Source organism: Microtus oregoni, unplaced genomic scaffold, assembly GCF_018167655.1.
Source record: "Microtus oregoni isolate MIOR12 unplaced genomic scaffold, Mior012 000042F_ref0000377, whole genome shotgun sequence".
Classification (NCBI taxonomy): Eukaryota; Metazoa; Chordata; class Mammalia; order Rodentia; family Cricetidae; genus Microtus; species Microtus oregoni.
The window spans coordinates 17,568,056-17,856,413 of record NW_024543209.1 but is presented as its reverse complement, the minus strand read 5'-3'; the positions used below and the strand labels follow the sequence as shown (position 1 = coordinate 17,856,413).

Below are 288,358 nucleotides of genomic sequence, written 5' to 3'. Positions count from 1 at the left end.
AAAAATATAAAAAGGTTAAAAAGGTTACTACAGAATATGTTGCTTTTGTTACTGTTTATGAAATAGAAAAACATGAGTGAAATGTGTTTCCAAATGTAAATGGTAAATAGATACATATATGTACATATTCAAATAATTTAAAAATAGATGTCAGTATCAAACAAATGAAAACAAATATATGCCAACCCATTCTCTCTCACATCATTCTTACCTGTATTTATGTACCTGTCCATCAATCTAACTTTATAGCTTCCCAGTAACAAGAATATATAATAGTGGGAGGGCATGATGGACTAATGGAAGTAATTAGCTCAGGCCATAATTCACTTTTAAGTGGTTTGGGAAAATGGGTCACAGAAGATGAGAAATACCAATTATCTAACTGGGAATCAGGAGGAATGAAAATAATCCAGAATTCAAGATGGCATGGAGTGCAGGTTTTCAGGGTTTGAACAGAAGATTGCGTTTCTTATAGGAACCATTTAGATATTTATTGCATAGACACAGGTTGTTGCTGCAGTTTTTCCTTTCTAGAAGTCTGGAGATCTGCCCTTCTCTTCTCTCTCCTTTGTCTTCTGGTGCACCAGAATCATCTTTGTACCTAAGACTCCTTAGAACAGAATTTGGAAAAACAAATTTTTGATCAAAATCACCACATTTTCCTTAACATTTTACATTTCAAAATATTATTTTTAAATGGAAAAATTTAGAAAAATAAGAATTAGAGGATCTGGGGCTGGAGAGATGGCTCAGAGGCTAAGAGCACTGGCTGTTCTTGCAGAGGACCCACGTTCCATTTCCAGTACCCACATGGAGGCTCACAACCATTTGTAACTCAAGTTCCAGAGGCTATAACACCTTTTGGTCTCAATGGGCACCTGTCATGCATGTGGTTCTTAAACATACATTGAAACTAAACATTCATATGCATAAAATAAAGAATTAGAGAAGGTGACTTGATAAAAATCAAGACTTGCCTCATGATACACTAGAGATGTGGTAGGCTCTTGTATAATGACAAAGCAGGCATTCTTGGCTACACTCTTGGCCGGTGTCTTTTTTATTTATGATTATTATATTAAAGTCAGCCAAGGTAAATGCAATGTAGACATGAGAAGCAGTAACCTGATCAAGAATGAGATAGCAGGGTTGCTGACAAAGCAGAAGCCATTGAGAATGAGACTGAACTCTCTGGAGAGTTCTGACTGGGAGAAACATTCCCAGGACAAGTGCCTCTCCTCGATTCCTACTGCCCTATGTGGATACTTGCTTTCTGGGCAAAGAAAGGTGTATTTTGCTGTAGAAATCTTCAGCAGCTCTTCATCATTCAAGCTAGCCTGAAAGCTAGAGGAGAATTCACCATCATGTACTGTCAACAATAAGGAAAAAGGTTATCAGACAACTTAGCAACACTGACTTATGGTCAAGTTTGAAGCAGACTGATGTGTGGTTTCACTCAAAGATAAAATTTAATAAGAGTTTTCACTCAACTACTTCGATTTGACCCCTTTCGTGGAGACACGGAAAACTAATGAAGTTGGAAATGCTGGTAGCCAGAAAATATTAATTGGCCCTGTAGTGATGGTGTTTGCTTAGATGTAATGCTGGCTACCAACTTTTGACGTTTAGCCTCATCCTAAATATATCAGCATGGGAGGCTTCACAGTGATTAATGCAGAAGAGTGATACCAAACTCAGCAATAGGAAAATGTATGCCCAGTTTACACATGGAAAGCAAAAGGATTCAGAGTCAGAGAAAGGGACAAGGTGCCTGTATCTTCAACTCCTAAAACAGATCTTTCAGCTATATTGTTAGATACCTTTTTGTCAATGGGACAAAATATCTGACAGAAGCTATTTGAAAAGAAGTATTCCTTTTGACACATAGTTTTAGTTCAAGCTTAACTGGCTTGACTACTGTGGGCCACAGGCAAGGCAGAACATTATAAAAGTTAGCTTGTAGTGGAGGAAGCTGGTCACAGAGCAGCAGAGGAGAATCAGAGATTGGCTATGGGGCTAAGACAGACCCTGGAAAGGTACGCCTCAATGATCTACTTCCTTATGTGGGTGCTACCTGATCAAGCATTCAGTACAAATGCATGAAGATGCTAATCACTTGCTGATGTCTGAGTCTATATCATCAGGTCACTCCACAGCAGGATCACCAGCTGGGGACCAGGCCTCAGGCTCAAAAGCGCGTGCCTTGCAGGCCTCATGATCTGGTCTGAGTTTGAACCCCCAGAACCAGAACCCACAAAATGGTCTAAGGAAAGAACCACTTCCACAAAACTGTGATCTGAATCTACATGCACATTACAGCGTGCACAAATAGTCCACCCACCCACGTACACACACACCATGCACTCCTACCTTCAACAACAACAATAACTTCAATAGGAGACAAAATCATTAAAAACTGGTGTTGAAGACTTGAAACCCAGGGAGTTTTCTATGGATTAGTGCTGGGATCACAATTGATTTGTTTCTTTGTATTTGACTCAAAGTCATGAGATAAGTAATTGGTGGTTAAGAATCAAGGAAAATCACTTGCTATGAATGAGCAGCGTAGACAGGGTGCTTCTAGAAAGACACAGAAAACACCACTTTCGGACAAATTGTCTAAGAGACAAAATTAGTCATTGAGTTTAGCAGCAGATAAGATAATTTTCCACAAGTGACTTCTGAGGTTCATGAAAACCCTTTGGCCACAAGTTCTTTTCGAGAGCGGCTTTGTTCTTCACATGTTCCTTCTCATTTCACATTACAAGAAAACTCAACTATGTGAAGATAGTGCCAGAGGGCCTCCTGGGAATGCTGGACTCCATATGAAGTGCGTGGCTCTCCAACTCGCCTGGTCAACTCTAGGAACTGATGAGCAGTGTTTCTTAAAAGTCTTTGTTGATCAGTTAGAATGGTTTTCTCTGTGTCTATCTTCTTGTATGTCTATAAGACTTTTCTTCCAGAGATCAAAGTGACTTGGGTAGGGGGGAAAAGGGTCATTTTTAAAACTAAGACTGAAGTAGAAAGGTAAACACTGTGGATCACATTTTGAAAATGGACAGACAGCTCTAAGAGTTAAATAGCCAGGCTGTGCCAACGGGAGGGGACCAAGAATCTTGTCGTCTAGCTGGTTTTATCATCTCCGAGCATTTTAAAGGCATTAACAGTAGGACACAGCACGGACATGATAGAAACAAAGAGCACACGGGCAGATGTTACATGTGAACTGATTCCTATGTATTTCATGAGCTCCATCAACACAGAGAAGAATCAGCTTACAAGAGATGAAAAGCAAGGGGAAGGGTTCCAGGTGGAATTTGAGTAAGGAAAGCACAAATCATCAGAAAACGCCAGGGGAGTTTTCCTGTTTGCTGAGCATTTTCCCTTCTAAGGATTCTGGGCATTTCGAAAAGTTTCAAGGGAAAACAACAAAACCCAAATAAATGCTGGATTTTTCCTCTGAGGGATAATGTTTATTGTAAACAGGGCTGTGGAGGAAGGAAGAACTAGATGAACTGAGAAGGGCCTAGGATGTGCTCACATGAAAGCAAGCATGGGGCCCCTGTCAGAATGATCTCAGCACTGGTACTGTCTCTCCCAGAGAAACAAGTGCCTCTGGAGAGGGTGGCCCTTCCTGCCAGGTTGGGAGGAGAAAGCCAAGCCTGGGAACTCCCCAGGAGTGGTGTGCTTTGGTTACACTTCCTACCAGCAAGCAGACAGGAAGCATGGGCTGACAAAGAGACAAGCAGGGGCCAAGGCTAAAGCAGACAGTGCTGCTGAGCTTCTGCCTTTGAAAGAACGGAAACTATGTGCGAATTACTTTACTATTCAGCTGAAAGCTTCGGGTGACTTTACATTAAAGGAATCTGGTCAGCCACATCCCTGGGCTCTCTGCTTCCCACCCACCTTCTCCAATCCTGCTCTTCTCTTCTGTTTAAATTTTACAAGCCCTGTGACAAGCAACGGAAATTCCCTAACTATAAATTAAGCATTGTGTGCTCTCAAGATATTCTTGTTGGCACTCAACCAGTAGCTTGGTATTAAAGTCTGTCAGACGGTTCCTAGGGACTAAGTTCACATGTGTGCGCAGTATGTGTGTACACTCTGCCCATATTCATTTCCTTCCTAATCTATGTACAGACTCTCCACCATGTCCTCCATCATACATGTACACATCCCTATTTTGTGGCCCAGGGCCCCAGGCCTTCCATCCTGAATCTCTGCAGAAATAGAAATGATCACAGATGTCTCAGGACAGGCTGGAAAATGGCACATGATCCTTAAGAGAGAATAATTGAGCTCACATCCTGCTTATCTGACTCAATGGATCTGGGCTAGTGGGTCTTTCCATGACCATCAGTCCACAGGAGACTGTTCACCAACCGGGCCACCCACCATATGTGTTCCCACCAATGTAGGCAAAGAAGGTTGGCAATGGAGGGATATTCCAACACTGTCAACTGGGAAGTACAGTTCGTGACCTCCATGGATATCTCACCAGCTGAGGCCACTCACAGCCTTGCTCCCACCTGAACGGAAAAAGTGCAGCTCCATTGAGCTCCTTAATAAGAGCTACTAGTACATCTGTGAGCATCTTCACTGGTCCCAGGAATGTACAATGACTTGAAGGAAGAGCAAACCTGCAAGGGTGCGTGAAGATGTCTTGGAATTTATCCTAAGGGTCTCATTCTGTCACCCAGGCTGGCCTAGACCTCCCTACACAGCCCAGGCTTATATCCAATTTATTGTGACCCTTCTCAAACTCCCTAAAGGTTAGAATTATGGGTGTGAGCCACCAAACCTAACCATCAGGCCTGTACTAATTGATTTACTCATTGCTGTGACAAAACATAGAAAACCAGGCACCTAATAGAAAGGAGGATTTATTTAAATTCATAGTCTGATGACACAGTCCATGTTGGCAGGAATAGTGGCAGGAGCTTGAGGCATCTGGCCACACGACACCCGTAGACAGGAATCAGAGAAAGGAACGTTAGCGTTCAGCTCGCTTTCTCTTGCTTATTCAGACTATGGAGTGGTATAGCTAATTTCAGGTGAATCTTCCCTTCTCTATTAAATATGTTTGAACGGAGCCTCATACTCATATTCTTAAATTGTTTCCCATGGTAATTCAAAATTCCAAGTTGACAGCGGAGAGTAGCCATTACAGATCCTGCATTACACACACACACACACACCTCTGCTGTAGAGGCTGACAATCTGCCCAATGGTTATCTTCCCTACTTAACACTCAGAGGTAACTGGACAGGTGCAGGAAATCTCATTCTGCTATCTAAAAGAATGATAACAGCCAAGGGTAGTGACATAAAGCTGCAGTTTCAGCTGTGGTGGGCTGATGTTGAGGCAGGAGGATTAAGAGTTGGCAGTTAACCTGAGTATATAGCATGACCCTACCTCAAAAAGAAGAAAAAGAAGGGAGAGAAATAATAATGAATGAACAATATCACCTAAGCTTTCTGGACAAGCACCGAAGCTTTCTGGACAAGTCTCTTGTTTGCTACGGCATGACGAAGGGTGCTCATTCTCACTAAATTTGTTAGGACATAGAAAAGAATGCATTACTTGCCATTTAAAGGGGACCAAGACAATTTTCAGCAATCGCCTATCCCTTATAGTGAATGGCAATTTTCTCCCAGTAGGCACTCAGGGTACAGAGTATTATTTTAACATGAATAAATCTCTCCAGCTATTACATACGGAATAGAGAAAGGATGTCCTTGTAAATCTCTCTTCTGCAAGAAACAGTTGGAAAAAACATGTTATCTTAGAAAGAAGCCGAGGGTCAGATGGGAGAGGAGGCAGAAAGGGAGCCTGTTTTCTCTAGCGCAGAGCTACTTTTCCTAACATTCCTTCACTGGTCATTAACCCTGCCCTACACCCTGAACTTACAAATGGAGAGGAGTAAAGGGAATTCATTGGAAGGAGACTTGGGAGGCTTTTAGTAATGTTAGATATGGCTTACTGTTTACTAGATACACAGAGAGACTTAAATAAAAAATTCATGCCAACAGTATTTGCAGAAGAGAGCAGCTGTTCTTATTTATTCCACCAGACAGGACTGAGTGCTATTATCCAAGCTCACTGAGCTACTCTGGCAACAACTGCACTTGTTGGAATCCTTTTAGATATCGCAGAGAAGAGTGTTAAAGAGAGTTTAGCCTAAGAAACCTAAGTTCTATCCAAAAGCTGTCAAGCCTGACCAAAATACATATATATCACCATATTGCAGATCCTAAATTGCTTTCCCCTTCTCTTGGTGCCTGAAGCTCTGTCCTCCACATCTGCCTAAATCTCTGCCCCCAATGGCCGCCTGCATCTCTGCCTCCAATGGCTGCCTTCATCTTTTCCTTGCAATGGCTGCCTGAATCTTTGCCCTCAGTGACTGCCTGCATCTCTGTCTTCAATGACTGACTCCATCCCGAGGAACAGACTAGAGGAGGGTGATAGCAGCCTGGCAGTTTGCAGGTCCTGATACTCAGATGAGAACAGAGCCTCCAAGAAAGCCTTTGTCTACAGTCATTTCATGTGGAAGGTTTGGCAACTGTGTTCATTTCTATTTTCTAATTAATATTGATGAGAGACATTGAACTATAAGGAAGCAGTGCTCGGGGAAAACGGCATCTACTTATTGAAAGGGATTAATGCATGAGGAGTAGCTCCAGAGATAACCAATGCTAATGAGTGTTTTCTAAGCATTGGGTTCTAAGCCAATGGATTAAACATCTCATTTAAACCTACAAACCACTATGGTGAGTGAGTGCAGAGATTTCCTTCCAAAAGATTTACAGTACGGAAAACAGAAACAGGGACTTCACAATAGGAAAACCTGACCGTAGGACTTCAACCAGCTGATTCCGGTCAACATCAAGACTATTGTGTCAAGGTAACAGTATAAGGATGAGCATGAGGTCTATAAAATGCTCCTTCTAATAGGAACACAGAGACTGACATCACACACACAAGACCTACGTGAGCTCAAGTCAAGACAAAAAAAAAAAAAATCCTAGCACACAGGAAAGGAAGGAGGCGCTAAGTTCCACCTCTAACCAAAATGCCATTTTCTTCAGTGGAATGACAATGGGTATATAAACTCCACTTTAGGGCAGGACCCACGCTCAGGGCGAATAGCCAGTACAAAACAGCCTTCATGGTTTTGTTTGTTTTTTAGAGAGATGGAGAGAGAGTACATGATGTTGGGTGGGTTGGGTTGTGGGGGAGGTCTGGGAGAAACTGGGGGAGGAGAAAGAATAAGATCAAAGTATATTGTATGAAATTTTTAAAGAATATGTAAAAACATTATTTTAAACAAAGAAAGAAAATGGCGCTGGCCTCTGTACTCATACTTGGGAATTTTACAACCCAGCCTAATCATGAGGAGAATATCAGACAAATTCACAATAAAAAAACCTCTGTGAAATAGCCGCTGGGATCTCCTCAGAACCATCAAGTTCATTCCAAACAGGGAAGGGAGAAATCTTCAAGTATAAGCCTCAATTGAGAATAACTACCGTGAACTACTAGGGAGGCGATCCTGAAAGCTGAAAAAAGACACCCTGTGTAAAGTAGGAAAATCCAAATAAAGTATACCATTAGTTAATGGGAACACGTAACTATAGGTTCCTGAGTTTGACAGGCATATCTAGGAAGGGAAACCTGGTGAACAGTGTATGGGTACCACCTCCTACTCTACAAATTAATCTAGAAATCCTTCTGAGGTTGATTCCTCTATCAACATTCTACAGACAAATAAAAAAAAATAACTAACTTCTTAAAGCAATAAGCCAGATGCAGAACTTGGGCCACATTACAGAACCACGGAACAAGCTGTGAGAAAATTCCTTACTAAGATTTTTGGTTTTGTTTTAATAAAAACTATTTATGTGAGATGTATGAAGCTGAAGGAAGTGACCTATTTTGCACCTCATAACGATAGCTACTTTAGGGAGGCTTTTAAGGGAGAGCTATAACATTACTCTCTAAATATTTTATCTTTACTTCCATTACAAATTTCAATACCTAAGAACAGCTACTATTAAAAAAAAAAAAAGTAACACAGCACAAGCTTGAAAGGATGTGGCAGAGGAGGGAGCCCTCACCCACTGCTGATGAGAATAGAAATCAGCCGGGCTGCAACAGAAATCAGTCTGGAGGTCCTTCAAGCTTAAAGACACTACCCTAAAAAGAGAAGCACTCAACGACACAGCGCTGCACCTTCCTGGCTACGTGAACACCACAGAGACACATCCAGGGCACATGAATATCTATCACAACTGTCGTCAGAAGAACAGTCATTGGAGCAGCCTAGATTCTATCAACAGATAGATGAATAAATGATGAAAATGTTTCTATACACAGTTGAGCTTTATTTATACAGAAAAATGTAATGGAATTTTTTCATTTGTAGAAAAATATAAATGGCACTGGAGAATTTTACATTAGGTAAAATAAGACATATTCAGAAAAGCAAATATTACATTTTTCTCTTCATATATGGTATCTAAACTTAAAAAAAAGACTTGAAAGTAGAAGGGGTGCTACTTAGGAAAAGGAAAGGGGTCACTGGGAGGGAGAGGGATGGAAAAAGGGAAATAGGTATGAGAAGGATGAAAATATATAATATACATGCATGAAAATTTCAAAATGAGATCTACTCCTTTAAAATTACTGTGCACAGCCGGGCGGTGGTGGCGCACATGCCTTTAATCCCAGCACTCGGGAGACAGAGGCAGGCGGATCTCTGGGAGTTCAAGGCCAGCCTGGTCTACTAGAGCTAGTTCCAGGACAGACACCAAAGCTACAGAGAAACCCTGTCTTGAAAAACCAAAAAAAAAAAAATACTATGCACATAAATATGAAGTAAAACTAAAGAAAATCTGAAATATGGAAAAATGAAATACTACCTCATCTGCCAGGTGGAGGAAGTAGGAAGATCAGCAGTTCAAGGTCATTCTCAGTTATATGATGAGTTCAAGGCTGGCCCTCTATCTGTCCTGAAACATGTATTTATAGACTGTACACACATGCATGTGCACACACCGAGGCCCACATACTCACATGTTCTCTTCTGATACACAAACCTGGCCCACTATGTAACAGAGGAGTGGGTTTGAAGTTAGCAGCCCTTCGGGAGGCAATGACCACACCAACGTATGGAAAATTAGGAGTCAGACCTCTGGAGGTCCCGAGATGTCTAAGACCAGCTGTGGCTGCTGCAGAACCCTAACATGCCAAGTGCCCGCTACAGCATACATTCTTACAGAGCTATCTACTGAGCCAGTTTCCCACCGTGGGAAGCAGCCTCTCTGGGGAAACTCCAGCCTCCTCCCCGGAAGGCTCAAGTCGTCCAAGATATATTCTGTGTTTCCTTGGCACTTGCCAAAATCAGACAGTAGGATTCGACAAATCGCTGTAAATACTGTACTTAATACATTGTTCCCCGTGAGACTATAGGGTGGAAGTGGCCCAGCCAGTTAGAAAGCGGGCTGCTTCTGTGTGTGATTAGATTAGCCCGCCCAAAGACACATTGTTCTCCAGCCTGTTCTGCTCACAAGCTTTTTTTTTTTGGATTTGAAGGGCGAGCGGTTGCTTGAATTAGTGATTTTACCACTTCTGCCACATCTCAAGAACAGTGGTCTTTCCTCCCTGTTTATATCTCAGATTGTCCCAAAGCCATTACTTAATGGCACCATATCTGTGTTCACAGGAGAGGGGATAGGAAAAGGCCAAAGTGACAACCAATTTTCCCATGAAGTCACAGCAGAGCTGCAGGAGAGGGAGATGGGCTCATTCTCCTGGTTCCCTGGACGACGGAAACAGAACCCAATCCAGCATCTAGTCTCCGCCCTTCACCAATGAGAAAGAGAGAAGCCAAGTTCTAGCAGCTGCACTCATCACAGAGAGAGAGAGAGAGAGAGAAATGGGGGGGGGGGGTAAGAGGAGGGAAAGGGAGGGGAGGGAGAACTTGGCAAACTTGAACTGACCCAGAGCAAATGCTTCTTTTCAAGAATTTTTGCTATTTTTATAACTGAACTCAAGGAAAAAAAATCTTCATTTTAGAGCCCTGGGTGATCCAGGCTGGAATTTTAGACTTTCTCATGCAGCCCAGGAGGCTGTTATGTTAAGAAGTCATTAAGAAGGTTCATTTCCAATACCATTTAGGGAACACAGGGTTTGGACATCAGAAGTGTGTCCTGTGGGTAGAAGTCAGAGAAGCACTTACATTGCTGCACGACCATCCCCACGTCAGCCTTATCCCTCCTGTCCTACAGTGAAACAATCAGAACCCCAGGGTCCTATTTACATCCAGTCTCACCCTTCCAGATGGGCGGACACCGTACTCACCACACGAATCTCGAGCCTCCAGTGCTTGCAGGGACTGCCCGAAGGACACCTGTTGGACATTAGATTGAGATTGAGTTTCAAAGCCCAAAGCCCACAACATAAGGCAAGGTCAGCTTTTCAAAGCTCTTGCAGATCAACTTTTAAGTATTCTTGAAAGTTTTCATTAACAGTGTCGGGTCTACCCAATGGTTTCCATATTTGCTTTTAGCTTTCCAGACAACTGAGTTGTCAACTACCAACATCACAGATAAAGTTGAACCATGGGAGACAGGGTAGAGAGGATAAAACGTTCCCACAAAAAGATAAAACAAAATGGTAGTGTCAAACCTTCATTTCTGAAGACCTGTATTTTTTTCCCCTCAGCATTGTTAGCCCTTGTGATAAAGCTACACTGATGGGGAAAGGAGTCATTAATTCACACAGAAAGTGCATATTTGATGGGAACCTCAGCAGTACCCAGCATCAGCAGGCATGCAGACATCTGCTGAATTGATCAATCAACAGCCAATGGCATCTTCCCTGAAGCAATTAGGAGGAGGAAGAGGAGGAGGAGGAGGAGGAGGAGGAGGAGGAGGAGGAGGAGGAGGAGAGAAGGAGGAGGAGGAGGAGGAGGAGAGAAGGAGGAGGAGGAGGAGGAGGAGGAGAGAAGGAGGAGGAGGAGGAGGAGGAGGAGGAGAGAAGGAGGAGGAGAAGGAGGAGGAGAAGGAGGAGGAGGGAGAAAGGAGAAAGGGTGGGGGGTTCTTTCTCAAGTATTGGTGATATTCCTAGGTAACACTTAAGGGCTATACTAATAATGGACTAATCCCATATTGGTGCTTTTCTGTATTTAGTACACAGGTACTGAATGATTACTCTGCCATCATTAAGAACATATAGGGAAAAGAAAGTCAGATCCACCTTGGAATAGCAACTTAAAGGCTTATATACAGTCTCCCACATAGTCCCTAATACCTGCACATACACAGCTTCACGCCACACCTGATGTTCTGCGTGCAGGAAAACACAACGCAGCTGACAAGATGGATCATTGGTTAAGGCCCTTGTGGTCAAACCTGACAACCGAGTTCAATACCTGGGACCCTCACACAGAGGAAGAAAACTAATTCCCATAAGTGGTTCTCTGGTCTCCAGTTAAGAAGTCCAAGTATGTATAGTTTGTATAATCATACACACACAATAAATGCACAAATGAACAAGTGTAAAAAAAAACAAAACGAATCATTTAAAACCTATACCAGGTTAATGTTGCATTTGATCTTTCATTATACATTATTGCTAAAACATGTGTGATCATCCTGGTACTTCTCAGACATTTCTAACAAAAAAAAAATCAGAAATAAATAACTTTCTGATAAAGCAATTTTGTAGCAATCTCTTGCATGTGGTACCACAGTCTTGGGATGAATATGCCCTCAAGATGAGTGGCAGGGATTATGCCGAAGCATATACGGTAGCTTCTGATTTTATGTATTAGAAAATTATCTCCAGATAATGTATATTTCATCAACAGTGTTTCTTCCTACACAAATAGCGACCCTGAGTTTGTTCTTTATTCCACAACTTAGCCAGTTTGATAATTCAAAGGCTGACTGTAGTCCTATTTTAATATAAATCACATGCAGAATATTACAAAGCAGCAGCTTAAAGCAGGTACCATGACCAGTAGCATGCGCAGTTGCTGTGGGAACTAAAATCTTTGCAAAAGGCACAGCATGCATTGAGGTTGACATTTCCAGCTATTATTTTTATTAGGATGACACCTGAATCAGACAGGCCACACTGTCACCTGGATCAGACCAGACCACCATCATCTGAATCAGACCAGGCCATTTTCACGTGGATCAGACCAGGCCACTGTCACCTGGATCAGACCAGGCCACTGTCAGCTGTCACCTGGATCAGACCAGGCCACTGTCAGCTGTCACCTGGATCAGACAGGCCACTGTCACATAGATCAGACAGGCCACTGTTACCTGGATGTGTTTGTGCCATCCTTTTTTTTTTTTTTTTTTTTTTGGATTTTCGAGACAGGGTTTCTCCGTAGCTTTTTGGTTCCTGTCCTGGAACTAGCTCTTGTAGACCAGGCTGGTCTCGAACTCACAGAGATCCGCCTGCCTCTGCCTCCCGAGCGCTGGGATTTAAGGCGTGCACCACCACCGCCCGGCTGCGCCATCCTTTTTGCAAACACATTCATTGTGTCAATGTTTTAGATATTCCTATTCTCCCTTATTCTATAGCCTGTAGAAGTTTGTCTTTAAGACAGGTTTGTGGTTACATATATGTATGCATACACACCTGTGCATTTGTCATATATAATCTACACATAGGCATATATATGAATCTGCATACACAGGTGTATATATGTGTATTCATATGTATTAAAACACTTGGTATATATTAATGCTTAGGTATGCATGCAGTTTTGGGGTTTGTTTCTTCTTGTTTTGTCATAGGGAGGAATGAATTCAAAGTCTCGGGGAAATTTGGCAAGTGCACTACCACCAAGCAGTACTCCGAGCCCCCCCCCCTTTTTTTTTTCATTTTGAATCAGGGTCACGGACAGTTATTTAGATGTTTGAGATGGCCTCAAATGTGTGGTCCTACTGCCTCAGGCTCCCAAGTATAAACACAAAGACTTTTAAGCCTTCTGTTTCCCCCATTTGTCTCAGTGAATCAGCTAATGTATTTTCTTATTTACAGATTTAAAGGGGTCGTTCCAAAAAACACTCTCGCAGCAGGTACCACAGGAAACTAAAATAATATTTCCTTCAAAATCCTGCTCCATAAACCTAAAAGAAAGCAGAAAGGGCAGAGGAGGCTATTTCAAGAGTATGGGACCGACTCTTTGCGTCCCAGAAGAACAGCAGACTCAGTGGGGCGCTGCAGGGTGCAGCAGCCACAGCCCACACAGCGTCGTCATCATAACTGCCATTTGTGGGCACGGTGCCGGGGCATGCCTCGATCCTGTGTGCCTGCCTCAGTCCCACACCTGCTTCAACGGTGTGAGCTCAGCCTGTGGGTTTCCCTTGATTGATGTTGGTATAACTGCTTTGCGCTCTGCGGGTGAAGGGAAGTGGGCTCTGCTCAAAGCAGTTGGTGGTGCCTCATACTTCCACTCGGTGTCACGTGGAGAAGAGTCAGAGAGAGCTGCCTGCCGGCCCTCCCCGCTCTTGCTGAAGGACTGGGGAACGCTGGACCTTAAAATAAAACCCAACACACAGGCTTTGAAAACCAGGAAACAAGAAGCCAGCGAAGGAAGCATCTGTCGCTTTCACTCTGAAACAACCCGGTCATGAGACACATACAAACACACAAACACACATGTGTACACACTACTACCACCAGTGAACAGGCCCCCCCTGATTTCACCATTTCCAGTCTTGCCTGGGGGCTGTTTTTATCCTTCCTTGACTAAACTATTTTTACCAAACTATAGATATGTTTATGGAATTATTCTAAACCAGAGAGAGAGGAAGTGTCTATGGGAGCACACAATATGGCTTTTACAAACAGTAAAGCCAGGCAGCAGTGACCTGCTTTTTTTTTTTTTTTTTTTTTTTTTTTTTAGATCAGCAGCAGGGTTAGTCACGAATCACTTTTACCCTTTATATGCAGTTTCTCCCACTGGTCTTGCAGTCTGGCCACTTTGCTTTCTACTCGAGAGTATTTCTCTGACTATTCACCTTCAAAAGGATGGGAATAAAATACAGCACCGGCATCTTTTACCATTTTGCAACAAGAGAATACATTAAACAGAAACATCCACATCTAAAGGAAGCTCATCCTTTCACAAACTAAAAGCACAGCATCAGAAAGGGCTGGTTGGAAGCACTGGTTGCCCTTCCAATAGACCAGGGCTCAGTCCCAGGCACCTACATGGCAGAAAACAACTGTCTCTAACTCCAGTCCCAGGGGATCCCATGGCATCTTCTAGCCTCTGCAGGCATTACATACATGACACATACACATAAATATTCAAGCAAACATGCATAATCATAAAAGTAAATAAAATCTCAAAAAAATACAAAGTAGCAGGAAACATACCCCTCCTTCTTTCCCCGACCATCTCCAGGGCATCCTGTAGCCAGGTTGGATTTGAACTTCCTACATAGGCAAGAATTCCCTTGAGCTTCTGATCCTGTTGGCCCTGATACTGATGTGCTGGGTGTTCAAGCATACACCATCATGCCTGCTTTATAACATGCTGGGATTGAACCAAGGACCTTGGGCATAGTAAGCCAGCACTCTACCTAGTGAGTTACAATCCTAGCCCAAGCATCTCTTAATCGTGTATATAGTCCCAGGAAGTCTATGTCACCACCTCATGTAGTGTTCACATGGCTCTTAGAAGATTCTGACAGATGACAAGTCAGATATTACAGAAAATGTGCCAGTTGAATACAATGTAGACAATGTCCTGTGAAATTTAAAAAGGCTTTTGAGCATAGAGAGAATACATCTTCCATGCAGTTTTATAAGATGAACAAAAACTGACTGTAACTCCTACTGCTAAGGAAACAGTAATTTGGGGCTCTCATTTCTATAACTTCCATACATGAAGGTTAGGAGTACCTTTAAGTCTGTAATTACCATCAACCAATTTTAAGGGTAACCAGGATGTCAGAGGTTAGGCAGGAGGGAATTGGATTTTGAGGAGTTTAGATCCCAAATTAACAAAGCTCTGACTTCGTTTAATAATAATAAGAATAATAAGCATACTTAATATGAATGAAACTACAAGATTTTTTTCTCCTTGTCTTTTTTTTTTTTTACTCAAGCAGTCTTTTTAATGAAAACTGTATGAGACGTCCCTACTCCTGCATCTTCTCAATCGTTTCTTCCTTGTATTTGCCCTTCTCCTTTCCTACTCGTCGAGACTTGGCTTTCCTTTCCAGGATCTTCTTTCGGTCTTTGTCCAGCTTTAGCCTGGTGATCACCACCTTGCTGGGGTGGATGCCCACGTGGACAGTTGTGCCATTAGCCTTTTCCCGCTGCACCCGTTCAATGTAGATGACATATTTCTTCCTGTACACTTGGACCACTTTGCCAATCTGCTGGCCTTTGTAGTGTCCCCGGACAACCTGAACTTCGTCATCCTTTCGAATGGGCATTGAGCGAACATTGTACTTCTGTCTCAGCTCTTTGGAAAGTGGGGAAGACATGATCTTCCTCTGAATGTGAGAAGGCGCATTGAAATGCCATTTGCGGTTCTTGCTCCGGTCAGAAGTCACAAAGGGATTGAACTTCATTTTGGCGGCTGCGATCCTCTCCTCGTCTTAAGACATCTGTTTTTACTGGATAGACCGAAACAGAAATGTTCCAATATGCACAAGTGTCAAGCCATTGTCTTAGGCAATATATGTGCTCACAAATGCTACATAGTCAGTGGAACAATAAAGGATTGGCATCCGATTAGGAATGTGGATCAATGGCATAGCGCTTGCTCAGAATATACTAGTGAGGAACCATGGGCATTGCTCAGTAATATAGTGTATGCCTATTACCTGCTCAGCAGTAGAGGATCTGCCTGTCTGAATCCATTAGTTGGGGGTTTAGGGGAAGTGTCTCAACTGTGGAGTGCCCGCCTATTACCCACCAGTGAGATGTTGAGGATATAGCTCAGAGGTAGAGCCCATGACTAGAATCTGCCTGTGGAGGTGAGGTATGGCTCAGCAGAGTGCCTGCCTGGCTGTGTTAAGTCCCAAGTTTAATCTGTAGCACTACAAAAAGAGATGGGAGGTATCCCATAAAGTAAACAAGTACACTCCCACTTTATAGGAACAATCTGAAATCTGACAGCAAAGCTAACCTCAGATCTGGCTCTGCCCAATGGCAAACCCTTCATTCGTCTCCTATGGGAATCTATGTGGGAAAACAACATGAAAAGCCTTTGCCCTGTCCACCCTGGACAGGTATGGAGTAGCTGTTACTCACCCTCTGCCTACCAGGACAATGGGACGCTGCAGTACAACAGTACAGCCCCTGAATGGTCTGGTCTGTGGTAGACACACAGATCCTGAGATCAATTGATCCTGTCTCCTCCCAAACCAATGACTGTTTCAAAACTGTAGACCACAAAAGACAAAGCAGCTGGAGGCAGAACCGCAAACCCTGGCCCTTCATGTCCCTCTTTCTCCTTCTAATTGGACGGCGTGGCAGTCTGGGATTCTTTTTAGACCAGCTGAGAACTCACTCTGCCAATCCCAGCTGTTCAAAACTCAGCCCAATCTGCTCCATAGAGTTGACTGTATGGAAACAATGTGGCTACTGTCTACCTTCATCTGTTGCAAAGATCATTACCATCAGAGATAGATAGGTAGATAGACAGAGAGATAGAAAGAGATAGATAGGCAGACAAAGAGAGAGAGACGCCGAGAGAGACAGAGACACACACACACACACACACACACACACACACACAGAGAGAGAGAGAGAGAGAGAGAGAGAGAGAGAGAGAGAGAGAGAGAGAGAAGGGAAGCATAGTTAAAGGGAGAATACTCAAGGCTCCAGAGTCCCAGAGTAACAGCTCAAAAATGGAAAGATGCTGTAAGCCAGGCCACCTGACAGTTTCTACAGCCAGAGAAGCCAAGAAGAAACAAGGGCAAGAGGAATGGAAAATGAGAAAGAGATGGAAAGCAATAGCCAGAACACATCTGGCAAGTGTGCATGCTCACGTGAGAAGAGAATCGAGTGCAAAGAAAAAAAAAAGAAATTTTGAAATAGAGACAAGAACGCCTTTCACGTGAAGTCTCAGTTATGACAGGATTCTACTTGTCTGCCAGCTCAGACACCCCACAGCAGAGGCACAAGGAAACTTGGAAGGAGAGAAGGAGCAGGGCAGACAGACATCAAATCTATGTGAGAGGCATAGAACATTCTAGACAGTTCTGAGCACCACGAGAGACAGTGAACTCAATGCAACCTATGTTTAAATCAGGGAACTGACCTTTCATTCAGAAAAAGGGCTAAATTATGGTGTGATGTGTTTCCCCACTGCAGCCAGGCACTCTGCTATTTAAATCTTCAAATGAGTCCCATTTAAATCTTGTCTTTCAAACAACCTTTCTCCACTGAAACACCAGAACTGTGAGAATAACCCTCCATTAGCACACCCCTCACAGAAAGTCCTGTCTGTTATATAAACAGCTGGGGAATCTTTAGTCACAGTGACATCAAAGTCAAAACTTGTTCTATATGACTCTGATTGATGTACAACTCTACAGGATATTTAAATTCCAGTCAGTAATGAACAGAGAGTGGGTAATAGGTGGAAATTTGCCTGGCAGATTCTAACTCCTCAGGCTTTATTGCCCTAGAAACCATGAAGGTATTAAACTAAGAAAAACAAGTTTCTTCCCTCATTTTTTTTTACTGTCTCTCTCTTCTCATTCTTAGCATCATCAGTTCATAGACCTTTCCAGATGGCACTTCTGAAGGCAGGTGTCCCAGAGGCCAAGGTACTGTGAAACCTTCTGCAAAGCACAGAAACCACCCCCTATGGAATATTCCTTGACACTGAGCAAATATATTTCACTATAATTGGTTTAATAAGAAATTGACTGGACAATATCTAGATAAGTAGAGGTTAGGCAGGACTTGCAGACCAAGAGAGAGCACGAAAGAGAAGGGAAGAATCTCTGAATCACAAGAGGAGATACAGAGAGAAGGAGATGAACTCGCTACTGTACTGAGAGAAGATGCCAAGCCATGTGGGCAGAGCATAGATAAGAAATATGGGTTAATTTAAAATGTAAGAGTTAGTTAGTAATAAGTCTGAGCTATTGACCAAGCATTTATAATTAATAATAAGTCTCTGTGTGGTTATCTGGGAACTGACTAATGGGAAAGAAAAGTCTACCTACAACACCCAATATACACAATACAACCCCAAATATCCACAGTGCTGAGGCTGAGAAACTCTTCAGAGACTTAACCGCTGCAGGAGTAGAAGTCCCCCTTTTTAAAATGTCCCTGATGTTTCATGTGTACATGTATGTATGTACATAAATGTGAGTGTACATGTATGTGTACAAATTTGCACAAAGGGGAAAGGGTGGCTCCAAGTGTCATTCCCTACTGACCTCCACTTATTTTTTTGAGACAGAATCTCTCACTGAGTCTGGAACTCACATATTCAGCTTCACTGACTAGCCAGTGAGTCTCTGGGCGCCAACGGTCTCTGCCTCCCCAGCAGCAACATTAGAAGCTTTCATTGCTATGTCTGGCCTTGTTAAAGATGGTTTATGGGGACTATGAACTCAGGTCCTAATGCTTCTGTGATGAGCGCTTTGTCCACTGAGCCATTTCCTCAGCCCACCCTACTGTTTTACAGTCACGCCGTTGAAGGAGATTCCAGTTAATATTTTAGGACTTCTCTTGTCCCTGACTAAACAAACACCACATACAATTAAGAAAAAAAAATTTTATTTTGACTCAGGGAGTCAGAGGGCTTAGCCCATGCCTGCTTAGTCCCACACTGGGCAAGAACACTGCAGCAGTAGGAACATATAATGAAGAACCTTATTCACCCTCATTGCTTATAGGAGGTAGAGATGGAGACAGTAAAGGACAAGATACCCTCAAAAACTCTGCCCCGATGACCTCCTTCCTCCTGCAGGACACCCACCTCCTAAAGTCTCCAGATCCTTTCCAAATAGTGTCGTCATCTAAGGAGCTAACCTTTAACATATGTGCTGGAGGAAGGGAGACATGATTCGTATTGAAACTATAGCATCTTGTTGAGATTAACTTTTGTCTCTTCACATTTAACATAAATGCCCAGGACAGCAAGAGACAGAAGTATAAAATGGTATCACCCTGGAACCCAGTATCCCATTGAGCACCAAACTCCAATGAGGCTCCAGTGGGTGATTTAATTGCTAAAACTATCCACAAAGGAAATAACAGAATCTTAATGAATCACCCAAAGGGAGCTTTGAAGTATATGGACCCAAAGACTTTAACATGGAAGTTTATTAGTGAGTGTACATGGACACTTGTGTGTACAAGTTTGTGGGAGTGTGTGGTATGAATGTGTGTGTGTATAAAAGAGTGTGTGGTATGTGCTTGTGTGTGAGTGTATGTGTGTGTCTATGTGAGAGAGTATGTGGTGTTCAAGTGCATACACACTTACTCTTTGTGTATGGTATGTGTTTGTGAGAAAGTCTGTGTGTATGTGAGAGGGTATGTGATGTGCCTGTGTATACACACAAATACTGTGTGAGTGTGTGATATGTGTGTGTGAGAAAGTGTGTGTGTATGTGAGAGAGAGAATGTGTGGCGTATATGTATGTGGTGTGCATGTCTGTGAGTGTGAGAAAGTCTGTGTGTGAAGACTGAGGTATGCACGTGTGCGTGACTGTGGTAGAAAGTGTGCGTATGTGTACATATGTGTGACAGTGTGTGTGAAAAAATGTTTGATGTGTATGCATAGGGGAGAGTGTGTGTGTGTGTGTGTGTGTGTGTGTGTGTGTGTGTGTGCACGTATACACGTGGGGGCTATAGATCAATGTTAGGTATCAGGCTCAATCAGTCTCCACATTTCTGTTTCATCTTATTTGGGGACAGGGTCTCTCAGTGAGCCTGGAGCTTACCAGTTGACTCGCTCACCAGTTGGCCAGCCGGTGAGCTTTAGGGATCTGCCGGCCTCTATCTCTGGAGTTTATATTTTAAAGAAAAATAGCCCTTTTTCCTGGCCGCCTGTCATAGAAACACGCCCCACAAGCACACCCCCCACATACAAACACCAGGGAAGCTGTGTCAGAGTCGATTGACGCCAGTTAAAAAGACTCTCTGTAAGTCTTACACTGGCTTGAAATAAAAGAAACTCACCTGGGAGATGCAGAGGAAGGATGGGGGTTTAACTCCTTCCTAAAAACAGCCAGCCAAGCCCAAACCACACCTGGAGATCAATTAGCAGCTCTTTGATGTATCATCTGTCCTCTGCACGGGGGCCCAGAGGGGGCGGAGTCATCATCACGTTTACAGTGCTTGGTGAAAAATAATTTGCCATGAGGCAATTTAGTGTAGGCTCAGGTCATGTCCCAGTCTTGCCAAACAAATGGAGCTGCCAAAGAGCCCTTTCTGCAGCTGAGGCAAGCACAGTGATCTGCCTGCTCACATGCTCGCCTCCTGCTGCCCCGGAACTTCACTCAGTTCCTCTACTCCGCACATGTGTCTGTGTGCGCGTGCGTGTGTGCGTGCGTGTGCGCGTGTGCATGAGAACACATGGCAGCTTAGAGGAAAGGCTCCATGTGCGAGCTCTTAGGTTTCTCCAGATTTCCCTCAGAAGTCACAGTTGGGCTCAAGAGCTTCTGGGACAAAGAGAGAAGAAAGGCGGTGCTGTCTAGACCGGGATAGAGATGTCACTCCTCAGCACGCACAGAACATGTCCTGCCCTGACAGAAGAAACAGTTGTGGAGTCCAGCTCAGGTTCCATGCAGCTGCTGCTCTATGGAAGAATTCTACTTCACATCATCCACGAAGCGCAAAGGGCTCTCTTCACTGTGTGGGGAAGGCTAACGGTATTCAGATTCTGAGAGCGGGATAGGCCAGGATGTGTCCTTAGAGTAGAAGGAAGCTCACAAGACTTTGAACATGCACTTTTATTCCAAATACTCCTCCTGAGGTGACTAGAACATAAACTGTGAACTTGGCAACTTAGCTTACAAAATTGTTGAAATGCTGTTTAAAGAGGGGTGGGTACTGGTGCTGTAACTACCTCCTATACTCTCCAGAGTTCCCAAAGCTGCTTCCATAATCCAGAATCGAGAGAGTGGCTTAGCTGTCTGATGAGGAGAATACCACAAGGGGCTGGTGATTTCTGCTCTCTAAATGGTGCCAAACTAGGAGCAAGAGAACAGTATCATTTTTATTAAAACTGGGTAAATCAAGGGAACTTCTTCAAGCCAATACACTTGTGCCCACAGGAATGCATTAAAAGACTCAAATCCTGCCTGGTGCAATCCCCGAAAGGAAACACACAGAGATCAACAATGTCTGCGGAAGGGCACTGAGGCTCTCTGCAGGTCCGGGCAGAAATCTAGAAACTACTAAAGTCATCAGCAATGCTATACAGAGGAGAATTCTTATCCCAAATGTAATATATTAAAAGCCCCGGAGACTCCTTCCCTGAAAGTGCTCTCCTTAGATCAAAGAGGGTTAGAGGAAGAAGGAAGCATGAATGAGACTAAAAAACAATAGGCAGGCAGAAGGAAAAAAGACTCACTAAACCCACAGTCACACCCCTACTGCTCATTTTGTATAATGATGGATCCTTCGAGCACCGATTCTGCTCATGGCACCAAATTCACTCATTATATAAGACTACATCGCTTCTTAGGTTTAGTGAATAAATTATAAAAGTTTAAATCACCGAATGAATTATAGAACCAAATGTGGGCTCTTCCTGTATGCCAAGATTAATGTGTTATCTCCTCAGGTGAATAACCATGGGATAAATATGAAGTTAATCATAATATCGCTAAATCATCATCTAGAATTGGAACCCTGTGAATAGTGTGTTCAGCCATACCTGTGAGAATTTATTTATGGTATCCTACTTGCATAATGTTCACGCCAGTCTTTTACCTTACATAATCATGTTTGTATGACTATCTAATTTGGTAAGCAAAGTTAGGAATTAGAATTTAATTGCTTAGCTGGGCGGTGGTGGCGCCTGGTCTACAAGAGCTAGTTTAGGACAGGCTCCAAAAGCTACAGAGAAACCCTGTCTTGAAAAACGAAAAAAAAAATCAATAAATAAAAAATTAAATTGCTTAACTAAGGTTGAAAGAGATGGTTCAGTGGTTAAGTGTGCTTCAAGAGGACCCAAGTTGGATTCCCAGAATGCACAGAAGACAGGAACGCCAGCTCCTTGGGCACCTGACACCACTGGATTGGGTGGGTATCTGCACCCACGTGCACAACCACAGACACAGAGAGAAACACACACATATACAACACACACAAATTAAAAATAAACAAACAAACAAATACCTTGATTATAATAGCCAGTGCCAGGACATTTTACCTAATTATTTTTTTCTCAGAAAATATTTGTGCACTAAATTTATGAATATCTTAAAGATATAAGTTTGTCTGAGGCAGGGAAAATAGTTTAGTGTTTAAGAATTAAGAATGCTTGCTATACAAGCACAAAGACTTGAGTTCAAATCCCCAGAACCTTTATAAAAAGTTGGACAAGGAACATGGACATGGACACGCACACACACACCTGTAACCCTGAGCTATATGGAGTAGAAACAGGAGGATCACTGTGGCTTGCTAACTGCTAGCTCCATGTTCCCAGATGAAATGTGGAATGCCTTAAAGGACACTGAGAGGGCTTTACCAGACCATGTCCAATGACCAAACCACTGCAATTCTTTCCCATCCTCTCACTATGCCCCCAGTTATCTTTTACAACTGCAGGCCTAAAAACAATGTGTACTATTTATAATTAATGAAAAATGTAAGATTTTAAAAAGATAAGCACTCATGAAAATATTTCCTAAATCTACTAAAATCAAAGTTCTCAAGGAGCCATAGGCTATTAACTTTCAAAGTGGCAATGAAGACAAGGGTTCTGGACTTCAAACCACACTAGGTTTATAACACTGGTAAGTAATGTATTCAGTTATACCTGGTTCTCCTCATGAATGGAGCCATGAGGGTACCTGCTTTATTAAGCAGTGTACATCAAGTGTCCAGGCAGAATTACATACTGTGTACCTGGAGGTGACAGGAAATACCATTACATTAATAATCTCTACATGTCCTAGCTTTCAGCTACCAAGTAAGGCAATCTTGCAGATTATACATCCAGGCAATGCACTGGAGCACACGCACTAGGAACTTAGCATGGTACTTATTAGCATATGCTTTGAGCCAGTCAACCTGCCATTCCGCCTACTTCCATATTTGTCCAGTAGAAGTGTTCACACCATGATCACCATTGCAGCCTATACTTCTGGTAAGCCTTCTACACATGAGAATATCTAGCACACAGACAAACCATGTTATCTTTAAATGTGAACTCTTCTCAACTCCTACCAAAATCTGAGTTAGTTATAATGCATTGCAGGTTTCCAGGAGTCTTCTGTTATTTTTTTCTCCCTGCTGAGAGAAAAAAGATATGAAAGAAACCAAAACAACATTTTATTTCTGGGGGGAAGAAGTATGTATCAAACATTCCCAGTGGACAAGTTTGCTATTTCCAGAAACCAAGAGTATCTATTGCAATAAGTGCATGAGGCCAAGAGAGATCAGGCTTACAGCAAAACTCTACAGATAAAACACACTGGGACACTCAGTGTTAAGTTAGCAGCAAGAAGGGCAACACTCCTCTCTTCCCATATGTTTGGATTAACATATAAAGAGAAATGAAGGCGCAGCATGGTGCTTGTTTTTTCACTATGTAAACAGTATATAGAATTTGAGAACGGCTCTCCTCTTAGATATGTCTGAAGGACTAAGTAAGCCCAAGAATACAATAGAGTACATTGTTCTGAATGACTATGATCAAAATACCTGATAGAAATTTAAAGTACAAAGGCTGTATTTTGTCTCACAGTTTCCAAAGTTTGAGTTCATGGTTTCTGGGTCCCATCATAGTGACATAAAGGGTTTGGGTTGTTCCTCACTTTTTGATAGACAGGAAGATCAGAGAAGAGAGATGCCAGCACCAGCCTGCCAGCCTAGCCTACTTGGTGAAATACAGACCAGTGAAAGTGTATCTCTCAAAAAAATATAAACAAGTACAAAAGGCGGAGAGCATGCAGAGAACGACACCCAAGTTTACCCTGTAGTCAACAACACACGGGGTGGGGTGGGGCAGGGCAGGGCTTGTGGCTGAAAGTTGAAATAACTTGAAAATACCACTCCCTGTATGTGAGCTCTAGCCGTGCCATTAGTATTGGTGCTATCCTTTGACCAGTAGAAAATATAGTAACTGTGGCTTATGTCAATTTGCAGAGAAACAGAACAGCCGAGATCATTCACTGTCACCAGGAAATACGAATGCCTAAGGATCCGGATGACATGAAATAAAGAGAGAAGCCTTTCATGTGATGCTATATGTAAGCTAGCATAAAAGAGGGCTGACTCCAGAATTTCTGTTTGTATTGGAAAGGTACACATGGTGATAAACAGTTTGATGCAGCTGGTTCCCTACCAAGGAAAAGCTTGTGCATTTAATGGCTTGCCGGATGGTTCATCAGAACCAACTGTTGGCCTGCAAACACGTATCATAAAACAAGAACAAAGAGTCTGGATCACTGCTCATTTGTCTGAGGAATAGACCTTCACTTAAGTCTCTCAAAGGGGACACTTCTACCTTCCCACTAGAGTTGTGGTTGGCTTTCAAAGCACCTGGGTGTTCTTCCTACCTTCTACCCAAAAGATTTTATAAGCTCCTGTTAACTCTTGTTATACATATTTGTAAGACAGACTTTGGAAGGGCAATAATTAAAACTCTCCATTACAGAAGACCTAGAACATTCTGACTAGATTTCCAAAACTTCCAAAACATCATTTTAAAGCAATACCTGACTGTGAACAAAGTTGATCTTGCAGTTACATAAGCCCAAAGATCCAGGAAAAGATCTGATACCAAATCTCCCTCACTGAAGATCTGTAGCTGATTGTATGAGCCAGCTGGCCCTGACCTCTCTCCTCCACTGGGTGGGGCAGACTACTCAGTGGTGAGAAATTAGCAGGGTTTCAGTACAGTATGCTAAGAGAAATGGTCAGTCTTGAACAACACATGGTATTCTCTGGGCAACCCAAGATTCAAATATTGTTACCTGTAATGAAACAGCTATAAATTGCTGTATTGAACAGTTAGGCACAGAATCGTAACCTAGAGAGATGGGCTTCATGAGTTAGTCCAAATTCTGACTTGTGAATAAGGATGTGAGGTTTCTGTTCAACCTCAGGCTATTCTACCACATTTATAATTCCACATAGAAAGTAAAGACTAACTCTGTGACTATAATAACTAAAATGTCCATGATGCCATGGGAACAATGACTGTTCTTATTTTAAGGCATCCTCTCACCATATAATCCAGGTTGTCGTTGAACTCCAAATCCTCCTGCATTAGTCTCTCAGAGCTGGGATTACAGGTATGCTATCACTACTCCTTGTTTTCAAATGGACTTTTATACATTGTCTACCACTTTGACACAAATCTTGAATTCCATCCTTCCTGGCCAAATGGTAATAACGTGTCTTCAGAATTTATCAAGGAGCTTCATGTGGCAGATGTGGAGTTCAGGGCAAGAACATAAAACGGTGTATGAGAGAGGAGGCATTAGCTACTTATTAGAGTATGCTCTTGTGAGGAGCCAGGACTATGACACCACTGGAGTGGCTGAAAGTGACTGTCCAGTGTTGGTTTGAGCACAGAACAACCAATAGAACATGGGATGCTCAACTCACTCTTAAATGAAGAGATTGGGAAAAAAAAAAAAAACCTCAGAAACAAAAAGCAACATATAAAACCCCAAATGACAGGCGGTATAACTTAGAATGGTGGGCTAAGGGGAAATAACTGAAGGACTGTCCTTCCCTGAATTCCAGCAAGAAGCGGGGAAGGGCAGAAGCTGTAAACAGAGCCTTGCAAAGGCGCTTAGCTCTGTGTTAAAGGAGATTGTCCCTCTTCCATTTCTTCCTCCAGCTTTCCCATTTTGTTTTCTATCCTGTGACAGTTAGGAAGGCTAATAGCCGGAAGAAAGAAGCTCATAGCTCCCACAGTTTCTCAGGACGGAAGCTGGGAGTGTAAAATTCCCAGAAAGGATAAAGATAAACCAAATCCCTCACTGGATGAGATTTCCAGGTCAAAGTGAGGTTAATATTCCCCAACTGACCACCATGAATGAAAAAAAAAGGCTGAGCAAGAAGGATATGGTTATGGATTTTGCTTTTATTGATTTTTGCTTTACCAATAGCAATTTTGGGGCCTTGAGGCAATTATAGTTGATGGAGGTCAGACAACAAAGATTGTGGGTTTCCAGCCTGCTCTCAATAATTTAGGAGTGAATGATGTCAAATATTTACTTGGGCCACTAATCCAATGTACCTCCTCCTCCTGTCTATTTAGTGACATGTGATAGCAAGTGTCCCATGGATGACAACTGTCACACACCTGATACAACCACCTTAAGAGGCAGGCAGAGCTTCACCCTAGGACAAAGAAAGAAAACAATCCCAGTTTCAAACATTCCCCAGCATGTACTACATAACAAAAGAAACTAGATTCAAATCCAACATCCCTGATTCCAAAAAGTCCTACACCCAATACACTCAGTTCAGAAACAGTCTTATGATTCTTATCATCCCTCAATTCTTCCATTTCTATAAAGAACAGAAAGGTGCCTGAATGTTGGTATTAGGATCATTTAGCATCTCAATTCTTTATAAGCTAAACCACTGTAGTAGAACTGGCTTTATAGTATCTTTTGGATCTGTAGAAGAAGAAACTGTTAGGAAGAAGAACAAGTGTGGACAGGCTAAGAATGTGTCTCAGTGCTTAACTACAATGCTTCAGGCTCAATCTGCAGCATTAAGGGTTTGGTATACTTTTTCAGGAGACATGGTGGAGATGTTAATGTTTTCTCTCTCTTTGTTTTAGAATCAAAAGGACCAACCCATCAGTAGAAAGTCAGTTCCAACTCCCAAGGAAATTAGCAAAGCCTTCTGTGTCACTCCCTATACAATAAAAATAGAATATACATATGGGTCATCCTATGGGTGTAAGAGAGGATAGCACAGCTTACATTTGATGATAATGCTTTAGTTTGGAAGTTCAAGGAACATTTTTGAAAGATGGGCTTTTAAATCCAAAGTTCTAACACTCTTCTCCCAAGGGGGAAAAAAAACAGTCTGTAGCTGGGCAGTAGTAGTGCACACCTTTAATCCCAGTACTTCGGAGGCTTAGGCAGGCCAATCTGTAAGTTCTAGTCCACCCTAGTCTACAGGGTGAAATCTAGGACAGCAAGTCTACCCAGAGAAACTCTGTCCCAACCCCTCCACACATCCACCACTACCAAAAAGTTTTGTAGATCAGCAGGATATGGGAGGGACCAAGGACCTTTCTAAATCATGTGTCTTTATGAACAAGCACTAATTACCATTGAAATTGGTAGGAAGTGACCCTTTGGCTGTGCAATTCAGAAGCCTTGCCTATTTTCAGACTCAAAAAAAAAAAAAAAAAAAAAACCAAGAGACAAAACTGACCACGTCTGAATGTTTGTGGGCTTTTTGGCCCCATAACCAACAACCATACTTAAACTCCCAACTTTTAAACTGCTAAGGCCATGGAAACATTAATAATGACCTTCTCTCATGAAACCTCAACTCCTCTCCCACTTGGACTTCTGACCAATTTCCTTACTTCAAAGCCAGCAGCAGCAGCCTGCTCAGCTTCTCAGTAGTACCTCTGAATCTTTACCCAACAGCTTGGACTAAATAAGACCAGAACCTACAGGAACCTTAATATCTTCACACTCTTTTATCTATCTTAAGCCAAGTTATATAATCCATGTTTTTGGCTTTAATTTTGTGGGGGTTTTGGCTGCCATGGGGATAGACTGTGTTCTGACATTCTGAAAGTTCCATCTCTTGGCTATTATTGACCTACACACACACACAGACACACACACACACACACACACACAGAGAGAGAGAGAGAGAGAGAGAGAGAGAGAGAGAGAGAGAAAGGCAGGCAGACAGACAGACAGACATAGAGAAAACACATAAGCTTGCAGCTTACAGTGCTACACAGACAAAACATACATAAAGAGCTCTCCAAAGAGGTTAAGCAAGCATTAAGCAATCAATGTATTGATGTATTGCTTTGTAGCTGGTAGAACTAAACAAAACAGCTGTTTCTTGCCAACAGAACAGCATTTTCAGCTGAAATGATAATAATAGCAATTAATGTTTCCTCAGAATTTAATATTTGTCAGGCTCTATGGACTAAATGTCTTCCATGAACAATTTTATCCATGAATATAAATGTGCCACTGCAATTTTACAGAATATAGTGAGGGTAAGGAAGGTTGAGTCCCTTGCATGGTGTTGATTACCAATGGAGCCAAGACTGAAACCCAGGGCGACAATTTTGCTGCACAGCCGGTCTCTCCCAGGGAATGCCTGGCCACACTGATGGCAAGCCCAGTTATCACTGCTTTGGTTATTGATCTGTTGAAGGAACTCAAAGTATCACTCAACTCATTTTGAAAAACTGAGTAAAACATAAAATATCTGGGTGTCAGAATGCATTCAGCCAGAAGCTCTATCCATCATAATGATCTTCCTTTATATCTCCAGGAAAAATTATGTGTTATACACAATGGAAATTTATCTAGTGGTAAAGAAGAATAAAGTTAGAAATTTGCAGGAAAAATGGATAGATATGAACAGTTACATTCAGTGTGGTAACCAGGTTCACAGAGACAATGGCCCACGGTCCCCCTTGTGTGCAAATCTTAGCCATAGATTTTTGGAGTCAGATTCCCAGCATTGAGTGCTGGTGAAGGCCAGAAAGACAGAAAGGAGTGCTAATAAAACCCATCAGATATGAAATGGAGGGGGGAATAACCGGGATAGAAAAGGCCAAGCAGGGAGGCGCTGGGGGATAGGGAAGAGGAAAAAGTAACAAAACGGAAGATATATTTAAACGCCATATAGAAAAACCTACTATTTTATAAGGCTATTAAACATATAATCTGAAAAAGAAGACTGACGAGATAGCTCAGTGGTGTGGCACACTTACTGCTCTTTCAAGGGACTTAGGTCCCAGCCTAGCTCCCACATCAAGTAGCTCATACCTGTCTGTAACTCCATGTCCAGGAACATCCGTGCTCTCTTTCACTTCTGCAGACTCCTTTAAACATGTGGTTCACACATACACATTCAGGTATACTCAGGTATACATACATGCACATGAAAATAATACAAAAATGGAAAAAAATTTGAGTGATGAATAAGGCCCTCCCTGGAAGCTGTGAGTTCTTCAAACAGTTTCCAGTGCCAGGTATGGTTCACCTCCCTACAAGCTGTTGGCCAACAAGATCCCCAAACAATACAATCTATCGCTCTCTGTTGTTAACTGGAACTTGAGAGTTAAGGCTCTATTGCTGAAGGCAGCCCATGCTCAGTGAAAACAAGTTGGAGCTGAACCAGAAGCTCCTTCCCAAGTAGCAAGGCTTCTCAGTGACAGAAGTCATGCAGGCTGCTGGGAAGAGGAGTGTCATCAGCAGCTTTACCCAGCTCTCAATCTTAATAGTCAAAGAAATAACCTGTCGGCTACGATGTACCTTCTGATGCAATGGTGCCATGATTTGTAGGGGGGTGACCAACCAGTTTCATGTTAGATTGGAGGCCTGTTTTATAGGAGGGACCACATACCTGCTTCTGTAAATCTGATTAGGAGCCCTCAGCTAAAGAAGGCACAGGCCATAGGACCTATTACCATTGTTTGGCTAAATGGTCTTGTTGTCAAAGCTCTCTTTAAATATCATTTTTATTAGCCATAGACTAGTACTGATTTTAACCTCAGTCATGGGAATTTCTTTCCACAGCAGGCAATGGTTAATGTAGAGACCTATAACTGGCCAGAGTGACAAGAATACGTGGTGAAGTAACGTTCTTCACCAAATGGGATAGCTGTCACTTCCTCCAAGGTTCAAGAAGCATCACAGGAGAGAAAAGTAAAAATAATGTAAGGGCCAGAGAATAGGGAGACAGATGGCAAAAAGACATCTTCCGGATATGCTATAGCTCATGAACTCACTGCATAAGACACACACAAGATAGACAGTGTAAATATTTCATCATGGACAAGAAAGGGGCCCATGACTCCCCACCCTTTTACAAGGGACAGTTGTAAATTAATGGCTGCTGGGCAAGGGAGTATCATTTTATTCTATTGCTTAGTCGTTAATAAATTGCCCCTGTTCCTGGAAGTTACCTCTCAGCCACACTCAGGTAAGGAACTCTAACTAAATACAATGGGTCCCAAACAAAGACATGAAAGTAGGCAGGAAACTTGGGAGGCAGATGAGGGTAAAAGAGGGGAACTGGACATGAAAATAGGTAAAATTGACTATATAAGCACATGGAGGTGTCAAAAAGTTAAAAAAGAAGTATGTGTGTATTATATTCAAATTGTATATGACCTTTTCGAGAGCTCTTAGTTCTCATTTTCTAATTTAACTCTAAATTTACCACTAAACAACCTGGTTAACATAGGGTTTTATTACTTGTGTGTGTGTGTGTGTGTGTGTGTGTGTGTGTCCATGCTCCCACAGTGTACATATGGAGGTCAGAGGACAACCAGAATGAGTCTATTCACTCTGCACTATGTGGGTCCCGAGGGTTAAACTCATCATCAGACTTGGTGGCAATACCTTTTCCCACTTAGCCATCTTGACAGCACTAGCATTTTGAGTTTTAGGTGATTTTTGAGTTGTGTGGTAATGAGAACTCCTGTTCTGTTTTCCTCTGTTTTCATTACTTTGTTTATTTTGTCTCATGTAACCCAGCCTGGTCTTCCAACTTGATATACAGCAGAGGATGTCCTTGAACTTCTGATCCTCCAATCTCTTCCTTCTGAGTGATAAGTTTTCAAGTATGTGTTGTCATAGCTGGGTGTTTTTTTTTATATATGATTAGCCTTTGTGTCTCTTCTTTGGGTTATAATTGAGATTGGTGAGAGTTTTATATCCCTGTTTGCTCCTCTGGGAATTAGAAAGTATATCGAATTACCCCCCAAATCTATGTCACTATTGTCTCTAAAAATGACTGGAAAGGACTAGATGTCATCATATCAGAGCCTTAGCCCAGGCAGGCAACATCCACCAATTGATCACTTACCACGTCAACATATGCTAGTAGAGACTTCTGAGGGTCTAGACTCCCACAGTCTCCCTCTCTACCTTGACCCACCAACAGAGAAGGGTGTGCACCGTGCAGTTCCCTGGCCCTGTCCCCTTATCAGACCAGCATGTCTGGTTGCCGCCTACACAGTTTGGTAAGATTCTGGCTCTGGATTCCTGACCTCATGTGACCCTATCTTTCTGGGCATCACCCATCGCCTGGAAAGGACCACGGTTCCCAGCCTCTTGCACATTAGCACCAAGAAAGGAAACTGCAGATTCTGTGTGGTAAGTGACCTGGACAGTGCAAAAGTCTTGGGAGGAGGTGAAACAGAGGGGTGAAGAAGTACAATGAGATCCTTTCACCCTGCCAAATTCCCATCCCTCTTTGGGCTGTAGGAGATGCCAGAAAAGAAAGCCAAGAGGAGGTGGGAGGATAAGTGGAAACAGCTCCTCCTCTTCCCTGGCACTTCCTGGCTGGGTGTCTGTAAACATCTCCCTAGTACTACCCCACGCAGGGAGATGTGCAGACTTGCTGAACTGTTTGGGCCATGCCATCTACAGTAGAGGCCTTTGTAACTGCAAGAGAGAAGATGGGCAAGGCTGGTGAGCAGGTAGGGACAGGGTAGATGGCATGTAGCCCAAACAATGACCTTTCTAGTAACAGTCAGAGAGCTCTTGGGACAGCTTCCCACATAAAACTGGAAAGAAGAAAATCAAAATGTTCTCTCCCTCCCTCGCCATCTCATGTCCAAGTCTCTCCCTTGGTGCTGTAACGAGGAACAAGGTGGTATGCCTGGTGGGAGAGCAATCATCAGAACAGGAGAGCAGCTCTGCCTGGAGACGAAAAGGCAAGCCAGAATGAAAAGCAGACACATTTGGGTTGGTGAAATCCCAACCCATAGACTTGTGGCCAGAGCAGAGCCTGTAAGGAAATGTGAACTTGCCAATGGCTCTCCTTGCATGCGCCAAAAGTCAATGTTTGACAGACTGGGATCTGTGCCAAACTCCAGCTCAGTGGCCTCCCACAGGGGACGACTTCAAAGAAATGAGATTTTAGTGAAACAATCTGTGTCTGTTGCCAGAGGCCTGGGCTCACAGGTCAGACTCCGAGCCTGTCTTCCGGGCTCCCAACACTTCATGCTCAGCCCCTCCCCAGGTATTCAACCCCATTATTAAATGTTTTATTGATCTACTCTGTCCACTAGGTACAGGTAGGAACTGCCCTCCTTTGGGCATTACATCCTCAGGACCAAATAAGTGAGCTGTAGATTTACCAACATAATGGCTTCTAGATACATGGCCTTCGAGCACTTGAAATGTGGCCAGTACAAACAAAGATACATCATAAGTTTAAAATACACAGTGGGTTTCAAAAAGTATGTCTGAAAAATAAAGTAAGACATCTCTTTAACAATTTTCTTATTTAAATATTGAAATCACATTTTACAAGTTAGGTTACATAAAATAGACCATTATGATGGATGTCTCTGCTTCTTTTCTTCTTTTTAAAACCACCTGTGTGGCTTGTGCTATGTTTACATTGGACTGCATTGTTCCAAGCGAGCTGCAAGTGCAGATAGATGGATGAATGAAAATAAAAGGGGAAAAATAAAAAGACTTAAAAAGTTGACCTAAGATCAGCATTAATGTTTTTACATCAACATGGAACGAGTGGATCAAATGGGTGAAAACAAATGAAGCGTAGCTGATTTGGGAAGCAGGTTTTGTATCTGGAACTACATTTCACTCTGAGGCATTGCTGTGAGAAAATACTTGCTATTCTTGTCCAGAACTACAGGATGAGAGAGTGAGGGTCGCTGGCCAGGCCACAGAATGCAGGCCAGACTCAGCCTTCAACCCTGTAGCAAGGATTTAGGAGAGCAGAAGACCAAACCAGCGCTACAAGAAACTACCAGGAAGGAAGGAAGGAAGAAAGGAAAGAAGGAAGGAAAGAAGGAAGGAAGGAAGGAAGGAAGGAAAGAAGGAAGGAACCAAAAACTAATCTGGGAATCCCACACTCTGTCAAGCTTCTCCTCATTCTGAATATAAAATTCCCATTTTTTGATTGCTTTCAATACATTCATTAGAATTATTTTTAATACATAAGCTTCCCCTGGATCTCAAAAATCAATCAACCAACCTTTTATAGACTTTTCCAGAAACTTAAAAAAAAAAAGGGATGAAGCACTTTCTTAACTCAGTGTCTAAGTAGTACCCTGATATCAAAGCCAGACAGACTGGCTGTATATAGAAATAGGATAGAAATATAGATAGAAGGAGAATAGAAAACTATAGCTCAATGTCTCTCAGGAACATTGGCACAAAGCAAAAAATTTCCAAGGAAATATTAACAAAGCCAGTTCAGCAGCATAGTAAAGGGAAAGTCAGATGGTTCAAGACACTAAAAACAATCAGGGTAATGTATTATATTAACAGGAAAGACAAGACAAAAATTATATGATGCCCACAAGTGCTGCAAAAGAACAAAGACACATACACCCAAAATCCAACGCTCTTCTTGATGAAAACACTCAATAAACTAGGAAGCAAAGGGAATCACCTCAACATAATTAAAACTACATATGAAAATGAAAACCCTATGGGGAACACTGCAATCAATGGCAAAGGAATGAAAAATCTTCTTTTCAGATCAGTAAGAAGCTAAGCATGGTGGTGCTGCAGGCCTATGAGCCTACCATTCTGGAGGACGTGCAGAAAGAATCTGAGTTCACAGCTAGCCTGCCATACCCACCACGTATGAGTCTAGACTGAGAAACATAGTGAGACCCTGTTTCAAAACCAAACAACAAAAAACCAAAAACTCTCAAATCAGCAAGAAGGAAAGTACGACTGCTTGATGCACTTTCTTCTAAATGGTGCTGGGGATGCTCGAACAGAAAAAGAAATAAAGGAGGTATTTTTGCCAGAGAAGCAGGGAGCATAACTGCAGCTCTTCATCTCGCCCTTCTTTCTAAATCCAATCCCCCAGCCTCATCCACAGCTCCTTAGCAGACCACCTGTTGTAGCCTCCACTTCCTCCCTGCCTTCCCCTCCAATAGATCACACAGATCTTCCCCTCCAAACATCCTTTCCACCACTCATCCCTTTACCCCAGCCCCCAATCCAGCAGGCAGTCCCTGGGAATCTGCCAGCCAAGCCTGCCGGGGAAGCAAGGAGGCCAGCAAAACAGGTAGGTGAGCTTCAGATCCTCACTCTACGCAAAAATCATTTCTGCATTTCTCTACAGAAACAGTGAACACTTTCTAAAATAAATTATAAAAATGGTTCTACTTACAGTAGTATAAAAATAATGAAACACTTACTAATTATTAAGGTGAAGATTTGTATAAACATTGGTCAAAGAAATTTAAAACATTAATGAAATTATATTCTATGTTCATGGATCAGAACAATTAATCATGCAGAGATGTCAATTATACACATGACATTATATGGATTTAATGAAATCTATGTCAAAATCCAAATTATTTTTTATGGAAATAGAAAAAAATCAGTCTCATATTCACATGGAATTATAAAGAAGAAGAAAGTAGTCAAAACAGTCTTGAGAAGGAACAAGGCTAGATGAAGTCAGATCCCTATAACTTGGGCTGGTGAGTGGTACAGGGGGTAGAGTGCCTGCTATCTCACCATGAAGAATAGAACTCGGATCCTTAGAGCCCATGTGGAGTGGTTTGAATGAGGATGAGCCTCATAAACTCACCTATCTGAATGCTTAGGGAGTGGCACTGTTTGAAGGATTAGAAGGAGTATCTTTGTTGGAGGACGTGTGTCACTGGGGGTGGGCTTTGAGGTTTCAAAAGCCTATGATAGGCTCCTACCTACTGCTTTTTGACCCAGATAAAAAAGTCTCAGCTCCTTCTCCTGTGTGCAGCCACATTCCCTGCCATGACTAAACCTCTGAAACTGTAAACCAGTCCCAAATAAATGCTTCCTTTTAAGAGAGTTGCGATGATCAGAGAGTCTCTTCACAGCAATAGAACATTGACTAAAATACCATGTAAGAAACAGGAAGGTCATAGCAGAGTGCCTATAATTCCAGCCCTCTGAAGGCAGAAACAAGGAGTATCTGAGATGAGCTGGCTAGCTAGAGCGGTTGATCACTGAGCTCTGGGTCTAACTGAGATACCTTGCTTCAAAGAATAAAGTAGAGAGTGACGAAAGAAGACAACCAATGTCAACCTTGGGCCTTACAGTCAAGTACACCCACAAATATATGTGAACATTATGTTCAAAAACACACTCATCATGCATGCATGCATACATATGCAAAAAATTATGAACAAGCTCTGTCAGCCAAAGCACAGTGTTACTGACACAGCACACCCATAGAGGGATGAAAACCAAATGAAGAAATAGGAAAGAAACTCCCTGCATTAGCTACTTTTCTTTGTGTGACCAAATGCCTGGCAAGAAACAATTTAAGGAGAGAAGGGCTGCTTCAAGCCTCTAGAAGATTATTTCATTATATTGGAGAAAACACGGAAGTAGGAAGGAGCTGGAGTGACCACCTTGCATTCGCCATCAAGAAGCAGGGCCTGAACAGGAAGTACAGCTGACTATAAAACTCTCAAGGCCTGTTCCCAGACAGCCACTTCCTCCAATTCCACTCTGCCTTGTCAGGGTTTCACAGCCTCCCCACCAAGGGCCGTGAGGTGAGGACCAAGTAGCAATCATTTGAGCCCATGAGACACATTTTACACTCACAGCACACCTTCTGGGTATGATCAAATGTTTGTTGTTTTGTTTTGCTTTGTTCTCTATTGCTGTTGCTTTTTGTTTTTTGCAGAAGTGACACAGAGGATTCGTCAATGGAGAAAGGAGAGTTTTCAACAAATAGTACAAACTGAATATGAACATGCAAAAGAACCTTACCTACCATTATCTAATGCCAAGTACAAAAATTAACTCAAATTGAAACATAGACTTAAAACTCTTAGGAGAAAATCTAACCGAATCTTTATGCCCTTTACGATGCGGTTTGGCAAGGATTTTTTGGACAAGACACCAAAGATATAGATAGGCAACAACAAATATAGACAAATTGCATTTCATGAAAAGAAATGTAAAACTTTCTCAATCCAATGATAATAGTAACAATGTGAAAGGTCACCCAGGGAAAAACAGAAATATTTACAAACTGTGTATTTGATAAAGTATTAATATTCAGATTCTGAGTTTTGAAACAGTTAAAATTCAACATGACAAAAAAATTGAATAAAAATAGGCAAAGGCTTTGGAATGTTACCTCTTTTAAAGACCACACACATGTGCGCATGCACACACACACACAAGTGAGGAGCTGGAGAGATGGGTTAGCAGCTAGAGCACTTACCGATATTGCAGAGAACTGGGGTTCAGTTCTCAGCTCCCACACTGGGCAGCTCACAACTATCTGTAATTCTTACAGTATAAAACAACAACTTCTGACCTCTGTGGGCTCATGCACACATGTGTTACACCTAAACAAACCCACATACATGTACATCATTTAAAGATATGTGTATAGACACACACATGATCATCATACAACTTCTGTATTTACAGTAGTCAGTCTCACAGAGACAAAAAAAAGTGTTTGGTCTCGAGGACTGGTGGGAAGTGGGACTGGTGGGAAGTGGGAATGGGGAGTGAGTGTATAATGGTTTCCAATAGAAAAGATGAAGCAATTACAGGGGAGGATAGGAGTGATGGCTACATTAAAGTGTGTGACTACTTAATGTCCCCAAACATCTTAATGGTGATCAACGTTAGGGTCCATATAACTGTGAGAGGAAGAGAAGAAAGACCTGGGGGAGAGGGAGAAGCAAGGGAAGGAAGGGCCGAAGAAAGGCATGAGGAAAGAAAAGAGGAAGGAAAGAGCTGCCAGAAGCAAAGAGGGCCTTGGATGCTTGTCCTCAGAATTCACACACATACCTTCACAACTTTGGAAAATGTGGAGGAAGGCCACTGCTGCCACGCTCTCCCAACTAAGCTTCACACATCCCACGTGAGCAAAGCTGGGGGAAGCACAACTCTTCAGATGGCAAGGATATTCTTTCAGATCAATGCTGTGTCTGAAGAGATCTAGCAGGACAGGAACTACATTGGATATGCAGCAACACTGTCTTAATGACACTAAAATTTGCTATTATTTTCATAGCAATCTTCTCCTACAAACACTGATGAGTAAACTAAATTTAATAAGCTAAAATAATTTGTTCCAGGATACCGGGAGGAGATATTTTAGACTCAGGTTTGGTGCACTCCTGCTGAAGGCCAGCATGTGCTTTGTTGACTGAGGCTGATGAAAATGGAGGAGAAAGGACAAGCGAGAGGGGAATGCAAGGCGGGAGATGAAGGTGTGCAGAAACTCCTGCTACGTTGTGCTGAGAGACATTCCAGGCCATTCCACAAATCATTTATGATATCGAAATCTCAGTGCATGAGGGCAGATGTCATGTCCCATGAATACCCTTGTATTCTCTTTTTTAAAGCATCTTTAAAATTTAACCCTAGAAACAAAAACCAAGGGCTGGGATATGGTTCAGTTGTTGAGCATTCGCCGAGTTTGTGAAAGGCCCAGGCTTCAACTCCCAGTGCCACCTAAACAAACAAGAAGAAATTCTCCCTGGGAAAGGTTAATAATCAGTTTCTTATCATCTCCCTTTCTCTAAATCTGTGATACAAGCAAAAGGGAAAAAAATTCACGGAAAACCGGAAGCCTTCTTCATACACATTAACTTTACTGAGAAAGAACGTCCTACAGATTGTCTCTGCCTTCGGAAATATTATCCGTGAGCAAAATAAAGCCAGGGTCTGAGGCAGATCATCAAATCATTGCTTCTTAATAGACAGCTGTGGCTAATGTGTGCTTCAGCCCACACTGCAATCCTGAAGAGCAGCCCTGGCGCTGAGGTTATTAGGCAACTCAGTGAAATGGGACAGAAAACCCCCCAAGGAGCCAGAGCTCCGGAATCTGCTAGACTCATTTCCACGCTCACCCGGGAACCCAGAAAATCACTTTCAGATGCAACCCAGGACTGACGCTACCTGCCGGGAGAAGCTCGGATCTACCCAGACTTCCCCAGCACCTTTGCTCTGCCCTTCGCAGCTACCAGTCTTTTCTTAATTCACAAACATCCTTCCCTCACGGCAAAGCTTTATCCCAAAGCTGCCCACTGCCCATCTCTCTCTCCACTGAGTGACTGGAAAACACAAGACAGGGGAAACCAAAGGGCAAATGCCAGTCTGTGACCTCTGTCTGGATTTAGCCAAGCATGATGTGTGAATCAGGTGTGTGGAATGTAAGTTTCCATGGCAACGAGGCCGCCAGCCAGGCCGGGCCCTCAGGTACTCTCTCTACCAAGGTAATAGAAACAATGAGGCCACCTGAGGAAAGGCAGCAAAGAGGGGGCCAGCCAAGTTCAGGGTTATCCAGTGACTGGGAGAGGATCTGGGTCTGGACAACCTGCTCCCACACCCTGAGCTCTGAATACTTGGCCATCAGCTCCCACTTATATCCATCACCACTCTGTGCCGGCAGAAATCTTGGGACTTGCAAGGGAGTTGCTTGAAAGTAAACATGTGGAAGGGGCTAGGAAACCATGTTTAAAGTAAAGATGCAGCTGTGTCCATCAGCATACTGGGCTCCTTTGACCCCTCCGGACACAATAAGTGCCTGCTTGACAGAAGTGATTCCATTTTCTGGAGGTGTCCTTCCCTTCCCTTCTAGTGTCTTCTGATTTGTAAACTCAGACCACGAGGAAAGGATCGTGAGCTACGTTTTGTATTTTCAGGGACTTAAGAATTTAGACACTAGAATTATTCAAAACTTAGGGAGAAAGGGTCTAAAGAAAGGAGATTTTTTTTTTTTTAAGTACAATGAGTTGTCTGAAAAGGAAAAAAAAAGCATACAGTTTTAATGAAATCAAGGCTTGCCTGGGCTCATTTGATGCCCTGTCTGTGTTGACCTGATCAAGTTTCTGAGATGTTAAAGAGGTCAGCTGGCTGTATCTAGAAACTGGAAGACAGCAAATTCCACTTCCCCTATGTGTACTGTTTTTAGCTCTCCTCTAGAAAGGGTTTCAATTCCTTCACAGCATTACTGCACAGGCCCAATGAAAGTCCCCCCTGCTGCCTCGGCTAATGCTCTGCTTCAGCAGACTGTGACAAGCCCCTGTGACAAGCCCCGCAGCTGGCAGCCTATCCTTCCCAATGCCCTGACGGAATGTGTCTCACCACAGTCCTGACCCAGCACCTAGAGGCGGCTCCCTGCCTTCCAGACAGCACACTGTGGTACTCTGGGAAGCACCCACTCCTAACCGTGGTTTATTGCACCAACTACCCCTGTGTAGTTTCATCCACTGCAGTTCACAGTGGCACTGCACATGGCGGGCAAATTCAATGAATTTTATTTGCCTTAATGCAGGAGAACCCCTTATCAGCTTTTGAATAGTTGAAATAAATTCAAGTATTTCAGGTGATACTGAACTATGCAGACAACTGAACTCTGTACACACCATGCTGCTCCTATATATATACACCCACTCTGTGCACACACACGTTGCTCCTATACACACACACCCACTCTGTGCACACACTATGTTGCTCCTATACATAACACTTTGTGTACACACCATGCTGCTCCTATATATCTATACCATGTATACCTTGTGTACACCATGCTATTCCTATAAGTACACATGTAATCTGTACACACACTATGCTATTCCTATAAGTATATTCCTATGATAACATTTAACTTGCAAGTTAGCATAGTAAAAGATTAGCAATAATAGAGAAATTACAACAAATACTATATTTTATTTCAGAATATTACTTATGGGAATGTTTCTCTCTCTTTTCCTTGCTTTAATTCCCTCTTCTTCCCTCTTAGTTCCTTGCTGCACAATAATATTTTCCACTCGTGCTTGACTACACCTGATGGAAAACTCGGAGCTCTAAGCTCCAGGTGAGTTGACTCTCTCTCACCTACCTCTTTTCGGTTACTGATCCCTGCATGCAGAATATAACCATTTCTCAACATTTTACCTCAGATGTGACTCCTTTCAGAAAACCTCAGTCTCTGCAAAATTTTACAGATTGCTTGGCCTTCCGAAGTATCCAGCACTCTCTGGGTGTGTCTGGAAGATGTTTCCAGAGGTTTAGCTGACAAAAGAGGACCCATCCTGAAAGTGGTCAGCACGGTGCCATAAGATGGGGACCCAGATCAAATAAAACGAGGAAAGGAGGAAGCCAAATGATGCTTATCAGTGCCACAGACCAGGCTGCTCCTACTGTCTTGCCTTTCGTACCCACCATACTGAATGCACTCCTCGAAATGTGAAAATAAAACCTCTTCCTTTAACTTTTCCTTAACAATGAGAAAGTAACTAATACATTACCCAAGACAAAACTTCCTGCATTACATTCTGACTCCCATCTAACCAGAGCAAGATGGCACCTTGTGTGCATTTACCTCTGTAGACCGATTTTTCTATAGACTGTCAGCTCACAGATAACAATAGAGAGACTTTTATTAATTATAAAGTCTCGGCCTTAGCTTGGGCTTGTTCCTAAGTTGTTCTTTTAACTTAAATTAACCCCTATCTTTTAATCTAAATTCTTTTCTGTGGCTCCGACACCTTTACCTGGTACTGCCCATCCTGCTTCCTCTGCATCTGGCTGATGACTCCACCTTTCTTCTTTCCAGAGCTCTCTGTCCCCAAAAGTCCTGCCTAACCTCTTCCTGCTGAGTTATTGGCCAGTCAGCTCTTTATTAAACCAATCAGAAGGAGCTTTTGCAAAGATAAATCACAGTGTAGACAAATATCCCACAACATCCCTCGACTTCGGGGCTAGCATACAATAGCAGCCCAGGAACATGAACCACAAAGTAAGAGATGAAGGAATGAACACATAGGAATGAACAGAGCCTTGGGCAGCCTCTAAGTCTCATAGTTTCCCAAGAGTTACTTCAACTCTAAGAACTTAAGATTCCTGGTTTGGAATTAGTGGAGCACAAAAGCCATCAAAGGAAGTCTAGTAAGGAAATAATCTATGGGGATTTGAATAAATCTCCATATTAGGTACTTCCCAATATTAGGTATTTAGAAGGTGAAGAGGGAAAAGAAAAGGCTTCACACATGGCTACAGGGACAGTGGGAGTCAAAGAATAACTGAGTTATGGGATCTACGAAAAGTTCTGTAAAAGAAGGGTAGGTTTTCACATACAACAACACAGACTGACTCTGTTCAGAGAAAAAGTATGTTTGTTCTGGTCCATTGTGGACTTAGAAATCATAGGTCACAGCTTCTCATTTATAACCTCTAATAAATGTGACTACAAATTGAATACTTCAATTGAAAAGTGCTTAGGGCTGGGAATGGTTCTGACTGCCATATTTCAGTATTTCAGATTTTCCAGTATACGAAATTACCAAAGGGGGGGAAAAAAACTAGGGCAACATGGCATTACCTGAAAAGTTAGATTTCAGGGTATCTGAGATTTCAAGATGCTTGGGTAAAGTATGCTCACTCTGGAAGACTGAGAACAGTGTTGGGATTTTGATTCTTCTCTCTGGTAGCTCAGTGTTCTCACTTCGAGCACGCCACATCTACAGGTTGCCATGGTCTGGGATCCCTAATGGACCACGCCTGCACTTCTGAAGGCATTATAATCAAAGCAGCCTCTTTTCTGATTTACTTCATCATTTTTCTTCTGACCTAGTATGTTCCTCTCATCATCCCACAATGTCCCCTCTCCATGTTTTACCTTCTCTGTGAGGCCCCATTCCTAAATTCAGGGAGGACCCCCACAGTCATTGGAGCCAAATCTGGAGGGCAAGAACGGGGAAAATCTGAGTTATTAAACACAGGATTTGGTACAGAAGGTCAAAGCCAAGAAGAATATTAAGAGTCAGAAAATAACAACAAGATACCTGCCAAGCAAACCAAACTGTGTGAGAAAGTTGGCTCCCTCTTCAGTTTCTGGTGGTGTTGTATTCTTTGGGATCTTAAGTGACCCCTCAAGGCTCAAGTGCTGATGGTCTCCAGATATTAGATGATGTGCTATTAGGTGATAGGAACTTGAGAAGATGAGGCCAAGAGAAAGGGTACATCATTGGGGTAAGATCTTAAACGGAAATGTTAGTGGTTCCCAGATCCCACCCTCCCTTTCTCTGATTCTTGGCTACCATAAGGCACAGAGCTTTCCTTTGCCCCAGACTCGCCACCACAAGGTGACGAGGCCAAATGACCACAGTTCGAAATCTCTCCAACTGTGAACAAGAGTAAATTTTTCTCTGTTGAGGTTGATACTTTCATTAAAACACCAACAGAAATAGCTTTGGTTTCAATATTCTGTGACTGATGAACATATGACCCTGTAAAGAGGACTCATATCATATGTATTGACACGGGTGATACGGAAGGTGGCTCCCAGCAGGAGGACTCCAAATGATCCTCATGCCAACTTAGAGAATGGTGAAAGGAGCAGAAAAAGAATACAACATAAAAAAATTAACACCAGAGAGGTGAGGAGATAGCATGCTGCAGAGGGCCCAGTTCTCCCTGGGATTGGAGTGCTACAGTCTGTAACAATGCGACACTGTATCTCAACCCGTTCTGCGCATACAATGAAAGATGGGCTCAGAGGGCTCACACGTGAAAGAGGAATACACACAGATCTGGAAGCAGTTTGCCAGGTCCATAACAAGAACAGAGAAGAGCCAGGGAGGATGACCAGGTCTGATGGTACCAGCCATGAATTTGGAAAGTTAAGCTGGGAAAAATTATGAATCTGGCAAAAGATATGAATGCACAGGGAAGGAAAGGAAACTTGGAAGGCTGTGTTAGCAGAGGGAAAATAGAGAAGGTAAGAAAACTGAGGTTACAAGTGATTTAATAGTAGACACTTAATACTGAAATGCCCACAAAACAAGGAGTTAAAACAAATAAAAAGTCACACAAATCAAATCAATGAAGTCATCCTTAAACCCCAACAGAAAAACATTTAAAAAGCAACTTTTAAAAAGCTACAATATAGCTGGGCGGTGGTGGCGCACGCCTTTAATCCCAGCACTCGGGAGGCAGAGGCAGGCGGATCTCTGTGAGTTCAAGGCCAGCCTGGTCTAAAAGAGCTAGTTCCAGGACAGGAACCAAAAAGCTACGGAGAAACCCTGTCTCAAAAAATCCAAATAAATAAATAAACAAACAATAAATAAAAAGCTACAGTATTCAATATAATAATAGCCAAGTGATGAATAAGACATAAGTGATGGAGGAAGGTCATTGGCTAATAAAGGCACTGCCCTGGCCCATTTTATTGGTTAGAGGATAGGTGGGAGGAGTAGGCAGAACAGGATGCTGGGAGGAAGAGGAAGTGAGCTCAGTCTCGACAGCTTTCCTCTCAGGAGCAGACGCCAGAGAGAGACGCCATGCCCCGCTCCCGGGATGAAGCTCCGACCCAGGATGGACTAGGCTAGAATCTCCCCGGTAAGCGCACCTTGGGGTGCTACACACAGATGATTAGAAATGGGCTAAATTAATATGTGAGAATTAGCCTAGAAGATAAAGGGCCAAGCAGTGTTTAAAAGAATACAGTGTCCGTGTAATTATTTCGGGGCATAAGCTAGCCGCCGAGCAGGCAGCCGGGGTGCTGGGGACGCAGCCCCGCTGCCCTTATTACTTCATATGGCGCCCACGTGGACAACTGCTTCCACATAAAGCCTGAGACAGCTTGGGAAGTAATTCTAGAACAAAGTGAAAGCATTGTGCCTGGTTTCTTGGTAGCAGCAATTTCTCGGTTCTACTCTGCTTGCTAGAGGCAAGCAAGCGCCTCATCTAAGCGAGGCTTCCTGACTCAGCTTTAGCTGCAAAGCCTGCAGCTCATTAAGAGGTCCTGCCACGAAACACTTAAATGGTGTTGACGAAAAGCTGAACGCATGCTTTTCGGTTTTCAGCCGTAGCAGGAAAAAAAGCTGCGCCGTTTAAAAATGCTGGCTTTCTGGGCCATCCTGCCAGGGCAAACTCTGACTGTTTAAGGCAGGAGGGCCGGCTACCAAGAGAGGACGTGAGTGTTGTCTGTTGTAGCTCACTTGCTGGCAGGGACCTTGAAATGCCATACAGTTGTGGCAGTAAACATGGCTACAGCCTGTATATCCGCCATGAGGCTGGAAAGCTAAGGAATGGACTGGATCTAGCTGGCAAAGCCCCGCCTTTAATCCTACCCATATTGCTCAGTAATTTAAAGGCTCGTGTGGTCAGAAAAAGAGAGATATACAGTAAAGAGAGATTCAAAGACAAAGAAAATTTCTAAATGGTTTACTGTGTGTTAAAAATATATGCAGACTAAAAGTTGAAGTTCTTAAAGTAAAAAACATAAAAAAAGGAAGAGAGTTGTTGTGTGTGGTAGCACACGCCTTTAATCCCAGTGCCTAGAAGGCAGAGACAAACAGATCTCTGTGAGTTCAAGGTGTAGTAGCATACACCTTTAATCCCGAATGCCTGGGAGGCAGAGACAGGCAGATCTCTGAGAGTTCAAAGACAGCCTGGTCTACAGAGTTACTTCAGGTCAAAGATACAGAGAACCTGCCTCAAAAAGCAAAGAGTTAAAAGTAAAAATAAACAAAATAGAGGTTAAAACACAGCTGCACAAAGATGGAAAATACACAGAGAATTTTGATACTGTATGCTATTATGCTCTCTTTGAATTGTTTAAATGCTGAGGAAGGAGAAACAGATGCTAAAAGATATTTATTTATAAATACTGCTGAACTAATCCAACATAGATATTATGAATTTGGATCTAAGGATATGATACTTTGGAAAGGAGTTTCTTATTTTGTTTTCACAGAGGATGAGACCTTGTTCATTTCTTCTATTCCGATTTGGTATGATAGACCACGCCCTCCTGAAGGGTTGGTGTGAACACCCTCAGAAAATTGCTTCGCTCAACTGCCAACTGAGATGAAACTAGCACACAGGTTATACCATGAAAGACCTAATTAACGACGCCCCCATTCAGCAGGAAGCAGTTTGGAGAGAAATAACTGCGTCCATATTCCCAAAAAATGTTTATAAATGTTCTTTTACATTTAAAGGGGGATATGATATAGATATGAATAATTTGCATTAGTATAGATTTTGCTTTATTGATAGAGATTTAAGGTCAATTTTGTTATATGTATAAGTGTTTCTGATTTTGATTAAGGTATTGTGATTGTGTAGTTCATTTAAATATGTAATGTATAATTAAGAAATATAGGTTGTTAATGGATAATCATCGATAATAGTAAAGCTTGTAGTCATGTTAATTAGATTTTCTAGATATATAGAGATATATTTTAGATAGACATTCTTCATGTCTTTCAAAGAATAGGACTTTTCATGACAATGAGACACTCTGCTCCTGGCAGCACCAATCTACTTCAAGAGGAAGATGGGCATCGAAGAGGCTCGTTATGGAGTTTTGATAGCCATTTGGGCAAGAAACTACTCTTGCCTGGACTATTGCATAAACTGGACACAGAGAACCCGCAGAGAGAGGACTACTGAACTTGCCTAAGGTGAGATGATCTTTCGGGGTTCCTGATTCATTTTGAAAGAGTCTGTGAGACATTCTGCAGGACACAACAGATAGTGACTGAACTGACTTTGAATTTTCCTGCTTTATGGAAATGTCTGCTGGATACCATGGGCCTGAAGGCCGAAGATGGATGCCCCAACGGTACAAAAGAACTTTGGGTGACTGTCCAGGCAGCGATATGTCTTTGTCATTTCTAGAGTTTGAAGTTTCTTAGTTCTTGTTTACTTAGGTAATATTATATCTTTCTGGAGTCTTTGATGGAGTTAAGAATAGTTAGTTATAGTTATAGTTTTCCTTAGTTATGATAAAGATTATTGTAACTTTTACTTGATAACTGTTTTGTTATATGTAATTTTGCTATGTTAAAGTTAAAGCCTTTTTTTTTGTTTAAACCGAAAAAGGGGAAATGATGGAGGAAGGTCATTGGCTAATAAAGGCACTGCCCTGGCCCATTTTATTGGTTAGAGGATAGGTGGGAGGAGTAGGCAGAACAGGATGCTGGGAGGAAGAGGAAGTGAGCTCAGTCTCGACAGCTTTCCTCTCAGGAGCAGACGCCAGAGAGAGACGCCATGCCCCGCTCCCGGGATGAAGCTCCGACCCAGGATGGACTAGGCTAGAATCTCCCCGGTAAGCGCACCTTGGGGTGCTACACACAGATGATTAGAAATGGGCTAAATTAATATGTGAGAATTAGCCTAGAAGATAAAGGGCCAAGCAGTGTTTAAAAGAATACAGTGTCCGTGTAATTATTTCGGGGCATAAGCTAGCCGCCGAGCAGGCAGCCGGGGTGCTGGGGACGCAGCCCCGCTGCCCTTATTACTTCACATAAGAATATAAGTTCCAAACAAATGAAAAGAATTACAAAGAAACAAAACTTAAAGTAATAGGATAGTAATTTTCATGTTAAATTAGAGGCAGACGTGTACACCTCTGTATGTTTCACTGATAAATGTGTATAATGTATGCAATGTGTAGAGTATAAATGTGTACTCATCAATGGAAGTCAGAGGACAACCTTGAATGGCAATCCTTGCCTTCCACCTTAAGAGAGACTCTATCTGTCTCTGTATCTCTCTTTCTCTCTCTATTTCTCTCTCCCTCCCTCCATCCACTGTATACACCAGGCTAACTGGCCTGAGAGTTCCTGGTAGGAATGTTGAGAATACAGACACTTGCAGAATGGGGCTTGCATTTATCTGGGTTCTGAGCATTTGAAGTCAGACCCTCGCATTTTCATAGCAATTGCTTTTACCCATTGAGCCATCTTCACAGCCCTAGGGAAGCCTCCAAAGGAGGGTTGGGATTGCAAGATGGCTATCTAAAATACTAGTGTTGAGAGAGTACAACTTTCCTGGGAAGCAACATTCCGAGGTATTCAGGGACCTTTAAAAAGACAGAATAGTTTTCAAAATAGAAATATAACTTGGTAAAATAATTAGGAAGTCAGAAAAAGTATTCCTGCCCAAACAGCATGACTTAACTGCAACATATTAAACCCATACTAACATTACCACACCACCATAAACGAAGCCTCAAGCTCATCTGGAAATGATAATATGAATTGTGACACAGACATATCAAGAATCACAATACAACCACTAGATTTAATGCTGATTTTCTCCTTCATTTTCTGGAGGTGGGAATGAAACCCAAAGTCTCACATATGCTAAGCGTGTGTGTGTGTGCATGCTCACACACACACACACACACACACACTCTCTACACTGGGCTAAATTAAACTAAATTTAATGTTTGTTATATTGTTTAGGAGAGACCAGAAGTGTGTGTGTGTGTGTGTGTGTGTGTGTGTGAGAGAGAGAGAGAGAGAGAGAGAGAGAGAGAGAGAGACTACATATACAGTGTACACTCATCTTTCTCTCTTAGAAATAAGTACTAAGAGAAAAGACATCAAAATTCTCTCTAGATTTTATGACTATAGTTTCTTTCTTTTGTTTCTTTCCACATTTCAAGTTTCCTATAGTTAGCAGAAACTGCCATGTAGCAAACGATTGGCAGGTGTGACTTAAACCTGCTGCCTCATTTATCTAGAGGCTGAGGCTGGCTGGAGATCAGCTGAGCAGCACAGGCACTCATGGCCAGACTAGGAATATATCAAGATCTTGTCTCCTCTAAAAAAAAAAAAAAAAAAAAAAAAAACCAAATATTCTTCTATTTTGATGGTTGATCTCATTGCCAACTGGATGATATCTGGACCAACTAAGAGCATCTTCAGAAGAGTTTAACTGAGGAGGGAGCACCCATGCTAAATGTGGGTGGCCACCATTCCATGGGCCGGGTACCAAACTGAATAAAAAGGAGAAAGTGAGCTAAGAACAAACACCCATCGCTTGCTGACTCTAGCTGCAGATGCAATGAGAGCACTTGCCTCATTCATAAACCCTTCCAACTATGAGCCAAAAGAAACCTCTCCCTCCCTTAGCTGCCTCGTGCAAGGTATTTATAGAGCAAGATGAAAAGTAACACACACACATACACAGAGTGAGGTAGACAGACAGACACAGAAAGACAGAGAATAATGATTTTAGTTGACAAGCAAAAATAATATTCAGAGATAGCCATTCGTGGAATATGAAAGCACTCCATGTTCTCAGCTGTCCAGGGATGGAGTCTTTAATTTCCCATAATTATAATACATCTCCCCTGTATATCCTGAAACTTGGTGTGATACTAAAATCCATGTAGAGGGGATGGAAGATGTAGCTCAGGGACAGAGAACCTTCCTACAGTATGCCCTGAGTTTATTTCTCACCATCCCATGTATGTGTGCATGGCTAATTCAAATACGAAAGAACGCTCTTTCCACACAAACTCCTTTCAGGAAGTCTGCTCCTTGCTTTCTCCAGAGGAAGCAGTTATGAAAAGAGCAAGTTTCAACCCTATTTTGAGTCTCAGTCTTTTGAAGGAGACTAAACCATAGGCTCTGGACAACCATAGATTATACAGTACCCTTCTTCCTCCCCATGCCCGACCCCAGGCTCCATGTGGTTTGTGCCTCCAGCTAGCTGCATCTGGCTGCCTTCTTTGACAGTGCACAGACTTGCCTCCGAAACACCGCCTTCAGACCAAGATGGCAGCGTCGTCTTTGATTTCTCTGCTGCTTTATTCAGCTTGCAGCACAGCATCCTCAGTTCAAAGGCAACTTCAAGGTTTCAGACGCACGGCTCAGTGTCAGATGCGAGTCCAGGATATTTACGAGCGCCACAGGAAACAACTGCATGTGTGGTATCACCAAAGAGTAAACCAGTGTGTCGGAAGTCAGTATGAGACGCATTGCAGATGTCACGTGACACTCTCCTCGCTCAGCAAACAGTCCAAGCTGGGACCCGGGCAGGAAGTTGAAGCTGGCAACAGCCCACGACTGCAAAGGGGAAAATAAGTGGTGGTAACTTCAAATGAAAGAGAAAAGCTTGACATTTTTCTCTATTACCCAAACCAGGCAATTAAAACATTACATGTGAAATCCGAGGCACTGTAAATTTCCTAATATGGTATAAGTGCTGAGTTTTCAAAGTGATGTTTTCTCATCTTTCAACATATCAAAGAACAAGCCAAAACCCCAAGGAAATATTTCCATTCTGAAAACAAATAAACCACACACATCCACATTCTATTAATAGTGTTGTCTTGCCCTAAAGACCCTGCATCCTTAGTCAAAGAGCCTGCTGTAGTTTATACAAATCTTAATATTATTGAAAGGCCCCATCCAAAATCAACTGGACACATGTAGGTACATTGGGTGGGGCCGAGGCTGAAGTAATGGGACCCTCTCTGTATTTTCCTTACTGGAGACTAAATGCAAAGCCTCTCCCACCTAAGGACTTTGCAAACATGTTCTACAGCGGCAGAAGCACTTCTTAAGAGACGGAGTTTGGCAGCAGACACTTAGATCCAAGCCAACGCTGCAACGTTGGGAGGAACTAGGAGGCAGTGTGCGACGTAGGAGAGAAAAGTCAGTAGAAAGTGTCTATGAGCAAGGCAGAAAAAAGATTCCCACACCCAACCACACACTTCTGCCCCTACCACCGGGAAAGACAAGCCAGAACATTTCATGTATATAGACAAGGAAAAAAATAAATAAATCTGTTACTCTCTTCCCTCAATTCCAACACCTATACACTGAACCCCATACTGGGCAGTGAGTCTGACGCCTGGGGTCAGCATAACAGACTTAGAGATGGCATAGATTCTTAACCCCAAGGGTTTCTATCCTTAATGAGCCACAGAGCAACATAAATAAGCTAAGTAACAACTACTGTATAGAGGAACAAAAAAATCATTTATTCAACCCTTTAAAAAAATTGACAATGAAGATGGCCAGGCCAACCTCTAGCCTGCACGCACAATCTTATCATTGTAAGCCCTGAATCATGAACTCCGTGATGTTCCCACAAGAGGAGAGGGACCCGGTTTTATCCAGTCACCTCCCCACCCACCCACAGTCCCAGCTTGAACCATTTGCTGAGCAAGAAGAGCATGGTGTGACATCTAAAATGGCTATCATCCTCACTTCTGACACACTGGTTTACTCTTTGGTAACACCACACACAGAAGACACTAAATGGAATACAGTCAGAAAGAAAGAAAAGAAGTACAGCCATGGGGGTTACTCTTTTAAGCTCAAAGTTCAAATTCTATCCCAGCTGTTCTCCAGGCCACTTGAACTGACGAAGCGAATTCCCTTCTGTTTCCAGGGCTTTTTATTAACCAACCCTCCATTCCAGGCTTTTTCCTAGCCCCCCTACAATTCTGAATGCAATTTATTTAACCCAACAATAAACAATAGCAGCTGGTTCTGCTAACAGGCACACTTTAATAAGTGGGGGAAACTGTGGCACAATTTATAATTGAAATTTTAGTGGTCTGGCTCCAAGGTCTGGGTCTGAAGGTCTAGGACGCCTCATGCCTCATGATCAATGGCTTGCTTCTCAGTGAGACGGACATGAGGCACCCAGCTCGGAGCCTGGCATTTAGCAGGGGCTGAATAATTCATTTCCCCACTCCTACTTCTTCCTGCTCTCTCCCCACACTGTGAGAGGCTGGAGGCAAGACTTCACACACACAGAAAGGCAGCTGTGTCAGTCTGCGAGGGCTGGGAAGCTGCAGGGCAGGCAGGAAAACGAGTCTGTCTGCGTCCCCTGAGGCCTGGAACAAGAGTTGGAACTCGAGCAGGATGTTCAGCGTCTCCACAGACACGGCCTCTTGTTGGTTAGACTCTGCATTCAAGACACAACCAACTCAGACAAAACTGAGGGAGCTTGAAACTACATATGTCTGTGTCAAAGGAACACCATAGACACACATGCACACAACATATTGAAAACTTAAATCATTCCAACTGCAGAGGAAACTAATCTTCTTTTTCCAGAACCTTCCACAGCCTAGGAATTGGCAGAGCTCCTGTGCCAGGCTGCAGTTTGCTTTCAGAGAGTCCAGAGACTGCTGGGAGCAACAGGCAGAGTCTCTTTTGAAAATTATTAAGAACAAATTAGGCTCAGGGGTCCAGGGGAGCCGTGTTGTAAAACATGAGAAGATTTTGTTTTCCATCTCTTTGGTTGCATCTCCATGAACTAATGACATTAAGAGCGAAGACAGGGACTATTTTTGTATCTTGGTTGAAGTTGAGAATATCATTGAAGAAAGTGCAAATGCTATCAATTAAGCAATTTCAGTAGTCATGCAAGTGCTGACTTGCACAAAACAGGGGACTCAATATCAGTGGGCTTTCCCAGTGCACAAATTAGTGCCTCTTACTTATAAGAATTTCTCACACATGATTCAAGGTCGGAATGCTGCCTAGCACACTCTCATTTATTCCTTAACTAATAAAAACCCTCCTTTTTTTTTTGCTAAACCAACAGCATAATTGTTTTACCTGAAAATACATTGCCACAATTGAGTCTTCCATTGTCCTTCTGACCCCAAGAACTCACCAAGGCGGTTTAACCACCATTAAAAAGGAAAGCTGAACTGCCATCTCAACCTGCCAAATCTTGCAAAACACCAGGATTTCTATCCATGTTGGGGGAGGCAAGCAACCGCTATAAGCTGCTGATGTGCATAAGCCTGATTTTTCCGCTTTATAAATGTATCACTCACGTGACATGCTGCAGAAGGCGCACGAAGAGGCCAGGTGCACACACCATGAGTCGAGCTCTTCACATGTCTTAATGGCTTTTTAGCACAGTTGAGGGAGGTGAGTGAAGGAGCCCTCTTCATAAAATGTTCATTAGAAAAGGCAGCTTTCTAGCTGAGAAACAAAAAACGGCAACTTGCTCAACCATGCGGTCTCCAAGTGTGAACTCTGCCGGTCGCCATCAGATGGGAGGCACATTCGGGCATGTGGCTCAGCCTGGAGGACAGACATAGGGAAGGCGGGACGCGAAAGGAAACACAGCTTGCGTGGAAGAAGGACAAGGAACTTTCACGGGCTGGGTGGACCTGGAGAAAGTAGTTGTCTCTACTTACTATATAAGCCATGGTCCCTGACCCAGGAAGCCATTAGAAGGAGAGGGGACAGGCTGGTAAAGCACCCCCCCCCACACACACACACACACACTCCCCGTCTTCAGAAGATGCAGGCCTTAGGAAAGAACTTCAAACAACAAGCTGGAAAAGACAATAGCTTCCACCTCCAGACAGTGAGAAATCACATTAGCCTAGGGACCGAGGGAGGCCACCCATGCTCAGTGCAGATAAGTGGGAACATTCTCTGTGTGGCCAATGGAAGACCTGCAGCTCCAGCTGCTCAAAGAAGCCCTGGGTGGCCTCTTTTCCAACAGCTCCAAATGGTTTCAGGGCTAAAGCCACTGCTGCTGGGTGGTACTCTTAAATGCAGAGAGTGGAGGGAAGGGCTCACAGACTGGGGGGGGGGGACACTGCCAGCCCCCACCACCACCACCACCACCACCAAAGACCCATCTAGGTGTGACCGTGCCAGGGCTTTAGGAAATCCCAGAGGTTTCAAGGATGACTCCACTAAAGGAGCCATGTCTGCTACTGACCATCCCTCAGTAGTGAGAGCCTGGGCCAGTCAGATTGCAAAACTGCAGAGACTCCCTATTCCTAGGCTCCTGAGGGCAAGAGCGTAATTATTGCCACTGGATAGGGGAGGCAATCAAAACTCGGAAGGAAGCATCCTTGCCCATTCTACCCAAAGGCCCTGCAAGAATTCCTTGTGTAAGACCAGTCAGACCTGAATTAAAATTATACTCGCAACCCAAGTTTGTAAAACTTTGTTAACTGATCTGTAAGTGAATTTTTAAAAGAATTATAGCAACGGGGTACCAGGGGCTGGGAGCCACCTAGGTGAGTGACTGTATCTACTCTCCTTCTGGCACTCATCCTTTGCAAAGAAGTGGCCAAGTAAAATGCCCACTTCAACAGGGGTTGGGTTCCTTCCATTTGCTTACTTGTGTGATTGAGGTGGGATGGGGTGCTGGATAGGGGTTCCGTTTTTCTGAGACAGGGTTTTTATGAGTAGCCCAGACTGCTTTCAAACTCAAGGATCTCCAGCCCTCCACTGCTGAGACCACTGGTGCATGTAACCCTGCCTGGTGCATTTTATAATATCTCTTTCATTTCACTTTCTTTCAGGTGGCATCATTTAGTGGTACCTTGTCTATAGTTAATACACACATGGAATGCTGGACAGATACGCAAGCTCTGGATTATCAGGCTAAATCTCATATACTTGCATACAGTCCTCAGAACCAAGCCACCCTTTTACTGATTAAACATGGCATATTCGCTATTTTTAAGAATATACATTTTTATATATGCACACACAAAAAGGCATACTTATTAGCATGTGTGCAAGAAATGAGACGGAATCTCAGGGGAAACATGGAGATAGAATAATTAGTATCATATGGCCATAGAGATGGTTCAGCAGGTTTAGGTGCTTGCCACCAACCCTGGTAACCTTAGTTCAATCCCTTGGACCTACATAATGTAAGGAGAGAACTGACTCCTACAAAATGTACTGTGATTTCCAAATGGGAGCCAGGGCAGGCACATACATGTATGTGAGTGCACATGCACAAAATACATCAAATGTAATAAGACATTTTCAAGAAAAATAAGCATTCTACCTGCAGTGCTGGGCACAGCAGTAAAAATTCATGCAACCCTAAAATGGACGGAGGTGTTAAAATTAAATGTAAGTCATCTGTCATCAAGATCTCTGGAATGGAGGTTGAAAGACTCTTCTTGCCTTGATTTGCTGGGGAGCCTTCATCAGGTTGGGCTTTGCCTCCTCTGTAACATCTGCAAAATGGAGATAACACTTCCTGCTACCTACCTCAGAGAGCTGTGAGAAGATTAGATACCGGCAGAAAATCCTCAAAGCCCTCCGAGCTTCTCATAAATAGGAGACATGCGATGTAATAAAATACCAGCAGTCTCTACTAGAGTCTGAAAGACTTGCAGCTGCAGAAACAGGAAACATATGCCAGCCAGCTATGCAAGAGGGTATACCCCTGGAGGCAGCACTGGCCATCAGGGAGAGGCAGGCGACTCTGTCCCCAGCTCCTGGGACTATATGGGGAAAAAAACTCAGAAATCCACATCCACTCAGACAAAACAAAACACACAGGGGGGAAAAAAAAGAAAAGAAAAGAAAAACAGTCCTGTTTCAACACACCACAAAAATCCTCAGAGATGAAATTCCTAATTCTTGCTTAACTCTAGATGGTCCAGAAGATAAGTGACATCACCCTGGTAGTTCTCTGGGCTTAGAAAAGTCTTTTAGAAGAGGAAGTTGGTGCTGTGGGGTTAGTGGTACCAGTTACTTTTGCCTCCTTGCTACAGGCAAATCCCAAGGAGAAGCAACCTTAGGAAAGGCAGGTTTATGACTAGCAGAGTAGGTTTAGGGGACCCAATCCATCAGCGTGCCCTGGAGGAGGGAGAGAGACTGAGGCAGTGGGCACATTCCCCCAGCAGTCTGAGGAACTGGTAGGGCAAGAGGGAGGAGAGAAAAGCAGACAAACAGTCAAAAGTTGGGGAGAGGGAGGGCCTGCCTGTCACTCCTGAGACATTCCACCACCACCCACTCCCTCAACAAAGACTTCCCCTCCTAAAGGTCCCACATCCTCCATCAGTTTGGGCCAAGTCTTTAAACACATGAGCCTGGGGTGGAGAAGCATATGATAGCCAAACCACAACAAACGGCAAGGGTAATAGTCACCCCCACACACGGTGAAAAGACATAAAGTATAGAAGACATTTAACTTTAGTCAATCTATATTGGAAACAAACTCTGTGGTTGTTGTACTCGGCTTACCTGTGGGTCTAGAAAGAGATCAGAAGGAAAATGTTAAATATACATCTCTCTTAAGATATTCAGAGCTATTGAAATCTTATATTTTGATCAATTAATTAAAAACATTATGGATTAACACTACAGAAAAAAAATTTATTAGGAGCTATGTGTCAGGCTAAGATAAAAAAAAAACATTAAATAATACCCAAGTCCTTGTTCTCATTAAACTTGAAGCCTAGCAAATGCTCTGACAAACTAAAATATTAATACAATCTGGTAGGGTTTTTGAGGCAAGTATGAACACAAAGCTGGGGGTGAACAGAGGGAGGTAATCTTGACAATGCTCAGAAAGGGGGTGGGGCCGAGAACAACATCAGAGCGTCTGAAGCTCGCAAAGGAACAGTATTTCACTAACACACAAAGAAAAGGCAATCTCACATGTCATGACACATGTCGTTTACATACAGACCCAGTCAAAGGAAACAATGGAGTCAGCTGGGGAGGCCTTCACTGCCAGGTCCTTGTAGGAAATGGAATACCACATGATGAGATTTGTGAAAGAATTAAAACACACACATGTGCACACACACACACACAAACACAAATGCAGGCATGAGCATGTGCATGCACATGTGCACAAGTGTAAACACACCAAATGCAATCTAAAGAGAAGTTGCTGGTAACACTGGGATAATTATTTAGTTTATAAAACCATGTTTTGCCCTCTGACATGAGCTTTCTGCTCCTCTTGGATGCTCTGCTCCTGGCCATTCGCTGACTCCTGATTAAACAGACCACGCCCTTTGGCTTCTCTGGCTCCCTTCCCACCTCATCTCTGACTACAGAATGCCTTCGCAATGTGGTCCCTTCCAAATTGATGTTGGTCTCAGGCCAGCGGCCACTGCTTCTTCCTCTCATCCTGCCACCTCTGCCAGTGTTTTCCATGCACGCGGAAGTCAAAAGACAACACACAAAAGTCCATTTTCTCCTTCCACCATGTTGGCCCTAACTCAGGGAATCAGAGCATCCATCTCTCCAGACCGGAAATGTGACTTTTTGGTGAAGACTTTGTGGATGTGATTTATGTGGCCATCCTGAGATGGGGAGATGGTTCTGGGTTATCCCATAAGGATGCTTTTTAAGAGGAAGTTATCAGGTAATCAAATTGAACACAGTCAATATGACCAAAGAGGAGAGAGAATTTGAAAGGATTCAGCTGCAAGCTAAGCATTACCTGTTTCCAATAGAGTTTGAAGGAGACAAGGAAAGGGCTCTTGTCTAGGACACCTGGAGATAAGTAACTCAGCATTGTAAACTTGGTCTTGAGTCAAACCTACATTAATTTATTATATAGCTACAAAAATAAACATGAAAACTATCAAAGAGGCATCTCCTAAGTGATGTTGGGGACCACCATCAACAATCACCAGTCTTGCGCAGATGGAAAATACATCAATTGTCAGTACGTTGAAGCTTAAGCTGAGACCAAACATAGTAGGTGATCAATTCTGAGGGACAAGAATTCAAGTGAAAACCAGAAAATCTAACACAAGATGCATGGAAGAGTGCTGACCTTGGGCCACAATAAAACAGCACAGAAAAGACCTGGATCTGAGTAGCATTGGGGACAAAAGAGACACACAGAAACAGAAAGGTCAACATGGGCCCACAAGATGACTGGTATAGACTAGTCACTTCATTTAGAGTGCTCATTGGCTAGGAGCAGAGGTGACAAGAGACATGGAATATATTTACACTGATCCTTCTCCACAGAGTCAGCTCAGGATCTACACTAGGGCTAGATCATCAAATCAGAGATACCAAAAGACACATGAATGGGACTATTCAAGAAACAAGTCACATGGGCAAATAAATGCTAAGAAAGTTGGCATATACTTTCAGGTAACAACTGAGCAAATATGGTAAGACCTGTTTCCCAAGGGTGGCAGCAGTAAGGGGTATCAATCACAGAAGATGAGAGAGCCAACTGAGATGAACAAGTCAGCAAAGGGCCCGTGACGAGGAACAAACAGAAAAATGGAAACAGGGAGATGGATTAGGGAAGTGTTTGGAGGACACAGCAAATTATGAATGGGGAATGAACAACGAACGGGATCTGAATCAGGAGATACCTGTTGCCAACAGTCTTTGAAATACCGAGCTCAAATGAAAAGTATGCAGGATAACAAAGAGAACGAATTTGTCTCTTACTATGCTGATCTGAGTGTGTAGACAGGAGTGACAGAGGCAGTACGTTGGGATCTGAAATTCTGTTTGAATGCTAAACCACTTCTCTGCCATGTATTCTCTCATCATCTTCCCTCTGGTGCATCACTATGAAAGGGGCCTGAATGCTTAATAGCCTCAAAACACAATGCTTAGGCTATCCTTAAATTACATGTAAACACCCACACCTAAGGAAAACTCCATGTCTTCTCCACTATCAAACAGACACACTAGAAATTTCTGAGAGAAAAATCTCAGTGGGTAGAATGCTTGCCCTAACATGCATGAAGGTCTGGGTCTGAACACCAGCACGGTATCAATGGTGCATGGACCAGCCTGCAATTACAACTTTTGGGGGGCGAGGGGAGGAGGTCAGAAGTTCACAGTCATCTTCAGCTAGTAAGCAAAATACAAGCATGGGAGCATGAAAACCTCTCTCAAAAAAACAAAATGAAATAAAGGTGTATTTCAGAAAAAGAAAAGGAAGATGATGTGGGAGTGTCATATATCAATCTGTTGATTTCATTGGTTAAGCAATAAAGAAACTGCTTGACCCTCATAGGTTAAAACATAGGTGGGAGGAGTAAACAGAACAGAATGCTGGGAGAAAGAAGCTGAGTCAGTGAGTCGCCATGATTCTCCCACTCCAGGCAGACTCAGGTTAAGATCATTCCTGGTAAGCCAGCTCGTGGGCTACAGCAGATTATTAGAAATGGGCTAGTCCAGGTGCGAGAGTTAGCCTAGAAGAGGCTAGATAGAAATGGGCCAAGCAGTGATTAAAAGAATACAGTGTCCGTGTAATTATTTCGGGGCATAAGCTAGAACTAGCCATGTGGGCAGCTGGGTGCTGGGGACACAGCCCCGCTGCTCCTATTTCAACAAGAAACATTTCATTGGGTGTATAGGTGGGGGCATTGCACCATCGAGCATGTCCCTTCTTCAGTTAGGTTTGAGGACATCTGATGGGTAGGACAATGGACAAGTAACAAGGTTTTTACTGCTGTCCCCAGGAAATGACTTGGTAGTGAAAAAAGCATCACAGTTGTGGAATCTCACAAAGGACAGCAAGATAGTTGGGACTGGGGCAGTGATCACAGGTCCCTAAAGGCGACAATAAAAGCAGTGTGTTCATGAGCCTGGATGACTAGGATCCAGGAGTCAGAGAAAAATTAATAAAGACACATTTATCCGAGAAAGGGGACGTGCTAATCATCCTCTTTTATTCTAATCACCATGTGCTAATCATCGTTCACACCCCATGACAGTTAATCTTGTCAATCATGTCAACTTGCCTGGATTTAAAATCACCCTGGACTTGTCTCGGACAGCATTTCTAGAGACTTTAACAGCACATGGATAACAGAATTTGGCCTCAGCCTTGCAGAGGATGTTTTGTCTGGATTATGCCCTTGGAGAGTTATAAAATACACAGGTGAGAGTTATGTAGCCATCCAAGGCAAGAATGAGAGGCTGAGAGTACAGTGTCAGGAGTCTTTCGCCAGAAATCCCGGTGAGAGGCAGATAGAGATGATTGTGCTGAGGAGTAGAGATTCCTAAGTGGAAAAATGAAGACAATGGCAAAGGATTAGAATAAAATAAAGAAGAGTAGGGTGAGGTGGAAGGAAGGAGGAAGGAGAGAAGAAGGGAGGGAGGAAGCAGCAAAGAAAGGGCGAAGGACAAGAGGGAGGAAGGGAAGAAAGGGGAGCAAAAGGGAAATGGAAAAAATGAAAGAGGGAAAGGAAAATAATGAAATAAGAAAAGTTAATTTGGGGAACAAGTTTCCTGAAGACCTTTCAACTTTGGGCAAGGATGGCGAAACATTCCTTGAAAGACTGAGGCCAAGTGTGAGCAGGTAGACTAACAGTGAATTAGAAGCCATTAATCCAGACAAAATAGAAAGAGTAAGCTGGTACACCTGGAGAACTCATTTAGAGAAAGAATTCAGGGCCTAGGAGCTAAGAAGGTTTGTAGATTTTTCAACCATACATCTTAGCTTTTGATTGTAGTGGTACACTATTGGGAAATTTTCTAAACTTAACAACTTGAACGTATTTCAGAGATGAAATTAGACTTACACAGGAATAATAGTTCTTAACATAATCCAAAAAACAAACATCCAGCTAGCAAAAGCCATCTAAAAATGTCCAATTGTCAATTTCAAGGTCACTCATGGCAGTAAATAGTTCTGTAGAATCTGACTACATACATAAATTATGGTTAACTAATAAGATGGTTTTAATGACTTAACATTATGTCCAAAAAATAAAGCCTCAATGGGTCTATAAAACCTGAAGTTTTAGCTTCTCACTGACAACCATAATAACAAAGACAGTATCCATGCTCATAGTAAACCAGAAACATACTCACTACATGTCTGTATGCCAAAGAGCCTTACAGACATTCTGAAACTAGGAAAATAAACCAAGCAATCTCCTTGCTAGTCATTGAGCATCTAGTAGATAATATGAAGCCAGAAGGGTCTCTAAGACCACACAGACAGACTGGAGCTTGGCAATAATTGATGATCAATGACATGGATTCTGGAAACATCTCCAAACAACTTACAATTGGGTCCTTCAGTTGGCACTGAAGATGTCTCAGTGACTAGATTATAAGCAAAAGATTACAATGTTCTCCTGACTGTTTCCTATACGGCTCTCCAGATAACTGATTAGCATTACAGAGGGAAAATGAAACCACTGTTTAAAGAAATCCAACCTGAAAATAATGGTTTGATGCTTTTCACTAACTTATTTGGTAAAATTAACTTCAATATTTTTAGTTTACCATACATTAAATACCTAGTCCTGTTTTAAATTATTAAATATTTACACACACAAACACACAGAGTGTATCAGTCAGTATCATCATCCAATTTAATTTTACAAAAAGGTAAAGCAAGGCTAAGTTAAGTCATCCAGGGTTACACTCTCAGAACAAGGCAGGGCCAGGATCTGGATCCAAGGAGTATCACTGCGGTAACTCACACTCAATCTGCTGCTATCCATACTGGTTCTCAAATACATGTCCTAACACACCACTTATTTCTTAAGAAGTAAACTATTGTTAAAGACAGTAAACACTGTCTATGACATAAGTGATTTTTGATTATTTTGAAAATCTCCAAGAGGACCAGACACAAACAAACCCAAAGAGAAAAGCTACACGCATGACTTTCTGGGGATTGCTTAAAAAGGGATACCATTTAGATATATAAAAAAGATATTGACCATGTAGGGTGACCAAGGAGACAGAATGAGCACAAGGAAGGAAGGAAGGAAGGAAGGAAGGAAGGAAGGAAGGAAAAGAAAAGAAAAACTGGGTAAAGCCACTCCCAAATAACTTAGTTTTTAAATGATCCTTCTGAAACTCATGGTTGTCTACTTTAAAAAAAATGTATAATAACTTCTAGGAACTGGGGATTTAAATTGAAGTTTACCATCCTAATTTTTTTCTCCCATTCCCCCTAATTTTGTTCTGAATCTAAGTTACAAGGAATTACAGAAGAAGTTTGGCACATGAACTTTGGCAAGTATGACACCATTTTTAAAACATTTTAATGTTTCACAGTTTACAGGGCTAGCCACTGAGTAGGACTGTTTCGGAGCTTTCCCTCCAGTGGTTGGCGCAGTCCCTTGCAGCCATATGAGAGCAAAGCAGCGGGAAGGAAGCTTCCTGTGATTATTCCACATCCTAAGACCAATGTGTGTGATGTCTTCAGGACTAGGGTCTTCCTTTCAAGTTTTGGTGGACAATCATGAGCAAAGGCAATAGTTTGTACTGTTTGGGGTTTTCTCTGGGACTCGAGGAGAGACATCACACAGTGGCATTGAGCTTTTTATAACAACCTACAGCTTCTGAGATGATTATAACCACCTAGACAGGGTAACTTAAATTCGACGTTTTACATGAGTATGGTGACCTTTGTTGGTTTGGGACAGATGAAGAAACTCTTCTTTTTCTGGGTCCCTGGCTAAGGAGGAAGGTCAAGTGGTTGCTTCTAGGCCTTTCTGAGCTAGCAGGTTTTCACCCCAGTATCTGACCCCCAAGTCTTTATTGGTAAATAGAGCAATTGAGACTTACTTAAAAACTACATTTTGCTGCAGAGACAGATGCGTTTCCAGCTGGATGCAGAAGTTCCCTTTGGCCTTGGCCTAAGCAGCGGGGCACTGATTGTGAAGCCACAGTCTGCAGTTGAAAGAGTAAGATTCAGGTGTAGGCACTGGGCTGACAGTAGAACAATAAAGACTTATTCCATAGCAGAAAACACACACTTGATACTGCAAATCTGTCCAAGAACTCATGGTTGAGGAGTTCATAAGCCCCAGGGGTAAACCTATTATTGCTAAATGAACATGGCAGCAAGCTATTCTTTTAACTTTTATCTCTCTCTACCCATAGGTTAGTGCAGCCCTCAGACCCCACCAGATAAGTTTTTTGAAGCAGATGATTGATGGAGAAATTGACAAACGGTCAAAGTGCAGAGACTACGTGACTGTGAAGTGACCAGTCACAATTGGGACATGTGTATCACATCACCTCCCCAAGCTCCAGCAACCATTGAGAAAGAAGGGACAAATTATAGGAGGCAGAGGTTAGGAAGAACATGAGCAAAGCACTGACTTCTGGACGTGGAAGAACCTCTGTACCTAAGAACGAAAAGTAGCCATGCTTGCCTCCATAAGATCCAGTCAGAGTAGCAAGGGGTTCATTAGCCCTTACCTCTGCCCGTGGAGTTGTGGAGAGTTGTTAAATCTGGATGGGAAAGAGCCGGTTTTCTTTAATGATAGGTTGACTATGTTCCAGTGGATGACCCCACACCCAAAGTATAATGACAGCTCAAATTGGAGTTGAGTAGGTTATTAAATTTAAAGCAAAAGAAAACAGAGGTGTGGGGGAGATAGGAAGGCAAGGGAATTCCGGAAAAGTTAAAGGGAGTATTTAAGGTAAATATTATTTTTAAATTATATAGAATTATCAGAGAATAGAAATATTTTTAAATTAATGTCTGTATATATATTATAAATTCTAAAATTCAGTTAAAATGTAGTTGATCTCTCCCCCCAAAACAAAACAATATTTTTAAGGTTTTAACCTATATTTGTAAGAATGAATTAGAACTAAAGAAATTTATAACTAACAATCAGTTCATTGACTATTGATTCTCCTAGAAATTCTCTAGATCTGTTCTTCTGTTAGCTAATTTTAACTAGGACATATTCCTATGACTTTCATCTCATGATGTAGAGAAGGAAGTGATCTTAAATGTAGACACGGAGAAGCAGCGAATGCAACTGAGCATCTACTGAAACCAGCCCTATTTTCCACCCAATTTCTTTCAAATGTGGGAAGAGGAAGAAGTAATTTTTAGGTTCAAATGCCCGTGATCTTTGATGACCCAAAAGCAGAGCACATAAAATAGAAGTAGCAGGCACACCACATGGTTCTGCCCGAACAAACTGCCAGAATGGGCTTGCAGAGGCAGGACAGCAGAAACAAATTCAAAGTCTTGTCCACATCTACCAGTGTGGCAGGACGCTGCCTTGTCCCACCATGCCCTTATGGGCTACACTAGGTCCCAGTAAACCCTTCCTTCAGTACTATGGCATGATTAAGAATACTGCAGGAAATGTGGGTGGCTATGGAATGTTCTCTACCTTGCCATATATCATCCACAGTAACATTCTCCAAAGAATCCCTATTAAGATAGACAACACAGGTATAAATGTGGATAAAGTCTAAAAATAGAGAAAAAAAATAAAGACAGGCTCAGAAATAGATGATGAAGAAGGTGAATGAGCCAAAAGGACTCAAGTCATGAAGGATGAGAGAAAGCGTTCCTCTTCTAATTTCAAGTCATAGCTGTGAGTTGGTGTTTTCCTCCTGCTCCTCCTGCTCCTCCTCCTTATGCTCCTCCTCCTTGTAGATCTGTGAATTTAACTATCTTTATACTGAAATAACAAGAATCATTGCATTGCAAAATTTTCCAGTACGTATTGGTCCTTGGAGGCCATGATCATGAAAGTTAGGTTTGCTTTTTAATATAATTGCCATTTTCAATACGAATTAGTGGCCACTGAATATGCTTGCCACAGAGACCTACATGGAAACAGTGATTTTGAAGAAAATGGTTGTTTTTTTTTTTTTGTTCTAGGGGATGGTACTGTAGCCTCAATTTTTTTCCCTTTTATCTTATGTCAAAACTATATCAAACCTTCCTACTATAGTGCTATTTAACACATAAAATGTATTGCTATACACAAAGTGTGGTTTTAATAAGTTGAGGAATATACAAATATATTTGATCAGTATGATCAAAAAGGAAAAAACCTTCAACCTCAATATCGTGAATAAAAAACAGAGGCCAGCAGCTCTGTTTAGTTTTGTTTGTTTTTTGGCTCTGTTTTTTTTTTTTTTTAAGTTAGTTCCTATCAACAACTTCAAGGTGACACAAACGTTTTAGACTCCTCTGTATTTTAAGGCTGCAGACCTAGACCTGTGGGGATCCAAAGCTGGACTCTGACAGTGATCGAAAACATCCCTTAAGCCATACTTTCATCTTCTTCCAAAATGTCACTTCCTGCCTCCCCTTACACAGCACAGTGTCGGCCTGGATTCTCCAGTCACCAATGCAGAAAAAGCTAGAACCCTCGGAGCTGTTCATGTGTATTCTGGGATGGGAAAATTCCATGTTGTAGCAATAGAGAGGACACAAACCAGCACCAGGCATGGATGTGGAGCATATACATGCAGGCAAAACACCACTGCACATATCATAGATAATTTCGTTTAAATTAAAAACCAATCACAATGAAAACAATGACCTAACAGCCTTGCCTGGGAACGAGGCTCAGTTGGCAAAGTGCTAGCCCAGCACTTATCAAGGCCTGAGCTCTGGTCCAAAGCACAGCATATAATCGGCCATGTAGTAGCCTGTAATAGCTGCACTCTGGAGAGGGAGGATCAAAAGTTCAAGGTCATCTTTAGTTAAACAGTGACTTTAAGGCCAGTCTAGTCTACAAGAAACCCTACCTCAAAGAATGAAAAAAAAATAGCAATCTTACTCCACATTATGCTTAATGTTATTAAAAGACATACACTCATCATTTGGTTCTCTTGTACACTGTAGATTTATATATCATAATGTTCCTAATGCAGAAAATCTTGCCTCTAGTCAAGGTCACCTTCTATCTGTTTAAACAACATGTATTCCACTGTTTCCTGCACTTCTTTCTCTTTTTTTTCTTCTTTCTTTCTTTTGGTTTTTTGAGACAGAGTTTCTCTGTGAAACAATCCTGGCTGTCCTGGAACTCTGTATACTAGGCTGGCCTTGAACTCACAGAAATCCACCTGCCTCTGTCTCCCAAGTGCCAAGTGCTGGGATTAAAGGCGGGACTTTTCTTCTTGAATGTCTACTCTCAACCATTTTATTCAGTTTCATCCCTCAGTAACTGGAATGAAATTCCACCTTCCTGTGAAACCTCCACGGAAGTCGTCTTTTCCTTCCCTTGAATACGTACTCCACATAAAACCATGGTAGCAAGGGTGCAGGGAGGGTCACAGGACCCCACCCACAGTTCCAGTCAGAAATCCATCCTGTGCCCATCCCCACTTGCAAGTGATTCTGGGAGGTACTGCAGTATATAGGAAGTGGGAGGTTGCCTGAAGGTAGACTCTATTGATGATGGGATGAAACTTTGCAGTGATCCATCTGTTTGGGGGTCATCCTCATTCCTGGGAATACCCTCTTCCCTACACTTTGTAAGGAAATACAAGTAAATAAATAAATAGATAAATAAATAAAATGCAAACAAAGCATGCTGGAGCAGGGACTTACCCACGACCTGTCTGGTAAGTAACATGTTCCTAACCTATGGGCTGTGATCTCAGATAGGATCACATAATTAATATGAGGGTCATGAAAAATCTGGGAGCAGCAAAAGTTTTCTGAATATGCAACAGCCAAAAATGAACACAGACTCAAATACATGGCAAATCCAAGTGTTTCTAGTAATACGGTGCAGCACAGGCTTTCACTGTGATCTCTGCTCTGAATCCACAAAGGTTCACTCTGCATTGTGCACGCCACACACAACAAAAGCTACCTGAAACACCTCAGCCCAGGTTCCAGAGAGCTGCACGTTATGAACTGTGGCGTTTTTCACTGTACATACAAAGCTTCCTACTCTTATAGAAACAAAATGGTTTATTTTTTTGAAAAGGCTTTAATATCTTTCTATTGTCATTTCTCAGCATATAAAGTAAGCACCAAGCTAATATCTCTTTGGATTTGGTGATGCTAGAACATTTGATTTTAAAGATTGATATTTGTGGGTTAGGAGTGCATGCTTCTTTCCCAGAGGACCCAAGTTCAATTTCCAGCACACATCAGGCAGCCCACAACTGCCTATAACTCCAGCTCCAGGGGAACCAACACCTTCACACAGATATACATACATGTATGCAAACCACTGGTGCTCATAAAACAAAAAATAAGTTATTTTTTATAAAAAGAAGCATCCAATGATACTTCCCCAGCAAAACATGGCAGCCACTATATGGAATAGCTTCCTATGGAGGACACAGCATTCAATACTGGTGAAAAATCAGTGTCTGAAACTACATACATCCACAGAAAAAGAGCAACCAATGTGAACTCACTGCACAGGGGCCTAGACACAATAGAAGCAGTTTGCTACATGATTCTCTAATTAGAATTACCATCTAGTGACACAGCAGCATCCAAATCCGTTTTTGCAAGACACTTGAGGAAACTCATGAAAACACTTGAACAAGTTTCCCAGGTTCAAATGCCGGCTGTGCTTCTTACAAGGGTGTGTGCCTTCTTTTTAACCAATTCCTTCCCAGAGCTCCCTAAATGTCCCCATTTGACAAGTGAGGATAAAGTAATGGCTATTCAATCAGGATGGTGGAAAGTTGGCAGGTAATAACCAGAAAGTCCTTTCAACCTAGTTGAGAGAGCAGGAAGCCCTGGGTCCTTACGAATGCTGTTGTATCTCTGTGGTCTAAGGGAAAGACTCATCCTGAATGTTATAGGTGCAATACAGAATTGCCGCGACCTCCACTGGTCTCTCATGAATGCTGCTTTGCGCCCTTGCATTGAAACGAGAACGGAGAAGGCTTGATGGGTGAGTTCATTTGAAGTAAATACTAGCAGGCACTAAATCCCATCTGTCTCCTGCAGGGAAATGAAATGACAACTTTAGAGAAGCAATAACTATTGCTAGGAAAGCCAGTAAACAGTCTAATTTTTGATTTTCATATTGACATATCTGTGGCATTGTGGGCAGGTGTGACATTGTCACTTACTGGCATAGGTTCTCCGTCCTTTAATCTGCATGTGCTTTAACACTTTTATACAGGATCCAGAGGTCACTCTACCGACAATCACTTTGAGCATAAAACACATGATGTCTTTTTCTACTTCCCAAGTTAAAAAAGAAAGAAGCCACACAAGATAAACCCAAGTTCATGCTGTACAAAAAAAAAAAAAAGACGCAAAACACTTTCTGTCTTATTACACATTTTAAAAATCTCTCTTAAAATAATACATTCAAAAGTTATTTCATTGTCAAATAAATGTAAATTAATTCAACAAAAGGCGTCATTTAAGGAAAGGTCGGAAGCTCAATCCTACTTTCTGTAGGATTCCCTACTTTCTGTAATATTTCTGTAATATTATGTGTTCTTTCCTTCCAGTCTCTTTCTTGCTCTTTATGATTCATATTCACGCATACTTTATGATTCATCCGTGTCTTGTGTTTTCTGTGTGTCTTCTGAAATAGCTCCACTTTTATCATTTTCACTGAGCAGAATTGATGTGCACATATTAATTGAACATATTAATGGTCAGTGTTGTTGATCAAGTAGTGAAAAATAACAAGCCATGCCACCTTCATGTGCTTTGGTCCTTCAGGAAGGGTGGAGATGTTGGTGGCTGATGACAATGTCACATTGAAGTGACAGAGTGTGCGCTGCAAACTTAATCCTGCTTCCAGTCAAGGTGCTCAAGTCACTGCTGTCCAAGAGAGCCTGGGACCCTTCTTCGGTGAAGACAAGGGACCAAGTTTCCATTGCTGTGTTCTTCTGCCACACAGCAGTGGGAAGGAGAATGGGCATGTATAAATGGTTTTATAGCACATCACATCCTGAAAGGGCTCTTGCTATCTGTGTAATGTGTAAAATACATGTTCTTATATATGTAATAAAATGTGCATGCATACAGCCACATAGAGAAACATAAACAACTATATATTCAATAAAATTTAGTGTGGAACCTATTATTTTGTAAAGAGAATGAAATTTTCAACTTTGATTTTGCTCTGATTAATACACTCTATCAAGAAAATGGCTGAATCGTGCAGGGAAGGCTTTGCCCAGCATATTGAAACATGTTTCCTTGCATGCTATCATTGTTTTGTTTTTTTCTAGACAAGAATATTGACCAATAAGTCAACTTCAACCTATTTTTATTTTTAAAGGCCTTAACATTTTTGTCTTCCATTAAACTAAAAGGGATCTTCAGAGCATTTAGTTTAAGTTCTTTTTCTGAAAGTGCAAGTTGAACTTAGATACTTGGGGACATTAGTCTTTTAATGTGAATTTGGCATAAAGCTGGCTCTTTGGATACAGAAAAACAGTGCAGACAGGCAAGATGGTTCAACAGGGAAAGGCCCTTGTTGCCAAGCTCAACAGATCCCTAGTACCCACACTGTGGAAGAGAAGTGACTCCCACATGATGTCCTATGTTCTCCACATGGGCCTGTGCTGCACACACACACACACACACACACACACACACACACACACGTAGGACTATCTTGACATTTAAGCATTTGAGTTTGACAGTAGTCTTGGGTACTCGTGATGTGGGATTCTCCTCTGTATGCTGTGAATATGTATGTTTTATTACTGTTGTTTAATAAAGAAGCCGCTTTGGCCAATGGCAAGGCAGAATATAGGTAGACAGGAAAACTATATTGAATGCAGGGAAAAAGAAGGTGGAGTCAGGAGACGCCATAAAGTTGCCAAAGAAGAAAGATGTCAGAATCTTATTGGTAAGCCACAGCCTCATGGCAATACACAGATTAACAAAAATGAGTAAATTTAAGATGTAAGAGCTAGCTAGGAATATGCCTGAGCTGTTGGCCAAATAGTGTTGTAATTAATAAAGTTTCTGTGTAACTATTCAGGTGTGGGTGGCCAGGAAACCAAATGGCAGTCTCCAATTACATATTCATATTAGTATTTAAGGAATGAAGGATTGGTCTCTTTCTACATGTCTAACTTCCCTATATACTAATCCCAGTTCACTCCACTTGCTGGCACAATCCTCACAGGTGGCTTGTGGACTCTCCAGTGACTCAGTGAATGGAACTGATCCCACTTCATCTTGCCTTGTCCAGGTCCCAATTTTCATGATGAATCACGTTATAAAATGCATTTGTGTTTTAAAGTAATGCAGAAAAAAAGACATTAAATCTTTTTGGATGGTTCTTCCATTGAGTCATAACCTACTCTAAAAGAAAGCTATATAGGCCACTTTGTGAAATAGATCAAGATTGAGGTAGAGTAAGGGTGGCATTTCTGAAATCACTTTCAGTTCCCTTTTATTTAGCCCAGCCATCACAAGACACATGTGTCTTCATCCTTACGCACCTGACTCTTTCATCTTGGTCTCCTTCTATCCATTCCTCCTCCATGACCTCCCATTAATGCCTTCACCATGACTTTGCATTCTGTGCCACAGACCAGACCACCATTTCCTAAATTCCAAAAATATACTACTGTTTACGCATTCTGGTTTACTACAGACTGGTTGTGATGCCCAAGGGTCTGTATGTCAAGAATATGGTCTTCAATGTCCTATAGTAAAAGGTACTAAGACCTCTACACATGAGGTCAAGTGGGAGGCCACTAGACCAGAAGCTGTCTGTCATGCTCTGTCTTCTGATTCTCCAAAAAATCTCTTGACCACGTCACCATGACACCATCTACCATGCAGCCCTCACCAGAGTCAATGTTATATTTTTGAACCTCCCAGAAAAATGTAAACTAATTAAAACTTGTCTTTTCAAAGGACTCAGCATCAATGATTTTGCTATATTAACAGGGAGTAAGCATTCATACAATGTTGATTTAAACTACAAACACACATCATTATATAGATTATATCTCCAAAACTCCTCAAGGATATCAAAATGAACAGGTCAAAACCCTTATGTCATACTGTGGGACAAATGGCCATACACCCTGTAAAGATTTGTCACTTGTATTGTTTTAATAAAATGCTGATTGGCCAGTAGCTAAGCAGAAAGTATAGATGAGGCAACTAGAACAGGGGAATTCCGGGGAAGAAAAAATGACTCAGTCTGCAGTCATCACCCAGATGCAGAGGAAGCAAAATGAGAACACCTAGCTGATAAAAGGTACCAAGCCATGTGGCTGACAAAGACAAGAATTATGAGTTAATGTAGGATATAAAAGTTAATAAGAAGCCTGAGCTAATAGGCCAATCAGGTTATGATTAATGTAGACTTCTGTGTGTTTCTTTGGGACTGAATGGCTGCAGGACCCAGTGGGACAGAAACCTGTCAACAAGATCAAGTGGAATGGCATTTGTATGTAACTTATGTCCACCCTCATCTACACCTTATCTCATCTCTAGATTACTAATAACATGCAATACAATGTAAGAGTTATGTGGGTCATTGTCATACTGTCATTCCTAAGAAAGAAGGACAAGAGAAGAAATCTTTACAAATTCAGCATAGTCATGATTTTTTTTCTGTGTGTATTTTTTACCTATAACTGGTTGAACATGCAGATCCTAAGCCTGTGACTATGAAGAGCTAACTTTATTAGGTTTTCAAATTTCATGCAAGCATAACTAGAAGTAAATTGCTTGAGCTTGGAATGCCTATACAACTGCAGAACCAGAATTTACATAAAGAATCCTATCACTGCTGACACAACTTAATAATACTGCCTGAATGGGACAGGTAAATATGGTGGCAAGGACTCAGGGCCAGGATTCTTTGTTAACTGTACCTGCTCATACACATTTCAGAAAATGATGGTGCCTGCACAAATCTTTCTGGCTTGATTAACATACTCATTCACAAGCCAATCATTAGCCAGAAAAAAAGATGATGACATGGGGATAAGTGGAAGTTCATGCAAACACGCGGGCTGAAATTTCATGGTATGGGCATTATTATGAAATTATCATGTCAACAGTGGAGGATGTGTTTGAAAACAAGAAGCTAACATGTTCTAGTAAACAAGTGATTATATGTTCTACAGTGAGACTACAAGTGCCCGGGCCATGCTCAGAACACATGCCTCCATCCCCTTCTGCCAGACCAGACCAGTTACCACCAGCAGAAGCAGTACACCCATTCCTCTCATGGATCCACATCTTACCTTCCACCAACCGTCATCACTGAAATGGAAATTGCTGGGCAAGCCCACAGAATCTTTTATTCAGCGACCAAGTTTTTAATTATAAAATCCCAGGTACTATGGGAAAATGGCGGTGGAGAAAGGGAAGCAGGAGAAGCCAGGCAATTTGGCAGGGCAGGGAGAGGAGGAGTATGGGGTAAGCCATGAAAGGGGAGTTAAAGTGGGGTTTATTTAGAGACAGAGTTTTCTGAGAGATTGCTTAATTCCAACTGCTCAGTGAGTGACAGAGTTTTCATGTCTCGCACGGTAGCAATTTTGTTATGAATGCCATCCTCAAAGCAAGTAAATACTTACATGTGCTCTCAGTCCACGTGCACAAACACCCATGCACATGTCCACACGCAAGGCCCCAAAACAGGTCAGGTCAGAAGCTTAACTCCAAAGTAGTAACTTGTCCCTATTCTTTTTCTATCTGCCTCTGGGGAAAAGCCCACATGAGGTATTAAAAGAAGAAGTTGCTCTGAAATAACAAATTTGTCTTCCATTATCTGTCACTGACGCTGCCAAGTCCCCAAAGGCAGAAAACAGCATTGGAGCTGGAGGGAGAGTAGAGATAAGTCTGGCCCTAGGAGGATACACACAATTGCTCTCAGAATGTTTTAACCTCAGGCCAACATAAAACAGCCATCTTCTCAACAAATTTGACTTACCCCTGTTTCTGGACATCTACAGGGTAAGATTAATTCTGCAACTCTGTACCTTTCAAGGAAACCAAAGTGCAACAAAATAATCATAATAAATGACAGCCCTGGCAACGGTTAGCAGCTCACACTACTGTGCCAGGTACAGGAAACACAAATTTTACCCAGGTTTTTCTTTTAAACTTTACAGCAATGAGGTACAGACTATTACCAGAAGTGATAGCATTGTCTATCACATTTTAAATATTTACGTACAGCCACTCCTATGTGTTTAAACATTAAAGCTGGAATCCTGAAAAAGTCATCAACATGCTTTGACACAGGAAGGCTCACTGTGACATTACCCATTTATTCATCTGCAACTAACTTGTAAAATATTAAACACAAAAATCATCACTCATGACGCAGCTAAGAATGAAGAACAATTTTCTTTTAGTGCTTTGTTGGGGACTGAGGAGATGCCTCAGAGGGTAAGTGCACTGATTGCCCTTGCCGAGGACAGGGATGGTGTGTATATGTGGGGGGGAGGCAGGGGGTTGATTCTGAAGATCCGTCTGGAGGCTGCCAACCATCTGCAGGCACCAGGTGTGCATTCAGTGTACAAACATACATGCAGACCAAAAGACCATACACATAAAAACAATAAAGTAAATATTTTTCAGGGCTAGGGAAAGGGATCAGTTGATATAGTAGGGGTTTAGAACGCACCAAATCTGAGTTAAATCCACAGCATCCATGTTACAAAATAAAAGTTAAAGGGAAAACTGAGTATGGTGGTCAATGCTTATGATCACAATGCTGGGGAGGTAGAGAAAGGCAGAGTAGCCTAACAGGTGAGATGAAGGTCAATGAGAGGCCAGGTATGATAGGAGGTAATTGGCTGTCTTGAGGATGACACCCAAGGTTGTCTTTCAGTCATACATACACACGAACACCTGGACACAGACAGGCATGCAAATGCGCACATGTGTGCGCACACACACACAAATACAGTTTTACATGACTATAATGTCTATTAAATTATAGAGACTGATTTAGTGGCTCAGCATACAGTCTAAACCTTCAGAATTAAAATAATAAAAGTGTCTAGCAGTGGTAATTTAGCATGGCTACTACATTCATGGTTATTGATTTCAATTTGTATTAGTTTGTTAGGGTTGTTATAGTTGGGTTTCTGTACCAAAGCAACATGGGAAAAAAAGGGTTTATTTTCTCTTACAAATCTCAGGTCATGGTCCATTCTCCCAGGAAATCAGGGCAGGAACTCAAGGCAGGAACCTAGAGGCAGGCACTGATGCGGAGACTACAGAGGAGCGTTACCAACTTCCTCCCCATGGCTCACGCAGCCTGCCCTCTTATACAGCTCAGGACCACCTGCCCAATGGTAACACCACCTCCAGTGAGCTGGGCCCACATCAATCATTAATCAAGAACATGCCCCCAAGCCTAACTTGCTTGCCCATAAGCCAGTCTGGAGAATCATGTTCTCAAAGGAGCATTCTTTCCAAATGGTTTGAGCTGTGAAATTGATTAAAAAAAAAAATATTAACCAGCACAGGTTGATATAAGAAAAGCCCATTCTGGGTGGCTTTGAAGAACAGGAATGTGTGGTTTCACAGCTCAGAAGGCTGGACATCTGGGGTCGCCGTATGGGCAATGCTGGTTTCTCTGAGGTCTCACTGCTCTGCCCACAGCCCTCTCCTCACTGCCTCTTCCCAAGGTCATCACTCTGTTTACACCACACTTCAGCCTGACTCATTCCTCATAAGAACACTTGTCATGTTGGAATAGGGCTTCAGGGCAACTTACTTACCTTAAACTGTCCATGGTAACTTAACCACATTCACATTGTGTTGCGCTAGGATTTGGGACTCACATATAGGAATGCTAGAAGATCACAGTTCAATCCAGAAGAGTCATCAATAGAACACCTCAGTTTAAAATAATACACAGCCACAGTAGCTCTATGGCTCCACTCAGATCCGACCACCTTTCTGAGGGACAATCACACATCTGATTCTTTTCTTTTTGTCTGTTTTGAGACTCTGTCTCACATTGCACCTCATGCTGGCCTAGAACTCCCTATGTGGCCCAGGTTAGTCTTGAACTCTTCTTGACTCAGCCTCTCAAATGCTGGGGTGACGGGTGTGCATCAGACAAAACACCCAGGCTTATCTTACATCGGTTGAGAATGTTACCAAATATATTTGCATGATTAGAAGGTCTTACTTTATCCCTTACAAAAATCATTGAAAACAGTACGTGTTCTTTTAAAGGAGAGCCTCAGCTTTAGCTCCTACAGATTTTTATATATTGGGTGTACATTATCATTATTTCAAAACGCATTTGAATTTCCCTTTGTTTTTTTCTTTGACCTGTGGGTTATCTGAAAGTATGCTGTTTAATTTCCAAATGTTAGGGATTTTCTTCATGGCTTTCCACTATTAACTTCTAATTTGATTCTGCTATTGTCAGAGAAAACACTGCGCATGTTTTCAATTCCTTTTAAATTATAAAGACTTGGCTAATGGCTCAGCATATGGTCTTACATTTGGAATTAAAAGAATAAAGTTGATAATGGCATAATTTAGCCCAACTACCTTCATGGTGGCTAAGTTGATTCAAAATATCAGTCATTTATAGTAGGCCTGAATGAGAAAAGACAAACTAAAAAAAAATGTTTTTAATGAGGCGAAGGGTACATTACTTCTCGTGGGAAAATGAATAAGCAATTTATTTTTAGGGATTTGAATATTCTTTTCACCCCAAGTGTTGACTAAAGGACAATGAAATAAATACACTCCGATGTTAAGAGCCACACCATTTTTTAAAACAAATGCTAATGACTTCCTTTACTTCTGGAAATGAAGGGATACAAGATAGTAAAAAAATGAAGGAAGAAGAAGTTTAAAACTTATTCTGGGGGAAACTGTACAGGACATCTGTACAAAGAAATGACTAGCAAAAGAGAGCGTCTAGACACAAGATTTATTATGTTAAAAAGTTGTGTACAATAAAAATATAAACATTTTTGTTCAAACATTGTCTAATACATCACAGAAGAAACGAGCATTAAAAACCCACTTTTTTATTCCAAAAATGGGCTATACCTTAAAAGTACTGAAAAATTCAAACAAAATAAATACTCAGCACTGACTATCTTACTTTCGGCGAAAACCATTGAGCTAAGCAAATTTCTTTCCAGTGCTGTTTAAACATGGGATTCCAAGGTAAACCTTATTTAGATGAGTTTCTAGTCAAGGCTTTGACCTACATAATATAATTTGTGTAAATCAAAAAGCCAAGCAATATCCTTGAAGGAAGGGGCTAAAAATGGTTTAAAATTTTTCAGCTCAGAGATAAACACGCACCAAAGAAACATAAATTTTCACAAATACTTGGCACCAAACAGCTCAGTAGAGAGGACAGTAAAGGCCTAACTTTTAGACTTTTAAAGTGTGGTTCTGTAAGTGTTGTGGAAGCTGTGTTTTCCAGTTTCAGCTGTAATCATCACGATTATTCAGGATCTAATAGTCACCTCTTCATCTAAGACTCCACAGATCCAGCCCCTGGTCTACGGCCTGCTAACAACAGGCTATGGCAAGATAGGAGCAGGCAATATACTGACTTGATTGCATTCCTACTGGAACAAACACTACTTTGACAAACCTGGGTTAATGAAAATGTCCCTTTTCAAAGATGTTTTTGAGCAAGGCCTAAGTGGCTCATGCCTGTGATCCCAGCACTGAAGGAACCAAAGCAGAAGGATTACCAAGAGCTCAAGGCTGGCTTGAACTATACATTTGAGATTCTGTCTCTAGCAACCAAGGCTTCTTTTGGACTTTCTTACAAAAATCCTGAACTCAAGCCAGAAAGCAACCTCGTCCACCAGGTCTACAACTGTACCTTTTTTAGGCATTATATTAGATTTTCTTATACAGGTCCCTATTAAAATGGTTTCAATGCCAAACCAAGCTTTGGGAAACAGAGCACACTCTTTATCTAAGGCATTTTATGGCATCTGGCATTGGGATCAGTGTTGTAGTGAAAGGAAGAAAGTAGCTTGAAGCGCCTTGTCCTGGGAAGATGTTTTCTTTCTTATCTTTCTGCTTTGTATGTGATGCTGGTGGGTGGAAGACATGGCCTGCGGCATGCCAGGCAAACACCCTACCACTGAACTATATATGCTCAAACCTCCAGAAATTAATCCTTACTACGGGAAAGAGGGGCAAATCCTTCTGTTCTTACGGATCATGAAATATTATTACCGCAATTTTTATTTTCATAAAACTAAGTTTCAGAGCTTGCCTAAAGAAATTAACCCATCTTTATGACCAATTCCTGACAAAGTGACAGAGGAGAATGGCTTTCTGTCAGGTGCCCCAGCCTTAGCAGTGGAAAACACTAGGCTTTGATGGATAAGTATGTAGGGGGGAAATGTATCAACCCATTTGTAAGAAACATGGCAAAGTCTTCCAGCAATGACGAGAGGCAGCTCTTTGTTTCCCTGGGAAATTTCTTTGAATCTGAAGTGTATATAGTATTCCTACACAGCAATCAGCTTATAATCATACAGCCTTATTAAAGTGATCCCCACCGTGATAGTGTAAGTCAGATGTCACTCCGCACAGTCATCTGGATGCCAGAAAATAAAGATTTAAAAGTCAAGGATCACTCTAAGTCACACTGGAACAGAATAAGAGCTTTGAGTCTGCACCAAGAGATCTAAACTCAAGTCCTGCTCATCTGCCCATCGTTCATAGGCTGTCCAAGACTCAGTTTCTCATCGCGAACCCTACCTTACCCAATAATTACATTATATAAAATTAAGCATGTCAAACATTCAACATAAGACAAAAATACAGTATTTATTTACGAAATAGACATTTGTATTGGTACTATTATATTTATAATTAGGAAATAATTTCAAATTAGGCTATTTTGTTCATGTTAACATTGGAACTGCACAAAGTCAAAAACTCCATGTAATGGCCTTTGAGCTTATTTTGGTTGTTTTTGTTCATTTGGTTTGCGTTTGCTTTTGTTTTACACAGAATCTCAATATGTAACTCTGGGTAGCCTAGAACTCACTATGTAGGACAGGCTGGCCTCAAGTGGACTTTGAGCTTTTTAACACCAAATCAATTTCAACCTCCATCCTCCCAGCCCCAGTGTGTGTGTGTGTGTGTGTGTGTTTCTGTCTGTCTGTCTCCAAGCTCTCACATAGTTGCTAACCTTGGACTCATTATGTAGCTAAAGATGACCTTGAACCTCTTATCTTGCCTGCACACATCTGAAGTGCTAAGATTATATATATATGTGTGTGTGTGTGTGTGTGTGTGTGTGTGTGTGTGTGTGTGTACACCTTCATGCCTGGTTTACAAGATTCTGGTGAAAAAAAAAAAAAACCCAAGACAGTTTGCATGCCAGACAAGTATTCTACAAACTGAGTTACATCTCCAACCCCCCAAATATCTCTTTAAATTTAGACTTTTCAACAATGAAGCATATAATTTTGCTAGCCATAACAAAGTATTACAATATATTTAATAGCATACTGCCCTTTTATAAGGTTGGTTTTGTTTTCCCAGGGGGATTGAAAGCAACACTGTATTTTTAGATGCATTGATCACATATCAGAACACATTCTATGGTCTTTTCAACACGAAGCCTTTAGCCATGGTGATGTTACAAGGGCAAACACAACCCATGCTGATTTCACAGTGCCCAGCGAAAATGAGAGGAGAAATAGAAACACATTGTGAATGCCACCTGGACCCGAAAGAGGTGGCTCCTGACCGTCCTTTGTCATAAATCCTGGTGGGAAAAGCAGATGTGGTACCAGAAGACTGAAGATGAGGGGAATAAAGCTCCTGGTTTCGAAACAATAGCATGGAAGAACAGAAGTGGCAGGAGCATCCCACGTGACACCAGTGCTTTGACTGTTGGTCCTGGACCTGATCCTGGAAGAGAGTTGAGAGAGTGGGCCATGACAACACAGAAAGGCGAGGCTCCATGGGGCCAAAGCAAACCTCATCTCCTCCTTTGACAAGGCTAACAGCCTGGCAGATTGAGGAACCACGGTGGACAGGATCTGTTTGGGCGAAAGTGGGGAGTCAGACAACTGCCCTCCTGATGACTCCAAGCTCATGATGGAAAGGCATGGGCAGTGTGTTAGGCTACGAAACAGGTGAACCAGACTGCCATCACCGTCTAGTCAGTGGCAGCCTACAGAAGGTCCCCAGAGGCAGAGTTTTGTCCTCCCTGCTTCTGCTCAATGAATGAATACTATTATATTGCAGACTGCCAAACAAAAACAAGTATTCATATGACAATTCGTTCCCAGACTTCCCCGTATACCTGCTCAGACAAGAATCTTCACAACAAAGCAAAAATGTGAGAATATTTTATTTCCATGAAACGTACTTTTTGGATTGATTTTGGGTGTGTATACATATGAGTCCCTACGTGCCATGGTGCACTTGTGAAGGCCAGAGGAAGTCACTTCTCTCCTTCCACATCGTGGGGCCTTAGAGAGGTTTGACCTTGGCAGGAAAATGTCTTGTCCTTCTGAGCGATCTTGCTGGCCCTTTAGTTCCCATCTTACAAAAAAACAAACAAACAAAAAGGAGCCTGAGACCTTGCTGCAGAGAAAAGACTCCTTGGATGTGACAAAGTCCCAAACCAGCAGAATTGTTATTTAACCTCCAGCCCCGACTCTTCTGACTCTTCAGCCACAACCCGGTGCAGGAAAAACTACAGACACACCAGTCACAGGGTAAAAGAAAACCAACATGAAGTAAGAGGCATTATCTGAGAAGTAACCTCAGTTAGGGGCCCAGCGCGCCCATAAAGAATCATTTTACCCACCAATGTCTTGAAACATACAGCTCACTATGATTTATGAGATGGTCTAGTCAAACCAAGCTGTGATATAGATTTAGAACAACATCAACAGAAAGATCACCTTCCTTCCCCTCAGTTGGTCGCAAGCCATCCTTTCTCACACCAGCGGTCCATTATCACATTACAAGGGTAAATGGTTTGGGCAGCACCTGTTGAGAGCCTATGCTCCACAACTGGCCATGTAGCCACTGGCCACTGGAATAGATCTGCGGCTCTTGACACACAGGATTTCAGGCCGTCATTCACTTCAGTCACCGGCGCACTGGATGGAAGTTCTCAGTCACGGCGAATGACCATCTGCGTGGTTCCCTCCTGGACTCACTGCAGGCTCCCAAAGCACAAAGGAAGCAGCTGCTGAAAGGTGGAGCCTTGTTTGGAGTCCAATATGGAGATTCCAGAGATACTTCTGACCCGGAGAACTGTGACTGAAGACACTGCCCCACGCTACCGACTCACTGGGGCCCTTCTTTATCTCTCGTGATGATTTCTGTGAGAGTGGCCTCTAGAGGCGCATATATTTCAATACTTGGTCTCCAATTGGTGGAACTGTTTGCAAAAGATCAGGAGGATTCTGCCTTGTTGAAGAAGATATGTCACTGGGAGTAGGCTCTGAGGTTTCAAAAGACTCCTACTAGTCTCGGTGTGTATCCTCTCTCTGTCTTTCTCTCTGTCTCTGTCTCTCTCTCTTTCTCTCTCTCTGTCTCTCTCAGTTGTAGATCAAGATGTAAGCACTCAGCTATATCTTCACTGCACCAACATGAACTCTAACCTTCTGAAACCATAAGCCAAATTAAGACCCTTCTTTTGTAAGCTGCCTTGGCCATGGCACTTTATCACCAATGGAAATGTAACTAAGATAGCCTTTTCGATGAAGTTCTAGCATTCATTCTATGTCCTGTTTCTCCACTAAGAAGCTGGTGTTCCAGAAGGAGGGAGAATTATGGAGGACCCAGACAGCCAGAACTTGAAAATCCTCAGGAGGGGTCTTCTCCTTGTTCTCATCCTGACCGGGTGCCACCAGGCTTGGAGCTGTAAGATCCACGGCAAGAGATACCCCATCTAAGGCAACCAAAGTAGTGGCAGCCCACCGAAACAGCAAACCAGAGAAAGGATCTCCAAATAGCAAAGGAAATCCATATTTAAGCATATGCTCCGCTTCCTGTGCCGATGATATTCAAGCTTGTAGAAATGTGCATGCCCTCGGGCACTGAAACAGGATAACGGCTTCTGTGTCCAGACTCCTTCGCTCCAACTACGTCACAGCCACTGCGGTTCTCCCTAACAGCATCTCAGCGTCAGGCCCACTCTCCCTGTCCAATGTCGGCTTCGGCTTTTCTCATCGAAGACATTGCTTGTCTTGGTTTCTGACTCTTCTCACTCGCTTTCTGGTTTCCAGCCTCTGTGAGGGACACCAAAGCAGAACTCATTAGGTAAACAGGCTGCCAGGAAGGGGGCTGCGGGGAGGTGCTCCCTTAAATCAATACTACCCATTTGGGGAGTGAAGGGTTTGTGGTGTTTTTCCATGAGCTGCTGTCTGACAGCAGCTACTGGAGCAGTTCAAACACCTCCTGCTGGTGGCCTTGCTACAACCCCTGCCATCTGTACTGGAAGCACCAGGCACTGCGTCTGCTGCCAGCACAAATCTTTGGATTAATGAAACTCCCAACCAGAACAGCAGACATGCCACAGCGTTCTTCCCTTAATATGAATTCATTTCAGACCTTGAGTTTAGGGCCTGTGTCTATTATTATTATTATTTTAATAGGGGACAAGAATGGAAGCTTAATTTTGCCTACCAAGAAAACATCATATCCAGACAGCAACTCGGGGGCAATGAGAGAAGGATTTCTGACTATGTCATCAAACAAGAAACCTCATAGGGACTCTGGGATTGATGTATTTTTTTCCACCGGAACCAAGAATGGGCAGGTTGTAGTCACTGGAAGGGAGAGAGTGGGCGGTGGTGGGGGGAGGGGATGTTGGGAGAGATGGAGCTGGTGTCTTTCAAAACACTTAGAGAAATGGCGCTGGCTTGCGGAGTCACACTCTCAAATGAAGATTTTACAGCTTCAGTTGAATGTGGTAATGAGCAGGCGCGTAAGCACCAAGCATCAGCACGCCCCACCAAGAGTTCTCTGAGCCATGGCACTGCTCTTGCTCCAGATGGCGTGGAAAATAATTCATAAATGACAAAAGTTCAATGAGTGGATGGCAGCTGTTCAGCCCCAGCTCTCTGGCCACCCACTTCAGGAGAACGGAGAGCTTTCAATCAACTCCTGCATCCCAGAGGGCCTTCCAACAGCATCAGAACATGTGTACAATATGTTCTCAGAAAGGAGCTGGCCAAATATGAAAGATTAGAAAATCAAGTGAAATAAGAATAGAAGTACATACTGTTTTCTCCCTAAATCCACAGTACCAAGCAGAAATTGCGAACAAAAGACTTCACAGTTTTGTAAACTAAACTTCCCATTGTCTTCTTATTTTGTGTTTTTGTTAGAAGTATCTAGAACTTTAGCAGTGTTACTTTAACAACAGATAATCAACATGTGCGGATTTCCCCATCTGGTTAATCAAATAAAGCGTAATATGAAATTATCTCTGCCTAATATTGGGTCAACCGCTTCTTTGAAACATGAAGGCGCTCACGTTTTTCATTTCAGTTTTGAGTTTCCAAGTTAAAATAAAATATTTAAGTGTCACTTTGGCCTGGGATGTAGCTTAGTTGGTAGAGTGCTTGCCAACATACATGAGCCCTGGATTCAATTCCCAGTGTCACTTAAACCTAGCATGGTGGCACACACATGTAATCCTCACACTCTTGAGATGGAGTCAAGAAAATTAAAAGATCAGGGTCATCCTTGGGTGTACAGCAAGTTGGACGTTACTGGTCTACATTAAAATGTCTCAAAAGAAGAAAAAAATGACTCTGAAAAGTGCTGTCTTGCAAAATAATAAATCCCCTGCCCCTTGGGAAAAGTTGCTCAGTGGCTATTTAAGTTTTAAGGAATCATTTACACAACGACAGAGGTACTAACTTCTCTAACTAACTAGCTAACTGTACTAACTAAAAAGCACACTAGACTATAAAACAAACGCAATCTAAACAATTTGCCAAATTTGGAAAAGCCAACTAACTACTAGCGTGGCAACTGCAGGAGGTCAGGTCATAATTTAAACTGTGAAAACTCTTAGGCTAGGAAATATCACTGATGTCCATCTGCCAGACTCCCTCTTGGACCATTTTGACTGAATACTGAAGCTTTCTAGTTCTAGTCCTACTAGGGTTACTTGGGATAGATGCTAAACAGGAGCCTCAGATGGCAACCCTGGAGGCATGCACCCGCCCAGCTGCTGTTTTCATCTCTTCCATAAATAGACCTCAAAGGAAGGCTGCTGAGGCTCCAGGAGGTGACATGTTTATCATATGCCCAGGGTCTGCTAAGGAGCAAAAAGACTTGCCTAGAACGGACCTGTAATCCCAGTTCTCCAGGGGCTGAGGTGGGAAGATTTTGAGTTTGAGACCAGCCTGAGCTCCAGACTGGCCTGGACAAGTCCCTAAAAAAACAAAATTAGATGCATATTAAAACCTGCACACATAAGGCACAATTTTAAATTAGGATAGCTGTAACCAAAAAGAGATTTTGATTTTATTTTTTAAATTGTGTGTGTGTGTGTGTGTGTGTGTGTGTGTGTGTGTATTTGATTACAAGTCCCTGAAAGCCAGGGTACACAGGTGGCAGCCAGAGGACAACTTCTGGGAATTGGTTCAATCCTTTTTACCTTTTTGAGGAAGATCTGTCTTCTTCCTCCCACTTTGCACCCGCTAAGCTTCCAGATTTTCTTGCTTCGCCTCCCATATTGCTCTAAGACTAATGTCTATAGGGAAGAGTCAGTGCAACTAGTATGTTGTTGGTTCCAGGGAGGTTACGGGTCATCTGGCATGTGGAGCAAGCACTTTACCCACTAAGCTGTCTCCCAAGCTTCAGTTTAATGTTTGTTTCTGTTTTCAAAAAACATTTTAAAAAATAACCAGCAAGAGTGGAAAACAAAACCGTCCTCCAGATTCACAGTGTCACGCATGTCCTTTTAATACCTTGGAGCCAGCAGCAGAGTTTGTAATTTTCTTTTACCATATCTCTATTTGTTCAGCAAAGAGTGGAAAGGAGAGAGAGAGAGAGTGGAAAGGAGAGAGAGAGAGAGTGAGATAGAGAGAGAGAGAAAGAGAGAGAGAGAGAGAGAGAGAGAGAGAGAGAGAGAGAGAACTGGGCTTGGAGGCACCCAGATCTCAAAGAGCATAAATTATCTTGTACAATGTTTCAGCACATACATCCCCTAACTTCCTACTTGTTACTACTGATAACAAATCAGCATGCAGATCAGAGGAATTTTTTTTTTTTTAAGGAATCATAGACGTTTGGACATGTACCCAGAGCTTAGCAGCAGATAAAAGAACCTGGCAAGCTTAAAACTTATGCTAAAGATACTACAAGGATTAAATTTCATACCAAAGAAACTGTATTCATCACTGAGGGAAAAAAAAAGCTGTAGTCAAACACATTATTCTAAACTTGGGACTGAATACACTCAATAATGCTTCCAGAAAACACTGCACCATTGTCTCCGTTCTCTGCCTTAAGGAACTTGGACAGACAGCCACCAGACAGGCAGCTGAGTTCCCCATGGCTTTCAAGGGTGATTTTTCTATAGGACCATGCCCTGACTACAAAGAGACTTTATACAGCAATTCTGTAACTCAAGACGCCCTGAGTGTGCCCCCTGTACTAAATTAGTGTGAGCCCGAGGCTGCTTCTTACCAGATTCACTTGCCAAAGACACAACAAAGCAAAACAGGGGTTCAGTGAGTATCTGCACCAAAATGAGAACTGGCTAGAATACAGGCTCAGAAGCAAGAGAAAATGGCAGCGATCATAACTATTGCACATGCACTAGAGCTTCCAAAGTATGAAATGGATACCGGGTTCTCTTCTAGCTTTGAGATCTGACTCCCAAATGTGAGAAATCTATTTAAATAAACAGAATGAACCTGATCATTATTGTCCATCACAACTTTCTGTAATGGAGAACATGGTGCATAACTCAACTTCTCCACCTGGCTGTCCCAAGCATGTGGCTACTAGACGTTTGAAATAGGACTCTGATAACTCAGGACCTGAATTTTTATTCTATTGCTGATGCGTTTCATTTCAAATTTAAAATGTCAGGTACCATTGGCAACTACCATATTGGGACAAATGGGCCCTAAAGATCTAAATCAGAATTGTTTCTAAACCATCATTAAAGCTGAGGGTATAGCTCAGAGCACTTGCCTAGCATATACAAGGATTCTAGATTTGATCCAAAGTACCACATCCGATCACCAGTGGATCCTAATGGTTCAAAATCCTTTAAAATTCAAAGATTAAAAAAGAAATTTTGAATTGGAGTTATAACAAACCAAACACAGTGGGCCCTCAACACCATAAAGGCAGCTACAATGATATTACGTTCAACTATGAAATGTGCCCATTAGCTCATATTTCAACACTTCCTCCAGCCTACAGCCTACCTGGAAAAAGTGAGCCAGAGCCATGTCCAGTGCCATCCTGAACTTCCCGTCCTCTAACCAAGACTAACTTTTACATCTGCAAACCCTTGTGAATGCATCCATGCCTTCCCATCATGGGGTCTGTAGCCCATCAAATTATGAGCTCAGATAAATCCTTCCTCCCCTAAGCTGCTTCTTTTGGGTTCATAACAGTGACAAGCAATAACCAAAACACACAATAAAAGGTAACATGAGACATCAACTCAAAGGTATTTGTACTTTAAAATATTATATACATCATTTCATTTTCCCATAAATTGAGGTATTCTGCAGATGACATTAAGATCTAAAAAAGCAATAGTAAGGAATTGCTTGGAAAAAGAAATTGGGTTGCTTTGTGACTACTTAGGGAGGAAAAACACGATTTAAAAAATTTTTTCGGGTTGGAGAGATGGCTCAATGGTTAAGAGCACTGGCTGTTCTTCCAGAGTACCAGGGTTCAATTGCCAGCACCAACATAACAACTCATAACTGTCTGTAACTCCAGTTCCAGGGCATCTGATATCTTTATATCAATGCATGCAAAATAAATTGAATAGAGTTTTTAAAAAATTTTCATTTCACTCAGTTGGCATTGTCTGGCCTTCATTTTAAGAATGAGATGGTAGAAAGCACCTTTGTCTAGCACTTCACAATTTGCATCCTTGTACCTTGATAGACATAACAGTGAGATGATTCTGTCAGGTGTAAACAGTGTTTTCACACTTCCCACCAATGTGTGCCTTCGTTATTATTCAACGTTTAATTAAGTCACAACACCAGGAAACATCTGGTGGTAAACTTCAGCTCAGGCGCTGTTCATGTGAATGAGAGAGGGCTGGAGCCCAGAAGTAGGAGCTCAGACAGAAAGGGTGGGACTGATAGAAGCAGACACAGAGGAAGCAACCCAGGATGGAGGGACAAACAGGTACAATTGGGCTGGATGCCACTGCTCTCCTTTGTGTCATCATGAGGTCGAGTCTTGCTAAAGCTTAATCTCCTTCTCTGAAAGTAGGGCCAATCAAACTGACCTAACACTGAATCAGCCACAGTAGCAGTGTTCCAGGTACAGAAAACAAACCATAAATAGGCGCGTTCCTGCCCTTGTTACGGTAGGATTGTCTTTAGTAACAACAAGTAATAGTAGTTTGAAGTAGTCTTACTTCCCAAGACTCTGCACAAGCAGGTCCTAGCCTATAATCCAGTCTGTAAAATCTTGTTCACACAGAACAAGAGGGAGTCTTTGATTGGTCTTGTGTGTTCACGGACACCGGGACATGGCTGTCTTGAACAATCACCCCAGCAGTCTTTCCAGTCACTAGAAACAGACTCGTTCTGTTTCTTCACACACTGTCAGACATAGTTTTCTTTTGCAAGAGAGACTAATGAAACAAGAAGTGCAAGTAAGTCATAAATCATTTTTAAAAAAACAACAAGAAACAAACACACAACTAGCTACAAAGGCCTTAGGGATCATCTAGTCTAATCCTTACTTTTGCGTTTTGAAGTCTCAGTGCTGAGGAGACAACATCATCTGCCCCAAATTTCTTAGAATTCTATTCCAAAGTTATTCCTGTGTTAGGACATTGATTCAAAAGTCAACATCAATATTGACTCAGAACTCAGTAGTTCTGTGACCCTCTGGCTTGCTGAAAATAATACTGAGTAAAATAATAAAATTATAGCAAATTATGATATACACACAAAAATGCGTAGCAAGCAGTCTCTTATGACCACATTTAGATTCAGGTTTTATTTAAGATGTAAGTAAGTGGTCCAGGTCAGTAATTTGTACTCATAAAAAATGGAAAAAAATGGAAATCTTTGAAAAAAGTAAGTGCACATATGCACACACACACACACATACACACACACACACACATACACACACACACACACATACACACACACACTGGGGGGGGAGGGGGACGAAGGAGAGAAATATGAATGTGCGAAGATGTATACACTGTAGGATTAAAAATTAATTTAAACATTGAGGTTTTATTACTCCTTTTTCTCAGCAGATTACTGAGAAATTATATTCACTTGCCTTTCCTCTCGCACTCAGTAGAAATCTAAAACTATATTTGACCTGCCCTGAAGCCAATATTCCTCCCACTGGCTGGTTTCTTTAAAAGGGCACAGAAGAAAGACAAGCTGTCCAAATGCAACAGCTTACTCCCAGATAAATATGAGTAATGAAAAATGGAGAAAACCCCGAGCTAAAACACATTTCAGATATTATCAATATGTTAGTTTCTATTTCTCAATGCTTCCAATTACCTCAGCCAACTGAATTGGCTGGCCCTTCATCTCAGAGGGAAAAATTAAAAATAGGTTCACATAATGAATAACTATGGTATGCACTGGTAATGCGCACGTCTGAGCCTTGACTCTTTTTCACCCCTTCCTGGGTACAAGGTTCCCAAGTGTTCAGGCTACATTAGAAACCTTGTTCTCATTTGCTGAGATCTTTCCCTGAACTTCAGACGTTATAGGTATCAGCCCAAAGACTCAAGCCGTATAATCAGACTTCTGTAACTGGTAGCTGCATGCAGTAGGCTTCTATTTATCCCTGTAAAGTAAGTGTTTTAGGCCACAAGATTTCTGATTGGGAAGAAGGGTGAAATAATAGAGGCAAACTCTCACTTCAACAGTATGAAAGCCAAAATCTGGGCAATAGTATCATATCAGCTATAACGGAGTAGGCAGTCTGTATACTTCAGCCTGCCAGGTAGCTAGAATTACCTGTTTCATGGGTCTGCGACATAGCTCAGCAAATAAATGTACTTGCAGCCAAGGCTGAAGACCTAAGTTTGATCCTCAAAACTCATATGGTAGAAGAAAAAAAAATGACTGCTACAAGTTATCCTCAAATGTAAACAGAGAGAGAGAGAGAGAGAGAGAGAGAGAGAGAGAGAATAAATAAATGCAGAATTATAGGTGCCAAATATTTTACCTGATTTAATATTTTGTTTTTACAACAAGTAAACAAAATTTCTTTCTTTACGGTATTCTCAAACTTTGTGGTTTTGACAAGCATACTCTGCTAAGGAAGAGTAACACTGGAAGAAAGGAGGTCAAATAGAAAGATTCAATTCAGTCTCTGTGAGCCCCTATGAGCCCAGGTTAATTGATTGTGTGAGCCTTCCCGTGGTGTCCTTGACCCCTTGGCTCCTACACACCTTTCTCCTCCTCCACACTCTGCATCTGTATTACAGTTGTGTAGCTTGGTCCTCTTATGGAACTCATAGCAGCAAGAACAGGAACTGTCTCTAGAAAAGGAAGGGATTGGGGGGTTGGAGGAGAAATGAGGAGAGAGATTGGAAGAAGTGGATGGGGGTAGGCTGCAGCTGGAATGTAAAATAAATAGATGAATTAAAAAAAATAAAGACTCATGGGTAAAGATGGCATGTAAGAACAACAGCGGAGAAACTCCCTTGAGTAACCATAAATCACACTAAGAAAGGCAGCAGTGTGGGTTCAGCCTGGATCTTCATGGAGAAGCAGAGGAGATGTAAACAGTAGAACCACAGTTGCTGTGAAACATGGGACCTTGGCCAGAGCAGAGGAATCATTTGGGAATCACGGCTCAACTAAGATAAGTCTAAAATATCACACTAAGAGCTGCCCAGCTTATCCTACAGAGGTTGGAGCAGCACTGGGAGCTTTCTCAGGAGCACCATGCTAGAGACTGATACAGACAGAGTGGCAAGTTCAATAGACGGCAGCCCAAAAGCAGGGTGAAAGTAGAGCTTACAGGAGCATGGAGGTCAGTCTGGCCAGCAACATGGACTGACTCGGTGTGCTGCTTGCACTCTGGTTTAGGAAGCTGGATTTGAAATGAGAAACAGAAACAAATGGTTATGTTTTATTCACTGAGTGGGAAACCTGGCCATGTGACAAAGCAGGTCTTCCAGTATTGCTCAGCTGGGGGAGGCGGCAAGCCCAGAAAAGGCAGACTGGAAAGATACAGGGCCAGGGATGCCCTTCAGCAAGGCTGAGCCAGTACATACACAAAGCAGGCCTGAGTGCTCTAAAGACGATAAACAGGAGTCTGGGTCATGACCATGAACAGAGAAGGCTGAGGCACAAGCAGGGACTGGGATTCTGACTGAAGAAGAGGAAAAGACAAAAATGGGATGGTTGTTAAAAAGCGGGGGGGGGGGGGGGGGGAAGAGACGGGACAAACAAGTCCTTCCTGGTCTAACAAAAGAAAGTTCTGTTGTATGTAACTACATACAATATAGAAGATCATGAGTAGAGAGAGGATAGGAAGTAGGTTGAAGGCATAAACCAGAAATTCTTATAAACTCTCCCTAGTAACCCACTTTCTCTCACACGGATATTCCTCCCAAGGGTTCCACAACATGCCAAAGTAGTGAGCAGGTGTTCCAACACATGAGCCTGTGGGGCACAGTTCATACTCAAATCAGACTAGGCTTTCCTGTCTCCTTAGTTAAATCTTCATCCTTACAGGATTGCTCTCCTGATTTCTCGCTGCGACTGCAGGAGATGCTGAATGACCCAAGAGCTCACTGCCTGTGTAGATGAAAGCCAAGTTCAACTCGGAAGCCTCAGGAAGGTGTCTGAGGCCTCTTCGTTTATCTCAGACTGGAGCAGCAAAGATTGGAAGCATAGTTATTAGACTTAGAGAGAGCTTACATTCTAGTGCAGCCATGAGGAAAATGACAAATTTTAAGTTAGGTAAGCCAAAGAGATAGAGGAATGAAAACGGCAAAAATATACAGATGGAATGTTGAATAAGGAATAGGCAAGGCTGGGCAGACTATGTTTGATTTTGTAATTGGGGAATAGAAAATCTGGGATGGAATTTTTTTTTTTTGAGAAGTTCTAAGAACCAATAACAAGAAGGAGATGGCCTAGTTACTAGAAAACAAAGACATCAACCTCCAACACACTCAAAAGGAAATGAGATTTGAGTTTGAGTTGAGCACCCATTGTTGTTCAGATGCAACATTGACCCCACACACTCGTTTTCCCCTTGACTCTCAGAGGACTTCTTCAAGTTGTTTGGTCCTGTCTAAACTTGATGAATGAGAAGACAAAGGCAGGTTCATAAAAATGAAATGTTAATTGTCAATTTGATGCAATCTGGAAGACCTGGAAGGTGGCCCTCTGGGCATGCCTATGGGAGATTATCTTGACTGCCATTTGCTGATGTGGGAAAACCCTCTCACTGTGCAGGGAGCATTCTCTGGATAGGAGATGCCAACCTGTAAATGGAGAAAGGAAACTGGGCAGCATAGGCATTCATTGTTCTCTTCTAAATATGGACATCAAGTGACCGGCTGCTTCAAGCTCAGGCCGTCCTGACTTTTCCACCATGATGGACGGTACTTTGAAATCTAAGCCAAAATAAATCTTCTCCCCCTGAAGTGCTTCTGTCAGCATATTTTATCCCAGTAACAGGAAAAGAAATTAGATATCACCCAAAGTGGACAGATAAATGAGCACAGTTAACAGCAGAGTCAAGGGATGCTCCAACGAAGAGCGTGGAAGGATATCAATAGACGAGGGGCTACTGTAATGACGAGTGAGGCCTGCATCGAGAGACAGTGGTCAATGCTGTGTGCCAGCCATCTCAGTACTCAGAAGGTAGAGGCCAGAGAATCAAACGTTCAAGGTCATCCTTAGCTACAGAGGGAGTTCAAAGCCACTCTAGGCCACATGAAGCTTCCTCTCAAAAGAAAAAAAAGTATCAGGCTAGAAGGGGATGAGATCAGTAACCCAGAGAGACTAGTAATCAATACATGGGGGTTAGGCTGTGGGAGAACTTAGCCTCTAAATCTACAAATGTACTGCTAACAACTAACGGATCAGAAATCTAAAGGCTGTCTGGATTTGAGCCTCCGATAGTAGATGTGCTAGCCAATGAGATAGTGTATGGGACACCTGGGTAGAGAAACTCTAACAGGTAGGTAGAAATGTGAACTTAAATTCAGACAGTTAAGAAGACACTGAGCCTTATGGTGACAGGAAAGCCTCGCTTGGCCATACGTTGGCTGGGGGACATTTCTGTGTCATCCTATAAGGAAGTGTGATATCCGTGTTGGCTATTGGTGCAGACCAATATCTCTCTGACATTCAGGAGACACAACAAGCTTCTGCCACTGCTGCTACAAAAAGCACAGAATTGCCGGCACACATGTGAATTCACACACACACACACACACACACACACACACACACACGCACAAGAATTTAGCTTTAACTTAATAGTCCTTCTACACAGGCATACTCTAAATGACAAGCAAAATGCCATGTTATTTAGATTCATACGCACAGTGTTAAAACGCTGTGAAATCATGTAGGCTTTGACTGTCTGATGTTATTCAATTGATGTCATTAAAACAGAAGAATTAGTCTTATAATTACTCCCTTATGGGTTTGACAGTCTGCCTAAAAAAAGGAAGAGTACTCATTCTCTGTCCCAAATTACCTTATCTAGGGGGGGAATTAGGTGGGTTAAAGACAGCGAAACCCATGTTCCCACAAGCCCATGGGAAGGAAAGGAAGTGTGCCTCAGTGAGGGAGAACCACCCTAAAGTGACTGAGAGCTGCAGTCCGTCAGGCTCTCAAGACTGGGTGACTCCACAGAGAGGATCGAGGGAGGATGGACAAACCCTCTCTCCTTCCTGGGTGTGCTGGCCATGCTCAGCACTCTGAAACCCTGTCAGTCAGCTCACATGTGATGTGTAAACCCCACTGTGTACATGGTTTAAAGTTTCCAGGGAGCACAGCCAGACTGTAGAGACATGCTGAAAGATGACTTCAAATTCTGGTTCAAGCCATTAATGGGGGGCGGAGGTGCTCACTGGGAAGATGGCCCAGTCAGCAAAGTACTTGCTGCAAAGTATAGAGACCCCTCACCCCTCTAGATCCAGGCAACCAAGCTCCACCCTACAAGAGGAAAAAAAATGCCCAAGATACAGCCACAAAATCCTACCAATCCCACCAATTCCAGGTCACCCTGGAAAGTTCTACTCCTACGAAAATCCATATACGGTCTTCCTGCTGAACAGTTCTTTTCTCTTCTCTTCCAAGCAGAGATAGCCAAGTCCCTAGGTTTTCCCCAGTCAATCTCTTGTGTGAGCTTCTTGTGCGGTATGACTTTGTTGCTGTGTGGTATGGTGTGACTGTGGTATTCCTTGGGTCCTGACTGCCAGGTCCCTTTCCCTTCAGAGCTGTAACATTTAGACCTAGGGCTGGATCTCCAGCACTCACAGAGCAAGCAGGTGAGGCGGGCCTTGTGCCTATATTACCAGGGTTCAAGATTCAGAGACAATAGGATCTTGGACCATGCTGGCCAGCCAGGCTAGCTTAATCAGCAATCAGCAGCCCCAACCCCACCCCCTCCCCCGTTCAGTGAGAGATTTTTGCCTCAAAAAATAAGGTGCTGTACAGCAAAGGAGAAACCCAATCCTAAAGTCTGGCCCCGACAAACACATATACACACAACCAAATGCATACACAACAGAACATATCACACACACACACACACACACACACACACACCACACCACACCAATAAACCCTAGATAGAAGTCTTTTTCCTTTCTATCTATGACGTTAGCAGGTCATTTTTTGTATGATCCTTAGAGAGGAAAGCATCTAATTTAACAGGAATCAAAAGCAAACCTTAATATTAGTTACTGGGCTAAGGCCACACATTAAAGGCCAAGCTATTAGAGAGAAATAGTTCCTGGGGCACGGCTTGTTGGTAAAAGCCACTGACTGGGAATAGAAAACCAGATTTCAATATGAGACTCTCTCGTAGTCTAAATGAATCTTAAATGAATCATTTTACCTAACTCAAGACAATTAGTGTTCTTACGTATGTTGAGGCATCTGGCATTATCTGTAAGATTTTTTTTCTAGAAGATGTGTGTGTTCTCGACATTCACAGAAGAGCCAGGAGGAGAGCCGCTTGCCATTCAGACAAATCAAGCCAGGTCTCCCAGAGTCTACAAAAAGCACCTATGTATCAATAGGAAAAATGTAAAATCTTTCAGTGGAAAAGTATAAAATAAATGTGAAGGGAAATTTATAGAAGAGAATAATTTTCAAAGGCAAAGTATAAAGACATATATACTCATCAATAATGAAAGAAAATAAAACAAATATATTCATCTTAGAAAGAAGGGAAAGTAGAAAGCTTAATAATGCCACGTGCTGGTGGGGAAGTGGGTGCGGAACACTCATGCTGGCAGGGTCTCCCACGGATGAGAAGGAGACTGAAGTGGTTTACAAAAATCCCACTGAAAACATACAAGCATGTGTCCATGCACCCTATGATACAGTAAATTTACTTGTTTGGATCCAAAATAACCTTCCCTTGGCATTTTCGAATAAGGTATGTGTCTACAGCAGTCATGTTTGTGACAAGATGGCATGAAGCCAATGTGACTCTTGAACTTGGGGGAGAACGTGAATAAAACATCAACCACACCATGAGCTGCTGAATGCAATGAAATTGATGTATACTCAAGAAGGAGCAACAGAAAATGTAATGCCCAGGGGAGAAGACACAAAGGAATAAGTGGGATCCATAACTCACATAAATTAAAAATGCAATTATAACAAAGTAACAACATGTTTTACAATGTGCACACTGACAAGTGTGAACACTTTGGCGGGAGCCTGAACAAGGATGGCAGGAGCCGTGTACATACCAAAAAGGGCGTAGACAAGAGCAAGTGGAGCCCTATGAAAGCGTAAGTATCCATAGGTAAGCACACAAGGATGACCATACACAATTTTTACCAGACAACACACTTCGGTCATACCAAAGGCACCCTGGACTTCCTATTTTATTTTTAGTGTTGATCTCTGGCAACTACAATGGCTGCAGATAACAACTTTCCTCCTAGAACCCCGAGGCAGACACTTAGGAGAGGTTTATAGTGGGTCCTGGTGATGGTTGGGAGTGTCGCGCATTCCTTACCCACTAAGGGTCACAAACACGGGATCCAGAGCCAAGAGCAAGCAGGCAAGAGAAGATGCCTTTCTTCTGTCAATTCCTCCTGCGGGGGGAGCAGCCAGGCAGGGCAGGCTTTTCTGACCGCACTTCTGGTCAGTGAACTTTTCACCCCAACTTCAGTCCTGACTTGTCTGAGGCCAAAAATCAAAGCAGGAAGCAATGTGCCACTTGAGAATGCACACAGGGATATTTGAAAACAGAGGAACAACTTATAGCACCTTAAACCTAGCAAAGTCAGTTGTAGAACCATGAAGACCAGTTTTTCTCTTTAACAAACCAGGAAGCTGGAAAGTAGGAGAGGATATGTGTTGAAAGACAGGCTGATTTCAATAGATTAGCACCCTGAGGGGAGACAGTAGAGTCAGTGTGGCCCTCACCAGCTTTTATTCAATACACAAAACACAAAGCACACTAAAATTTCTTTCGCCAAATAACTGAATACTGCCTTTTCTCATGAGGGAACCTTTATGGCGTCCTTAAGCCAATGGCTGAACCGTCAGAGAAAGTATTTAGCTATACACTAAACCCAAACTTTCTCAGAATTAAACACTTCCGGGCTAAAGGGCAGATGATACTCAACAAGACATAGCGCTCTCTCCACGTTACGCATACGCCCATGTGGAAAGGTGAGAAGGCGTGGCCTTCTAGTTCCACTTCATGGTTCTGTCTCCCCGCCATCACCAAGGCCGCCATGAACAGACAACAGTATTGCAACACCACCACAGCGTGGTGGCTACAGTTGGGACCTGGAGTATCCTCCACGGGCCTTTGTATTAAAGGTTTGGTCACCCACCTGTGAAACCAAAGGGAGGTGGTAGAACCTTTACAAGGTAAAGCCTATAAGGAAGAAGTTAGTCCACTGGAATGCCTGCCCTTGAAGGGGTACTGGGACCCCCAGCCACCGACCCATCTTATCTCTCTTCCCTTCCTGGCCATCATAGGGAGAAAAGGCCCCTTCTACCAGCCTCTGGCACCGTGATACTCGGTCCCTTCTCACACCATGATACACGCTGATGCTTTGCATCCAAAGCAGGGACAAGTGTCCATGAAGTGAGACCTCTGAGATTGGGAGCCTAGGCAAGTCTTTCCTCGGTATACACTGATTGCTTCAGACAGTGGCACAGCAATGGAAAGTGACAATCTCGTGTAAACCAGAGGATGGATTTTGTGCACAGAGACTAAGCAGCCCATGGCAGGAGCCTAGGTTTGCCATGGGCATCTGCCAGGCCTATAATCAACACTGTACCTATAAAGCAGAATTGTTCACTATTTAAAACAGGGGCTGATGATGAGTCAGCTTAGCAGGAGAAGGAGCTTAATGCCAAGCCTGGTGTGCTGAGTCTGATTCTGGGGATCCACATGGTGGAAGGAGAGCACCAACTCCTACAAGCAAATGTGTGTGCATGCACACACACTAGATACGTAAACAAAGGCAATAACACATGGGGAGAAAGAATTAACTATAATGAAATCATGCTAGGTCCCCCAGAATCCATATCATGCAAGGCATCTAGAAGACAAGTCAACTGTGTAAAGGAGGAGTAGCAGCATTGGGTCTACCAGGTAGGAAGAGGGTGGAGAAGAGGTGGCTGTTCAGGGACAACAGAGACAGGCAGGTGACCATAGGTACATTCACAGTATTTTCTAATCCAGTTGCTGAGTGAGTGAGGAGAGTGTTACATGAAAACTGGATAAAATTTATACCTAATTAAAGCCCAAATTACCTTAAAAGTGTTTTTTTTTTTAATGATAGGAATGGAGATTTAAAGGTTGTAAGGTACTGTTTTTCTTTGGATAGGAATGTGTATGGTGTACATATTTAAAAAATACTTCTCAGTTCCTTGCAGGGTCTAAATACCACAAGAAGTCAAATAATACTGGCTCCTTGCCATCTTCACTCAGTGTCAATAGACTTTTATTAAGTACACAGTATCACAGAGTATCACACTCTATCTTCCACACAAAGCTACATGTTCAAATTTTCTTCCTAGTTTTTCTATCATATTTATATATAAAACCAAAAATATATAGCTGCCAGTCATATCTAAACTCAACATGAGTTTAAAATACATAGCTGACTTAAATGAATATTTCATAAGAAAACTCTCATATTCATCATGAAGTTATTGAGCTATTTTCTCAAGTATTGATCGAGGACAATTTTAAAACCACTAGCATTTGTTCAATGCCATTTGTCATTAAATTTATTTATATCAAAACACTATACAAGGAAAAGTAATATATTTATTTTATATAGAAAGAAAGATTCTTAAGAACTAATTTCCCAAAAATGACAATTCCGCCACACTGTGCCACTATGTTAAAAGCATCCACAGCCTTCCTTACCAGTTAGATGATAATGATAACATAGCCACTGTAAGCATGTCTGCACATTCTTTTTTTTTTTTTTTCAGTATTCATTCCTGGCTCCTATTTAAAGCTAGAGTTTGTTACCAAAGCTGAAGAAAAATCTTAGAGGAATGAGAGAAATGCGAGCGGAATTCCAGGCAGCAATGCAGGCGTGCTCAAGTGCGGAACAGGAGAGGAACATCTGCCAAGTTCATCTCGGCCCCGCCTGATACTATCTCACTGATCTGAGTCCAATCTCTCTCTCCCACTTGCTTCCCTCCTTCTCTCCCTCCCCCACTTCCTCTCTGCTCCAGAAGCATGTAAAAATCAGAGAGCAGTAGCTGGTGAAACTCCTGGAAAGACACCGAAAACATCATAGAGCAAGGAAGCACTCTCTGGTAGCTTTATTTCAGGTAAGAGAAATTCTAAAACAAACGTTTACAGGATCATAAATAACAGGAAAAAAAATTATCCAAATACTGACTATCAGGTCAAATATTTGGGAGGGGGGGAGAATCACCAAAAGAGCTAATTTTAAAACATCATTGAATCCATATTTATACATAGGACATTATAATTTAGTATGAGTCAAATGTGACACTTTCTAATTTAATGTTATATTTTAGGTCTTTAATTATGTTTGATTCAGCATCCAGCTTTGTTGTGAAGCACCAGTTCCTATCTGTTCAACATGGATGTTAGCAAATCTACCTCCTAACACTTTAAGGACAGTGTCTGCACTCAGCATTATTTCTGAAGACCACAGACTTCATTCATGACACTGACCTTGACTCCCCTCCACATCTGGAAACTTTTTAGTCTAGTGTGTGTAACTGGCATTATTTTTGAAAAGTACCAGGGCTCTCAATCAGCCCTGCTTTTACCAGTCAAATAGGATGGCCTGGACATTCATCATCGGATGCGCGCAGGAAGAGAAGGTGCTGTATATCTACAATGGAGTTTAATTCAGACAGCAAAATATGTTATTTGAAGGGGAAAATGGATGGAATTATAGATCATCATATTAAAGATACTAAGCCAGGCCGAGAAAGACAAACATTACCATGCTTCTCTTATGTGGAATCTGAGTTCCACATGCACACACACACACACACACACACACACACACACACACCAGTACATGTGACATGGAACTAGAAAGGGGACCCATTTGGGAAAGAGAAGGAGAGGAGTAGGATGTGGGAGGAAGAAAAGGAAGGCTCTGGGGAGTTAAAGTAACGATGGTTACTGGATTTTTCTTTTGTATATCTCCAAGGCTTTTTTCACAACATCTGCTAAAGTTTGAAACAGAACTATCTTAGCATAACAGTAATGAGAACATGGCTTTCTAGAAGTCAGGCACACAAGCGAGACAAGAATGCGTCAGCTGAAGCATGTGTCTGAAGAACACTGTTCTTCGACAGCTCCGGCACCGAAGTGAAATGGAGTCTATGAAGGCCGGACCTACAAGCTCCCCTAACATCTAAGGGAAAAAAGAAAGGAGACCAAAATAACTGTGTGAGGCATTGTGTTAAAGTGGGAGATGCCACAGGAAATATTTTAGGGCCCTCTCCAACAGCTTCACACCCTGGTGGAGGAGATAAAGTTAACAGACAATTAAAATTCAGTGCTAGGAGGGACCATCACAAGGATAAACACAGGGCATGACGGAAGCACAGGAGAGGGTGAATCAGGGCGCTCAGGAGAGCTCACCAGGGGAAGTGACCTCCAAGACACACATGCTCTGTGTCCATTAGGGTAGCCATAACAGTGACGGACGGTAGTGTGTGCTGGGAGAACAGAGAAAACGCCGAGTCCTCGGACATCCTAGGTGGGAAAAGAAACTGGTATGACCTTGGTTTTTCCATAGCTGAGGAGATAAGCCAATCTGCAAAGTACTTGCTTTGCCAGTGTGCGGCCCGAATGCAATCCACACAACACACATAAAGGCTGGTTACAATGGCATATGTGTATAGTCTCAGGGAAGCAGGAACGAATCAGTGGTTATGGCTCCTTAGCCAGCCAGCCATTGAGCCTAACCCAGTAGTGTTCAACCTCTGGGCCACGACCCTTTTGGCCTATATCTACTATATATAACTAATACGAGTTATATATATGAGGCATATAAACTAATCTGAGTGACAAATCTTTACAGGATACAGGAGCATTATCCCACAGCACCCCATGGCCCACAAAGTAGAAGAAAAGAACAGAATCCTTCAAGGATTCTGACGTCCACAGGCACACAATGGCACATGCACATCCACACATCCGTACACGTCTACAGCATTCATGAATAAATACTACGTGCATACATAAATAATTACGATGACTTTGATCAAAGAAAGAAAGAGGAAGGGGATGGGGGTACCAAAATGTGGGAAGACAGGACTTGAGATGTGGTTAGCTTGCCACTGATGATAAAGGCAGTGTGGGAGTTCTGGCCAGCTGCTGGAGCATGGGAAGGGAGCGAGAGGGAGAGGCTAGCTACAACTGCTCTTCTGGCTGATGGAGGGGCCTGATGAGAAAGGGTAGACAGCCTGAGCTGAATGCAGGAAGTTAAGAATAACCCCAGAGAAAAAAGGGAGAGAAAAAAATAGAAAATAAAGCACACTTGGAAACTTCTCACATCCACCCTTTACAAAAATGTTTTCCGTGCTGAACACTAGAGAACAATTTACTTGGGCACAAATTGAAAAGGGGCGTCTTAGAAGAGACCCCACCCCGATTCAGTCCCTTGGATCCTTGAATTCTTAGGAGGTGAGCAAATCCAGACTCATTTCCTGTTGCTTTTTAAAGCAGTGTTTGCATTTTTCAATGTTTTCCTATAGTTTATCAGCTCCTTCTGGCCTGCAGTGGGCGGCCTCTTAAGTTTGTTTTCCTTCTGTAATATCATATTGCAAGCACTGTAAACATTGTAAGTGGATATGAAGATACTTACTATGAAGATTAAAACAATATTAAAGAGAAATTGTTCCCTACATTCATTGCAATGTATATTTCTCCCTCTCCTTTTGAATTTGTATTTCATCATGATTTTTATCAACATTAAGAAACCAGAACTCTGCGCTGGGGGTGTAGCTCACCTGCTTAGCAAACAGGTAGGCCTAGGTCTGATTCACAGCACAGTATATGCACACTCAAAATGAATCTATTCAGTGGATTGTATGTATCCACACACGCATAGGTTTCTATGCTTCCGAAACTAGTAATACACATTTAAGTAACAGAAGAGGCTGTACCTTCATCGGGCAATGCTGACAACAAGTCTGAGGCCGAAGAAGTCAGAGCAGCCACAACCACGGCTTGAACTCAGTGAAGAATGGAAGGGGCTGCCCTGGATAGATCCACCTGTAAAGAAAAGCTGCCATTTTATTATCGCCTGGAGTGTGTGTGTGTGTGGGGGGGGGGGTCTGTGTCTCAAAATTACAACTGAGTCATGTCCCACATCCATACACTGACCTTCTGAAGCTTTGGATAGTGTTTTATGGATCAAAATTCTAGAAGGAATTCATAATGTAATTATTCTGATTTATTAAGTTGTGACCTTAAGTGTGCCTAACTATACATGTATGGATGCATGCATGTGTGTGTGTGTATGTGTGTGTGTGTATATATGTGTATGTATGTGTATATATGTGTTTGTATATGTGTGTATGTATATGTTTGTATGTGTATGCACGCACGTGTATGTGTATGTGCGCGCGTGTGTGTAGATGTGTGTATGTGTATATATGTGTGTATATGTGTGTATGTATATGTTTGTGTGTGTGTGTGTGTGTGTGTGTATGTACGTGTGTAAGACTTATCAAGCACTATCTATATTTTCAGGCAGGTGATCTTGGATGAGGCCTCCATGGGTGAGGAGCCAGGAGTCCAACAAGACTTCACAATGTGATTTCCACACATTAGACATTAGCTAATGTTTACAAGGCTTGTGTGAAAGAAATACCTTTCACAACTTCATTTCTTTTTTATTCCAATGCTATGCCTATAACCCCAGCAGTTAGAAGGCACAGGGTTGCAAGTTCAAAGCCAACCTAGGCTACACTGGCAGACCTCCCATCTAAAATAAAAAAAAATAAATAAGATAAAAACACCTGGTAAGTGACACAATGGGAATACTTCTGTACATAGGGAGATACAGTGGGAATACACTTGCACACAGGGAGATACAGTGGGAATACGCTGTGCACAGGGAGACACAGTGGGAATACGCTATACGCAGGGAGATACAGTGGGAATATGCTGTGCACAAGGAGATACAGTGGAAATACGCTGTACACAGGGAGATACAGTGGGAATACGCTGTACACAGGGAGATACAGTGGGAATACGCTTGCTTGTACACAGGGAATCTGGCTGAGTTCTGCATGTGTATTTTGACATCACTTGTAACATGGAATATGTGAGTAAATTGTGAAGCCAGCGGGTTCTAAAGAATCCTAAGCGCTTAGGTCATTTTGTAATTAACTTCTTCCAAATGCCTATTACCTGCTGAACACTGTGTGAAACATTTTACTCTTGTAGGAAGGGTTATTTTCCTTGTTTTACATAGGAGTAATTTGAGACTTGAAGAAGCTAAATGTGTATATAAGAACTTTCATAAAAGCACAAAAAAAAAAAAAAAGAATCCTAAGCGCTTTATTCTCATTCTGCAGCACTTCACAAAGTACTCAAATGTGTCCCCAGATTTAGGATGCTGTCTAGTCAGAGCCATACAGTCAATGGAGAAAGAACCCTGGAGAGGAAACGCAGATGTTGAGGCAGAGTGTCAATTACTGTGTCCACATTGGGATGGTTCTGAAGCTACAATACCAGAGCTTCTAATGCCTGAGTTTCCTTAACTACGGGCACAAATGTGCTGAGGATCCAAAACCCCGCCTTTTTGGAAAAAGAAACACATATCCATATTTTCTTTCTTTCTAGTTAATCTTTCATGGCTCATTCTTGTAGGCTGTGGTTTAAATCTCACCTCCCACTGCCAATTGGTGTCTCCTTTCATTTTATACTTTGTTAATGCTTATATATCCTTGACAACTCAGCATTTATTAGGATGAGAGAGAATTCAATTTGTCCCTGCATATCTTCCTAAGAAAGGAGCAGAGAATAAATTAATAAAAACGCATAATGCTTAACACTCTATGAAAGGGAAATGTGAAGTGTCACTGACTTGACTGGAGGACCCTGGGGACAGAAGCGACTGAAAAGTCAGAAATGTGATGGTGGAGTGGCAAACCTCCTCACAAAAGAAAAAAAAACCTACAAAAACTGAATAAACCTTTTTGCAGATGTAGATCTCTACATGTAAGCTTTAAAACTCTGGAGGGAAGGATGAGGAAGACAACAGAAGAAAAATGGCCTCCCATGCTGCTGACTTGGCAGAGGTGATGTTAGGAAAATGGCAATACTACTGAAAACGGTCTATAGCGTGATGCAATCGCCAAGCCATTCCTCACAAAACTGGAGAAGCGATACTGAGTTTCCTCCCCATGGAAGCACAGGAGATCCTGAGCAAAATGAACAGCATTCCAGGAACCACAACACCTGATTTCAAACGTTACTACACAACATAGTAACAACAACAATCCTGGCACACAAACAGATGCAGAAACTAGTGGGGTGGAACTGAGAATCCAGAGATACACCCATGTACCTACAGCCATCTAACTTTTGAGAAAGGTGTAAAAGACTGCAACCTGGCTGGGCGGTGGTAGCACATGCCTTTAATCCTAGCACTAGGGAGGCAGAGGCGGATCTCTGTGAGCTAAAGGCCAGCCTGGTCTACAAAAGCTAGCTCTAGGACAGGCTCCAAAGCTACAAAGAAACTCTGTCTTGAAAAAACAAAAGAAAAAAAGAAAAGACCGTACATTGGAGAAAAGAGAGCATCTCCAGCAAATGTTCCTGGAAGATCACAGATAATGTGTGCAAAAAAAAAAAAAAAAAAAAAAAGAGAGAGAGAATCAATGCTCTCAGACCATATAAGAAATTAATTCAAAGTACATCAAAGACCTTACTGTATGACGTAAAATCCAAAAACTCCTAAAGGAAAACACCTCAAGATATGGCCAAACGCAAGAAGCTTTGAAAAGAACTCCCATGAGTAGGGACATAATTGCAATAATTGATAAATAGCATCACATGCGACCAGAAAGGTGCAGTACAGGAAGTAAAACAAGTTAAGTGAAGAGGCTGTGTACAGACTGAGAACTTGCTTAGCTCTCCATCTGAAGGCTAAGTCAAGTCTAGGCCAACTCTACTAAATAAGAAGGCAAATAAAATGAACAAATTGTTAATAAATACATGAACTTAAAAAAAAAAGTTCAACATTCTTAGCCACTAAGAAAATGCAAATGAAATTTACATCGAGATTCCATCTCACCCTAGGTTGGCCTGCACTCAGAGAACTCTGCTTGTCTCTGCTTTTCCAAGTGATGGAACCAGGGGCATTAGCCATGAAGCCTGGCTTCTCAGGGTCATTGTTATTAACTCCAAACCTCTAAGCCACTCTTACAAGCAGATATGAGGATAGCATGAAGTCTGTTGGGGTCATTACTGGGAACACATGTTGAAATTCAACCCCACAGATGTGCCAGGATCCAGAGGTGGAGGTGTTGGGGAGTGATTAGATCATGAGGATGGCTCTCATGAATAGAACCCATGCCATGGGCCCCTCCTCCTCTCTTATAACTACGTTTGGATACACGAACCTGACCATTTACAGGTGATGGGAGCATCTCTACCAGATGTAGACCATGTTGAACCTTCATCTTAGTCTTCTGGGCTACGGACGACTCAGATTTTCAGGTCTCTTGTCCGAAGCCTATGGCAGGTACTCCATCACAGCTTCCTGACTGACTCCAACAATGGAGCCCACTGCATGTTTGCAAGAAATGCTTAGGCATCATTTAATGTCTGATCTTTTGGGCTGCACTTCACGTAATCACTGAGAAGGATCCCAGTTTCTATCTCCCACAGACTCTGCAAACCACCAACTAGAACCCTTAACAAACTCTACCTCCAAAATATTGAAGACAGTCAATTTAGTCAAACGTCATGTTATGAGAGGTAATTTCCATCATATAAAATGGCGTATTTTGACACTTGGCCTCACAGAAGCTAGTTAAGAATGAAATTGGAGTAAAAGCTCAAAAAGAAAAAAAGGAGAAAGAAAAGAAAAAAAATGAACACACAAAACAATTGTGTAGAAAAGAGGACACCAGGTAAGAAGGTTGAAAGACTTTAAATGGGTTAGGTGAATAAGCAGGCTTCAGGCAGATCAAAAAGGTGGATCTGTCTTCATAAAATCATGGCTCCTGGTAACGAAGCTGTGTACTTAAAAGCTTAATTTTTAAAATATTTTTCTTCCCCCTTTTCAGTTATGTATGCGTGTGTGCATGTGTGTGTGTGTGCGTGCCTGTCTGTCTATCATTCACTGAAATACCAGGTGCACTGTGGCTATCTCCTTTACAGAAGAAAAACAAAGCTATTGTCACTCATGCTCTTTGGTCTAGCCTGTCAAGCAGGAACTAAAATCACTTAGAAAAAGAAAAACGGTTCATGTATCCTACCCACATGAACTGGATCAGCTTATAGGAGGGGCCAGAGACAAGGTACCCAAGGGAGTTGAGAAGGAAGGGACGTCCAGAAAAACCTAAACCCTCTTGACGGAGGCAGCCCACCCTCACCCACCCACCATCAACCACCCTTCCTCTGCAAAGTAAGACTTGGTGTGCTGTGAGAAACAGAAAGAGCTATGCCTTTCTTTCTATTAACGATTAAACTATATCCTTAAATTAACTCTTCACAAATACACATCTTCCATTGGTTTCTAAAGATGTCTCCATTTCTCCCCCCAAACACACCCCTACACACAAAAAAACAGCCCATCATTTTACTCCACTTCTAGGCCTCTGCTTTATGTAATCCAAAGGCACAAAGCCTGTAGAGCAAAAAAATGGTTGGGTTATTTTGAAAGAATGCATCAAATATTAGCTGAAAATTGGTTCTAAATGGGGCCACTTAAACCTCCGTGGGAAGGAATTGCGGGGACTGAGGATTAGAAGCCAAAAAAGAAAATTGAGGACAAGAAAATGATGACTGATGGGTTTAGCACTATTATCACTGAGAATACTAAGGACATTCAGGCTTTGGGGGAGGGGGATGACATATGTGACCTCAAGGACACATCCAGACTGAGAAGTTGGCTTGGTGTGGCTTCCTGGAGGGGAGGAAGTAGGAACTGTCTTCTTCATGTCCAGATAGGTGAGAACGCATCAAAGAATAGTTACGATTGCCTTCAAGCATGTTGGGGAGCTGAGAGCTACATCTCCCTAAAGGATAAATATTATGTAACTGTGAGAAAATGTTCCATCCTTAGTAGCTGAGGGTAGAAACCCAGAAAAGAACCTAGAGGATTCTAGAAGCTTGGGAGGGAGACAAGACATTGAAAATGGCCCAGTCCATTTCAGTCTTTGCCTTCAGCCCCTGGCCCAGCACACTGAACAGTTAGCACTGGGCTAATAAGAAAACCCAAGGGAAACCTTCTAAAACCTGCCACACACTGACTGAAAGATTCTTAGACCCCATAAATCTGGTTAATGCTAACACTGGCTCTCCAGATTTGCTGAGAGATTCCTTTAGACAAGTGGTTCTTAGGCAGTTAATCTCAGGATACCTTTACTAAACTTAAAGATTACTGAGGAGTCCACTGAAATATTGGTCACAAGATTCATATGAAGTAATATTAGTTCTTAGAAATATCTAATACTTTTAATTCTTTTAAAAAAATAATGCATTGTGGGGCTATAGAGATGGCTCAGTGGTTAAGAGCACTGGCTGATCTTCCAGAGAACTACAGTTTGATTCTCAGCACCCTTAGGTCAGGGCACAACCATCTGCAACTCCAGTTCCCAGGGATTTAATGCCCTCTTCTGGTCCCCATGGGTATTGCGTCAAGTGGTGCATAGACATACCTGCAGGAAAAACACCCACACATACAGAACAAAACTTTAAGATCTTTTCTTTAAAGTATCACCCACTACAAACAAAACTGATATTTTAGAATATTTTGCAAATGTAACAATAATCAGATTTTCTCAAAACACTTAGTAACAAAAATAGCATTGTTTTCTATTGGTGGAAAAAATGTGTCTTGCTTAATAGAAAACAGCTTGACTTTCCTATTGGCTATTATTAATCTGGCACTATATATTGCTCAGCAGAAGTGTATAAAAAATCTATTCTCGTGTGATACAAAGTTGCAAAATGAGAAATCAGGCAAAAAAAAAAGCACTTTCAGATATCTGAGGATATTCTCTGTTTGATACCATACTAAAACTGAAATTTTGGTGAATTGGTGGTTTCTAAGGAATTGGAGTACCCATCAACGAGCAGAGACACCTCCTTGCTCTGACAGACATTCATCTCCGAGTGCATCCATCCAATTTTTGACCCACATATAAAACATTTGTTTACATCCACGACATTCACAATCATTTACAAAATATAAAATCACTGAGTTATACAGTGGTTCCAGAAGCAAGAAGCAGATGCCCTAGGACAGATAGATAGACACCACCTGTTCATCTGCGTCTTCAAATGTCAGCTCGTAAGCCAGGGACCTTGCCATGCTCACTACAGGCCCCCAGTGCCAACACACAAAGTCCACTGCCTGGACCCTTTCAAAGAAGCTCAAGAACTATTAGAATGACTTTTGCTTGTATATGAATGGCACTAACTACTCCACCGGCAGCCATGATGAATGTGCCCCACACTGAAGAAGAAAAAAAAAGGAATATAAAACCTCTGATGTTATTCTAAAAGAAACAGATGAACTGAGTGTATGTAAAAATCAGCTTTAATTGAAGCCATTTAAGTCACAATCATAGATATCGTGAAAACCTGACGCCTTTTAGAAGTTCCAGTTTCAAAATCAAAGTCTATTTTTAATTCCCTGAAACGCAGAAAGCAGCCACAGGAGGACAAATTGTTGCTCTCACCAGGCTGTGATTTTTACAGAACCTGAAATGCAATTTGAGAAGAAATAAGTGAGTTTCCTCCAAATACGCTAAAGATCAAAACTCTGACAACATTGGCAAGGACCGATACTCAATATATTCACTACTATCAACAATCTATGTGTGCACAAGAGAAAGAGAGGAGTCACGGGAACTCAGGGGAACAGGCCGAGGAAGAGCTCACCTGCCTCCATCACCGCTGCAGAAGCGGAGCCTCCTGCTCTTCTTGTGACCATGGCAGAGAAGTCAAGGCTGGCCTGAACAGTGGCCTGATATTTCAAAAATTCTGGTCCTATGCACCATACACCATGATTTTTTTTTCCCTAGCACTGCTTGGAGAGTGTTTGCCTCCTTGATGAGCTCAAGTTATGGTGTGATACAATCGATTATCTGTTCAGAATGGCTCCCGCTGTGGGACTATAAAAAATTGCAGGTGGCCTTGGTTACAAGGGAGCTATCTGTCATCCTGAACTATTGACATATTTTTATGTGGTATAGTCCCAAATCGTGCGCTAAGTTTAGTTATTCATCCATGAAATCTAAAACTCAGAGTCCACCTCAGGGAAAAGGGGGGATTTAGAATAAAAGTTGAGTCCCTGGTCCCCTATCAACATCACATTTCAAAGCTAGATGGACGGGAAAAGCTAAAGTCCCTTAAGCCTCGCCATCCTAGAAAATGGCTGGTGTCCACCTCCATTCAACAGATAATTGTGGGAGCTATAAATCCCAGGGATTGAGGAAAGCTACTTAAGCTCATTCATAGCTTTAATTTATGATTGGCCAAGAACTAATAAATACTATAGTAAATATTTATTTTTCTCCAACAGTGTGCTTGTCACCAAGTTGCAGATAAAATCAATTCCATCCTGGTCTCTGGAGCTTAAAGAAAATTAAGCGCAGGCTAACAACACTGCCGAATTAGAAGAGATAGCCCGGAGTACAAATCTCCTTCCAAAAACAGATAAAAATGCCACCCTGGGGTCTGTGACTTCCCCACCACACAAGGAGTCTCTGAGGAGGGCTGCCTCCTGGCTAATGACCGCATGGTCCTAACTTTTAAGTGCATCATGTTAGATTCTAGATGAGGCAGCAAGTTGTTTTTATTGTCCTTTCTTTTCTTACTGCAAAACTTCTCAATCTACAACTGAATTAATGGATTCTGCTACCCGATGTTTCTTCCATAGCTCCACTTCCAAGTTGCAATCTGGCCTTTTCTGGTCTGCTTTACCAAACCAGTAGTCATTCCCAAGGATTCTCTAACACCGCACTCAACAAAGTAGATGGTGAGAGCAACAATTTGTCCTCTTGTAGCTGCTTTCCGCGTTTCAGGGAATTAAAAATAGACTTTCATTTTGAAACTGGAACTTCTAAAAGGCATCAGGTTTTCACGATAACTATGATTGTGACTTCAATGGCTTCAATTAAAGCTGATTTTTACATACAGTCAGTTCACCTCTCATCCAGGCTCCTGTAAAGCCAAGTAAGCTTATTGGTTCTCCAATTTAGACTCGGATGGAATAATCTCTTTGCTTTCTTTCTGGTGCCCTGTCTGAGTGAGGAGGTATTATTCGTTTGTGCATCTCTAGAAAGCAACTAAACATGTTGACATCGCCTTTAACTCCCTCCAAGGAGGACTCACTGCGCATGCTCTGCCATTTCTTGTTGACCTGGAAAAACAATTAGTTCTTTTCCTAATATAAAAAGTGAGTCACCTTCCCTCGGTGTGACCCAAATTGACCATCTTCTTCCTTATTCTGTAATTAGCTGGTCACCAAAGCCCCTATCGCAAATCGGACTTTGCAAATTGCTCTCAGTCTCTCCCTCTTCTTCACAGGTGTTTCCACGAGTATTCAGCTCCCTTTCTAGAGGTAAATTAATACAGACACGATGTACTCACTAAATAAAGCTGTAGAGAAGTCACTTGCAGAATTTCACTGAAATGTTTGACATCAGCTGTCTGCTGTAAAGCTTAAATACAATTATATACGTAAAACAGGTAAGCTGTATCAAGTGCAAATACATGGCGTGGTTGAGGTGTTTCTATGATAACTATAGAAAAGATTTCCAAGAGCTCTGTGGGGAATTTCTAATAAACTAGGTGCCCGCCAGGATAAGCGACAGTGTGACACTTCAGACTATTAGAATACGGCATGAAGAAACTGGAGCCCACCAGACGGAACTGAACTTTCAAGCCCTTCAACTTCTATTCTTATCAAACAGACAAGATTGGATGAGACCAGCCTTCCCACAAGAGCCTAGAATGTCCAAGAAAGAAAACAATTGTTTAAAATAGCCCCTGCTTACAGGCACCAGTGGACGGTCAGGCTCCTTGACTTTAAGGTCAGTACTTTGGAGAGCTGACCTTCGACCTGTCTTTAACCCATTTGATGATTCCAACACAGACAGCGGAAAACCTCAAAACTGAATAGGGCTTATTCCAGTCTCACAAAGCAAAATTCCAGTCTATACAGGCAAACCTTAAGAGTTCATGGCCTTCTAAGGGCAAGAGGCCCTGGTAACAACCCAGATTTTCAGCTGGATCCCAAGGGCCCAAGCTAGAAACTCATCCGGGTTCAGGAAAATTGAAGGGCAACTTGGGGACAGTTTAACCCCTGCCTGGATCAAAGTAACCCTCTCCAGAGGAAAGCAACATCAGCCACAGCTAAATATTATCTCTGTGTTTTTAGTAAATAATTCCCAGTAGTCATGAGAATTAACTATGCTTACAAAAATAAGAACAAGCCAAAAATCTAGAGAAAAGTTAGAAACAGATCCATAGGGAATTGAGACACAGTAGTTAATAAAGAGGAACTTTAGAGTCACAGTGACTAATGTTTCATAATCAAACAGTAAACTATAAATTATGCAGTATAAAGAGGATCAGAGGCACATTCTGTGATTTTAAGTATAACCAGTGGTATGAGCATACTCAAAAGATGAGGATCACTGAATATCATGAACAGAGGAGATGAAAGGGAACCAGACGATATTGTAGAAGAAAATATCCAGGTTAAAGCATGGAAAGAAAATGGGAAAAGAATGACTGATGGAGCATTGCTTACTTTCATTATTACATTGTGTGTGTGTGTGTGTGTGTGTGTGTGTGTGTGTGTGTGTGTGTGTGAGAGAGAGAGAGAGAGAGAGAGAGAGAGAGAGAGAGAGAGAGAGAACATGCAAACACCACAGTGCATGTGTGCAGGTAGAGTGTAACTTGCTGGAGTCAGTTTTCTCCTTCCATTATTTGGGTCCCAGAGATTGAACTCAGGTTCTTTGGCTTAGCAGCCAGCACCTTTAGCAACTGATCAATCTCATCAGGCCTGAAAGACTTTCACTCATGAGGAAAAGGAATCCCAGAGCAGAGAATGGAATTAAAGCTATCTCTAAGGATATTATGGTGGAGTTTCCCAAAAACCAGTGGAGAAAATCAAGTGAGATTTTCAAAGGGCTAAACAAAGGGTAAAAACCAGGAAAGTCTCATCTAGAATATCACAACAAAACTGTTGGAAATCTAAGGTTAAGTAAAATTGTAAAATGGAAAAAAATAAAACTGGTATAGTGGCACAAACCTTTAATCCCAGCACTTAGAAGGCAGAGACAGGCAGATCTCTGAGTTCAAGGCCAGCCTGGTGAACTAATCAAATTCCAGGACAAGAGCTTCACAGAGAAACCTTGCCTTAGGGTGGGAGGGAGGGGATGTGGGAAATGAAAGGTACCAACATAGGAGTATTTGTGGGGAAAAAAATTTCCAAATAATAGTAAAACCAACAGATTCTGAAGGACACATAGCAACCAAGATAGTTATTATTAGAAATGGCATTTTTAAAAGAGCTAAAAAAAAAGGATGTCCAAAAGTATCCTTTTAAACTAAAGGGCAAATTTAAGGCTTTAAATATAATCAGAAAGCCCTTACTATCAAAACATTTAAGAATTTGTGGATGGGAAGATAAAATAAGCCGAGATGAACGCCTGTTGTACAGAAAGAGACAGTCTACAGGAAAACACTGTAGATCTGCATCTTACAAAGGGTTAATCCCCAGATAAAGGAACTCAAAAATCTAGGCCAGAGGGAGGTTTTAGTGGGTAAAAACCAGTGCCACCAAGAGCCACCAAGCCTGAAGACCTAAGACCAAGTTCTGGCATCCTCGGGATAAAAGGAGAGAACCTATTTCCACAGCTTGTCCTCTGACTGCTACATGCACACCATGTCACGGGCACCACAGTACACACAGCACCTATTCATAAAAGCATACAGACACACACCATGCACACCATGTCACGGGCACCACAGTACACACACTACCCATTCATGAAAGCATACAGACACACACACACCATGCACACCATGTCACGGGCACCACAGTACACACACCACCTATTCATAAAAGCATACAGACACACACCATGCACACCATGTCACGGGCACCACAGTACACACACCACCCATTCATGTAAGCATACAGACACACACACACCATGCACACCATGTCACGGGCACCACGGTACACACACCATCCATTCATATAAGCATACAGACACACACACACGCCAACTCACCAATAATAATTAGCATTAAAATTTTAAGTCTGTCTTTCTTCAAAAACCCATTTTAAGTTCCTTTAAGAAACATTTAAGTAATTATACATTATGTGCTAATGTTTTCCTATGGCATCCCAGGGAGTGTGTTATGTCTAGGACCAGAAGGTGATCTTAACCAACATCTTTATATAATACTTGCATCTGGTAATCTTCTGTGCGGCACACACTTAAGTTCTGCTCTCTTTTGGCCTAAAAAACTCACTGAGTGCCCAGGATTGTCGTTTTTTTAGTTGGACATCTTTAAACCTCATCACGATGCCATGATATCTAGGTCGTGTCATTAGCTTATGCCACGTAGACAAGGCTCCACACATTAAAGGCTTTGCATAAACATTCACAGAATTAAACTCTTGCAGGAGGGAACAATGATCTCAAATCACATGACATACTTTGATATAAAAAGAAACAGAAAATCTTCTAAGTTCCAGAAACAAAATTCATGACTATTAGGTTGGAGAGGTCTAGTGTATTATGAAATAAAACAATTTATTTAATAAGATCTTGAGACAGTTGAAATATGTTATGTAGATTTAATCTCACTCTTGATAGAACAGACTGGGCACGTGAGAGGCCATCTTTCTACCCACAGACATTACCATTGCCTGTACTGTTTAGAAATAGCCCAAATATCTTCTCATTAGATCCCTGAGAGCCACATCTCCAGCCAAAGATATATATATCTTTGGCTCTGAATGAAAAATCTCTTGGTCCCCAGCATCCGAAGCTCAGACTAGAGGCAAAGCTGACTCTCCTTGCAATCCAAGCTTGGAGACAGGGTTCCTCTTATCCACAGGTCTACCACTTGCTTCCAAACTAGTTTTAAATTTTCTCTATTTTTAAACATTAAACCATATCCTCTTTCTCTAGTTTCTTGACTTAAGAGCAAGAGGATATCAGTTGAAAGTCAAGTTACATCTCAGAATCCAGTTTAGCAAATTACTTATTCCCCCCCCCTTTTCTCTGTGTGTATCTGGATTCAGGGTTGTGTGCAAGTGTAAGGGCACACATGCCCATATGTGCACATCCCCGTGGATGTTGGAGGTCAGCACCGAGTGCCATTGTTTATTTCTCTCCACCTTAGGCTTGGAGTCAGGATCTGCAAGTAAACCAGGGGCTCACTGATTTAGACTGCTGACAAACGAGGCTCATGAAGCCTGTCTCCACCTCCCCAGCACTGGGATTCTAGGTGTACATCACCATAACAGGCTTCTTTCTTTGTGTGAGTGATCCAACTCAGGTCTCATCCTAGCTCATTACTTTCATAGCCCATTATCCTTTCTTAAGCAAAATTGAACAGGTTGGGTTTATTTTTTCTCCTAACTAGAGAGATTTCCTCTTTTATTAAACACTTGATCCCCAACAGGGCAAGTTGCCATCTCTTGGCAACTAAGCCAGCTTGCACTAACATCTTCACACAGTAAATCAGGAAAGTTAGGCTCAGAACTTAACGCGTGTTGACTAGGACTCCCAGCTCAGATGTGACAGAGTAGGCCATCAGTCCCAAGTTCTCCCTGGCCACGCTCTAGAATGGTTTGAGTCTTCCACTCCTTCTGCAATTTTGAACTAATAAAAGCTGAGCTCAGCCTTCTGGCTGCAGGCCAGTGGGAACTATTAAAAAACAACACCTCTACTGAGGACAGAGGCAAGAGGTCTTGTCCCATTGCAATCTACAATCTGGGCCCACCCCACCTGCACACTCCAATTCCCATCACCTGGCCCAGAGGCAGAGCAAGGGGGAAGCATTTAGGAGATACAAGGTGTGAGAGCGCTTGGCTCTGCTCTCCAGACAGCCTGAAACTTATACCGTTCCACACAGAATCTGCTGTCTCAATCTCTTCTGTTTCCAAAGCCGTGCGCATAAGAATGTTCATGGGCCAAATGGTATAAACCAACATCTTGACTTCTAAGATCGATATCATGCTAACCTTATAAGAATTTCTGGGGGCTGGAGAGATGGCTCAGTGGTTAAGAGCATTGCCTGCTCTTCCAAAGGTCCTGAGTTCAATTCCCAGCAACCACATGGTGGCTTACAACCATTTGTAAAGAGGTCTGGCGCCCTCTTCTGGCCTTCAGGCATACAGACAGAATATTGTATACATAATAAATAAATAAATAAATAAATAAATATTAAAAAAAAGAATTTCTGTTGCTATAGAATCATGTGTGGTGTATTTTCTGTATTACCACAGTTTGTGTGTATCATATGTACATGTTCCTTTCTGTGTATGAACACATGTAGGTACATATGGAGGCAAGGGGTCAACGTTGAGACTTCCTCAGTCACTCTATCTATTTATCTGTTTGAGACAAAGTTTCTCACTGAGCTTAGAGTTCATGGATTCTGTAAGACTAGGTAGCAAGGGGACATCAGGAGCCCTCTTGTTTCTACCTGTCGGGTACTAGGATTGGGTCTGTGTAACTGTGCCCAACATGTTACAAAGATGGTGGAAATCCAAAACTGGTCCTTGTGCTTACACAGCAGACATTAAATAAGCCATCACCCAACATACAGACACATTTTTTATTGCCTCCATTTATTTGTGTATTTAAGTATGTGCTTTTGCACACATGTTCCACGGTGTGTGTGGAGGTCAAAGGATAATTTGTGGGAGTCAGTTCTCTCCTTTCATGCGGATCCTGGGAAGCAAACACAGGATGCATGTCTTAGTGGCAACCAATGCCTGTACCTGCTCAGCCATTTCACTGGCCAAAACCACAATTGTAAAAGAGTATATCTAAGGCATAAAGCCTATGCCAAATAATTTTGATAATACTTCATTATCATGTATCAACTTATATTATCTGATAATGATAATTTAGTAATTAAGATATAGACCTTTGATCTTCCTCTTAATACATAAAAATATTAAATTAGCTAATATATAAACAGAGACTTAGATCTTCAAAGCATCTTCAGTGAGTTAATCTTCACCTTTCCATAAACCAGATACCTCAAGATTCAGCATGCCTAGCACATGAGTTATTTTTACTCTGCTGTGACACAGCAATGTTAGGGAGGAAAGATTTATTTAGGGGCTCACAGTTTCACAGTGCAAATACATCACAGATAAAGGGCATGGCATACAGCCCACCCTGTGGCAGTGGAAATGGGTTGCAGTGGCTGTTCACATCATGGCACACAACCCACCTTCTGGCAGTGGGGATGGGATGTCATGCCTGTTCACACCATGGCACACTGCCCACCCTGTGGCAGTGGGAATGGGATGCAGTGGCTGTTCACATCATGGTACACAGTCTCCATTCCCTGTGGCAATGGAGATGGGTTGTCATGCTGTTCACATCATGGCACACCGCCCACCCTGTGGCAGTGGGGATGGGTTGTCATGACTGTTCACATCATGGTATTCAGTCCACCCTGTGGCAGTCGGGATGAGATGCAGTGGCTGTTTACATCATGGTACACAGTCTACCCTGTGGCAGCAAGGATGGGTCATGTGGCTGTTCAAATGGCACACAGCCAACCTGTGGCTGTGTGATTGGGTGCAGTGGTTGTTCACACCAGGGCACATAGCCCATCCTGTGGGGGTGGGACTGGTTGCAGTGCCTATTCATGTAACAGCACACCAAAAATAGGAGAGCAGATGGGATTGGAACAGGGGCAGAGACGGCTTTCAAAAGTCCACCCCCAATGATTTACTTACGCCAACTAGACCCCACCACTTAAGAGTCCCTCGGTCTCTAAAAATCAATGCAATTAGCTGGGAAACAGCATCCAAGACATGAACCTCTTGGGAATACTTGAGATTCAAAGTACAAAACCCAGCCACTAGGCAGCCTCTGGTGCTGCTTTCACAACTGCGATGTCCCTCGTCCAATGTATTTAACAAATGTTTATTTAGAGGGGGAAAAATACATTTGGACAAAGAGAGGCAAGCTCTGCCTATTGAAAAGATATATTATGCAAATAAGCATGGAAAGAGGGGATTTCATAGCTGTGATAACTTCTGTAAAGAGAAGCACCTGGTGAGTGTGCAGGTGTGAGACTGGATTTGATCTTGAGCCTGAGGAGTTGGGTTCTCCTGACAGAGGAACGCAGCATCTGAGCATCTGGTTTCTGCCGGAGGAACCAGGTAAACACAGGAGGTGTTTCCCAGGCAGGTGGATGATAAGCAGTAAAGGAAAGAATGGCGCGAGAGGACACTGGAGAACAAACGAGGCCAACGATGAACAGCCCAGGAGCTGGCTCGATGAGCGCGGTGCTCACTCATCAGGGTGAGAACCTGAGCTCTAATTTCCAGGACCCACAGCAAGTGGGCCATGGCACTGTGAGCTTGTCCCCACCGTGCTCCTGCAGTGACATGGGGGACAGAGGTGTAGGGCCCAGCTACTGCAGGCATACGCAGCAGCGGGGAAAACAGAATAGAACCTGCCTCAAACAAGATGGAAGGTGACAACCAGCAGCCGAGACGGTCCTCTGACTTCCACACCCATTGAAGCACACATGTGCCTCTCCCCAACACACACACACACACACACAAAGAAAATTTTCAAAAGGATGTGCAAAAGACCTGTACTAGGAGGTTAATGAGAGAGCCCAAAAGAAGCTCACGTCTCCTCAGTTTAGAGAATCCCCCTCTCTCCTCACATATTTCTCAACTGTGACGTCCTCTGTGGAGCTGCTGTTCCCTCCCCGAGTGCACTGTCACTTGATATCCCTCATACCATTGTGACATTTCTTCTCCATGTCTGTTAGCACTTAACTCACTGGAAGGCAATTATCTGTGTGTATACATCTGTCTCCCTCACCAGCCTGAGAGCCAACCCACAGAGGGCAGGACAGACAGAGCTTTATCTTCCCAACCCTCGGCATGCAGCACCAAGCATGGGTAAAACACACCCTGCTTGTGAATGAATCTGGACAATCCAACCTTGCCCCCCCCCCCCCGCCCCCATTCTCCCAGGCTTAAGTATTTACACCTTGAAAATGTATTTATCCTCTGTGAGAGTGGCCTGCCCTTTTCGGGGGAAGACGCAGCCGTACAGTACTAACTTTTTTAAGAAAGCCCTTTCTCTGGCTGCCCTTAATGAATCATAAGGTGTTATTTACTGCAACCTTGGGACCAGCTGCACAGACGTTGCGAACACAATGTAATTCGTTTTATAAATATCACACAATTATCTAATTTTTTAAAAGGCTCTGACTGCTTTGAAAGGTGTTATTTTGGAAACAAGTCCTGGCCCATCCTAGGGAAATTCCCAAGTCAGTATTGTAATTGCTAAGTATATCCACAGAAGCTCCTGCGAGGCCGGACAGGAAGTAGAAATCCCTGAGCTATTGTGAACTTTCTGAGTGTAGTTGGCCCAGCAAAAGAGGGGTCACACGCAGCCCTGTCCCCTGTGGTTACCTGTCATGTCGGGACTCCAGGTACTAGAACCCCACAAAGCCCAAGTTCAGTTCCCCTCCCTGGCGACAGCAGCCTCTCCCCTGTAACTCTTAAGGCCCTGGCCAGCCTGTGGGTGTCCACAGTGGCAAGAAGGATTAGGAAGAGGGACGTGTCTGTCTGTCGGCCATTTTTGCTGAGGCCTTTAAATGGAAGCAGCAGCCTGTGGTTTTTCCTTACAGGGTGCCAGCAACCCCAGTGCTGACTCCCCTCCCACTCCTAAAGTAAACCCTCCCTTCTGAGGCAGGAGAAACAATGCTATCAAGATTAGGGTATCCTGGAGCAGTGGAACCCTCTAGCTGTTCTCTGGCTACTTGATCCAGGTCTGTTAGGCAGGGCCCTGCCCGTACCAGGTCTATCTTTACCTGCCATCTTTAGAGGATTAGGGGAGGAGGGAGGGCTGGCAGCGGTTGGTAGTAATTTAACCCAGGCCTCCTGGAGCTGTTTATGAACAGATGTGAGCTAACATTCCCATACAGGCAGGCAGAGTCCTGGAATCCCAGGCAAAGGCAGTATCCCTGGAAAGTGTGCTGAGCCCCACTTCCTCCTTTGCCTATCTCAGCTGCAGAGGGGCAGGATGTGGGCTGCCTGGGAAAAGAGCCACCCATAGTCCAGTCCTGAGGCCGCCCTTTGATCTCATGGGCGTGTGTGTGTGTGTGTGTGTGTGTGTGTGTGAGAGAGAGAGAGAGAGAGAGAGAGAGAGAGAGAGAATCTGGCACACATGAGAGTTGGTACTTCATTACAGACTTCCTGTCTTTATCTCTATTAATTATAAAATCCCTTGGGAAGAAAGACAGGGTGCTATGAAATGCCACAGGAAGGGGTAGACATTATCAAGGAAGACAGGGCCCGAACCTGAGAAAGCCTGAGAAAGGCGGGTGAGGGTGGGATGAACGTTTGCTCTGTGAAGTACAAACACTGCTGGGTGCCTACATTTGAGCTTCACAGCCTAGGTTCCTGCATTGGACGCTGCCTGGTGTTTCTACCCCCAATAGGCCAGAGTTAAGGGGAGAAGCCGGAAGTGGGTGAGGTCAGTCTGCAATGGCAGAGACTCCCTAGTCACCATTGTCTGGGTTGCAACCCACAGACCATCAGCAAAGGCTTCAAACGCCCCTCCAAAGGAAAAGGATGCTGCTAGGGTTGGAGTCTGTTACTATTGCTGTTATAAATAAAATAAAAATAAAAACACCTTAGATTTGGTACTTTCTAAAGAAAGTGATTCCTTACAGTTCTGGAGGCAAATCCGAGGATCAAAGAGCCTTTGAGTGGATGACAGCTGAGCTCACATTCCATAGGTGGAGCCTTCAACTTCATCCTCACGAGAGCTCGTTTCTACAGGACCAGGCACTCAGTAACACAGAAATGCTTCAGCAGTAATGTGGGGGGCTTGCGTGAGCATCCAGTCCACACACACAGCCTGGCAAAGGTAGATGTATCCCTACCAAACTCTGTTCTCTACAGGGCAGGAATCAGAAACATTACACATTGACAACTCCCCTTTCTCGGACCAGAGGCTGGAAAGAGCACTCAGCTGGTAAAGCGCTTTGCTGTACAAGCATCAAAACCTGAGTTTGATCTCTCTAGCACCCATAGGGGACAGAAAAGCCAGGCACTATGAATGTTCGAATCCCAGGACTGGGAAAGTGGGGGCCACAGGCTCCATTGGGTCTGCTGTCCAGTCAGCCTAGAAGAATCAACTAGCTCTAGTATTTGTGAGAGACTCTGTCTCAAAAAATAAAATCCAAAGCAACTGAGGAAGACATTCAGTGTTAACCTTTGGTACACACACACACACACACACTAGCACGCACGCACGCACATGCACGCCACAGACAGACACACACATGCCCCCCCCCACAGAAACACACACACAAAAGGGGAAACAAAACTATCAATTTCTAAAAGAAACTACATACTTTATGACCTAACGTATCTTAAAATCTAGAGTAGGACCTATTGTAATCCCACTGAGAGAATGAGGCAGGAGGATTGCCATGAGTTGATCGCTTGGCCAGCTGAGACTGTGCCACTTAAAACAAAAATGTTGGGGGGAAGGGAGAGAAAGAAAAGAGGGCTTTTAACTGTATACATTTCTGTGAAAGTGAGATAGGGAGCAAGCATTTGGGGCTTTGTGAGCCAGTCTGAGTACTGATGACTCAGCTATGTCCTATATCCCATACATAGTTAAAGACATAAATAGAATAACCTATCTATGTTTGACTATGACTCTCGTTTACAACAACAGACACTGGACATACTGGCTGAATCCATCAGCATGAATGTGGAGGATTCACCGGCAGTCATCCTATCTGAACTACAGTTCTGTGTGCTAGCACCAAAGCTGAGCAAAAACCAACATAGCTACCCCAGGGCTGGGACTCGGTAAAGGAACACACAGAACAATGGCCTTCTGTGTTTAAGACCATCTCAGCAGAGCTGGAAGATTTTCCAACATCTGTGGAAATCCATGCTCTCCCGTGTCTCAGGAAACTGCCCGCATATGTGAGCAGACAAAGAGCTTGAAGAAACACAGTGGTGGAAACCAAGGAAAACTAACCAGCCTGGAGAAAATCAAAGCCACGATTCTAATCTTATAAACAGCTAAGCTGCTCGGCTGATTCAGCCATACTCACGTATTTGCAGGAGCACCAAATTGTGTCACAGAGATAAAAATATTTAACCAGGGCTAGAGAGAAGGTTAACAGTGATTGCGGCCACTACAGAGAACCTGAGTTCAGTGCCCAGCACCAATGTCAGACTGCTTATAATTACCTGTAACTCTAGCCCCAGGAGCTCCAAAACTCTCTTCCAGGCTCCACTGGGACCTGAACACACATCATACACACACACACACACACACACACACACACACACACTAATCAAAATAAATGTTAAAAATATAAAACCATGTCACTACCAAAGGATATATCCAAAATAAAATGGGCACTGAATAAAATTTTGTGGATCATCTAGAAAACCTCTTTAATTTGCAGGGAAGGAAAAATACTTGTCAGATGTCACAGAACTAGAGCATAAAAGATCACAAGGCAACAAGACTACACATGACTAGGTCCATGGAGAGGGGCAAGGGTGCATCTCCAGCCTCAACTTCATGGCCAGCGATTGTCAGTCTGTGTATGAGTCTCTGTGTTATGTTTGAGCATTTATAGATCTGCACATAGACCAGCTACGCATTTCCAGCTTTAACCTCATGCCCTGCCTTGTCTCAGAAAATCTGGAAGTGTCTGTGGACTAGAAGAATGCAGGATTAATGAATCATGGGCACGTGGGGCAATTTTGTGGGCAAATCCACTCTTTATTCAGGACGAATATTTTACGTAGAACTACTGAATTGTATATTTAGTTCTTCAGAAACTACAAGCAACAGTTGAACTAATGTGAGTGGCCTAAAGAAGGGGAATTATCAGCCCAGGCAGCTAACTCCATGCTCAGAAATTATTCATGCATGATGAAAACCCATCTGGAACATCTTTATCCTCGAAGACTGCTCACAGAGGACTCAGGCTGAGTGTACTAATATCTCTGCCTGGAATTTCCCAGGACCTGGGCAATGGAAGTCGGATTGCTCAGAGGGCTTGTGGCTTCTTCCACAACGTCTCCACCCACTCACCTATCACCTTGTGATTTGGCAGTGTGCAAAATCAGCAACACAAGGGAGGGAGCCTTAACTATTTCTGCCCGTCGCCTTGTTTTCCCCTCAGACCACAGGGCTGGACAGGTGCTTTCAGGAGACATGGATGTGTACAGAGGTCGCTACCTAACCATGACGACATCTGAAGTACCTCTCCATGCTACCTAGCCGAAGGTCAAATAGGAACAGCCTGCCTTCCTCTCACAGGTGCTGGCCCCTCAAAAGGAATGCAGACTTTGAGCTCCACGGATGTTTTCAAAATACTGCTTTCTCTTTGAACGAGCATGGAATGTGTAACTTTACCCACAGACTGTGCAACCTTCCAGCCGCCCAGTTTCTATGATATAACTCATTTCAACTATTTTTTTTAAATGCCCTTCAAGAATCCCACGATAAAGACCCAGAAAATAAGCTGTCTTCATCTTTCGCTTAGAAAAGTCGTAGATAATTACGTCCATATGTGTGTGTGTATGCATATAGATTTTTAGTTTTTCAAGAAGGACAGCCTTCATTAAAAGGGTCAAGTTATTCAACAGTCCTTTCTCTTCCTCCTTTCTGAGATTCCAGCAGCTGACCCGTATGAGACCAGATGCAAATAAGAGTAGAAGTTTCCATGTCTCAGTCACTTAATCCTTGAAATAAAAACACTGTTTGGTTAAGTTCAAGAGTGGAGAAAATGCTGTCCATTACTTCACACAGTCATATGAAGTAAAATGAAGATAATAACTACAGAAATGGCAAAGTACTTTAAATATATAAAGTCTGGAAATAAATATTTGAGATAACATTTTCTCGGTTCTTTGTGGTTGCCTGATTAATAGCGAGCTCACAACAATGTTGAGATGTTACAAAGGAACATGAGTATAAGTACTTTGTTTTTACTTTAGATGCACATGATTTTACAGGCTAAAATCATTTATATATACACACATACACACACAAACACAGATACACACAGAGACATACAAACATACACACACAGACATACAAACACAAACTCACATATATACAGACATACACATAGATACACACATATACATACAAATATGCAGACACTGATATATACATATAGATACACACACAGAAAGATAAACATAGACATGCATACACAGATACACATATACAGAGAGAGACACAGATTTACATATGGACACAGATATACAGACACACAGAAATGTGCACATACAAACACACACAGAGAGACACACAGAGAAAAGGCACACACACACGCACACCTCCCTCCTTTCAGAGCTGAAATGTCAACTCAAAATAAATTCAAAACGTTTACAAAACAAATTCAGACTTCTGAAGGGGATTTCCCACAATTAAATTTGCAGTACTATCAACAAAATCGGTTTATTTTAAGACAGGCTGCCCAATATATAAATTCCCCTTTGCCTTTGAAATGCTTCTACCAGATAAGATAGCTTTTGTTTAATCTACTATTTTCAGAACTTGCTTTGGGGTCTGAATGCACCCAGTGGAGTGACTTGAGATTTCCTACCCAGCTTTCAAATGTGCTTCTTCTGTCTGTTTGTATTTAGTAATTTCCTGTCAAACAACCTCACGTAATTAACTTTCCTTGCTCCAACCTACTTTTTTTTCCTATCCCTACTTCCTGAGGACGGTAATAAAATGCTGATTACAGGAGACTGCTATTTGCTCCCCCCTCCCGGACCCTCCCCTCTGACTCCCTTTGTGGAAGCACTGGCTCAGGTTGCAGGGAGATTCTGCTGAGGGAAAGACCTGAACCTGGAAAGGGCAGCAAAGAATCTGCTGACATTTGTGATCACCGGCTTATACCAAGTAGCCCTCCTTCCCTATCACAGACGGGAGACTGCAAAAGTCACAACTAAGCTGCTTTGGCCATGGAAAGAGAAGGACAGAAAGAAAACAGAGGTCCCAGTCAGTCAAGGTCCCACACTGGTGGCCTACAACAAAGGGTCCCTGCTGCCACACGTGGCCATTCAGCCATCCCAATGCCCCCAGGGCCACTAAGGAACTCAATTTGCACCTTGATTTGTCTTTAACTAGTTTACAGGAGTCACACAGGGCTAGTGGGCATTTTACTGGACAACACAACTTGACAGCCATCTGCTAGTTTATAGGACATAAAAAGAAGAAACGAGCATGATGTCATTAGGAAACCTTTAAAAATGGAAAATCTGCAGCAGGCCTTCTTCAACAGAAGAATTGAAAGAGAGAAATGGAGAAAGATAGAAGGGACTTGTAGATTAATCAAAGTCTAAAGTACATAATATCCAGTTGCAATGAGGCGTGAGTAGAATCGGTACTAAAACAAAGAAGCAAGAAAACGTTCCAACAGGATCAGAGATTTGGAAACTGCACATCTGTGCTAATATTAAGGAATGACTGCTCTGTTTTTAAAATACAATGCTATTTTTCATGTTTCTAAAAATAGACTTTATTCTCTTAAGGTAAGCGGTGAAATATTTCAGGATGAATGGCATGGCATCTGGAATTCGCTCGTAAATATCCATTTGCAGAAGGAGAGCGCTTATGTGTGTACATGTAACTAGATGTGCCATTGGCTCGCTGGCAAGAGCATGAAGATTCACCAGATTAGTGTGTAATTCAGTATACAAATCATATGAAGTTTATCTTCTCTTTACAGGCTTGTTTGAAGAACGTGTCCTTAAACCATAAGATAAATCTGTGGTGCGTGAGCAGTGATTGAAATTCTACTGCATTTCTTTAGAGATTAATTCAAACTTTAGCATTGTTTGCCAATGAAGAATTTACCAAGGGGGAATTGTACAGACAGTAATATGCCCTAAAAAGGTATCTTTTGTACGCATTAAAGAGGACCAATTGTGGACTGGAGAGAGCTCAGTGGTTACTGCTTACACAGGACTAGATTTCGGTTCCCAGTCCTGTGTGGTGACTCACAATCTCCTATAAATTGAATTTCCCAGGAATTCTATCCCCTCTTCAGATTTCCATGGGCTCCTGCACACTGGTAGATCAAGTGAACTCACACAGAAAAATGTAACATTCACAAGATGGATGGAAGGAAGGGAGGGAGGGAGGGAGGGAGGGAGGGAAGAAGGAAAAAGGGTATAATGAATTAAGCCTATAAGTGTGCTACATTTTCTATCAAATTGGTATAAAAATAAGTAGAGATTTGCATGTGCAAAAATACACTATTTTGTAGAATGTATGTGAATGCATAATTTAACAGATGCAGCTCCATGAATTCAGAGAATGGGAAGAAATGGCATATATTAATGGTACTTACCATTTAGGGTTAGAATTTTCTTAGGAGAGATGATGATTTTGGTATATTTCATATTTATAAGAAAAATGGTAACATCAAAATGAATGATAAGACATAAAGACAAGAATATCTACTTTGTAAGTGTTTTAAGTTAACATTATGCTACACAACTTATCCAATGACATTAAGTAATAATAATAACAACAGTATTAATAATAAAAATAATGGTAAATAGCTAGAAACGAAAATGTCTAACTGTTCACGCTAGTGTAAAACGTCTGCATAATAAATCTACATAATCTAAAATTTAATTGAATTAAAAAGAAATTAATTAGGTTCTTTAAATACAATTAAGAATCCAAAAATCACTGAGTACATTAAAATTTTTAAATCATTCAAAAGATAGAATAGGAAGGCCAGGTATGGTAGGTCTTTCCTATCATCCTCATATTTGGGAGGTAGAAGCAGGAGTAATGCCAGGAGCTTGAGGCCAGTCTGAAGTACATAATAAGTTCCAAGTACATCCGGGCTGCATTGTGAGTCCTTGGCTCAAAGCATAAAGAAATATAGTAGGGAAAAATAAGTGACTAACAACAGGAATCCAGTGTACATAGTTTCAGAAATACAGTGAAATATTATAAAAATTACTGTTAAAATAAAGGAAAACAGTAGCAACTTGGGTTTATTAATGGATAGATTCACAAGAAAAATAATCTCAATTTTCCTCAAAGTAATCAAAACAGTAAATACCATACTAATAAAAACATAGCATGACCAGCCTGGTCTACAAAGTAAGTTTCAGGACAGCTAGGGCTGTTATACAGAGAAGCCCAAAAGAAACAAAAACCAATAGCATGTTAAGTGAGGTACAGAAATACATGCTTATAATCCCAGCTCGTGGAAGACAGAGTCAAGAAGTTCAGGAGTTCAATGCCAGCCTCAATTACATACCGAATTCAAGGCCAGGATATCTCAAAATTTATATATATATATATATATATATATATATATATATATATATATATATTAGATAATATAATAATTCACTATTTTAAATGGGTATACTAAAAAAGAACAACTAAGAAAATTCTAAAGAGCAGCCCTTCTGGAAGGCTGACAAGGAAGGAGACACCTTGTGTGTATTCACAGTCTCTGAGACCAAAGAACACAATGCAAACAGAATCAGGCTCCAAGAAGGGTCATAGTACTTAGGTATGAAAATTGTCCTCTCAGAAGAGGCAAAGGCAGGAGGAGTATGCATTTGAAGCCAGCCTAGGCTATAAAATAGACTCATGGGTGTACGGAAATGAAGGGTATCCAAGTGTGCCATGGCTGAATAAACGGGCCATGGGTAAATCACGCTTGCCATACAACTCTGACCATCTGAGTTTAACCCCCAGAACACACATAAAACAAACTGGGCACCATGGGCACAGTCTGCAGTCCCCATCTCGGAACCCCTGCAGTGAAACAGGAGATAGAGACTAGAAAATTCACAAACACAGCTGCAGAAGCAATAGAGACCTTGGCTCAAAAGCAATGTGGAAGAAGAGAACCAGCCCTTCAAAAGGTGTCCTCTGACCTCCACAAGCACGCCATGGCACTTACACACAGATAGGTAGACAGACAGACAGCATTAAAAAAAGATAATGTTGCCTCAAAGCCTGCTGTAGAGTGTTTGAGAACACAGCCTGAATGCGTGTAGGCAGACATGGGGGAATATGGGAAACCATAAATCAACAAGGCCGACGAGAATCTTGTGGCATTCAGAAAGGTGGGGCCGGGGGTGGGGGGAGGACAGGTACAGCCTACACACACAATTCTTAAGGAGCAAGTAGAGATAGTGAGCAGGGGAGTCCAACACACAAAGACCACAAAGTCCCGGTGAGATGGACCCAGGAACAGAGTGAGAAGTGGAACAAAGACAAGGGAGGAAATGGAACTAAGTCTGAATTCGGGTCTAACCAAGAGACATCCACTCATGTCTTTCTCTCTGTTAGACACAGAGATAAGTGTACACTAAAGGCCCTGATCACGGGATAATGGGCTACCCAACTTCACACTTGTCTTCATGAGATACATGACTGTGTGGCACTGTTGCAAGTATCTAGGGTCCTGGACTGGAAGCCAAATGCGTGGGTGAGGACTTCATTGCCATAAAACCCAAGTCCCAAGTACATCTGGGCTCTGCACTTACAACGATCTCAAATACGTTACTTAGCGTGTTTGTGCCTTGGCAACCCCAGGAGTAAAATGTGATGATAAGAGCCTCCCTCCCAGGACTAATGTGAACATTTAAAATTTTAATATGTGGAAAGCACTTCTTCAAGTGCTCAGAAGCCCAGTACGCTCAACGCACTGGGGCTTTTATTATTACCATTTTCTCACTGAATGCCTCTGGGCCCAAGTTTTCGAAATCCCCGAGCCTCTGCCTCCTTCTTTCAAAAACATAATATTCCTGTCTTCATAACATGCTGGGTGGCATGTGGAAGAAAATAAAAGGAAAAAATGGCTTCATAAATTGCCAGTGTTGTAGCTGGAGCAGTTATAGAACTGAGTTCCACTGTATTTCAAGGAATCGTGAGTACTTTTCTTGGGGAAATTGATATTTGTTAACTCCCTGGGCTACTGAGAACCTCGCGCAGCAACTTTTAGCACAAAATTAGCCACTTTTGCTTCATACTAAGTAATTAAAGGAATGTTCTTTGGAAATCTAGCACATGAATCAGCTGCATTTGGTAGACGGATACCTAACTATTAGAGGTGTCCAAACAATTTAGCTAAGCTTTAGCAAGAATATGAGCTCACACATGCCAACACGTACAGAGAGAAAAGCCCGTAGCCCGTCAGAGAGTTGTGTGCTGGGTCCGCCATCTCATTGTTCACCATTATTCTTCTTTACTGTAGCAAATGTGGGGCGATTCTTTATTCTTTCCCGCAAGTTCATCTTGGGATATGAGAAAATATGATGCTCTAATGCTTATGGGTGAGGGAGGTGAGCTGGAAGTTTTCAAAAGCAAAATTACAGGATACAAATCTATGAAGGGGAAATGGATGGTTGTAAAGTTAGTTTCCTGAAATAAAACCTCCTTGCTCTCTTAGTTCACGCTTAAACCTGGCTACTGGCTAATTTGAAATGGCTACTTTGTGCATTCTCCTGATCTGCCCCCTTTTTTTTTCCTTTGTGACTTGAAACAGGGTGTCATTTTGTAGCCCACTCTGGCCTGGAACTCTTGACAATCCTCTGGTCTCAGCTTCCTGAGTACTGATACTACAGGCATCAACTCCCACAACCAGCTCAAATCCAAACCTTATGCTCCTCACGAATTTCCCCTATCTCTTTCACTTTAAGGAATTAGAAGCTTTCTCTATCAAAGCCCTGAGTAGAAGAAGAAAGAACACATTGACTTGGCTAGACTAGCTACCTCCAGACAGTGCTGATAAAGATGTGGAAGGAAGAAGAGATAAGCAAGCACAGAATGTGAGGGCTGAAAAAGCACTTAAAGTTTTGTTTTTGCTTTTTTTTTAATGCTTTATGAGTGACGAGACACCAATCATATCACATGAGCTTTGGAGCGATGCTCCAGAATCTGGCTATGCTGGTCATTTGGTGATATATAGAGACATGACCAGAATGTCAAATTCATTAGAAGTCTAGTAAAAGTGGTACTGCTGTGTGGTTTTGGCTTGATAGGTAGGTATGAATGGATAACCCTACTAAAATCTTATATTAAAAGCCTACACAGGTACTCAGGGTATGACTTGACCTAGCAGATGTATCCAACCTGAGGCCTACAGGTCACATGTGCTCAGGAACCCATGAATGCAGCCCAACACAAAATTGTAACCCTACTTAAAACTGTACTTTTCCTTTCTCCAAAGCTGGTAGTTCAATGACATGGCTCTCAAGCACCAACTTTCCGATGACAATGACGTGCCGCAATGCCAACAAGCTGAAACCCCTTGCAAAGGTGCTTAAGAAAGAATGCTAGGATGCTACTTACAACAAAACCTTGCCTTTTGTATCCATCTATAAGGAAAATCTTTACTTCTCAGCATATAAAAAGCCAATTCCTGGCTCACACAATGTCTAATTGTGAAAGAAAAAAAACTATAAAGCTTCCAGAAAAATAGCATAGGAGACACACTCTATCATTTAGAGAATAAAAAAAAAAATCATACAAAGAATACAAATGACAGACCTTGACACAAAAGGCTGATAAATCTGATTAGCGAATTTTGAAACCTGCTCATCAACAGACACCACTATAATAATACAAAAAGGAGAAGCAGAGAATGGGCGAGAAGAAGCCACACAACACAAAGACCCCATTCCTAGGACCAATAGAACTTTAGCAGTGAAAAAGAAAAAAGCAAACTTCAAAAGGGTCACCCCGATAGGAGATGGATACACTGGTGAAGCATGACATCATGGTGTACCCAGGAATGTCCCCACAGGCCCATGAGTTTAACACTGGATCTGCAGCTGTGGCCTAGCTGGCAGAAGGAGATCACAGGGTGGTAGTGGAGCCTTGAGGGTTTATGAAATAAGATTTTTTTCCTTTAAATGTATATGCATATCTGTGTGTGTGTGTGTGTGTGTGTGTCTGTGTATGTATGTGCACATGTATGCTGGCATCTATGGGGCCCAAAGAGAGCTTCAGATGCCTGGAGCTAAAGTTACAGGCAGTTATGAGCCATTGGGTGTGGGTGAGTGCTGGGAACTGATCCCCTGTCCTCTGAAAGACCGGCAGCAAGCACTTTTAACCACCAAGTCATCTCTCCTGCACAGCCATAAGGTTTTACAGCATGGCAAGGCTCCCTGTTTGTTCTCTCCTTCTGGGGCCACTGAGATAGCAGGAGCTCCAGCCACAAGCTCCTGCTACCAGGAACTCTACCCTACCTTCCTCCCACAAGATGTGTACAGAAGTATTCAGAGCAACAGCAAAACCTGAAATCAACTGGTGGCCTCTGACATAGTCAATAAGTATCTGAATTCACATCATTGGATTTCAGGCAGTGTAATCCTAATGTTTCTGATGCTATAACAAATACATATACACACCTTTTGAGGGAGGGAGGATTCCTTTCGGTTCATGGCTTGAGCCTGTCACTGACAGGAGACATGGCTTTGGGTCTGGAACAAGGCAGCTAATAGAGCAGTGGGAAAACAATTCAACTACAAGACAACAGAGAAGCAAGAACGAGGCCAGGATGAGGAACTGTTCTCCCAAGACATGCCCTGATGCCTGCTTCCTCCCACTATGTCCCACCTTCTCACATGCCTTGCCCCTCCACAAGCTGTCAGATTACAGATCCGTTAATAGGTTAATTCATTCCTGAATTGAGAACCCCTGTGATCCAATAACTCTCAAACCAAACTTAAAGTACAAAAGCCTGTGGAGGACATTTATGCTCCAATCAGAGTATTTAACAATTAAAATTAGAATGGTAACATCTTGAATTTGGCCAACATGATGTGACATCAGGAAAGGGGGAGGGAAGAACAGATTCAAAAGAATTTTTAATACAATGATATTCTGTTTATATGTAATTCAAATTCTGTCTTCCCAAAGGAAGTCTTGAGGATGCTTTCTGAAGCTCTAGAACAAACCAAGCCCTTACTCAATGAGAAAATTAAGTATTGATTGAACATACTCTTTTAATGTGAAATTTAAAGGAAAATAAATGCTTCATTTACTTGACCCTAGCCAACTCTAGAATTCCACATTACAGATGTGACAGCGTTCATTCAGCACAGCATCCAGTGCGGAGCTATTTGTAGTTGTGAAGTAGGAGTGTCCAGGGGCAGAGGACTGTGAACCGCGGTGTACAACTAGCTAGCAAAATACTACCAAGCATGAATAGAACACTAGGGGAGAGCCAAGAATCTACACAAGGCTACTCATCACCTTAAACGAATGACTAAAAACAGACCAGAGGGAAAAAAAAAGCAAAACTTCCCAGATGGAGAGTATGGGGAATATAAGCATCTTAGTTTTCTTTTCATGCAACAAATACCTGAGATAAAGCAATTCGAAAAGAGGCAAATACTTTTCTGGCTCCGTTTTCTAGACTTCAGTTCAGCACACTGCCGCCTTGGAGTTGCGGGGTGCCTAGGGTAAGGCAGCATATCCCACACATACAGTGGGGTGCACATCATGGGGAAAGCTGCTCACCTCATGGCAGCCAGGAAATGAGAGAAAGGGGCTGGGGGTCCCAACATGCCCATCAAAGCTATGCTCACTCCATGACTTAACATCCTCCTAATAGTGTCCCCACCTCAAAGGTTCCACCATGTCCCGATGGCACCATGCGCTAGAAACCAAATCTTCAACAGATGGGCCTTTAAGGCAATTTATTTCAACAATAGGGTGATTCCTCCTCCTTGTATATTACTATGGGATGCATTGATCTGTAATCCGTGCATCTGGGAAGGGGAGATGAAAACTTTCGATCTGATTCAGTTAACAAGAAATGCACCTGACCACATACAACAGCCTTCTGAATCGAGAGTGACTTACTGCCTGCCCTCCTGCCTGTAATTATGCCTAGAAGTTCGCATCTTTTACAAAATCCAACTGTGCTTGTCAAAGGCAGAAAAATGGAAAATACTGATGACCTGGAGCAGCAGACCTAAATTTAGGGTATGTGGAGTGTGTTCATATGTACATGGACATGTGTGTGTGCATATGTGTGTGTGTGTGTAGGTCACCAGACAATCCTAGGTGTCATTCCTCAAGTATTACCCACTTTTTTTTTAAGACATGGTCTGTCATTGGGTTGGTACTCACCAATAGACTAGAGTGTAACTGACCATCAAGTCCCAGGTACCCTTCTGTCTCTACTTCCCCGAGGATGAAATTATAGTCTCTAGACCTGGTTTTTTCTAACATGGGTCTTACCTATCAACCCCATCTCTCCAGTCCTGGAATAGTTTTAAATTTCCCTAGTTCAAGAACTAAAACGAAAAGGAGTCCACATTCTCATTCTTCAGCTGGTGACAATAGAACTGAGCAGAGGCAAGTGTAACCATTCAAAGGGGGTGGGGCCCGCTATTTAGGTTAGAATTACACAAAAAGCACACTACGCAAGCATAAGGCTCTATGGCACAGTCTTTTATGTGGCTATAAAAGAATATGAAACCCATTTCCATTCTATGCAGCCAAGATTCTTGTCTACCGGGCACATGATACAATTAAAGCCAAATGAAAAGATAACCATGAACTACACATTTATAGGAAGTACCAGGACCCCTCTTTTTCTAGACTTTAACTGATCAAGGGCTTGAAACCTGGAACCTCTGTGCATCACACTCGTTGGCCGACAAGATTCTAAGTAAAGGTCCTTTTGAAAAGAAGTGCTTCTGTGGAACTAAAGGACTCCGGCAGCGACCACAGTCTTAACACATGGGCATCTGCAGGGAAAAACAAAAACAAAAAACAAAACTGCAGCCCGTTGTGGCTGTCGATGGGCTAATGCTGGGCACAGGAGCATGCATTCTGCCATTGGCAGGCAGAGCACCATCTGGGCTAACACCTCTGCCTCTGCCATTCATCTGCCCCTCCTGTCTTTGTAAGGGTAGTAACCCAGTTCCCTGAATTCCATCCCTGTCTGTTGTAGGTACATAAAAGGCTCAGGTCCCTTGAATGAACCATAACTCAAGACATAAGCATTCATTCTCTGTTTTGGTTTCTTTGCCAAAACAGGTAAAAAAAAAAATTTTAAAAAAAAAACATTTCTAGGTTTCTATTTCCCGAACATCTATGGTAGCTTTCCTCTCTCTTAATTGCCTAGAATATAAAAAATAGGAACAGAAAAAAGAAAATTTCTGTCTCACACATGAGACACACACATCCTCGATGACCCCAGGCATAGGAATGACAGATGAAGGACAGAGTGATGGTCCTTGAGTAGGAGACAATTCTATAATATATGGAGGATTGCCCAGGCCCTGAATTAAGTGTGCTTAAAATGTCACTGTCTGTGCCATGTGCCTTTCTAGTTCCCTGCCTTCTCACAAAGGTCTCCATTGTCACTCTACATATACAGAAATCTACTTGTATTTCATAACCCAGAATTCCTAAAACCATGAGAGCTTATGACCAACAGGAAAATGGCAATGGTCCCCATGACTGACTACTTTAAAGCAGAGGGAGCAGCTGTCCAGTGTTCACTCGGGGCAGACTCTGGTTTCTGGGTCAGATGGAATAAACACACTTTGGTCATCTCTCTATTAGGGAGAACTACCAAGCCTGAGTAGAAGAAATTGCGTGGCTATTGAAAAAGTCTGTGAACAACCAATCACAGAAGGCCAAGGAACGCAAACCACACTCAAACTAGCAATAGAAACCTCTGGGCAAAGTAATCTAGCTGGAAACCCAGAAGTGCTGGGCAGGAGTGAAGGTGTAGGAGTGGTGAAGTTGGACAGGGGTGACGGGGTGGGGAATGGCAGCAAGATTAATCTCTCCCTTTTTGTCTGTCTCTCATTGCACTCGACCCTGGAGACAGACAGACACACACACACACACACACACACACACACACACACACACGGGAGGGAGGAACAGAGACAGACCTGACTATTCCAAATATAGAATACAGAAGCTCATTCCAAATATCTTTATATGAGTAATTTTTTTAAAGAATTAAAACAATATAAAGATACAATATAAACAAAAGAGGAATATAATTCAAATAGAAAAATAGCCAAAGACATAAACAGACATTTCGGTAGAAGACATGCAGGGATGGAGTGAAAAAGCACATGTAAACATTTTAGCCATCAGCAAAATGCAAATTAAAACCACAACGTGGTGTCGCAATACACCTATCAAAACAGTTAAAACAAAGCAAAAAAAAAAAAGTCATAGAAACTAGGCAACGCTGGATCACATGTACACTGCAGATGGGATATAAAGTGATTCGCTCCTCTGGAAAACAGTTTAGATGTTTCTCATGAAGCAAAACATTGGGTAAGCACTCGGCAATGACACTGAACATCAAAACATCCAAGCTGGTTGAGTCTACAACACGGGAGGGAAAGTCATTCTGAAGAAGTCACGTGCTGTGTGACACCACTTATGTTCCAGAACACGAAAAGGAAACACATCAGTTGTCACCAAGAACCAGGGACTTCAGGGTCCAGGCAGTGCAGAGAGAGAGAGGCAGACACGGTTATAAAAGGCCAAGGTGAGAGACGTGAGTACTATGGATGCTCTTGACCTCCATGGGTGGAAGCAGACAGACAAGCCCATCTGATGACAAAGTCTTATCAATGAAATACATACAAATACACACACACACACACATACAGAGAGAGAGAGAGAGAGAGAGAGAGAGAGACAGAGAGACAGAGAGACAGAGAGACAGAGAGAGAGAGACAGAGAGAGAGAGAGAGACAGAGAGAGAGAGACAGAGAGAGAGAGACAGAGAGAGACAGAGAGAGACAGAGAGACAAAGACAGAGTCCTAAAAACAGGGAAACTGTGAATAAGATCAGTGATTTGTTCATTTATTCATGCTCTTTCCTGGTTATGCTATTACGATGTTTTGTAAGATAACTGCTATTGAATACAAACAAGTAAAGAATCCACATGATTCCCTGTATTGCCCATGCACTTACATGTGAAATCTGCAATCTTCCTGACCTACAAAAATTATTTTTAAGTAAAAAACAAAACTAAAATAGCTGTGTTGATATTTGACAAAGTAGAGTTCAGAACTAATGGATAAGTAGAAATATCACATAATCAAAAAAGTCACCAAGAAGATAAAGATCATGAATATACATAAATGTAACATAATTTAAATTATGTAAAAAAAAAAGACTTTAAAAACTAAGTCTGCAGCTACAACCAAAGCAGAAAACCAGGAAGGTGAGCAGAGAACTGTCAAAATAACCAGCTGGAACTAGTTGGAATATACAGGACTTTCCAGCCAATACCAGGAAAAAAAGCACTATTTTTATAGTTAAAAAAAAATTCAACAAAACAGGTAATAACTTGTACCCTAAAACACACACACACACATACAACAGCAGAAAATCACCTCTACAATTTCCTGTCCCACAATGCATGTCCTCAGGTGATGATACAATTAGTCAGGAGACCAACAGCAAGGAACCCATGAATCAATATGTCCGCCTCACAAGTTATTAAAAGAGAACTTTTTAATCAGATTACTTCACCTTAGTTTACCTATTCATCTTCATGCTATCTACTATTTTTCTAAATGTTAAATGTTCTGTTTATTTAAAAAATATTTTTATTAAGCCTTTGAGGATGTCAAGCAATGCATTTTTGAGTATATCTACCCCCAATTCTTCCCAGAACTACCCTCTCCAGTCCGCCCTCTCTTCCAACCCAACTCTGACTGGTCGTCTTCCTCTTCTTATTTTCCAGTCAAGTTCTGTTTATGTCCCACTACTTGCCTGCATGTACGTCTGTGTGCTACATGTATGTCTGTGTGCCGTATGCATGTTTGTATGCCAAGTTTATGTCTGTGTGCCACATGCATGCAGGGCCCACTGAGGTCAGAACAGGGCATTGAGTCCCTGGGAACTGGAGTTACAGACAGTTTTGAGATGCAACATGGGTGCTGGTCTTCCAGAAGAGGAGCAAGTGCTGTCCACCTCTGAGTCATCTCTCCAGCCCTAGACCCTGTCCTCCTAGTCTCTGGGGTGGTGTATGCCCTGGCACGTGGTCAGCCTGGCAGTGGTCGTCATTAGAGAACACTTTGACTCTCCCTTTCCATCAGCCACCAATGCCAATAGTTCACGAGCTAATGTTGGAATTTTGTGCCCATCTTCCCCCTTCTAAACTAGGATTTTACTGGCTTGAATGTGTTTGGGTTTCGTGAATGCTGTCACAATTTGTGTGAGTTCATATACGTAGCTGCTCTGTTGAGTCTAGAAAATACTGCTTCCTTAATGCAATCCACCACCCCTGGCTTTTACAATCTTTCTACCACTTCTTCCACCAAGACCCCTAAGTCTTAGAAGAAGAAGTGTGATATTTAGGGATGAGAATTTCACTGTTCATTTGTTTTTTTTAAATTCTCTGCCTATTGAGTAGTTGAAGGAATCTGTGTTAATTGCCATCTCCTGCAAGAAGATGAAGGTGTATGAAACGAAACATGAGAATGGGTGTAAGATGCTCTGATCTACAGGTGTAGCAATAAGTTCCCAACACCTATCCTGACAAGATGTGACCACTGGTACATGCATAGTAGCATGAAGGGCATGGGAGCAATCAACCACTTTAGGACTGAACCTAAGGCCCGCTCCATGACATCGAACCCTGCTATGTTACCTACCATGTTAAAGGGGACAAGAAAAGTGGACTGGGTTATCCACTTGAAACTATGACTTACTGAAATGTGTTATTGATTGAACTATTCAGTAAATGAACAGTACAATAAAACCTAAATCATGTTGAGACTCTCTTGACTTGAACCAGATTTCCCACCCTGCTCATGCCTGAAACATGGCGATTGAAAAGATCTCAGACTCTGAAAAGTAAATGATTTTCACACATGAGACAGAGAGGAGACATTCTTATCTAGAAGATATAAAGTTTGTCTTCAATAAGGGCTGGAGTAAGAATCGAGATGTACAACGTATAAAGAAATTAGTTAAGATTTATATTAGTTAAGATTTATTACAATATGAAGTGTGAATATCACTAGTGTTCCTGAATTTTTTAATTCCCTCAGAACCCTCTGAGTTCAATTATGCCCATACTCATGCCATTTCTGAGTTTTTCAATTTAAATTCTACTCTAATTTCAACCATAGCAATGTAGCAATTTTTGACATAAAATTCAGAATTTTTACCACGATACACAAAAAGGAGAAAAGAAAAAACAAACAAACAAACAAACATAAAAATCCTCACAGACAGAGCCTTCATGCTCACCTGACGCTTCTGAGAAATACCCGGTTCAGCAGGAAATATAGGCTTGCAAACAAACAGCTACAATTGCTTTTCTTTTTTGTTTTGTTTGTTTGTTCTTGTTTGTTTTGAGACAGGGTTTCTCTGTGCAGCCCTGGCTGTCCTGGCAGCTCCCTTTGTAGGCCAGGCTGGCCTCAAATTTAGAGAACTGCCTACCTCTGCCTCTTGATTGTCACAACTAAAGGTGTGCACCACCAACACACAGCTGCACAATTTCTTGCTACAATAAAGGGGCCACAAACAAATTCATATTGACAATGGATTCAGAGGAAAGAAACCTAGACTTGGCTTTCAAGTGGGCAGGTGTTGACTAAGATGAAAGAAGGGATTGAGCAGAGAATAGGACTGGTCCAATCACAGGGAGAACATGGCAATGCATAACTTCTTAGTAACACTATAAGTTAGGGTCGATGGGAGGAGGAGGAATGGGGTCCCAAAAGTCAAGGAAAAGCCAGCACTCAAGGCTTTAAGGCAAGGGAAAAGAGTGATAAAAAGTTCCTTAGACACCCAGAGTCAAGGGCCAGGTAACATCCTATTTCTGGCAAGAAATAATAAGAAAATGAATTAAATAATGACTGAGTAAATCGAGAGAATTTTGATTATGCCCAGGGATATTTAGTAAGTCAAATGAAAAAGGCTTGGTGGTCCAGTTGGCTGTGTGAATAAAGACACAAGCATCCACCTTCCTGCTTGGGCAATTGAGTATGAGAATGAATGCAGGGTTGAGGGGAGTTGAGTAAAGAAAAGAACAGAAGGACTTTGACCATGCTCAAGTTTAACATGGTATGCCTAGACAGGAAGATGGAGACAGCGTGGTACCATGGAGACAAAGGAGGTGGTTTTAGGACAGTAAGAAAAATGAGTTGGGGCTGGTAAGATGGCTCAGCCTGACAACCTGAGTTCGATCCCTAGGACCCACATGATAGAACGAGAGAACAGACTCTCCCACGTTGTCTTGGCAACACAAACACTGTGGCATGAGTGCAGATCATACATACATACATACATACATACATAACACACAGGCACACACAGAATAAGTAAACATCATTTTCATTTCCTTTTTAACGAATGACAATGAAGGTTAAGAAGTCAGTGATTTACAGCATTTACTGAAGTCCCGGGGTTAGGAGAAAACAGATACAAGTGATGTGTCTTAGTGAGCACTTAGTACTCCTTAGTTAGCACTGGCTTAAAACTGATTTAAAATTTAACCCTAAAGTGCCTATTGTCTCAAAGAGTCTGTGCAACGCTTTCCTACAGAATCATCAGAAAAGCCAACAATGAGGCCATGTTCCACTATCCATCCAGAACTCCATTTCTGGAAGGGAAAAATGATAAACTAGCCTGCCTGCTGTCTAGTCCTTCCTGCACAGGGTATGACAGCGGCTGAACTGAGCCCAAAGATGGCAGACACTCCTAATCAACACCATGGTACATTAACATGCACGCACGCATGCACCATCATCCTCTGCCTCCTCATGGTGCGTGCGTGTGTGTGTGCGTGTGTGTGTGTGTGTGTGTGTGCGCGCGCACGTCCGGACCTGCCTGATTACCCATTCACTCTTTCTGCAGCTGGACCATCCCAAGATAAAACACATGATAAATTACATTTTAAATAGGCAAATGAAAAACCAAACCAGACAAAGAGGGAGAGGCTACAAAGGACCCAGGGGACAAAGCCTTCCTATCCGGCACTCATTCTAGGGCATCCAAGTCCAAGCAGCTTCAAGTCTAAGTGTGTAAAGCATCTGGTAGGGGCCTGTGATAGGAGGAGAGAGAGCAAAGGGACTCTGGCAAAGTCTTGTTACTCAAAAGCCAGTAGTAGTGGAAGAGAGGCAGTAGGCCAAAGCTCTAGAGAAACTAGCATTTGCCCATGGACAGAACCCAGAAGAAGCAATGCTACCAAATCTGCGAAATGGTAAATAGCTGGCTTACACGTCCTAACAGAAATCTTCCACAGCACAAGGCTGTGAAGGACTCCAAGGGGCCAGAAGTGCAAAGGAGCAGTTTCTGGGAGCTCCAAAGGCCTGCTCTGCCCTGAGCTCTTCTGTCTTATTCCTTCAATAAGCAGAGTGGCCCTGCCTAGCGCCACTTCCCCACAAGACTGATGATCCCAGGGAGAAAAACAACACCTGGAGATCGTCCCCTCCCCTAACATGCAATTCTTAATAAAAGGCTTGATTATCACTAAAGGAATCTAGAAAAAAGACAGAAATCTGAACTGCTGGATCTGGTTCCGCCTGTCTTCTAGGGGCTGAAGGTAGTGGGTAGGGCCCCTCTGACTTGCCTCAAGCTTTGTCAAGCTGTGGTATAATAAAGATGATTGAAACGCATAGCATGCCATCAGACACTTTCTTGGAAGGAAGTAACCATGAGGACAATAGCTCACTCATCAGAAACAGCCAGACATACCTATAGGGTATGCAACAGAGGCCAAAGTTGTCTGTTTTGAAAGGGAAAACATAACTTATAAAGATCTACTGAGCAAAGAAAAAAAAAAGTGCTAGCCACATTCCCAGATGATGTCATAGCAGGTGCCAGTTCCAGGTCAGCTACAAAGTATCAGGAAGTGAGAGCAGAAGCCCAACAGGACCAGGCTCATGGTACCTACCCACAACAGACCTACACTCTTACTGACAAGACAAAGAACCTTCACCTTCTTCTCTGGGTAATAACACAGCTATTATGGACCCAAGTCTGCCATTTCAAGATCTAGTTCCTGTAAGTAGAAGGAAATACTCCATTGCAAAGCCGTCCATGGTCCAGAGGGTGCTGTGCAACATCTTTGTCTTCTTTTTTGTTTAAAAAAAAGTAACAGTTGTATTAATTATTTAAGAATTGCTTACAAGGTATTTTGAGCATATCCATCCCTAATTCCTCCCTGAACGCCTCCCAGATCTCCCCCCACCTCACCCCCCCACTCCCAGTTTTGTGTCCTCTTTTTTATTATCAATGATCCACCCAGTCTAGTTTTATACTGCCCAAACACACACAGGGGTGGGGCATCCACTGGAGCGTGGTTTGTAGGCCAGAAAACTGATTCCCCCTCCCCTCAAAGTCATCTGTTGTCATCTGCGGAGACTCATGACCCACTCGCTCTTCCACACGGGAATGTTGACTGGATTAATCCTGTGCAGGACACTAGAGTAGCTGAGAATTCATGAGTGCAGTGGTCCTATCATGTCCAGAAGACTCGTCCATATCCAATCTATCCCTCCCTCTGGCTCTGAACTCCTGCTATCTCTTCAGATATGGTCTGAGACCTCAGAGATGGAAGTGATACAGACTCCCCATTTGTAGCTAAGTGCCCCTCTGGCACTTATTCCCTGTGCTTTACCATTTGTGAGTTTCTGCCTCAACCTCCATCTGCTACATAAGGAAATGTCTTGGATGAGATCTAATATCTGCACTAGTTTCTGGGTATAGAAACACTAATCGAGAGGGCAGTTGCATGGTACCTTTACTAGTGACAACAGTACTAAGTTCACCTATGGCTAGTGAGCTCTCCAGCCATGGGTTCTTGGTCAGATTTACAGAACCCAGCACACATTACTTCCTGTGGAGCTGAGTTTAAAGCCAATCAGAAAGTGGTTGCTTACATCCATAACATTCATGCCACTAGCACATCCTTGGCATAGCTCCCCACACTGATCATTAACGTGGTTCACAAGCTTCACAGTTAGGCAAGACTACTGATCGCTTTGAGCACTCTCCAGAAATACGACAGTTGGTCAGCAGAGAGGAAGCGCTTTAGGCAGTTCAAACATCATTTTTCCATTCCCTGCAACCAAAACATGTGATTCTTCAGCAATGGGGTCTTACCATCAACTTCTGATGGACTAGTTAAAAAAAAAAAATCACTGGCAATATCCTATATTTTACGAGCTTTGAGACACTGCTGACAATTCTGAGGAAGACTTATCTCACACCTTGCACTGGGCTTTGTATTTGACAACCCATGGTTTTCAGGAGGAGTTACTCCTGTGCAGGTCAATTGAACTTGTGTGTGTGTATGTTATTACAGCAGGTTTCCAAACGACTTTTTCAAATGTCCTTGGGGGGGGGGGGGAGGAAGGAAACATTTAAATGGAGAGAGTATTGGGAGGGTAGGAACAAATATAAGTGTTTTCAGAATGAACTAGTACCATCCTTCCTAAGTCTGCCCTTACTCTCATGGCCATCTCCCTCCTGAGCAGGTTACAACGAGGCCAGTAATAACTGGGCTTCAGCCAGAACAAAGCAGTAATCAAAGCAAGTATAACCAACAACAAAAGGCAGGTGTTTGATTACAAAACATTTGGAGGTTAGGAAACTGGAAAGTTTTTATTATTTTTATTATTATTATTATTATTATTATTATTATTATTATATTATTTTTGATACTCAGTCTTAATTCAACCAATGAACTTTTAGCTATTTGCATAAAGCCCTGGTCTAGTTTATGAAAGTGAAACTTGCCATCACCATCACCGTCCTTCTCCACCAGAAGCACAGCCATCTGCTTTCCAAGGGCTACAGAATCTTCCTTCCTTGAGACACTGCTGATGTGTTAGCTGTTCATCCTCAGCCCACCTTACATGATCACCACAACGCAAGCACCCTTTCAATGAAAGAATGCAGAAGGAGATAGGGGCTCCTTCAGAGATAGAAGATGGACAAACTCATGCCTGGCCAAGTGTTTTTATCTCTCCATGGAAGAAAGATACTGTGACTACAAGAATGAGCGGGTAGAAAGAATGCAGCCTCTTGCTTACTTCCAGATTCCCTGTCTTCTATGATAACAAATGCCATTTTCTTCTCTGGTTCCGTGGAGGGGAGGGGAGTGTCAGTGACAACAAAGGTACCATTATCTCCGGCAGCGTTTTCCTGAGTCCTGTTAATGATCACACCTGCAGTCACCTAAAGCTCCAGGTTCTCACATCGCTGAGCAAATATTAGTATCCCCAACTTTGCATTCCAGAGAGGCTAAGAAACTTATCAGAAAGGTCAAATCTCAGTAAATGAGGCCAAAACCAGGCATAAAAAAAATGGAGAGAGAGAGAGAAGCGCCCCTATTTCCACAGTTTTTCAGTTCCATTAGAATGTGCTGGCCTCCAACTCCAGGCCTATGACACCCGGCAATGAGAACTTACCCCCAGACACATAAGCAATCACTGCAATTTTATCCTTTTGTACTGACGAACTGGATTAGTGATTAGTAAAATTTGTAAAAACAAATTCCTAAAAGGGACTCTGGATCAGAGATTTTGTTTTTTTTTTTAAATCTAAGCCTGTTAAATATATGGGATACACGATTAACTGTGAGTTACAGTTTTTAAATTGATGCATATTTACATAAGCCTAAAGACAAAAGTCCAGGGCCTTCTTGAATTCTCGGGGATCTATACCACCCTCCCCACTATAAATATCAGTGGTTCTCACAAGGGAACTTACATAAAATATATATATCCAGGGGCTAGAGAGATGGCTCAGTGGTTAAGCACGTTGGTTGTTCTTCTAGAGAACCTGGGTTCAATTCCCAGCACCCACATGGTGACTTACAACAAATTATAACTCAAGTTCCTTTGTACCTGATGCGCCGAAGGCCACACTAAACACGAATACTGACAAGTAGTTAGGACATGCTTACTCATGCTTTCTAGAATTCATTCTTAGACTTGGGCTATGCTGTTCAAGCTAGTCTCAAAATCCTAACTGAAGCGATTCTCTTGGCCCTAGTGAAACTAAAAGCACCTGCCACCACACTGACTTTAGATGTAATAGCACAAGGCTCTTAAACAAGTATAATACATAGCTAGGTTTAAGAAACACTGAAGCTTCAAAGGGTCTCTTATTAATTGTTGAACTTTAAACTGAAAAGAAATGCTATACCAAAAACACTAGATAGAATAAAAAGATCCAGGACTAGCAATATATCTCCATGATAGACTGCTTGCCTGGCATGTATGGAGCCCTGGGTTCAATGCCAGGAAAAGAGAGGGAGAGAAGGAGGGACAGAGGGAGGAGGGAAAGAGAAGACTCCGAGACCTTGAACAACCTGCTGATACCTAACAATGCACTAGGAACGAAGTTCAAAATTGGTTGCTTTACTTGGTTTTAAATTATATTTTTATATAGCAAAACCATAAAATCTGGTCAGCAATCTTTTTTCTCATCCCATTAGAATTTCACCACACTTTGTAGCTTATTGGCAAAAATCAACCTCTGTCTGAACAGATTATAGTTAACATAGCCAACTTAAAATCATGCAGTGAAAAGGATCCTAGCAGAGCCGTACTCCCGGCGATAACCCACGGTGAGGGGCGGACTGTGAAAACATTACAGTGGGAACCCACTGACCCTTCTGCAAACAGCAAAAGTTCCTGTTGATCAACAGTATTTGTCACACTTCTCCATAGAGCTATTCCATTACAGTTTTGATTAGCAAAACGATCTAGCCTATGACAGCCACCTCAAAGGGGTATCAACAGTCAAGGTGTCTCTTTGCTTCAGGGAAGGATTTGTCCCAAACCAGGAAGGGTGGACCCTTTAGCGGCAGATCACGTAACATATATTTATCTGAACCGAAAGACTTTTAAAATGCATTGAGTTGAAGAGAGGAAAGGCAAAGGAGGCGGTGACTTTTCCCGGGTTAGATTTCACGATTAGCTTACATCCAGATTCACCTGGTACTTCAAGAGCCTTCCAGTAGCTGAGATAATTACTACTGCTGCCCTTATGAAGAAGCCCCCATGAAAAGTCAGCTAAACCACAAGGACAGCATTGTGGGTGTTGAAAACAATCGGGTCCACATGCAGCTTGGCATGGCAGCGTTTGGGAGCAACTTCGGGGACACTGAAGGAGTCAGGGAGGGGAAAGAACTCATTTCATTGGCAAGGACTTGGGCAGATAAGCAGTGCAGCGAGTTCACACTGACAGGTTACGACGTACCAACAAGTGGTCTAAAGTTATTTTGTATGCTGTACTGCCTCCAAAGCGTCTCAGAGAACCCAGGGCAACATCTTCAACAGAGCAAAGACCAATGGATGAAAAGGTAGCATTCCAGTACATTGGTGCTCCAAAGGACATGGCTATTTCCAATAGTGAGAACCTGAGCATTTGAACACAGCTCCACACAAACCCAAGTCCTTTCATGAAGCAATGGCCTGTTCTCCTGTTCTCTGGTGGCTCTCTATTATGACTGCTAGAGGGAGTGTCCCTTGGTCACTGACCTGGAGATATAATGTATCCATGCGAGACAAACGAGTGGCCTGAGAAAAGGTCGCTGTCAAGGAAACAGCACAGTTTTACAACTCCCCTCCCATCTCACTTGCTGCTTTATGAAGCATTCACTCTGGGAAGGCAGGAAGTCATGTCTGTTTGCTGCTATTGCAATAAAGCCCAGGATAATGCTTAGGAGAGAAGTAGCCAAGAATATGTATTAAGTTTGTGATATGGAATTAACAGATTTGATATCAAGTAACAACACTGTGCTAGGTTCTAGAGACTGAAACACAGACATCGTGTTTGCGAGGACACAGCCCTCACTCTCATCTTTGGTAAATGTGGACATCATTTACCCAGTCTGAGGCCTTTCTACTAATAAAATTTTCATACTTTATATTAACTTTCCTAAAAGCATAATTACACGTACTCTATAAAGAATGCTCATGAGCTGGATATGTAGCTCAGTTTTGTGTAGAGTGTTTGTCTGGCATTCATGAAGTCCTGTGTTCAATACCCAGCACGAGCACCACATAGACCAGCATGGTAGTATATACCTATGGCCCTAACACTTGGAAGAAGGCTCACTGCTACCCTATATGTAGGACTATTCTGAATGTTGGGCAAGAGTACACTAAAATGCCCTGGTCCACAGTCAGCAATCCTATATGCTAAGAACACACATACACCAGAAGCCCTATATCCTCTTTAGGATCTGGTGACAGGTACTAGGCCTTTGAAGTTCCCCCAGCCTGAATGATCTACTAATCAGGCTCTTGAGATTTTTTTTCCCTCAGACACAAGGGCCACAGACACCTTGTCCTCAATATACAGCCCACTGAGACCAAAGGCCAGCACTTAGGGGGCCAAGGCAGGAAGATGGCCATGAATTTGATAGCACCTTGGACTACATGGTAAGTTTGAGGCCAACCTGGGCTCAAGAGTGAAACCCTGTCTCAAATTCAAATAATGTGTATATGTGTGTGTGTGTGTGTGTGTGTGTGTGTGTGTGTGTGTGAAGTAATAAGAGCGGCGGGGGGCTGCGTCCCTGGCACCCCAGCCGCCTGGCTAGCTTATGCCCCAAAATAATTACACAGACACTGTATTCTTTTAAGCACTGCTTGGCCCTTTAGCTCTAGCACTTACAGGCTAATTCTCACATCCCGATCAACCCATCTCTAATAATCTGTGAGAACCGGTCTTACCGGGAAGATTCTAGCCTATGTCCATCCTGGGTCGGAGCTTCATAGCGTGTGTCTGCCCAGGAGCCAGGAGCATGGCGTCTCCCTCAGGCGTCTGCTCCCATGAGGAGAGCTGTCGAGACTCTGACCTCACTTCCTCTTCCTCCTGGCATTTTGTTCTGTTTACTCCACCCACAGGGCCAAGCAGTTTCTTTATTGGCCAATGACCTTCCTCCATCATGTGTGTGTGTGTGTGTGTGCATTTTATGAATCATAGAGGAACTTGAAGAATCACTCCTCCATCTTTCTATACCATCTGGTATGCAGGGGATTCTTAAGAGTCTCAAACCTGAGAATTCCAAGCTGACCTTCACATTCCATGTGAAGGTTACAGTGCTATGTACAACAGGGCGTTCATCTACACTTTATTTGGCAGTTCTTTAGTTTATCAATTTTTCATCATTTAGATACGTATATCTGCATCTCCATATATATTCTGGCTTTGGGTAACACAAACAATAGGGGTAAAGCTGCCTGACAGGGAAACCAAGTTTCAAGACAGGTAGCCAACTTGCCTGATGAAACTGGGCTTATTAATTGGAAAATCCATACACCAAATAAGCATGGGACAAACCTCTCCCTCTGTATTACGTTAGTGTTAAAGTACACGTGTTCTCTCTCTCTCTCTCTCTCTCTTCCCCCCCCCCCCATATTAGAGCAGTCCCAAAGGGGCCCAAAAGGACCCAGGGCCCCCAGCCCCTCTTCTCACTAACAGCCTGAGCACTGTCAACACCAGAGCAGCCAAGACAGTCTGTCATTTCTAGTGCTGCAAGGCTCTGCGTGTGCACACCTGCAGGTACATGTGCTTCAGACAGAGTCTCTGCAGCAGGGAAGCAAGTGGAGGCGCATTGCCTTAAGAACTCACAAGACGAAGCCCCGAGGCTTCTCAATGTATATCTTTACGATTCTGAAGCCAGAGTGCATTAGCGTTCCTGCCAAACAGGCTGCACGGCAGTTTTGAAAGACCACATATAATACCTTCCTAAGACCTGTACTTACAGGGACCCTTTCATCCAAGACATTTAAAGTACTTTATAAGCTCGGAGCTATTCATCCTAATGTTCCAGGGAGGTATGCAGCTGGCCAGGGTTATACTCACTGATGAAGAAACTGAGGCAGGCTGACAGCCTAAGTACCAGTCTTTAAAAGTTTTGCTTCTTACAAATGAATGGCTTTAAACACCCCCTCCCCCAGAGCCACACCAGTTGATACAGAAAGAAAGGAAGGATTTGCATAATTTTTTATAGAAATTAAATAGTACGCCGCAGAAATCTATACCCTACTGTAGTTCTTTCAACCAGAGAGGTCATGAAAAAAAATTATGAATACTCCACTGAAAATGGCTTATCATTAAATTTGAGATACTACTGCCTTTCAAGATGCAAATTCCATAATCACAAATTCCAAGTCGGAAATTTCAGAGGTTTTTCTTTTTTAGAGCTCAAATGGAATCAGGCTTTTACACCTTTGGCCAAAAGCACTTAGCAAAGATGATTAGCATATTCTCTCTGGACTAGATGGGATCAATACTAAGCCCTGGAGACTGGGTTCTTGGGCTTTTAGAGAAGGGTGAATGGCCTCCAGGCAGTCAACCTAAAGGGGTTGGAGGGAACTCACTGATAGGACTTGAGGGGGGGGGGGGGGCTGCTAGGAGGCTGCTCCTAACTCAGCATCCTAAGAACAGGAAGTGTGTGTTAAGACCTTGGGTTTGCTGTCACTGTGACTAGTGTTCAGTAAGTGCTGACTGCACATGCTGGCTGGCCTCTGTCTTGCCTGTTTATGAAGTCACCTGTTTTCTACACACAAGGAAACTGAGGTTCAAGGAAATTAACAGAAGGGGCTGGAACTGTATCCAGCTGTGGAGTGCTTGCCTGTGTACGCGAGGCACCAGGTTGCACCTCGAGTTCATCGAAATTGGAAGGAAAAGATAATTTGTTTTGTTTTGAGACAGAATGCCACACTGTAGGACAAAGACTGGTCTCAGACTCTTGATAAACTTTCTGCAAAAGCCACCATCTTCTAACTTTTCTACCTTTCTTTCTTTCTTTCTTTCTTTTTTTTTTTTTTTTGGTATGTGTTGGGAGAGGGGAGGGGGGTCGAACTCACAGGGATCCACCCACCTCTGCCTCCCAAGTGCTGGGATTAAAGGTGTGTGCCACCACTGCCCGGCTCATCTTCTGTTTTTCTTAATGGTAAAATATATCATTTCAAAGGGAGAAAAAAATGTAGATACAGTCTCAAAGCTCTTACAGTAGAGCTAGAAAATATTCATCAACAAATCAAACTGCATACCACCAGAACTTAAAAATAATAATAATTTTCTATGAAATTGAAACCCAGAGGTAAGTGCAGGGAGTTCAATGGTATCTTCAGCTACATGCTGAGTTTGAGGTCTGGGCTACATGAGACCCAGTCCCAGAAAAGAAAATAGAAGTTTAAGAGGTGGGCATGGTGACATATAGCTATGATCTTAGTACTTGGGAGGTGAAAGCGGGACAATCTATTGTTTGAGGCAAGCCTGGATTATACAGTGAGTTCCTGGTGAGACTGGCTTAGGTGTAGAACTCTGTCTCAAAACAAAAAAAGAATTATCACAAAGGAAGGCACAAAGTTCCAAGGTAATGCTCTAGAAACCTAGCTAAGGCTCTGGGTCAAGGAGAACAGGACAATACGGATATTACCAACAGGCAGACCAATCACAGAGCTCTACTCAGCTGCCAATGGCGCGCCATGATGTATGTATAAATTACTAAGGCAGATCTCTGAATCCTGAGCTGTCTTTTGTCACCAAAGCACATCTGGATGTATGGGAAGAACCTCTAAAGGTTTCATTTACCTTCCAAACCCCAAGAAGTTTCATTTCAGTCTCCCTGAGACAAAGTGTGCTGTCATCCCCCATCCCATCCCCGCCCCCTCCCGTCATGTCACAGTAGAGTAGGAAGCCCCTGAAACTGTTTACATTAAACAACAGATTGCTCTTACTTCATCTCTAACATCTGAAATCTCCCTTACATAATGACCGGAGGCCCCAGGACTAGCTTTTTATTTTAGCCCATTTCAATTTCAAAACAGTCCAGTAAGGTCAATTTTACTTGCTAATAATTTTATAGGAGAGGGAGCTGAGGCCAGAGGAAGCTGCTGGAACTCACATCCACTAAAGCACACTTGCTGAGTTCATCTTTCCCCAGATGTCCAAAGCTAAAATGCAGCTTTCCGTCCCCAGCCATTCCCTACTTCCTTAGAGAGATTCCCTCTGGCCTCACACACGGCACCAGGAGCAGAGATGACAGAGTAAACCATAGCTCCCCGTGGCCACTCTGACACTCAGGGCAGACTCCAATCTCCACTGCCTCTCTTCCTACCTGACCATTCCCAGTGACCTCTGCCTATCAGCAGCCAGTGCCCAAAGCACTAATGTCCAATGTGCTACACTAACCACTGAGACGGAAATGACATTTCCCATAGTTGCCCGGCTACATTCTCTCATCACCAGCACCATCCCAAAGGTGGTAATTTACCTCTGCATGTTTCCAACATGGCACATATGTGTAGAGAAATCTGTTTTCACGTGTGTTTTGCTCTTACTTTTAACACAGTTCAATTTCTCTTGCTTTCAATGTGCTCACAGGAGGGAGTCAACAGGAGAATGACCTAGGAATGGTTCGCACACTCCTTTTGAGATCACCTCTAGTGACGTATTTGCAAGCTGGGTTCACATAAACTTCTCCTCTAAGTTGCGAACTACTTTGGGCAAGTATTGGGAGGGAGCGCATTATCAAATTCAGTTTGCTACTAAGCATACAGCTTCTTGTCTCAGTGAGCGGTATATGCATCTTTAAAGAGTTAGACTGTCCGTGCCTCTGTTTACTTCTCTGTTCCACAACACTTTTGCTACAGATCAGGTTAGCAGGACAAAGTATGTATGCTGAAAAGATTTGTGAGGCTCTTAGAATGCAAAAAGGAGTCCAGTAAATGCTCAATAAATGTTAGTTATTGTGAACAGCATTGCCATAGACATATACTTAACATATGCATTTCTATACACAGATGAATAAATGAATGAATGAATGAATGAATGAGATAAATTCTTTCTATGGTACCCAGACCAGTTCAAATTCCTGGACCCAAGTTATCTTCTGATCACAGACTTCCAGTTAGTTGGAACTACAGGAATGTGCTATTTCATCATAAGAACGAGACTCTAAGCAAAAAGAGCCTCTGAAAGATGATGGGTGCACACGTTTCCCCCCAATGCATACCTCCTGGAGGGGGATGTTGGAGACACAGCAATAGCCATATCTTACAGGCCACATATTAACCAAGCTCCACTTCTTACCCAGACACTTGACCTGCAGTCTGGGTCACATGATTTTGGTCACAGCTTCCTCACCTCTACCATATAACATAGGTCACATATTAACCAAACTTGTTTCTCTACAGTTCAGGATCCTCCCAATACACATCCTCAGAAGCCTTAGGAGTAGACACTTTGCTGAGCTGGGTAGGACCGAAGCCTCTTATCTGAGGCTGGTGCTGTGCTGTCTTGCCTAGCTGCCACCAGCATTCTTGCCTGGAGGACACTTCCATTCAACACCTCTCCCTTAAACTCTTCTTCTGCCTTCCCTCCCCAAACCTAGCACTCACCAGATACTTTGTGCTTTGGTTATATGAGGCGCTGGGATGGCAGTTTGCCCTTGAGGCTCCAGGTTCAAACATGGCTTCCCACAGGAAGAGGTCTTCCCCCAAATCCACAGACAATCACAAAAAGATTTAGGGAAACAAAACCACCGGGCCTCCAGGCATGTTCAGACAGGCTCAAGAAAATATCCACATACGCTCATTGTTAGAAACAAAACAATCTCAGTCTCATGAAAGGGAACAAGCAAAGTATTGGCTCAGCGCGGCCATTCTTGTGAATCGAGGTGCACGAGAACCCAACCCTGCCTGGCAAAAAAATTGGGGGCAAAAACTGCCCTTGGCTTTTCTTCTAATACAGGGAGTAACTGTGATTTTCCCATTGGCTGGTTTTAAAAGAATCAGCACAAAAGGAAGGAAAGAGGGAAGGGGTGGGCCACTCAAGTAGCTCAAGTTTAGAGAAGGCTGCAGGGCCTTTGTGTAAACAAAGGTTTCACCAGGTAAGGAAGAACTAAAATATTTGCATAAGGCTTTTACCAGGTGGAGAAGATAAAAGATTTGAATTTCCTGGCATGAAAGTTGTCCAGCATTCAACAGAGATAATATTTAAGGCTTCTGCCACGCTGACTAGGCTACCCTTCTAAGCAGTTCTGAGCAGTCACACGGTATAGGCACCACTGACCCCAAAGCCATTCCTGCGCCCTGATAAACGACTGTAGAGGGATGGTGGCAGCGTGCCTTTGGTGTGGTTGACATCCCAACATAAATCCAACAGCAGACTGTGTGACCTCATCCTGGGACCTGAGCCAGAGCTTTCCCCTGAGATCTCTGAAGTTATCAGATCTGGAAAGCATCTTACTTGCTTTCTGTTTTAGTCACCCCCATCCCCCCACAAGCACCACCCCTTTTTTCTAACACAACTGAAGGCAGCACTGACCACAGGAGACAAGGAAGTAAAAATCAGAAATCGCCCACACTCCATTACCCTGAACTGCCAGCCCGTGAACGAATATGCATTTGTCGGAGGTTCAGTAGAAAGCAAACTGCTGCTCTTGGGAAATGCCCCATCTCCACCATGCTTTTAATCTCTTCCTTTGGTCTTACATGAAATCCCAAGTTTTGAATGCTATTCCTTGCTCTCCCTCGTCTTTTCTTCTTCAGCCTATTCCTAGCCATCAGCCACAGCACAGCCAGCACGGGCTAAGTGCGGTCGGTCACCTGCCACTTGATCACCTGGTGCCTCCATCTTTCTGAGGCATCTGATCTCTACAGCCTCTGGCCACCCACACCCTCAGCAGCTCCTTAGTCTAGAGGCATTTGGGTGCAGAAAGAAACGCAAAATCCCGAGAGTTAGATGGCTGCAGAGCAGAGGAGAGCCATCGCTCTCAGAAATCAGAGCTGTGGTACAGGGAACTCCTAGACTTAAGAAGGAAACAGTCAAGACAGTTCATTACATGAGTTAGATGCCTGTCGCACTATCAAGCGAGAGCACAACCAAGGCTGTCCTGTGACGGTTAAGGCCAACTGCTAACTAGACAGAATGGAGACTCACCTGGGAGATGGACCTCTGGGGGTTACTGTGACACCATCAACTGAGCTGGGAAGATCTGCTCAGTATGGGTGCCATATCCCATGTCTGGGTCCCTGGGCTGCAGTGCAGGAAATGAGCCGAGCAGCAGCAGCAGCAGCGGGCCTTCATCACTGTCTGCTCTTTTATTGTAAATACAATCTGAGCAGCGGCGCCTAATTCCTGAGGCCTTCACTTCCCTGCTAGGATAGGCTATGTCCTTAAACTAGGAGCCAGAAGAAGCCCTTTCTGTCTTAAGTTACTTTACGCCCAAAGTAGATTATGGAAGATGAGAAAAGAAATAAGGCAGTTTCCCGTACCAAAGGGAAAGAGTTGCTTAGGAGCCCAGCAGCATGAGTAAGACCAACACCATAGCTCTCTATTCCTACAGTGCTTCTGGGTATCACTGTGTCTGGAATGGGAGGACTAGGCACGGCGGGCAGGGGGTGTCAGGAGCTGGACAATTTATTAGCTGTTATATAGGCAATCAATAAATAATATTTCAACTAAATTCTATGTCTTCCCACTGGTTTTCTTTAGGAAAGCACAAACTGATGCCAAAACCTTCCTCTCTGCTCACGACTCCCCCTTTAGAGCATGTCTCGTATGTCCACGGACAAATTTAGGAGGGCAGAGGAGAGGGAGGCCACCATGACAACCACACAGCACCGAAGAATCCAATCAGTTAATGTTTCAGGATCTACCCGTCAAACACTGACAGCTAGCAATCAATGTAAGAAGTTACTTTGCCAAATGGATTCTTTCACCTTTGTATCTGAGACTCGGAAGCCGGCACTGCCAGGCTGCCCTGGAACGTTTCCAGGTTCTTATTCCAGCCTTGTGTGTTGGGTTTAGAAGCAAAACCCAACACACAAGGCTGGAATAAAAACCTGGAAACGCAGCAACAAAGGCTTTGCTACTGGCTACTACGTCGCTTTTAAGAACTGCTGGGTTTTCTATGCAAAGATGCTTCTGTTGTTTCCATTGCGTTAGTTTATTTTCAGTTTTCCCCCCTTTTTTCTTCTCCATTTTAAATCCTCTCTCTCTCCATGGTGGGCCTAAATGCTCAGGTAATATGCATACACATGTCCCCCCCAGACAGATGGGTAAGCACTATCTCCTCCAGTCCTCACTTGACTTGATATAGCTCCACCCCCTGCAGGGCCACTACAGTCCCCTACAGGGGGCGCCTCTCTGACTCAGTCAGCAGTACGTGGGTCTATAAGCCGGAGCTACTGACAATACAGCCAAGCAAGTATTCCCATAATCCCCTTCCTAATGCATACATTACATAAACCCAGAAAAATTACAACCAGCAGCAAAATAAAACTCATTCGGTCCTTTTTGAAAATGCAGAGCCATAGTTATATTCATACACCCCACCCCTCCACACTCCACCCTTCCACCCCGCACCCCTATCTAAGAAAGAGAAGCACCTGTTCTATAAGTCAGAGTCCACATACTAAAGATGTTTCTAGGTCATTGATCTTTCCACTTTGGTGTATTACTCTCATGAACAGAGGAACCCTGAAAGTTTAACGTTTATTTCATAAATATTTACTGCAATGGATAACTGTCCTTTAATGCTTTCAGAAAAAAAAATGGGGGGCTAGCTGTTAAAGGCTCTTGCTGTGCTGTATAAACCTTTTAATTTCTGGAACCCATGTGGAAGGAGAGAACTGACTCCCCAAAACTGTCCCCTGACCTCCATGGAGCTGTCTCACACAGTAGGACATATGCATGCACACACAAATAATAATAATAAAACTAGTTAGAAATGATAATAGCAACAACAATAAGGTAAGTATTGTGACTATTCTAATTTTATAATTAAGGAAATTAGAGAGAGCCACTAAATAATTTGCCTAAGACCACATTGCTAGAAGAAGGTCAAAGCAAGGCCTAAACCATCAGCATCACGCTTGTAGTGGTGTTCCTTGATTTCAATTTTAACAGATACATAAAGGCTGTCACTTCCATATTCTGTGTCCTAGGAGTGACCTTATTAAGGGCTAGACTCACGGGAATTTAATACAGAGAGAGCGGCTAAAGAAATGAGTGGACGCACTCTGGAGATGCCTTTGCCTATGACATTCTCCTTGCACTTAGGCCAAAAACAGGACTGGGGCAGGTTGTCTCCAAATTGTGGCTGGTCCAGTATCTAGCTGTTGATCCACCGGCCCACCTGCTTTCAGTTAGCTGAGGAGATTCCATCTCCTGAGCAGAGGGCATACCCGGGTGGAGGTAGGCGGTGTCAAGGCCATCAATATTTACATCTCCTGAACCTGAAGGTCAGTTCAAAAGGGCACCAGTAATTTATGGGGCTGTTGCAGTCACCCAGGGCAGATGCAAAAGAAGGAAGAGCCTGGAACTCTTCCCATTTCCCCTTTACGCTCTCTAAGACAAGAAGTTGCTGCCAACCGCTGGGGCATTGCAAAGTGAAAGGTGCACTTGATATTTTTAACCTAAAAAACATCACTTGCAGAACTCAGTGTTCAGGAATCTAATGCTATCAATGAGAAACCCTTCTAAGACTCCCTCAAATGAGACAGTGCGGGGGATCCTCTGACAGCAATCACAGAGTGCACACAGGCACTAAATGGAGAATGGTTCTGGCATTACGTGCTGAAGTTACGGTTTAAAGTTGAAAATGAAGCCCAAAAGCCTACACTTAGCATCCCTGGTTATGAAAGGTGCCCCCTTGAGCACTGTCAAATGTTCTCCTGCATTGGCTTCCTTGCACACACACACACACACACACACACACACACACACACACACACACAGGAAAAAAAGGGCCAGCTAAATCCTTTAGGCTAAATACACACAGCAAAGAAAGTTCTGAGTCCTTCTTTTAGTGCTGGAGAGGTAACCAGGGCTTTGTGGATGCTTAGCCAAAGATCTAAGCCCAGGACAGAAAATACCCACTTGATCCCCACCACCATCCCGACATACACACCTTACCAACTCAAAACTGGAGTGTGTATAAGCAAACAAAATGGAAAGACTGGAAGAAACGGGACAGGAGGGCTGAGTATTAGCTCAAACAGAACACTCGCTTGGTCTTTCGACCTAGCTTGTAGAATCTCTGGCCTTTGTGAATAGAAGCTTTGTTCTGCAATACATCAACTAAGTTTTTGTTTGTTTGTTTGTTTGTTTGTTTTGCCCAGCAGCATTAAAAACGTGAGAAAGTGGGATGAAGAACATTGCTCAGTTAGAAGAATGCTTCACTCATGAGTGAAGCCCTGGGTTCAAGGCCCAGCACCACACAGAACGAGGGCTGAGGGAGCACTGCACGCTGATAATATCAGTGTTTGAGGATCCAGGCAAGAGGATCCAAAGTTCAGCGTTCTGCTCAGCTAGTGAAGGAGGTGAAGCCAGCCTGGGCTACACGACATCCTGTCTGAATGAAAAGAAAGAGAGAAAGGGTGGAAGGGCATACAGTGAAAGCGTGTTCACAGACTTTAACAGGATGGACAGACTAACCTTTGAGCAGACGTCTTTTGGGGGGCACGGGGGTTGGAGATGGGCAAGTATGAAGACTTTTCTGCTTGTCGTTAAGAGGTACATCCAGAAGGCATCCCAAGCTGTGGTCTCCTTGTTGAAACCTGAGTTTTATCTTTCTGTTTTGAAGAGGGCTGTCTTGAGGAAGGGCCTGCCGTGTTATAAATTACCCCATAACTCACTCCCTTCAGTAACTCTGTGGGACAGGAAGGAAGCAAATCCTGGAGTCATGCTTGTGTAGCCCTGAAGCACACACATGCGTGCCTTCAAGGCAACAAATCCCCGTTGGCCGCTGGATGCCGTCACTCATTCACACCTGAAACAAAACACAGAACACAGGTACTTAGAAACACCATACCCAAAGAAAGGCATCTTTATAACAGAACACAGCCCCGTGGTTCTCACCCTCCTAATGCCATGAGCCTTTAATATACTTCCTCATGCTGCTGTGACCCCCAACCATAAGATTATTTTTGTTGCTACTTCATAACTGTAATCTTGCTACCATTATGAAAGGGCCATTGAACCCCCACAGGCTGGGAACCGCTGCCTTAGCTACATCTATGCTCTCGCTTAGCCGTCAGTGCTCCTCTTCCCAACCAAGGGTTCCCCAGTGTGACCGAGGTGAACTTCACACTGCAAAGCTCTGAGAACACACATCAGGATTCAGGACCCTGCCTAAGCTTTCTATACCAAACACGGACTGATGTGGGAGTGATTTCTTATTAATAAAGAAACTGCCTAGACCCATTTGATAGGCCAACCCTTAGGTAGGCGGAGTAAACAGAACGGAATGCTGGGAGAAAGAAGCTGAGTCAGGGAGTCGCCATGATTCTCCCACTCCAGACAGACGCAGGTTAAGATCATTCCTGGTAAGCCAGCTCGTGGGCTACACAGATTAATAGAAATGGGTTAGATCAATATGTAAAAGCTAGCCAATAAGAAACTGAAACTAATGGGTCAGGCAATGTTTAAAAGAATACAGTTTCCGTGTAATTATTTCGGGTAAAGCTAACCGGGTGGCGGGACACAGCCCGCCGCTCCGTATTTCAACAGAGTGGTACCCAACATGCTAATGAACTCCACGTAAAACCTGAGAGGGCTTAAAAAGGAGAGAGAGAGAATTTAAGACAGCTTTTTGCTGTTTGTGGGTTGCGTGCCCCAAAGAAATTGTCCTGACTCAACAGCAGGAAAAAACTGGCTGTTTTAAAATGCCGGCTTTCTGGGCTGTGCCGCCATTGCGATCTCTGTCTGGCTCCTGTGGGAGAAAGAGCTTTTAAATGGAGCATTTGGAGTAAAGCTCTATGGCTTGCTTGATGGCAATGTGGACTGCTGTGTGCCTGGAACTCTGTGTGGCTCAGGGGCACCAAATGGCTCTGAGGCAGGAGCGGCTTGGCTCGGCTCTGCCATGCTGAACTGTGCTGGTCTCAGGCAGGAACTACCGTAATTACTATAAAAACAGCGCATTTAAGGTTTCAACTGGGCAGGACACAGGGGGTACCGTATTACCTGTACATGGTGCAACTTAAGTTTTTAAGAAGTGCTTAACATTTTAAGAAATGCTCCTGGATAGTAAAAATATTACAGATTCACAATAAAACAGATTCAGACATAACAGACCTCAGTGGATCACAGTGTTGGCTGAATGTACATAGGCTTGAGAGAGAGAAGAATAAGAATATAGAGAATAAAGTAAATGTCTTAAAAAAAGGGTAAAGTCTTTAAAGAGACAGAGTACAGATAGTTAAGAGATTAAAAGAAATAAAGAAAAATAAGCCACGTAAAAATGGAAAATTCACAGAGAGTCTGGATTATGTACATTGTGTTTTCTTTAAAATTTTTGACTGTAAAGGAGCTAAGTACAGACAGACATTTCATTACATGGGCTGCCAAGCTAAACCAGAATGGATATAAAGGTATTACGATTTCAAAATTTGGGTCTAAGGATATGATACTTTGGAAAGGGTCTTCTTTTGTTTTCACAGAGGACCAGACCCTGTGGATTTCTTCTATCCCAATTTGGTATGATAGACCACGACCTCCCGAAAAGTTGCTGTGAACATCTTCACAAAATTATTTCACTCAACTGCCAACTGAGATGAACCTGACACACAGGTTACACCCTAAACGATCTGATTAACAGCGCCCCCATTCAGCAGGAAGCAGTTTGGAGAGAAAAACTGCGCCCATGTTCCCAAAATATTGTTTATAAATGTTCTTTTACATTTAAAGGGGGATATGATATAGGTATGAATAATTTGCATTGGTATGGATTTTAAGGTCAATTTTGTTATATGTATATGTATTTTTGATCTTGAATAAGGTGTGATTGTGTAGTTCATTTTTAAAATGTAATGTATAATTAGGAAATATAGGTTGTTGATGGATAATCATAAATAATAGTCAAGTTTGTAGTCATGTTACTTAGATTTTCTAGATATATAGAGACATATTTCAGATAGGTATTCTTTATATCTCTCAAAGGCTACAGAATATGGCATTTAAAATATTTTAATAACTTAGGACTTTTCATGACAATGAGACATATCTGCTCCTGGTGGCACCAATCTACTTCGAGAGGAAGATGGGCATCGAAGAGGATCCTTATGGAGTTGGATAGCCATTTGGACAAGAAACTGCTCTTGCCTGGACTGTTGCATAAAATGGACACAGAGAACCCGCAGAGAGAGGACTGCTAAACTTGCCTAAAGGTGAGACGGTCTTTTGGGGTTCATGACTCATGAAAAAGTCTGCGAGACATTCTGCAGGACACAGCAGATAGTGACTGAACTGTCTTTGAAATTTTCTGCTTCATGGAAATGTCTGCTGGATACTATGGGCCTGAAGGCTGAAGATGGATGCCCCAACCATACAAAAAAACTTTGGGTGACTGTCCAGGCAGCAAGATGTCTCTGTCATTTCTAGAGTTTTCTTATTTCTTGTTTACTTAGGTAGTATTGTATCCTTCTGGAGTCTTTGATGGAGTTGAAGAATGAATAGATAGTTATAGTTTTCCTTAGTTATGATAAAAGATAAAAATAGATATAAATATTGTAACTGTAATTCTTGCTTGATAACTGTTTTGCTATATGTAATTTTACTATGTTAAAGTTAAAGCCTTTCTTTTTTGTTTAAACAGAAAAAGGGGAAATGATGTGGGAGTGATTTCTTATTAATAAAGAAACTGCCTAGACCCATTTGATAGGCCAACCCTTAGGTAGGCGGAGTAAACAGAACGGAATGCTGGGAGAAAGAAGCTGAGTCAGGGAGTCGCCATGATTCTCCCACTCCAGACAGACGCAGGTTAAGATCATTCCTGGTAAGCCAGCTCGTGGGCTACACAGATTAATAGAAATGGGTTAGATCAATATGTAAAAGCTAGCCAATAAGAAACTGAAACTAATGGGTCAGGCAATGTTTAAAAGAATACAGTTTCCGTGTAATTATTTCGGGTAAAGCTAACCGGGTGGCGGGACACAGCCCGCCGCTCCGTATTTCAACAACGGACAGCATGTTAACCCACTTAAACATGATTTCAATTAGTCAAACTGACTTGAGTGTTAGTAACCAGATTTCCTCATCAGAAAGAGAACCGCTGGGATATCTTAACATGCCACTAGCTCACAGAGCAAAAGTCAGGAGTCCAAACCCAGCACCAACCATGAAGAAAATCTCGAGGCTACCCTGTGTTTGGGGCTCATGTACCTACCCACTCTTCACACCATGGGCCAAAAGAAAAAGAGGCCTTCAGACAGTCTAAGTTTCTAAAGTTTCTCACTGAAAGATGTAAACCCCTAGGTTGTTCATGTCAGGCCAATAGGTTTGGGTGGATTTCTCATTTGATACAAAACTGGTCTTTTAGGGAGAGTCTTTAACAAAACGGTGTTCTCTGTACTTTTAAGCACAGTTGAAAATGTTTGGGCCACAGAGATAAGACCATCGCCCGCCTCCCTTTTGCCAGAATAATACACACAGAAGGAGGGTGAAGGACAGAAAATATCTGCAGGCTCAACTCAACCTCATCAGCAGCCCTGCCTTTCCCAACAACCTGCCTGTTCATCAAGTTGGCAATCAGCTCAGGCTTGGTAGGACTCACCAGTACAGTGAGTAGTCTCCCAGCCTCTAGGTGAGACTCAGCAGTGGACCCTCAGGAAGGGTCTGCACAGGAATGTTCCATACTCTAGCAGTATTTTGTAACTAATGCTCAGACTGGATAAAGAAATGATACTTTTTAGGCAAAAAAAGAAAAAAAAAAGCTGACTTTGGGGGAAATCGAGGTATTAGAAAGTTTTGTCAATTGCTTTTCAACAAAATGACCACTTCAAAGTTTAGCGCCTACAATGGCAGAGAACAGAGACATGAAAAAACAATGACAGGACACATCTTTGACATAGCCTTTCCACGGCTGTGATCATACAATGAAGATAAAAATTCTCTTTTAAATAAAAACCATTGTGGTATATTTAATAGAATAATATAATTAAAATATCCTTTCAATAAAAGGATTGCTACCATCCTTTTAAGCTTTTTTAAAATGATCACTGATTTTAAAGAGCTTTCTAATAAGATTATCTGCCCTACAAAATAGAGCCAAGAGCACTCTGGCTGCATAGGAATGAACTGTGGTTGGTTAAACTTACAACAGAAGATGGCCCTACCCAGAGGGTCCTTTGGAGCTTGCAAAGCCAAGGCCTTAGACTTCCTCATTGTGCCGAGGAAGCAGGCGGAGAATGATGCCAGGCTGAAGAGAAATCTCAGCTGGTAGAGGCCCCTGCTCCTAAGCCTGAGCTCAGTCCCCCAGAGGCGAGCAAGAGAAGGAAGGCACCAACTCCCAGAAGTTTCCTCTGCCCCCCATGCCTTTCCTGTAGCACCTGTGCCCACACACACAGTAAATAAAATGTATATGTTACAACATCTTGGCCTGAGTTTAAACACACACAAAATTAAGTTCCTGCTAACCAATACCATATTTAAAAACAAAACAAAAACATGGATGTAACATATCTTTGGAATGCATCTCCATGAACACTCCACCCCCACAGCCTAGGCTTCCCAGGTGACTTCAGCTACACCTGTGCTGTGAATAACTATTTGGATGACAGATTTAAAAAAAAAAAAAAAAACCTTAAGTCATACTTGTGTGGTTTTGCCTTCAGTGTTAACCCTGAGCAAATGGAAAGAAACCAGTCTTGTGAGCATCCCACTGGCCACCATGGAGGTCAGGAGATTGTTGACCCTAGACATGAAGAACAAGGCCATGTCCATGGCAGACATGGTGTCTGCCAGACATGAGGTGTCTGGAGCCTCGTGCCACTCTATCCCTGCTCTGCATTCCCAAGTCACTGAACTGTGAAGGCCTGGAAGACACCTTTAGCTAAAAAAGGAAGTCAACAGCTGCATGTCAGACTGTGAAAGGAAGGATCTTTATAAAACCCCAAGGGCTGGTGCTACCTAAAACAGCAAACAGGACAGCCTCCACCTCCTCTCACTCCTCCTCTTCCTCTTTCTCTTCCTCCTCCTCCCTTTTCCTCTTCCTCTTCCTCCTCCCCCCCTTGTCCTTTTAATGAAACACCAGCAAACCACATTCAAGGTCAGAAAAGGTCCCCTTGACCAACTGAACTGTTCTATCATATTTGATCTTCAAAATTAAAAGGCAGAGAGTTAAAAGTAGTAGCCAAATTCTAGATTCCAATTTGAAAACCGGAAATTGGTGCAGGACATAGACCAAAATAAAGACAAGTCATCTACTGGCATTTAGAGAGATTTCTTTTGTCAAATTCTGATTGACACACAGGGCAAAACAATGACTCATGACAGCAGAGGACCATTCATGCCTTAGATATATCTTCAGCCATTTGGATGTGCAGGAGAGAAATTGTGAGGCCTGCCCGGAGTAGGGTTAAGAAATAACTGACCATGGCTAAAATAGTAAAGCCTCTAAAAGAGACATACAGCAAGGAGTACAGTCAGCACAATGTCACCAAATTACACCCTTCGGTCTGCCTTGTCTTTAAAAGGCATGCGATTCAGACACACATGCAGCCAGCACACAGCACAGCCAGGAAAACACTCCACAACCAAAATGACAGCCTAGGAGTCTGTGGCACTTATAAAGGATGGTTTGAGATATAGGCTTCATTTCCCTGTCTAAATAAAATATCCACGGAAATGATATCCTGACACATAGAATCACCCTAAAAAAGGGCGGGGGGTTGATTAGCCAGGCATCGGGCCTGCCATCCCTACACCATGGTGGCTGAGGCAGGAGGATTGCCACAAGGTTGAGGGTAGTGTTAAGATGCTCATTAGGCACCAGGCCAGTCATAGTTACAAAGTGAGACCTGCTGTCAAAAGTATTAAAAGAGATTTAAAACAAAGTGACGCACCGGTTTATTCTGATCCGAAACAGTGAACGGACCCACTAAGTCCAAAGTCCCTCCTTCCAGTCACCCACTGTCCACAGGGAAATAGGAAGCTGGTTTTATTGATTTACCAGGAAATGACTCGCTCCCACATTAAAATCTTTCCCCAACAGTGAACCACATCTGCTCAGTTTCAATTGGGATGCAGTAGTCCTCCAACACAAACGTTTATTTGGTTAATATTTTTGAGACAGAGTCTCCCTATGGATTCCAGGATGGCTTGGGACTCACTAGCTAGTCCAGGCTGGTCTCAAACACGGAGCACTCCTCAGTCCTCCCAAATGCTTGGATCAGGGATATATATGCCCACCCCTCCCCCAACTTTTAATTCCAAACTTTTGAAGAAGTTGTTTGGAAGAGAGAAGAAAACAATAACAGCTACCAAAAACAACTGGATATTATGACAGAAGGAGAGACTATTTTTCACTCAGATGTATATTATATTCAAACCGGAAATCAAGGGCAGCCTGTTTAAACCTGAGGCACCAAGTGAATACTATTCGCCCATCCTGGGCAGCCTCTGTGGAAGACTATTACAGACCGTGGGTGGGTGTTTCATATCAATGCTATAGACAGTATGTTTGTTCCACCACTGATAGGAATAATTTTGGAATTACACAGGGAAGCATAAATACCTCTATACCTCCCTCTGTTTAGTTTTCAAACATTCTAGTTGCTGAAAAGTTGAAAGAGACAATTTGTTACTTCAGAGCCCTGGGTCCCCGTCTCTGAGAGCCGACTCGTCTCATCATGGGGCAGCAGCAGATTCAAAGTAAGAAGAGGCATCCCTGTGCTGAAGGATTGCGCCCGCAGCTGCCTGCTCCTTCGGCACACTTGGCTCATGAAACCTTGCTGAAGCATTTGGCCTGTTCATCTAATTTGCCAATTTCCTGGGCTTGACACCAGGAAGAAGCCTGAACATTTGTTGTTGTCCATTTGTTGAATCACAACAACTCAAGGCTTCCTCGCCACATTGGAAGAACCTGGCCAGTTGAGAGGAGACAGACAGACACCGTCAAGCCCGCTTCTGCTTTCACTGGAAATCAGTCTAGTGTTGCGTTCTAATCATTCTAGCAAGCGATTCTAAGTGTATTCAATTTTCAAAGTGTATTCTCTTTGAAAAGTTGTCCTCACTAACCATGAGTTCTTTAACACTTAAAAAATGGGACCTGGAGAAATGGCTCAATGGTTAAGAACACTGGTTGATCTTCCAAAGAACCTAGGTTCAATTCCCAGCACCCAGATAGCAGCTCACAACTGTAACCCCAGCTCCAGGGGATCTGACACCCTCACAGAGATACACATGCAGGCAAAACACCAATACACATAAAATAAAAATAGATAAGTCATTAAAAAAAAAAAGTTCCAAAGATTTAGATGGCAACGGGGTGGGGGAGATCTGAAATGACAGGACACTGTCTGCAAAATCTAAGCAATAGGAATAGAAACAGCCATGTTTTAAAAGACTGAGAAAAAAACCATGGCAAGACAATGCTGTGCTCTTCCCAACATTCCATAGTGGGGGAAGAAATAGCAACTAAACAAGGCGAAGGCTGGAAGCCCCGGATGTGATTGGTAGCATTGGTGGAGGGACCACGCCCAGCCAGCTGCTGAGCCTAAGCTTTGCAGTGAGTCACAGAAGGACTTTTGCAAAAACTCCTCATCTGCCTAGAAGCCCCCAGTCCTCCATCACCACGACTCTTTATGACGTAAGCAAATAAACTGCACAGTGCAGACAAATGTTTCTGTGCCCAATACGACGGAAAGGAGATACCTGGGCTTCCTCTAGAATGCAAATCTTAAAAGGAAACTAACAAGAAACCCCTTCTTTTTTATTGGAAAATAATTCAGTAAGGGCATCAGTCTTGTAGGTCATAAGTCTATGTCCTAACGGATGCAAGCCACTCACCCATGTTTTCCCTGAATGCTATTCTGCCTCCATTGCAGGATGTATCCTCACATCAGCTGTGACCAGCCACACAGCAGAGGAACTTGTCACTTGCTTTGTAAAGAGGATAGTTACATGTATACCCATGGCCACAGGGCATCACTCACAATAACAATCACCAGGATGTGGCTAGAAGCCAAATGTCCATTACTAAATGGATGAACAAAATGTGGCAGGCATTTGATGCTATCCTACAATGCCAGCGAGCCTTGTGGATGACACACTAAGATGAAGGAAGCCAGCTATTAAGACATGTGTTGTGCTATACACTCAATGGGAAGCACTACAGCATCAAACACAGGGACCGAAGAGCAAAGCGGGGGGGATGGAAGGAAGAGGGATCATGGATGGTTCAGTTGTGTTCAGAATTTCCATATCCCAAGACCGGTATTCAAAGATACAAATATGCTTTGCGGTAATGAATTGTATACGTAAGATAATACATTTTGCATTTAGTGTCATGAAAAATAAATTAAAAAAAAAAAAAGAAGTTGGAAGTGGTGACTTATACCTGTAACCACAGCAATCAGGAGGCTGAGAAGGGGCAATTGCTATGAGTGCAGGGCCCAACCTGAACATAGTGAGTTCCAGGGCAGACTGAGCTACAGAGAGAGGCATTCAGAGAGGGAGGTGGAGGGAGGATACAGATGGGGGAGAAGAGTCACCTAAAACAAATTTTAGTCAAAACTACCAAAACAGCATCTAATATTTTGTATGCTAATAGAAAAATAAATATTTTCTTAAAATCACATACACACGCAAACAAGAGTAGCTTCTCCTTTAAATTATCATTGAATGTTCACAGTAGCTCTAAGACTTTGATCTGATAAAAATCTACTCCAAGTTGGGCACGGTGGTTCATGCCTTTAATTCCAGGGCTCAGGAGGGAGAAGCAGGTTAATCAGGCTGTGAGTTCGAGGCCAGCCTGGTCTACAAAACAAATTCCAGGACAACTAAGGCTGTTACACAGAGAAACCCTGTCTTGAAAAACAAAACAAGCAAACAAAAACCAACCAAACAAAAAGATTCTTTCCCATATCGTTGCGTCAACTCATTTGAATCCCTCGAGTCATTCAGGCTACCTTGTTCTAGAGACAAGGAAATTAAGGTCCAGAATGATTGAAGAATGGACAGAATGTACATTTTCCAGGATGTATGGTTAGAAACTGGCAGTCTGTTCTGCAACTCACTCCTCTTCACTTCTCTAGTCCACCCTTTCTCCCAGAGAATCCTGGATTGGATGTCTGCTTCTTTCCTATCTTCTGCACCAGCCCCTGCAAACAGACTCCCCCTTCTCCCAGGACCACCAGAAGGTTCCCAGAGGTCACCAATTAAGTCTGCACCACAGTGACTCAGTTTGGTGAGCTTATCTGTACCTGCCTTCTCTAAGGGAGGTGATAGGGCTGATCCACACTTTCCTTCTGGAAATTATCTCTTCCCTCCATTTTCCAGACACCATTTTCTCTTGATAATCCTTCTGTTTGGCTTCTCCTTCCTCTAACATTCTTAAGATTCTTATCTTCTCGCTCAATTCCCACCCAAACAATGAACGGTTAATCCAGGACTGAAGGCATGAAGTCAGATTGACTTTTAGTTTCTTTCAGATGTTTACAGAGTTGCTCTGAAGCCTATAGTTAATAGGTAGTAGAGCCTTCTGGAGCTGTGTCTTCAGGGAGGGTTTTTTCATAGCCTAGTGCAAGTATTTGGCACAAAAGCAAACACTAATATTCTATTAGCAAACACAAACTTTACTATTAATGTAACTAAATTCTCAAGTTTAGAGCTACTTTTCCTTTAGATTCTACCAAGAATCTGCCACACTATTCAACTGCCATGATCAACCCAACGTCAGTTAGGGATCACCCACTGGCTCCAGAAAATAGTGAAAACTGTAGGAACATTTCTTTCCTGCTGCTTATTGTGCTATCCTGGGCCCACAGCAGATCTCCCTGCTTGGTGATCTCACCTGCACACCCTCACAAGACACGACCACTCCGCAGTTGTTAAATTTATTTCAGCAAGTACTCTGCTCAAAGAGCATCTCACTTCAATAGGAAAGCATTAGACGGCAATAGAACATTCCAATGTTCTACTGTTTCTTGATCCAGTTGGCAGGAAGTCAGACACAGCCTTGCTTTGCCTTCTCAAGATTTACCCCATCTCACACGGGAACTCTCATAAAAAACACACACCCACGAAGCTGGCTCCACATCTTCATTTTCCATTCAACCCTCTGTTAAGGAGTGCATCCTCAACTCTCCTTCTGCTCTCTGACCTTGTCGATGCTCCCTATTAGAGCGATGCTCAGCATAATGGGATGTTAATAGGCTGTTATGATTTATTCTACAAAAATCAATGGTGGAGATCCTGCTGGGGAAATAAGCCACTTTGGTGGGCTCAGCTATATGAAGAGCATTAGGTACCTGGTTCCCTGGGCATGAAAATTTATGCTGGGCAATTCTGAGCTCTCTTGAGCTGAATTTTTAATGTGGATATTGAATCCAATCTTCCCCCGCCCCTGCTTATTTTAAATAGATGGAAAAATAGGGAAACACGACGTGATCACCTTGTAATCTGGAAAGCATCTAAAATATCACACACTATTGAGAAGATAACATTTCAACAATGTCTGATAGTAAGTAGGCTATGAATCTGGGGAGGGAGCCGACTGGGACAAGACAGCACTATTGCTTTGCTTTGTTTGGTTTTTGCAAGTCTAGGAGCAATCAAAACTATATAATCGTAACTCACTGGTAGATCAAAATAAAATAGTCAAAGGAACATGGTGGAACTCAATTCAAGTTTTGATTAAGAATAACTTTTCAATGGCTGGAAGGTCATTCTTTGATGATGCTTCACAAACGCCAGTTTGTGAAGTTGACCCAAGATTGAATTTTTGGATGGAGCTTAAAAGATCATCTTGCTTTGAAAGAATGAGAGAGTTTTTTCGAAATATCTGTGGATCACAAAGAAAAAAAAATCTCATTTTATTCCAAGATTGTCTAGGGTGGACTGTGTAGTTAGAAGTGGAAGGTCTTCCCATAGATTTGTTTGCTTATAGAACACACCTGAAAAATTACTACTTATAAGCCAGGAGGATCAGCTTTCAGAGAGACAAGTAACTCAAGGTGAGCTGGTGGCAGGTGACAGGTGGCTGTGATAGACCTGAAGGTAGCATGGGAAGGCGACTGTGACAATCTTACTGCAAGATGATTCTTATATGGTGATAATGAAAGAACAAGTTGGCCCTCTTTATCAGTTTTTATTATTATTTTTCAGTTCTCTACAATGAATCTTCTTCCAGGAACTAAGAATCCCACAGTCTCTTGTGAGAACACTTTCCCTAGGGAGATATAAGCAGACATCTTCCTTCTCATAGAGCAGAGCCCTGACCATAAACCAAAGTGCTTTGCTACTGAAGTCCAACTTGGAGAGGCAGCAAGCTTCCTGGGATTCCTTACAGGCATGCATGACAAGTTACTTACAGGAGCATGAATGACCCCATGCTACCAGATGACACACTACCAGAAAGTCTCACTCAGCATGGATGGACAACTCCATGAATGGAGTCTCCTCTTCGGTTAGTCCACCACAGTCTGTAGCACCTTTAAGACCAGGAGGTCACATGCAATTAAGGCAAAATTGCTTATAACTGACCAGGAGATGCAGGAGGAAGCAGCCAGAATCTCAGCTAAGGGTCAAAGGACAAACCCCATCCAACTTCACCTTCTATGAGGAAACATTAAGAGTCATGAGGTTCAGTCTCTAGGATTCCTCAAGTGGTCACAGCTGCTCTGATGAAATGCTAGCGCAAACATCCCCCTACTCTAAAGGAAGGACACATTATACCAAACGTCACCGTCACCTTGTGAAGCTACTGCCCTCTTCCCAGGTCTCTTGGCACACTTACAATCCCCCTGTTTAACATGCTACACAACTGTCACTGTCTCTTTGTTTTTCTTTCTACCTACTGAACAGTGAGAACCTAAAGGTAATTATTTCTTAGTTACTAATATTTTTGAGCACTAACTGGGCAGTAGTGGCACATGCCTCCAAGCCTTTAATCCCAGCACTCCAGAGGCAGAGGCAGGGGGCTCTCTGTGAGTTCAATGCCAGTCTAGTCTACAGAGTGAGTTCCAGGACAGCCAAGGCTTCAGAGAGAAACCCTGTCTTGAAAAAATAATAAACAAACAAATAACAACAACAAAAGAAACCAAAGATATCAAAGGACCTTCTAACATATGTACATATGACAAAGTCTCTGCAGTTGTTGTTTAAGAAAAATCCATAGTGCACGTTTTACTAACCAGCCCCTGGTCCAGGCACTAGAGTTATGGCCATGAACAAAATAAACAAAAACATCACTAGAGATGCCTAACTAGAGAGATGAATGAGCATGAAAGGGCCAATAAAGTCTCCTATTGGTTGATTTGAAATTTCAACCAGGGAGACAAAAATAAGGCATCTACACAGCCTGCTTTAACACACCTCTATCAGCATGGTAAAAGTTAAGCCCAAGCCCGTTTTATTGCACGTGTTCTAGAACTACAAGCTGACACACTATTTCTCTTTAGCAATGATAAGTCTCAAGAGATATGAGACATACTTCTCTGGCTCACTACATCTGAACCCCAATGAGAATGTATTTGGGGGGCAGCCACAATTATCTTCCAAAGTAGAAAGGCATCTTGAAGCTGGTGTTTAATAGAAATCAATCCCCTGCACCCATCAATACTAACAACTGAAACCTGTAATGTTTGTGTCTCTCCCAATCTTTTCGTCTTAAATGAATTTTTTCATTTGTATCTTCACATCACATGGGACTGCATGTTCTCTACAGACATCTAAGTGTATGCCCATAGAGTTTATGTAACTTTTGTCATTTTGCTCAATTAGTAAGTTACAAAGTCTAGCTTACCTCTAGAATTGGAAAAGCCAATATCAACACAAACGGTCACCATAATTGCATTATATCATCTACATGAGGGATGAGATTGTAACCAGGAATTCCTGTAACCCAAGTATTGGGAAGGATCAAGAGTTCGAAGTCATCCTCAGCTATGTAGCAAGTTTGAGGCCAGCCTGAGCCACATGAAACATCATCATCATCATCATCACCACCATCATCATCATCATTGCCACCATCATCATCATCCCCATCATCGTCATCATTATTAATAAGCAAAACTCTCAAATCTATTATGATTCCTTCCAGCACTCTATGCCTCACCTACTCTACAACTTAGATATCCAGAGGACAGATCAACCAGTTACCGACACTGAACGATCTTTCTACAGCATCCAGGTATCAAAACTTGCCGTTTACGCATAAGTAGTCTATGTAACTACCTTTTCATTTCTGAATCAGCGAAAATCATCATTTCATTTTACTACAAGGGCAATGACTGCAAGCCCGTTCTCCAAGTTCCGTGAGGTCCCAGACTAAGTTATAGTCCCCATGTACCAGCCCTCAGCACACTTTCCTGCTTGTGGCAAGACAGTGGGCGATGACACAAAGCACAAAGGGAAGCTAACGCTACAATGGTAGCAACTGTGAAAGCCAGTGTAAGGGTGCTCACGCTATTCTCTGCTCTTCCGCCAGTCTTCTACTAATTAGACTTTGAGCCATTTAAAGGCAGAGACGCTCTGTCTTCCTGTCTAAATCATGCTCAGAAGCCCAGATGGTGTCACGCTCATGTGGCATGTGTGTTGCATCAATATTTGCTCATTGATTTGTTGCTCAAATACCACTACTGAGTTGTGTTTGTCTGGCGAATCATGCAATTTTAATAATTAGTGTCTGAGGTGGGAACATGTCTTTTAAAAAGGCTGGGGGGGGGGGGTGGCGAATGTAAAGGACGGACGAGCAAGATTGGTCCCCAGGAAGATGAAAAGACGCTTCCAGAGCAAACAAAGCGGATGGAAAGGTGCGGTGCGTTGATGCAATCCCAAGAGTAACACCAACTTTATCGCTGTCTGTGTAGACGCACACTCTGAAGGTCACACGCAGAGCTGAACTGGCTTTGTGATGAAGAGCCCTGCTGCTCTCATAGAGGACCAGATTTCAGTTCGCAGCAGCCACACTGAGGACCTCACAAGTGCCTGGAACTCCAGCTTCAGAGGATCTGATGTCTTCTGACTTCCACAAGCACCAAATACATGGCATATACACATGGAAAGATACATAGGATTTGGTATTTACCAAGCAATCAAAGTAGCTTGGATAGCATGTGGAGCCAGTGGGATCACATACTTTTACCTCGAAATACAGAACCAACTGCTTGCTCTGGGAAAGCAGAGAGACCCATTCTCAGGCTCATAATCCCTACATTTTATTTTAATTATTTTTTCCTTTGAGAATAGATTCTTTTCTCATACAATATATCCTGATTATATAGTTTCCTCTACTCCTCGAAGTTCCTCATCATCTCCCATCCCCTTCGGATCCACTCCCTTTCTGTCTTTCATGAGAAAAGAGCAGGCTTCTAAGTGATAACAACCAAAGACGACAAACTACAATATATTATGATGAAACAAAAACAATCCTTACATTTATAAATTTTCTGACAAAAGCAAGTGCACTAAAGAGCTATCAGATCATGAGGCATTTTGATAAATCAAACCTCTAATTCATTCAATATTAATCAGAAGAGCATCTAGGGCATAAGTCTTCTGACTGGGGCAGTAGAGGGAGAGTCAGACAGAGCATCAGAGCGGGTGTAGGAACAGAACAGAATATCCAATTCATCCCTACCCACCACCTGCGCTTATCATTGACACTGTCGGCAGAGCATCAGGTAGTCCATGTTCTTACATAATGGATATAATTTAGTCTTTCTTGGAAGGAGAGAAATTTTCATGTAGTATAAGGTCAAGTTTACAATCATTATCTTTCATATACAGAACTTCAGATTAGCAGTACCATAGGGTGTTGGGCACAATGTACATACATCCCAGGAAGGAATATTCCAAAACTTACGAGCTTTATACATGTTACTGTTATATGTGATTTTTGTCCTCAAAGAGATGCTCAAAGGAACAAGGATAGTCACTGGGACTTTTGAGTTTTAGTTATTGGAGGTTATTTTATCTTTAGGGTGATATTAATTTCAATAAGTTCAAGCAGTCAGTAGACAGCAAAAATGATAATATTCATAATAATGTTCATGGTGAACTGAAAACTCTTCTGGGTTATCAATAACATGATTATTGCCTTCAAACAAATAAATCCTCACTTCAGTTGAACCAAGTGTGGTTAGGAATATGTTGCAATGATACTCTCAGAGGCTCTAAAAAAAAGAAACAACAAAAGATTTGCATCGTTTTACTCAATAGATTCTGTGTTCAAAACAGAAGGATGTGGAAGGTATTTTTTACTAATCTCATTCCACTTTAAATATTGTAGGCTTTTAAATTTACCCAGAATAAACTCTTACCATCATCCACCCATCTATCCAACCATCCAACCATTCACCCACCCAACCATCCATCCATCCATCTAAATTATCAATAATCTCCATAATTTCTACGTCACATTTTTCAATGTTAACTTTCTAGAACATCTTCCCTAAGGAGAGCTATAAAAGCCGGTGAGCTTTTTGGTCAATTAGCACACAAATATAGTCTGTAGTCTGCCCCCTCAGAGTGCTTACATTCCAGTGGAGATGCAGTTCGACGTACATACTCTGTCATAGAGACACAGGACAGCAAGAGTCTAAGGGAGGCACACCTTAATACGCATTAGGTGGGAGGCTTCCTACCAAGGCGACATTTCAACTGAATGGAAGGGAGGAAAGCAGGGAGTGAGCCCGGGAGCCCGGGGTGGCAGAGCCATGTTTGTTTATACAATAAAGGCTCTGAGGCCAGGTGGTGGCAGCAGCTGCAATGACAGCACAGGCCTTTAATCCCAACTCTTGGGAGGCAGAGGGAAAGGCAGGTGGAAGCCAGATTACAAAGTGAGTTTCAGAATAGCCAGGACTGTTAGCCAGAGAAACTCTCTCAATAAAACCAACCAAACAAACAAACAAACAAAAACAAAACCAACCACAAGGTCTGTGTTGGCAACACTAGTAATGCCCCAGCAGAGGATACAAAGGTCAGCCTCTTTGGATTGATTCTGGGATTGGGTCCAGTAGGAATACAGTAAGGGGAAGGTTTATGGTTCCTTCTGAGACTCATTTCCCTAATTTCTTTTAGATTTATTTTTAGTTTATGTGTCCGTGTGTGCCTGAGCAATTGTATGTGCACCGTGCGTGTCTGGTGCCCACAGAGGCCAGAAGAGGGTATCCTCTGGAGCTGAAATCATGGGCGGCTGTGAGCCACCCTATGTGGGTGTGAGGCAGTGAGGCCAGGTTTCTCTGCAAGAGTTTCTCTTAACTGCTGAGCTACCTTTCCAGCCCCATTTACCTAATGCCATCGCCAGACTTAAAATGCATTAAAAAGCGAAAAGCTAAAAAGAACTGTTGGCAGATGTTCGCTTAGTGAGGCTTCCACTCCTAGAAAAGTATTCATCCAGGGCTGGTTAGAGGGTTCAGCAGGCAAAGGCCGTTGCCAACAAGCCTGACAACCAGAGTTCAATCCCTGGGACCTACAAGGTCAGAGAGACTTCTGCAGATTGTGCTCTGACATCCATGCAAATCCTGTGGTGTACATGGTTTTCCTCCCCACGCCTATACACAATAAATAATGTAATGTAAGAGAGAGATGGGGGAGGGAGGAAAAGGAAAGGAGGGAGGGAGAAAGGAAGAGAGAGGGTGAGAGAGTTAATCCAGAGGAAGTTCCAGTGTTAACTGTCCCTCACTGCAAGGTCTAAGTCTTGCCCTTAAATCTGTCATTGCTCTTGCAGATCTGAGTTTGGTTGCCAGCACCCACGTGGCAGCTCACAACCACCTTTTACTCCAGTTCCAGAGGATCTGAAGCCCTCTTCTGACCTCCATAGGCTCCTGAACACACGTGGAGCATATCCACGTGCACGGGCACACATGTACACATAAAACAAAATTTTAAAAGAAACAGAAAGTTGACGGTACTTTTAAGAGGTAGACCCTAGTGGAAGGTAATTAGGCCTTGCCCAGTGCCTATAGAGGCTAATGCTATCCTCTTGGAATGGATTAGTTCCCACAGGAGCGAGCTACTATAAAGAGAACTGGATCCTCCCTGTTCTGCTTCCTGTCTCACTGAGTGATGCTATCTGTCTATTTTCCCCTCTCCTCTCCTGTACCTCCTTCTTTTTCTCCTCTCATTCTCCTCCTACCTCCTAATGACCTGTATCCCCTAAGACTCTGCCAGCAAGGGGCCCATAGCCAGTTCTGGCTATATGACTCAGCGGATAAGAATGCTGTCATCAAGCCTAAGGAGACCTGAGTTTGATCCCAGAACCCACAGGGTAGATGGAAACAAATGATTCCTGCAAACTATCCTTTAGCTTTCCCATGTATATTGTAGCATGCACCAAAATGCATGAATGTGCACACATGCCCACGCACGCGCGCGCGCACACACACACACACACACACACACACACACACACTCACACACAGAGCATATGGGGGGAGAGAAGGAATTTTTTAAGCTAATAAAATTTAAAAGGCCATCACCAGATACAGCCCCTCAATCTTATGCTAGAGTCATGAGTCAAATTTAACCTCTTTTCTTTGATGATTACCATGCAGTCTGTGGTATTCAACAGAAGATAAACCAAAATGAATTTTCTTTCATTTGATTCCCTTCCCTAACATCTATGCCAAAATATTTAACAGAAGCCTGGGGGTGGGGTGTGCGCTGAGAAGAATTCAGTCAAGGCCACACATGTTAGTCTAGCCATGTAGTTGCATGGTTTATGCTGGCCTCTTCCCTTCTTCTAGAAGGGTACGTCCTCATAAACTTCCTGTGAGCTCTGTCTGGAGGTGGGGAGGACAGGACTCTCAGAACCAAGGCTGTTACGACAGAATAAGCAAAAACAGCACTGAGCACAGACTCCACACACACACACAAAACCACCACAAGCACAGTGGCCCAACTTCTGTGAGACCCAGTAGTTAGAGGAAAGTCTTTTTTAAACCCAGTGGAAAAGGCCCACATAGAGGCAGGCACCATTATAATTACCGGGCCACCAGGCCTGCTTGCCAAGACAGCTTGATGTGGCCTCTTGACCAGGTTTCATCCTTGGCCTCAGTACAGGTTCGTCTCTGGGAGCCTCCTGCTCCAGCTATTAAATGGACCGGCAGATGCTTGCTTTATGTACTTCAAACCCCAGCTATCTATGTGCTGGTTTGTTTTGGCACCGAGTTCAAATGAGAGAGCATCTGGGGACCGAACTAGAGGCTCACAAAATCCCACTGCTGGGTTACTGTCAAGGACTTGTTCCTACCTTCCCAAAGATCACTGGAGACTCTCCTACTCAGATACTCACCAAGTGTGGTCTGGACATAACCAACTGCTAAGTTTTATTATTCATCTTCCCCTGGCAAATGCACATTGTTGGTCACTTGATGGAAATGGGAGGAACCCATGTGTGCTTCTAATTCTGTCCTCAGATATCCAACTTTCCTAACCCATGTTCTTATTCAATTCGGTGGCCTCATCACCAACTCTGTGTCCGCCTCTGGGCACATTCTCAGTTAGCCCCAGATACCCAAAACCCCAGGATCTGTGGACACTTTGGGTGAATGTTGCTTCAGGCTGGATTCCTCCTCTTCCTCCCTCCACTGTATCTCACCACCTATCAGATGCTAGGGCCCCATCCTCGTCATTCTTGACTTCCCTCTCTCCATTTGGCCTCGCATTTAATACTATCATGCCTGGGCTTCCCTTTCAGACAAGAAGAGACAACCTTCTATCATGTTGCTATGGACCCTCTGGGCAGCTGTGCAGACGACTAGCAAGCCATGTGTATAGCACCCCTCCCCAGCAAAGTCAGAAAGGCCTCCTTCATCTGGGGCGAATCTCCCTGTAGGACATGCTCTGTTATTCTAATTTCAGAAATACTAGAGTGAGGGCAACAGGATCCAGGTGTTTACATCATCAGGAATAAAAGAAAAGTATATTCGCTTCATGGCATTACTATAAACATGTGTCAGGTCAGGTCCTCAAAGACATGCTCACTCTTCACAGCCGCAGTGCCTTCAAGGAAAAGTCATCTGGAATCCAGCAACAAGCCATTTCACCTAATAATCCAAAAATTAGTGTCCAAGTCAGGAGCAAGGTGCAGGGCCAATACCGACCTAGTTGGCGACAAGGAAGCCAGTGGAGTGGGACCCTAGAGGCTAAAAAAGCAGAGGAAAGGGGGGAAAAAAGCAAACAGGAGGCAAAGGAGATATAGATGCCACAGGTTAGAAGCACTTGCTGCTCTACCAGAGGACTGGGTGGAGTTCAGTTCCCAGCATCCACATCAGGAGCTTCCAACCCCTTGTAACTCCAGATCGAAGGTAGCTGGCGTCCCCTTTAGATCTCAGCAGGCACTGTACTCACAAGCTCAAATCCTTACATCATTAAAAATCAAATAAAATGTTAAGAAAAGAAACCCAGGATGGTCCACCATTGCCTCATCAATCGCAGACACCCACGCTAACATTCCACTCCCCATCGGGACTTTTCCAGAGTGACTCCCACTGGCTGAAGGGAAGCCGTTTCAGGCCTGTGCGTTTTTCCTTTAACTTTGAGTAATGCAATGAAGGCTGAATTTTCAGAGAATAAAACTTGCTAATTAGGAAGCCAGGGCTCACAGTTTCCAATGGCTGAATGTTAATGAGGTCCTTTGCTTTCCCATCTTTGGGGAGCACAGTCATCATTTCCATTACTGACCCCCCCACACAAGGAGTGTTGACTATGTAAGCTCTCGGGTTATCATCAATACCTCAGAAACTGGTGGTAGCTAGAAGGACTTAAGCCATGTGTGCTGCCTTCGGAAATAAAATTCCTTTTTCCCCTGAGTTAAGTTGATTACTCAAACTCTGAACACTCCTCCCTGCCCCCACCTCCAGCCCACTCACATTTTCCTTAAGCTAAAGGACTCTAGGAAAACAAGCAGGGCATTATACTTAGCTCCTTGGAATGAGATCAGTTCTAGTTTCAAATTCCCTTGTGGAACAACCCCAAGGCCATAAGACCCTGTAAAAGTCCCAGCTGCCTAACAGCTCAGAAAGGCCCAACTATGACAATAAAGCTTTACTTAAGTAACGGGGAGGGAGGGACACCCCCTAACTGGTCTTGTAGACATTAAGCAGGAGCAGGTCCACAAACAAGCCAGCCTCAGTCTGGGCTGTTCCCTAGAGGTGGACGCCAGAGCCAGGGCCTTCCTGCGGGGCTGGGCAGTCATTTTCTGCACCTGGCACCATCTGTACGCACCCAGGCGGGCCTGCTGGCAGAGCAAGCCACGCAGACCGTTACTAATGCGGTGGGGTCAGTGGGGTTGGACCTGCAACAGGATGCCTATAGATTTCAAAGACTGGCTTTCCCTCCACGCCAGCTCATCAATCTAGGTTGGAAAACAAGCATATTTTTATTTCACTTTTTTTTTAATTAAAAAAAAAGCTTTGCTTTTAAAGATCTTCCTGTGAGAACTGCACGCGATCAAGGTGCTGACGTTAGTGCGGCCATAGCTGTTCAGAGCATGAAGCTAACTCCTGCGTCCTTTGCCAAAATTCAGAAACAAGACCAAGAGGACAGCTTTCCTCAGACAGCACAAGCCTTTCAAATAGTGCCCCTGGGGCTACGGATGTGCTGGGTTGTTAGCTAGAGAGCAGTTCATTAGCACTAGGTTCAACCCAGCATGACATAACCCAGGCTTGTTCGCACACACCTATAATCCAGGGACAAAGGAAATGGAGGCAAGAGGATCAGAAATGCAAGGTCATCTTCTCACTATCCAGTGAGTCAACCTAGGATACATGAGATCCTGACATAACTAATGAATTAATTAGCAACACTAGAGAGGGACATCACGGGAAAAGTCAGCAGCCAGTCCTAGCGGCTGTGTCTGGAAAGGAACAACCAAGGCCTCCTCCCAGGGGCCATATTGTGTGAGCCTGGGAAGGGAAGGCACAGCAGAAATTTGACCTAACTAGCCAGGTAATTCATCCATCAACTCTGTCAATCACTATCAACTGCCAATCAAGTACCTTCTACACATGTGCTGTCTGCCAAGAGTTTGACACACCCCCAAACTTGTTCTATTGAAGAGGAGTCAGGGCTCTGAGGCAAACACAAATACAGTCAAGACTCCTAAGGACAGGACCATGCAAATCCTAACTTCAAACTTCAGTTGGTAACAAACATTAACCAATTTGAAGTCTTGTTGAAGTAATAAAAAAATTTAATTATGTAGTTAATTGTTTAAATACAATTTTTTGGTTGAGAAGAATCTCATGGTCAAAGACTGTACTCAATGCTTTGCAAAACACCCCATTGTACCTTTTAGGGTACACCATGACTCAACTCATATAGTCAAAAACCTAAGAAGCAGCCAGCCGCAACATTAAGGCATGACTACACCCTCCGGAGAAACTGGATCTTTTGTTTACAATAATTAAAGGTTTAAAGAAATTTTGCGATAAGTGACCTCATTCTCTTAACCTTGCTTAGATATCAGTTTCTCCACTTAAAACCTTAACAGGGTTGAAATCATGGTAAAGAAGTAGGAGTCAGGGAAATTCGTAAGCCAAAATGCAATAAATAATGTCTCTAAGCAAGATCACCTTCCTTGGAAAAACTACATGCATGCTAAGTGGGCTGAGAGATTCGTGGACCAGGCATGGCTATTTGGCAAACCTGGAGAAGTAGGTTTGCTTAAGCTCACATTGAGTAATTTATCCTTCCCGTTTTTCTAGCCTCCAGGCAACCAAGGATAAGTTTGGGCTGACCTGGCTCCCAGCAAAGCTGCTCTTCCCAACGCCAGCCCTTCCACACACACTCACTGAGCATCCTCCAAAAGGAACTCATTCAGTCTGAGATCCTTAGATAATTCCTTATCAGAGAAACACCGTTCCTTCCACAGCAGACATAGTCGCAGCCTCGAAACTTCCCATCTGGATAGCACAAGAAAACTAAGCACAGACAGCAAACAGGAACACTCCAAATGCAATCATCCGGCTGGATGTGTGTGGGGGGGTGGGGGGGGGGCATGCCTGTGATCCCAGCATGGAGAATGTGGGGCAGGAGGATGAGCAGGTCATCCTCCTACTTCACCTACATGTCCAAATTCAAGCCTCGGCTACTTAGGGACCCTTCTGAAAAGGCTAAAATGAATACGTTAACTAAACCAGAATAGTCTGCAGTACCTTTACCTCATCCTGGGAACAGAGGTATACCACAGGAATTCTTGGCCCATTTAACTGGGAAAACAAACAACCTCCCATTCCTGATAGCTTCTTTGGGTACTTCAAAAATATCACTTTTATCAGGCCTAAGTTCATGCATTAGGTTCATAGTGAAAAGCTTTTGTGACTCCCTTATATTATATTAGTCACCCACCAGGAACTCCTCTTCTTGACAAAATCTGCCTGCCCCACTACCCAGCATGCACCTGCATTTCTCTCTGTCTGGTTCAGCTAGTAAGAGAGATAAGAATCTAGACAGGGGCTTTTATAGTGTTGTACCTGTAACTTGTCTGAACCACCAACTGGCAAACATTGTCTCGGCCTTGACTCTGTAGGAATCCGGGACATGGAAATAACCATGCAGACCCATGCTTTTTATTTTATTATTTTTAATTGTGTGTACGTGTTTGCTTATGCCTACATGTGTGAACATGAGTGCAGGTGCTCAGAGAAGCAAGAAAAGAGCATCGGATCTCCTGAAGCTGAACTTACAGGCAGCTGTGAGCTAGTCAACATGGGTGCTGGGACCCAAGGTCAAGTCCTCTGCAAGAGGAGTGAACACTCTGGGTCCCTGTGTCATCTCTCCAGCCCCAGAAGTGTGCCCATTAACAGCAAGCCCATTGTAGAAATGGCAAGAATACCAACCAGAAAGTAGGATGCCTAGATAGTAGAAGGAGAAATCCTTGAGAAAGCTTTAAAATATTGTGTCCAAGGCAGGAACATAGCAAAATAACAAAAACCTGACTTTAGGGCTCATAGGGAGAAAAATATGTACAAACAAGTTCAAGGAGAGATGGAACCCGCCACGTTTCTCAACAGCCCAGCCACTGTGGATGAGAAAACAGAGCATCACCATACAAGATGGAAGCCTCTCCTACGGAGAGCACCTCATTGTCCAAAGGGCACAGGGAGATCTTGAGATTTACAAAGTTCTTCTGTTTTTAAATATCTGAGCATTTGGTTAGACTTCATCACCCTTTTACTAAAAGGCAGAGTTAAGACTTAATTTCTTATCAGCTATTACCAACTGTGACTATTAAAACATGAACTTGGGACAAATTTATAGCTTAGTGTCATTGTGAGTTCAGTATGTTCAGGGTCTTAAGTTTGATCTCTACAATAAGAGACAGACAGACACAGCCTTCTAATAAGGAAAGAAAGAAAAACTCTGAGGCCACAAACACACACATACACACACACACAATGTATATATTCTACATATAGAATACGCATATACAGAAATAGGACACTTTTCTGACCACTTAGATTCTCTTTGGCTTATAGATAGTTTTAATAATTTATTTATTTTATATACATTGGTATTTTTCTCGCAAGTATGTCTGATGGGGGAAATCAGATCCCCTGAAACTAGATTTACAGACAGCTGTAAACTGCCAAGTGGGTGCTGGAAATTGAACCAAGGTCGTCTAGAAGAGCAGCCAGTGCTCTTAACTACTGAGCCATCTCTCCAGCCTTCACTTATCAAGATTTTTAAATAAAACCCTCCACAGAGCCCTCAGAACCAGGAAGAAAGAGAAGGAGGAGGAGGAGGGGGGGAGGGGGGAGGAGGGAGGGGAGGGGGGAGGGGAGGGGGGGAGGGGGGAAGGAGGGGGAGGGGGAGGAGGAGAGGGAGAAGGAGAAGGAAAAGGAGAAGGAGAAGAAGAAGAAGAAGAAGAAGAAGAAGAAGAAGAAGAAGAAGAAGAAGAAGAAGAAAAAAAAATAATCACTCATCATATGCCATATGCTGTGTATAAAGATAAGAATCTGCTTTCTCAGCTTCTTAGGATAATGGGGTAGAAATGCTCCCGGTTCCTTACCACTATAGCTTTTGTTAAAGAAGAGTTGCCTGCAAGAGACAGTGGCAAATGTATGATTGTTAGCTGGCCAGCGGTGGCACATACCTTAATCCTAGCACTTGGGAGCCAGAGGCAGGCAGATCTCTAAACTCAAGATCAACCTGATCTACAGAGCAAGTTCCAGGACAGCCAGAGATACACAGAGAAACCCTGTCCTAGGAAAATAAAATAACATCTAATTGTCTTCTCTTGTTTGGAGAGGAAGCTGTTGAGAGCTGGCGTTCTCGGGAATTCTTTGGGGACATAGACATAAAACAAAGAAAAACCAGCCTACAATTCACAACTTCAGAGAACCTACACAGCAAAGAGGACACTAAGAGAGACATACATGGATCTAATCTACATGGGAAGCAGGAAAAAGACAAGATCTTCTGAGTAAATTGGGAGTGTGGGGATCATGAGAGACAATAGAATGGGAGGTGGGAGGAAGAGAGGGGACCAGAGAAAAATATATAGCTCAATAAAAACAATTTTAAAAATTAAAAAATAAACATCCCTTGACCAGGAAAAAAAAAAGAACCACATACAACTGATCAAAGGGACAAAAATGGGTCTCTTCTTGGTCATGAAGACATTAGCATGTGGCCAAGGGCTATCCCTGCAAATGGGAATGACTTGCCCCAGGCTTGGTTTCAGGTGAGCAACTGTATAGTTTGATTGAGAAAACACACAGAGTGCCAACTTTCTTTAATATTTAATATATAGGTTTTTAATACAGCTACCTTCTCTAACATGGTTTTATGGGATCATCATATAATCCCTAATTGTCACTCAAGGAAACCAGTAATGAGATCTCAATGAAAGTAGTTTAGGATGAGAAATTACATAAAGAAACTCTTAGAGCACTGTGCAGACACTGAGATCTAGAAAGGATAACTCCATTACAAGAACAAAGATTGTGGAAACAGAAGCAAAGCCAAACAGGTTAAGGACCCCACTTGGATAGTTACAGAATGCCATACTAGCTAAAAGATTTACCTAGAGGCTCCGACTTGCAACACACCATCTAGAAACCACCAAACACCACGGGGGGGGGGGGGGGGGGGAGGAATCCAAAATGACTGCAATTGGCTGGTTCCGAGCTGACATTGGTGCAGCTGCATCAAACCCTGCATGACAACACAGTGACGGTGTTGGGGCGACATCTCTGTCCACAGAAAGAAAACGGTTTCTTCCCAGATGGCCCGTCTATTTTTGCAAGTATTGAAGCAATTTGATAAATAGAGCAGCAAAGATGTTGGAGAGAGAGAGAGAGAGAGAGAGAGAGAGAGAGAGAGAGAGAGATAATATGTGTGCACGTGCGTGCATGTGTGTGCATGTGTGCACGTGCATGCATGTGTGTGTGTGCGCGCGCGTGCGTGCGTGCGTGCGCACATGGGCATCAGACAGACAGAAAGCCCGAAGTGTTACTCCTCAGGAACAGTCCACTTTGTTTTCGAGACAGGGTCTCCCACTGGGACCTGGAGCTTTCTGGGTAGGTTAGCCTGGCTGGTCAGCAAGCCCCAAGGATCCTCCTGTCTCTACTTCCCCAGCACAGGGAGAACAGTTGTGCCAACCGTGCCTGACTTTCTCTTGTGTGGGTCCAGCAGAGTGAACTCGGATCCTCATGCTTGTACAGCAAGCACTTTACAGGCTAAGCAACCGTCCTCGTCCCATGGCTTATCTCTTTAAGGACAGTTCAGCATCACTTTATATCAGGAACTATTAATCATTCTAGAAATGGCCCTCTCTCCATTGCTACTGCTAGACAAATGGTAGGTTTTTCCAGCCTCATCTGGTTTTTTTTTTTTTTATGTCACCTTTAAACTCACAGAGTCCCATAGTTCTACCTTTATAGAAAGGAAAGAAATCCTGGGAACCAAAGAGAATATATTCTGTTTCATAGAAGACTCCCAACTATAGATTTGAGTGACTTATTCAAAGCCACACCACTAAACACCAATCAATCCGTTCTACCAACCAAACTAAAATACACAGACTAAGCAAATATAAGCAGAAAATATACCTTATGTTTTCTGCTAATTTATACAGTAAAGCATTATAAATAGCCCATGGTTCTTTCTTTAAATATCTAAACTCATACATTTTAAATTTTTAGTATTGCAATCATTTAAAGGGGTAGTTAAATGGAGTGTTTTTATAATGACCTTTCAAAGCTAAGCACATGTTGAGACTAACTGGACCACCCAAGTTAAAAACCCAGTTATTCCATTTAATGTTTATTTGGTTTGTTTCTAAATGTGTATTTAAGTGGCAAAGTCATAAAGGGAAGAATTAATGATAATCAATACCAGATCTTTAACCATAGAGCTCTTCATAGGATTGCAGTATTTTAGTGAAGTCAGCCAAAAAGCATTCTAAGTTGAGAGAACTGGAGAATACTGGAAAAGCAAGTCCCCAGCCATATGCTAGGTCCTGGAAAGCAGCATTAGCAAAAGACCAGGACACTCTCCGATCCGCAGACAGACACTCACCAAAGTAAGGCATGATGGACAGTGGGGACAATGCAGATCTTAGAAGTATAGGGGCCACAACTAAGGTCTGGTGCCAGAGAAAAACATGCTTTGTGCCCTTCTGCCATCTTCAAAGCGTCACCACTCCAGACTCTAAAATGAAGTGTAGATAAACTTCAAAAGACTCCGAAACAAAGCATGCATTTACACACCTAAACCTACAGATGGTTCACATTCCTAAGGCATGGTCCTCATTTATTCTCATTGAAACAATTTCTTAAGCAGGGATTAAGTTTCCAGACTAACCTACAGAAATACTTTTTTTTTCAGATTTCATATATGCTTGAAGCAATTAATACTATAGTGTATCTGAGAAAACGGGAGAAAGGGAGCTAATGCCTTGGGCAGAAAGAACGAGAAGCTGGGGGGCAGGGGATGCAGAGAGAAACCCAGCTTCCACGGCTTAAAGGACTTGAGTCGTCCGCCTCCCGTGTTCTTCAGTGATATCAATCCTCAGGGGAAAAGGAGAAACTGCAGCAAAGCGTCTACAATTCCACTTGCCCGGATCTCTTACAGGAAATAAAGCCAACGGAGCACTAAGGCCTCTCCAGCAGGAAACGAGGAACCTCTAAGTCCGTGGAGAGAAAGAAGAAATGGAAAATAACCCAATTCCTGAAGTTTAAAGGCCTCGGGCAGCCCCGTTCTAGTCTCCCACACAAAACCCTTTAGAAAGCCAGACGAAAGTACTGCAGAGCAATGCCAGCGTACTTGGCATGGCCTTGTGGAAAGCCAAGCCATGATTCCGGGAAATGGGACATTGCTTCTCTATGAACAGTCAGAATACAAAGGAAGGGCTGGACTGCTATGGAGGAATCTCGCACACTTTGCTCTGAGAAGCACTTTCCAGAACTCCACTTTAGATGCCTAAACCCCACGAACTACCTTGACACATTCCATTCTAGAGTAAGACCCTGGGAAGGTGTCCTATCCCCACCACTGAAAACTCCAAATTTCCTCGGCATAGAGATTGCACAGGGATGGAAGCCACGTAGTAATAATCCTGACTGAAACTACTGGAAGTCTCTCACATAAGTACAGAATTGACATTCAGTCCCTTATTGATAAAATACCAACCTGTCAAGCCATAAAGCAAAAGTGGCCATGACCTTAAACACAGCAACACAGAGCTAACCTGAAGAGAAATTCTTGTTCAGAGAAAAAGCAAAGGAGTCCTCTGCTGGTCTGGTAGCTTTTCACATACATGCACGGGCGTGTGCATGCCTGTCATTCTGTCTGGCTGTCTATGTGCACGTCCATATGTGGCCAGAGGCCAACCTTGGGTAGGGTTCCTCAGGCACAATCCACCTGGTTTTGTTGAGCAGTGTTTCTCACTAGCGTTAAACATGCAGAGGAAGATAGACTGCTGGCCAGCCAGTGAGCATAATGTCTTTCTGGCATTGGGATTACAGCACTCAGCATGATGCTTGGGTTCTGGGAACTCAACTCAGATCCTCATGTTTGTCTTTCTGGCTCTTGTTCATTGCTGGGGGAGGACCTTCTGCTCCTTCAGCCAATAGCTGCTGAAATACCAGCCCACTGGGGCGTGGTCTATTTACCTTTTAAAAAGAGCAGCAAGCCTCAACCTGCTTTCTTGGTTCCAGCGCTTAGTTCCAGCTCATTCTCCCGCTACTAGGCTCCTTTCCTGACAGTTGGTGCTTTGTGAGTTTTACCCCCCAAAATAAATACTCCTTTAAATCCTAACTGGTGTGGGATTGTTTCGCGCATTATCTGGCACCCAGCGTTTGGTTTTAGAACCAACCCTCACTCCCAGCCCCCCTCCCCCCCCCCCCCCCCCATCTCCCGGCTAGGCTGCCTGCCTCTGGCTAGGTTACCTGCCGCCAGCTCACAATTCTCCTGCACCAGTTCAGTTTTGACATTTTGAGACGCTGCCTTCCTGTGTAGCCCTGGCTGGCCTGAAACCCACTTTGTAGACCACTGTCATGTTCTTAAAGGGGAGCAAAAATCCACGGAGTCAAAATGAGCCCCTCCCTCAGGGGCTCAAACCAGGCCCAACGTGGAGCAGTAGGCTTTTCCACATGGTCCCCTGGGCTGCAGCCCTTCAGATCCTGCCTCAAAAAGGGCAAGACTTCAAACAAGCTGGAGCAGAGAACTGTGCACAGCTTCCACAGCAAAGCCAACCCTGGGTGGTAATGATATATCCCCCTAGGCACCCGGTTCTCAGACCACAAGGAGTGATGATTTACCACGTAGTGTGGAAGTAGGCTTGGGACTCAGACTGACATGATGAGTTAATTCAGCTGGAGTAACAATCCACATCTGCACGGGCATTCTGAAGTCTTGTACCGCATCCCCAGCCCTCCAGATCTCCAGATAACCAGGGAATCTGTGTGGCATTCCGGAAAGGCACTGGGCTGAATTGCAAAGCCCTGGATTTCTGTGCCGCCTCTGCCGGCTCATCCCCCGGGAAAGGGCAAATCGCTCTCTCCCAGGGACAAAGGCTCCTCATCTGTAAAACAGAGAGCAGATGCTTGTTTCTCTTATAACAGAGTTCTAACTGACATGGGAGGAGAAATTTAATGCTATTTCTATGACCCACCTCCCTGTCTGCCAGGGGAGCCTCCAAGATGTTTTAGTGAACAGTGCATCCAGGGGCTTCTAAGAAAATTCACCCCAGCGGTATTAACCATGCAAATAAATATATAAACAGCACTATCCTGACAACTACTCCAAAATATCAACTTAGAAAGAAAAAAGCAGAGAAGCTTTTTTAAGTTTTTTAAAAAGCCAGGCATGTAGCCCCTGGGCCTGCCCAAGATTGTGCTTGTCATTAGCCAATCAAGAATGGGGAGGGGTTCATGGTGCTCTTCCCATCTCTGCTTACCCAATGGCAGCCTGGATTCTGGGGAAGGAATAGTTATTGGCTTCATTTGTTTATGAAATGATGCACCTATCAGGCTCCAAAGTATAGTTCCAAAGTCATGGTTACAATGATAGGACTGGTTAAAATCACAGGGCCACAAACCAAACTAAAAGGCATTCGTGTAAGAAAGGGAGGAAAGAGAAAAAAAGAATAGGATAAGAGTTTTTTTTAAAAGATTTATTTATTTATTATGTATACAACATTCTGCCTCAGAGTTTTAAAAAAATGGAAAAAAAAGAGTAAGCAAAATATATTGTATACATGTAAGAAAATGTCCAAAAAACAAATTATCAACTTTCTAAGTTAAAAATTAAAAAAGCTAGGCATGGTGATTGACACTTGTAATCTGTAATCCCAATAGTCTTGAGGCTGAGGCAGGAGGATTATGTTGAGTTTGAGGCCAGTATGGACTACATAGCTAGACTCTGGAGGAAAAGACAGAAATAGAAATACAGACGCACACATACACACGCTGGGGGACAGGGGAGTGAAGCCAAGGACAGAGGTGGCTCAGCCAAGCTTAAACTCCGGGTTTAATCCCTAGTACTACCTCCCCAACCCCAGTAAAGAAATCACAATTATTTAGCTGAGCATGTGGCTCATATCTGTAATCCCAGAACTCAGGAGGCTGAGTCAGTTAGATTACTCCAAGTTCCAGGCCAATTTGGGCTCTATAGTGAGTTCAGGCTTCTGCTACCATGTTAGGCCTATCAAAAAAGAAAAAAAAAAATACACAAAACCAAAAAACAAACCTGTCTATAATCCCTTGGCAGGAAGATCAGAAGTTCAAGATCAGCTAAATGGGCAGTTTGAGGCTAGCCTTAGCTACACAAGACCCTGTCACCGCTGTGCCGAGTGTCAGCAGCCAGGTATCACACTGGAGCCGGAGCAGCACCCCAGAAACACACAGCCGGCTACAGGTGTGATGGAGTTGCATCATAGCTTGAATTGCTCTTCAGACTGCACCCTCTGGCAGAGACTCGCAGCGAGATAACTTTATTCTACCTGGCAAGCCATTTGGTCGAACCCCATTCCGCTGTGGTGTAGGTACCTGTGTGTGTGCCATGCTCATACCTCCCTCGCAGGCTCCTGTAGCTTAAGGGCAAGGAATAAGGCCATCTCTACATGAGGGATGGCATTTAATGAGGTGACTCAATAGTTGTTAAGTAATAAAAGCATCAGTCTGCACAGAGCCTGAGGTGTGTCCTGCTTCTGTGCCAGCCCTGCCATGTGCAGCCCTTTAATCTCCTGAGTGGGTGGAACTGCCCTAGGATGCCCTGTCTCCACTCCTCCTCGCCCTGCTTTTCCTTTATCGCACTCTGCCCGTGCTTGGGTTTGAACCTCCCCTCGGGATGATGCACAGATAAACGCAGCTCCTCTCTCTGCCTTCCTACCGCAAACCCGAAGTCCATGGTTCCCTGCGACAGCCACAGTCTCAGCTGCACATTGGTGAGGCTGAATGGAGACGGCCCCGGAAACTTCTTTTTCAATTCCCTACTCTATACAACTGAAATCAAACCAGTTTTCTTAACGCCAAAGGAAGTGGGCAGTTGGCCGAGATAAGATAACAGCCCTAACGACCCGGGCACAAATATCTTGCGCTCTAAGAAGAGGTTACCTGGATTTGATCCGCACTCAGAAAATGCTCTTGGAAAATTGAGTTTCAGTCTAGAGAACCACTTGGTCCTGCGAACGATGTTGACAGCAAGGGTCTGCACAGAACGGATACCTCCTCATTGTTTTAGTCTCTAAACCAAAAACAGCTTCCCCCCAGTGGGCTGTCAGCTTCAAAAGCCAACCACCCTGCAGGGGCATTTTCTCCATGAAGCTGATTCCTAAAGGTGGTGTTTCCTGGGATCAATCTGCTCCTAAAACTTAAAAGGAGCCAGGAAATCTCAAGCCCCTGCGATTTAACAAGTTTGTGTGGCATGCCTCAACTACCAACTCGTTCACTCAAACCATAATCCTCTCTTCAAATCTCGACAGAGACAGAAAGAAGAAAAGGGATTTATATGTACAGTGCTGAAACATGACATCCTGCATCCACTTCTCAATCCCTCCAGCACCTCTCAGGAAAACATTAAGAGAAAGGTTTTGTCTCCATTTATCCCTCTGTGATGCAGTTTTCTATGAAGCTGTGTTGGCTTCATATAGGGTTTGATATTTAGAGTCTTCCTTAAGCAAATAAGAAATGGGGAGTCTCCTTCAACTAGTAGTTAAGAACGTATCTCGGCATTACTTTGTCTATCTTTTTGGGGTGTCTCAGGAGTTGTCTCAACAGTTTGCACACTGTTGACAATGAGAGCCCATTCTCAAAGTGAAAACATTTCCGTTTGTGTATCAAGAGGCCAAACCCTAGCAGCCTGAGAATCTTTTCGTCTCGTACGCAACATATGCCCACAGTGGGTTTAGATCTAAATGCTGAGAAAATTTCAGGATGCGGATCACATACCTGAAACACCTCTAGCTGGATGTGGATGGAGGATGAGTCTTTGATGTCAACGTGACCCAGAGAAGAGAAGCTGTGACAGTGTTGAGTGTTAACATCTCAGCAGACAATTAGCAGGAATGGTTTGACTTCACTCTCTTTGGAGTGGCCAAACTGCTATTTGTAAAGTCCTTTCCTGTCTTTAATGACACCTTAGATGGAACCCATAATTGGAGGGGGGGGTCCATTTTTAGTGATTATACTCTAGGTCAACTTAAATTTCATTCTCAAATTCTACTTTGATTTTTCTACAAGCCATGACTAAGTAAAATCCATTACTTGGCATCTAACTAAGAAGGGGCAGGTCCTATTTCCTCTTGTTCACCACTCCTCTCCTCTATGGAGGAAACTGTTAAGAAGAGAAAAGCGAATGTCTCACTATCTGCTATGCCTGTATAATCATCTCACCTAGTAAAACAAGTATATTTATCTCCCTTTTAAAGAGGTAAGTATTTGGATACCAAAGAATTAAAAAGAATCCTGATATTCAAAATATTAGCTGAGTAAGAGGAGAAACAAGATGGGGAACCTTTCCTTTATCTTAAGATGGGGAGGGGAAATTGCTTGAGTAGAAACTAAAGGAACAGTCAGTATTGTTCTGTGGGTGTGGAGATTCCTAAACAAGTCCCCACTATCCATTAGCTACAAATAGAATTCCAGAAACTATTCCCTTAATTTCCCAGGATTGTAATGGTGTGGTATTTTTAGATACACCCAACATCTATTTCTTCCAATCTCTGCACCAAACCATCTCAGACGATAATAACAGCATTGCAGTGTCCACGGTCATTTTGGGTATAACAATACATCAGCACATTTCTCTCACATTCTCTCTTGTTTAGAAATGCTGAAAGTAAGTTTAGGAGACTGCATCATTTATTGCAAGTCTCACAGCTAAAATGACCACATTTGAGACTCGAGTCAGGGTATCTCACTTTCCACCCTGTGTGATCCTCACTCCAGTGTGCTGAATCTCCTGTGGCTCTTAGCAGACGTTACTCATTTTTCAACTCATGAGGTTCTAGTGTATACCTTATCCCCTTTGATTTCCCCAGTGGCCCCCGAGGGAAGATAAGATATGCTACCTGTATTAAAGATGAAGAAATTGAAGCTTAAAATAGCGTACTTAGCAAAGGCTTTCCAACTAGAAAATAGTAGACACTTGAAGCCAGATCTCTGACTTTGCCTCCAGTTGACATTCTCCACTGCCCGGCAATTTATCCTCCATAGCTCGAGCTCTTCTCCTTTAGTTAAGAGTCCAGTGAAACCAACTGGATGCAAGGTGAGGAAGACAAGGCTTTAACTCCTAGGCGACCGTGAAGCTGAAAACCCCTGGGAAAGGACCCACCTTTCCTGCGTTGTCCACAGGCAGCAAGGGAACAAGCAAGATGGGAGGAGGCACCAAAAAGCACCCTAGTCATTCGTTCAAGGACGCAGCAATAGATTAAGATGCATCTTGAAAAGCAAACTGAAGAAGCTGGAAGGTCTTACAGGGGACCAAAGAGACCTGAAGCAAAGAGAGGTAGCCTTAGAATAAGAAAACATGCGCTCCCTAGACTGCGTGTGCCAGAACTCAACCTCAGCAGGAAAGGGGTGCTTTATTGGTGGGCTCCTTGAGGAGCAGATGAGAACGTCAGGGCTCGACATTCATGACGAGGATTCTGTCTCTTCTTCCATGGAGACCCCAGAATCCTGTCACTCGTGATCCTTCTGTTTCCCACTCTAAGAGGGCAAGAGCAACAGCATGCCATTTTGATTTTCTTTTTTCCAGACTTGTTTTTAATTATATGTGTGCATATATGTGTCTGGGGGGGGGGTATGTACATGTGTATGCTCCTGGAGTCCAAAAGAGATTCCTTAGGACCTCGAATTACAGGCCATTACAAGCCACCCTGTGTGGGTGCTGGAAGCTGAACTCAGGTTCTCGGGAGGAACAGCAAGGGCTGAGCCATCTCTCCAACACCCAAAATGTCACTTTGGAAGGAGTGAGACTAGATGTTGAATCTTCTAGTACCTTGATCCTGGACTTCTAAGGGGCCAAGAGTGAGGAATTTCTGTGGGGTATAAATTGGTCCATTTGAGTTCTTCTGTTATCACAACAGAAACAGACTGAGAGAGATGGAGAGGATGTGATGCTGAAAAACTTCTCAGACACTTCTTGATAGCTCAAAGGAAGCTCCCACAAATGGTTATGAGATAAGGACTGGCAGTGTGGAGATCTTGGCATCAGTCAGAGGAGGCAAGAGATACAGACAGGCTGCTTACAAGAAGCAGAAGACGTAGACTTACTGTCACACAATGACACATGACTGGCATGCCAGCCTTGACCTCAAAAGTGCCTCTTCAATCACTGCTGGCAACCAACCTTCACATGTTAGGTTCCCTCTCTCTTTGATATGGGTAGGATACAGGCACATTCACCATCTCACTTGTGGCTTCAGAATGAAAGCAACAGCCAAGTAGTTAAAACTCTAGCTGCCTCGACAGGCATCGTCAACCTTCCTACAACAGAAAAGAGGGTGCCCAACTTAAAACACTTAGAACAAGGCTTACCACCCAAAAGTGTGGCAGATCTTTCTGTACCCAAAACTACACCACCTCTTCTTGGCTTCCACCACTAATGCCAGATTTGGGAACAGGACTTTAACAATGGTCCTCAGGGAGACATTACAGATCCAAACTATAATACAACCACAAGAAAAGAGGTTAACACATTGATAGAAGGAAGTTTGTTGGTGGCTTTTGTTTTCTTTGGGTTGCCCAAGATCATACCCAGGGCCCTGAGCAAACTAGGCAAATGCTCTATCATGAAGCTACAATCGTATCCACTAAGTATTATATATTTTGCATAGCATACCTGAGAAAACGATCTAACTCATTTTATGACAATGAACTACCTGGCTGTCTGCCACTGTGAGATGGCTGCTTTCACACCTATTCCCCACTTAAGGAAACCAAAGCTCCAGAAAATTGACTAATTTGTTCAGCACCAGGGATATGAACAGAAGTCCAACCAGACCTCTCAACTGAACTACAACTCAAATACAAACAAACAAACAAAAAATGCCCCACGAAGGAAGTGTCCGTGCTGTGGCAGGGATACCCTCCCAACAAACTCAAAACTTCAAAGGGCCACAACCTTTGAAAATGGCACAGTAGTTTAGTTTCAACAGAACATGAATATAGAAGGTTTAAGGTATGGTTCAAGTTATATTTTTGAGAAAATGTTGAAGGGCCAAAAGCCAGCTTACAGGTGAACTTAAGGGGCTAATTAACAAAAGCCTTTAATCACACAAAGAGTTTGCCTTGGATTCATTCTTTATTGCTGTGATAAAATACCCTGAGCAAAGCTACTTAGGGGGAAGAGTTTTACTTCCTTGTACAGTGCAAGTGTACAGTCCATCATTCTAGGGGAAGACACAGAGGCAGAAGCTTGAGGGAGCTGTTCCCATGGTATCCAGACTCAGGAAGGGAGTAATGAGCGAGTGCATAGTTCACTCTGTTTTTCTATAGTCCTGGGCCGCAGTCAAGGAAGGATGCTATCCAGAGTGGACAGATCTTCCCACCCCAGTTATACAACCGAGATACTCCCATGGGGCACTGCCAAAGTGCCTGCCCCCAACACCCTGGTAATTCTAGATTCATCACATCAAAATTGACACCAATCATCACATAGTTTTATGACCTGATGCTCTCAGTCTTGGAGACAACTTACAAGCTTTGTATCATAAGTTTGAAAAGACATAGTTGTGAGTTGTCTTGCTTGTTTATGGGCAGGATGTTTGAGACAGGGGTCACTCATAGCTGGGGCTGGCCTCAAACTCCCTAAGTAGCTAAGGATGACATTGAACTCCTGACCCTCCTGCCTCCACCTACATGGGTGTACTAACATACCCAGCAACAGCTAGGCTATAGAACTGCAATTTGGTAACATGGCACACTAAATTACTTATAAGAGATACTCGGCATCTACCCAACTTAGATCTACCAGATGACTGAGAAGGCTCACTTACATATGAACTGGGTACTCTCTTCCACTGTTGCTCAAAACCCACCAGGGAAATAGGAGGGGCTTTAAGCTTTGAGCTCCAACAATAGTGGGCCAATCAATGAAAGTACCATATGTACCCTGCTGGCACATTTCCCCTGGAAATTGTCTGAAATACACCCAAGAACTGCGTTGATAGCATGTAGTGTCCTGTGCCTTTCTAATGACCTGAAAACTTTCTTTTCTTTATGGTTGCTCTTATTCAGATTAATATTAGGAAACCGGGGGAATAAAAATGATATAATTCTTAGAGCAGTTTGGTTTATAAAGTAAGATTTTTTTTTCAATTTGTTTAATACACATTCCAAACTAAGCACGTATTAAAACCTGTCCCCAACCCTTACACACTGCCTTGTGCTGTCTTATTAAAGTCATGTTTGTCTTAGGCAAAACTTGAAGCTAGAGAAACCGTATAGTTAAGCCTGCTTGCTTCACTCACAACACCAAAGTCAGAACAATTATATTGGGAGAAAGGGGCCAAGTCATCTGCTCAAACTATTAACTTTCCAAAACTATACTGAAAATGAGCTTCCGATGAAGAGACAAAAGTGACCTGAGATAGTGTCCAAGCACATGGTGCCTGTGGTGGTCAATGCTGACTGTCAACTTGACAGGGTCTAGAATCATATTGGAGATAACTCTCAGCATGAGTCATTGGCAAACTAAAAATTCAAAGAGAGATTCTGCTTACAAGCCAACACAAGAGCTCTAGGGTAGGTTTACTGGGATAGAATGGCCTTTCTGCCTCGGGGCTATCAAGGGGACATTTACAGGGCAGAAGCCTCAGAAATAAGGCAGATGTGTGCGAAGCTTGTGGTTTTGGTCCCTAAACCAGTGTCAGAAAATAAGTCTCTTGTACTGACAGTGAAGAATGGGCAAGGGAGAAAAGGAGGCCAGGAATCCCAGAGACAGCCCTCTGCCTGGGTGGCAGTCACAACTCTCTCTCTCCACCTTATTGTCCTCTGCTATTGTTTCTCTTTTTAATGATAGAAGAAACAATAGCTAGCCCCACAGAAGCCATTTTCACAAGCCAAATGTCAAGTAAGGACTGGCAGGGCTGGGGAGAAATTAAAAGTGATGGAGGGAAAAACAGCTCACACCAGAGAACTGCTCGGGGCCCAGCAGGGTTGCCCTTGGGCAGAAGCAGCACGTCTGTTACTGTCAGTGCTGGCGGCAGGAATCCCAGACTGAGTGAGGCAATGCCACCTTGAGCTTCTTCATGATGTCATGTAGTGACCCAGAAGGTAGTGTGTGTGTGTGTGTGTGTGTGTGTGTGTGTGTGTGTGGAGGCCAGAAGTCAGCAGTGGTATCTTAACTTAGGCACTTTCTTTATCGAGACAGGGTCTCCCAATTAACCTGGGGCTGATTCAGTTAGCCTCATTGGTTAGTGAGTTTCAAGGATGTGCCTGTTTCTGGATTTACTTGATTTACTGAGCCACACCACCACACCTGCTTTTGCATGGGTGCTGGGATTGGAACTCAGGTTCTGAAACCTGAGTGGCAAGCATGTTACAAATAAATCTTCCTGGCCCCCAAAAGGAGCCGTGTTACAACTCACCCATGGCAGTGGTGGTCTTTCCCACACCAGAAGCCCACACACCCTGGAACTCCTAGCGGATCCCCCATGGTCCCCGGAGCTCCTAACCGATCCCCCATGCACTCCGGAGCTCCTAGGCAATCCACAACTGCAGGAAGGTGGGTGAGGAACTCCCTTGTCGTTTCCTAATCACTGGCAGATACTTCCCTGCAGCCTCCTGGTGGCTGAACTGTCGGGCGCCCCCCTCCCAACCACTCACAGTCCAAGTTGTGAAAATCAGCAGTGAGTTGATAGCAGGAAAAGGAGCTCCAGGTGTTGGGGGAAAGAAAACTCTCCGCAATTAGCATTTTCCCTTTGAAATACCATCATATCCCTGAAATATTATAACTCAAGTGGCCCTTCATTTTCTGCAGATTCTTATTTTGCAATGTGAACAAGATCCTCCAGCACAGGGAAGAATCATCTCCTAGGAAAAAGACTAGCAACTTGGAAGGCTCCATGTAACCACTTGTCTTAAAACCCAGGCTCTCAGACGCAGACATAGATATAAATATGACTCTAAGTTCAATAGCCTGGGATCACAGGCACAGTGAGGCGTGAGAGATGAGGATAGTTGCCCCAACCAACTCTGCCAGAAATGCGTTAAGAGTTTCTCATTAGCGGCAAGCAGGTGTCTTGGAGTAGAGTACCACTTCTAGTCTAGACAGAATCACCCTGAATCTCAATATCAGGTGTGTGTGTGTGTGTTCTATATCTATATGTGCAGAGAGTGTCTGCCTTATTCTCCTGAGACAGGAACTCTCACTGACACTGGAGATCACAATTTTTAGGCTATATCGATGGCCAGCAAGCTCTGGAGATGCAGCCTTCTCTCCGCCATTACTTTTGCATGGAGTGAGATCTGTCTATGGAACTGGTGCAAACTTCAGATTGAAGTTACGTTAAAACAGGAGTGCTTTCGATTAGCCCTAAAAGAATAGGTTGGCAATTTTTCAACTTCTTTTTAACCACCCCAAAAATATGTACAACAGACAAACCTCATCCTAAACCCAGTGGGTCAGGGGTAGAGACGAATAAGGAAAACCACAGGATAAAGAGAAGCGAGGCTGACAGTGTGGTGAGATGCCAGCTGTCCCCTCCCCTGCTTCCAAGGCGAGGCCCATGCCCTGGCTAGGAAACAACAGAGTGAAGACTTGCTGAGCATTCCTCTCACTAAACAAACGTCTTATATACCAGGGATGCTCTGTTTCCATCAACAACAAGGACTTCAGGTTTGCCTGAGAAACCTCCATCGTCTAAGGTCAACTGTGGCAAACAAAACAGCTAAGCACAGGGATCAAAAACAACACAGTCATCATCCCGCAGCTTCGGGGTGTAGAAAGAGTGGGTGTAAGGCAACAGATTCAAATTCTAACTCTTTATCATGAAATAAAGGCATATTTCTTTTTCTCTAATAATAAGTAGTGTCACTGACGTGGGTGAGATTTAAATTAGTACTTTCCAGAAGTTAGGAAGTAATAATAATAATAATAATAGATGTTGATCTTATCATCTGCATTAAAACTGATTGAATGTGAACACAATTTTGGAAAGACTGTTTGCAGAAACAATCATGTTCTTTGTCGTGGAACAAAAAACTATAAAGTGACCCTCACTTCAATCACTGAAGCCACAGAAGTATGAAACCATGAAAAATGAACAAAAGAAGGCAATCTGAGAATAAGGCTGATGCCATAGACTAGACAGGGTCAGAGGTCCCTCAGGAAGGAGGATGCACCGTGTCAGACATGGCATCAATATGCCCCAAATGCCCTCACACGCCTTGCCTTCCTAAGGCAGGAACCACAAGAATCCACTCTGAAGACAAGCACAATGCTCATATTATACTTAGTACTCAGTAAGATCTTAAGTCACCTGACAGTGAGTGAAGACGAGAGTGCTGACTCCAACTGACAATTCTGCTGAGTCAGTCATCCCTACTAGGATGGACCAGAGAGCCACAGAAAATGGAAAACAGGATCCAGGACATTCTGTGAAAGTCAGTGCCTCATTTCCTCTCATTTTTCCCTAGTGAAATACCCCCACTAAGAACAAATGAAAGACATTTTAGGAATACAGAACCCATCAGCAAAAAGTAAGAAGCCAAACACCAGCAGAATCCTGGATGCCTACAAGCAGAGGCACGCCAGCGTGGGCAGGGTTGGTGCTTCACACTGATGTCAACTTGACAAGATCCAGAATCACCGGGAAAAGTCATCTCTGGGAGTTTCTAGACGAACTATCTGAAGTAAAAAAGGCTACCCTCAGTGTGGCTGGCGTCATTCCATGGGGTAGGATTCCATACTAAAGAAAAAGGAAGAGCTAACTGAGTAGCTGCCTTCAGCAATCTCTGCTTCCAGACTGTGGGTGCAGTGTGACCAGTCATCTTGCCTCCCTGCCATGATGAACTATCCCTCAAACTGTGAGCCAAAACGAAGACTTCCTCATCTTAAAGTTACTGTTCACAGGGCTTTTCTCATAACAGGATCAGTGAGACTAGTCATTAACTCTACATCAGTAATGAAGAAAAAGAGCCACCCACAGGCTTTCCGAATCTCTAAGCTTGGGGTCCAGGCTAGTTCAACAGAATGCAGACTCCCAGCACACCTACTCTAGTAAAGCAAAGTATGCCTTTTAACAATTCCTCGGATTTCCTATTAACTTTAAAAGGCTCTCACTGAGTTCAATCTTCTTTGCTTTTAAACATGTAACCATTCTTGTGTTCCAGGAATTCCATATTCAAAAAAGAACAGCAAGAAGGATTTTACTCACCATATGTTAGAGACAAATTAGGAAATGTCTGCACAGGAGACTCAAACACCACAAAGTAAGAAATAAAATTGGCTGGGCAGTGATAGGGCACGTCTTTAATCTCAGAACTCAGGAGGCAGAGGCAGGCAGATCTCTGAATTCAAGGTCAGCCCGGACTACAGAGAGAGTTACAAGACAGCCAGGGCCATATAGAGGGCTACATAGAGAAACTCTGTCTCAGAAAGAAAAAGAAACAGAATTAGATTTGTTGTACTGACATTAAATGTATTTGTTTTCTTTATTACGAAGATTTATACCCTTGATTTCATTTAAATTGTAGTATAATGGAATACCTGGTTATACTTTTTATTGCATATTAAACAATGAAAATTAGCCAAAGGAGCTGATTGTTTTTACATTCTAACTCGCAAGTTTAAGATTTATTTTATTTATGGCTGGCTGGTTGGCTGGCTGGCTGATGGATGGATAGATAGATAGACAGACAGACAGATAGACCAACAGACAGACAGATATAGTTGTTTGTGCAAGTGCCAGAAGAGGTCAAAAGGGGTATTTGATCCCCCAGAGCTGGAGTCACAAGCATTTGTGAGCTACCTGATATGGGTGTGGGGATTCCTACTCTAACCCTTTGCTATAGCAGCAAACCCTCCTAACCACTAAATCCCAGATTTGTAAGTTCTAAAATCAAGAGTTTTTCCTTTATGTCAGACCTGATGGTGGGGATACCTGTACTCCCAGCCTTCTAGAAGTGGAGGTAGAAGGAGCAGGGTTAAAGGTTAGTCTCTACTCCATAGGGGTTTCAAGGCCACCTTGGGCTAGATGAAACCATGCCTTGCTGGGGAAAGCTGTTAGTTTGTTCCTGGCTGCTCAGACCACAGAATAATAATAACTATATTATTTGCAATACTGTTTGGCCAATAGCTTAAGCATATCTCTGGCTAACACTTATATCCTAAATTAACCTATTTCCATTATTTTGTGTATCGTCACGTGGCTCTGGCTTAACTGCGCATCTGTCACTTGGTGGCAACATGGCTTCTCTCTGACTCCAACTACTCTCTCTCTATCTCTTTCAGCCTGGCTTTACTCTGTTATGCCATTGGCCGAAAGCAGCTTCTTTATTAACCAGTGGCAATAAAACATATTCAAAGGCATACATCACCTACCGCATCAGTGTCTCAAAAAAAAAAATTTTTTTTAAGTAGGTTTTTGGTGGTGGTTTTTTGAGATAGGGTTTCTTCTGTGTGGTCCTGAGAGTTCGGAAACTTGCTCTGTATGTAGACCAAGCTGGTCTTGAACTCATAGATCCCACTGCTTTCCAAATGCTGGAGTGCTGGGAGTTCTAGGCCACCAATTCCAGTTTTTCTTTTTGTAATTTATTTCGACTATATGAAAATGTACATGACATTTACCGTCATAATCCCTTTGAGTACAGCGCAGAGCGGTAAGAAGGTCCTTCACATGGCTTTATCATCACCACCACCATCCAAAACAGAACGCTTTGGTCTTATCAAAGTGGCACCTCTGAACACATTCAACATTAACATCACATTCTCTCACCCCAACTCCCAAGCAAACTCCAACATGCTTTTCTATCTGTGCATTTTTCCTAACATGGGAATCACGTGCCATTTGTCCTTTTCTGTATGGTTCATTTCAAAGGACACCGTGCATATGAAATGGACTTTTCTGTCTTTCTTAAAGGCAAATAATATTCCATTATTTGTATACATGTGTATACATCACAATTTATTTATCCATTTATCTCTTTGATTCGCTTTCAAATTTATTTACTTACTTTTTTTTTTCTTTTTTTGGAAGGGTCTAATGTAGCCCAGGCAGGCCTGGAACTCACTATGTATATAGCTGAGAATGACTATGAACTTCTGATCTTCCTGCTTACACCTCCTGCACTCTGGAATTAGGGGGGCTTGTCCGGAGGCCTTTATGTGAGGTGCTAGGGATTGAACCTGGCTGCGGCTTTGTACATGCTGTGGAAACACTCTAAAAATGGAACACATCTCCAGTTCCCTTCACCTCCCACCCCACCACTTTTTTGAGAAGCTATATCACCAGGATGTTGGGAATTTTCATTTTTATTTTAGAAACAAATGCAAACTTAGAAACATGAGGATAGACGTGAACTAAGTACAGGAGCCAAGAAGATGGGGGGCAGCTATGCCTCTGAAAGTGCTAACACAATGGCATACTCCAAAATACCCTAGATCTCCTGGTGTGGACAATGAAGGCTCCACTCACTAGCTAGCAAGGAAAAGAACAGCGAGAGGGCTCCCTGCATCAGCGAAGGCACCAAATCATAGCCATTTTAATTTTTTTTTAAAAGCAAAGTGATTTTATTACTTTCAACCTATGGGAAGGTAACGAACTGCTGAAGGAGCCCTTAGGCTCATATTTTAATGAACACAGGAGAATCGTATATAATTACCATATCAAGTGCTACTATGGAAATGGAGACTTCTGAAGTACTTAAGGACACTTAGAAACAGTTTGTACTGAGGATTTTTAACACCCGACCACCAGCTCCACCAAGATGATATTACTTAGCTATTAATTTGCAGCTCTGAAGAAAGACTTGCTGAGAGAAGAACATAGTTAGCCCAACACTGGGGATTAACAAAGTTTATTATATTCTGATTTACAAGAAAAATTCTGCAGTCTGAACAAATTTATGAGGAAAACTAAAAACCTCTGGGGGAAAGAAAGGGCATATCGGGAGATGCAAGTTATCTGGGCATAGGTAAACATTAGTTTATTCGTAAACCACAAAAGGAGTAGGAGAAAGAGGAAAATAATTTCCATACCCCACTACAAGCTTATGGGAAAGACAAAACTCATAACATGACTAAATTAGCGTCATAAGGGAGGGTGATCAAAGACAGAAGCAAGCTATACAACAGAATTATCAACAAACAAACAAACAATAAAGTCCCCAAGCTCGACACTGTTTGGTGTAGGAAAACTGTCTGCTCTTCAGTTCCGATCCTTAACTTCAAAGGTAGCGTCAGAAAGAAATGTCCGCAGCCAATGGTAGCACAGAATCAAGCCAGCCTTCTCTTTCCTTTATTCTCCCTGAACATTTCGGAACTGACAAGTGTTAAAATTCATCAAGACCATTACTTCCCACCTGGATTTGGCATCCTTGGGGGGGGGGGGGGGGGTTCTTTTCCTGCCTCATGAATATTCTGCAGAGATGCAAACCAACCAGCAGTGAAAATAAACTCATCACTCCCAGAAGCGCACCTCTGCTGTATGGATATGTCCAGCGCGCATCTTAAGAAGTCTGTGAGATCATGCTAACAGTGTGCAAGAGGGAGCAGGCTAGGTTCACAGCTATTTAAACTTATCTCTTCCCATATCCTACGGCTCCATCTAGGAGAAGACGAAGTACTTGGTTTTTCCCCCAGTTTGGCTCCGAGAGCCATGGTAACTTTGATATTATCAGAGGAGGCTGGGGTCCAAGGAGAAAGAAAGGCAGGTGGATACAGAATACAAGGAGAGCGTGAGGCAAGTGGGGGAAAAGTGAAGAGCTAACAAATTGCTCTTTGTTAGTTTTTATTCCCCATTTTTTGGTTATTAAAGGACAAAACACGTACCAAACGTTCTGAGAAACCGATTATTCTACTTAAGGAGATAAATTGTAAACACCTTTTAATTAACTGAAGAGTCATTGGTTCTGAGCACCTTCCGCTTGTCTGGGGATGGGAATCACCTCTGAAAGTTGTCACCCACCCTCAGAGGGCTTATCCTCTATGGGAGACAAAACTGGGTCCCTCCCCTTTGCACAACCTTCCTGTCTCCCAATTCCTACCCCTGTGCACAGCCTTCCTGCCTTTCAACTCCTGCCCTTATGCATGGCCTTCCTGTCTCTCAACTCTTGCCCCTATGTATGGCCTTCCTGTACCCCAACTTCCCTAGAACCCAAGTAGAAAATCCAACATGGCTAAGACTGTTTCACTGGATGGGAAAAGAATTGGTTACACCAAGAACTCCAGATGCCTTAGGCTAGCAGACCAATATACCAGAGAGAAGCCAGGTCCTCGGCTAAAGACACCCCTGCCTACTTTACCATCCCTCAGACTCAATGCTTTCTCACTTTGCAGTCTTCCTGTGTAGTCTTCGGGTTCCTTCATCCTTCTTACCTCTCGCCCAGCCCTTTTATGCCTGGGAAAAAAACCCTAGCCCCCTTCTGCATGGCCGTTAGATACCATCTTTCCATGAAGGCTTCTTCAAAGCCAGCTGTGACCCAGACCTCTTTCTAGTTCTTTTGGGAACTGTGCTCAGAGTCCTCAATACACTGAGCAGTGGTGATGATTTCTCTTCTGTCTCGAGAGAATCTCATTTTGCACACTTCTGTCACAACACAGCATACAACACACTGTGCTCAATAAATGTTTGATAAGTCTATTTAAAACAGACCCCCAAATTGCCACATGGTTCCTTTGCTCTGTACTGACAAGGCCCTGCCACTTCTTCGCTTCATGCCCTCCCTGGATCACCGTCTCAACCCCAGAAACCTCTCCTTGTTGACAAGACCATCTCTAATCTATGGTCAAGGCTACACCTTCCTAACCGTGCACAAAAGATCTTGAACACTAGGGTCAGCAAATGGATGCCTTTCAAAATTACACGTGTGAGAGTTTACAAGGTAACTCTCATATTAACCAGCTTTCTTGTTTCTATGACAAAATGCCTGACAAAGGGAAACTTAAGGAAAGGAAGGTTTATTCTGGCTCACAGTTCAAGGATGCCACTGATCACATTATGTGTGAAGCCAAGTAAAGAGTGGACGGAATGTAAGATTAGACTATCAAACCTCCAGGCCAACTTCCTCCAGTGAGGCTCTACCTTCTAAAGGCTCTATGGCCTTCCCTAACAGAGGCTGGCACCCGCTGGGGAGCAAGTGTTCCAAACCGCTGGACTTTCTGCTGTCTTCATTTCACCAGCTCTGACACAAAGCCCATTGTTCTTACTTTTCAACGGTTCATGTCTGTTGCATGATGAGCACTTACTTCTAGTATGAATCTAGAACATTCCGACCCCCCTATATGATGGTTTATTGAAGTCATAAGAAACTGTTTGACTTCTTACTGGGACATCCTTCTGTTCAATTATTTATTTGCTCAACTAGAACCTATCAAGCTTCTTTCAAGGGTGTTTTTAGGGGATGTGGGGGACTGGATAACAACTTGATCCCCACCTCCTTCCTCAAAGTAAGATTTCGAAACGTAATTACGTACCATTCTGATTTGGGACACAGTGGGAGGCAACATAAATTTTTAGCTCTTAAGTAGAGCTCAGGGTCATATGTAGCCAAAGTGTAGAGATTATATACTAAATATAGACCAAGGAGAATCTATGTGGTATAATTGTGGATTTCTAAATTTTGATCTCCAAACCACAAAAAGTGAGAGATCTATTCAAAGAAAATGGCCTATACTCCCCCATCACTACTATTCCTTTAACTAGACTGGCTTTTATCTGAAGCATTGCTCAATTCTTCTTCTTCTTTTTTTTTTGTTTGTTTGTTTGTTTTAGTTTTTCGAGACAGGGTTTCTCTGTAGTTTTGGAGCCTGTCCTGGAACTAGCTCTTGTAGCCCAGGCTGGCCTGGAACTCACAGAGAGAGATCCACCTGCCTCTGCCTCCCGAGTGCTGGGATTAAAGGCGTGAACCACCACCGCCAGGCTTCATTGCTCAATTCTTACCTTTTCTCTCCATATTTCCCTATTAATGCTGTTTCTGTGGCTATTTGCATATTCTCTCCCAAAAACAGTGATGGTCTACCCCTCTGATGGAAACAGAGTTAGTGTTTCCCAACTACCCAAAAACGTTAGATGGGATTTGTTCATGCTCCTGGCCGCTGAGGTAGTTCTCATCAGCCATCCGTAATAGACAGCAAAGAAACTGTCATGGGGCATGTTTGTTTTCTTTCTTTTTTTTTTTTCTTTTTAATTTTTGAGGCGCAGTTTCAGGCACTGAAAAATACAACTTAGCAGGGGGCGGGGTTCTAACAGCCATAAGGATAAGGATCTGTTTGTTTTTTTTTTGTTTTTTTTTTTTTTTAAATGAAGGCAGTCTGTAAACTCCTGGCATGTCTGACAGGGATTTGATGAGAAGACCTAATGCAACATCCGGCTTTTGTTCGTGTCTATAAGCATCTTTTAGGAAGAGGGGGACCCCAAACCCAAGGGGAGGAAGCTGCTGAAACACTGATTTCTAATTAGCTCCCTCGCATCGCTGGAGGAAAAGGAAAATGGGTCTGGTTACTGTTTCCTTAGCGTTTGCTACTGCTTTATCAGAGGGCAAGGCAGGAGCACAGCCTTCTACATGCTGGGCGGTGGACTTGGGTTCAAAAGTTCAGCAATATCTGCACAAAGGGTAGCCCTCTCCTCGGGAAGGACAGTCTGGGGGCTGCAGATGGGGCTGTGGGAATCGAAGCCTGCTCCTCCCACGCCCACCATCTGCAAAAGCTTGGGACTTTGCAAAGGCTCTGACCTTCAGGCCCAGAGTCTTTACTCAGGCTGCACCTGCCCAGGATTAGGTTTCCTGCGGCTGAATGATGGCTTCTTTCATTGAAGTCTGCAAACAGCTGTCACGTGACCAAGCGGGAGCCAGGCGGAGGGAGCCAGACAGCCCCCTTGCAAAAAAAAAAAAAAAAAAAAAGTTGAGCAGGACAGCGACTCCGGTGATTCATCTTCCAAAACCTATTCCTGCCATGCTTTTGTGTGTTGCTATCACTTCTTGTTGTAGCTCACAGGTAATTACAGCCTGCCAGAGACTCGGCTCTAACCTGGAAAGGAGACCATCCCCATGACTCATGAGAGAGCCTGAGGGTGAAGGAGGCTCATTGTCTCTCCCTTTCCCCTTTGACCCCCACGATTGCTAAATCTATGATTTCTAACCTTGTGAAAATGAAGAGAACTTGAAAGGGAATCTGGCAGCTCCCGGGGAAACAGGAGCCACCGCGGCACTGCTGAGATCAGCCGCACCTGCCAGTGGGACATTTTGCTAATTCAAGTGAAGTGCCAGCACCAGCCAGAAAACAACCCTGGACAGCCAGTTCATCAGGAGTGAAGACTCCCCAAGACATTTCGCTGAAGACGCAGCTTGCGGATGGTGAGGAATTACATGACGTTTGGGTATGATACAATGAGATTTGGCCCAACAGTCCAGACATACAAAGAAGTACATTATTATGGTCACTCACAGCAAAGTGAAATATTACAGAAAAGGAGAAGGCCATTTATTCAAGCAAACTTCATAGCAATAAAGAATCATGGCTTTTCTTCTAAAAGAGGGTTCTGTGTTCAATTGAAAGAGCTGTATCTATACACAAGTCGTCTCCATGGTTCATGAAAACAGTTATAAATATGAAGGGGGAAGCTGGAGGGATTAGCGATTATAACTGTCCCCAACCCCAGATGCCCAAATTCAATTCTGTGGTCAGAGAAATGCCAGGCAGTAGCTCCTGACACCATCACTCCCAGGTATCCAAATTACTACTGGGTTTTTTCACATAGACAGCTGGGACAGTCCACAAGTGTGCTCCTCCTCCTCACACATGCCTTTGTGAGTTAACATGCCAGACCAGCACACATCAGAGTTAGAGAAACAAAATGAGGATTTCAGAAATGAATATTAAAGGGCTATGGAGGTGGCTCAGTTGGTAACGTGTTTGGTGTGTCAAGCATGAAGGCCTGAGTTTGGATCCCCAGCGTCCCATGTAAGAAGTCAACCACAGAAGTGTGCCTCTGGCTTCACCCCATCACTGGAGGAGGGGTAGAGACAAGAAGAAACCTGGTTCTCGGTGGCCAGGCAGCATGGCCGAGTCACAGCCTTCCAGGTTTAGTGAGACTCTGAAAAAAATTAATATGAAGACTGATGGAGAAAGACATCCATATCTACCTCTGGCCCGCATGCACTCATGCATACTCATGGACATGCAAATATGCATGTCTCTCTCTCTCTCTCTCTCTCTCTCTCTCTCTCTCTCTCTCACACACACACACACACACACACACACACACAACTTTTTAAAGGCCCTTTCCATTACCCACCCCTGGTTGCAAGCCCTGAAAGTGCCAACCTTGGCTCTCAGCACACTCAGACGCTGACAGGCTGACAGGAAGGAATTCCTATCTTTTGCATTAGCACTTAGTGTCTGCAAATGTCAACCCTGGTGCCCAGGTGTTGCAAAGCGTCTGTCTTCCTCTTAAGCAACAGGATGCGACAGACTGAACGCCTGTGGGTGATTATGGCAATGCTCAAGTGAAGGCCAAAATGACAGAACACATGAGAAATATAATAATTCTCTCAAAATGTCCCAACTGAAGTGCTCTCCTCTTAGATGACAAAATGGATTTCATACATTTCAGGGTGTGTTTTTTTTTTTTAAAAAAAAAAAGGGGGAGGGTTGGGGGAGAAAACAGTCAGATCAGTTTATTTTCTGAGCACAGCATTAATGACAAGATGACATCACCAGCAGCCAATCAGAAAGCTCTCTAGTGTCTGGTGTTCTAACACCATTTCATATTTATGGATAAGCACCAGAAGGGTGTCAACCCAGAGCTGCAGTCCCCTCCCTACTCACTTCTAAATAAAGAGCCTGCTTCCATTCAGCAGCCAAACTGAAAAGGTTTTAAGAGGGCCCGGGAGAGGGGGGCCCAAAGACTCTCTTCCTCCTCCTCAAGACTGTTTGCTGACAATCCTGATAGGTGAGCACAGGGCTGGGGAGATGAACCTGCACCACCGCTCCCTCGTGTCCTCCAGGGAGCCTGGACCATCTTTCGCCAATGGGCTCAGCCCGGCTTCACTGGCAAATCCTTAAGCACTGAAAGAAAGGAGGCTGTGCACAAAAGAAGGGGCTGGGGCCGCCTTACACGAGAAATGGCTGCTACTGGCCACTGGATTTTTAATTATCTTATCACATTCGCACTACATCTCCTAACCTCTTAAGTAGCTTAGAAGAAAAGGTAACCCTATCCCAGTTCATCTCAAGCAAGTCCAGACAGATAGCATAGAAGCTCAACCTACTGATCCACCAGATCTGTGCAGGCCAGGGATCAGCCATGGAGCCCAAGGAACAGGGCAATGCCACAAAACCTTCATTTGCCTGATAGCACCAAGCCCCTCAACTGAAGCCTACTGGTCGGTGTGGCAAGAGCATTTATATTCAGCCTCAAACTAACGATCGATGTCAACAGAAATGGAGAATGCATTTCAAACTCATAGAGGCCTGAAAGGGGGCTGTAGCGTGGCATCCACGAAAGCTTCTGCTTAAGCCATTCCATATCCTTCTCACTCCCTGGAACCCCACCTAGAGACGAAGGCAGCCCTTTGTTTGGTCCACACCCCTACACAGCTTATGTCACATCAGGGTCTCTGGATCAAGCTCAAAAGTTAGAATTATGACACATAATAAAGACATTTGGCCATGCGGCAAAGGTGACAGAATTTGGCCTGCCGGTCTGCTGCCAGGAGTGATGGAGCCTAACCTGATCTTCTTTTCCTACAGACTGAACAACGCATAGGGAGAAAAAGTTAATCCACTCGGAGCAAATTCAGCATTTCCCCAAGCTCCCTGCTTTTCACCACTGACCACACCTCCCTTGATATAAAAAGCATTTAAATGAAATGACTGTAGCCTGGCCCTTTTTGTAATTAATTTGTTTCAAAGGTAAAATTGATCAGCAGATTCAACGGAGAAGAAGAGGAATAAGGTTCTTCACTGTTTGTGAGCTCTAAAGAATACAATAAAATAATCTAAATTCTGCCCTGCAAACCAAAGCTAAGCAGGGCGGTGGTGGTGCACACCTTGAACCCCAGCACTCAGGAGGCAGAGGCAGGTGGATCTCTGTGAATTTGAGTCTAGCCTGGTGCATAGACTGAGTTCAAGTGAGCCAAGGCTACACAGAGTAACCCTGTCTCAAAACACAAAGAACAAAATAAAACAAATCATGAAGAGCCCCCTGACACGCTCCGGAGTTTCTATCTTTAACACAAGCCATGCAGCCCCGTAGGAATCTTAAGGTTCTCCGTACAATAAAGAGACAGTTGTGTGTGAAGCAAAGGAGAAAAGAATCTGACCTGTGACCTCTAAAGCCTTAGGTCATCAGGGGCAAGTCTGGGGGAGGGCAGTCATTGTTGTGTTTTTTAAGACCTCTCATTTTTTTTTAACAAGGCACAGTGGGGGAGGGGCTCCTCTCAACCCACGTGCTGTGAGCAAGGGGGGGGGGGCTGTCATTTTGAAAGTTATAAAAATTCACATCAAAGACAAAATAAAAAGCCAGACATGAAAATCAACTGCACACTCAACAAAAAGGAACAAATTAAAATGCAGTATGCTGGGATCATAAATCCAAAAATAAATATGTAGACAAGAGGTTGGAAAAAAATCCAGTCTTCCCAACACGTTGTTTTCCCAATGCAAACGGAACCTCTTCCAAAAGCTACCTATTAGAAGGCCTCGTTATTACTCGGCTAATCTCAGTGCTCCTCGCTAGCTGGCAGAAGGAAAAACTAATTTGGATGATCCAAAAATCATTTACATTTGGTTTTAGTTGCATTATACGGGGGTGTGGGGGGGGATATGTTGGCTACACATTGCCCTCCCTAATTAAGTTTAGAATAATTTTAAATTTTATATTCCCTCAGTGCGAGCCAACGAAGGACTGCAGACAGTGGCCGGCTGGCAAGGGAAAAAAGCCAATCAGGGATTTTGTGTTTTAATTGTCATAGATAAGTTAGCCACACACAGCTAATCACAGTGACAGAATTAGCCTCCGCTCGGTGTTAGTGCTGTAGGCATCCAGTGACATCATGTACATACAAGCTAAGGTGCGACCAGATTTGGCCAAGTGTGATATCGCTAAGTGACAGACCATACGTGAAAAAAGATCTGTTTTTCTCATTAACGCCACACCCCCTTTGTCAATATCCCACACTCACACCCCGAGCCTTGCCTTAGTCTGTCAAAGAGAGTGTCTTTGTGTGCCAGTTCTGATTCCAGAAACCATGCACCATGGATCAAGATAGTTAAGCTGTTAGAAATCTTGTCTGGTGACTGGCTAGAGTGGACACAGGTGAGCCGGGGCTAGACTCATACTATTTGCAAAGCCCTGACAAAGCCCATTCATTGTCTGTGTTGAAGTGCTCCAGAGGGGGCTGGCTTTGTAGTCTCTGTCATGTCTCAGTGCTCCTGACCAGCTGGTACACAAGGATACAGTTTGCTCCTCTGCTGTTTGTCTAGTTTTCTTCTCTTCGAGGTCTGCTCTTAGTCTTTTCACGCAAACCATCACCTTCTGCTTTTTTCCTCCCCCTTCCCCACATCTGTTTTGTTCTTTTTATTTGTTGATGTGGATGAGTGGGCTTTTCTCAGCGTATGTGTATGTAGCACATGCATGCCTGGTGCCCTCAGAAGTCAGAAGAAGGCATTGATTAAATGCCCAGAACTTGGGAACCTCCATGTGGTTTCTGGGAATGGAATTCAGAGCCTCTGTGAGTGTGACAGGTGTCCTTAATCTCTTGGCCCATCATTCTAGCCCTTGTTTGTTTGGCTTTGAAACAAGGTCTCATGTAGCCCAGGCTAGCCTTGAATTTGCAATGTATGGGAAGATAACACTCAACCCCTAACCTTCTTGCTTCTACCTCCCAAATGCTATGATTACAAGGTTACACCACCATGGCCAGCTTCCTGCTTCGTTTTCAGGCTATGGGATCACATACACACCATTCTGAAATTCATGAAAAAAAAATCATAAAGAAATTTAGGAAATATTTAGGTGACCATCAAGGGTCTTCTCAAAATATGAGCCCACCATCATTAGTATAACTACAGATCTCCAGTGCCATCCCCAAGCCCAAGTTGAGGGTTTCCTGTAGCCACCACCACTAGGAAAATAATTTAATTTGAAACAAATCAATGGGCTAGTCAAATATGTATATTTTCATTATTATTCAATTGATACATACAAGACAAAATAGTCAAAACTTGAGAAAAATCTAATTTAAAAGACACACTTTTGGGCACCTTTCTATGGATTTGTGTGTAGGGGGCTGAGAATGTGAGAGGCGCACATTCAGATTTGACTCCTCTTCTTACACGCAACAGATCGGACGATGGTCATCATTACACATAGAAAAGTTAAGCTATAGGTAACTCTGGTAGGACAGAGGAAAACCAATATCACAAAAGGAGGGAGGAGAGAGAGAAAGAGAGATACACACACAACCAACCCATCAGCTTCTCTTTGTTTCTGAGCCACTTCCCCTAGTATACCAAGAGGCCACTTCATCATTGTCCCTCAGACAAACAATGGACCTGGATCCATTTGCAAAGAGAATGAGCTTCACACACCCCCCATCCAGCATCCTGTCCCCCAAAACAGGAAGTGAGTCACAGAGCAGAGGAAGTACCCTATCATTTTCAAAGGAAAAAGACACAGAACTTCAGAGTTGACTTCTTATTCTGAAACAATACACTCCTACACTAAAGCTATCTATCTGTCCTGTTTATAATGACCTATATCATTCTTACAAACATTTCATCTAAATGCTTTTCCTGTCCTTCAATTTGACTTGATTTTCAGGTAAACAAGGTCTCATAATGGAAAGCAGCAGATTCCTAGTCGTTAGTTTCTCTGTAACATTCCCTGTTAACAATCTGTAGCAGCAAGTTATCAATGTAGCAGTAAAGGAGGTGTGTTTATAGCCATTTAATGGGCTGTGCTTTTCACACACAGAAAGGGAAACCCAAGGAGTGAATAGAATGTTATTCATCCTTGAAAAAGAAGATCCTGACACTTGTAACAATGTAGACAAGCTCCATCATAGTATACTAAGTAAACCAACCAGGCACAGGAAACACATTCTTTGATCCCATTTCTATGAAGACAAAGAAGTCAAGCCCAGAAAACCAGGGAGCAGAATCCAGAATCCCAGTAGCAGAAGAGGGCTAGGGAGGAGGAGGAGAAAGGACAGCCAAAGGTGCAAGATCTGGCTCCTTATATGAGATGCAGAGATGCTAAAACAAACAAACAAACAAAGAGTCTATAATTAATACTACAGTGAAAAACTACAGCCTGCAGTGGATATTCTAGGGCCGCAAGCAGGTAGCACGCATGTCTGCACCACAAAAGAAACTGATCTATTTTTCAAGAAAAATAAAAAATGAAAGAAGTAACTTTAGAGATAGATGATGCACAAATTTGCCATCTTGATCACTGACATGGCTTCACAAGTCTTCAATTACTGACACCCATTCAAAAACTAACCAGGGCCGGGCAGCGGTGGTGCATGCCTTTAATCCCAGCACTCGGAAGGGGAGGCAGAGGCAGGCAGATCTCTGTGAGTTCAAGGCCAGCCTGGTCTACAGAGCTAGACCCAGCCATCCTTAGCTTATTTACAGAGATTATGTGCCTTCAGGGTGCACAAGAGTAGACAGCAATCAATGGATTTATCAAGCTATATATACACTGTACGTTATACTAATAAAAATTTTTATATGCCAATAATTCCTTAATGGAATAGCAAAAATGATTACAGAAAAGGACGAGGCGTGCATGGTGAAGGTAATTTACTAATATGTTCCTTTTCTGTTTTTTCTTTGTTTTGCTATGTGTGGCACTGGGGATCTGCCGTAATGTACCTTTGGGGCTCACAGTTCAATGACATAAATCTTTGTTTCTCTGTTTACCAGTTCACACCTATCTAACTACACTTAAACTAGCAAATTTGGAAAGACAGGATATGGACTGCATTTTTTTTTAATTAGTTGGGGATGTAGGTCAGTGGGCAGAATGCTTGCTAGCATGTGCAAGCCCAAGGTTCCCTCATCACCACTGCACAAATCGGGCCTGCTGATTCGTGCCTCTAATCCCATCACTCAGGAAGATGAGAAAGGAGGATAAGAAGTACAGAGTAAGGGCTGAGGAGATGGCTCAGCAGGAAAAGTGCTTGCTGTGCATGCAAAAGGATCCAAGTTCAAGTCCCCAGAATCTAAGTATAGCTGGGAGCTGGAGTATGCCTCTCTAATCAAAGTGCCCATAAGGCAAGAAGCGAGGTGCAGACAGGAGAATTCCTGAGTGTTCACGGGTCGGTCAGCCTGCATACACAGCATCTAACATCACCAGAAGGACTCAGCCTCCAACAAGGTGGAAGGAAAGAATCGGCAGCAAGATTGTCCTTTGACACATGCTGTGACATTCAAGGGACCACACTTAGACAAGTGCATATACATGTACACACCCACATACAAGAAATTCAAAGTCACTTTTGGCTAAAAAGGGAGGTCGGGATGGATAAGTGAATGAATGATAAGTGAAAGTGCCAAACCACTTTCTTATTCAAGGGTATAATCCTGACAGTCACCCACTTCAGGAATCTGAAAGGCAAGCCATGGCATTCATACACTTGACTGCTCTGTATAGAATATGATGTCAATGATTAAAATTAGCTACTGTATTGTGGAGGAGGAGGGGAAGTAGCAGATACCTCGCTTGCGATTTTCACATAGAACGTGAGCAGCTGAATGTGTGCACTAACATTTCCGCAGACCATTTGCCTATCCTAATAGTATGAAACTGCAGAGACCTGCTCAGAGAGGCAGTGGAAGGAGTCGGTGTCAGATGAGCAATGTTTGGCTAACCCTTGCATTGCTTTGGACCTTCACAGCTTGTATTCCGGAGATTCAGTAACAACACGGTGGTGCTGCTAGGATGTTCAGGAAATGGTAGTTAGCAGAAGATGATGCTGTCTGTAGGTCATTGGGAGGATGCTAAGAGTGTTTTTGGTCCTGGCTTTTTTTTTCTTATCCCTCTTCTGCTTCTTCCTCCCTTTTTCCCCTTCTACCCTCTCTCTCCTCAACTTCTTCACCTAAGCTGCCACGAACACAAACATGAAGCTACAAATGGAAAATTCCGGACCATAAAACAGTTCCATGCAAAAAAAAATTATGGAAATATTAAGAAAAAAATTCTTTAGGTTGTATGTTCTAAGGCCCATATGAAAAGTCCATCCCTTAAATACAGTGTTTATGAAGACACTACAAACGTGGGGCCCGTAAGAGGACTCTGCAGGCACAGGTGCTTGCTGCCGTGTCTGATGACCCGACTTCAATCCCCAGGTCCCATGTGGTGGGAGAAAAAAAACAGCTCATACAAGTTGGCCTCTGACCTCCACATATGTGCTATGTGAATGCCTACACACACACACAACAAATAAATCAGAAAAAGTACTGTGATGTTTGTCTTGCTGTAGCCAGACGGGTCCAAGGCAATGGGGCCGGTGACGGCACAGTGAACCAACATCAGTTTTTCCCCTTATAACCTTAGCATTTCAAAAACATTGCCACAGCCATGGCAAGCTACACATGCCTTGAATATTTTTGATGCTCTTCTTAAAATCAGGATTGCGTGTTGAATAGTCATGAAAACTTCAGATTAAAAACAGGTTGCTATCAATCAATGACACATTCAGGCCCACCTCACAGGCCTGTTCAGTATGCCCTGGACAAGCATGCAGAAGGAAGAGGGTGAGTGAGGCACAGAGGGCCTTAACCAGCTAGCCAGACCCCTTGACTCAGACCCGGAAGCTGCCTTGCTTTTCCTAATCCAAGCACTCTTAGAAACTTGGTGTCCTGAACAAGGTAACTAAGTAAGTTACTAGTTCGTTGCTGAGGTATCTACAGCCATATTATAAACATACAAACTGCATATGTGTCTATATTCATAGTGACATGTAAATGACATAGGCGGGCATTCCTTTTCCCAAGTGACAAGAACCAAAAGTCTTCCTGATTTTGGAATGTCTGCATGAACACAGTAATACTTTGGGGAGAGGAACAACATCTAAACTAGTTTTAGTTTTCATAGATATTTTACGTGTCTAGCCTACAGACCATTTTATACAATATTTTTAATAATTTTGTGCATGAAACAAAGATTCAGGGCAGTGTATTTTCCACTTTGGGCTTCATACTGGTGCTGAACATGTTTAGAGTTTGAGGCATTTCAGGTCTTAGATTTTCAGGTCAGAAGTCCAACCTGCATGTATCAAGTCGGTTGAGCCTCTTCAGCTCAGATACTGTAATGTGTGTATGTCAAAGCTGAACTAGTCACTTAATATTTAGTGGATTCTCCTTGAGGAGTAACTGAGCCTGGGTTATGCGGAACTGTGTTAGGATGAGATCAAACTTCACTACCAACTTGATTAGATTTAAGGTCACCATGGAAACGCACTTATGGATATGCAGGGAATTCCTGAAAGGTTTACCTGAGCAAGAAAACCTCACTCTGAGTGTGGACAGCAGCTCAGATTCTGCATGAATCAGACAGGAAGTGGAGTCCCAACAAATAGCACTCTGTGTCCCTGTGACCAGAGGTGCCAGCATGTAACACTCTGTGTCCATGTGACCAGGTGACCTAGTGTGTAGTACTCTGTCCTTATGTGACCAGTGATGTAGTGTGTAGTACTCTGTGTCTATGTGACTAGGTGACATAGTGTGTAGTACTCTGTCCCTATGTGACCAGGTGACGTAGTGTGTAGTACTCTGTCCCTATGTGACCAGGTGACGTAGTGTGTAGTACTTTGTCCCTATGTGACCAGATGACCTAGTATGTAGCACTCTGTGTCTATGTGACTAGGTGACATAGTGTGTAGTACTCTGTGTCTATGTGACCAGGTGACGTAGTGTGTAGTACTTTGTCCCTATGTGACCAGATGACCTAGTATGTAGCACTCTGTGTCTATGTGACCAGGTGACATAGTGTGTAGTACTCTGTGTCTATGTGACCAGGTGATGTAGTGTGTAACACTCTGTCCCTATGTGACCAGGTGACATAGTGTGTAGCACTCTGTGTCCATGTGACCAGATGGTATTCCTGCCACCATTCCCTCCGTGATGGACTTTACTCGGAAACTGTGAGCCAAGAAGCATTTGTCGGACATTGTGTCAATGCTATGAGAACAGTGACTAGAACAAGAAGAAAGACAACACACGCAGAAGAGGGGACAAAGATTGACACTAAAATGTTAAGCATCCTGTGCAAGATAAAGGGAAGGAGAAAATGGAAGCAGTAGCCTTGGGGAATGTGGAAATGGACGGTTGAGATGAACAGAATTGGTCCTCACAATGCAGCTTCCATTCCATTTACCTGTGGACTAAGTAATTTTGGTGACTTAGGACGGGGTTCCAAGGAAGCCAGAACCATGGGTTCACGCATCCCACTGTTTCTATTTCAGGCCACAGATTTCGTGCTCAACTCTAATAAAACCCCACATTTGCTGCCTAGTAGTGGTGATGGAAGTCAGAGCCCAAGCATGGGGAAGTAGCCATAGAAACTCATCAACTTTACAGAAAGGAATTAGCTTTGGTATCTGCTCTCCCTGCCAGTGGTCCTTCTGGACCAACTTCATAAGGGAATGAAATCACATTGTTAAGTCAAGATAGTACCCACTGTGGGGCAGATCCTATGGCCAATGCAACCTCCTCCAGGTCCATGCCATCTTCTCCTGTTGAAAGGTGGAAAGACATGCTTGGCTTTTTAAAATCTGCCAAATTCTATGTAAGTTCATTATTATGGGTCCCAAACATATTGATTTGCCCACAAGTTATCCAGGCAGACAAGCTATGAAAAGTATCCTAAATTTGGGAAGAGAATGTTTTCTCATGCTTAAACAGACACCCTTGAAAATTAAATGTCACTCACATTCACTCATGTTTCCCCGCCAGACTCCTGGCTTGGTTTCTATTACAGCCCAATAACCCCGCAGTATTAAGTAAACCAAGCAGTTTGGGCCTGTTCAACAATAATAACTAGCTTTGCTTCTTTATTAGTGGTTTTATAGAGAAACTACTTTTCGTAATGAAAAAGTTTGCTGCAGGCTCAATTCCTGCATACCAAACTTCAGCTTGTGGTGAAACTCAGCAGCCTCGGTATGAACCCTTGAGTGTTGGGAATTGAGTGACGGAAAGGCTGACACATTAGCCACAGCTGGCGCTGGAAAAAAAAAAAAAGCCTTCAAACGTGTTCACCCCTCCCCTATGAAGTCAGTCTCTGGAGGCTAGAATTTTGTGATTTTTTTTTCAACCATAAAAGCAAGACACACCATCAGTGAAAACCAGGGGACTGGCTGAAAAGGTTGATCGCGAACTAAAGACAGTCAGTGATAACTAAGAAATGCATGCTAGACTGAATAGCCGGCTTTGTTACTGGATTATTGGGGAAAGGGAAGAAATAAGAAGAATTCACGTAAGAAAAACCTTTACTTCTCAGGACACAAAGAGGACTAGCACAGACCCACAGAAGCTGTGGGGTCCGGCAGGTAGAGGTCATCTTCCATCGGCTAGATAGAGACAGTCCATTTGCGCTACATTCTACACACTATCTCTAAGTTCCCCTGGAAGGACTGAAAAGGAAGGCTCTGCACGAGAACCACCATGCGACAACAGCAGACGCACACTGAAGATACCCAGTCTCCGTCATAAAGCCATTGCAAAGGCTGGCGGGTGTGAAACCTTTAGAGACAATACAAAGCAAAGCCAAGCAAAAAGGCAACTCATTTGGGGTCTTCGTGATCAATAGACCTCATCAATGCAATTCCTATAAACTGCCCGTCTTTGGAGACTGGCAGCTGTTACCATTAGCAGCTCCTTTGCTATTCCATCAGCCAGGTCGTTAGTCTCTTTCAGGTGCACTCCCGGTCCCAAGGCTGGAATGAGCAGCAGAGAGGAGGCCTGCCACGTCTCAGCACACTATGGTTTCTCTCACCGCACCCAATTAAGCTTACTCAGCAAAGACATGGAACCACTTTCCCTTTCTGTGAATTTCCCAAGGCAACCTGTCTTTAGCAAAACCTAAAGTAGGTCCTCCTCAGTTGTTTGAGAGTAAAATTGCTTAGGAATGGGGTTTTTAAACACACCCACACAGAGAGAGGGAGAGAGAGAGAGAGAAAGAGAGAGAGAGAGAGAGAGAGAGATGTTTACCCACATACAAATAGGTATGCATACAGACACACACACACATCCCATAAATAGATATATCTTTATTTGTGGGTATCTATAACATACAGTGTGTGTATACACATGTACATACACACACACTTTAATGAAAATTTTGTGTTTTACCTCTACATGTGAACACCATCCTCATGCCTTGGAGGCTGTTCTCTTCGACTACAGACAGAGAGCCTGACTTACAACTGTTGACATGATCACTCTATTTTATGATGCTACAAAAGAAATTCATCAACATTCAATAGGAAAACTTCTAATTTCTCGGTATCTTTTCCTGAGCTAGTTTTAGGAGGTCCGTCCTCCTCTTGTGATACTGGCCAGTAGTAGTTCTGTCATGGGACCCAGCAGGCCACACAGTCATGAAGTGAGTATTCTGAAATATACCTATGATATTCAACAGATTCAACACACTGATATGTTGAGGGGTTGGCTGAGCTACAATACAAATACCAAAGTCTTCCACAAGAACATGGCAGTGACATTACTTTACAGCGACAAAGCACTATCCAACTCTCCCCGCCTTTGGAAGCTAACATATAGCAGATAACAGAGAGACTCAGGGGGCATGCCTGGATGCTTAATAAACTCAGTCTCCACACCTCTTGTCCTGCTTTTTTACGCTCTCAGTAAAGACAGCAAAGGAGGCAGAATGGCCAGTGCTGGTGTATTCTCATGGTTCCATGGGCTCAGACACCATCTTTTCCCATTCTTCATTAAGTAGTGTAACTGTGTTCTTTCTGTTCCCCAAACATGCCATTAGCTGTTGGGGAGCTAAGAGAGGCATGCACACGGCCAGCCACTTCCTGTGAGAGAGTGGCCTCACACTAGCATCAGGTAAGGACCAACAGTGCAGAGGGACACTGTCCTCACTGTGGGAAAAGAGCTGTGTACACAAAGCTATTCAACCACAGGGCTGGAAGAGAATCAAAACAAGCCAAGGCTTAATTAGTGTTGAAGATTTCCCAGCCAGAATCCGTGTCAGAGGTTAGGCTCCAAAACCATCACTAAGGACAGAAAGTCCATCCCAGAGACACAGATCTAGGAGTTTTGGAATCTTTGATATTATCCTCCATATTAGCCAGTTTTAACAGCTTCTCCCTCCTTTCTGTCTCTCTCTCTGTCTCTGTCTCTCTCTCACACACACAAACACACACACACACACACACACACACACACACACACACACAAAACTGAACTCCAAACCCTGATAAAACCACATGCTTCCCACTCTCTGTTGTTCCACTCTCCTCCCTTCTATAAATTGAATTAATAAGGAGTTTTCTAAAAGCATACATTCTCTTCAAGGCTCTGCTATTTTGAAGTTAATGGCTTTGACAAGGAGCCAGGCCAAACAGTCCCAAGCAGCAATAACTCTTACAACAGCTCCAAAACTTACCCTCAAATGTCACCGAGTCCCTCTGCTGATCTTTCCTCCCCTTTGATGATTGCTAGCTGCCTTCCTCCCTCCCCTAACATTTTATAGAGAACTCAAAAGCATCAAAGAAAGCAGCTAAGGACAGATTGAGAGCCATGGTCAATCTTAATCTCTATGTTATGATTTTGCCTTTGTTTTCCTATGACACATTCTAAACCAAAAACACAATCACAAATGCTGTGTCATACAAATCAAGACAGCAAAATATATCAAAAGAAAATGGGAGGATTATTTCTCATGTTTATCCAATTCTCGGCATACGCACTTACCATGTTTGATAAGTTAATGATATTTTTAAGTTTGTAAAAATGTATCTTTATTATCATTACGATTAGTGTGTGTGCGCATGCCCACGCATGCACAAATGCAAAAACTGCATGCCACAGGGTGCATATTAGGGTCAGAGAGGAACTTGTGGAGGAGGGGTTCTCTCATACAGTGTGACCTAGGGATGGAGCTGAGGTATCAGGTTTGTGCAGTAAACACATTCATGGGCCATTTCTGTGGTCCCAGTTAAAATTTTTTACACGACAAGCAAGTGGACATCATCAAGCAACACCCACAAGAGCAACTGCTTCAAATCACCTTCCTAAACCAACACAGTGAGCTGATGACCCAGATGATGGGAAAATACAAACCACTGCAGAAAACCCGGTGAGAAGTCTATCTACAAAGAGCATTCACGTTCCAAAGGCCTGTCTACATACATGATCGCATTTCCTCATGCACGACAGACAATATAGACACGACAAATTTTTCGAGTTCTTTAAGCCTAAAACTGGGGGGAGGGAGGATAGATACATGTTTATAAATGGGTTCGTCTCTCCTGAAACTATAATTGAAAATAACATTTTCTAGAGGAAATCTATGCAAATTTCTGTGTCTGCAACACGTTCTAGAAAACCAGGTTGATGTATAGAGGGTCGGTATGCATGCTCAAAAGCAGAAGAAGTGGAAAAGAGAGAAACATGAGGAACGGGGAGATTCAGAGCAGTAGACTTGCAAGGTTTGGTCAGTCAGTTGTTTGATACACAAGCAAAATGTGAGGGTAAAGATCCACACTTGAGTTCCCTAGAATCCATATAAAAAAGGCTTCGAGCGCGGCACACCTGTGACCCCAGCGGTGCTTGAGAGACAAGGAAGGCAGCATGGCGGCTGTTTAGCTTAGCCCATACGCCTTTTCCCTGTATCTTTAATTATAGAATCCTGCTTCTGAAGAACAGCTTGCAAAGCATTTCTGCAGGCATCAACTCATTTGGTCCCATTAACAGGCCAGCAAAGGGGCATACTAACTTTTCAGATGAGAACACTGAACCTTAGGAACAGCCAATGACGGTCTGGGTCTAGTTTCAACTACTATAACAAATACCCAAGTCTGTGCAATATAGTTTTTTAAAGAGATTTGCTTAGCTCTCAGTTTAGGAAAATAAAATATCAGGTAGCTGCATTTGTCTGGTTTGGTGGCCTCAGTGAGATACTGGCATAGCAAAGACTAGAACAGATGGAGAAAATGCAGAACAAAACAGGATGCCACAAAAATCAAGGATCGGGTTTGCTTGATGTCATAGAACTCAATTTCACACAGATTTACTCCTAGAGACCAGCACCCTCAATGACCTAATTACCTTACATAAACCCCCATTCTCACAGGTTTTTAACAACTCCCATGTTTTCCACACTGGATGCCACACTTGGAACACACCAACATCTGGGGAGCCCTCCCGAACCCTGCCATACTACATACCGGTTGTCACAACACAGAGCTTCGAATTCCTGAATCCTAGCTTACATGTGTATGCTACCTTCCAATTAGTAAGAACAAAGAGAATGAGAATTTGCAATTAAAATTAAAAAGTGTACTTGCCAAGTTAGGAATATCACATGCAAATTTAAACGGGGAAATAGATAGTGAACTTGCTTGCTTAGAGACTGATATAAGGAGAGAGCTGAAAAGATGACTCAGTAGTTAAAAGGGCGGGCTGCTTTTGCAGAGGACCCAGGTTCAAATCCCACCACCCAAATGGGCTGCTCGCAACTGCCCATAACTCCAGTTCACCAAGATTCAATGTTCTCTTGTAGGACCTACCTGTACACACAATGTACATACATACACTCAACTACATACACATAACACACACATAAAATAAAAATAAATAAATCTAAAAAAATTTAAGATTGACATAAATGCAATTGTTATGTTTTCACTTAGTAACTGTCTTTTGAGTCTATCTCTGTGTCTTCCCAACATCACAGAGATTTGTCTGGTCCAGGGGAGAAGTGTAGTAATGGGGCGGCGGCGGGGCTGCGTCCCCAACACCCCAGCCGCCTTCTCGGCTAGCTTATGCCCCAAAATAATTACACGGACACTGTATTCTTTTAAACACTGCTTGGCCCATTCTCTTCTAGGCTAATTCTCACATATTAATTTAGCCCATTTCTAATCATCTGTGTGTAGCACCCCAAGGTGCGCTTACCAGGAAGATTCTAGCCTATGTCCATCCTGGGTCGGAGCTTCATAGCGTGCGTCTGCCCAGGAGCCAGGAGCATGGCGTCTCTCTCAGGCATCTGCTCCAGAGAGGAGAGCTGTCGAGACTCTGAGCTCACTTCCTCTTCCTCCCAGCGTTCTGTTTTGTTTACTCCTCCCACCTATCCGCTAACCAATAAAATGGGCCAAGGCAGTTCCTTTATTAGCCAATGACCTTCCTCCATCAAAGAAGGATGACTCTGACCAGGGATTTGTGATACTACTGACTATTAATGAAAACATCAGTAGCAGAGCACAGCATGTTTCTTACTCATCCATCTGTCTGTATGGTAAAAATGTCCAGCATTCTACAATAGAAAAGGCCCTGCCTGCTTAACATGAGTTCATCTGCTTCTAGGGTCACTCATGTGCACCCTCTTAGGATCAAAGTGCAAGCAACCAAGAAAAAGGAAATTTCAAGCATCCATGTGTGCCTGCCCCAGGATTGTTACCTATTCAATCAGGATGTCTCGATGTCTCTTTGGCACCAACAAGGTGGCTCAGCAGGTGAAGGCAAGCCTGGCTACCTGAGCTCCATCCCCAGAACCCATGTAGATGTGGGAGGCGAACACTGGCTCCACAGAGTTGTTCTCTGACTGGCACGTGTGCCCCCACATACATCATACACAAAAAGATTTTTAATAAATAAAAAACAAAAATCATAGTTAAGCCATGATTGTCAAAAGTCAGAAATCCGGAAGGAAGAGCTAAAAAGTCAAAAGATCTAAAGCTAGAGTATACCTAACATTTCCTGGAGCTACCATGGTTCCAACACGAATCAGCTTGGTCTTCCTCACCACCATTCCACGCAGGGGCTAGCCACCAAGGACTTAGCATCCAGCAGCTAATATATGGTACCCAGCACTCCAGTATCCAGTCCAGTAGTTGAAGCCTCTGCAACCTGATACTCTCCCCAGCTCAGAAAGAGAAAAGCAAAACACCATACAGCACCACACAGCAAGGGATAAAAAATATCAAGGGCTTTTTTTATTTGTTTGTTAGTGTGTTTGAGGTTCTAGGTGGCCTTTTATTTCTTGATTTATGGGGACTGAAGGACTTTACTATTGTCACACTGCCACAGACAGAAGGACCAAGACTCTGGCCCCACTTCCAAGGGCAATAACACCATGGGTTTAGCATCTGGATAGGATTACCCACAGAACTAGGAGCTACAGATGAGCAAACCAAGAAAATGTGACTCCCACACAGCTGGATGGACTGCTGAAACCCAGAGTGGGGAGGGTCCTTCAGGGGAAGACTGGTAGACAGACACAGCATGAGAAGGCCTGGGCAGTGGCCATGCGTTATCACCTCTGGAAGGTTCCTTTCCTGTGTCTGTACCAGGTGGAGGGGACCTCAATCTGCCACCAAGGACTTGGAGGCTTTACCAATACAGTCTGATGGAATTTTTCTTCCCACAAACCTTCAGAGGAGGAAGAGCAATCACCCATTTTGACCTGGGATACAAAGATTCCTATGTTAAAAGCAGCTGCAGAAACTTAAGGCCAGCCTCCACTCCAGGAACTCCATGAATCTCTCCTGAATGGGTGACTTCCTGAGTCCCACATGCCTCCCATACGCTGACCTAAGGACAAGGACAGCCACCAGCTCCCACAGCCCCATTACCAAGCCCAGTTTGGATTCACCGCATGTCACGCTTCTAGCTTCACAGTAAGCTTTAGATTTCAGTGACTCTGTGTTCCATATCAGAAAAACAGAAAGATCTACCTACTCCAGCACTTCATCCAGGTTGGGTGAAGCAAACATGGTACATAATCACAATGGAATTTCATTCATTCCCCAAGGAAGAATAAAATTATGACATTTCCTGGAAAATAAACGGGCCTGGGCTCATTGTGCTAAGTGAAATAAGCCAGGCACAGAGAGATAAATATCACATTTTCTCTAGTATGTAGGATATAAATTAAAAGACACATATATCCACAGGACATAAAAGTACAAAGGGGATCATAGGTGGGAGGACTTGAAGGATGGGGAATGAGGAGGAGGACGAGGAGGAGGAGGAGGAGGAGGAGGAGGAGGAGGAGGAGGAGGAAGAAGAGGAGGAGGAAGGCAACAAAAGAGGGTAATGGGATGCACATGACAGGAAAGCACACGAAGGGGGGGGACTGTTTGGGGAAGAAAGAAGCAACCAGTAAGAGGGAGGTAGGAGGCAGGAGAGGGCAGAGATAGAAAAAGAATGAGCAAGAACAAAGCATGGTAATATATGTATGAAACTGTCATAATGAAATCCATTACTTTGCAAAATAATTTAAAATTTTAATTAAAAAAGGCAAGGTAAAGCACACAGAAAAATAATTATTAAAATATTTTTAAATAACAACACATTTGTGATATAGCAATGGATGTAACTACTTCAACATATTAAGTAGCCAGAACTAATCACAACTGTACTCTCGAAGTCATAATGTCTAACTAGGAAATGAGCAAACTAAAAGCCACAGACAGTTGTATAAATAAAGTTTTATTGAAACATACAAATATTTCATCTACTATAGCAATTGAATAAAGTATTTCGACAACTTCTTTCCATGACCTACCCACCTGTCTGTGTCAAAGTCAGCTCATTCTACCTGGGGATATGACTCAGAGGCAAAGCATGTGCCTAGCACGCACGGCGCCTGAAGAAAACACCTCGAATGATTACCACAAATGAAAAAGAAAAGTCTGAATTCCCATTCTGTGCTTTGGCTTCTAATCCTCCACATATCAGCAATGGTGAAAGGCAAGAATACAGGCAGGTGCAGAGGTGCAGTTGCTCTCCCCCAGTGCATGCTGGGAAAAAAAACAATGACGTTCCTTGCAGACTTTCCTATGGATGAAGCAAAGAAAGTTGCACACACAAGCCTTCTTTGTGACTTTGGCAAACCAGCGAAGTAGCTTGTGCTGCTTTCTTCACGGGTGTTCAGTGTAAAATAAGACAACTCAGTTTTTCCATATTTGGTTATAATCTTCAGAATTTCTTACTAAAAACTTTGTTTGTGTCTTTGAGGCTAGCTCATTCAGTAAAGGGTTTCAAGGAAATACACACAATTTAGGTTCTAGCCCCAACACAAAGAATAAAACAAAAACAAAGGCAGGCAGTCCATCCCAGCACCTGGGAGGCACAGGCAAGCGGATCTCTGTGAGTTCGAGGCCAGCCTGGTCTACAAGAGCTAGGTCCAGGACAGGTTCCAAAAGTTAAACAGAGAAACCCTGCCTTGAAAAGCCATAATAATAATAATAATAATAATAATAATATAATTTGACAGGCAGTGGTGGCGCATGTCTTTAATTCCAGCATTCAGGAGGCAAAGACAGGCAGATCTCTGTGAGTTCGAGGCCGGCCTGGTCTACAGAGCCATTTCCAGGACAGGCTCCAAAGATACAGAGAAACCCTATCTCAAAAAACAAAAAAATAAAACAAAAAAGGCATGTCTTCACTCCTACCCCTGAACAAACCTGCCTGGAGAAGGGTTCACACACTGAAAGTCCAGAGCCCTTGCTGAGTTTTCTCCTCAAATGGCTACCATCAGTTTTGACAGCAAGATTTTGCTTTTAGAGCTTGTAGTGGTGCTTCTACTTACACTGTCTCCTTAGCCCCACCAGGCTCAGCTTTACAGCATTTCCACACAGTGGAATCGGATTCAGAAGCCCCTGCTGTTACTCAACACTGAAATTTCAACCCCTCCCCCCCCCCCCCCCCCCCCCGCCAACACTGGATACTAATTAGAGGCACGTGGTCTGGCTGTCCAGGTAATGGGCACCAAAGGCATGACCTCGCTGAGCCCAAAATTCCTCACTAACATCTGGGAGGTTCGTCAAGCCTTCTAATCCCAGTGGATAGAAACTGTCCCACGACAGAGCAGGCACCAAAGAAACACATTCCCGGGGTCTCCGTAGCTCCATTGAACTGTACTATGAAACTAGATCCAAGCCAAGTCACACCTGGAATCCCCTGGATAAAAAAGTAGACACAGGAGGATAAACATGAGTCTGAGACTAGCATGGGCCACAGAGCAAGAATCTGCCGAAGGCAAACAAAAAGCAAGCAAAGAAGCAAAGAGGGAGAGGAAGGAAAGAAGAAAGGAGGGAGGAAGGGAGGCAGGGAGGAGGGAAAGAGACAAACCCAGAAAGGAGGCTTTCTATATTCTGGAGTTTTCTGACCTTCTCCCATTCCAATAACATCATGCCAAGATCTAGAAAAAGACAGCGCCAGCTGCTACCTTTTGGAAAGGATAACTCTGACTCTGGAATACTTGTGTGGTTCTCAAACCTTCACAGGCCTGAGAAAAACCTGAAAGGTGCTAGTTAAACATTTCAAAACTTCCCCCAGAGGCCTCTGACTCAGCAGGTCTACGGTGGGAGCCAAGGATTAGCAATTTGATCAAGAGCCACAAGCGATGAGGTACTGGTGGTCCCAGGACCACACCTCGAGAAGCCCAGTGCAGAGAAAGAGCCAAGAGGGAGGTGAGCCAGGCCTCTGGAATTCTCAAGTGGCTTAGCAGTGTTTACAGTCTAGACCATTGCTCCAAGTGTAATGCCTGCTAAGTTAAAAATTCACCCAGCAGTCACAGGCAGGAAGAAGGCTCACGATAAAGCACTGATAACACTGATGGTGGTCAGGGGGTTTCTTGAAACGGGGCCCTGTGTGGACCTGGCTACCTCCTTTTAAGTTGTGTGCAGGTCCTGCCTCTTTGCTCTCTCTTCTGTAGGCTGGGATGCTGTCACCTCTGTCTCCCTGGGAAACAGCCTTCCTCATTCCCCGTGGAAACTGTCCCTCTTTCCTTCGACCCTTTCATAAGTTACATTTGCAGTCAGGCATGGCGCATAGCATGCAGGAGGCAGAGGCGGGAGGACTGGCTGCAAGAAACAGGCCAGTGAGGGAACAAAGAAAGCTGGGAGCTGCTCCAGTCAACGGGATGGGAGTATGTCTCCAAAACAGAAATACATAAATTGTGGGGGGCAAAGAGTGTAGTCCACCAGATTTGATCCCCAGAACTGCATAAGCAGTGTATACTGATATATACCTATAATCCCTGTACTTGAGGCCGTAACAGTAGGATCAGGAGTTCAAGCCCATCCTTGGTTAAATACCAAGTTCAAAGTCTGCTTAGAATATATGAGGCCCTGCTTCTAAATATTTTTTAATAGATAAATAAGAATTGCTTGTTTCGATGTAACAATTTTATATTTGAACTATCTCACATGGTTTTTAGATGTAATTTATACAACTACAACATAGGAACATGGAATAGTGAGCAAACTAGACACACAACTGCACATACATGAACAAAAAAAAGGGCAGCTTAACAGGCTAATAGGAAAAATAGAAAATCTGAAGAAAGGGCTAACAAAATATCAATAAGAGCTGAAGGGTGGGGAGCACGAAAATAGTCTCAGTGAAGTAAAGGTATTACTTAATGGAATAATACTGTCCCATTAAACATTTATAAAGCATAGGCATTTAGTGAAGGGCTGTCAAAAGCAGGGGCAGGAGACCACTCTCCAAACTCCCAACTCTCCCCTTAAGTCAGGCGAATTCCCTCCACGGTTTCCACCGAAACAGTTGAAAACACCCAGGTTATTTTCTAACAGGTGGCTCAAGTACTCGAGGCTAAGTGCTTTCGGCATAGAGTCCGCCCTATAAATGCCCATTAACGTTTAGGCAGCTCCGTAAGTAACTCTGCCGCAAGGTCAGACCAATCCGCATTTAAACAAAATAAACATCCCCAATCGCGGGCTAGAAACTGTTCCAATATTTACTTGATAACTTGACAGTCATTTACCTTTCTTTTCTTCCAAAATAACAGTATTCAGGAGTTTCCCCTCCCCTGTGGCAGGAGATAACAGCGTTACTAAGGACCAAGGGAGATAAAGCATGGCCTGGGAGCCTAACCACTGGGCCAGTCTGTCTCACTCCCACCAACGGCACGGACACACAACTTATCAAATCCTTGTGTATGTGCCAGGCGTAGTTCTTGTCTGAACAGACAGCCAATGTCCTTGCCAGACAGTGCTTATGCTCTCGCAGAAAAGCCAGTCAGTCAGCAAACAAACCCTTGCGATCAGTGTTCAGTCTATGCAGAAAAACAAGGTAAGGAAACGGGGAGAGAAAGGGACCAAGTATTGGGGAGCCAAACTGTCATTTTAAATAGAGTGGCCAGAGAAATCATCTCTGAAGACATCTGGACAAATTCAGGCATGAGGGAAGTTACATAGACACATTCATCCACTGATATAAATCCTGTCACTTACTTATATGTGATTTTGTTGTTGTATTTTTGTTTTTGTGGGGTTTTTTTGACTCTTACTCTTTTGGGGGGCCTGATACCCAGCTCCTAAATAAATCACACATGGAAACTCATTCCTAGGAATGCCCAGCCTTAGCATGGCATGTTGCTAGCCAGCGTTTCTTAACTTAAATTAACCCTGTCTACTTTTTGCCTTGGGGCTTTTCCCTTTTCTTATTTCTGTGTATCTTCCTTTCACTCTGACTCCGTGGTGGCTGTGTGGCTGGCTCCTAGCACCCTCCTCTCCTTGTTCTTGTTCCTTGATCTTCTTCTCCTAGATTTCTCCTCCTCTTTTATTCTCTCTGCCTGCCAGCCCTGCCTATCCTTTCTCTTGCCTTGCTATTGGCTGTTCAGCTCTTTATTAGACCAATCAGGTGTTTTGGACAGGCAAAGTAACATAGCTCCACAGAGTTAAACAAAGGCAACCTGAAAGAATGTAACACACTTTGCATCATTAAATACATGTTTCACAGCATAAACAAATGTAACATATCTTAAAATAATATTTCACAACATGAGTTGGTGAGCATCAAGGAAAAGTAAGGAAAGGAAGAGAGGAACTAGGCCAAACTAGTGTCAGCATTACTATCAAGCAAACAGGAAAGGGGGGAGGGGCAGGTGAATGACCCTCTCTTCATCTGCGGTCCCAGTATGACAGACATGGGAAAGGCTTTTGGGACATAGGCCACACAGAGACAAGGGATCTGAGGAAGCACATTACTTTTACATATATTTTTATTTTTCACCCTGTTTAATTTGCTTAATTTCTATGGGTGTTTAGCCTGAACTTAAACCTGGGTACCATGTTTGTGCAATTTCAGCAGAGCTAAGGAAGTAAGGGGAGAATCCCCTATGATGGAGTTGCTTGGCACTTGTGAGCCAGCACGTAGGTACTGGGGATGGAACCCTGGTCCTTTGAAAGAACTACAAGCACTCTTACCACTGAGCCGTCTCTGTAGCCCCAGAAGCATGTTCTTTTAAAATTTTCTCTTCTGGGGGCTGGAGAGATGGCTCAGCACTTAGGAGCAGGCACCACTCTTGCATTGGGCCCGTGTTTGGTTCTTAGCACCTGTGTTTGCTAGTTAACACCTGCCTGTGACGCCAGCTCCAGGACATCAGTGTCCTCACGTGACCTCTGCAGGCACCCACACCTGTGTGCGAACCCACTCACAGATTCACACATACTTAAAAAATAAAAAACAATGGGGCTGGAGAGATGGCTCAGTGGTTAAGAGCATTGCCTGCTCTTCCAAAGGTCCTGAGTTCAATTCCCGGCAACCACATGGTGGCTCACAACCATCTGTAATGAGGTCTGGTGCCCTCTTCTGGCCTGCAGGCAGACACACAGACAGAATATTGTATACATAATAAATAAATAAAAAAAATAAAAACAAGGCCAGGTATGGTGGCATACACCTTTAATCCCAGCACTGGAGACAGAGGCAGGAGAAATCTCTGGAGCTCTAGGCTAGCATGGTCTGCACAGCAAGTTCTAGGCCAGGCAGGGCTATACTCTTTTGAGACCTTGTCTCCAAAAATGTAAATAAAACAAAAATAACTTAATTTTTTTAAAGTCATCTTTTCCAGAACAATCCTTTTATATAGTAATTGGATCCCAGAATATAGTAGTTTCCTGGTTTAAATAAGGAAAACAGCAGATTTTATAAAAGGCTATGAACAAAGTCTTTTAATCTTTATACAAGAGGAGTGAGCATACACACTTTATAAAATTCTAGTGTTTGAGCTGAGCTAGGGTGCAGTTCAGAGAGAGGCGGGGGACTTGCCTAAACTGCACACAACCTTGAGCTCAGTCTTCAGGACCAAAAAAAAAATATTAATCAAAAAAATATCTTTTTAAAACCAGTGTCTACATTAAAGGGCAGGAAGCAACCACTTTAGATGTTTGCAAAGAGAGTGAAATAAGCCTTTGGCATTTAAAGTGAAATAAACATCTAAAAATCTAAAGCCACAGAAAAGCCATAATCTATTTCAGATTAAAAGACACAATGAAGTCATCACTTTCAAGTAGCTGTGATTAGAGTTTGGGTACAGTCTCACAATCATTTATGCTTTTAATCTGAAACTGGTCCTTAAAAGCTGTAATGAATTAAACAACATACCACCCACAGAATCAATTGTAAAATACACTGTAACTAAAAGCATAATGACTCAATCCACTTCCTTCCTCAAGTTTTCCATAATCCATTTGACCCCCTTCCTGTCACCTAATCTAATCACCGGCTCTCTCTCCATTAACTTAAGATTCTCCTGCTTATGCTATCTGAAGTCACTGCATTTGGTTCTCCCGGAGTTAAGGAACAATTTATATATATATGTCACTCTACAAAATTGAATTGTTAAAATGTAAAGTAGACAGTGATTGGATTCACTGCTGTGTATATTCCAAGAACAGGGTGGTGCTGGTAGCCACAGAGTCTAGAAGAGAAATCTAAAACATTTTTAGCGTGTAACACTGTTCAGAACCAGTAGGAAATAGTCTTAGAAAAAGACTTGTCTTCAGACTTAGTGGGCAAGACTTCTCACTTCTCCAACGACCACCAACCTCATCACCACACCTGAAAGCAAACAGCACAGGACATCTCGATTCCCAATCATCTGCACCTCCAGGACTCCCCAGGATCACCCAGAAGCCTTTGGACCTTATAATTATACAAAATTCACAGAAACACACATTGGCCAAACCAAGTCCCAGGTTCCAGAACTGCAAACATGAAGAATGGCTTTTGGTTTCATCCAATACAAATCATCCACAACTACAAACAGACTATTTTAAAATAAAATCAAGGACACCGGCACAGCCCTGTGGCACAGAACTTGTTTAACATTTGCCAGCCTGTGGTTGAATCCCCGGTGCAGAAAATAAAAACCCTTCAACTAAAAGAAAAACAACCTTTTCTGTGAACTTGTTCACTTATCGACACAGATACCAACTGTCCTGCCCAGTGTATACTCTGGAGACACTATCTACCAGCAGATATGAAAGGAATTTCATGAGGTGGGTAGCAAATTCATGGTTTTATTGGGATCTCTGTTACAAATTAAGAGTGGGGTGCAGTCTTTGGCCCAAGGTCATACACAGTAATGCATTTCCCATGAATGCACTCTGTTTGCTTGTACATTGAACCCTGAGGTCAACCTGGATAAGGATGATGCCAGAGACGGTTATACTCTGGCCCCTGGGAAGGTGATTCACAGCTCCTCTTTAAGGTTGGAATGTAACTGGGTAGGACTGGAAAGTCTTAAAGCAGGCTAGATTATCACACTTAACTAAGGTGTTTCTACTAATTGATGAGTTCCTTCAATAATTTCTCACCTCCCTTTCCTACATAGCTTTCAGTTCTGGGATAAAATGGCATGACCAAAACCATCTTGGAAAGAAAGGAGTTCCTTTGGCTTCTAGGTCCAGATCACAGTCTTTCAAAAGAGGACATTAGGACAGGAATTCAAGAGAGGAACCTGGAGGCAGGAACTTAAGAAAGGCCATGAAAGAATGCTGCTTAGTGACTTGTTCTTTTATACAATTCAGAGTCACCTGCCCATGTGTGGTACCATCCATAGTGGGCTGGGACCTGCCACATCAATCAACAAAATGACCCACAGACTCATCTATAGTCCAGTCTGCTGGAGGCATCTTCTCAATTGACATCTCCTCTTCTCACAAGAGAAGCTAGCATCAAGCTGACAAAACCCTAAGCAGCACACTGCCAAACAAGATAAAAACCCATTAAAGAAAACAATAATGATTATAAACTTTTGATTACTCAGTAAATTTAGAGTGATCATTTGGTCTCATTCTGCTTCTCTTGCAGGCCTTGCCTCTGCCTCCTTTAGTCATGGAGAGAGGCAAATAACAATAAACATAATGGGGCTCACACCTGCCAGCTTTAAAGCCTACAAATGCCCTTCATTATACATCCCTTGGTCCCTTTGATAATCCACAGTTCAAGGCGGCATGGGGAGCATTGCCTCAGTTTACAAATTACTAAATGGAGGCTAACCAATCCATCTAACGTGACTATGTTAGTCCCAAACTTAGTCCTGTTGTCTTAAGCCCCGGGCATCTTTTCAGTCTATTCCTGGGTCTGAACTACAGCATCTAAGGCCATGTTCTGATGATGCCTATGTCTGCAGGTGAATCATTATCCTACATTAGGAGGAATTCCTGTCGTTTCTAAACTGATCCTTTCTAATCTATCCATTGATAGCTAGCAGACTGCCTTACTCTTAGAGTAATGCGATCAAAGCACCGGAGATGGGGACCCAAGTCCAATCTCCGCACCCATGGAAAACCCAGACTAGAAACAGGAGGATCCTTGGGGCTTCCTGGCTAGTCAGTCTTGCCAAATCACAACCTCCATGTTGCATCAGAGATCCCCTCTCAAAAAAAAAAAGTAACAAGGTGATTAAGGAAGACCTTGTTAATGACATCTGATCTTCACAACCATATCCACAATATACACACACATGCAAACAAACACAGTATACAAATGCACACACAAACACACACACAATGTGTACAGACGATTTTAAATTACCAAGTTGCACAGAAAAAGAATAATTTGGCCCACAGACCTATTTAAAGATTTTGATATACTTTAAAATCACTGTTGCCAGGCTTGTTATAGAAGAAAAGAAGGACAAAGAGGGGAAGATGGAGCCACAGGGAGCTCAAGTGACTGACTAATGACCTATACTCTTCACTAAGATCGAACAATGCTTCTAGCCACCTGTTAGCTGCTGAACAACCATCTCTAGCTACCAAGTGACTCAGTTTATTTATCTAATACTATCTTAAGCAGGTGAGCTATTTCTAGAGCTCTGTGTCTTTAACATTCTTGAGAGCCATTTGGAGCTTGCTTTCTAACAGGACTTATTTAACTCCTTCAGTCATGATGCCTTTTCATGTCGGAATCTTTAATTGACACGGGTACACAGGAATATGAAACAGGTATAGGAGTCAAACATTAAGATGATAAATCTTACGGAATACTATATTACATGATTATTTCATTTTGCAACAATTTTATAATGAAGTTGAAGATAAAAATTTAAGATAATATAAAAATAGAATATAAGTAAACAAAAAGTAAAAATAAAAAGTAAAGACACTTATTTTAAAGCAATGGTATATACACATTTTAATGTTTATTAAAATGAAAGCAAATTCCTATGCTAATGAGACAGATATGTTTATCTAACATAATACAATCCAAAGACATGCTAATTTGATATTTACATGCTGAGGAATGACAATAAGAAAATACTAAGTATTTGTTGTCTGTAATTAAACCATTATATTCCTAGAAGAGCAGAAAATGTTGTATGTACTATAAAAACGTATATACACTGAATTTATAACATACAATAGTCTTGAACCTGAGCTGAGGTGTTTCAGGGTGTATCCAGTGGTGTTGCACTGTTTCCCCATAATCGGGAAAAGTTCACCTGCTATATGTTTAGAATCAAGGTTGCAGTGAAGAAGTCATGTGACACAACACAGGCAAGTGCTGTCACCTCAGCTTCATTGTCTGAGACTTCAGTTGCTTTGGTCATCACGCATTCAGACACATTCTATTGTTACCAAGTTTGCACAACCTCAAATCAGTTATCCAAGTCACAATTTAACAAGTTTCGCTGTATATAATCTATCTTTAAACACAAATTCCTTTTTTAAAAAATTTCTACTTGATCAGACACTTTACCAAATAGAACTTAGTATGACAAGCAAACACAGGGAAATATATAGCTATCAGGGAAGTCCAAATCAAGTCTATATGGCATATTATTGCACATGCATAAAAATACACACACACACGTATGCACGCACACACACGCACGTGTGCACACACATACACACACATGTGCGCGTATGCACGAGCACGCACACACACACACACACACACAGAATGAATACCAAATGCTTGTAAGGACGCAGAGAAGAGAGACCACTGAAGGATGACGAGTGGAAGTGAAGTGGGGTATAGTTACTCCTGAAATTGGTGTTATAGGATCTTACAAAACTAAACACACAATTACCATTCAATTTAGCAATTTCACTCTTGGGCATTCATACCAGAGAAACAAGAACTTATATCCACACAAAAATCTGTATGCAAATGTACATAGCAGCTTTATTCCCAATAGCCAAAGTCTGGAAATAATCCAGATATCCTTCACCAGGCTGATGGTGACACCAACTAGGGTACCTCAAGCCATGGTATGGTCCCCTGCAATAAAGAAAATGGACAACCTGGATGGATCTCTACGGAACTGGGAAGATTTTCAAAACATAATCACCAAAGAACTGCATGATGCCATTTATGTGTGTAAAAATTGTGAATGCGGAGATTGAATTAGTGTCTACAGAAGCAGAGAAAGGAAGAGAATGGAGGAAGGAGGTGGGTGTAGCTATAACAGTGCAACAGAAGGGAAACTGAAGTGCCTGGAGGATATTTCAACATATTCAGAGTGGTGTTAAAAATACAACTCTGATAAAAAATAAAAATAAAAAAATAAAAAAAATTAAAAAATTAAAAAAAAAATACAACTCTGCAAATATGACAGCCGTACAGAACCACACACACACACACACACACACACACACACACACACACACACACCAGCACAGGTTAAAACAGAAATCTGAGGAGGATCAACAAATCGCATCACTGCTAAAACCCTTTTCTTTTACTCCTGTGAAATGTCATCATTGAGAGAATCTGGGCAACCGCTCTGCGGTATTATGTCCTACACCTTTGAATTTATTATGATACCAGTTTAAAAAGAAAAATGAGGTCAATAGCAAATATTTGCAAACTTGGCTATGTCAAAATAAGAGGGGTAGAGGTGTTTGCTGAGTGAGCCTCATAAACCTAAGCTTCATTCTAGGCACCCAAGGTATAGGGGTGAAACCCACTCTCAAAGGTCTTCTCTTATCTCTATTGTCACATTAGACTTAAAACAATAATTAAAATAATAATTATAATATATAAGCTGTACTTGCTTTCTGAACTACCATTTGTTTTCCGCAACATGATTGGCCCGCCCATGACAACTCCTACCCATGTAACACCATGACAGGGACTAAGTAGAGGTATCTTTATGCATGAAAGAAGCCTTAAGCAAAAATGTCCCTTTTGGAGCTCACATGTGCATGAAGTTTTAGTAGAGACAAATCCACCCTAAGAAAACAAAACAGAGCAGAGCACTGGTTGCCTTTGGGAATAGGAGGTAGGAACTGACTTTATGATTCATGGGGCTGGGGAGCTTCTCCATCCTGTTGGGAACCCTGGCTCTGCAAGTCTGAGTATTTGTCAAAACTAAAGGAATCCACCGGCGACATTTATGTGCCCATTCATCTTTTAGTTTTTCCGGTTTATGAAAATCCTCCATGTAAAAATGTAGACAAAGACAAAATGAAGTTGAAATTACTGGCTTGGAAACTTCAGGCCTACAATAAGATATTATGGTCGCATGGTTGCATGGAGCCACCAAATTAAATAGTTAAAATAACTTACAACGATCCCACCTCTTTCCTATGCACTCTTCTCGGAGAAAGGAAATTGCAATCAACAGAGTAACCATGAAGCGAATTCATAAAAAAAAGTATCATTAAATCAGACTAAATTAAATTAAGGCAGATGTAATTAGGGCCCTCTGAAAGTCATTTTGGCTAATACTTTGTTTACATGCAGTATAGATGTAGCAACTACTGACCTCAGGCACTTTTTGCTGTTGCTATATTAATTATTACATGTGCTTTTTATATCCCAGCTCAAGATATCCTTTACAGGTCTGTAGCTGATGTTCAGCTGCCAAGGTTACTTCCAGTGAGTCTCAGCTCCCACGGAAGGAAACGGATCCCACAGCACCTGGCTAGTGATATGGAAAAGGTTAAGTGTTTTTCTCTGCTCACTCATGCCTTTACTTAGGGTATTTGTCTGTTTATTTGGGCAAAACTAGAAGAAGGATGGTAAACTGTTCTTAGTTGTAATTACACCAGCAGAACCCAGCCCTACTCACTTAATAGTCCTTCACTGCAGAGACATGTCTGCTTAATTGGCCAGACAAGTCGAGACGTTGATGGGAATTACTGCTTGACCCTAAGAGCGATTCACACACAAGATAAACCACGTTAGAAATTTCGCCATTTTGGTCCAGGCTCTAACTATCTCACCGGGGGCTAACGCTCACTCAGAATGACCTACTGATCACATTCTACCCCTGGAATGTTCTTTTCCTCCAGATTGCTTCTAGAAGATATCACCAGCTTGAATCGTCACCTCACTTCGGTCTTCATCTCGACACTCCAGTCTTACACGCCGCCATTCATAAAATCCAGCAACCCTATGATTCCACCCGTTCATAAGGAAACAAAACTTCAAACTCTTCCCCTAAGGGCTAGATATAATGGCACAAGCCTGTAATCCCAGCACTGTGGGGAAGCAGAGGCAGGAGGATCAACGAAAGTTCAAGACCAACCTGGCCTCAGCCTCAAGTTCCAAGTCAACCAGAGTTATATAGTTAAAATCCTGTTTCAAAAGAAATGAGAAAAAAAAGGATGGGGGGGTCCCTTCTTTATTTATTAATTGGGGAGATGCCTTAAAGCAGTTTCACCAATCACTTTCAAACGAAAGGTTTGCATAGGGTAACTAGGACAGCCAGATTATACTTTGTAATGGCCAACCACAGTGATAACTAAAAAAGCCCGCTGCCCCTTTTAAAACAGATCTAGATATTCTTGTCTGTAGCTACGGTTCTAAATCGTACCTCTACCTCCCCAGTGGGTAGAAGAGCATACCTGGACCACGAATGATTATTTCTAAACTCAGCATTTCTTCAGAACTGAAAAAAAAAAAAATCCATCAGGGAATCCTTTGCTCCTCAGGCTGCAGAGCTTACTATGACCAGGAAGCCGAGGAAGGCTGGCATTTCAAGAAATCCAGTCTCTTAATGACCGGTGTCAGGGAGAATGGACCAAGTCTTCTTTAACACATTTCATGCCAGGTATACGGGAGCCAGAAATGCACACAGAGATCATGACTATTGAGCCGTCCAGCATCCGTCTTCAGGTTTGTTTCTTCACTGAATATACAAGATGAGAAGTCTGAAGTCCCAGCCCTCCGTTAAGCTATTAAGCAAACCTACCACACCATGCAGACACAGCCCCACCGAGACAGAGGAGATCTGGAGCTGGATTCCATCTATCCCCTGAAGAGGCTGTGTGTTTGCATCCTTCAAGAGAAGAGTACAGGCTCCTCTCTTCTCTCTTGTGGTTGGACAGAGCATGATGCATTTGCTGATTGGGGAATTCATACTAAAGCAGGAATGATGCAAAGTGGGAAGCTCAAAATTCTTACTGATATGAAAAATGCTCACCCAAAGAACTGATTTTGGCATGAATCCCCAGGTAAGCCATCTTGTTATAAAAGTGAAAGCACCCATAGTTCACCCAGGGCCTCTATTCCTCACTGTTTGTCAAATTAAAATCCATAAAATAGAACAGCTACCTTCTATTCACCTTCATTGCCACCCACAGCAATGTAAGACAGATACTGTAATCTTTCTGTGCATGGTACTCTTCCCAAATGCATGGAGTATCCCCTATGATCATGCAGGCACCTTCCACACTCACCATTTTGTCATAAAATAGTACACTGGGTATCCAAAGACACCAGGCCTCTGGGCACACTGAGAACTCCAAAGGCACCTGACTACAAGTTGATGGTTGACAGTGGACATAAGAAGTAGCATAAGAAGTCTGGGTGATGGTTCAGTCAGTAAAGTACCTGCCATGTAAGCTTGAATGTAGTGAGCCGAGGAGGCCCAGAGTGAACGTGTGTTGTTGACAGGGGAAAAGTCATGTCAAAAACCGCAGTGTCTCAGACACATGGGAAAGGCAAAGTCTTCCTCAGGAGAGGCTCAGAGCTAGAAAAGGTTTCCTCTGATCCAAATATTGATGACTGTGGACCATGTATGCAGAAATTATCAACCACAGCTTCTTCCTCCCAGGATGGCTGTAACCTGAAACTGTTCACCTACAGGATGTCCTGCAGACCCTACAGTGATTAGCTAAGCCTGCCTACTTGCTCAGCTGTAGACCATAAAGCCACCTCCTCAATTCAGATATATAAAGCACACACTCTGAGTTTCATGGTTGCTGTCGTTGTTGCTGGTGTATCGCCATCAGGATAAGCATGGCCTACCAGAATCCAACTTTTCTGTAAGCGACCCTGTGTGTCTCTTCTCTCTTCATTCCTTCATCACCCAGACTAGGTTTCCTGGGCTAAACTAGACATGGCACACGAGGCTCTAGGTTTGGATCCCCAAGCACCAACAGGAAAAGCCCAATGAAGCAGCCAATGTTTGTTATCCTAGTTCTGGGAGGTGGGGATGGGGAGATCCCTAGTGCTCACTAGTCAGATAGTCTTGCTGAGTCATTGAGCTCCGGGTTCAGTGAGAAACCTTGTCTGAAAAGGTAAAGTGGAAAGAGATTGAAGAAGATGCCTGATGGAGACTTGAGGCCTCTTGTGCACACAATATACTAACTCATACATGCACACATACAAAGAAGAACCATGAGACACGAGGAGGCCACCCACTGAATGCACATCCTTAAAGGCTTGAGTTTTTGAGCTAGCCTTTGTCAAGAATAACCCGTGTACCTTATCTGATGGGATGTGGCAGAATCTTGGCAGAGGAGAAATTTTGGGCAAATAGGACAAAATGAAAACAAATACATTGTGTGCAAGACAAACCAAATGGATCAATAATGGCTTTAGCAGAAATTCTCACTAACTGAGGTGACAGAAATGGCTGTCATTAAAAAAAAAATTAAGAAAATTATTCCTTCATTCATTCATCAAGGAGTAATTTTGTTCCTCGTATAACAAAATCATAGAGTAAAATAATAAAATTGAAGAACACAGTCCTTTATCCACCAGTTCATCAACACTTACTCCCCGAGCACTGACTCTGCACAAGACATTGTTCTGAGATCCTGGGGAGCAGAATCTGGGCACGCATACAGGATTTTCTTTTTCAGAGAGAAAACAGCCCTCAGATAAAGAGTTGATTCACACAAATTCTAAACATAAACCATGACGTCATTTCAATGCCTTTCCCCAAACCACAAAAGATGTTTTCAGTTCTGTAAGTTAAAAAACTTGATCTGCCAGGGGAGGCTGGCACTTCAGCGAATGAAGGATGGCCTCCCACCCTTGAGGCCTTCTCTTATCTTGTGGGTGCCAAGTTAGGAGACTGACGGAAAGTGCATGGTGAGAATGGGAAGGCCACGGCCCACTTGGTAGAAAACAAAATAAATCTATCTCTTTTCTATGCGTTTGTGAACTATTACTTTCCTTCAAGAATAAAAATTACATGGACGATAAGTCCAGAGATAAGAGGTGCAGCCCCAGGACTGACCCTCAACTCAAGAGCTTATTTTTAAGATGTATATGTGTGTACACATGTGTGTTACTCATATGTGTGTAGGTGAATATGCATGTGTGTGTGTGTATGCTCATGGAGGCCCAAGGACAACCTCTGGACTCATCTTGAGAAACACCATCCTACCTCTTCTAAGACATAGACCTAATCGGGCCAGAATGTTGGACAGAGAGTGTCCAGGGGTCCTCGTCTCTGACTCCTCAGCGCAATTATGATAGGTATGCACCACCACACTTATTTGGTTGGTTGCATTTTAATGTATTTTGGGGGTTGAGTTCATATCCTCACACTACTGAGTTTTCTCCCCAGACCAACTATGGTAGTTTGAATGTAATGGATCCCCATAAAACTATAGGGAGTGACACTATTAAGAGGTGTAGCTTTTTGGAGTATTGTGGCTTTGTTGGAGGAAGTGTGGCACTGTAGAGGCAGGCTTTGAGGACTCATATATGCTCAAGCCATGTCCAGTATGTCAGTTTACTTCCAGTTGCCTATGGGTCAAAGATGTAGAATTCTCACTCCTTCTCCAGCACCATATCTGCCTGCGTGCCACCATGATGATAATGGACTGAACTTCTGAACTGTGAGCCACCCAGTTACATATATTTCCTTATAAGGGTTGCCATGGTCATAGTGTCTCTACAGCAACAGAAACCCTAACTAAGATACCAACTCATCCCCATCCCCATTTTAAAGGCAGGGTGGCCTCGTGTATCCAGGACTCTCCTTGAAGTCATTGTCTAACAGAAGATGTACAGATGTGGTAATGAACACCTGTAATCCCAAAAATCAGGATGTGGAAGTGGGAAGATCAGAAGTTCAAGGTTGTTCTTAACTACATCTGCATTAAAGGCCAATCTAGGTCACATGAAACCCTGTCGTCATCATCGTAACCATCATCACCATCATCATCAAAAAGACTGCAAGGCTAGTTCAGCAGTTAAGAGCACTGGATATTTTTCCAGGGCACTCACGTTCAATTCCATCACCCACATGGTGGATCATAACTTGTCTATAACAACTCCAGTTTCAGGGAATCCAACCCCCTCTTCTACCCTACCATAATTCCAGGCATGCATGCAGCACCCAGACATACAAGCAGGCAAATAAATACATATCAAATCAAATAAATTTATTTTTTAAATAATTTAAAAAAAACAAATAAAGTACAAAACAGGAAGGGATGGAAGAAAGGAAGAAAGGAAAGAGGAAAGGAGGGGAGAAATGAAGGTTGCTTGATTTCAGCCTGAGCAGTCCCACAGCCTCCAGAGAACTCTCATGACAACCCTAGATTCCACTTGGAGAAAGGTACAGTCAACATATAGAAAGCACTATACAACACTACATTGTGTTTATGTGCCACAACCAACCTACTAAGTGAGGCGGAGTGCTCCTCCAGAGCTCACTTCCCAAATCAGCTACTACAGGTGGTCATCCCAGCAGCCGACTATGCCGTTCATCTGGCTAACAACTTGTATTTCTTAAACTCTCTCGCAGGTATAATAAATACTCTAAGCCCTTCCACAGAACGTTTTTATTCAGTCCAGGACATCACGGATGACCCTCTAGAGAATACTTTGAGTAGAGGTGATCTTTAAACTTAACCAGTGATGGTCTCTGTTACAAAGCTTGAGCCTTTTAAGCATTATTCAAAATAAAAGGAGGCGAGAATCCTAGAATCTGACTGACACTGGGCCCTGAAAGAACGTCGAGATATCAAGAAAGACGGGAGATAAGGGCAAAGACAGGCAAGAAATAAAAATGACAGTCCCTAAGTCCTGTTGGTTCTACTTCACAATTTTCTCCTTGTGATGACATATAAGCGGAGGGCATTATTGCACTTCAAGCTTGGATCTCTCCTTGGGCTAGGGACATGCTATGTGGTCTCTCTCTGTACTAGGCACTGCCAGTAAGCAGTCGCTCACCTTGATAAGCTCTTATCACAGAAGGAAACCCTATAGTGTGCTATAACATGCCGTGTGGCTGAGCTAGGATGTTTAGAGAGTCATATTTGACTTCTAATATTTTCAGATAGAGTATTTATTAAGACTAATTCCACTGAAAACAGAGGATCACCCACACTCCCCACCCCCACACCCTCACATGAACACACTCAGCACTACACACCACTATAATCACTAAACGAAGCATAATGTTCCAGAGACTTCTTTCCCAGGAACCTTTTGAGGTTGGGATAATAGGAAAAAAGGGCTGGGGAGATAGCTCAGTGGTAAAGTGTTTGCACACAAGCACGAAAACTTGAGTTTGGATCACCAGTACCCACATTGAAAAAAAAAACAGCCAAACATGGCTGATTCATGCCGGCAATCCTAGCATTGGGTCAGTGGAGACAGGAGAATCTTGAGAGCTCACTGGACAGCCAATCTAACTAGTTAGCAAATCAGGTTCAGCCTCAAAAAAAAAAAAAAAAAATGAGGTTGAGAGCAATTAAGAAAGACATTGGATTATACCTCTGACCTACACACCCACAGCCTTACACCAGACACACAGGGGGAGGAGGGGGAAGAGGAAAAGATGGTGACAGCAGAGATTTCCACCTTAAGAGACCAAGTCCTAGGATATGTGTGTTTAGGCTTAATGAAAAGGAAGGAAAGGAGATGCATTCACATCCGTTTTGCTCCACTTCCTAGGTGGAAAATGGAGAGCCAGATGCAGAGCTAAATGCATCAATGACATGGATTTTATGCCACTGATCCACCCACCTGGGTGCTACAACTCCTAACTCAAATGGTCTCATGATGGAGATGAAGAAGAAGCAGGTACCTCTGCACAGATGTCAAGTATAGTTTGATCATTCCAGATGGTAAATGCTTGAGCCAGCAGCTGAGTGGTGTTTTTCTAGGTAACACATTTTTGATAAGAAATATCCCAGCAGTTCATAAGGCATTTTAGTTTGCCATTGTATATTTTATAAGTATCACTGAACAATTAAAAGCATGTCCTGAGAACTGAAATTGCTCCTGCCTGCTTGCAATCTTTATTGCCACACATGGGGTCCTCTTAGCTTTAATGGGGACCTGTTGCTTTTTGGAGAGGCATAAGCATTCCAAGTAAGCATTAGGGACAGTCTCCCGGGCAGTGTCAGCTGAGCACTAGGCAGCAGACAACTGAAGGGGATGGAGGAGCAAGAAACCAAAAAAGAAAGGAAAAAAGGAGAAGCATAGCGTGATTAGTGAAGGGAACTTCCTTCAAATCCAAGGAAAAGAAAAGCTGAGTACTGTAGGAAAGATGCAAATGATTATCTATAAAAAAAAAAAAAAAAGCTGAGTGTGGTGGGTCATATCTGCAATCTGAGAGGCAAAGGCAGGATTTTCATGAATCCAGAACAAACCTGGGCTACACAGTGAGTTCCAGGACCGCCTCGATGGTAGAATGAGACTCTATCAGTATGAGCAAAACCGAAATGTGTTTGCTGGGCAAGGTGGTACACACCTGTAATCCCATCACACAGGAGGGGGATGGGGATTTTATGGTCAGCTTCAGCTACATGCTGAGTTCAGGGCGAGTCTGGGCAACCTAAAACCCTGTCTCAAAGAACACTAATTAAAAAGAAAAAGGATGGGACTCACCATATACTAAAAAACTGCCCCGTTTGCCTAGAATACCAAAAGCCTGTGGACACAAGCAAACTTAAAACAGTAATTCTTGGAGTTTTTAATTATTTTTAAGATTTGTCATGTGTGTATGTGAGGTGACCAGAAAGGACAGAGCGGGTGTGGGTTCCCTGAAGCTAGAGTACTGGGCATTTCTTAGCTGCCTTACTCGGGTGCTAGGACCAAACACCAGTCCTCTGGAAGGGCCACTTTCCAGCCATTGAAGCTGTCAAATTTTCCCACTTATTTAAAACGTCAGAAAATAAAGTAGAGGACAGAAAGCCACTCTCTTACTAACTCATTAAGAGAGGTTACAAGTTTTAGTTTTTTTTTTTTAAGTTGTTTATTCATGGTGAAAAAAAACTGAGTGGAGGAGACATGAAACAAAAACATATCTAATTGTCCGTGCGCTGCTCTCAGGTTCAAATACATTATTATCTGCAGAGTCTCCCCTTTCCAGTGCTCGCTTTCCAATCTAAGTTTGAAGTGCACCCTAAAAAGGGAAGCAAGATCTCTGGGTCTAACATTTCCACATTTACTTTCACTTCCACAATTTTCTCTTTTGGTAGAAGACAGGAATATTGATATCGACTCCTTTCCATTCAAATAGCTTTGTACAGACAGAGTTCGTGTGGCCACCAATAAATTAAAATCAGTTGTTTGACTTTGTTACATTGTATTTGCTGTTTGGTTTTTGGTTTTCTTGTTTGGTTGGTTTTGGTTTTTGAGGCTTTTGTTTGTATTTTTGTTTTGTGGCTCTTATCCAAATTGTGCTGGTCTTTAACTCTGTCTAAGTAGCTAAGGTTGGCCTTCAATTCCTGATCCTCCTGCCTCTACCACTCAAGTGTTGGGATTACAGCTCTAAAGCGTAGGGCCAGGTATCTTTCAAGGTTCACACGCGTGCACTGCTATAACAATAACGCTGGACATGAAAATGAATTTTTTTCAGACATCTTCATCATTAAAATAACGATAGTTGACTATGTGCTTTGCATGCAAACATGAAGACCTGAGTTCGGTTTTCAGCACACAAGAAAAAAGCCAAGCATGCTAGCAGGCCCCGATAATTCTAGTGGTGGGGAGGAGGAGATAGAGGATTCTGGTTGCCCACCTAGTCTTGCTCAATCAATGACAAACACTATCTCAAAAAATGAAGGGGAGGGACTAGCGAGATTGCCCAGTGACTAAGAACATGCATTGTCCCAGCAGACGGCAAGTCCTGTTCCTAGCACCGTATGTGGTAGCTCACAGGGGCCTAACACTAGCCCCAAATCTGACGCCTCTGGCCTCTGTGGACACTGCACTCGGGTGTATGAACTCAGACTCGTACACATACACATCTACCCATAATAGAAACTTAACAAAAATTACTATTAAATCTAAAAACATAATTAAAGTGAAGTATAATAGAGGAAGACAGTCAATATCATTATCTGGCCTTTCTGTGTGTGTGCACGCACGCACATACACACACACACAAACACATATATATGCATATATCACATACACACCACCACCACCAATACCAACAAGAAGAAGTAATCTCTATTTCTAATGAACAATTAATAAGTGATGTGGACTGGAGTTGGAAGAGCATGTGTTTAGCACGCACAAGGCCCTGAGTTTCCCAGTACCAAAAATAAGAAAATGTTATTAATTTGGCCTTTTTAATTCTATCACTTTACAAGGTTCCAGGCTTTGTGTCACACGTTCATGCTCTTTAGAGATAGTCCCTTTGCTTTCTTCAACCTGTCTAAGGGTGCTTTCTTTCATAGTTCAATCGAATACAAGCCACAAGTGGAGGTATTATATGAGAAAATATTGCAGGGGATAAGAGCACTGGTTAACCATACCCTAAGGCCTCTACCATTAGTGAACTTTAGAGATGTCCTAATTCACCACTCACAACCGTCTCTGAAAAAATAAACTCTCCCCTGGGAAGTGGAAGAAGAACCGGAGCTCGGGTTTAATAGAAGGCAAAGGGGAAGGGTGAAGGCGGGTGCAGGAGTTCACAGCAAAGCCAGGGCAGAGGGGGAGGCCAGGCTCACACTTTATGAGCTCAAACAAGACAGAGGAAACCCTTCCCTGTGCAACCTTCTCCTTGTTATCTGTTCCTCAGCTCAAGGTCTGAAGTAAACTGGAGTCAGGAGCCCACACAGATAAAAGGAGCCTCCTCCTTCTGATGTAGCAACTCTCCCAGGACAGGCAGCCTCAGGCCCAGCCAACAGTTCCTAGAGCCTCAAGGTTACAGGGAGAGTTACTGGGCTAGAGAACACACACACACACACACACACACACACACAAAGTGAAAATAGGTCTGGAAACAAGAACAAAGCAACGGCCAGGAAAGAGCCACTTGGCAAACCAACATCCATGGAGAATTAGCTTCTGGAAATCCTCTGAGCAACAGTTCACACCATAAAACAGTTGCTGCTTACCTTCTGTGGGCGCTTCTCTCTCTCTCTCTCCACACACACACACACACACACACACACACACACACACACACTTCTTCCTAGTGGTGTTGTGGCTCTTAGCTCTTTTATGTCACTTTCAACACCCTAAGCATTCTTGGTCAAAAATTAAGTCACAAACTTACATGCATTTACTGTGTTTTGCATAGTGGATTCTGCCCAAGACATTATGACAGTAACAGAAAACAGCAAAGAGCCCTTCAAGTTCAGGCGTCTGCTCATCGCTTTGAAAAACCGGCTCCCTACCTTCTTCTCACTTGGCTCCTTCAGGTCCAATCGGGTGAACTCTGGCCCTTTCTGGACCAGAACAAACCATTTCTAGAATAACTGTATCACATTTTATTTACTCCCCCAACACCCACCCGGCCCGCCTTAAACTTAACTGTGCCATGGAGGAGGGGGAAAGAGAGCCAGAAAGAGAAAAAGTTGCTGTTTGAAAAAGTATCATCATGTTTGACTCCTGCCAAAGTTTACAGCATAGTTCTATCCCGAGCCTCAGCGAGGATGGGCCGTTGAGGGGAGGGAAATGGAGCCAGGCAGCTGTTTTTTCAATAAACTCTAGCAGAAACCCTCCCACTTCCTGCACTGGCTTCAGCGACCCCAGCAGAGAGAAGCAGGAGGAGGCGGCCAGAGAGATCATGTTCCTCCCGGACTGAGGCTACTTACTGCCTCCCTGGCTCCGATACTCCTCCACAACTGACCAAGGTCCTTTCTGATCCACCCTGGAGCCTCAGGAGGGCAGCCAGAGGGTTTGTCTCAGCTACTTTGGATGTTTATTCCTGGTCTCCAGGCTCCCAGGAGAATTTCATCTCCTCCCCCCAATCTGCGTCCTCCACACGACCCACCCTCCGCCCTTGTATCCCCGCTCTGAGGCACGCCACACACTACTGCAAAGGCAGCGAAGGAAGGGAGTACATTTCTCATCCCACACCTTCCAAGAATATGCTGGCCTTCCTCTCCACAGCTGTGGTCAACAGTCCCTGGGCTCCCTAAACCCGCCTCTCCTCAGTCACAGCCTCTGAGTTCATTCTCTGGAGTGGGAAGGGAGGACAAGCAACATGAGAAGGCACGAAGGAGCAGCTGCACCCACCCTGACGAAGCCACTCGGGCAGCCCCAAAGCTCTAATTTGTTAACCTAGAAAACCCTGGGGCATTGCAATCAAAGAGGCCTCCACCCAGCAGCACCTCTGATGACTTTTTTCCCTTGGAGTGGGCAAGCAGAGAAGAGGGAAAATAAGGACAACCGTGTTCAAAACAGAAATACTGCGTAAGGCTTACTTGGCTCACACAAGGCCCAGATTACAGACTCAACACCTCCATGTCTGTCCAAGTGGAAGGAGAAAATACAGGGTGCAGCCTTGAGCCAGCTGCCCAGACACTGCCAACCAGAGCACTGGCATAACCCCAAATCTCTCCTCAGTCCCCAGCAGGCCATTTTTAAAAAAATAAAATAAAGTTCTGTAGAGTTTTGTAGTTCATTTTGGTAAACTGTCTCTCATATCCTGGTTTTATTACCATCCAAATCAATGCGATTGAACTTCACCCTTGGTGTGAAAGGGTCTGGTCTTAGCCTAGACCCATATACATAGAGAGCTGTGCACATGCATGAATTTTTCTTTTAAAATGTCTCAAATCTTTCTCAAATGACCAGACAGTAACCAAAGAATGGGAACACATACAATATGACACAGTTCTGTTAATGATTTAAAAAGTAAAAAAATTCAGGGTTGGAGAGGTGGCTCGGTCCTTAAGGTCCTTGCTGAATAAGGGCGAGATGTGATGACCCAATTTTGATCCCCGGCACCCGGATGAAAGATAGGCACAGCTGTGTGCTCCAGAATCCAGGGCTGGGGAAGTGAAGTGGGGAGGATCCTGGGGCTCCCTCGCCAGTCATCCTAGTTAAATTGGTGAACTGCAGCTTCCATGAGAAATCCTATCTCAAAAAAGGGAAGGTGTGGAACAAGTAATGAAGGCATCAGACATTGACCTCTGGCCTCTAGGCACATGCGCACATGAACATGTACAGCTAAACACGCACGCACGCGCACACACACACACACACACACACACACGTTAAAGGTATCTGAGAACCATGCCATCTACTGTGTGGTTTAAATGGGGATATGAGTTGGCACACACTCAACCCTAAATCACTCTGTACCTCTAAATATAGGTCTCATATAGGCTAACTCACTGACTTCCATAACTCAAACAAAAAGGCTAAAATGTTTCCAAAGGCATGTGATACCTAAAAATGTTTTTTTTATGATTTTAGCATGGCAAAGACATAATATACATGTTATATATAACAATCATTGGCATAAAATAATATTTCTCATAAAAGCAGAGTCTCAAACAGCTGTTGCATGCCCTCACCATGGCTATGCACAGCTGCACTCCCTCTCTGTTTACCCCTCTCAAAAACCAGACTCACCCTGTTTTTCCCCAAGCCAAGAGAAAGATGTTAAGATCCAATGACAGCTCAGAATTCCAAAGTGCTGCTGCGCTCTGAACTGGAAGCCTGATTCTCCTTCTTCTTCATTTCTAGGACCATTTACTTAAGTGCAAAAGGAGGATGGGACAGGAAAGAGCTAAATCCAAGGTCTATGCCGACTTCACCTTTCTACTCTGTAATGTAGGCAGATGGTTCAATAGCTAGCCGATGACTCCATCAACCAGACCATTCCAGGAAGAAGCTGATTAGCCTCTGCTTTAATTCTGATGGTAAAACTTAGCTGTGATATGGGAACCAGGAAGTATACTTACAGAATCATCTTGAAGGACCAGGCACCTGGGTTCTGCCCTGTCCCTCTCCTCCTGTCCTTGAGGTGCTTGCTTATTGCTTTCCTATCTCTATCATTAGTACAGGCATAATTACTTACAGCCAGGAAAACATGTTTGGGAACTTAATAAGAAATGCTGGTTCTGACTCACAAACTAGAATCCAAAACTGATGACTGGGCATGGTCATGAGTACCTGTATGTAACCCCAGCACTTGAAAGGAAGAGGCAGGAAGATTGCCACAAGTTCCTGAGATACATATAGCAAGATCTAGATTGTGTGTGTGTGGTGTGTGTGTGTGTGTGTGTGTGCGCGCGCGCGTGTGTAGATATACATATGTGTATGTATATGTATATATATAATAGTGTGTATAAATTAAATCTGTATCTCAATGAGCCCTCAAAGCTTCTAGTAGAAATAAACCAATCTAAACAAACAAACAAACAAAAAACACCAACAACCCCCCCCCAAAAAAACAGTATTTCTGGGTCTTCTAATAGACTTAGAATCGCTTATCAGTCACATGCTTGGATTCTCCAATTATAGTCATTTTCAAGGTTTAGCCCATGAATCAAGGATGGGATGCCACTACTGCAGGTGCTGTTGACCCTCGGGAAGAAGAGCTCTATGGAAACTCCCTTAGGTCACTAGCAAGCACGCTCCCAAAGGGAATTATGGGGCCCCAGCTTCTTCCTCTCCTTTTCCTTCCTTGAATGTGTAGTGACCAGAGTCCTTTGTCAAGCTCTGGCTACCCTCACTGCCAAAAACATATGAGCTCACCAAATCATGAACTAGAACCTTCAAAACCCCAAGCCACAATAAACCTTTTCTTTTTAATTATCTCAGATACTTTGTTATGGTTACATGAAACTGGCTAACACATTTATCTATGGGAGGGAACCCATAAAAACAAATGCTTAATTCTTCTAACTCACCTTTCTTGGAAATTGTTGACACTGGGCTGAAGCATTAGCTCAACCATTAAGAGTACTTGTTGCTCTTGCAGAAGACCCAAGTTTGATGGCCAGCACCCACTGGGTGGCTTACAAAGATCCATAACTCCGGTGCAGGAGATCCATTACACTCTTCCTTCCACAGGCACCAGGCACACGTGCCGTACATATCCATAGATGCAGGCAAAACATTTACACGCATAAATTTAAAGAAGAAACGTTTAAAAAAATAAATAGAATTATAGCAAAATTGTCGGCATTGTAACAACTTCAGTCACCAACCAGAAACCTGCTTATAATGTGACATTACTCCTAGTTTAAAATTTTTTGAATTTGGGTTTACTCTCTCAGACAAAACACAGAAACCAATTTAGAATCCTATAAATTGAAACAACAGTAGTCAAATAATTCACCAATGAGCAATGTCGTATGCTCAGCCAACATGGAACGAGCCTGTTCAATAGCTAGCACCAAATAGAGAGGGACCTAATGAAGGATCTATCCAAAGGCCCCAAAGGTTTTATCAACAGTGCATCTCCAAAATGCTTTAGGAAAAAAGCAAACAGAGATGAAAGTTCGACACATGTTCCTTGTGTGCACTGGGCCTTTGACCAATGACTCAACAGCTCCTAAGACCTTCCCATGCTCAGCTGTAGCTTTGAGAAGCACAGTGCCCTGCTCTCCGCTGCTTAATTTCTGCAGAGAAGAAACTGAACATAGTCATCAATACAAGGCCTGCCCAACCCAGAGCTTTGAAAACTGGCTGTCACCAGTGTGAATGGCAGAGGACACAGATGGTGGTGTTGGTTTTGAAAAATCGCATTCAGTCGGGTGATGGCGCACGCCTTTAATCCCAGTATTTGGGAGGCAGAGGCAGGCGGATCTCTGTGAGTTCAAGGCCAGCCTGGTCTACGAAATGAGTTCCAGGACAGTGAAACCCTGTCTCAAAAAAGCTCCAAACCAAAAACTAACTAACAAAAAATTGTCCAAATACATCATGTTTTCCTCGCCAACGTTGGTCGTTCTTATACTACCCTGTTGGGTCAGAATATGCCCCTGGTTCTTAAAATGAAAAAATCCAATTTGAAGAGTTGACTCAGTCAGTAAAGTGCTTACCTCACAAGCACAGGGCCCAGAGTTTGATTCCCAGAACCAACATTAAAATGAAAAAAAGAATCTCTATGTGGTTGTACACACTTAAAATCCTAATGTTAGGAAGGTAGAGAAGAGTATGCCCTGGGCTTCCTAGCCAGCCATCATAGGCTGCTTGACCAGTTCCGAGTCTGTAAGAGACCTTTCCTTAAAATACAAGCGGAACAGCAGCTGAGGGATGACATCTGAGGTTGTCCTCGGGCCTGCATGGGCACACACATGAACATACATATACATATGTCAAACAAATCCTACCATCAGTGTATGATAGCTCTCATGGTGTCTTATTTTTTTTTGGGGGGGGGAGTAAATTTATTTATGTTTATGAGTGTTTTCCCTGCAGGTACATATGTACACCATGTGTGTATTTGGTGCCTGAGGAGGTCAAAAGGCATCAATTACCCCGCAACTGAAGTTATGGATGATGGTGAGCCACTATGTGAGTGCTGGGAGCCAAACCCTGGTCCTCTGTGAGAGCAGCAAGTGCTCTTAACCACTGAGCCATCTCTCCAACCCTCTCAAAGTATTTAGGAACCAAATAAGAAAAGCAATCTAACATTTAGTAAAAATGCTTACCCTGTAAAAAATACAGTTGAAAAATGACAAGTTTTAAATCTCCTGTAATATGATTATGGCTACTAGTATGAAAGGGGATTATTCATACCTGGAATATAGGAAACTAAGGAGCAAAACTCTAGATAAGGAAGAATCCCCAGGAAGCTGTCAGCATCTTCTACCTGAAGAGTCTCCATCAATCATAGCGAGTGGCGGGTGGTAACAGCTCAGCCAGCCTACCAAGGACTGAGACAGATGCCAATTCCTCTGCATGAAGCGAGGGCAGATGTGTCTCCTGATGCAAAACGCAGCACCATGTGATTGGAAAGACAGTTAATAATTGGAAGTACAATAGTACATGTCAGTGCGTACTTTGGAATTTAGTGTCTCAAACACAGGCTCTTCATGATCTTCCTGAAATGCCCTTCATGGAATTAACCTGTTTCTCTTCCTTCCAGAGTTCCCATGAGCCGTAGCCCTTGGGATGTTCTGAAGACATGATGGATATCACGATTGGGAATTAAAAAAGAAAAAAAAAAACTACATACAGTTGTGGGGCCGAGGGGCAGCAATGCCTTTTCCAGGGCCTTCTTAGAAAGGATGGTACCTGCATAACATCAAAATGAAAGCTGCCGTCTACTGGACCTCTGCGACAGCTCCACTCCAAAGAGCAAGCGGAGTAGAAAATGCTTTCTGATTTTCATAAGGCAAGGATAATTTCCAAGTTATGGTTTTCCAGAAGGTCATATATGCAGTGAATGTGAATGACACACATGGTTTTACAGAGATTTCTGTCTGCCCCACACAGTTGCCCGTTTATGTGAGCCAAACCCTGATGCCCCCTAGAACACAACATACACTTCCATTCGGAGCCAACACCTGAGGCTTTCAGTAATGGTTCCCAGGGGAACGTGATCGTCCCCACCAAAGGGTCAGGTCAGGAATGCTACAGCATGTCACATACTAGGGAAGGCAGCAGGGTGCACTGGGCAGTCAGGACACCGGTTCAGAATTTGAAGGGGGAAAGAAATGGCCAATTCACACTTCCCGGTATAAAATCATCTCACAAAGTTATTATTTAATTAGTATTTTCACAATGGAGATAGGAAGAGCATGAAAAGAACCCCCCCCCCCCATGAAAGTAAAAAAACAAAAATTCACTGCTGAGGAACGTTCTGGATGAATGAGACACTGCGCCATGTTTACATTTTCCATTCCATTTGATTCCCACACCAGATTCGGGAATCACCACAGCCATCATAGACACTTGCTAGATAACTACTCAAAGCTTCAATAAATAAAACAACATGCCAAGGAAAGCTGGGCTAAGCTATATATAAAAGTCAACACCCTTCTGTAAAGCAATGTCTTGTGTCTTTCACGAATGGGCAATGTCCTAAAACACTATTCCCAGTACGGAGTTAAGAAGGGTAGGGGTGGGCTGGAGAAATGGGCTCAGCCATTAAAGGCTAGGCTCACTAACAAAAGATATAAGAAGTGGAGGGGGTGGCTAGGTTCTCAGGTGACTGGAGAAAAGCACTAGCTGTGGAATAGCAATAAGAGGAAGGGGTGACATCCTCAGTGTAAAGTGAACCCTGAACTTCTCATTATTTATGCATCATTCTGCCTGTTGCTAGGACAGCGGTTCTCAACCTTCCCAATGCTGCAACTCTTTAATACAGTTCCTCACGCTGTGTTGATCACCAGCATAAAATTATTGCTATTCCTATTTCATAACTGTAATTTTGCTAGTTATAAAACGTAATGTAAATATCTATGTTTTCTGACGGTCTTAGGCAACCCCTGTGAAATGATCTTCTGACCCCACCCAAACGGTCTCAACCCACAAGTTGAGAACATTGAGCTAGAAGAACAAAATGAAATGGTAAATTAGATGCTCAATAAAATATTAGCTTTCTTCCCCCAATGTCCTAGACTCCCACTGTATCTGCTAGGAATCAGAAAATTCATCAAACCAAGACCAAATTGTGTTTTGAAGAAGTTATATATTTATATTGTCATAAGCACTTCTAACCATGCAAACTCTCAGAAGAGAAATAATAATTATCACTTATCCACAGTGAAGAGTTCAAGTTTGGAAGACTCCTTTTGCCTTTGATTTTGTGCTTTGTTGTTTTGTCTTGAGACAGTCTCTGTGTGTGACCCAGAATAGCTACTACCTCACCTTTATCCTCCTGCCTCAGTCTCCCAAATGTCAGGATTATTCTGTACTTTTGAGTTTTAAAAGGCCATTATTAAGGAGCTGGACAGGGTTAGAGAGAGGGTTCAGCAGTTAAGAACACTTATTCTTACAGAGTACCCAGCACCCACATAGTAGCTCACAATCATCCCTAACTCCAATCCCAGGGAATCTAATGACTTCTTCTCACCTCCGAGGTCACCAGGTACACATGTGCAATACAGACATACATGTGCAGGCATAACACACATAGATATGAATTAAGATCTAAATAAATAATTAAATGAGATGGTCTGGAAAGATGACTCAGCAGTTAAGAGTGTGAGCTGCTCTTCCAGAGGGCCCAGATTCCATTCCCTGCACATACATGATGGTTCACAACTGTCTTTGATTCTAGTTCCAGCAGATTTGAAACTCTCTTTTGGTATCTGAAGGTACCAGACAAACATATGATACACAGACATATGTTCAGGAAAAACACCCATATACACAAACTCCTTTAATTTTTTTTTTAATAAAAATAGCCAAGACCTGATGGTGGGAGCCTATAATCCCAGCACTTGGAAAGAAAAAGCAGGAGGTTTCATGCAAGGCCAGCATTATATGCTGGAGTTTGAGGCCAGCCTGGGATATATGAAACACAGTCTTAAAAAGTCAAAAAGAAAAATGATAAGAATGTATAGCCAAATGTTGTACTAAAAGTTGTTTAAACTCATGAATTGTTTTCATCTAATAGCTTCAGACCTAAATTCACCATCTCTACACAGTGACTCTAACAAGAAGAGCCTGCAAGGCCACATTCTAACTAGCACTGATCTCTTTTCAACCATGGAACATCCCAGGATGCACTTTCTCTGGTTACACTATGCCCCTCACCTTAGTCTTTATGCCTAGAAAACTCATATTCAACCTTCAGAACTAGCTCATGCCTCTAGCTTTTCGCCAAACATCTTTTTGAAACCAAGTTACCATTCTCCACTCAGCCTTGGAGCTCCCCATCATGAGTCTGTGCACAGTCACTGTTACTATGACGTCCCACCTTTAAATCCCAGCACCTAGAGCGGGAGGGATGGCTTGGTGGTTAAGGGCCCAGGTTCAATTGTCAGAATCCATATGGCAGCTTACAACTGTCTGTAACTCCAGTTCCATGGGACCCAACACCCTCTAACAAATATACATGCAGGCAAAACACCAATGTACATTAAAAAGACAAACAACAGCAAAAAGTACACCTCGCAAAACACCTGGTAACTTTAACTGCTATTCAGCGAGCATCAGCTGCAGTGAACTCTGTAAAGCCCACAAGAGCGTTCTTGGGAATTGAAAAAAGACTCCTTTATGTCTACAGATAGAAATATGGACCTTCAATGGTTTTATATAGAAGCGGTTGCAAGTGATTTTCAGACCCCTAATCACTTGTATTAAACATAATCCCCCTTTCCAGTTCCACATGCTACCATAAAGTTATAGTACTCAGTACTGGCTGGTGGTAGCATAGAAACAGACTTATCAGTCGGTGGAACAGAAGGGGAAGCCCAGCTATTATTAGCAATGCCATGACACACAGCCAGGAAGGGAAAGGACACACACAGGGAAACGTTCTCCTCTCCAACAGTGGTACTAGGAAAAACTGGAAAGCCACATGTCAGGGAATAAAACTGCACTTTTAGCTGGTTGCATGCATAAAGATTAACCTGAAACAGATTAAGATCTTTAATATAAGTCCTCAAATTATAAAATAATCAAAGTCAATCTAGGCAGAGTTTCTTGGAATATGATATTAAAAGTGTATCAAATCCAGTCCAAATAAGCAGAGCTACATCACACCAAAGGGCTTCTGCTCCACGAAGGAACCAAGCAAATTGAAAGAAACAGCCCAGGAAAGCAGAGAAAAATTCTGTAAGTCACATATTCAAAAAGTGGTTAATGTTCAAAATATAAGAGGAACTCATACAACTCAATACACTTTAAGGGGAAAAAAAAGTGAAGAAAGATAGTTTTCCAAAGAAGGAGCATAAATGGCCAACAGAAAGATCCAGAAAATGAGAACAAAAACCACAAAGATGTGGGGTATGCCAGCACACACCTGTAATCCTAGCGGTAGAGACTCAAGGGCCAGGAATTTAAAACCAGCCACTGCTTCAGAGTGAGCCTGAGGACAGCCGAGGACATGAGACCCTTATTTAGAGTAGCTGGGGCCAAAGGGATAAGAGACAGCAAGAGCAGAGCTTACACACTACAGTATTGTGACTTTCATACAGACACACGTACATACACAACCAAACCATGGCGTAACGTTCACCCCGACAAAAGGAAACGCTGCAAACTATGATGATATGGATGCGCCTAGAACAAATTATGCCAGATCAAAGAAGGCAGACACATGAAAACCCATGTAGTATGAGCTCATCATATGTGCAACCTAAAAAACAACCTCAAATTCTTGAGTTAAAGAGGAAAATGGTGTTGAAAGGAAATGGCAGGTATCCCTTCGACAGTGTGAACATCCCATCCTAAAACGACTGTTCTACTGATCAAACCCACAGCTCCATGATGACAGCTCACTGTACTATCCTGTTTACTTAAAATTTGCCAAGTGTGCTCCTTAAGTGTCCCCATCCTGCTTCCCACACACATACAAAATGGTAACTAGGCATGGTAAAGGGTGGGCTAATTCATTTGATTGTAATGTCAGTGTACAATGTCGGTCAAATCTTCAAAATATATACCTTGAATTACATATAATTTTTATTTGTCAATCATCTTCAATGAAAGTGAAATAAAATAAGAAAAAGTTTTGATGTATTGGGGGGCAGCTCGAGGCAGGGTTTCTCTGTGTAGCCCTGGCTGTCCTGGAACTCACTCTGTTGATCAGGCTGGCCTCAAACTCAAGGAATGCTGGGAGTAAAGGTAAGCACCACCACCGCCCAACTTGTTTTTTGTTTTTTTGCTTTTGTTTTTGCTTTGTTTTGTTTTAAGTATTAATTGCTTAAAAGAAGAATTCCCCTCAATTAGGAATGGGCATAACTGATACGCCTGACAACTTTTTTACCACCAAATTTGTGTTAATTTACTTCTGATAAACTCTGCCATATTCGTAATATGTAAATTTGTAAAGAAGTAAGAACAACAACAAAAAAAACCTAAAATGCTAAGCATGGTTTTGTAAATCCCCTTCTCTGTGAACTATGTTCACCTTTAAAGGTGAAATGAAGGGCATTGTGTACAGAAGAAATCTCCATCCTAGGGGGCAAACTGCTAAGTCACTTTGTGACCTGCTTGGATAGCACCGATTCCTGGAATGATGCAGAGAGGTGACCTTAAAAGCTGTTCTTTCCATCACAGATAATTTGTCTTCTAAGGAATGCTGTCCGCAGTGTTTATCCATGAGATCAACAGAAAAGCACCAGGTCAGAATGGCACGGCAGTCAAAGACACATTGGTCTGAACTCAGAGGCTTGGGGTCAAGTGCCAGCCTGGCCAATTCCATGCTCCAAGACAAGTTAAGCTCTCCCTGTCTCACTCTAACCATTCATAAAATGAAGGCAGAGTGGCATCAAATACACGGGGAAGACAGGATTCCGTAAGTTATTGCACTTGCTGAGGCTTGCACAGTACCCGACATCTCCCACACACTGCATTGTGGCAGCTGGTAGTAATACTACAGCGTTGACCGCGGCACATACTCAGTACACACCACTGGCTAAGAGAAGGAGCTCTCCACCTTGCTATGCCTGAGCTACCAAAGGAGTCATCCTCCTGTATAGCCGAGAAGAAGGATGAAAACACAAAAGACATGGCTAGCATGCATGCTTCATACGTGTTCCCAGGGTAAATTGTTACTGAACTTTTCAGGAGATAAACCTTAGGACAGGCATCGCACTCAGCAGGATTTTTGTCAAACAAAAAGCTGGGGGTGGTGAGTGGCTCTCACCTTATTTTTTTGAGAGACTCAGAGGACACTAGCTGACCAGTAAGCTGGTAGGATTCTCCTCTCTGCCTTCCAGAGGTGGCACTGCAGATGAGTGCCACCTTCCCGGGTGACAGGGCTGCTGAGCTCAGATGCTCATAGTCGCAGAGTCTGCACTTTACCCAGCGAGCCAGCGAGCCAGTCCCACAAAGGATGTAAGGCTTGCAAATCATTTTACAGTTTAGTTATTCTGGGTAACAGGCAACAACATTCCTTGCGTATAGGAATTTCCCACATGGATTTTTTTTTTTAATAGTTCTTCAGCAAAGCAAGAGAGTGATTTGCCTTACCCACATGGGTTCTCAGAGCATCTTTATCGCTACATACTTACCTACCTACTAAAGCTTGAGAGCCCTTCACAATCTATACTGGCCACAGTCACAGGAATAAAACTATTTATTATAAAATTAATATTTTAAGACATTAAATCAGGGCTGGAGAGATGGCTCAGCGGTTAAGAGCACTGGGTGCCCGTCCAGAGGACTGGAGTTCAGTTCCAAGCACCCACATGGCAGTTCACACCTGTCTATAATGCAGTTTCACAGAATCTGACACCCGCATACCAATGCACATAAAATTAAATAAAGTTTTTTTAAAGACATTAAATCAGCATCAAAGAGTGTCTTAGCTATTTTTCTACTGCTGTGAAGAGACACCATGACTTCTGAAAGATTTTACTGAGGGTGGGCTTGCTGTTTCAGATGGCTGGAGTCTGTGGCCATCATGGCAGGAAGCATGGTAGCATGTAGGTAACCTAGGCTTATCTGGGTGAGAGCTCACATCCAGGTCTGAGAGATGGAAGCAGAGAGAACAAGACTGGGCCTGTCATGAGCTTTTGAAACCTCAAAGCCATCCCCAGTGACACACCTTCTCCAACATGGCCATACCTCCTAATTTTTCCCAAATAGTCCTCCCAACCGGAAACCAAGTACTCAAATTATGAATCTACGGAGGCCATTCTCATCCAGAGAGTACGAAATAATTGGAAAGAGACGTTTTTGTAAATAAGCAGGTCGAAAATTGGGAGGGGCAATGAGCACATGTCATTACAGCGTTATTCACGGAAGTAAAAGGTGGGAGGAACCGGTGTCTCTGCATGGATGAGTGGAAATCCAGAATGTACTATATGTTTACCATGGATTATCTGTCAGCTTTAGAAAGAGGATCTCCGGGTATGCAGGCTTCTCCAGGTAGGACATCACTGACAGAAGAACAAATACTGCATGTCCTCACTGAAGTGAGCAGACAAAACTCAAGGACAGCAGGGAGAATGGGTCGTCAGGGGCTGGCGGGAGATGGGAATAAAGCCAATACTTGATACACGTGGCTTTTGGTTAGGATGATGAAGCTGTTCTGGGGGTGGGTAGTAGTCACGGCTATGCAATGTTGTGAGCAAACTTAAGGCCAGTAAAGCACAACCCTCAGCAGGAAGCTTTATGTTAGGCTTGTTACAATCTAAGAAATACAATTGTACCAGCCCAGCTTGGTGCCGCACACTCAGAATCACAGCCGCACTTGGGAGGTGGAGGAAGGAGAATCCAGAGTTCAAGTCATGAACATGCTGTTTCAAACACCAAAATAACAACCACAAGATTATTGTGTTAGCTCCTGCAAGTTGTACAAAGGACAAGGAGAAAAAAAGTAGCTCTCAGTGACCTTGAACTACAGAAAGATAACCCAAAGGAGCTTGCTGCCAAATCTGATGATTGGAGTTCAATCACAGGAAGCCACACGCTGGAAAAAGAGAACTGGCTCCCAGTAGTTGTCCTGTCACCTGCGCATGTGCCCAATGTCACAAGGGCACCGCCTCCTCCCCACAAAGTGATGAATGGATAAATAAAGTCTTATAAAAAATTCAGCTAGATAATTCTGAGCAAAGAGAAACATGCTAAGGAATCAGGAACCAATGTCTACTTCATTCTCATTTTAAAAAGAATGGAAGGGAGAGGGGGAAGAGAGGAGGGAGAAATATAGGGTGAAAAAGAGGGAAGAAGAAAAGGAGATGGAAATGGAATGTCGGAAGGAGGGAAGGGAGAAAAGAAAGTTTCATGCTTTCAGACCTCAGGAGAAAACACTGCACATCCTAACAACCAAAAGTTAATGGGAAAAACTCCCCAGCGAGCTGAGATGTGAGCCAGGCCTCAGAACCTGTGCTCTGTTTGGTACCTGCAATGCTAAGAAGACCAGTAAGAATAGCATGCAGCCAAAAATTCTAGGGTCCAGCCCAGGCCACAGTCTCCAAAGGGAACTTGGGCCATCCATAATCTTCACTGTCAGGGCAAAGCCTAATAAATTTCAATAAGATTAATCCCACTAAGATCTCGCATCGCTAGCCTCGAGTGCAGGCACTGATTAGATCATAGGGACCCAGACGGTCTGGCTCTCCCACTTTAGCGTCTGCTTCTCAAGCTTTCCTGACAAGACATGACAGGAATAAGGACAGAGTGATTTCTCCTTCTCTGTGTCCTTCCCTGCAGCCACATTTCCTGGCATTTTATAGTCCCTTTTCACTGACTCCCAGGAAGCGGCGCTGAGGTGCCTGATCACGCTTGCACCCCTCAAACCTTCAACCATACACTTTCACGAGTGGGTTCAGAGGACCGGGACTGCCGCCAGAGCTGACCAGTTATTTCTTCTGAACACTAAATAAAAGCTAATGAGGCAAATTATCTTTCTTCTCGAAAACCCGAGGACAGCACATTGAAACTCCCATCGCGGTGAGAAGAGGAATGGGAGATGAATGGCTTCATGAAAGAAGATGCTTAAGAGAACAGTAACGCCTGGCTTTGATTAAGCTGATGGTTTTCCTATGGCAGGCTACAAATAGCCATTTTTGTTTAAAAATGTGTGTGTGTGTGTGTGTGTGTGTGTGTGTAAGTAAGTATATAGAAACTGTCAAATTTGGAGATTCTAGAAGCCAACCTGATCTCAAGCAGGCCACAGGCAGCTTCCAGCTCTCAGGCCTTTGCATGCACACCTGACTTACAATGATCCACAAGAAAAATAGAAAGTTTCCATAGATTTGAATCATTTTTTCAGATTCCTAATCAACACAGCTGATGCCGTGTTTTGCGTTCCTTCTGATTACAGATTTTGCTGGAATTAGAAACAGGTGGTATGTGATATTCTGTACTGCTGGCAGCGAATCTGCGTATCAACATAAAACAGGAATTTTCTAAGCACACGAATCATATATTGTAATCACGTGGCGGGAAAAAGCGTTCTTTCCGCTTCTCTTAGTGAGAAATGTTTTTTTGGCAGAGCCAGAAAATCAAGCAAGGTTAAGGTCAACACAACTTAGGTAACCTCTTAGAGAGTTAGGGTTTCTCACAAAACGGCTTGGGAAATACATAAATGTGCGTTTCTTTTCCTTCAGAAGGAAACAGATGCCTGAGACCACAGGGGTAGATTTTGTTGGTTATGCTTTGTTTGCAAAGCTGGGGCTAGAAGCCAGGCCTGCCATTGAGCTACGCATCCCCAGTCTTCTCTGGACTTTTTATTTGAGATAGGGTCTTGCTCCGTTGTCCAGGCTGGCCTTGAACTAACTCACTCTATAGCCTGCTTACAATTTGAACTTGCGACCCTCCTCTTATAACCTACTGAGTAGCGGAGATGTTGGGCCTGTTCTACCAAGGAGGCTCCAATCAGGTTTCAGACCTCCACTATCAGTTACAAATGATTTCCTGAACTTTCCCATCTTGAGAAATGAACCCAGGTCTTTATTTGTACCCCATCCACCATCAGCAGGGAGAGGGAAAGGGTATGGTGTAAACTAAGCATTGATGACCAAAAAAAAGCAAAAACAAACAACTCCAACCCATTTAATTTTAAACTAGAAAAATAAAATGTTTTTCCTCTAGGATTCTTTTTTTCTTAAATCTGTTTCTACTCAAGGCTAGAGGTCTATTTATTTTTAAATGACACGCAGGAAACCTCCCAACTGCAACTCAGATTTACATCTGGCTAATCCTGAAAATGTGACTGACCAAATTCATGCTGTTTATTTCTAATGAGTTCTGTGATTTGGGGATAACACGTGTGAGAGATGGCGAATTAACTACCGGGAGTCAGCAGCAAGCAAGCAAGCAATCTTGGAGGATTCGAGTCAATTTCTAATCACGCTTGCCAGAAGCTTGGGGTGGGAGAGACAGGTGATAAACCCTGCCAAGAATCTCAGAAGACTTGTTTCCCTGTCCTTCTTTGTAGACTGCTTCAGCACTCTATCAACAAAGACAGCTCCACTTTTCCTTTCCATAATTTTGGAGATTGCAAGGAAAGCTCTGGCCCCCTTGATAGTCTCAGAAAAATGAAAGTGCTCCACACTGCAAACTGAAGTGTCGGTTTCTCAGAGTCCCCGGCCTGGGGATGTGTCCACTTACAATCAGAGAAGGACAGAGGTGAAAGGAGATGCCACGTGCGTGCTGCAGAAAGGCACAGTCTACTGAAGATACCTACAAACACGTAGGAAACCATGGTCCAAATCTTCTTACCTGGATCCATACTGGCCTGGATATCATAGAAGAGCGAACACCAGCTCCAATCAAAATAGCACAAGAATCGCCCTTAGCTTAGGTCCCTTAGGGCTTAGGAACTGAAGTTCTCAAACCCTTTACTCATTCGACAAGTAAAGGCCTGCAAGGACCTGCAGGGGTTCATCTCTTCCTAGACTAATCTCAAAGCAGCCTTCACCAGAGGTTCCAACCCATGACTGCAGTCAGAGGGCCTTTAAACCCTGCCCCGCCAACCCCAACGAAATCACAGATCTCATGGGGTCAAGCAAGTAATTCAGATGCCCAGTCAGCAGCTGAGAAACAAAAGTCTGAAATTATGCCCGTACAGAAGCTCGTCTCCATGGTCACCAGTTCTGACCCCAGCTCCTAGATACACTTTATAACACATGCAGGCTGAGCTTATATCGCTCCAACTGGAGATGGCCGCTGTCTTGGCATGGCGAAGGCGACGGAAGGCTGGAGCCTTCCAGGTGATACGGGGTAAAAACACAATGGTGATCTTACGAATGTAAAGAGCTTCAGGATGAGTTCTCGCGGTAAACACAAGGGCAAACGCAAAATAGGGCGAGCAGAGAACTTAAAATTTAACATCTGATTACTAGTGGTTTGCCTAACTCCACCACCTTCAGAATCATCTGGAAGGCATGTTACAACATCCCACAGCTAGAATCACGGGCTCCCTGGCCAGGGGAGGGGTCTAATTATCTTCAGTCGTAATTAACATTTGCATTTCTCGCTGCTCACCTGTGATGTGCTGGCGGCTGGTCCTTTCGTGGTCAACTGCCTTGGATTTAACTCTTTGGCTACACTGGCTACATGCCGGATAGGACTTAGTTATGACTGCTACTACACAGGGTGAAAGAAATGGTACTTATGTTTATGAAACAAAACAAAACCAAAAAAAGGAAAAAAAACAATAAAACTATGCCCATCTTTAAGAGACTCACATGGAAGAAAAAAAAATCAGAGCGCTGTAGTTAGAACTGGTAAGGGCCAAATTGAGTTGCCTGCTTCCTCCAAGATAAACTTTATCCCAAAATTAGGGTTTAATGGATGTTAATTAAAATGATGCATGTTTCATATCATCATAAGGCACACATATGATTACATAAAAGTGAGGCTATTGTGATAGGAAAAAAGCAATAGAAAAAGACACTCAAAATAAATCACTGGGAAGAGAAGAGGAAGAGAAGAAAGAGGGTTCATCTGGGACTTTGGGATAGCCCAGGCAAAAGCAAGGCTAGAATCACACACAGAATCACATTGATATTTCATCTAGAAATCCTTCCCACCCAGGAAAAAATCTCTTACCTGAACATGCTGAGTGCGAAGGCTTCTGAAGCCACCTGGAAGTACAAGGAGAGAAAGGGAAACTGAGTCACACACTGACATAGTAAACTCAATGATAAGGTAGGGTGGGTTTCACACATATTTCTGTGGTGTACAAAAGTCCTCAGAGAAGCACGTAGAAAGCAGATTGTCAGTTAATTCTTCCCTAACTCTGGCCTTGCACTTGACTGTCCGAAAGTTGCACCAAAGACTGGCCTCACGCCACAGTGCTAAGTCTCCCAGTTCTGGGACAATGCCTGAAGCCTTCAGCAAGGGTGGGCTCAGCTCCAGTCTGGCTACTCCTTAGGCATGGCCTGCAGGACATGTAGCCAACCCAAGCCTAGACTTCATGATCTGGTAATAGATTTCTCCAGAGTAACTCTCAAAGCTAAGAGGACTTGACTACACTGGGGAAATCATTCGTCCTGGGATGCTATGGCCGGGGGTGGGAGGTGAGGAGTGGGGAGTGGGTAGGAGGTAAGGGGTGGGGAGTGGGGGGATTTACACACAGTACCCATATGTGTGTGATGTACCCCGGTGGGTTTTTTTTTAATGTGCATGAGCATTTTGCCTGCATTATGTATGTGTAGCATTTATATACCAGACAGCCAAGGAGACCAGAACAAAAGAGGGAGTTGCACTCCCCTGAAAATGAAGTTACAGATAGTTATGCGCTGCCACATGGGTGCGAGAAATTGAATGAGGGTCTTCTGGAAGGGGAGCAGTGTTCTTACTCCTTGAGCCGTCTCACTGATCCTGACCTTAGCGATTTATACAGCTTATTTCATTTAGCCTTTAAAACAATTTAGTAAAACCAGTGTCAATAGTGCTGGGGAGACAGTTCAGGAGGTGGTATTTGTTCTGCAAGCATAAGAGCATGCGTTCAATTTTCAGTGCTTGCTTAAAAGCTGGTCACAGTGGCATGCTCTTGTAATCTTGGTGCTAAGAAGGCAGAGACGGGCTGATTCCTCAACTTCATGGCCCACTAGCTTAGACTACTGCATGAGTTCCAGAATGAGAGACTCTGGTCTCAAAAACTGAGAGAGATTGTGTTAAGAAAGGATATCCAACAGTGGTGGCGCTCGTCTTTAATCCCAGCACTCGGGAGGCAGAGGTAGCTGGATCTCTATGAGTTCGAGGCCAGCCTGGTCTACAGAGCTAGTTCCAGGTTACCTAGAGCTGTTACACAGAGAAACCCTGTCTCTAAAAACAAAACAAAACAAAACAAATGTTATCCGATGTTGACCTCTGACCTACACAACTCAGCACTGCCAGCAACAGAGACTCTGGAGACCACAGCTGAGGATTTGCAAGAAATTATCCCTGTCACGAAAGTAGAAATGGCAGACACAGATCACCCCAGCTGATGACCTCAGAGGGGACCGTCCTACCAGGACCATGTGCCAAACCCTGGGGCCATTCTACTGCTGTTGTCACACCACAACCCCAGTGAGCTCTGACTCCAGGACTTAAAAAGAAATGTAAGATTCTATCAAAGGTCAAGTTTGTTTCTATGGCCAGGCTTATCTTTTTAAACTCTGCCATTTTATGAGTATGTGTTTGATTACAAAATAATTACTCAACAGAGTAGAGAACAAAATTTGCTAATATCACTTTTAACCAGGCTCGGTTATACACACTTAGAATCCCAGCACTGGAGAAGTAGGGAGGAAAGGAGTATCTAGAGTTCAAGGTCATCCTTAGGTACTAAGAGAGTTTTAAGCTAGCCTGGGCTACATAGAATCCTGCCTCAAAAAAAAAAAAATCCAAAAAGCTGTATCTGTCTTTCTCTAATAGTCTCCTTTAAACACACACCCAGAGTTCATAAGAGCAAGTTTGCTTGACACCAAAGGGAACTTTGAAGTTCTGTTATCCCTTACGTTTCTAGTAGCTACACCAGAAAGTACTTATTTCCTAAAAAGCTGATTCCAAGAGCCAAGTTCTTGGCGATTCAGGGCAGATTCGGCTATTTCGGAGTGGCTTCTTTTTGGTTTTGCAGGAGACGTAATTGTCTGAGGCTTAGAAGTGCACAGCCTTCCGCAGGGGCCAACGCGGCGGTGCATCGTCAATAGGTGGACACACCGCAAAAAGACAGTCAAGAACTCTCTCTGGGGCTCAAGGTCATTCTCTCCATCCTGGGCTGCACAGAATTGGCAAAGCACATGTGTCCCGTGAATCAGGTAGCAAGAAAAATCATTTGATAGATCAGCAGTCATATCCAGGACACACCTGCTCTGGCTCCCTCCAGGTTGAGAACAATTCAGCAGTATCAGCCTCCCCGATTAAGTATATACAATTAATATTCTGAGATGGGGAAAAGAAGCTTGCGTAAATAAAATGGTCGCTAGCGCTATGCACAGCAGAAAATAGCAACTGTGCACATGGCAGCAGCCTCCCACTGACCTCGGGGTGCTAATGAGACAGCTAGGCAGAGACTGCATGAAAAAGCATCCTGCACTTCTCTGGCCCTTGTGCAAACCCAGACTCTTCTCCCCACAGCGGGAGGGCTTCACTAATTGGGATATGCAGGAGACTTGGCCTGAAAAGAGCTGCCCTGGAGCACACCTCGGGCGCATATTGGGCTATACACATGCGTGTGCACTTGAGGGCAGGGGCACCCATGCATGCATGCGTGCACACCGGCACACACACACACAGGCGCGCACACACACAAACACACATTCATGCAAATACAAGTGCATGTACATACATATTTTCCCCACCCTTATTTCTTAATTGTTTTTCCCAAAAGCCCAGGTGACATATTAAATGGAGATTTAGAAATTAAAGTATTTGTGTGTGTGTGAAGAATTTGGGGGGCGGGGAAGCGGGTGAAGATGGGTTTTGTAATCATAAACCTCCCCCGTTGGCCTGGTGGTAATGACCATAGACAGAAACAACAAAGGCTCCTGGTCAAAGAAGCCCCTCTAATCACATTAGCTTGCAGTTCTAAAGGAAGATGGTTGCTCTGAATCTCCCTTTCTACATAGCAACTTCAAAAAAAAATCCCAATTTTCTTAGTACATCTTTATGGAGGAGAGCTTGCATGTCTTTGAAGGCTCACACAAAACAAACAAGAGTCTTTACAAGACCTCCCTGACCACCCAGGGAGAATCAAATAGTATTTTTTTCCTCCAGTAGGCCACCCCAGGATACCAGGAATAAAGAGGAAAAGGAGGAATTCATCAAGTTACCAGGATGTGCTTTTCAAGTGTGGCTATCAGACTGTTTTAATCTAAATAGGACGCTATATTCTTCACTAGCAAAGCCCACAAAAAACCTACTGATCCGTTTATTGGACTAAAGCAGTTTTTAAATCACAGAAAAAAATGGGTTAAAATCTAGGAAACAGCAGAGGGGAGGAAGATGAAGGAGTTTCCTTTTTCAAATGCAGAGAAAGGAGCAGGATTATCAGACAGGTGGAGGGAGGGACAAGCAGGGCTGTATTGTCCCTGAGTGCAGAGCCTTGGAGGAGGAACTTTCAGGGGCTTCTCTGATGGAGGCATCAGGGGAGTGGATTTGGCAGGGTACCACATGGAGGCCCATGAGCTCACAGAGTGTCAGAAAGACTTGGGGTCACACACCTCGCCACATGGACTCCTCTGCTCAGGCCGCTGCACAAACCCTCCTTTTAGAACAAGTAAAGAGTGGTGAAGGTGCCCTTCTGTCCCAACAAAGCTATCATACCTGGTTTCGACTGTGACCATTTGGGGACCCATGCTCTAGCCCCCAAAAGTCCCTACAGTTCAAGTAAAGGGCATCTGCACTTGCTTGGGCCAGTTTACTGATGGTTGTGAGGGTGACCCTGTGTGTGTGTGTGTGTGTGTGTGTGTGTGTGTGTGTGTGTGTGTGTCTGTGTGTGTGTGTGTGTGCGTTTACACATGTTCTTATGTTCATGTGGGTATGTGTGCCTGTTTGTCTGTGTGCCTATGCCTCAGATATCATCCCTAAGGATCTTTCATGCTTATTTTTGAGATAGGGTCTGTCGCTGGACTGGGACTCACCAAGTAGTCTAGGCTGGCAGCCCACGGAGCTCTGCCTGTCTCTACACATGCCCAGCTTTCTACATGGGTACTCAGTGCTTGTGTTTAGTTGGCACTGCACCAACTGAGCCATCTCCAGACACATAATGGCCTCTTACTTCTCTGGAAGGATCTGCTGTCCTTAGATCTCTAGTGACGGGTTTTAAGAAGAGCTAATCTCCTGCCTCAGTTTCTCATCTGATAATGCAGCCACAAAAGCGAACGATGTTCATTCCTGTGAAGGTTAGGGGACAGCTGTCTGTTGACTGATCTTACTAAACTTTTCCTGATATCAGCAGCCAAAAATACAAACTGTGAAACATCTCAGGTTTTTAAACTCATATGATCTTTTAATTAATAAAAGAATTGTATAACGAAAGGAAACCAAGTCCAAGTGAGAGAAAGGCAAACTAACCGCACTATTCCTAACTGCAATGCTCCTCCATGCTGAACGTCAGTGGATGAGGTGGCAGATAGATCAGCAGGAAGCATCAAAGACTGATGGATGGGCCGAATGGGTAGATGAATGGATGCATTACAAATTGGACAAGACAAAGAGAAAGAAAGGCAGACCAATCAGCATCCAGCTAAATGCCCACGATGTCATCAGCAATTTGAACCTGGCTTGCTACATAATGGCTACCTCGTGCCTCATGCCTTCATACACTTAAAAAAAAAAGAAAGAAAGAAAGAAAGAAAGAAAGAAAGGTGTCATTTCTTTTAATTTTTTTAATAAAATCCAGACCAGGAAAACCTGCCATGTATAAGGATTTGAAACAGTATTCCTTTTCAACCCCAGGATTTCCTCATTCATCTGTAGTCCAATTGTGTTTAAAGCCTTTCATAGAAGCAGCAGCTTGTCTTCACCTTGTGAAGCTTATTCATGCCACAGGTGTGCCTGAGCGACAATCCCACATGCCAATCACAAGCCCGTCACCCCAGGAAGCGTACATACGGACCATTCTTGTGAAGAGCTCGTGGCTCAATGTCAACTCCTGCTCTTCTCCTCCAGTCTGTCACCTCCATCTGTCCCTACATTTATTCAGCAGAGTGTGGCACCAGCACGCACAGCCCCATCACAGAAATAATGAGCAGAATTAGAGACAGGCAGATTGCAAAGCGGTTGGCAGACACTTGGAATGGAGCTCTGGATGGGGGGAACCCGTTTCCCTCTGCTCTCTAAGACTCAGGGATGTCACACATGTTTCAGATGAGGAGGGGCAACAAGCTAGCACCTGGAGCGTCAGGATTATTTCCTAGGATGTCCGCTTACAGGGCCACAGGACAGATAGGTAAAGTTTTAGGAAGCATTCTGCTACCTTGCTATCCGAAGTTCACAAATGCCCTCCCTCGGTGCTGGGGAGAAGGCTAAGTTGGTAAAGTGTCTGCCACACAAGCATGAGGACATGGGTTCGAATCCCCGGCACCCATGAAAAAAGCTAAGTGTAGTGTGCACGCTTATAATTCCACCACTAAAGAAACAGTCAATGGCCCTCCGGGGCTACTGGGCGGCCAGGGAAGCTGAACTGCTGAGCTTTGGGTTTGATGAAAGGCCATGTCTCAAAACATACGGTGGTGGAGTATGGATAAAGAAGGCATCTAACATTGTCCCCTGGTTCTACACACACACACACACAATGCACTTGTGATACATACGCATGGAGGCATATCTACACACAAGTATTTGCCACAAACATACATAGGTCACACATACATCCCATACAACACCCACCTATCTCTATACCTTTTAGAACTTTGAATGTCACCAAAAATGTGATCTGGGAAGTATGTCACATAGAAAATATGTGTCAGATGATAGCGGGAGCCAGAGAGAAGTCATGGAAAGCTGATTCATAGTAAGACCTCTCAGATGAACTGCCATGGTGGTGTTCTCTTTACTCAATCTCAGTCACTGGCAGTCGATACTATGTTTAGAGTTCTTCAAGCAAAAAACACTGCACTCCCGTAACGTTCATTATCACATGTTGATATAATGGTCTTACCTTATTATGTTATGCCTGTCGATCACTTCCTGCCTAATTTACTAGTATTACGGTAGATATACAAAGGGTTCAAGCAATAACACGATTCTTAAAAATGTATCCCGTGTGATGTAGAGGGTACAGTGCTGTGTTTCTCCAGTAAGGGTCCATCCTTTTTCTGTGTCAAGCTACAACAGGAGTATTTGGGGAAAGTCGCAGGCCTTCTCTGTAGCAGACTCCTTCTAGGGAATGAAATGATGGTTGAAATGCCCTCCCCAGCTTCAGAGCTGACCTGCGCCCACTCCACCTAAAACATCGCTCCCAGCACACCACTACATTATTTATTTATATTTTTTGTTAAAGTTTATCTTATTACCATTATTCTGAAGACTCTCTGCCCCAATGTATTATTTCCTTGGTGTAGGAATTCTCTTCTCCTCTGCCTATACATTCTCAGGACCTAGAGCTGTACCTAATAGAAATAGATAACTAGTAATTACTCAAAAAGTGACTTCCCATATCAGAAGTCTGTTAATGTGTTCCCATCTTCACTGAGACCCTAAAGATAATATTTTGTGTACCCCGATAGAAGAGAACAGTTGCCCTTTGGGGCTCAGAAGGGACTAATTTCAGCACCTTTGCATGAGAAGTTTGAGTCCCTGATTTCAAAAAGAGTGCAGCATTTGCATAGACCCTTCACTGCCATCTTCCCATGTCCCTTACATCACATCTGGACCACAAAGAGTCCCAAACACAGCAGAGGCGCTGTGCAAACAGCTACAGTTCTCTACTATTTAGGGATGGCAACGGGTCAATCACCCTACAGATAGTCAAGGCAGACATAATTCATTTTCTACCCTTGGTTGGACCTACAGGCACATGCAGTGTACACCATCTTGGTCCTTACACTGCTAGCTGAAGTAACTCAGCCCCAGACCCAAGAGTGAGAGGGATGTTCCAAGTGGTTTTTGCAGCTGGCACACCCACCAGAGCAAGCAGGAATGTGAAAGCACTTGAACCAGTCAAAGCTAACTCTGAAGACTGGCATATTCATGATGTAACTGTGCCATTCCATATAGAAAAGTACAGACACTATTGTAATAGGAGCGGCGGGGCTGCGTCCCCAGCACCCTAGCCGCATGGTTAGCTTATGCCCCGAAATAACAACACACAAATTGTATTCTTTTAAACACTGCTTGGCCCATTTTTATCTAGCCTCTTTTAGGCTAATTTTTACATATTAATTTAGCCCATTTCTAATCATCTGCATAGCACGGCTGGGTGCGCTTACTCGGAAGATTTTAGCCTACGTCCATCCTGGGTGGGAGCTTCATCACGTGTGCCCCAGAGAGCAGAGCTATTGCATCTCGCATCTGTCCAGGAGAGTGGAACATGGCGTCTCTGCTCCAGAGAGCAGAGCTGTTGAGTCTTAGCTCACTTCCTCTTCCTCCCAGCATTCTGTTCTGTTTATTCCTCCCACCTATGTTTTAACCTATGAGGCCAAGCAGTTTCTTTATTGCTTAACCAATGAAATCAACAGATTGATATATGACACTCCCACATCAAGACACTACTCAGGAATAAATGGGCCTAGACCTGAAGGCTGTCACCCTGCTTATGAGAACCAGAGCTCTCGGTGACACCTTCATCTCATGGTCATAAGGGTCCCTCTGCCACACATAGTTTAAGAACAAGTTAAAATTACAGAGGGGAGGAGAGATTGCACTGGATGTAAGGATGAGATCCAGGTTGTAATCCTTCCCACTAAGATCTGTGCAGAGCAGACACGCTGGTCACCATGAAGAATAAAAAGTGCTCACGCACTAAACAGGCTTCTGTGATAGTAGTAAGCAAAACGGGGCTCTAAAACAAGTGAGCACCCACGTGTCTTCTGCTGCTAGGGTTGAATATCCCAGTCTGGGGAATGTATAGGAAGAGAAGTTTATCTGACTCACAACTGTAGAGGCTAAGCATTCCCGGAGCACAGACTAGGACCAGGTGAGGGCCTAGCACTGCATCAGACAGAACACAGAACATGGCAGAACACTATACAGCAGAGGGATAGCAGCAGATTCTCCTATTCCTCTTCTTATAGATGCTAATGCATCATGGGAACTCAAGCCTCTAACCTCAGTTAATCCTAGTGACCTCCCAAGGCTCCACTTCCGAAGGCCATTAACACATGAATTTGAAGATAACTTTTCCATTCAGTGAATGTTGGGGTGATGCAAGCAAACAGCAACAAAGATATTTAAAACCCTATTGAAGGATAATCTAGTATCTCATATCAACTAGAAATCATCTGGTCTGCACAAACTAGAACGAGGTTAATCACTAACTCAGCAGTGTGCTGTAGGACCTCAGCTTTGCACAGGACTTGTTTGCAATGAGTGAAAGTTCAGTCCAGTTGCAAAATAACACCGGAGCTAAAGCCTTTCCTTCCCACACTACTGCAAGACTGTGTGACAGGAAGTTCCCAATGAGAAGCTGCCACCTCCCACAGAGCTTTCTGTAAGACTCATTCACTGATTAGAACTTCAGTCAATGTGCAGAGGTTGGAATATTGCAGGTCCATAGTCTAACTACAAACTCTCTTGGGCTACGTTGAGCCCCCTCCAATAGATGCTCATTGCTCACCTCTTTGTTGAATCTATCATCCCTGTGACTATTGGGCAAGTCCTTTTGGAATGTAGGAATGGACCATCTATTAGCTTCTGGCAGTCCAGAAGCGAGGGGCAGCATCAGATAGCATGGAGACCTGTAAAGGGTTTCCTCTCTCTACTGATACACCTCCCAATGTAATAGAAAAGTGTGTTCATTTATTGCTTTTCTTGTTCTTTTATTCAGAGAAACCTCATAAAACACCTATTATGGAAACATAATAATGGAACTTGGAAATTGGGAGTAACCTGAACATGTGTCCCCAGATTGGGTCCTCACATTTGGTTCCAGAATAACCTCTCTAGTCGCCTCTCCTCAGGATTCTATTCTCACCTTTTCTCCAAAACTGAAACATTTTTCTCAATAAAAACACAGTGAGTAAATATGGTATAAGCAATACTAGGAAGCAACAATACTGCTAAAGGCTACATGTGTTCTACACATGGGATGTTTTATTTAAATTACAGCCCATCATCTTTATAAGACAATGTACTATGTACATTTAAAAATATTTTGTAGCCAGGCCTGGTAGTACACAGCTATAAACCCAGGAGGTGAAGGAAGGAGGATTATGAGTTCAAAATCATCTTCATCTATATAGCAAACAGTTTATCAGTCTGAGCTACATGAGACCATGTCCCAAAATCCAAATGTGTCTTTCACCTCTCTGAACATAGGCAGGCTGCAGCCTGGTTCGTATGTGAAACTTGGAAGTAGTCTTACCTCCCAGAATGGTTTTCAGTTACAGGAAGGAAAAGGGGGAGACAAGAACTGTGCAGAAGAAGCAGGCTGAGTGATGGAAGGAAGAGAGGAAGCCAAGGAAGCAGAAAGAAGCAGGCAGAAGCGTGTAGGAGACCAAGGAGGCTAGGAGAATTCCGCCACAAATGATGTTTGTGCTCTGTTCACGGTGATTATCTCAGGCACCTTCAAACCCTGAATGTCTCCTAGCAGAGAGCCAGGACACAAATGGCAGATGATGTCAGCCATTTTTCCTTTCTCTTAAACCACAGCAGTAGCATCTGTCAGAATATGTCCGCCCATGCATCTTTCCCCTCTAGGGCCAGTAGCTCTCCTCCTATCTATCACAAGAAAGAAAGCCCTCTGTTCCCAGGGCAATTCTCACCCTTCCATCCCTCATTCGGCAGCAACAACAACAAAGACATTTATGAGGGCCTGTCAGCATGTGCCCCTCTGTGAGACATTGCACAAACCCGAGCCATGAGACTGGATTTCGTCTTTAAGGAGCTTCTCAACAAGATTATTGTTTGGTTTTATAAATTTGACCACCAGAAGGGCTCGGGGTACATGCCCTGTGAACAGCAGGTCTGTGGCTCTGGGTACAAAGAACGGCGTGTATTATCAACCACTATAAATCAAAGGCAGTCTGTTAGCGCTCCAGCCCTGTCTGCAGCAAAAGCAAGAAGTGTCCTCCCGCCTAGGAGCCTGGCCCTTTTAAGGAATGCCTGCCATGTTTCCAGTTCATTTAGTGAAGTGTATTCCCGCCTAGGAGCCTGGCTCTTTTAAGGAATGCCTTCCAGGTTTCCAGTTCATTTAGCGCTATTTTATTTATTTGGTGTCCCCACCCCCCAGCCCTGAAATAATATGTCCTCTTGTTGAAGATACAAATAAACATAGATCGATAAATATCTGAATCATGTGCTACTGACACACATATAAGTGATTGTGTCCTGGGATAATTGGGCCACACACATCATTTCTTGCAGGACAGTGTTCAAATGGAAAGAATATTAACTGCAAATTGGAAACTAAAGTGGGGGTCCAGGGCAGCCTTCATATTGGTAAATGAATGAATATGTAAGAAGCTAATTGTTCTCTAAGGTGTATCTACCTCCCTGTTTTAAAATGCAATACGCTCATGATTATTGTAGTATAGAAAATGAAAATACCTAAGGTTTTCTTACAGAGAAGTTCAAATGGCAGAAGAACGTTTGAAATTTTCGGTCCTCCTAAAGATCAGAAGGCCTTGCAGGATAATCCTCTATCCCTCAACAAAGGGCATCTGCAGCCCTCATCCCCTGAAAAGAATAGTTCTGACAGACCTAATGCATTCTCTTCAGAAAAGCCCTGTTCAGAGGACTCCACAGAAAGCGCATCACTGGCCCCGGACGGCGCCATCTAAACCGGCCCAGCCTGTTATGAATAGGTGAGGCCAGAGCATCGTCAATAAATTCCAGATATCATACTGAATTAGGAAACAGGAAAGATAACTCTGAGTGGTATACACTTCTCACACTCCCTTGGTGGACCAATATTAAAAACTGATATTTGAAAGAGTTGTCATGCTTTCAAAGAAGATCTCCCAGGAAAGCCACTCAGAACCCTGCTAGGTCAAAAATAGCCTTAACTTGAGAAATTCTAAATTGCCTCGGTGATAATAATTGAAAAGCTACCCCACTAACAAGAATGATGACAGCATGACATTATTGTAACAAGGTACCTTTCCTGGGGAACTCTGTGTGTTTTCTAAACATTCTCGCACGCTGGGATAATACGGGGAGGAAATTAGAATATAAGGAATGTTAATAACTTGTCTCAGGTCACTGGTCAGCTTGACTGATGGACCGAGATGTAAATTCCTGATTCTAGCCCACTGATCTAACACATTAAGCATATAACTTTCAATTAATAATTTGGAGACTTCTATTTCAGGGCCATTACTAAGGAAACCCTTTATTAGCTATTCCATCACATTCTGGACTTGCTCCTCCCCCTCCCTGTTTCCATTACAGCCTATCCTTCCATCAGTGAAGGTGAAGAATGGTCATTTCCAGGAATTGGCCCCCCTGCAGGATCCTCTCTCCCTCCCTACATCCTCTGGCATGAGATTGACAGAAAAGCTCCCACAGACATTGGCCCATCCTATTTTTCCCCAGCGCGGGAAGCAAGATGGTTCTCTAGCACCTCTCAGAGTGTTTAAAGTTGTCTTTTCCTCTGCCTCATTTTTCTCAATCCTCAACACGCTCTGCTTTATACATATGTGTTTTCTGGAGTGTGAACATGTACACCCGAGTGCCTATGCATTATGTGTGGACATGTATGTGGAAACCAGAGGCTGGGTCACTTCCTCAATCTTTATCCATCTTATTTTTTTGAGAGGGTGTCTCTCACTGAAACTGGAGCATAAGGATTTGGCTATGCTGGTTTACCAGCAAGCCCAATGGATCATCATGTCTTTAGCTCCCCTGTGCTGGGATTATAGGCAAGCGCTGCCATGCCTAGCATTTTACATAGGTATCAAAGAGTTGAACTCAGCCGGGCTGTGGTGGCGCACGCCTTTAATCCTAGCACTCAGGAGGCAGAGGCAGGTGGATCTCTGTGAGTTCGAGACCACCCTGGTCTACAGAGCTAGTTCCAGGACAGGCTCCAAAGCCACAGAGAAACCCTGTCTCGAAAAACCAAAAATAAAAAATAAAGAGCTGAACTCAGGGTCTCACACATATCGGGCAAACACTTTACTGACTGAGCCATCTATCTTGCCTCCTTACTACATCCCTTAAAAAAGATATTTAATTGATTTTTATTCATCTGTGCACCTGTATCTGTCAGTGTGTGGTTGGATGGGGGTGGAGGGTGTCTGAGGGAGCCAGAAGAAGTTTTCAGATGCCATTGAACTGTAGTTACAAAAATTTGTGAGTCACTCAATAGAAGTGCTGGGAACTTAACTCCAGTCCACTGTAAAAAAAGCAAACACTCTTAACCACTGAGCCATCTCTGGAGGCAGCTCAATATACTATTTATTTGTTTAGTAGGCTGGCCTAGAATTCATCCTATAGACCAGGCTGGCTCTATCTGCCTCACCACTCCCCACCCCGCAATGCACTGCCTGGAATGCCAGGATTAAAGGCATGTGGCATCGTGTTGGATTATTTTTACATGTGTGAATATTTTGCCTACATGCATGTTTGTGCACTACTCAAAGAGGCCAGAAGAGAACATCAGATTCCCCTTGAAACTGGAATGACAAAAGGTTGTGACCCGGGCTGGCCAACTAGGCAGCCTGGAAAAGCAATGAAAGCTCCTAACTTCTAAGCCACCTCTATAGTCCATCGCCAGGACACTCTAGATATACCTGTTCCAATTGCTCTCCCACCGTTCAATTGTTTCTTCACTGACAGTATCCATACTTTCTACTTGCCTTTATTCCTTAAAGGAATACTCAAATGATTAAGATATGCAGTGCTGACAAGAACTTCATGGGTCACTTGATTCAAAGTTGCCACCCCATCTGTACAGCCAGCTAAAAGAGCCACATGCAACTTCTCGAATGTTTTGAGGATAAAAAGCTCATGAATAAAAAAACAAAACAAAACAGTATTCTCTTGTGTTGTTGACCATTTCAGCTGTGAGAAATCACACATTTGAGTAGGGCTTTTGCAAGCTCATCTCCCCAATTCTGTACCCTAGATTGTTCTATACAAGAAATAAACTTGGGCCGTCAAACCAATTTTTGTGATGTTGGGGCACACCCCATTAGGCATCCCCTTTATGTTCTCCGCTCTGTGCTCACATGCAGAGAGCGTTTTACTCTTTGTCACAGGACATGGATTCCAGTTCCTATACCGCCCGAATAAAATCTCTAATTTGGTTCTGCCTTAACTCTAAACCACGTCATGCACACAGAGATAACTCTAGCATTTGTACAGCACACTGGGGAAGTGGACAAGGGTTAGGGATTAACTAAGCAACCCAGCCCAGGGTAGTGGTAATTGACCTAGCATCCCCTAAAGGTCACAAATGGTACCCTGACTTGAACTGGTTAATCTCCTAACATCAGGCTCCTAAAAGTGAATTCATTCTGTCCGGACCATCTCAGCTCCAGCTTATTTATCTCATCAAACACTCTCTAAGAAGGAAAGCTAAAGCTCAACTCACTTTTTTTCTTCCTGATGACACAGTTCTTATCTGATTGAGCAGGACTGGACACACTGCAAGGTGATAGATATTTCAACCACTGTGAATATTTTTTTTGCTATGCCCGTTTACTTACTTGTTATATGCACAGGCCACAGCCTGCATGGGGCAATCAGAGAACAACCTGTGGAAGATAGCTCCCTCCTTCTTCCATGTGTTATTCTGGGCAGTGAACTCAGGTCTTTAGGGTCAGAAGAAAAGTGCCGTGACCCCTTGAGCCATCTCTCCAGACCTATACACATAGTTTAGGTTTTCTTTACTTATTTATCTTAAGCCACATGTATCCCATTCAGTTTCCCAACAGGTCTCCCATCTGGGGACTGGAGATGTAAATAGATCAATGGGTAGAGGGTTTACCTAGGATGCAGGAGGGCCTGAACTTGATTCTCAAAACTGCAGGCATATATCAGGCATAATGACACACTTAAGATCCCAGCACTCTTGAAGCAAAAGCACAGGATCATAAATGCAAGATCTCAAAAGAAAGAAAAAAGAAACTTATTGCTTTGTCAATAGCAAATGTACCTCTGTTAGCATGAAGCATCAAAAAACAAAAACAAAAAAATACACCGCTGGTTGGACACGCACTAAGGCTTCCCCAAATCATGTAGTGTCTGTATGGTAAGCCACAGCTTAGAGGTTATGGCCTGCTCTAAACAGGACAAACCTCACCTGAAGAGGAAGTTTATCTTTCTCTCTGTTTATCCCTACAGAGTCTAAACAGGCAGTCAGGCTGGAAAACTAAGCCCAAATAAACCCTTCCAAACTGGTCCGGAGGTGGGAGGAGGGTCCTGGAATTCCTCCTCCTACCGGAGTTATTCAACCCAGACCCTCATCACTCAAGTTATAAACACTCTTAAACAGTGCTGCACGGTTTTATTTAAACCAGGGTTTATTTTCAGATTAGCTTTTAACATTTAATAAATTTCCCATCAGAATATGGTAAAAGTGAAGAGTGTTTCTATTTCAAGTACCAAAGTCAAGCTGTGTTAGTGAAAACAGACTCTAGCCGTTACTCAGTCCCGAGGAAAGGTCAAGACTCTTGGATTCCCCTAATCCTCTTTCTGAGGCTGGCATTCCTGGGAATTCTGGAAATTTACATATTCTTTCTCGACCACAAAGCTGTCAAAGGCTCCAGCCAAACTCTTGTCACTGGCCTCCAGATTCCGGCTGATTTATGTATGCGTCACTCAGCTCAGAATTCACCTTGCAGACACGGCCCTTTGCAGTGGTGAGCCTCCCCTAGAAACTGAAGCAGCCCCTTCCTTTCCTGAAGGTGAGACCTTACCATTTCTCCTCCCCTCTCACCTCTGCTGTGCCAAGCCTATAAATTTAAAACTCGACATATTAAAGGGAAAGCCAGCTCAGGCCCCTCTGGATTCAATCCATTCTTAAGTGGGCTCTCAGAGCTTGGCCACGTCACAGACGTTGGAAGAATGAAACATGAGGAGAGAAAGGGAAGTTTGACACAAGCAGAAGAAACAGATCTGTGGAATAAGAGATGCTGAGGAGAGATGTTAAGGCAGGATGCATCATACAAACTAACCAGGCTGATAAAACCTCACAGAATAGATGGCCTCTGTTCAATCTGAAGGTGAAACGGTTAATAGGAACGTGTAATTGGAGACAAGAAAACCTTGCATGGTAAAAGGCAGGCTTTGATTTAAGACTATGCTTAATTCATCTTTATACTCATTCTGCCTACCTTGCCCGTGCAAAGGTAAGATGGATGATCTTACATGAAATGTAAAGATAACTTCACTACAAAACAAAACAAATTCTCTCTTCCTGCCCCCATGGATCCAAGCAGAAAGAAAATAAAAACAAAAACAAACTGTGATCATATTGAGGTAACCCCAAAACAATGACACAGCAGGTCAGGGTCAAATTTTCAAAGAGGCTCTCCATCTTCTGGGGCAAAGGAACCATCTGGCTCCCTCCCCCACACCATCAGCTCGATACAGGTCTACTCCAAGTTAAAAGTCAAGTTTCTTGTACCACTAACCCATGAGTTTGGTCAATGCTGAGAGATCTGTAAACGTTAATTCTGTGGTGGTAACTTTGACAGTATGAAAGATAGATGGGGTTGGTACAAGAAAGCCTTGCTTACCAGACACTAATATAAGGAAACCAATGCTCCATTCTGATCTATACCTACTTATGAAAAATCAAAGGATGAGGCCACCAAGATGTCTGACAACTCAAGTTTGAGTTTCAAGACTCACATGGTAGAAGAGAAAACTGACTCTCACAAATTATCCTCTGACCTCTATATGTGTAAGGAAAAAATACATTTATTAAATTAGAGAGGCCTGGTGTTTGGGTTAGTGAAACTGTTCTTGCCTAGCTTGAATGAGGCTCCGAGTTCCAAACCAAGCAGAACAAAGAATCAATCAACAAAAGTATCAAAGAAGGCAATTTAGAAGAAATGGAAATAATGCCAGATTAATATCTAATAAGGGTCTAGACACTCATAAATACTCAATAAATTATCATTGAATAAGCAACTAGTTTTCTCTAATAACATCAGAATTAACCTTTTGGAAAAGGATACAATAAATTGAAATTGTCTCTCTCCTGTATTAGGAATTTGAGAAGGAATAATCAAATATTACTGCATAAGCCTCCCACAAGACCATGACCCAAAGGAATGAGCAATGGAAACTTTTGATGATTCCCAACACTTAGGCTGAGTCAGTTCCCATGTACCTGGTGCTGCCCTCCACTGCACCAACCCTGTGAAATGAGTTTGGCCCAGAAAGACATGAGTCGCCCGTGTGAGCTCAGAATGGAGATGCCACACGATAACCAGACAACCACCATAAAGTTCTGCAGAGACAGCAGGTAGGCAGATGTAATAAGAAAAATACTCTCAACCAGCTGCCTTGGCAGGACACAGGATCCACGCGGCGTTTGATTGGTAGGTATGGGTAGGTCTGAAATTGTCTCTGCTCTCTAGCAAGACTAGGACTAGCTCTGCCTTCTTGTTTTCGACTCTATGTTTGCTGACCACCGACTGCAGGCATGGTTAGTGCCACTCCACCCTTTCCTGGAGCCTTGCTGTTTCACAGGTGTGTCCAGTACTGTATCATTTTACACTTAGAAATAAGCCAATCTATTTTGAATTACTTGGCTCCAAATCGTGGAAATATCTGAGCTTGGCTGAGTCCTTTATAGTTTTCTCAGGTTCCTCTACTTAAGAGAAATTAAAATTTTATCTTCTCACTGACCCATTTTAATTTTTCTTTTAAGAAAGGGAATCGTGCCCTATAAGGTTACCCGGTGCTGTCCAATGCTGTCACACAGAAGGATGCCAAATGGACCGGGCATAAAAGTATCAGACTTCACCTACAAAGTCTTGAACAAAAAGAGCCTCCCTCACCAGGATAGCTCCAACAGTTAAGAGTGACTCTGTGTCTCTCGAACATTTTATTTCTTAGGTTACAAAAGTGACTCACTTTTTGTAAATAAGATATTAAACACTACATTTTCTTCTCGGGAAAGTTTTATTTAATTTTCCAATATATCCATATATATGTTAAAGTATTTTTCATTTGTTTTAACTTTGAAACCAAAAAGACATACTATTTATGTTACATTCCATAATGATATCTAACCAGATTGGGGGGGGGGAATGGGGGGGCGGTGAAATGCTTGACCCCTATAAGTATAATTTAAAGAGAAAATAGCATCATATACTATCGTGTGTCATAGGACAAAGTCTCAGTGGCAGGCCATGCATGCACTATGAGCTATACTATACAGCTGAGGTATGTGGGATGACATAACACTTAGGTTTGTGTAAGCACACACTGGTGTTCACACAGGAAAAATCACTTCTAGAATCATTTCTCCAGGCAGTAAGTGGGACGGGACGGTATTAAGTAGAAATAGTCGAACAAGGCATTTAGAATGTTGGGAGGAAACAGGGAGTTTTTAATAAAATTCTCTAAAGAGGACCACATACTAAATCTCACAGTAAAGTCGTACCAGCTCCACCTACAACAAAACAACCAAACAGCAAACTGTGTCTTGTTGCCCTGTGGGAGGTTTCCTCAGATCTCCACACAACCTAAGCATGTTCTACTCACACTCCTGTGGACCAGAGCTGGGGGGAGCTGGACCCTCTCCTCTGAGGAGCAGTTGCAAGCAAAGGGCCACCTGCAATCACTGAATATGCACAGAGCAGAAAGTCGGCAGGTGAGGGCAGCTTCCTCCTTGAAGACAATGTCCAGCTCAAGCTGCAAAAGAATTCCTTGTAGGGCTTCCTCAGCAAGCTGAACCTGCTTAGCCAGTATGGCTCCCTTGCCTTACAAAACAACCTTGCCCGCTTTGCCTACCCTACTAATTAAAATGACCAAACAAAAGCAGGGATTCGTTTTTCTCCCCCACCCCACCCCATACCCACCTCCCACCTCGATGGATCGTTCTTGAGCAACTTTCCCGTTTTGAACTAATTTCCAAAATTAACAAGAAGTTCTGTCCAGAGTGAAGAACCAAGAATTAAGTCGTTCTTCTCCCTGGGGATTTAAAGCAATCTGAAACACCTAACCCCAAAGAACAATAAGAGTAACAAAGAATGCATGGTTTTGTGTCGTTTCTACTGCAGTCCCCTAAAGAAATCCTGGGAATAAAAAGGAAAATAAAGAGGGTTAGAAGGGGAAATGCACAGGAATTATTTCTCTTGTCATCCATCAGACCTTCAGGACTCTTGACAAGCTGTCCTGGAAGTAGCAAGCGCAGTTCTCTCCGGTAAAGGCACTGGCTACTAACAAATAAAATATTTACATTCTACGTATTGCTTCTATTTTTTGCTCTCTTACTGGGCAACAATTTTGAGACACTTGTTCTTCATTATCAGAACAATAACCACCCATGTGAACAGCTAAAACACTCTCTTGTGCCAATATTTGATGAATAATCTATGCTGAATTGTTCTACATTAGGCTCCTGCCAGCAACACCAACACCAGTGATCACTGCTCTGTTTCCTTACACACACACACACACACACACACCTAATGTAGTTCCTGTGGTTACCCATCTTTGAGGGGTATTTTATTATTTATTTGTTTGTTCATTTAGTCTGAGACAGGGTCTCAGAAAGCAGTCCTGGCTGTCTCATAATTCTCTACACAGAAGCCAACTCTGCTGGATAAAAATCAAGCACTTCCATGACCAGGAATATTTTATTTTATTTTATTGTTTGAGGCAGGGTTTCTCTACATAGCTCTGGCTGTCCTGAAACTCACTATGAAAACCAGACTGGCCTCAAACTCACAGAGATCCACCTGCCTCTGCCTCTCGGTAGTGCTAGGATTAAAAGCGTGCTCCACCATACCTGGCAAAGATTTATTCTTTTTTATTTTTATTTGGGGGGGCATGAATGTGTGTATGGGGGTATCCAAGGAAGTCAGAAGAGGGCACTGTGTGCCCAGATTATTGTGGATTATGAACCACTTGCTGTGGATGCTGGGAATGGAATCCCAGCATTTCTAAAGAGGTAGCAAACACTCTTAGCAGTTTTAGCCACTGAGCCATCTCTCCAGCCCTGGGGATTTTCTTTTAAACCAAGCCCTTTCCCATGCTAAACTCTGTTTGATAAATTAGCAGCTACTCTAGCTCTTCTGAATCCTGCTCATCTTCGGTGGATCAGCTTAAACAGGATCCTTCATCCTTGAACACCCTGTCTGAGGAATTTTTACTGCTATTTATCATTTTGTCATGCCATCAAAAATTCTTTCATCTGCAACTTTTTAAACTTTTCTGCTTGTGTGTGCACATCCATGTGCGTATGTGTGTGTGCAGGAATATATGAGGGGGGTCATACGTACAAGTGGCATGCGTGTAGAGGTTATCCTCAGAAATGCCACCCACCTTCTTTGAGGTGGGGTTCATTGTCCTGAAGATCACCAATTAGGCAAGACCGGCTGCCTATCTCCTCTTCCCCAGCACTGGGATTTCAAGTATGCTCCACTGTGCTTAGGATTTTAAGCAGGTTGCGGGGATTGAACTTGGGTACTTATACTTGCACGGCAAGTACTTTGATGACTGAACTGTCTCTCCAGCCTTTGTCCATAGCATCAATGTTTTCTCTACCAGTTGGCCTGTGGCCTCCTTGTTCTTAGAAGGAGAAAGTTTGCCTTGCCTCCTGCTCTTCTCTCCTTACCATACACCAGGCAACCAGCCAAGCCTTCTTGAATGAATAGGCGGAAGAAACCAATGGTCACAAGCCATGGCATTTGAAAACGAGTTTCAGAATCAGACACCCACGTGTTAAGGTGATTTTTTTCCCCCTCAGAGGTTCCAAAGACTTTTTGAGAAATCCAGCTAATTAAAAGGAGAAATGACTTGAACGTTAGAAAAACAATAAATCCAAGAGTAACTTCATGTTGCATCTTAGTGTGTTTAGAAATATTACTTCAGCAAATATGATCTAGTCATGAAAATAGCGTAAGACAGGCTTACAGTCCAGTAGACCTCAGTGTTCCATAGTTATAGGTTAATATGGCCCAGGCACGTGTGGACATGTTTTGGCTTTCATGAAGCTACTGTATTTCAGAGTATTTCAGCACGTGGCATTGAGGTGTTTCCAGGTGAGCAGCAATAAAGATGCCCTGAGTCTTGCATTGGGGGGTAAGGCGTCCGGAGAGCCAGGAGCTCAGGGAACAGCAATAGCATCCTGCATAACAATCATCCTTGGCCACATGCAAGCCTATCTGTTCACCCATGAGTGTATCCCTTACGAACATTGTATACGTGTCACAAGATGGAAACAAAACATGAGAAGCAACCAGAATACTAGAGTGGGCCTTCTACTTTGCAGCTGGCCTGCTCACAGAAGTGCTACCCCCTCCCCCAGTAACAGATGGTCAAAGTAATCAAAGCCTGCTGTAATATAAAACCAAAAAAAAAAAAAAAAAGCAGCCCAGATATGCTCCAAAAGAGAGAAAGACAACTAACAGGCCTGAAATTGGGGAAGCATTCTGTATGACTAGTTTATTTATCGGGGGGGAAATACATATTATTCTAGCTGGTCTCAGAATCTCTCTTGGGGAGGGAACTTTGTCTTCGTTGAGGAAAATGTCTTAATGAGCTGTTTGAGGGCAAGGGGAGACAGGAGAGAAAGGAGAAACCTTCCCAGCCCAACCTCTTATAATGGTATGGAAATTCGAGAACAAAGGGGGGAAGGGGAGAGAGGGAAAAAGAGCAGGCAATTTGCAAAGCCACGTCTAGAGATGAAAAATAGCCCTGTAGACAAGAATAGCAGGGATGTTTACTCTGCCATTTTAAATTATTCTTAGTCCCAGGATTCTCATTCTTGACAAATGTGGGTAAAATCTCCACATCCCTTATACGTTGTGGGATTCTGACTTTTTATGAAGATTGTGAAAAGGATCCTGGGGTTTGTGTTTAAGTGTGTACAGCACACTAGTAGACGAGAAAAAAAGACACATTCAGGAAGAAAGTGGCATAAATAGGGGCCATGGTCAGCAGACCCTGGGAAGACAAAGAATTCTTGACACAGGCTGGTAAGACTTTAGAATTTCCAAAACTGTATGAAATGAGAACACACAAAAACCTTGGCTAAATCCCAAGAGGTCAGCAGTTACATGAAGCACAGGGTGATAGTAAAAACAGGACATGGGTATAGATGTGATATGACATGGACATATGAGGACCTATGTGCCTATCATAAATATGAGTGTCTGTACCACAAAAATGAGGATTTCTTTAGCACCGTGAACCTCCTTTTCAGGATCTGCCCCCTTAGAGCCTCACATTGAAAAATTCCAAAGGCCAGAAATGACTTTTCTTTGTGTACAGTCACAAACCAACCAGACCCTGACCCAGTCACCAGAAACCAATTTTATAAAGAAAGGGGGGCTGCAAGTTCAATTGTTGACAGCCTGCTTTGCATATACAAATTCTAGTATATTCTAATTCAAACCCTAGTACCTCAAAACAGCTTTTAAAACAAAACAAAACTAAAGCCAAACAAACAAACAAACAAAAACTTGACTGTTACCATAGTAATAATTACATGGTATTTTCGCAAAACTACAAATTGATGACAAAGCTCTCATAATATCCTCTGTAGAGTGGAACATCTCGTGTGATCACAGAGTTATTCTTCATATGCTGTCTGTCTGGGCTGTTTTTCCAGTCCTGAGAGCTGCATTAGGGATTTTCAGTATAAACTGTTATTCTGTGGTTAGTGAGTGGCATGCGGTGGTGGCTGAGGAAGTGCAGAGCCACAGTTTCCTATGTGGCCCGTGATCCCCAGTTACAGCCACCACACACCTGAGGCTGCCAAGTCTGGGCCCCTTTGTCAGGACAGCAGCCACCTGCTCACCGACTTCCTGGTTCTGGTTTTAGCATGGGCTGGTGGCTTTCTTCCTGGGATTTGAAATGAAGGAACAAATTAATGGAGATGTTTACCAAGAACTAAATTACAGTGTTCGTGTGACTCTTGTGGAGAGTAGGATACTTGTTAATGTAAGTACTATTAAAATCCCCTTTACAAAAATAAAGAATTTTTGCTAAATGAGTCTGTTGTCTGATCCCATTAAATTCAGCCACAGACGATGGTGCCAAAAGCTGGCAGAGAAATGGTTAAAATCTCTACTTCTGTCCTTAATTATGTTTAAATGAATTTTAGCATGCAGACTGAGTGTGCTCACAGAGCTATGGAATAATCCACTGTTCTAAGAACCACTAATTCCTAATTGACGTAGTAGCTTATAATTGTATTTTCATAGTGTTTAGTAAAAAACATTCAGCTTGTCAAAAAAAAAAATTAAAGGCCCATAATATGAAACTTATGATCAAAGAAATCAGCTGAGATCTATTTGCAACACATTTTTCCTTTCTGAAAAGGGGAAAAAAAAACCCACTCATCCTCTTATTTGGGTAGTACAACGGCAATTTTTAAAGCTCTGGTGCATGTGCAGAGTTGAACAAAAGAACAAAACCTAGTCTTTGTGGCAACATGTTCCTTCTCAGAAAATATGTGGCAGCTGTGTCACGGGAGAGACTCAGGATCACAGCACATTGACATGTGTCTTCTGTCCCCGCCGTGTACCCGATCTAGAACTTGCACACATGCAAATGGAAGCTATCTTAGAAAGCAAAAGAAATAAATTACTTTCCGCAACAAGAACAAAAAGATAATAAGGAGAACTGTAGAACACAGTTACATTAGAAATAGTAGCCAAGGGCAGGAATGATGAGACAGCACCAAATTACAAATTCAGAGGATATTGGAAAAGGCAAATTTGGTTTGCCCACCTTCAGCAAATGTGCTAAAGGGCATTTGATGAATATAGCATGCAAAAAATGCCATAGGAAACCTAAAAGTTGACATATTCTGGTATCCTTAGTCTAAGCGATAAACCCCTGACTACAATATAAGCTTTATGTGGACCAGAATACGGATCACTAAAGGAAACAAACAAATTATGGGTTAATTAGGCATCCGATGTTCAAGGTAACAGTTTTGGCGACCAACATGGCAATTGTGCCACCATTGTGTATGCCACAACCCTGAGTGATCTGCACAACTCCCATCAACACTGGCAATAATCTGAGACCCTGGTTGGGCTGTGGTGGGGCACCCCTTTAATCCCAGCACTTGGAAGGCAGAGGCAGGGGTATCTCTGTGAGTTCAAAGACAACCTGGTTTACAAAGCGAGGACAGGACAGGCTCCAAAGCTACACAGAGAAAGCCTGTCTCGAAAAACAAAACCAAACAAAAAAATCTGAGACCTCTGTCTCCTGGAAGAGGCAAACTGATCCCACCTAATAGAAAAGTCCAAAGCATTCCAGATACAGAAACCTCTCAAGCATCAACACGCTGCAAATGGTAAACTCTATCCTCATGGATCAGGAGATGGTCAAAATGGAGGTACATAGAAAGCTTTGTAAAAATGACTTTCAGTCTACAAGTATAACATAGGCATAAAACAGGTTTGGGCTTGCGTCCCAGCTCCAAGACATCCTGTAATCCATGTGTATGCAAACGTTTCGAAAGCAAAGAACCTGGTGGTGTGAAACATCTGTACTCCCATGCACTTCAGACAAGGGATGCTCAGCCTGCACTACCTGCCAGTCCTTGGTCTTCTAACACATACCTGCAATATTTTGCCAACATTTGCTCCTGAACACATGGCTCTCTTCCCACTTCCCCAACCCTCAGACTTCACTATCATGCCAACACCATGCGAGGCAGTCTCTCCTGCATGGTAGTTCCCCAAGATATTTCATCCCAAATGCACCCGGGTTGAAGACCCGCTTGCATTACAGAATCCAAACTCACATGCAGTGAAGCGACTGTGTGGGGGACACTGAAGACAAATTTGTAAATAGTGTCAGGTGTGGTGGTACACACCTGTGATGCTGGCACTTGGGAGGCTGAGTGATGCCCTACATGGATTCGGACTCCACACCTACTGGGTAGACACAGCCATGTGGCAATACACAGATGAAAAGAAATGGGTTAAATTAATATGTAAGAGTTAGTAAATAAAAAAACTAGAGCTAATGGGCCAAGCAATATTTTAAATAATATAGTTTTGTGTGATTATTTTGGGGCTGAGTGGCTGGGCACCAACAAGCAACCTCCTTACTATAGCTGAGACCAGAGAATCCCAAGTTTGAAACCAGCCTGAACTATATTGCAAGACAAAAGAAAGAGGGATGAAAAGAGGCAAACCCTCCACATAGGAAACATGTTTGAGGATATTTTTTTTAGTGCCTTAGAATTTACAGAAAATTATACCACACTTCACTTTGAGGCCAGATCTCGTGTAGCCCAAGCTCACTCACAACTCACTAGACAGCTGAGCGAATACTTGATCTACTGATTCTCCTGCCTCCATTTGCCTAGAATGACAGACATGCTAGGTCTATACGGTGCTAGAGGTCAAACTCAAGACTAACCGCAAGTCAGGCAAGCATTCTACCAACTGAAGCACATACTCAGAACTGCACCAAGACAGGTCTGTGGACTGCCATTTTGCCATTTTCAGGAATGTCTTCTTGGAGGGGAAAAAAAAATCCCCGAAACAGCCTAGTAGCCTTAGGTTCAAATTTTTGCTGATATTGAACCTATTTTGTGTGATCTATCAAAACTCAGAATCTAGTATAAGTCAAGTGAGACTCTTAGGTTCTTTGTGCCTGTTTCTTCAGTGGTGATGTCTATGGAGGGGGTCTCACACATGTTGAAGTCTTACGCATAATTCTGTTATTAAAATACAGGGACTGTTGTGTACCCCGCTATCTACACACAGAGCAGACTGTGGCTTCAGGAAGCCCAGACCCAAACCTGCATGCTCCTGTTATCAGACATTCCCAAACAAAGCCTGTCAAACAGGACACAGCTGCCAGTGCAGTCACTACAAGAAAAGCAAGCTCCATCCCCGTGACCTCACGCAACCTCATCTTATAAACTGAAAATTCCTGCTATGCTGAGCTGTTGAAAGCCAGACTTAGGCTGGCTGATAAAGTGTCCTCATGAAATTTCAATTACTTTAAAAGAAAAACAAAACAAAAAACAAAACAAAGCAAGCTTTGCTGAAGCTCTAAGAAAACTTAAGAAGAGAAGTTGAGGCGTCAGATGACTAGGGTGTGGGTCTCCAGCAAGGGCCTCTCCGTGGAACTTTTGATGGGACAACAGGTTTATCATTGCCTGAGCTGTTATCACAGACTTGCCTCTACATCTTGACAAACTGACAGATTGTCCATCACTTGTCTCTCTTCTTCTTCAAAGGCCAGTATCATGTTCAAACATTTGGGGCTTTCTAAGCTGTTTTCCCAGTTATGTGGTATTTCAGGAACCACCTTATTAGCAGGTGTCCAGCACTGAGTGTGGTTCTGCAGAACCCCCCTCATTCCCATGTCCAAAACTATTTTGTCAGAGACACCTCATTCTAGATATTGCCTAAGCATCTGGTAATTCCAATTAAGAAAGGAATTATCTAGTTGGCAACGTGATAAAAAAAAATCACCATTAAAATTATAAGGTACCAAATTTCTGCTTTGGAGAAAATATTAAGTGCAATAAGAGGAGGAGGGAGGAAGGAAAGCAAGAAAGGAGAGAAGAACAAGAGCACATAAATAACTAACGAGCAGGCAGATCCCAAACACAACCATATGGGTAACCGCGTTAAATGATCATGACCCAAGAGCATCAGTGAAACTGACCAATCAGAAAGCCCCTCGAGTGATATTGCACATCAATGTAAAATGAGCACCTGCCACCTGAAGTGACCATCCAAAATCCACACTTGTTCTCACAAAGTGCCCACATAAATGAGCTGGCTCACCATAAATATAGCAGGAATGCCACCAGGTCATATAAAATTCTAGTCCCGAGAACATATAAGAAGGGCAACTGAGGGGCTGAAGAGATGGCTCAGTGGTTAGAGCACTGGCAGTTCTTCCAGAGGACCTGGGTTCAATTCCCAGCACCCACGTGGCAGCTTACAACTGTCCATAACTCTACCTCCAGGGGAAATGACACCCTTGAAAAATACCAATGCACATAAAGTAAAAATAAATGAATCATTTAAAAAAAAAGAAAGGCAACTGAGGGGGCTCAGGAGGTAAAGATACTGTGTCACCAAGCCTGATGACAAGAGTTCAATCCCAGGAACTCACAGGATAAAGGAGAGAGCCAACTCTGCTACCCTCCCACACTCAAGTACACACACATGCAAACAAAAAAATAAATGCAAAATAAAAATAATTTTAAGTGGGTATATACTAAGTTTCTACAAGAAAACTATAGTCCAAAAGATGATGTGAACTAGGGTGAGAGTATAAATTTTACAAACGGAAAAAAAAGATATTAAAGCTGAGAAATGATGGCACATGCTTTTAATTCCAGCACTTGGGAAGCAGAGGCAGGCAGATCTCTGTGAGTTTGAGACCAGCCTAGTCTACAGAACAAGTTCCAGGACAGCCAGGGAGGATACACAGAAAAATCCTGTCTCGAAAAACCAAAGTAAATAAATAAATTTTTAAAGAAAAAGAAAGATATTAAACAATATACATAAAGATATGCAATTGCATATCTTTAATACAAATTTAAACCATGAGAATCAACTTTACACTCACCCCAATACCGAAGGTAAATTAGTAAGGGGAGTGAATACTGGGACTGTCTCCTGACCCTCCAGGAGGATTTGCTTCAAACACCTGGGAACGCAAGCCAACAGCATCTAGTAATGCAGAGAAATCTCCTGCTTGGTAATCCATCTGCGAAGAGGTTTATTCTGTGTGTTACAACACAAGAATGGTCACGATCGTGTCTTTCATTTGCAAGAACAAAGGTTACGTACAAGCGGATTCTCTCCAGATCCTACAGTAAAAACTAGGTTTATTTAGGAGAAGAAATAAACAAGGAAACTATCAGGGTTACTGGGGTGAGGGTAGACAAGAAAAGAAAGACAGGCAGTCATGGATTGACTATTAAGCCAATGGCTGTGTGAGTGACTGAAGTATCATTTCATGGGGGAAACTATGGGAGTTTGCAATGGCCTATGGGAAATGTGGTATTTACAGGTAGCTCCTAAGAGCCATGGGCTGAGGGCTGCTCCCAGGGCCCCTCTGGCCCCTTGCCGTGTGTTCTGGCAGGAGGCTTCCCACAGGAGAGTGAGAGCAGCAGCCCTTAGGCTCAGAAGCAGTCAAAAGCATCCGGAAGCTGGTGAGAGCTAGAAAGACCTAAGATCCACTCCAGAACTCCAACCCAGAGGCTTGTGACTGGAAACAGATCCGCTGCAGTACACACGGTAATACTCCAGGGTAGTCAAAGTCTACTACTGAAGCTGTGCACCTCACAAAACACATAATGTATATCTAATAAAGCCATTGCAAGAAACAGCACAATTCCGTTTTCTTAAAACTTTTGATTATGTAACATAAACCAACTACGAGGGATACACATGTGTGGGAAAACTCTGAAGAAATTCCAAAACCTAGAAAACACGAAACATGGACGGGCTATGGTGGCGCATCCCAGCACTAGGGAGGCAGAGGCAGACGAATCTCTGTGGGTTTGAGCCCAACCGGCTCTACAAAGCGAGTTCCAGGACAGGCTCCAAAGCATTACACAGAGAAACCCTGTCTCGAAAAACCAAAAATACTACAAAACATGCAAAATATACTAACAGAAATCTGTTATCCTCATCAAAGTAATGCATCTATTTTAAAAACTCATTTTAGTGGAAAGGAAAACATTGCATCAGAGGCAAAGTAAGGGGGAAATAATTAAAGATAGAAAAAAAAAACCACATGGAGGGAGAGTATCAGGATAGGATTTTATTGGTGTTTATTTCATAAATCTATATATACTTATACTATGAATTATTTCATAAAAATTGTCAAAGTAAAGACTAGAGAAAGGACCTGATGGTTACGAGTGTACACTACCCTTACAGAGGAGCCAAGTTGTGTTCCCAGCACGAATGGAAGGCAGCTCACAACCTCCCCTATCTCTCAGCTCCAGGGAATCCTACACTTCTGGTCTCCTAGGATGCTGCACTCAAGTGCACACGTCTCCATCCACACATGTACAGAGACTAAGAATAATAATAAACCCTTAAATTTTTTTTAAAAGTAACTATGAAACGTGTAGCAGGCTTTCTTTTTTTTCTTATTTATTTATTTTTTTAATTTATTTATTTATTAAAGATTTCTGTCTCTTCCCCGCCACCACCTCCCATTTCCCTCCCCCTCCCCCAATTAAGTCCCCCCACTCCTCAGCCCGAAAAGCAATCAGGGTTCCCTGTCCTGTGGGAAGTCCAAGGAACCCCCACCTCCATCCAGGTCTAGTAAGTTGAGCATCCAAACTGCCTAGGCTCCCACAAAGCCAGTGCGTGCAGTAGGAAGAAGTAAGTATGGAATATATACATATTAGAGTACTACTCAGCAGTAAAAAACAAGGGCTTCTTGAATTTTGTATTTATTTATTATGTATACAATATTCTATCTGCATGTATGTCTACAGGCCAGAAGAGGGCACCAGACCTCATTACAGATGGTTGTGAGCCACCATGTGGTTGCTGGGAATCGAACCCAGAACCTTTGGAAGAGCAGGCAATGCTCTTAACCACTGAGCCATCTCCCCAGCCCCCAACCCTTAAAATTTAAAAGAGTTATCAAAAGAGTCCCTGAATGTCTCTGTGTGGAAGTATAATGGAATCTCTTTTCTGTGCTTTCTTTCTGTCTTGTTTGTTTGTTTGTTTGTTTTGACATAAGGTCTCTTTCTGAAGTCCAAGCTGGCTTCAAAATCGCTTTAATGGTAGTCCTGCCTCAGCCTCCCAAGTGCTGGGAATATAGGCACTTACCACCATGCTCACCTCTCTTTCCTGTACTTTTCCCAGTAAACATATATTCTTTTGATATTAACGAAGCAATTTAAAGCTGAAGGCATTTCTACAAGACCCCTTCCCTTCCACTTCTACCACGTGACACACACAGCCAATCTAGAAGAAGTGGGAAATCAAAGTCACTTGATTCCCCATTGTGGTTATTAACTTACCAAGTGATCCCCGGCTTGCTAATTCAACTCTACACATTTACATTTGCCCACAGGCATTAACAGGGGGGAAAGTAGGCCAATTCTAAAATAAATCATCTAGTGGGCAATTAAATACTTGATAAAAAATGAAGGGAAGAAAAAAAACCTATAGCACTACAGGTAAAATCCTATTAAGACAGATTTCTAATGACTTTCTCCCCTCTCGCGAAGAGACCAGGAATTACATTCAGGGTGTATCAAACAGCGCTTGAAACTCAAGTGCTTAAACTTTAATAGGAGACTCAAGGTGGTTACAATAATCACAATATCAATTTTTATTTTGAAAGATAAATTGTAAGTGAAACAGGCAACTTCACTGCCTTCACGGCTGCTGAACCTGGACAGACGCACCTGTGTGCCTGGAATAACCCACCTGTGTATCCTTCTAATGCTTGGTATATTTTGTAAAACCATTAAAAATAAAAACATTCCTGCCGCTCTTAGAAGTCACGTGTATCTCGCCACCGGCTCAGCTGGTAGGATGTTAAACTTATCATCAATAGCATCTGCCCATCAACGCTAACACAGTAAGATTCTTCAAGGCCCGCAGAAACCTGCTGTATGAGAGGCAAGTTGATGTGTGGTACCTAAGATGGATGGAGGCCCTCGATTAGAAGAATTGTGTTTTGACTATACTCTAGTTAGCAGGTCCTCCTTCAGGACTTCAAAATCACTAAGGTTTGTGTATTCATAGCCTGAGAGGCCTAAGCGAACAGGCCGGAGGGCCCTAGGAGCACTTGAAATTATTTGGGGAAAGAGAGTTCCTGCCCAGGTACAAGCAGCAGACCCTAAATCTCCTTTATGAGCCCAGAAGCTTTGATTAAAGAGGTAAATAGAGACTCCCACCCACCTCAACAACGGGCTCTGCCCGGACAAGCTTCTAGCCTTGACCTCTCGCAACCCCTTCCATTTCCTCTATTCTTTTAGAGTAACTGTATATAAGGAACATTGTACAAAAATGTCACGGTCCTACAGTATCTCTTAAGGGCTAAACTTGCTAACAAGAGGCTTCACTTCAGGGCATTTAAGGGGAAAAAAGAAAAAGAAGTCAAAATGCTAAGGCTTGACACTGAGTCAGTACGTACAATTCATAGGCAGCACTATGCAGAGAGCCCAATTCCTAAGAACCCCATAACCTACAAAGGCTAGAGCTGAAATATGACTTCCATCATCAACACAACCAGAGTGTAATGCATTAAAACTAGGTGCATGTATTGCCTTCTGGTTCCTGAAAAAAAAAAAAAAAAAAAAAAAAACAAAAAAAAACATTCCCTGGTCTTCCAATAGGAAAGCCAGCTTCCAGAGAGCGAAGCACCATCAACTTGAGACTCAGGCAACATCAAGCCAGTGCCTGAGCTCTGACCTGGCATATGGCAGCTCTGATGAGAAACATCTTTGAAGCATCCATAAATGATCATTACCCATAAATGAAATACTGAAAATCAAAATCCCTGGATAGCACGGATTTCTTTTTCTTTTCATTTTTATCCCCTCACACTCTACCCTGGACTACCTTTCTAATTAAAAACAAAACCAAACAAAAACCTTAAATCGAAAGTTGACAACAGAAAAAGTATCGCAACAAATTCCATAAAAATTCACCTTGCAATAAAGTGGGTTTACAATGAAATCTGTCTTTTAGTTGTGAGAAGAGGCCAAGAGGCGATAAAGAGATATAGGTTTAAATGAGGAAAAATCTTTACATCATCATTTACTTTACCATTTTAATTAAACTTGAATT

At 43.0% G+C, this 288,358-nt stretch overlaps 1 protein-coding gene across 1 annotated transcript; it reads right to left on the bottom strand.

The window, feature by feature from the left end:
- Positions 1 to 15,173: 15,173 nt before the first annotated feature.
- Positions 15,174 to 15,611, bottom strand: LOC121434114 (60S ribosomal protein L26-like). Its single transcript, XM_041632926.1, has one exon. It carries the CDS (start codon positions 15,609 to 15,611, stop codon positions 15,174 to 15,176), a length of 438 nt encoding a protein of 145 aa, XP_041488860.1.
- Positions 15,612 to 288,358: the final 272,747 nt, after the last annotated feature.

Bases quoted from the DNA above. Each gene is read 5' to 3' on its own strand.
- LOC121434114 (XM_041632926.1), bottom strand. From the start codon at position 15,611: ATGAAGTTCAATCCCTTTGTGACTTCTGACCGGAGCAAGAACCGCAAA.